The following is a 248,847-nucleotide window of genomic DNA, read 5'->3' on the forward strand; positions in this document are numbered from 1 at the left end:
CAGCTCCCACATAAACTCCACTCCATCACTTGCATCCAAACTGCACTCAAAGGCAGTATGGCTGCTACTCGTAAGTGGCAATGCCAAACAGCTTCACGTCAAAGATTGAATGACATCATGGGTGTACACAGGAGGTAGCCAAATCAAGGAGAGAAGAGAATAAGCCATGGTATCAAAGACACAGAGGGGTGGAGATGGAGGAGTTAAAGATGAAAAATGAAAGACAGCCCATATGCTGAGGAGGCCATCACACATGTGCCAGTTACGTTCAGTATGACCATTATTTGGTGAAGTGATCCATTGCAGGAAAGGATTTAATCTTTAACAGATGTTCAATATTGTACAATGTTGTATTTACATTTGTGATTTGTCTGCAATATCAGTACAACATGTCATCAACAGTTATCATTTAAAGTATTTTTACATGTCGTACGGATTCTCCTTCATTGCTTTACTTAAAGATAGTGTGATGATTATGAAATGTTAAAAACACTGGAATAGCACAAGGCTTTAGTCAGAAGCACAGAATTATAAATGCTGACATTCCTGTGTGGTTTAACACCTGAAGAAGGTGAATCCAAAAACCTTTTTTACTGTATCACTTACCATAGTCTAACACAAAAGCACCTACAACACCAAGACCAACTGATATGCTATAAGGTTTATTGAAAACGTGTCAGTTTTTGAATTCCTGCTGCCCCTCTAGTGGCCAAAAAGGCTCCAGCTAAAATGTTCAAGTTTGAGTAAAGTGGACATTTTATCAGGCCAGCAGAAACTGGCATGTAAAACTCATGACTTTGTTAATATTCTATGTTGCTACAAAAAGTCAATACAGGTGATCTGAAACCCGTGAATTGTCATTTAGATTATGAAGGTACACACACCCAGGATTCTCTATGATTTATATAAATGTCATATTGTGAATAGGTTTAAAATCAGACTTAGACTCAAAACCTTAATGTACTTGTGAACAAACCCAATATAACATGCACTTTACAGACTTCTGTTGATAATCTTGATTGCTGCATGGTGTTAAAACAGAGACTCAATGGTGGCTCTTTCTCTCTGCCTTTCACTGTTACACTGCTGTCACTTTAGCTCCCAACCTACACTTCACTAAGTAGGGGCCAGTGCACGAACATAAATTCTATCCCACTACCTAAAGAATTAGCATCAAATAAAAGTGTAGGCTTGTACCAAGGCGGCGATGTGACATCTGGCAGTGCCATTAAACTGCATCTGTTACAGTGCTGGTCCATTTTGACACACTGGAAAATAGCTCTCGACTCTTTGCGCGTCCTTGAACAATTTTAGTTTAAAAGTTATAGACTGGTTATGCAAATTGGCTGTAAGAAAGCATTTTATTTGCTCTTGAATTACCACTGATAGTGGGTACTTTCTCCTGCTCTGGCAAAGTGCAAATGCACTGTGGAGACATATCTGGCAACGTGAGACCAGTGTGGGTCTGGCTTTAGGGTGCAGCCACCACAGAAAATTCCCATTCCTAATTCTTCACAAACTCCACATTAAACTGCTTGAGCGCCTGCTTTTTTTCTTCCACAGCCTAAACAAGGGAGGTGACTTGTGTGGAAAGGGAATGAGATCAGACTTTCCTTTTGTCATCCCTTGGGTGTCACATCATCACATGATCTTGGTTATGGGGCTCAAAATGCTCATGGATCCCGTTATATTCATCTGCTGCTTATGGAGGCCGTGGGGAGACATCTGAAAGACAGCCACACGACCCAACACGCAGACCAGACCACAGAAGAACAAGGGTGCAGGAGCTGGTAGATTTGGAAGAGGATAAAACGTGAATAGAGAGGAAGGCAGTAAATTGAAAAAAAAAGGAAGACAGGGGTCACATATGCTTGTGGAAAGGGAAGAATGCTGCCCTGAAGATCACAAGCAGAGAAATAATTTATCATCGCTGCCTCTATCATTTCTTCTGGCAGGGACGGATGGCCTGGAGTCATATTGACTTTCTTTGGGATTTTTGCCTGCTGTGTGTTTTGAATATATTCACACACATATACACAATCGTTTACTGTCTCTCAAACACAAACATCGACAGGAGGAGAGTGGTAATTAGCAGTGTCAGCTAAATGAACATCTGCCTTCCATAATGAGCTGGCTTTATTTGAACACATGATAATTGTAGAGACAGAGCTCAACAGCATGAACTCATACAAGGTAGTTAATCTTTCATCAAATTGATTAAAGGGTATATTTAGAACAGTTTTCATAGTATAAAGAATTTACAGACTCTTTGTTTGAGATAAATTGTAATCCATCATCCTTAATGCCGGAAAAATATTATTTTTTTTGCCTGTTTTCAATTTCCTGCCAGTGCTAGAGAGGCAACATGTTAAACCAGCTTGCAGCTCTGTTTGAAATGATGTGGTCCGGTAATGATGAGATGTAACTGAGAAACATTTTGCACATGGCCCACCTACCTGCTTCATGCAGGTTTCAGATTTTCAGATTCTTTTAATCATTAGCATGATGTTGGCTGTCCAGGCTGTTGTTTTTTTTTCCACATTGAAGATAGAAATGGGGTTTGCCAATGAGAAATGTCTCAGGCCAAACCAGTCAAAAAAAACAAACAAAAAAAACAAGTAATAAACAGTATTTTCCAGAAACAATTCCTCGTAATTTCATACAAACAAGTTGGTATTTAGTAACTTCCAGGAAAACGGAACCATAAAATGCACACATGACAGGGAACATAGGAAAAGGGTAAAATGCTACAGTTATTAGTTTTTAAATAACAATCTGGTGAATTAAGCTGTAGGCAAATAAAATAGTTCCTAAACAGACATCAGTATCCATCAGAGATTCAAGAATTTTTTTCTTCACAGAACTGGTTTGTTGCAAAAAAAGGTTTCCTTAATATGAGGTGTGTGTTCATTTTTACTGGGCCTTACAAATAGCCAAACTATACTGCAAAGATATGCTGTTGTGATCCCACGATGGTGGAACGAGCCAGCAAACTCCGCACACTCAGCAAACTCCCTCCCTATATTCCAAAAACTGCTAAAATCCGAACTTTTCTGCATCTTCCTATGCACTTAAAATCTATTTTAAAAGATTTAAGTGTCCTTTATGTTCTTACTTGCACTTGCATCTCATGAAACGTTTCTGATAGAACTTTGCTTTGAAGTTTTTCTCCTTGACTTAGAACCTTAGAAAAAGCATAAATTTGATTCAATCTTAATAAAATCAATAAACATAATTGGTAATTGTTTTGTACAGCACATTCATTTTCGAATTAAATATTATGCATCTTTTGAGACTTCAGACGCTGAAACAACCAATATGACACCTACTTCACTTTGACAGTACCCATTTGAAATAAGCTGAGGCTTCAAAACTACAATTAATTTTTATACTTAATCGCATATCTTCCAAATTGCAACTGACTATTAGCAATAATTAACTCAAAGTAAGAAAGCGACGCAAGTCAAGCACCAATTTATCCCAAATGTTAGCTCAACATACCTACCTGTCCAACGCGTACAATGCTGTAAATGTGTGTCTTGCAGTGAACGCAGGTGTAAATAATCACAGCAATTCTGACTGCATTCCATTCAGGTATTCTAGTGCCAGGGCCCTGATACTGTGCATGCCGTCTCCCTGGCATGGCTTTCTGGCACACCTAAATGGAATGCAGCCATGATTATTTTTCTTATTTTGTTAGCCTTACACCTGTGCCTCTCCAGCAATGAGAAGTCAAATGTTTGCCATGAGGAAGATGTATGATTATTAGCACCAAAACTTTCCCTCGGTCTTTAAAACTTACTCAAGTGTTTGTTTAGCTGTGAATAAAAGTTCAAGAGGCTCACATCCGCAACACTTACAGACCCCTGCTGATGTATTTCTGCTTATAAAATGTCAACCAGTTAAATATTAATTTGGTATACCTCTAAATGCTGAACTGTAGATTTAGTTAGATATGAATTATGTTTTTCAATGTGTTACCACCTTTAAGAAAGTGAAATAAAAAAACAAACTAAAAAAAAAACACTGGGCGTTCAGTATTGTTAATGCAGCAAGTGATCTCAGCCACTATCTTGTAAACACACACTCGTAAACATATAAACACTACAGGGTATAAACATTCACAAGGCCAATTTCACCAACACAATCACTGCTAAAGCATTCAAACAAAGCAAGCACGCTGCAGCGAAGGGACACTGTTACGTAAGTTAAATTAAACCAGAAAGGAGGATAATGATGCCAAAGCATAAGAATGAGCTAATTGCTGATTTGTTGTGCAACAAGTTGAAGCTGCAGTACACCTGATTTGCTTCTTTGATGTTAATGAAATACTGCTGGCCAAACGGCCTGTGCGAGGACACAGCAACCCTATAATGAAATGGAAACAGTAATATTTTGTCAGGATGAAAGTGAGCACTTTTTCTCTCTCTCCATTTATGTAACTCATCTCCACACACACAAACGCACACAGTAGTGAGTCGTGATAACCAGCTTCCTGTGAAGACAGTCATGCCGTGAATCTTCACAGCTCCTCCTCCTCACAGGTGTCTTCATCTCCCTCGCTCATTTTGTCTGTCAACATGCAGATGAATCACCAATTGGAGGAGTGAGCCAGAAGTCTACTGGACTTGAGCAGGATGTTTGGGAATGCTGGAAGGCCTTGTTTTCATCCCATTTCCACTGAGGTATCTAGGCTTAGCGTGCTGTCTGGTGATGGATATACCTACAACGGATGCCAACAGCAACTGAAGCATCACGAGTACATATGAATGGGAATGATAGAGACGGGAGGAACAGCAAGTGCAATAACAAACCAAAAAAATCAGTGATGTTTGATGTTGAATCTGTGGGGTGCAGATATGAGATATTTTGAGAGTGGATTGGGAGATGACTCACTTGAGGACCTCAAACACCTGCGTGTTCCAGTGCTCCTCACGTGTGAGCACAAATTTAAAAAAAAAATAAAAAGCAAAAGGTGGTGTTTAACTCACACTTGTGATTCACAGCTTAGCTGCTTTAAAAATTTGAAAGTGGTTGGATGCTTAATTCACACACACACACACACACACACACACACACACACACACACACACACACACACACACACACACAAAGAGAGGAACAGTAGTAAAGCTACTATCTTGGCCAGTTCTCTGTTGATAATTAAATTTGAAATCTCAATAGGATTAATTAACAAAAAGTAAGTAAACTTAATGTTAACTTAAAGATTAGTGAAAACCTTAAACATAAGTTTAAAAAAAAGTTGGACCTCAGCCCCAAAGCCCCTGACACACACAATCATCCACTGACTCACTTAGTGTGTGAAAGATATGAGCCACCACCAAGTGATAAGGAACAGAGTGCCAGCTACCCTGAATTTTATAATTACAATAATCACACACAGCTATAATTCTCACTTGACACACTTAACACTTCAGCTTGGTCTTGCTCGGCTGGCACAGACATGCTGCACCAATAAATACGCATTCCTTCTCTCCTCTCTGCAAAGATTAAGGGTAGTACGCTGCTCTGAAAATGACGTGCCAGTGTCTGTTTTTTTCAGTGTACCCTATGTGTGCACAGTGGTATAAAGTTGGCCTAAAAAAATACAAAAGTTATGATTTTATAAAAGCAGTGATTCCAACTCTTGGGGGGAACTTCTGCAGTTGCCAGAGGGCAGGATTGGAAGGATTGAATTTCGTTTCAATTCAATTTTATTTATAAAGCACCAATTCACAACACAATCTTCTCAAGGCACTTTACATAATAAAATCAAGACTATTCAGATTTATAAAGAAAACCCAACAAATCCCCCTTGAGCAAGCACTAAGGCGATAGGACCTACTAACTAAACTCTTTTTAACAGAGGAAACCTCCAGACAGAACCAGACTCAAGGTGGGCGGCTGTCTGCCTTGACCGCTTGGAGTGAGTAGAGAGAGAAAAGAAAAGAGGAGTAACAAGAAGCAAAATACCACTGAGCAGGTTGGCCGGCCCAGTTACTGCACATCGGAAACACAGAGCCCCGGAGCCGGGGAAACCTGCACAAAGGTATGGAGAGCCCCCGTGCAATGCTGACATCTTACAGCATGGGGAGTAAAAGAGAGGAAGGGGGGGGTCCCAAGAAGTCTAAGTCTATAGGGACATAACTAAGAGCTGGTTCTGAGACACCTGAGCCAGTTTTAAGTACGAGCTTTATCAAAAAGGAAAACGTTAAACTTTGTCTTGAAAGTAAACAGGGTGTGTGCCTCCCAAATCTGCACTAGGAGTTGGTTCCACAGGAGAGAAAGATTGATAGCTAAAGCCTCTGCCTCCCATTTTATTTCCGCAAAGTCTAGCGACCACATGTAGACCGGCACTCTGAAGTCACCCACTATAATGACTTTATCTGTACTAAGATACTAATATAAAAAGTGTGAAAATTCAGTTAAAGACTGAATAAGGGACAAGAGAATGGTATAGAACAATAAACAGAACTGCTATTTGAGTTTTCTAGTATGGCTGTTAGAGGCTATGAGAGAGTCTGTAATGCGTTCTGACTATATTTAGATCTAGGATTGGTCAATAAGCTTGAGTGGAACATGCTGCTACTCCTCCACCTCGGCCTCTGCTTATAGGAACCTGAATCTGAGTAATCTGACTTGAAGGGTTTGACTCATTTAGACAAAAACAACTTAAATTAATTAATAGTCATTTACTAAGTGAGATTTTGAGAGAAATCAGATGTTTATTTGTCCACATTTGATTGTCCTGGGTTTTTTTTCTTTAAACCAGGCTACGATAATAAAATCCTTTTTATAGTAATTCTTGAATTATATAATTTTGGTGGTCGGAAAGCAGAAACCATCTCTACCTCTAATGCAATTGCTACTCCATTGCTACGTAAAAGTAAAAAAACATTCAAATATTTATATATTTAACAATATAATAAGTAAAGATTTGAATTACCTAAAAGCAGTGACCAAATAGATGAAATTGTTAGCTATGAGATTGAATAGTGCAAATATTTTTCCAAGTAGCTAACTGGAGGGTGGAGGGTACGTCAAACCCACGGAATACTTGATTTTAAGCAGTCTTTTACTGTTTTGAAACACCCCACTACCAAATTGTGTTCTTATCATAGACATCCCAGAAGCTTCCCGAAAATAAACCAACATGCCAGCACGCCTCGCTCCCTTCATTACCCATAGTCCTTATCTGCAAAGTAAATAAGGGCTCCCATCCTGTCTGGAGGGTTTTGTGTCTCTTTGTACACTAAGCTCTGTCTGCCAACCATCCTTAAAACGTGGTCAGAGGGAATGGAGAAGGAGGTTAAGAAGGGAAATGAGGCAAAATGTCAACGTATATTCAGTAAGGCAAATAGAAAGTTGCTATCAATGTTTGGGATCAGTGGAGTTACTCCAGGATTTTTGGAATTTTTCAAGAAAGGTGGAGTCAGGTTGTAGCTTTGAAAAAATAAATCACAACAATAGTTAACTCTGTGGCTTAAATGCGGCACTTAATTGGGAAACATTATTGTTGTAGGCACAGAAATCCATTTTTGCTTGCTTTGCAAATGGCAGTAGTACAAACTCAACACTTATGTAAAAGTACGAGTACTTACCCATAACCAAGCTCAAGCTGAAATACAACGTACATGTACAAGCTCTAATGTGTTATTCACAAACAAATCATTGCACTTGAAATAACATTGAATTTTACTGATAACAAATTTGCGAATCTAGTTCAGATATGTTCAACAAAAATATGGAAAAGACATTTTTAAAGTAATTAACAGAAAGATCATGGTTACTGAGGAGATGTAGCATGAAAGGCTATGAAAGATGAGTAAATGGTCTGCACTCACAATCACACACCGATGGGGGAGCCGCTTATGCAGCTGGCCAACACTCGCCGGGAGAAACTAAGTTGGGGTTCAGTGTCTTGCTCAAAGACAGTTCGACATGTTACCACAGGAGCTACGGATCGAACAAACAACTGCAAGATTGGTGGACGACCACTCTACCTCCTGCACCACAGTCACCCCAGATAATTTTACTCACTATAGATACTGACAGGTGTTTAATCCATGATAAGAAATCATTGTTTATTACTTGATCATAGTTTTTATTCAGTTTTTATCAGCATTTTCAAAGTAACAATTAACCTAAACTGTCTAATAAGTGTAGTGTAGTATTTTCCAATGAACTGTAGTAGAGTAAAAGTAAACACAACATCACAAAGCTGCTAGTACCTCAAAATCTCCTACTAAAGGAGAATGAACCGTCCTATTAAGATGCCTATTTGAATAACATTCATTCCTGCTCCTTTATTTTCTTTCTAGGGACTGCAGCGGTGAAGCAAAACATGAAGTCTCTTTGAGATGTCAACTGGAGGAATGAACTGTAAACACTTGCATGCCTTTCATTGCACATTGTGAGAGGAGATGCCAGAAAACAATTCAATTAATCTTTGGCAGAGGCAAGGAGGACTGTGTAGAGGACAGGATAAACACACAGAGAAAAAGAGAGAGAGGGAGGGAGAGAGATTCAAAGAACTGTGATCACAAAGTAAAATGTGCCACCGCGACACAACAAGGACCACATAAACACACCCACTGCTGAAATGTTAGCAGGGACAACAACAGCCATTAAACGTGAGAATCCAGTGGTACAAAGTTGTATGATGAATGTTTCTTTTCACACTTCACAATAGTCAGTATGAGAGTAAATAGCTGTGCAGAAGCTTGCTTTACACAACCCCAGAACCCACAGCTAAAAAGTTGTGTGAACCCCGTTAAATAAACTTTGGTTAGTTTAATTAACTAACGCTATCTATCTATATGACCTATAATGTTTCATTTACTCTGTGTTTACAATGCCATGCCTGTATGTTATGTCACCACATCTTAGTAAGCTGGGACCATAAACCAAACAGGCGCTAGTACTGCAAAATGCAGTCTCCACCATATAAGTGGTCTTTGTATGCATGCAAAGTGCAATAACAAGTTCAAGCCTTTCCCTCAAGAATCTTTTCTGGTTGCACTTTTATGTGTTCAAACAAAATCCTATTACTTGGCGCCATGGAAATAAGTAGTGATAAAAATAGTCACGGTAAAAATAACACATTCCTACTAAGTGACAGATCGACATTTTGCCCATTCAGTGCATATGTTGCTGTATTCCTGCGGCTGCAAGGAGAAATGTTGGTGGGAGGTAAGTTCCCAGAAAAAGGGCTCTTTTTGGTCTCTTTGAGCAAAAGGATAATTGCTCATCTGAGCTCACACAAGATGCCTCTTTCCTCTTCCAACGGCAACATAAACTTCTTCTGCATTCTTAACTTAAGAGTTATGTTGACCTTCTCTCCTTCTCCTGGGACATTTGTGTGTTTGACAGAGGGTGTAGGTCCATGCGTGTGTCTGAGCTCATACATACACTGAGCTGTGTGTACAGTACAGTTCAGTCCGTGTGGTGTTAACAGGTTGTGCGGTAGGTGCTAATTTTCTTTCAGCAGGATACAAACTTTTCCGGACTGGCAGAATTGTGTGGGAGAAGCAGAAGAGGTTCGAGGTGCAGATAGGGCTAGGAGGGAAGATGAGGTGGAGAGAGGGCACTTTGGTGCTGTCTGAACGTTTGTGAGTCAGGCTTTGGCAATGAGGGAGTAACAGAGGCCATGAATGAGAGGGTTTGTTTATGTGGGTCAGTGGGCTCCCTTTTAAACCGTGCAGCCTTTTTGCCTTTGCACAGGACATACCTGCTTTACTCATGGTCGTGCCTGACTGAAAGGCAAATCATGTGTGCGCAAAAGGAAGTCAAGCACAGCACCAGTGAGACAAAACCCCTTGTAGCCTGTCATTGCTGAAGGCTCTATGCAGAAATCCCACCAGTAACTGCTGCGTTTACACTGGCTATATGAGGCTTTCATTTCATCACACGTGCTGCACAAAGCTCCTGTCTCCATCCAGAAGGCAGAGGTTAATTGGAGTCAGATCATCTTTCTATAGCGCGCCTCATAATGAAACTCTTCTCTCTGCTGGAGGGGAAACTGGATCAGGAACGGAACTTTAACATGCCGCTGACATTTCGCTGAGAGCCAAATGTGTCGGAGGAAGCCTTGGCGCTTTGCATCGCATGCACACAAATTGCTTTTCCTGTTTATGCAGCTGCTTTATTCAGAGAAAATTCCAGATAAAACAGCTATTGCAGGATGTGAACTAGATGAAGGAAAATACCATGTCTAAATACTGTACGTGCACCTGGTGGAACTCAATCAAAGCGTTTTGAATGCTCACCCTTTGGGATTTATTAAGGGCTGAACACTGGGGAAAGTAATTGACTTAGCATATTTGCAATAGTGCAAAGGTGAGATTTTTTACAACCTCACTGCTGCCGCTATATGGAAGCGCTAAAGCTTTTTTTTGTTGTTGTGTTTTGGCGAGATTTGCGATATAGCGATATGTCACTGAGCTTAACTCACTTAAACAGGTATAGATCACAGATTTACACACATTCACTCCGGGTGCTGATGCGGGAGTCAATGTTTTTCTCACATGTCTGGGGGATGAACGGGCAACCTTCAGGTTGTAAGACTGCTTTTAGCTCCCTGGTTTTAAGCCATGACTGCTGCCAAAAAGATTTACTTTCTTGAAATCACACAAATAAATAAGTAATCCTTCTTTTTTCCTCCACGAGGACTATGTCTCGCAGTTTTCTTCTATGCCAATACACTCGGGGATCATTGAATACCAGGCAAAGGTTGCAAGAGCAACTGGAAGCTACTGAAAAAAAAAAGCTACTATAAAATGCTATACTGGACACATCTGCCCAAGGTGTACCCTGCCTCCCCCAGTGTCACATGGAAGATGTGCCAGCATCCCCGCAAGCCTCTAAAGAATAAGCGGCATACTTCAGTAGAAATTTATGACTGAAGTTGTTCGGCCTGCACTGGGGCAGCAGACAAGCTGTAAACACAACGCTGGCACATTCTTACCTCATAGTGCTGCCTATAACATTGGCATTAATTTGACATTCAATATCATTTTTCCTTTTAGCTCTATTTTAGTGACAACTTGTTACACTGTATTCACCAGTTTGTCGTTTATTTTGCTTGTCGTACACTTTTGTACTGTGTAGGAATCAAACAGATGGTTTGCTGAAAACAGCTGCTTTCTGTATACGGAGCTGAGGTTGACGAGAATGGTAAGACTGAACCGTATTTTGGGTAGGTACTGAGCAGAAAATTCAAAACAACCAGCCCGAAAGATCCTGGGAAAAGCTCCACAGAGCTGCAGGGAACTGCAAGAGTTAGATGATAATTTGCTGTGGGTTGGAGTGAAAGTCATGTAATAACTTGATGATTTAAGTTCATATAAAAGTTCATATGAAACATAGTTTGTGCAACGTTCGAAATTCCAACATTTTTCCCAGATGCAATCGTTTGAGTGGTCTGAATAATCTACAGTTCAGTGGGGATAATTTCTCAGTATAAAGTAGGGCCAGTGGAAAACTATGGACTATGAGGTTTGTGGATCATCCAGAATAACTAGGACATTTTTTCTGGAAAGACGGAAGACCTTGTGGTGTTGCTGCTGAAACCATCACAACTGAATTTCCATTCTTTTACATTGTTTTGGGCGGAGGCAGAAATCTTAGAGAATTTCATTTCTAAACTAGGGCAAACAAAACCAAACTGCATGGCTACAAACCAGACATATCTGGAGGTCCTGGGAAAATATAGATAAAATGTAACTTTGCTAGGAGAAACCTTTTCTGACTGTAGTTGTTCGAGGGTACTTCAGCTGGGTGAGGGGTTGAGCTCTGTCTCATAGTTCAGATGACCTGACCTTGAAACTACACACTTCAAGGCCCTGCAGGACCTAAAGTTATTTTTTCCTGGTCAAACCACAGAGACTGAATAAACTTTTGGAGGCTTTTAGATGGATGAGCTTCACAGGAACTCATACAGAGTGATTCACCAGAGTTGAAACCACAGCAAGTCTGAAAGTGGGAAAAGAATAATATCAAACGATTCTCTGTTAAATCTCTGACACCCCCCTTCTACCACACAGGTTGTGGAGAGGACATCTGTCCTCAGTAAACCCACCAGTACATTGCTGTTTGAGGGTAGAATGTCTGGCATGTGCCCTTGTGGTCAGTGGGCCTGTGAATCAGTCATTTACCTAGTGTGCTCTCAGATGCAGCAAAGACATCTGGGTACATCCCTCACATTTGTGGGCTTCTCCCTGGACCAGGCCTGAGGAATTTCTATGTAAGGAGCCCTGATTTGACCTCTGGGTCAACCAGTTGGGGGACCACCCTCATCCAAACATATCAGCTCTCACATTGTCTGGAGGGGGGGGGCTTCATATTTTGCTTTGTAACTTCATATTGAGCACATTTTGCCATAGCGTGTTGACATCAGCTGTTAGGAATGTCTGTCAGTTCGCTAATCTTTCCCACCCTGTTCAGTGCATAGCTCACCTCTACAGCATGTAATTAGCGTATGAAAGATTTGTGTTTTGAGAAGCAAATGTGTGGGAAGGGTGTGTGTGTGTGTGAGTTGGTGTCTTTGAAGTTGTCAGGTAGTGAATGTCTGGGTGTAAATGGTTTCAGTGGTCAGAGGAGCAAATTATGGCAGCTTTCTCCTAATCACAGAATTACTGTTCAAAGTGATATTGAAAAAATATGTGTGAAAACAATTTTTGCACGTTTGATGGCATTGTTTTCTTCGTTAAAGAATGCAAATCATTCCTTCTAAGACACAACAGCTCAAAGATTTACCTTCACACTTTCATTTGTGAAAGCTTCTCTAGCCAATATGTGTACATTCATATGTAATGAACAGATAAGGAGAAAATGTAAAATGTACTGACTGCAGTGCAGAATGCACAACTATGCGGTTACCTGCAACTCCATTTAGCCTCTTTTAGCTCATTGTTTTGGTTTTATGGCCTGAAACACCCCTTAGCAACAAGCAGCTGTTTTCAGGAAAGTCTTTTGGAAAACCCACAGTGCTCTACACCTGCCCAGCCCCAAATTAAGGCAGATAAAGGTAAAGGTTGGAGGGGAGGGTCAAAAGTCCACTATCCCAAAGAACAACTTTTTTTCCGTGGGCTGATCTAACAAGACACGGAACTTTTTGGACCGAAATTAAGTAAATATGCCTGTTTATGCTTTTGCATATAGTGAGATGAGGAGCTTTTTATGTCTGGTGAAAATGAAGCGGCTCCCAGTAGCTGGTTTGGCTTAAATGGGAAACAAGCAGGAACGGACTAGTCTGGTTCTGTCCAAAGGTAACAAAACTTGCCTACCAGCACTTGCCATTTATTTACTTATATCCCTTTGTTTATGTCGTTAAATAAACTTTGTAAAAACCAAGAGCAAAGACGGCAGACAAAAAATTATTATGGATTAAGGATTTTTTTGTGTAATATGTGCGACTGTGTGTTCGGGTCTCGTTAATATTCCACAAGTACTACAAGGGAATGCAGTCCAAATGAATCTTGAAGTTTGAGATGGCTAATTTTAAAAGTATCAGTCTTTCCATTTTGTAATCTTTTCATTAAAGCAGCTTAAACATGTGCAAATGTATAATTTCAATGTATTATCTTTTTTGTATTTTCTTAAGGTTTTTTTTTCTCTTTTTGTCCACCTCTAATGTCTAGCAACGCTCCTCCATCCATTGCCCCATGTCCAACCCTATGAAACCCCCTTTATAACCCTCCTTTTTCTTTCCTACATACAGTTTTCCCTCCATTTATTCTCTGTCAGTTCATTATCTTCTCTCAACATTTTCAATTATTTGCCTCTTCAAATGCATCTTCTTCTAACATCACTTTCTCCTCCTCTCATCTCCATCATTCCTTTCTCCTCCCCCGCAATTTCTTCGTTTACCCCCGACCCCCCCCCCCCCGCTTCTCATTGCGTGCGATGAAGAGAGGTATACTCTTTCTTCAAGCCTGCACAAGTGGAGGGAGGAGGGGGTCAGAATTGAAGGGGAAGTTGCGGTGGTGGTGGCGGCGGCGGGCTGCTGAGACAGATCCATTTTCAAAGCACTATCTTTTCATTTGTTTTCCTTCAACGTTTCACTGCTATTTAGGATGAAGAAAAAGGGAGGAGAGAAGGAAAAAAAGGAAAACGACGCACGCACACACACATACACACACACACACAGACATGGCCCAGATGGCCATCACTCATAAAGGGAATCTTTCAGGAACGACTCACCAGCCCATCAGCCATGTTAAGACAAGACACCCCAACAGCCAACCCCCACCCCAACAAACCGCAAATGCCAAAGAGAGATTTGTATCTTTGCCTGGGAGAGTAAGCACAGTACTCCCATCTAAATGTCATCCTAAGTAAGCATCAAATGGGACTCACCTGTAGTCACAGCGCGGTTGCTTTTATTCGAAACTCAACTGCCTCACAAACTTACTTCTTTACCCCTCATCTTGGCAGGCGATGCAGACTTATCTGTCTAGGATGTTCCTCTTTTCTTAAATCAATCCAAGAAGCATGTATTCATCCCCCTGAAGCTGCTTTTAATCCCCTCATCATGAGAAGAACCGCAAAACCTCCTCATAGTTGTCTCCGTTCCCACAAGCATGCTTGGGACAAAAACCCATTTTCATTCAGCTTGAGGAATCTCTTGTCAGTGACACTCTATTGTAAAAGCACATGAGGAGGGAGGGATGAAGGACCAAGGGTGGAAGGATGAGAAAGGAAGGGGAAAGGGTCACTGCTCCTAGAGCGATTACCTCAGTGGTTAACACTTCATTACCTTGTGTCTCACATTGTTTTATGTGTGCAGCTGTGTCGTAGGTGGGCTGTAATGGGATAGCAAACGTCAGGCCCCACATACTCCTGGGAAGTTTTTATTTTTTACCTTTTCTTTAAAAAGAGACAAGAGTAAAAGGACCACCCTGACAGAGATTAATGTGAAACTGAGGGTCACTGGGGTTTTACTACCAAGTTATCTGAATGTGGTGAAGTTTCAAAGGTGTTAGATAAGAAAACCATTCCTGGTGATATATGGTCATTTGTACAGTAGTTGCACTGAGCTTAATCATAATGGACTGAACCTTTCCAGACAAGGTGGCGAAACCCGAGACTTTGATTACTCTCAAACAGAGTGCTGATGAACTGAAAATTCACTTCAGGTTTGAATGAAGAGGCAACTGTGAATCAGCCGGTTAAGCAGTCGTCCGTGGGACACGGGGTTCATGGTTCAACTCTTGGCCACATGACAAAAGCCTATTTCAAATATGAACTCTGAACAATTTCAGAAATAAATCGGCCTCCAACATTGTCCAGAGTTGTGTTCTTCCGTCCTCACTGGAGAAACTCAGCTCGATTTCAGTGTGTGATCAGTGTGCACAGAAAGGCACCACATAATAGAAACCTTAGGATGTGATGAGTGATAGAAACACTGTCAACACGCCCATTTGCTTGCTTGAAATCCTCCCGACAATTCCGGGCAGAGCAGCGTTCTGCCCCCATGAGTTCATGCACATAATATGGACATTGTAATAGGGAACTCGAAGGATGAAGTCCTGATAATGTCGAGAGCGTCTCATTTGGACATTTATGTTCTCACATACAGGATTCCAGTGCATGTGTGAAAGGGGCTAAAATACAACATCAAATCAATATTAAAAAAAAACAAAAACAAAGAAACCTAATCCTAAACTAAACTTTTCTGAGTATAAATGTGTATTTGGTTCTTTTGCTCAGGCAAAGCTCACAGGATGTTCACAAGTTCATAGGATGAACCGTAGAGTTTTTTTGGTGGTGGTAAAATAACTACAGGACAAAATTGAACGGGAGTTTCCTTGGTCAATTTTTGGGGACTATTTAAATTCATATAAAAATGGGCATGCAAAAAAGGAAGAGAGGAAAATAGCAATGAATGGAAAGAGAGAGGAAAAGCAGAGGGAGGGGGAGAAGGAAAGAAACTTTAATCACAGAAACACTGACCCATAAAAAAGGAGAAGCAGACACAAGTGGAAACCAGAGGAATGCAAGCCAGCTGGGGAAACATCCATCCATCCAGCTCTTTCTGCTGTATTTCTACTTAAAGCTAAGAGTGAATTTGGGGGTTGGTAAAAGCAAAAGACTCTGAAAGAGAAACCAAATTGAAGGATGAGCTAAAACCAGCAGTGCTAAAATCCTGTGGCCTAGAGATCTGATCCTGGAGCAGCCAGGCCGCACATCTCTGAGCTTTAGCCAAGAGCGACTTTGCTTCCCAGCTCCTGCCTCAGCCTTTCACACTCTGGAGAGAGCTCCTATACACAGCCCCGAAGGCTGTTTAATTACCTGACTGGTCAGTTAGCTGGATGGTTTGGCCACGGCACTTGATGGGCTTCCTCCCAGTCTCCATTCTTCCCTCTTCTCGGCCCAGACTCAGCTTCACCATACTGGCGCTAAACCCACATCCCTTATTGGGAGCCAAGGACAATTAGCTGCATCCATGCTCACAATGCTGAGTGTTCACTTTTCATAGTTGCTTGTGTACATCGCAACGCTAACAAGAACAAGATGTTTCATGGTGGGAACTTTTATCAGTAGCTGGTGGATCAACAGGATGGAGAGTTCACTGATTTGCAATGAAAAGGTTACATGCTATACAAGCTTTTCCTCCTCTCGGCTTCCGAGAAGGAAAAAGGTGCATTCAGTGAACAAGTTTCGAAGAACTTGGCTTTGTCCCATTGAGGCACAGGATTATTTTTACGCCCTCCTGTTCAAGCCTTCATCATTTGGCCTGCAGGAAACCACTCCTCACCAGATGAGTTTCCTTAGCCATTTGGAACTTCACAGTTGATCTCAGTAAATATGGATATGTATGTAAAATCCATCTACAACACAACAAATCAACCGGAATGGCAAGCAGCCATGTTTTCCTAAGTAGTGCTGCCATTTCTGAATGTTTGCATGATAGATAAAGAAATGTAAGAAGCCCTGCCAGCTCACGCAGCGGTCCAGGCATTTCTATAATGTACTTATTGCATTGTAGTGAATCATCTCCGCCTGGTTAATTTAGTGGAATGAATGGGCCTGCCTGGCCCATTGATGTCAGTGAGTGGCATTCTGCAGTATGTCTCTCGACAAGGCCCAGTTCAAGCAGATCTCTGCAATCATGAGCAACAGGTGGGCTTGGATGGAGTTCCCTTCGCTGCAAACAATTTTGCTTTGAAACCCCTAAAGCCTGATCCAAGGCAGGAAAAACTTCCCATTAGTGCTGCTTATTTTCTTTTCATGGACCACACACACAAGCGCACACACACACAAAAATGCATGAAAACATCTAAGCAAGGTGGTATTGCTTTGACTTACATTCATTTCCTGGAGTCTTAACCCAAACTTTTAACCATAACCATGACATGCATAACCCCAACCCCTCACCTGTATCTTTTTAAGATTGGGGAAACACACTTATTTGCTTTCTGTCTGCAAGTTCTACAAGAAATGTCGGAGTAACTTCTTGACTTGACATCCTGGAGTAACCGCTGATTGCACGGCCAATGGTCAAAGCCAAGAAAAAGTCTTTGTAACTCCCTAATAAAACAGCATTTGACATTTTTACGCATGATATTTGGGGATTAGAAAGACATATAACCTGCTAATTAGAAATATTTTGAGGTGTCAGTGAGTGGATTTTGTCCGCCAGGCTGTGTCTGCTACTTTCAGTTTTCATACTGAACTAAATTAAGTGGCTTCTGGCAATAACCTTGTATTTATCGAAAATATTGAACTGGTACTGAGCCGCTCAAATAAGTGTTTGTGTGAAAAAATGTTTAATCAAAGTCCAACCAAATGAAACTCAAAATTTCACACCATGCCCCGATAAAGTAATTGTGGAAACACTTTAATGTCTCGACTGCATAATTACACACATAGATGCACAGATATATCCATACAAAGGTCAATAATACATAAAAGTATCTTAGTGGTGTAAGAAAGAGAAACATTCTCTTCCCTTGCTCCAGCTTTGTGTTTCTGTTGGAGGAAGAGTGAGATACAGCTACAGCTTAAAGTTGTAATCAGAGCCCTGAGCCGTCCGCCCTGCACTGGGACTCTGGAGTGGTTTGAGAGAGGGCCAGACATTCCAGAAGAGATCGCCGCCCAGACACCCAGCAGCAGCCAGTCAGCAACAAATTCCAGAATAGCAGTGCTGCCGCTAAAAATAGTCATCTGGACAGGAGAGGGATGGAGAGCTGGGTGTGTGGAGGGGGCCGCTGGATGGAAGATGAATGATAGAGGAGTGGAAGCTGAGCAGGAAAGGAGTGTGGTTTATTCCATTCCATATCCAGTCACAATGTTATCACAGCAGCGCAGAGGAAAAGAAGTCCTGCTGGGATGTGAGTTTGGGAACCTGTGTGAGTGCTTGCCGAGAGAGTTGGAAAGAATAAAAGAGAACCTATAAAAATGTGCACCTGTGAACATGCTCATGCCTTTGTGTGGCTGTGAATAGAAAGTGGCCTCATTCATACTGCTGTTTCTAAAGCAATGTGTCAGCTAACAGGGAACACACGCTCCACTGTACTCAGGACTTTCTTCAGACCCGGCCCTCTGTTTATTTTTCCTGCAGTGAACGGGCAGCTCCGTTTACAACAGCCACCCTAAACCTTCAGTGTGGAACATCCTGCCTGCAACAGCAGCCAGACACGCCAAGGCGGCACTGACCTCGCCAAATTCTCTCCTGCTTTTTGCTCAATTTGCACAACATCCCCCTACTTTCATCATACAAAGCCGTTTCTTCTAGAGAAAATAAAAAGTTATGGTCTGATTTGACACGCATGCAAATTCTTCAGCTGTGGTGTCCCATATCCCTCTGTGTATGACAGCTCTTATCTGATTCGGCTTGTGGAGGCTGCAAAGGGTGAGCCCTCATATCTGAGCTGCAAGGTAAAAGCTGAGAACAGTTTATGCAAACTTCCAGATCCGCAAGACAGAGAGTCAGGGTCGTGCTAATAGATTAAGTGCAGTATTTGAGGGGAGGGGTCTAGGGTTTTGGTTTTGAATTTGTGGTTGGCTATGCCTTCTCCACCAATAAACCCCCGTCCTCCAGCTCCAGGGGCAAACAGGCTCACCTTGTTCAGATGGAGGGAACAGGATAACGGAGGGAGTAGTTCAGAGGGTCTAGCAGCTGGACTTTATTTAAGGGTCAAAAAGTGAACCAGAAATTGTTCTGAAGACATTAAAAAAAAAAATCCCTTTGAAACTCAGATCCTATCTGTGTCACGAGTACAGCGATTGCAATTGCAAAAGATCTTTTTCTTCATAGCACCATCTGTATTGACTTTTGCAGATGACTGACAATTCATTTCCATAAGCATTTGAAGTGTTGCAGGGTTGTTCTTTTGTTGTTTGGCTTGTAGTATTACATCGCCTTTGACTTAGACAACTGGAATTTGCATTAAGAAAAAAAGAGTCCTGTAGTTTTTCCAAAGATAACAATCTTGCTCTTTTTTTGGGAAACTTCCCAAGAGAAACAATGGCTTTAGACGATGATTGATGTAATTTTCTGTAGTTCACTGTCAGTGTGATAAAAAAAGAACATTGATGCAGGAGGGATTTATAAATAGAAGGCAGAAATGCTGCTTTTATAGCTCAGACTAGCTTACAAAGACCAATCTTGAAGTTGGGATAAAGGTTTCAATGTGTGATTGAGGAAACCCAAGTCCTGCTCTGCACCGTGCTGTAGAAGTATTTGATGTTCTCGTCTTCCAAGGCCTGCAGCTTGTGTCTGGCCAGCACGAGCTGGCGGTGCTGTCCTACTCATCAGTACCAAGGCCCCCTAAGACTGCAGAGCTTCCAGCCGCCCACCCACTCCCCCCTCACAAAAATGTGGATCAAATTAACCCAGCAGCAGCAATGTTCTCCCTCGACAATCAATTGACTCGCCAACTCCTAAAAACAGACTCTCCTGTTTCTTCCCCGAGCCAGACATGAACTGTGTTGTCCGCTCCATGTTGTCTGCTGCTGTTTGTTTGACTCTGTCAGTTTTCTAATGATACAAAAATTGCATTTGTCCAGAAAACAGAGCAGACTGTTATGGTCTACTTAATTACCAGCAGGTGTGCTGGTTCCAACAGAACATTGCTATGCACTGAAGATTCAATATCAACACTTTTATCACATAACTGCGCAGACAATTGTTTTATATTTGCTCTTTCTTCAGATTTAGTCTTATGAGACACAACCTACCTGTTGGTTTTGGCACGTGTCACCTCATTAGGGTGCAAAGTTGTCCATCACATAATTGGCAGCCCCGTCTTAGTAGGGATTGGCCAGTGCTGCAATTTCCTTGATTGCAACTAGCTGTCAATCACACACAATCAAGAGTTTATTCCCAGAGTCTTACTACACTGCGCGACTGTGGCGCAGGAAGATAAAGTGGTTGTCCACCAATCTCACAGTTGTTGGTTCAATCCCTGGCTCCTCCGGTCACATGTCGAAGTGTCCTTGAGCAAGACACTGAACCCCAACTTAGTTGATCCCGGTGAGTGTTGGCCAGCTGCATAGCAGCTCCCCCATCGGTGTATGAATGTGTGTGTGATTGCGAGTGTGAATGGGTGAATAAGAAGCAGTGTAAAGCGCTTTGAGTGCCAATAGGTAGAAAAGCGCTATATAAGTGCAGACCATTTACCATTTACATTCAAGTGGATCCCAGCGAATATTTTTTGAGCATAAAAACACACTTTTTTGACTTAAAAGTTGGCACTGCACAGTTCCTAGTATTTTGCTTTCAGGGAGTGACTGTGGTCAGTTCAATATCTTCCAATAGTGAGCAGTTTGCATGATGTAAAAAGTATTAAGGTGTCCCGGACACAAAGTTGATGTTTGACCTATTTGAAAACAAGCACTAAAAATGCAGGTTTTATATGGGTTTGTAGAGAAAAATGAGGTAGTGCAAGTAATTTGTCATGCTACAGTTAAAGTTAGGTCGGACCATGATGGATAATGAATAATAACCCTCGTCCCTGATGCATGCTGGTTTAGTTTCTGTCACTGTAAATGTGTTAATCTGAATCAACTCAAAGTCCTGCTGTGCTGGTTCAAAAGGATAAAAGATTTACTCTGTTCTGGCTCGTAAATCATTTTATTTGTGCCAAAGTTTGCCCAAATGCACGTGCCCCATCTCATTCCAATATCTGTCCACAAACATTTGGCTGTCTCAGACCCCTAATTAGGATTGTGCATTAGTTTTCACACATTGTAGCACCTGCGATTGATTTCTTGAATCTAGCTCAGTAGTTTGTGTAATTTCTATATTCTCATTCAAAAAACAACATATTTGATTTAATAAAAAAAACCTTAATGAGCTTGACAGACTTTTAGGTTTTTATAAGGAACAAAATTAAAGAGGGAAATTTGACCACGTTTCAGAAAAAAACAAATGACATGTTTGGATCATAACGAGCAACTGGCAAAGATTTTTTGATTCTTCTTTCCTCTGTAAAAACTATTAGAATGCATTGGAAATTACATGAATTGAAGTGGACCAGAACCACTGTGCTTTTGGAGGGACAATACTAGGTTTACAGTCACCTTTCAAGTCCACTGGGAATAACATTTATTGCTTATAAAATAGATGTTGGGTGTCGCTTTAACATTCACAAAGTTAACTTTACAGCAGCCAGTGCTGAGAGGAAACTTCGCCCTATTCTCAAAGTACATTACAGATAAGGAGGAAAACGGGACATCTTTGCAATCTGGATCACCACAGTTGACCTCCTTTATGAATGTATGCATGTAGGTTTTTGGGTCGCACAGGAAAGAAATTAGGACATCTAATAAAAGTGTTTCTTTTTTTTTTTTACCAGAGTCCCTACTGTACAAGTAGAGCCTATTACTGGTTCTGTCAGTTTGTCAAATTTCACCACTGGATCAGCTTCATAACATAGGCACCTTCCTACTCTAAAACAACCTTTGGGTGTCAGGCTTGAACTGGAAAGTATTAAGTAACCTGTCTGTGAGAGACTGCGATCTTGGTACATTGTCATAGATGATTGTTTCCAACAAGAATAATACTCCCTAAAGACTCTATTTAATTATGAATATCCTAATTACAGTTTCTCATCATCTCACTGTTTTACTTAGCAAAATATAAATGAAAATAAAAACACAAAAAATAATAACAATGTGTAACTTTCAAGATCCATTTATTTGAGTTGATACAGTACAACAGAGGCATTGTGTTGAGAAGAAATACACCTGAATGGATGAATTAAGACATTTTACAGAATCAGAGGAACTTATATTGATTTTGTTATTCTTAACAACAAACCCTTGACTACTGCCTTCGCAATGAGATGATCCCACTCTATCTCAAATGAATGTGCATGATATTTTTGTGTGTGCAGTGCATCCCATACACAACACACAGTCCAAAGCAGGCCAAAACATGAACATGGAGTACTTTCACAACAAATCAAATGGCTTGATCACCAATAAATACAAGTATAAAAACACATTGATAATAATTGTCATTATCAAAACGAAACAAACAAACAAACAAACAAGTTCAGAAAAGATACCAAAGGCACTCAACTTAATCCACCTTGGCAGTCCAGGATCACCAACAGGCCCAAAACAAAACAAAATAAACAAACAAACAAATAACAAAAAAACAAAACCAAAACAAAACTGTGGCAATAACCAACCATAGTAATGAGCCATAACAAAAATAATACTTAAATAACATAATAATACTAAGTTCTTGTCATAACAATATCCAGTCAAGTTTTCCTATGATTAGATTTTCTTCTAACTTAAAGCCCCTTTCAGACATGCAGTGGAATTCTGACTTTATCCCGACTTTTTTAGGGAGTGGGCGTATGTAACGAAGATTTCGACATTATCCGGATTATTTGCGGCGAGCGCTCTAATGCAATGTCCGTATTATGCGCGAGAGCTGCCGAATCATTTGGAAGATTAATAGCGTGTTAATGATGTTTGTATTACTCAACTGCTGTTGTAGTCGCGTGATTGAGCCTTTTTATTTTTAAATAATTGCAGGGCTCCGATGTGCTGTAAACAAAACACTGTGTCCTAAATTTAAACATTTTAAATCACTCTGTGACTCCTGTGCGCGCTGATCGCGCACGGAAATCGAGCGGAATTTTCACACCTGCGAACGCGTCTCACTCGGGCGATGTCCCGCTGTGAGTTACAGGGCTAAAAGGTCCGCTGCTGAATTCTTCTAACAATGTCCGGAGTTCATGTCTGAAACAGGCTTAACAGATATGCACCAGTTATTTCCAGTTTGGCAAAGTTAAAAGTTTCATCATCAGATTCTTTCCATTGCTTTATTTCTATTTTCTCCTGGTTCTCCAGCGTTTGGAACAGTCGGAATCTCCCTTGCTTTGATAGTGGTGAAGATACCATGTTTACAAGGTCAGATTCTCTGACCCCCCACAGGAGTAACAAACTAGGAGAAAAATGAGATTACACCAATTTCAGATCAGATAAGTCTGTTTTTGGAGATAACTTCGAGGAAGGAAGTATTTTTCTGCCATAACATAAAGCAATATAAAGTTTCTTATATTTTGGAAAATCAAAAACAGAAGCATAACAAAACAAAATACTAACATAGTATAATTTTTTCACTGTAAATCCAGTTGACAATTAAATGCAATACAAAAGGCAAAAAAAATGCAATATAATACGCAATGGGTCTCTCACTTGATTTGATACCCAGGACCTTTCCTTCACACAAGCAGACCACTGAAAACATTCAACATGGGATCTCTTTTGTCTCATTTCCATCCACATCATTTAATATTTAGAACGATGTCAGTCGCCTCTCACCTATTCTGTGCTGCTGTTGAACAGTGTAACACCCTTTCTAAGGCCACAACGAACCAGCTGTACACGACAGCCTTCAGCATCCCATATAAAAAAAACCTCAAAAAAAAAAAAAATATATAAATGAGGTAAAGCCAAGCTGGGGATGATTTCATTGATCGACGGGGGGGGTTTCCAAAGTCTAAGAAAAATCTTAGGGGTTTATTTAATGAATAAATCAAAGCTTCGCAACATCTTGGTATGAAACAAAAACTTTCCATCCACTCTTCCTACTCACTTTCTTCACTTTTACTAGTCTACATCACAAATCCCTCAGAAAAAAATTATTCAAACTGCGTGACCTTTCCTGTGTATTACAGGAAAGTCCTCTCTAATCTTAGCGCCGTTCCCATGCGTCATTCTTTCACGCTCTTTTCTTCTCCCTCTAGCTATAAATCTCTACACGCTGCCTCTCTCAAACTCACAAATGAAAACAATAGCTGGCTAATTGTGCTTGGTTGACATATTGAACTATTATACACAGCTGGAAGGCTGAGCACAGGCCGTAGATCCCACCTGTTCTGAGTCGGGCTGGGGCTGATAGAGATCTCTAGCACCAACACGTCTCCAGGCATTGTCGGAGGAATTTGCTGTGTCATCAGCAGACTAAAACAAACCACCTTACTTAGCTCTTTCGCAGAGCGCTGGGTAAAATATTAACTAGCCCACCAATGTAAAATCACCTGACATGTCTTTGGTTTAAACAATAAAAAACACAATCTCTCACTATAACTGCCTCTATTATCAGGTAGCCTAAAAAAATGTGAAACAATCAAGGTTAAGAGGGCCAGGCACATTCCAGGATCGTGAGATGGCGTCTGCACCATCTCCTTTTACACAGTGTCCCGCGAGGTGAGTCCCTCCAGACCTTTAGTGCTGCCAGCAAATCTGTGTTCAACCAAGCCACCTAAACTGCTGACTATCCAAACGATGGGCTTAAAGACTGACAAAGAACACAGAGGAGGTTTTTTTTCTAGGCTTCCTGTGGATGCAGGCATATCTGTGTGAGATCCTACTTCTGGAAAGTCTGGGGGAGGAGACAAGACCGTTTGATCTCAACTCTCTCAGATTGGCCTTTGAACTCTGAACAAGTAGAGCTAGTCAGCTGTGAACTGAAGGCCCTGGGTCTCTCCACATTCACAACATCATCAAATAAAAAGCACAACTGGTGACAGGATGGCCTGGCTTTTCCCTCCACTTTAAGGAAATGACATACATAATTTTTATTAGGAATCAAAAAAGGCACTTCCTACATATTCCCTAGTATCATACACATATATAGGACATACGCTTTTATGAAGGTATAATTGCCTGCATGTTTTACATGTGCAGACATAGTTATATATGCTGAGTATATATACGTTTCTCATTGCTGAGTAATGTAATTATATATGTCAGTTCCACACAAAGAGTTGGTGACAAGGAGCTTTGGACTCTTCCAGTAATAGCCAGTGCCCACCAGTTTTGCACTTTAATCTAAAAGCAACAAAAATATTAATAAATAATCAGCAATGTTAATTATTTTTTTGGAACAAGACCCTGGTTTGTTTCTATTTTTTAAAGGAAGCAAAGATCACAAAAGCATGTGCTCTGTGTGAGTTTTAAGGTGCTTTTGTAAACTCAGACGCAAAATGGGTGGTGTACGAGGAGAACCAACCAGATTATGGTCAGTGCGTTTGTGATTCTAACTTGCCTTCTTGCTGAATATGTAAACACGTTGAACACAGCAAAGTCTATGGGCAGGCCAGGAAAACAGACTGGGTGGGATTCTCTCATGCCAGCTCTTTCTCTCTTCCATTCACAAAATGTTAACTTATTTTACTCTGGCCAGAGAAGTCCACCTAAATGTGTACATCTGTGTGTGTGTGTGTTTGTGTGTATGTGCGCGCGCATTCAGACATATAATTTCCATCATGATTTCAGCCCCTTTTGAAAGCCCTAGCTTTCCTAAAGGTGTATCCCAGTAACACACTGGTCGTTAATGCCACCCAAATATATCTGTGCACACACACACACAGACACACACCTACACACACAAACACACTCACACAGTAATGTTTGAACGCCCTCTACTTCTTCTCTCTGACACCCATCTGTTAGGTGAGGTTACTGCTGATGTCCAGGGCTTGCTGGTACACCTGAGTCATGTCCTCCAGATCCCCCAGCAAGGAGAAGCTGCCATTGTCACCTGGGGAGCCTTTTGTTTTGGGGCCACGGCTGAACTTGGGCCCTTGGAGTGGTGGGGCTGCTTGGAAGCCCTTGAAGTTGGCGAGCTGCAGCAGGTTTTCAGCTGAGACACAGGCCCTGATATTTGGATGGAGGTGAGGGGTGGAAGGATGCCACTCAGCCCTGCTGAGGGAGTTGGGCGACAGAGACAGAACAGAGCTGTCCTCCCCAACTATGCTGGAGGGCCGACTCTGACTGCGAGACAGACCAGAATCAGTTGAGGGAGGAGGCTCGCCAAGAGCTCCAGCTGCTGCTGATGGAGGCCCACTGTAGGTGGAGTACTTGCCATTTCGCTTCAAGATTCCCTTCCTTCCCATTACTCTCTTGGGTGGGGAGGTGGCTAGCAGAGACATGCTGGCACCCCCTAAAAGCTCGGAGGACTCACTGCGCTCTGGGGAGGAGTAGTACCCTGATTCCCGCTGCTGGTTGTTCTTCAAGATGCCTTTCTTAGGGAGTGAGGGCACCATCTTAGCTGGTGAGCCTCCTCCCAGAGTTGGCTCCTCTTCCTCACGATCTGGACTTGATGCCTCCTCTCCACCTTCAGCTTGTTGAGGCAGTGCAACCTGGCCCAACTCCACTTCATCCAGACTAGCAGAATGCTGCTCCCCAGTGACCCTGGTCTTCAGGATACCCTTGGGTCTCTTCAGACCTGGCTTATCCTCTGCTGAGCAGTGGGGCTGTCCAGCCTCTACATTTTCCTTCTTGGACTTTTTGGGCCTCTGGCGCAGCATCTGCGGCATGGTGGCACTTTTGGCTCCAGAACCACGTGGCTCAGTGCGATTCTGCCAGTCGATGAAGCGAGCCAGCATGGGTGAGCCGCCGTGGTCGTGTTGGGCCTCGCAGTCACAGACACTATTCTTGCACCCCCAGTTTACCCACCAGTGATTGGCTATGTCCTCCACTGTGGCCCTACGCTCAGGGTTCACCATCAGCATCCAGCGAATCAGTCCACGAGCATCTAGAAGAAACAGAACAACAATCTTATAACCACCTAATGCTACACCACTGGAGACAGAAATGCTACAGAATTTACAGGTAAATATTATAGAGCAATTAGTGGAGAAGTGAAGTGACACTCAAGCACAGAGCAAGAATCTGTAAATTCAAACATGCTTGAATTGGCCCTGGTTGATGTTAATTTCATGCAATAATTTTCCCATTGTTCAGTGCAAACCACATTAATGCATCTTCAGTAAAATAACACAGTGCTTAAAAGTGTCTAAATTCACCCCCTCTGGGTGACTCTGGAAGTTGGAAAACAAAATATTTTGCAATTGTTCTGTTCTTAATAGAACTTTTCATTATGTCATTCTTACATTAAAGTTTCTACAATACAGTCTACTTCATACTGTCTGGAAAAAAGGGCATTAAGTATCATGAGTAATAGATTCTGTAGTTCCTATTATTTGTGTCACATTTGTTTCACAAGGTAATGATTTAACATTTTAAATACTTCTATGTTTTCTATTAAATTTACATAAAAGGAGTTGTGTACAATTTATAGACAGAATGTCAATAGCTAGTGGTTTAAGTTTCTGACAAAAGTTATTCCTCACCCACACTATCTGCAATCCAGCTTAAGTACATTTAAAATGTATAATGTATTATATTGGTTTATAAAGGGCACTGAAATTTAGTGTGATTTTCTAGAATGACAAATTTTGGAACAATCACAAACCAAGAAAAAGGTTCCTGCTGTACCTGAGGACTGAGTGGGCTCTTTGTACTCGCCATTGCTTATCTGGCGAATGAGGTTCTTGTGGTCTCCCCCATCAAATGGCATGGTCCCGTAGACCAGAGTATACAGCAGCACCCCAAGAGCCCAGCTGTCCACCTGATAAAAACAAAAATCTTGTTGTAAAATAGCTCTTGGAGTCATACAAAGAACACATCACATACTGTACACAGCTAGAAAAAAAATGTTGAGGTGTGTTAGATCTGTTATTATGCAATGGAAATTCAATCTTTTCAGTCCTGTTTTGATTAGTGATTCATGGCATTAAAATGAATGTTGTGAAATGAGCAATGCTCTGTTCAACATCAGCAAAACTGAGTTATGTTCTTGAGTTTACTTTGGCATTAATACGTACCCTAATCACTTTTTCAAAATAACATCAAACAAATACATCTCTGTTAAAAAGCTTTGACACTACAGTACTTCTCTAGCACATCCATCCCAGAAATGCAGACAAACGTCACTGTACTTTGGTGGAAAATGCCTTATTTCCACAGAGATAACTCTGTTATAGATAACCCCCCCCACACACACACACACACACACACACACACACACATCATACTGTCCTGCTCTGTCAAGCAGAAGCAAGCACTTTCTGACCACCAACTTAATGCAATGTGGCTTTCTAAGCAAGCAGTTACATAAGACTTTGTGTATGAGGCATGGGGAGGTGCAGAGCCACGAGGGAAGTGGTGGGAGTAGAAAGAAGTAATGAGTCCACCAGAGATGACAGAGTCGTGATATCCTGGCTCCTGAAGACTCCGCGGAGACGTGCTGCCATTCAGTGATGAGCAGATGACCTGTCTCAATGTGTGTGTATGTGTGAATCTGCTCAATGAGACGTCCTAAGGAATGTGCTTCAGATGGACTTAGCTGAAGCTTTCAGACATAATTTAGGAAGAGGAAATCAGATAAGACCACTGAAGAAGTTGGTGTACTTCCTGTATGGCTCTGGACTCACATAAAGAATGTATCACTCTCCTGTTGCCACTGGTCCATTCCCGATTACGAGACAGGGCACGCACTATTGTTGTGTTCTATTTTAGGTGCCTGTGTTTGCTGTAATTTGTGGCCTCACCCCAACCGGGCTTCTATAATTTCAAATGCAATCAGACTGCTGTAGTTTTTAGCACTCTCGAGAAAATTATAGTGAATTACGCTAAATTGAACGGTTGGACTTGAAAAGCTAAAAATGCAGCTTTTTTCCCCTGCTGTTGCTTTGTTTTACGGAACTGATGCCATTTTAGAGACAACGCCTTTCAGAATTACTTTGGAATTGCCAGATAAGTGGGTTTGGGAAGCCATTTTCACTCTCGTTCACCAAAACTATTTGACTTTGACCGTGACCGCACTTTCTGAGGCTGTGGAGTGCATTCTGATCCCATTACGCTGTAGAGAAAGTGAGCGAAAACTATCCTTCAGTTTCTCACTTCAAAGGACCCAGACACTGTAAGAAGGGGAGGACAGGGGAGAGATGCAGACAGTATCTGGGCAGACCCACTGTGAAGTTGCAAAGGAGACTCCCCTTTGACTGGAGGCTAACAGTAATCCCATCAAAGAACCAGAAAATAAAGCAAAAAAGAAAACAACCCTTTTGTGTATGGCCTATGTAATTGTGATGATCACTAATAAAGATAAAAAGGTATATAATCAAATTTAACAATTAAGGAACACAATGCTGAGGATGATGATAGATGTATTAGAGAAGCCATGTCCTAAAACGTAGGTTCACACACAAGGGCATCTGGGATTTAATTACTGTCGGTGTTTTGTTCGTTGTGCCTCACCTCTGGGCCACGGTACGGTCTCCCATTAACAATCTCTGGTGAAGCGTAGAGCGGGCTGCCACAGAAAGTTTGCAGCAGCTTGTCCTTATGGAAGAGGTTGGACAGTCCGAAGTCAGCAATCTGCGGAAACAGTGATATGTGTGAGTTTTACGCAAACCGTGTGGTTGTTAATCACGAATCAATTGGCAAACTTACCTTAATATTACAGTTTTCATCCAGTAGCACATTTTCCAGTTTCAGATCCCGGTGCACCACACCATTCTGAGAGACAATGAGAAAAAACAAAAATAATAATTGATGCATTATTTATGTGAGCTGAATCTGAGTAATAAACAGTCTATTGTACTGAGTGATGATTTACTCTGACAAAGCTAGCTTGTGGCTCTCGAGGGAAATCAAGGCAGCCTGTTGGTCTAGTACTCTTTAATTGGTCCGGTCCCTTCTGGGGTATTTATGCTGACATCTGCTGTGATTTTCTCTTCTCAATCAACTCACATGTGTCACATAAACATGAGCCTGTAATTACCACCCTGTATGAATGATGTTCTCACAACATCTATGGATTAAAAAACAAATGTGCCTTTAATGCTTGGGTTTAAAAAAAAAAACAACTTAGGAAATACCACGGGTAAGGCAGACAGCCAAACTCCAAATAAGATGTGAAGGAGTGACTTCACCTGACACTTTTTCAGAAGTTTCAATCTGCACGGCATCTCCCATTGGCTATTGCTAGGAGGGGAGCTCATGTTCACACGAATCCTGATTGTACAAGCGGTTGCTTGATTGTTGTGTCAGTGACTCACACTACCCCACCCGGTGGGAGGTGGTGCATGGTAGTGATGATTCATCATTCGTGGCTTTTTGGGACTCTCCTATCTGAGGACTATGACATCATCTCTATCTCCGTTTGACAAGAGCAGAGCCCATCCAAACAAACCCCTGGACCTTGGGTGTTTGATAGGAGTTAGTGAGGGGTACAACAGAGGTTGACATAGGCATGACTGGAGCTAAATTGTTGGTGTAAAAGCATTGTGAGTATTGGCCAGAATTAATGTAAAGTCTGTTCGATGCACCGTAGTTGTGGTGTAAGTCTGAATTAAACTGGCCTGTGTTCTGTCACTGGATTGCCAAGAAAAGCATTGTGTGTAGGGCCTGCGGCTTAACTGTCTATAAGGTAGACTGAGGAGGTGCATGGTTAATGTCAAAATAAGCCTGGAAGACAAACTCTGGATGTGTGTGAGAGAGGCAGAGAGTTGTTAGACAGCCAAAAAGTTAATATGCGTGCTTTGCTCTATGTATAATACAGAATGGGTTTTCTCACCTTGTGGCAGTGGTGCACGGCAGAGACTATTTGTCTGAAGAAGTGTCGAGTCTCTCGCTCACTAAGGCGTCGGCGCTCACTGATGTAGTCATACAGCTCACCCTTGCTGGCGTACTCCATCACAATCACGATCTTGTCTTTGTTCTCAAACACTAAGAAATAATAAGAAAACAAGAGTCCATTAATATCTACAAAGACAATTTTATGTAGAGTAAACAAGTCCATCTCTTTAAATGCTGATGCAGGAATCCAAAATCTAAGCAAACATGTTAGATCTATACACTTGTCCGAGAGTTACATCAACCAAACCCCACCTCACGTATCTGGCTCCTTCACAACATTGCAGGGAGTTGCTGTTAACTCAATCAAGCCCACTCCTCAGAGACCAGAGTGAGCAGAGGACAGTCAAAAGAGAAAGAAAGCAGTAAGCAGGGAGAAACAAATTTAGCTTTTGGAGACAGCATGTCCACTATAATGTTAACAGATGCCCGTAACCTGTAACACTTCAACGTTGTATTGTCCCACCATTTCCCAACACACATCAATATCCCTATATGGGAAAGTTTATTGTGTCAGCTTGTTGGAAGCTCCCGGAATTGGGCTCATTATTACTTGGAAAATGTAAGATGTTACTCATTTAGTAATTAGTAATGACTCACCATGGATAAGCGCATCTATTAATTTTAGGATTATCACTTAAACTCAGCTGTCTAATGCTTCCGTGTGACAGCTATAATACTACACATGTAATTTCCATATCCTTTGTTAGTCCATCCTGTTTGTGCTTGTTCACTATAGCTAAAAGTTGTCACTATACAATAAATAACTTTCATGTAATCATTTTTTACATACTACACGTTACATTTGTATGACCAAATCAAATTAAAAATAAGAAGAGGGAACAGTCCCGAATATCACTTTAATTAAAATGGTGACTTGTTACACATCTGGTGAACGGAGAAAGCAACATTATTACCGTTATTCCAGTTGTAAGACATTACTACCCAACTGCAGCTCATCAAACATATCATTCTGTGTCAGTATTTAGCCTTCTAGTGTATAATTTCAACTTGGCAACACCGCTCTCCTTGTGCTTTGGCATGCAGGGAATGAAAATGCTTAGGGAAGAGGAAAAGCAGAGAGAAAGGCTAAGGGAATACTGGGAAGATGACGACAACACAGTCAGCCATGTTGTCCTTTATTGTGAGGGTTGATTTTCCCACACAGCAGGGTCGCCAGGGGTGAGGGCATTTGCTTTCTGCACCCTTGATGGAGCAACTTTATTGTTTGTCACATTACTTTCCTCACAAGTACCCCACTCGTCAAGGGTTCCTTTAAAGACATAATCCTCTGCGAAAACACACAGTTGCTGAGTGATGTTAATGCTCCCTGATTGTGACTGTCTGGCTGTTTTGGAAGTAACAGACGGGATGTAAGCCAAGCGCCCAGGGGGGCATAGTCGATCCAGCCTTCTGATTGGACGACAGAATGGTGACCTGGGGTGGCATTTGCAGTGATCCATGGTGGGGTTATGCTGGGAGAGCCAATTCTCAGCTTGCACTTCTATTTACCTTTGACTCCTGGTGTTAAAGTAATTACCTGGCTTACATAACTTGGGTTTGTTCTAGCCTGTTGGGTATTCCGGTCACCACTATAGCCTTGCTGTCACGTACTGGACATTGTTCACAAGTCAAAGCCACACGTTTGACTAATTAGCACCTATTGTCCTATTGCCTGCACTGATGATGGACTGTTGTTGCAAGAGGACAAAAACAGAGTCTTATTATAAAGTGTAATAAAGAAAGAGGAGATAGAATACTACTACAAACAATAAACAAAATGTTTAAAACAGTAAAGTTTGGGGGTTTAAATGTTTTAATGCTGAGGTAATAGTTTTTCTCTCCTGAATTGTTCTTATTTCCAACTACAATTACAAAAAAATGACAAATTACTATCTACGCATAGTCACTCTTAGAGAATGCACCATAATGAACACAACAGCAATTGTGGCTGTTGGTTCACAGCGGGGTTTTATGTCTTTCCTGACTTTATGTGTCTTTCCCGTTTCGCTCTTAGTTTGACAATCTGGGAAATACATTTCTTTTATAACGCCAAGAGCTGGATGAAGAGACTGAAACCACTCACAAATTTGTTTGGTAAATATGTACAACCAGCAGCCAGTTAGCTTAGCATAAAGGAAACCAGGAAATCAGATATGTGGGCTTAGTTCTTGTAAAGCATCTGTCTCTTCATACAAGTTACAGTTTATTTGCATGTATCAATTAGTGCATTTACAGCATTCTTCAGGGTTGACTATTTGTTTTAAATAAAGGCTCTTGAGCAAAATCTGCTTTTAAATGCGCTGCACAGCATGCTGATGGATGCAGAATGTGAGGGAGTGGTCAAAATCAATCGTCACACACACATCTGGTTCAGCTTTGCTTCACACAAGGCAGTTAGCAGGGGCTGTTGAAGAGGGTGTTGCCGGATACACAAATCAGGGGGCCTCCTATATGTCTCCAAAGTAAGACTGGGTGGAGGCCAGGCCACAGCAGTAAACGCTGGTTTTGAGGAGAAACACCAAAGAGTGAGAGCAATGAGTCTGGTTGAGTTTGTTGGTGGAGTACGCTGCTTATAAAGGAAGGCAGTACACATAGGAACACTAGACAGGCTTCTCAAGAGTTTATAAAACTGAGTTAACTTTTTTAATCATTCTCCAACACAACACATTAACCCGGCTGCACTTAAGCCCTCCGTCTGACTACTGGCACGTTCCCATGGCAAACAACAAATGTTTGTCACATACACACATTTCTGATAACAACCAAGGGATTTTGCAACTGAACAAAGGGCAGTGGGTGAGCCAGTTTTGCCAGTGGCACATAACCGGTTGCCATTGTGCCACGGCAGCTATCCTGAAAAGGTCACTGACGTCGTTTTTTGATTAACATATGCACAAACAGTCGCGAGTCAAATCAAAACACCTCAAACTGCAGTGCGTGACTTGGAGTGCATGGACATAGGCCCAGAGTTCATTAGAGGAGAAGATTAATTGCAAGGCTTACCTTAAAAGAATTCAATGGGAATTGTTTAATCTTTACACTCACCATTCATTTTAATGTGCTTTCTTCCACTTAGGTTAAGGTCATTCAAAAGGGCTCATATCAAAAAACGAGGAAGTAAATATGTGTGTATAAGCCCAGCTGGAAGGCTTTGATATTTGGAGAGTTGCTTCCTGGAGTAGATATATTTTGAAATTGCTCTAGGGAAAGCTTAAGGCCTTTCCTCCCTCTGCATAGCACTGGAATGGAGTCAGATGGGGTACAGGCCTAGGTGAGGTCAATCCAGTATCTCTCTAGCTATACACGCACATGCACACAGGCTAATGCGAGAATAGAGAAATAAACCTATGCAGACACACATGTGCCTAAACACATACACATTCAGACAGTCTGTTTCCCAGCTGCAGTTTTCTCTAAGTATCAGCAGATGTCTGGCCCTGAGATCAAGACCAGAGAAGACAAGGGATGAGACCTCTTAGATGTGGGACAGGCAATCCCTTAGAGTAACACCGTCTCAAATGCACCCAAAATTTCAACACACACACACAAACGCACACAGACACACACACACACACACATACACACATACACACACATACACACACACACACACACAGAAATCCAGACTTTTACTGGCCCAGGCAGCCAGACAGACCAGAGAAGATGAATAACATCCCACAGTTTCACTCCAGGTCTTATTATGACATCTGCACGTCATAACATGACAATCCTGCAGCTTGGCTGCTGAAGTACTGAATAAGATGAGGGAGGGATGAATGTTGGACATGTGTACTTTTGTTTATGATGATGTGCATGCATGAACTGACAGACATGCGCCAGACTCTCACCTTCGTATATAGAGATGATGTGTGGGTGGCGGAGGGATGACATGATCTCAATCTCTCGACGGATGTGAACCATGTCCTGCTCGTCCTTGATTTTTTCCTTCCGAATAGACTTGATGGCTACCTGGAAACAAAAGAAAACACTTTTTTCAAAAGGTCAGCTTAACATGGGTGCATTACTTGTTTATTTTCACTTTAACTGATTACAATCAATATGTTAATTTAATATTGAATGAGAGAAGACCATAGAAAACTGTTGTGTAATAATATGATTAGGTCTCAATCATTACATTGTCTGTATGTCTGTCTGTCTTTCTCAGTTAAACAGGTGAACTAACTTATGTCGGAGAGATAAAGCAGTTTGTAGCCTGCCTTATCTCACTCTAATAAACCCTGTGTTTACTTGCCCTCTCAGGTGTCCTATACATTCTGTACATTGACCTTTGACTTTTTCACAAGCCTTGCAGACATGACAGGCATATAATGCAATAAAGTACAGGTGACAACTCTGTAATTTACCCAGCCTCCTTTCCGTGCGAAGCAAAATGAAGGTACCGTCTCTGAGAAAAACAATCTGACACGTGGTGCCATAATGGGGGCTTGTTTGCAACCATTTAGAGCATAGGCCTGGATTTAACCAGGTATTAGTCAGTGTTTGGGCTAAGCCCCCAACGCTTCCCTAACTGAGAGATCAGAAAGCAGACTCACATGGTTAAACATGGGGGTTTCCATGGCAACTGTCTACCTGGGGGTGCAGCTGCTGTTGGAAAACCAGATGGTTTCTGCCGCCACACTAGTACACAGCAGTGCTTTGTGTTCAGTGTTAATGTCAGCCTGCAAACGCACTGATAATAACAATTCTAATGTTAGGCAGGAATAATGTTTACCATACTCACTATCTTACTTTATTGAGATGCCATTCAAGCATTGGCCAATAAACACAAAACAGAAAGTACTGTGGCTTGTGTTTTTAGTCATAAAACTGTTGGACAGTGAAGTCAATAAGAACAATTCCCTGGACAGCATGGATCTTTGTAAAGGATTTCACCAGAATCTATATATCATTTTGTACTAAAGTGGTGGACCAACTAAATAACCAACCAACAACGCCATCCACTGAGGATGAGTATCATGAAAAAGAAGTGAGCATGTTGGTCATGATTCTGGAGGAAGGCAGCGAGGCCTAGAGGTCAGAACGCTCCCCCATAATTTATTAATAATAAACCTCCACAGCCATGTTTCCTCCGGTGGGAAAAAGTCCTTGAGAGGAAACTAAATCACTACCTGCTCTTTTATTTTTAGTATTTATGATTATGAATGGCCTACTTTTAAAATAGGCTAAAAGTCTGTCCTGCTGGGAGTTTCATGGTGGAATCACGAGAATGAGTACAGTTTGAGGAAGTTAAGGAATAAGTCTATTTTCCTTGCCATTGGGTCTGTTAGGGGAGACTCAAGAACTACACTTGATTTGACCATTTTTAACTGTCATGGCATTGCCACCTGGGTTAAACGTCAACCGCAATGGGATGCACTGAAACCTCTAGCCTATGCACTCCTTAAATGAGAGGTTAGTGGCCATCTCCAAATAAACCAATAGAGAATACACAGTCTAACACATGTCACTATAATTGCAGCCTAAACATTCTGGATTGAATCCTGGGTTTGCTTTGATCAGGCCTGTATAGAGTCTCTTCGCTGTGGATTCTGTTAGTTTAAACTTTTGTCCTCTCCAACTAAGCAGTCGTATTCGCAGGAACCCAGCTTTATTCCATGCAGCAGAAACCACAAGCAGTAGCGAGTGCCAAGCTAATTACCGTGTACATCAATAAAAATAACCCCAAACCGGAACAGTTCTCTTCCAGAGCATGCCTTGATTGCACAGAATTTAAAGAAATGATACCATAAAAACAAGCCAGGGTCCTGGGGGTCCGCATGCTGTGTTGATAATCGGTAAAGGTTGTTTAACAGTGGTGTTTTCCTTTACCTCATCAGAATCACATTTTATAACTCATCCCCAATATGTGGATATCATTTCGACTTCAGTGTTTAATAGCGTGGCAGAATATCAGTCATTGTGCATTTAACATGTGTAACATAATTTCAGGAATTTATTAATTTGGGCAACAGTTGAGAAATGACATACATGTACACAGAGGCAAGTAAAATGTAAAAACCAAATTGTCTTTTCTCCTAAAAAGGCAGCAGTCAATCTTTTACATCAGCCTTAATACCACATTGTATGCTAACTCATTGACTGAGCCAGATCTTCCACACTGGGCTTGAGACATAGCCAGGTATCTCTTGTGTATGTTCCCCTGCCCTGACCCCGATGTGGATCATTAAACAGGACCGCAGATCAGCCACTTGCCAGCTGGCCAGGCTGGCTCACACGGCTACGCTTGTCCTTAAGTGGATCTCTATTACTGTCACTCATAGTAAACAGGCACTGCACTGCTGCCCACGCTGGCCCCCACCAGGTATGAGTCCAACCTTATCTGGGCCTCCCCCTAGTTTGCATCAGGGCTTGTTTGAAGTGAAAGCCCATGTTTTGCTTCACTGGAGCCTGACATCTTCCTGCGCTTTCTCAGGGCAATAAAATTAATTAAGTATTCATCACAAGCTCACCCAACCCTGTGTTTTCTAAAGATCATGATCATCTGTTGTGTTGACTATGTGTCTGACTCAGAGTTAGGGGGGGAAAGAGCAAGAGAGAAAGTGTGTGCTAGGGAGGAAGAAGCCTGTCAGTTTTCCAGAGAACTATATTTTCCAACACAGCCAGGAATCATAATACTTCATCAAAATCACCACATATAGCTTAGGAATGTGAGTGTTTTCCCCTCTTGTGTACCTCCCCCAGTGAATCCATTGTTGGGGAATGATGTAATCTGGTGCTTCAAGCTCATATCAATATAACTCTGTAACTCCTTTAACTGAAGTTGTCCCTCTCTTGTTATTAAGGTGGGCTTCCCTATATCTCTGAACTAAACGCCCTCCCCTCCTGTCTGTGCATATCCCCCATACAGGATATTAACCTACCCCTCAATCTCATATCCTGCTATGGATGGTCTTTTATCTGTCACTGCCCATTTGGACCTGGCTGTCACCACAACATTTTCAGTACAGCCATCTAGATGGCATATGATACATGAAGGCACACACACAATCTAGTCTAGCTCTTTTCTACAGAACCATACAAATATATGAGCTTCTGCATATGTCACATAAACATATAATGTTGGGTTTCCACTGAGTCACCACATGGAACATTTGTCTTTACAGATTAAAGCAAACAGTCACTTAGTTCCACTTGTGCTGACACACTGACTGTGCCCACATCTAAATCAATCCTACTCTAGTACCTGAGGTTCATTCCACACGTGTATACAAAGAGTCACACACAGAACATCCTCAGTGTACGTCTGCAAGAGCCATCTCTCGCCTCAACTTGTGTGATGGATTGGAAAAATGCACAGAGGGTCAGGATGATTGAATCACAGGCTCATCACATTGCTGTATCTCCGTTTGTGTCAGAGGTCAAGTAAACTCAACACAGCAACGTAGCGTCAGACACACGTGGCTTGTGAGGTGGCCGGCAATCGTGTTCTGCTGGCATCCCACGTGTAGACGTGTTCCTTCTCTAAGGAGTTCCCTAAGATATACAAACTCCCACATGAAACACAGTGATGCAAGGAAGTCCTGTACTTTACTGACCTGCTATTTGAGGCCTAAATGCTATGCTGCGGACATACTGAGTGCTGACCTACAAAGTACTATATGAGGTATTCAGCTACGAGACTTAAAGAAAGATACGCTTTACTGCATGGTTTAAAAACATTAAAAATGCACAACTTGGGTCAAAGAAGCATTATCTAGAGCCAACAAATTGAGCCGACTACAGTCATCCTAGGCAAACAGTATGTTCATCTCACTCTTGTCAAAATAAGACACTTTGACCCTTGCCACATGTGTAAATTGTGCAATTTTTGAGCACAAGTGAAAATAAAGCACTTTGCATTAAAGTTGCTGTCATGGCAATGACGAATAGAAAAACAAACTGAAGAAAGGACAACGTGCCAAGTGGGACAGACCAAGAGAGAGTATGACTTAATAGAGGGTTTACAACTACCCTATAACTGGAGGACATTGTTGACCTATACTAAGTTCCCCCCTGCCATTCTCAGCACATGGAAAGTTCCTTAGGTCCTGCCAGACTGGGCAGAGTTTCGCAGGTCTGCAAGAATACAATACCAGATAGTGAGTTTACTGTGGCAAAGTCAACAGCAACTTGTTTTTATCATAAAGAAACTGAAAGTGGTGGACTGACCCATGCACTCACACCCACACAGTGAACATTACAAACAAAACAAAGAAAAAATACTTTATGTCACGAATACTAAACCAAAGAAATGTGGGCCTTGTTAGTATCTGGGGGTGGGTAGCTGTTTTTCATGATGATCACTGGGGTCACTAAAGTCCCATCAGTCAGTCAGTAGCCGGATTTGCACTCTAGCATCCGGTCGTGAGGCCCTGCACAGGACAAGGCGTGTGCAGCCACAGCCCCCGTGGCCTCATGGGCCTTTTTGAGTACTGGGGGAATTCCCAGTTGGGGGGTGGACAAGCACGCGCCCTTTGAGCGCAACAAAGCGCTTATTTTTGGACTGCTGTTGTTTGCAGCGGCCACTGTAGATTCTGACTAACGCATGGCCGTGAACGCACCGTGACAGACGCGTCGCTGCGTCTCATGAGTGGCTCACCTCTCTGCCGGAGTGCCGCTCGATGGCCTTCTTCACTTTGCCGTACGTGCCTCTTCCCAGCGTCTCCAGCAGCTCGTAGCGGTGTTTCAAGTTATGCTTGTGGTGGTGTTTCTTCACGCCCGAGTTTCTCCGTCCATCACTGCTTGCCGGGGCCTCTTCGGGTGAGTTGCCGGCAGGTAGGGGTGGAGCTGGAGCTGGAGGGGAGAGGTCACCCCCCGCCGGTTTGCCCGCAGAGGTCTGACCAGTGCGGGGCTCGGGACGGGTTGGCCCCCGGTGGGGCGATAAATAAGCAGTTTCCATCCCCCTGTTAACTCTCTAAAACTACGTATTTAAAATAAGCTAATATGCTAATATAATACTTATAGGCCTAATAATAGTAATAATAAATAAATAAATTACAAGGAATAACGGGCAGCCTAATTGTCATATTATAACATGGAAACTAACATTTCCAGATTGTCTGGGTTGATCAACTGACTGATCAAGGTGAACAGAGTTGCCTCCTCCTACCTGTTCATGTTATTATCGCTATATAATCAATCTACTAACGGATTAATCACAAAAACTCTAAAAGGACATTATCGATCTATAATAATCTGATAGTCCTATATAAACGGATACACATTTCTAGTGCCAATATTGTTATAAACACGCATTCAGATTCGACAGCAGGCTACATGCCTAAAGCTGATGATATACTGGCTATAATGTACGTGCAAAATCTATCCCAATAAAAAGAGAAGGAAAAAAAAAAAGGCTAGATAACTGGTGTGGTCTCCTCACTCCTCAGATGACTGGCATGATCTGGCTGTGGTTAATTCTGCTGCCTCGTTCACATTATCTGTCGTCCTAAACGCTGCTAACATCACCGACTCACATCTACGAGGCGAGAAAGCTGCGACGAAACCGGCGTTTTGGATGAAGATGACCCTCATTTTGTCCACGGCCCAGGTGCAGCTCCTCATTCATCGGAACCCTGTCTGTTGTGCGACTGCGTGCTCCGTGTTGTGGTCGACCGCTGTAGAGGTGCGCTGTGATCAGACACTATCTCAGGCTGAGACGTTTTGGGTATTGCCATGGTCGTTTTGCTGCTCCTCTTCTTCTTCTTCTTCTCCTTCTTCCTCGTGTGCCCTCCTGCTTGTTTCTCTCCTTTCTCTCTCTAAAACCTCACCGTGAGGGGCTGTGAATAAGGAATGCGAGTGGATCCGAGAGCGGAGGCGGGGTTTACGTAGACCTCCTCCTTCCCCCGTCTTTTCTCTTCCCTTTCTCTCTTTGTGCTGTTTTCGTCTCTCACATGCTCCATGCGACTGCCGCCGATCAGGGGCGTAGCCGGGAATCGTGCACAGGAGGTGAACCCCCCCCCAACACACACACACACACTTTCCCTCCACTTCTTATGTCCATTGTTATCAATCTCCCTCAAAGATATTACCAATCATACCTCTAGCACATATTTATTGATTGATCACAGTAAAACGCGCGGCCCTAACTGTGTTTCCTTGAAAACTCCAAGAGGGGCATGTACACGTCTGAAGGAATAGTTTGGCAGTCCAGATAGTAAACCTTCTTGCCTTCTTGTCGAGATGAGATGAATGATATCAATCCAGTTACTGTTCAGCTTTGTTTAGCAGAACAAAGGCAGAAAACAGGGAACCATCTGTCATTTGCCCGGGCCAGAAAGTGTTACAACTGTTGTGGTTTTTATGGGGGTATGAGTTGGATTATTCCTTGGCATAGAGTTATGAGGTGGCCGGCTAACCGGGGTCCTAACCAAGGACAGTATTGAATCAGTGAGCTGCAATGGACAACCTCTTTACCACCCGAGCCACAGCTTCAGCCAACTTACTGACGCAAATAATAAGGTGAGGAGTTCAACAAAAAGGACATAATGCCAAGAAGAACACAACGTTTCAAGTGGCAGCTACTTTGGATTTCAAAACAACACAAATCACAAAGTAGTGAGGCACTGAATACTCCTGATCTGTCTCTTTATTTGGATATGCAAAAAGAGAAATTATAGGGAAGTAAGTAATCAGGTCCAATTGTTTATTTGTCACTTCTCAGTAACTTTGCACTTCTTTATTGTTCTCTTATAAACGGTTTAAACAATTTACCTATATAATAAGTATTGTCTTTAGTGACTTGTCATTCATTAATGTTTTTAGTTTGTCTTTAAATTTGTAATATATTTTGCAAAGTGGTTCCAAAAACTTGAAATAAAAAAATTCTGTTAAAATTGTACACAAAACACAGCAGATTGTATTTTGGTGCAGACCAGCATGATCTGGTTTCTCTTTCTTTCTTTCTTTTTTTAAAAAGTTATTTTAAAACAGTAAGATATGGTATTTGAAGTATTTTGAATTATATTTTTATGAAAAATAATTATATAAATAAATTCCACTGTTGTCTTTTTCTTTCAGCTCAGGTCTGGATTTAGACCAAAGTCAGACAGTAAATAAAAAAACTGCTTCCTGTCTCTAACAACAGCTGCTTTATTCTAGTTAGTATTGTTTCCAAGGAAAATATCAAAACTGTGAACCAGAAAATACATAAAATGTCAAAATATACACTCAAATGTATACACATGACAAACGACATGGAAAGCATTTTAGTGATGTCTCACAGTACAATGTTGCACATTCATCCTAAAATGATTAATAACAGACCTGGAAATATTATTGGCTCTGTTTGCAGTTGCAATGTTCCTACACTTCCCATGTGTTTTATATACATTCATCTTGCCAAAAGAATTCTTATTTGCATCTGGTTTCCACATTGAAAGAGAATGGAGACAAATCTCAGAAGGGATTATCTAATTAATTCCATTTTTTCCATGTGGGCTGCACTATTAACCACAGACTACTGTAAACAAAATGTATTTGACGAATCATTAAAATGAATCAGTTTCTGCATGTTATATTTCTGTTCTCAATATACATTTATTGTGTGGTCCTTAATATTGGGCTTACACTGACCTGTCTATTCTTTACATTTTTTAGTTTACAGTATACTAAAAATATATACTAGAATATACTGACATTTTGGTTTAAACAATGCATTTAAACCACAAAGAATAGTACTTTTTAAATGACAAGGATGGTTTTAACATGTTTAGGCAAAACAATTTTATACAGGCATCAAGGTATGTAAATGTAAGTTTCTTTCATTAGTTTTAAATAGATTATATTTTAAAATGCATGTTGTTTGGACAGCAACATGGACAGAGTGATCTCCTCTCTTTCTAAATCTAAAAGCACCTGTTGGAGAGAACTAACCTGTGGTGGCCCAACAACCATCAGACTTTGTGTACTAGTACTTGTGTAATGCTAAAGGGGGGGAATTTAGGCCTATATCATCAGGCTTACAAGTTTTGGCCAGTAAATTTCCATGAGGGCAGCACAGTGGTGGAAAGGTTAGTGCTGCCACCTTAAAGCTAGAAGGTCCCTGGATTGAATCTACCTTAGTGTTTGGAGTGTTCATGTTCTCCCTGTGGCTGCGTGGGTTTCCAGCAGGTACCTTGGTTTTACTACCGGAGTACAAATACATGCATTTTAGGTGAATGGGTGACTGTAAATTGCCTGTAGGTGTGAATGGTTGTCTGTCTGTGTATGTCTCTCTGTGTTGGCCCTGAGATGGACCGGCGACCTGTTCAGGGTGTCTCTCATCTAATGACAGCTGGGATAGGCTCCAGCCCCCTTGACCCTAAACAGGATAAGCGGTCACAGATAATGGATGGACGGATGGAATTTCCATGACTTTTCCAGAACTTCAAACCATTTTCCATTACTGCAAACACATCGTTTTGATCTGCAATTTTTGAGTGCTCATGAAACATAAATTAAACACAGTTGTCCATAAATACGTTTTCATACAGTGGAAACTTGTGGAAAGTAATTTTTTGTTGTAAGTGAAAGTATATCCTCACTATATAATTGTTATTAATGAAAAATATCAACTCATCTACAACATATACTGAGGTCCAAAGGATTGAGACCAAATCTAAAATATGTGAATTTCAGTCATCAGGGGCTTATTTAAGTAAATCAAGCTGTGACCATTGATCACCTTTTATAAATATGGCTGTGCCTCAAGTTTCCAGCATACTAAATACTAAAAACATACAGAATACTAGCTAATACTTACAATAGAAATGTTACAGTTATCATTGCAACATGGCATCAGAACTAAGTAAAAGTGTCAGAGCTAAGATTATTATTGTACCTCAGTACATAAAGCAGTCATTCACAAACCACAGGGTAAGTGGGTTGACTCCTGGCTATGTGTTGAAGTGTCCTTGGGCTTTGGCTCCCAGCGACTTGGTATTCAGTTCAGTTCAGTTCATTACAATGGAGCAAAATATAGCACTAGTTTCACAATTGATTTTTGCTTGAAACACTCAAATATGTGAGATTTCAAAATGTGAAAAGAGCGATTTGTCACAAAATGTGACATTAAGAAAATACCATCCACCATCCTAACCTGCTTCCTTACAAAGATTAAATGCTCTAAATACATAATATGTAATAGTGGCACGTAGACTACTGCTGCCAAGTCGTATGTCTTCAGTTTTTTGCATTTGGAACAAATGGCGTACTCTCGTATTTCACAGGACGGTCTCGAAGTATTACTTTGGACTGTGGGAGGAAATCCACAGAAGCACATTTACATTAAAATTTGACTGATTTTTGATGTGGTCTCAGGCTGTGCAACATTTAATTTACCTTGTTGTTTTGATGTTGTAGTGGCCAAAGTTCAGCATGACCCCAGATACCTGTGGATCATGGCTAGCATTAATTTTTTTTCAGTAATGACAATTAGGTTTTTAAGCCAGTTCTATAATATTATATAATTATATATTTTGATACTGAAGCAATGTTATGAAATGATGGAGAAAAACAAAGCCTGCCATCTGATTGTTAAAGAACAACTGAACCAAAAACACAGCTGAAAACCCAGCACAGTCTGATCTGCTGTCAGCAATATACTATGCATAAAGTCTTATGGTTTGTTTGGTGACAAACTGTTCCACTGGGACGTCTTTTAAACATTTAAAGTTTCCAGATGATAAAAGGAAAAAAGAACATGCAGTAAAATAAAGCAATCATTAGCTGAATATTGTGTGCTGAAACAGTTAGTTGAACACTTTTTTTCTAAAACATATTTGAAAAATTATAATCACCCACAGCGCTGACTCTCAACATTGTTTCTACACAATCCACATTTTGTTTGCTGACTATGGCAGACGCTATGCTATGTGGCCTTTGACCTCTTAGATATCACTCCAGGCAAGAATATATAGTGGCCGGGCAGAACCTGTGGATTCTGCTAGATTTTAGTTCTGATCCAGTCGTGCCTGACCAGTGGTTCTTTTGAAGGTTTTCTAATTTTCCAAAACTTTTCTAGGCCTAAAATGTTTCAAATTACATGACTTTTTTAGGTTTTACATGACTGTACAAATGCTGGATTAAGCAGATAACTTGTTTTTTCCTACTGCCTCCACAGTAGCTGGCAAACTTTTTGAGCATTCTTGGCATTTGTTGTCATTAAACAGGCTAAGTAGGGCGTCCAGTTATAGCAACACAGACTCTGAGTATCTGATCTGATTCTTCTTTTGGCCTCATTTGCACTCTGCAGTCAAGACTAGAAGTTGTCTTGTGTATGAAAAAGGCCACCAGTGCCCTCTTGTGGTCAAAGGGCGATCATTTCAGCACCACCTGTAGCAAATTGTTGCAGTCATGGCAGAGACAAGAAACACGAAAACATTCTCAACTGAACCAACTTCTCTCATCTAAACACGGAGATGAAATTACAACTGCCACACATGCTCATAAAACCTTTCTCCACAGCACTGCTGAAACTGTGTAACCAGTTTATATATACATCTCTGATGTTAATGTCCTTTCTCCTGAAGGAATGTTATTTTAAACCACCTAAAAAAAAAAATGCTTTTTGAGAACAGCTGTATATCACTATAATGGTTCTGCCATATAGAACTGTTTTACTATGTTGGCAAATCCATTACAAGTCATACATACCTCAGTTTCCAAAGCAACATTTCTACATAAAGAGTTTTTCTCCCACCACCCCCAAAGCAGTGAAATGCCAGTTAGGGATAGGTCAATATTATAAAAGAGAATTATAGGAAAAGACAGTATGATGGTTAATAAGTAATATAACAAAATCAGTGCTAAAGTCAAGAAACCAGTGTAAGTATGGGGAGAACATTCCATACAGAAAGGCTGCAGCTGGCTTGTGGATTCAAACTGGGGACCTTCTAGCTGTGAGACGGCAGCTCTAACCCCTCCACCACCATGCTAACCTGAATTGACTTTTTACATTTTACATTACTGAGCTGTCAAGCTGTTCAAGAAAATCTAGAAAATTTAGATATTTCTTGCATTGATTGATTGATTTCCACCAACCACTTGATGACAAGTGCGGAACAATGCTCTTTGCTGATTTTAAGCTGTAGCTGTAGCTGTAGCTGTAAACGGGAGACAGTGTGGTGCTAGTGGGATTTTCAACATGTACTTATTATAAGACACAATAAATTCCATTACCTTTATTAACAAATCCCTGCATGTCTTTTTGTTTGTCCTGTGGGTTTTGTTTCTGACAGATTGGCTTCTGACTTAAATGCTGTTTAGCAGGTGACTCAATTCTAAAGTCACAGAATGAGAACAACTTTTGTTTGCATTGCAATGCAATGAAGTCACGTAGGAAACAATATTCAGCTTGATGAATTACTCATTTCAAGCCACCAGAGCCTTCTGCAAAGTGTATCTCACTTTGTTATTTAGTGTTCACCAGGATTATGCATGCCACAACATATAGATAACTATGTTAATTAAATGAAAAATAAATGAAAATAAATTGTAAAATTTCTGATTTTCTGTTGCTGGAGCCTTTTTTTGAGGTTGTGTTAAGCCAAACAACTCATAACATCAGCATTTCTTAAATCCTGACTAATGCCTTGCCAAAATTAATGTCTTAAAAAAAAAATGTTGGTAGTATCTTTAATGTGAACACATACTTCTTTTCCTTTCGGCTGTTCCCTTTCAGGGGTCGCCACAGTGAATCATGTGCCTCCATCTAACTCTATCCTTTGCATCCTCTTCACTCACACCAACTAACTTTATATATATATACATACATACATATATACATACACACATACACATATACATACATATATATATACACACACACACATATGTATACACATATATGTATATGTGTATACACATATATGTGTGTGTATATACATATATGTGTGTGTATATATATATGTGTGTGTGTATACATATATGTGTGTGTATATATATATGTGTGTGTGTATATATATATGTGTGTGTGTATATATATATGTGTGTGTGTATATATATATGTGTGTATATATATATATGTGTGTGTATATATATATATATATATATATATATATATATATATATACACACACACACACACACACACACACACGTATATCTACATATATATACATACATACATCTATATCTATATATATAGATATATCTATCATCAACGATCATTTAAAGTAGCCTCCATGTCAGAACTGTCTTATGTCTGGTTATCAACATTCTTTCATTTTAAAAAATGGCGTTCGCGACATTTATCACCGTGTTTACAACAACGACACAATAGATCATTTGATCAATCCAGCCAGTTAAAGCAGACAATTCCGCTTTACGCTTCACATTTGACTATTTTAAAAGCAACTCCTCACTCCTCGTGGCAACAACCTTCCGACGTGGATGATTTGGCAGTGAATTATGGGATCACGCCGTACGCGATTTTTGGTTGGTTTACCAAATAATCCGTAACAACGCCCCCTCGTTACACTCGTGACCCCGGCGCTGCCGCACACGTGACGTTACGCGCGTGTGAGGCGCTCCCTCCGTCTTCAGGCTGACAGGTGTCGCTTGCCACAATCGCTCCCGGATTGTAGTTCATTATTTTGAGTTCTGAACGGTAATTGAAAGAGAACCCTTTCCCTTTTGCTTTAAATAATATTTTATATTACTTTCACCTACACAGGGCCTTAGCAGTACAGCTAAAGCAAGTGTTAGCTAACAGTACCTTTAAATAACGTTGCTTCGAGGTAGCATTTTTTTGTAGCTTATGAGAATTTTTTTGTAGCTTATGGCTGTTTAACTGCTTATCAGCAGTTAAACAGCCTTTGCTAACGTACTTAAGCTAACGTTGACTCTTTATGTTTTTTAATTAGCTAGCCGTGTTAGCCAGCGGTTTAAACCAACATGCAGTCAAAAAACAGAAAAAAACTTTAGGCAAGTGGTTGCGATGTTTTACCTCTGCTCCATCCTATTTCCTAGCCACTACAGCTAGCGTTAGCATTTCGCAGAAATGCTTACTGCTGTGCGGTGTATGCTGTCGAAGCTGGTTTCTCCGTTGTGGAGGAGCGTAGAGGCAGATGGAGAAGACATTTTCTCCGGCACGTCAGGTAAATGAAACACTCCAGCAAAATAAAGCCAGATAAAATTCTTTGGTTAACATTGGGTATTGTCAGGTATCTGAAAAGCTACAACACAAACGCACTCATATCGTTTTTGGTCTGTATGTATTTTGCCGGTCAGCCACGGAGGACATTCGCCACCTGCGGGGTAGTGTGGTGACCCAGCTGTGCCTTGATTACGGCATGATAGACGATGCGGTGTACTTCACTAATGGAGAGGTGCTGGGCGGGGTGCCGCTCAAAGAAGGCGACCTCGTGAACTGCATAGCAGTGAGAGATGGTGCTCAAAGAGGGTGGAGAGCGCTAAGGGTGAGGACCCAGTTCTGTGCTGTAGCTTGAAATCGCAAACTACAGTTATGTTTACCTTGGTCAGTGTGAGGCAAATAATTAATACAGGCTTAACAAATGCCACAGTCAAAATGTTGGTGTACCACTTTGCTGTCTTGTGATTGTTTGTTTCCTCCACATGCATTGTTTCAGTTAATATTATTATGGTGACCTTTGCCAGACACTTTAATTCTGTTGTTTAGGTGGAGAAGAGTTCCGATGCTTGGGAAGATGGGGGGAGAAATTCAATTGAAGCTGACAATATGCAGCTGCGGCCTCTCACTGGCACAGTTACATCATTCGATGGAGATGGTGGCTACATAAACCAAACCACGTACTTCCCACGCTGTAGTCTTTCAGAAGGTACCACTATTCATTGTACTTTACACTCTGAAATTGTGGTGCTCTTGACCCCCAGCAGTCTTTGCTTAAACTGTCCCAGACAGCAGATTTGACAGATTTAACATTCATCCATGCTTTTACAGTTGTTTGCTCAGCTCTCATACTGACAGTAACTTCAGCAACTCATAGTCACACCAAACTTACTACCAGTTGGAAAAAGGCCAAAGATAGCTTCTCTCTCTGTTGGCACGCTCTGTGTATTTTTTTTTCTATTTTCTTTTAGGTTATGAACCAATGAAAGGAGACTGGGTCCAAGCAAAATATTTTATAAATCCCTCCCAGTGGACCACCCAGGCACATTCTGTGTCCCCTTTGCGCTATTGCCGCCTTGACCAGGTAACTGGATCATTGTAGGTCTTATGCTATCAATTTTGATAAAGGTTTAATGCTGATACATAGGTGTGTTAAGAAGTGAGCCAGCTCATGATTCGGTTTGATAAACAACACAGGACTCACCGTTTGATATAAGCAGTGTTTTCCGCTCCTTATAGGGGAAGTGGTACAACTTCCAATTCCTTCTGCCCACATGTTGAAGTGTCCTTGAGCAAAAAAATCAAATTGAGGTTGCCATTTATGTGTGCTCCTTAATTGTAAATTTTTGGATAAAAGTATGTGCCAAATGGTACTTGAACTATATTTGTTGGTCTAAGAATCAAAGGAAATTCATTCTTTTTAGGTATGTAAATTAACAAAATATTTTGTAAACATTGGTTTCTTGGTTTTTCCCTTTTTTATGCAGATTCCAGATCTCTTACAATTGTATAATTTAAATTCATCTCTATTAAACCAGCAGATCTGTGCCTCATCTGCATCACAGTGTTGCTGAACAATGCCCTCATTAAGATGAGGCTTAAATGTATGAACTCTAGCTGAAAGAGTTTTACAAAACTACAACTACCCTGCAAAACTGTGTGAATGTTTTCACAGAAATGTATTTGTTTTATTAGGAAAATCAGCATATCGACATTTTCAGGCAGCAGTTGGGACATTTGAAAGTTCTCAATGTGTGATTAAAACATTGCAGCATTTGAAGAACAAAACTTGCTATGTACCACTGGCAGGTGATAATGTGGCCTGTAACAGCAATGTAGCAGTGATGGTAACTATTGTTAGTTGGTATGCTTGTGGTGTTAGGCATCATGTAAACCATAGTGCATCAACAGAGCTTCCCAGTAGCCTTTGTTCGGTCTACAGCTTTTTTGTCCTCATGCTTAAATCCAAAATTCAAACATTAGATTTATAGACTGACAGAGCTTTCAACTCCAAGTAAAGATCAGTCAACAGTCGGGTTAGTCTAGAAAACGGATTCAACCCATGAAGCCCTCTAGTGTTAAAATATATTACAAATACAAGTTCTAGGAGTTGCAGTTTAATTGACTTTGAATAATTTTCTAAATTTACAATGCATATCGTCACATTCTTGGATTGCGTTACATCGTGTTACAGTGCATTATAACACCTCTACTGAACACATAATTCATGTGTCTTTATTCCATTTGTACGTCACTGAAACTTTTAGTTCTACATCTAATGATTGACTTCATTCCTTACTCCTTTGTATAATCTCCCTTTTCTAGGTGTGTGTGACCAGTGTTTATGGTAACAATGGAGTGGTGGCAGACAGTGTGTTCTTTAGCTTGGACTCTCTGCTGCTGCCTGCAAACTACCAACCTATGCCAGGGCACCTGGTCAACCTAGTAATGGTGGAAAGCAATCAGTCCTTTTACTGTTGGAGGGCCCTGTGCATGGCACCCTGTCTTAAGAGGTATATCTTGATCTATCTGCCCTTTTTTTTCCCAAAACATGGTGTATAAATCACATTCACATCTCCAAATGTACTATCAAATGTTACATTTCCAAAATGTGGTGTGGTGTGTGCCAAAGCACATGGGATGCTAGCTTGGCCACTTTGTAATTTGTATTTATTTCCCCAAGTCAGAAGAACGATTTACTTTTATCAGCTTATATATCATTTACATTTTCAAAAGTGCTTGAAAATCCAATCAGTAGTTAGTATAACATGCAATAGAAGCAATCAAAACCTGTAAAGGTCGAAGTTGTATTAAAATTCAAAGTGAGCTAACTGATTCAAACATTACCTAGAACTGAATATTGCATAAGGGAACATTCCTTGTTAAAGGTTACTTGTAGCCTCCCATCAGCTGTAGCTAATGTTGACTAAGACCGAAAGAAATGAAAGGTTGAACTACATTTTCCATTCTGTAACTAACAGAATGGATGCTTTTGATTTTCGTTTGTTGCAAGTAGATAAATGTCTTGTGTGGCTTTCTGTGGTGTACACTTCCTTCTATTCTGAATTATTCTGTCACCTTCACTTTCCTCATTATGCTTGTCTTGCTACACTCTGTATCTGCACTATGGAAGAAAGTGATCTGCGATGTTACGATATGAACGGGAGATCATAGTATGAAAAAGTAGAAAAACGTCTATAGTCACAACCCTAATTTCAGTTCTGATCAGCTGAGAAAAACTATTTTAAATTAAACACTTATTGTGAAGGTATTTGTAGTTATTGGTTAAGTGAATTATTTGGTGTTGGCTGCAGAAGAAGCGGAGAAGAGCTGCAAGAGAGGATTTTGTTCCACAAAGCAGCAGAGGCCAGGTTATTCAAATTGGTGTATTGACAATACATCATAGCAAGCAAATGTATGTGGCATCATTGGCCAACTGTTGTAGATCTTATATTTAAGTGTTATGAAAAACGTGGACTGCACTGTCTAAATTATAAATATTTTTTATTCCTCAAAATAAAATGCTTATGATCACGTACAATAACACAGGTTGCTTTTATTTTTAATTGATACCAATTAGTTTAAAAATATTTTCATTTTTGATGTTTATAGTTTATATTTCAGTAGGGTATTAAAAAGCCTCAACATTTAACTTGTTCCTACATACAGATTTTTGTTGTTGTTTATTTTGTTGCAGTGTGAAGTTTTCTGCTACAGTTCTTCCAGAGGCTGAACTTAAGAGCATATTGGAAAACAAAGGAGGGCTGGAAGTAACAAACTTTGGCCAATTTGGGGATCTTATGATGGGGGAGAGACAGGAGCTGGTGCTCTGGATACAGTGAGTGGCCAGATAAAGAATGAAAAAATTACATTCTCATTGAAAAAATAAACAAAAGCTCTCGTCACAAACCTCTATAAATTAAAATGTATTTCTCATTAGTAACACTGTATTTTGTCCAAGTAAATTCTTGTAAGTTCTTTGTCCAAGTTTTTTGCAACAATCATTTAATGATAATCTTTTGATACAAATCATTCAGATCTGAGAGAAAGTAGAACTTATGTAACATACTGCATTATCTTTTTTCTCTGATGACAGAAATAAAGGTTCAGAGATTCACAGGTTAAAATGCTGTGACTTTGCTGGCTGGGATTCAGTGGAACAGTTCACCCTAGTTGCTGTCAAAGGGTCTGGACCACTCAGACAGAAACAGCATCCACCACAAGGAAAGTGCTCAGACTCTTTGGGAAATCAAATCAGTGTAACAAAAGAGGGACCGAAACAAATGGATGAGGTCTTGCAGGATAAAATAAATATCCCTCCTGTAAGGAAGGAAGAGAGGGAACTGAATATTCTACCAGGAGAGAGGCTCTCTGTTGTAGTAGCCTGCCATGCAAAGTAAGTTGCTCTTTTTTCTTTTTCTTTTATATATAGTGGAAGGTGTAGGGGCGGTTACTGGAGTAATGGATAAAAAAAGTTAATGTTAAATTGAGATTTGTGTTTCATCCCTGTTGGGGCCTTGTTGTATAAAAGGAATGCTACTTATTCAACAGTACAGTGTCTCAGTAAGGCTCTTTTAGTATGTTGTTGAATTCTATGTGGGGGATGTTGCACAGGAGCCTGGGAAGCTGTGCAGAGCTTCTCTTGCTACACTTCTCTTCTTTCACCATTGGGAGGCGCCTGGAGGTCACAGTGAAAAGTGAAGAGGGCAACATGCTGCAGCCCTGTGTTCCCTACACCCCTATTGACGCTTGTCCAGTCTCAGCAATACCTACTCACGTAATCACTGTCACTGCTCCAAAACACTACCCTAGGTATGAAAAAGACTGATTACCCTGATGCCATGAAATTCCTTGCTTACTTTTTTGTATTTTAGAAGAGATGCTAATGTCTACTGTTAAGCAGTATATAGAAAGTAAAAAGTAATTTTATAATGACGACATGGTCTGGTCAATTTAATACATTAACATAAAGGGATATTCGTAACTGTTAGTTACGGTTCCTGTTGTTGTACCTAGTTTATAAAGTCATAGCTTCATTGATATCTGTGTGGAGTCTGTAAAACAAAGGTTGTTATTTATACAATGTAAATTGTTTATGTTCTCTCTTCTCTGATGATGTCTTGTCTACATTTAGGCTCACTAAGCGTCAGCTGCCAAACTTCATACATAACCATCCTGTCCCCAAGGCTCTACGGGACTGTGTGGAGGCACAGAGTGATGTGCTGGTGGTTGAGCCCTGCCTTGGAGAGGTTAGCAAGCCAATGTTGAAATTTAGATCATGTAGAAAAGGTTGAATATAGTAAGAGCTCAATTATTAAACAATAATTATAATAATTGTATAATAATTGCTTATGTCCTATCAAATAAGTTAACTTCTAGGTCTTCTAGGTGTTGGCAATGATGTTAATATTATTAGGACAATACTAATGCTGCCCTGAATTTATCCTAGTAACTTAAATTTTTTGCGCTTTCAAAAAGTGAGCAATACAGTTGTTTCCTTAAGGTCTGGGTTAGTGAAATTGACTAAATTGATAGCGTTTTCCAGGTCTAAAACTGTGGACAAAATATTTTTCTCTAGCAAATGTAAAACTATAACATAAAATATCTAGACTTTTTTGTTTTTTTAGATTGACTTCAAACTGAGCATCAATAACAATGAAATTGCACAACCTAATGTGTCGACATTATGCACCTTTGAAAAGGGAACAAAATGAATCCACAAACTTTCCATTCAGCATAGTCATAGCATAGTGTGATGTAAACTGAGATTTGCAGCCTAATGAAGCAACCAGTGTGGATATGTCTGTGTATTATTAGGTATCAGTAATTGCTACAGTAAAGAAGTAGTCAGTACTAGGTTTGTCAGCATAGCCAAATGTTTGAACATCAATTGTTGTCTTTTTTATTAATGGAGCAGTTGATGTACACAGATTTTAAAGATTTGTACAGTGAAGAACTTGTTAGTTTAGGGGGTGGTTCCCATGTGACATACCAAGTTTGTTACTGAACAATGATTTTTGATATTAATATACAACAGTTATTTAAAAGGTACAGATTGTCACTAAACTGGCGCAAGGTGCTGCCGCTCTGTGTTATCCTGCGGGGGTTAACTGAAACTTAACATTTTCCTTAAACTGCTTTTTGGTCAGGTTTTATCACCGTCCAACATGCATGCAAGGTTCTCAGCGCTTCTCTGGCTAGAAGAGCTACATGCAGAGAGGGAACTGAAAGAATTCACAATCTTTGGAGCCCTTCTCAGGAAAGGAGCAGTTTACCTCCACCTAGAGGTCCTAGGGTTGGCTGAAGGCAGACCCAGTCTTACTATAGGTGAGGTGGCCTTACTAGTTTTAACTTATAATTGCTGACTTATTAATATTATAAAGTGTTCACACGGAGAGATTTCTATTTTCAGAAGTTATAAATAGCCTTCTCCACAGGTGACAGAATAGTGTTGAAGAAACCCCAGTGTGATGGTGTGGTAATGGAGTATGTTAGTTATGTCACAGAGGTACAAAGCATTTAATTACACTCAAGCATCTTTTATATTTTGCATAATAAAACAGAAATGCTTTCTAAATCTAACACTCTGCTTGGACACAGATCAATGATGAGACTGTCAGTTTGAGAGTGAACTCAGAATTTCAGAACAGCTACCTTGGAGAGCCACTTAATGTTGAGTTCTCTTACAACAGGTTAGGAAAATTACCTGAATAACCTGAATATTACCATTTTAATGCATTTATGTTTCAACCACACAAATGTCTCACAGTTGCTCTATTTGTTCTGCTGGTGTAATGGGTATTTTGATTATTGGATTTTTAGATTGACAATGAGGCGATGTCACAGCGCACTTGAACAGGTGGCAATCTTTGGGGAGAGTAAGTTGGGGCTTTATTCAAATTACTTAAGATCTTTAGAGCATGTATAAGTTTTCTTGAATTGTAGGATGATAACTTCCATTATTTAATAATAAGCCAAAATAATAAGCATTTAGAGTTCACCTTTTAGTGGCAGATTGTGTTTACAATGACACAAAATGGTCTCTAGGGGGTGCTCTTTATCTTCGCTCGTCCCTCTTGCATGCCATAGTGAGCAAAAGAACAAATGCCGCCTGGTGTGAATTAAGTATCACTTTTTACATCTCCAGCATCATTGCTTTGAAAACCTAACATTTTTCTCCTTTTTTAATGGCTTCTTTTTTTTTTTTTTTATTAGATGCAATTTCTAAGTAAATATTCAGATGCTGATCAGTTTACTCTACTCCTGAGATTTGATGTACAGGAATGATTCATACAGAGTTTTTTTATATTGGTTACTTTTCAAAAAAGTCTAAAGAGAATTTTTTTTATTTTTTTACATTGTTGTGCAGTTCTCTTCCCCTCTAGAGTGACTCTTCAGACTCCTCAGTGGACAGGGGGCTGGATAGATGAGCCAGACCAAAACAAAACAGTAGAAGGAAATGAGGTGAAAGGAATTAAAATAAAATGCATTCATATCATTCAAGTCTACTTTTTGATTTAAAGTAACTGTATCTTATAAGCAGGCTCAACTTTTGCAAAATGGGGGTTTGTCAAGCATCTCGATGGATATGAAGTCCAAGGCCACACAGACTAAAAATACAGGTATTTTGTTTTTATGGCAGCTCTGCCTTTATATATCCCATAACATTTAGAGCACAAATATCAAATACAAAATTGCTTCTAGATGGTGGACTGCCATCCAAACCTATTCCCAGCAAAGGGCACTTCTTTAACCCTGACCTGAACCCCCCTCAAAGAGAGGCAGTAAAGAGGATCCTAGCTGGGGAGTGTCGGCCCCTTCCCTATGTGTTATTTGGGCCTCCAGGCACTGGGAAGACAGTAACCCTCATAGAAGCCATACTACAGGTGCATACACACCAGCACTCTAAAATATGCACTAGTCCTAATAAGTACTTGTTTTACAATATAGGAAACTTGTAACTGCTAAATTTAGATGGAATACTTACAATACAAGCACCTTAAAATGAATTTTATCAGCTGGAATTCTCCTTTTTGTTTTGGACAAACTTCATGAATTTGTATTTTTTTATATTTTAGGCCTCTCAAAATAGTTTTTCCCAAAACTGAGTTGATGGGTCTTATAAACTTAACATTTTTCAGAAGTGTAATATGTCATTATGCTTTGTTTGTCAAGCTTACTTCCATTCTGGTCCTTTTTGAGGTACTTCACAAAATTTCTCTACCTCCAGGTTTATCACTTTCTTCCTAGTAGTCGGGTACTGGTATGCACTCCTTCAAACAGTGCTGCTGACCTCATCTGCATCCGTCTACATAACAGTGGCTTCCTCCATGCTGCAAGTTTGGCCCGAATCAATGCTTCCTCCAGGCAAGATGAGGTACTGAACAGCATTAGGTTCACTTTGCAGTTGTTTGGCTACTGACCTCTACTTTACAATATGCATGTTTGTATAAGGAAAAATAAAAGTAAAATATTTTCTTTTGTGTGCACTAAATGGGAATCATACTTTTTGTGTACCAATGTCCAGACAAGGGACATGCGTACACTATTAATACTTCGTTTGGAGGTATAGACTTAGACAAGTCACGCATAGGCTGATTGCAAAACGTGATGGCAACTCTTAACAGTAGCAACAGTGAGGAAAAAATCTTAATCTGTATATTTCATTTGACTGAACAACATTAAAAAGTGGAAAGAAATAATACGGTGTGTAAGTATTTCATATTAACAGTGTGAAGGATGTTGAAATAAATGTTACATTCCTTTTGATATATGAAATTCGTGGCTGGTTTACTTTTCTGGCACAAGCGCAGTTGATGTATTAGGGCTACAGACAGTCCATGGGAATGCAGATTTTTTGGCCTGCGTGCGGCAGTCTATAGAATTCCTCTATGGATCCATGATGAACTTTGTGAAGGAAATGGAAAATATTATTGGGCCTTAAGATCTGAACAGATGCCATCCCCACCACTTTAGGTACAGTGGTCGGTAATGCTTTCAAATAACAGTTGTGGTTGTGATGACATGCTCAGTGTGCATCTGCACTAATTTATCATCTGGAAGTCATGTTGATGTGACTTTTGACATTTTTATTTTATATCTTTTTCTAGGCCATTCCAGACATGCTGAGGGTGTACTCAAGGGCAGGAGAGGACATTCGTCATGCCTCTTTTCACAGGATCGTCGTCACCACCTGCTCCAGTGCTGGAATGCTTTATAATATAGGACTACAGTAAGGCCTGGGCTGTAATAGATGGCTCCAGTTAACACTTTCTATCCCATTTACGCCCAGTTGACTGTCTATTTGTTTTTCCTCAGAGTGGGACATTTTACCCATGTATTCCTGGATGAAGCTGGCCAGGCCACAGAACCAGAGTCCTTAATCCCCATTAGCTGTGCATCAGCAAAAGATGGACAGGTCTTCACCACACACAGACAGACTGCACGTAGACCTTAGTGACCATTTCTTCATGCAATTTGTGTTTTCTTGATTCCTGTGTCGCATCTTTACTGATTATTCAAATTTTATTTCAAATTTCTTCTTTCTATTTCTTTTTCTTATCTTTTGAAGTAATTTGACTTTTCTAAACATTTTATAGTATTATATTATTTTGTGGGGGAAAGCACAATATTACAATATAATATCATTCATAGCCATATGGCTATGAATGATATTATATTGTAATATATTTATAAATATAAATTATTTATTTATGTATTTATTTATTTATTTAAATCCTCGCCTGCTTAGATAGTGTTGGCTGGTGACCCTTGCCAGTTGGGTCCAATAGTGAAGTCTAAGCTGGCCACTGCCTTTGGCCTTGGAGTGTCTTTGTTGGAGAGACTAATGGCCAATCCACTGTACTCCAGACAAGAGTGGGGGTACAATCCTAAACTGGTTGGTACACTGCATACAAATGTTTCTGTTTTTTTACTACTTTTACATACAACTTAGAAGCAAGTATAACACTGATTTTTCCATGAAGATAATCAAAATGACACTTTGCCTGATCAAGCAGACTGGATGTAGCATCATAACTTCAGATGCAATTAATTGAAAATATAATAATGATAATAAATTGGTATGCTTTTTGTCATGCTGTTAATGCTCTCCTTATAAATGCCTACCGGGCAATTGTTTGTGCTGTATGTCTATTGAACTGCTATTTTATTATTTACTACAGGTGACTAAGTTGATCTACAACTATCGTTCCCACGAGGCCTTGCTCACGCTGCCCTCCAAGCTCTTCTACAAGGGGGAACTGTGCTTTCAGGCCCCCAGGGCTATAGTGGACTCCCTGTGCCAATGGAAAACCCTGCCCAAAAAAGGATTTCCCCTTCTCTTTCATGGTGTCAGGGTACTAAAAAGTTTCTTTAGTAATATACCTGCACTCTTGCAAGTCTCAAACTGTTGAATGTCTATTCTGTCTATTCTGTGTCTTAGATTTAGTTATACCTCTACAGCCTAATCACAATTTATATTAAAATTAAAGCAATGAAATTACTGTGATATTTTTCCCTTATTGAATCTGGTGAACTTCCTCTACTTTAGGGCACAGAAATGAGAGAAGGTAACAACCCTTCATGGTTCAACCCAATGGAGGCTGTGCAAGTCATGCTGTACTGTTGCCAGCTGGCCAAGAAGCTTTACAACCCTGTGGATTCCTCTGACATAGGCATCATTGCCCCCTACAAGAAACAAGTAAGAGAAAATAAATAAATAAAATAAAAAATAAATTATTTATATATAATTTTTTTTTTTTTTTTTTTTTAAATAATCATGTAGGTTGTCACCTTAAAATGCTATAGACCCAAAAGTGGCCTTGTTTATGTTACATTTCAGTGTGAGAAGATTCGAGTGTTGCTTGGTAAAGTTGGTTTGTCTGACATCAAAGTGGGCTCGGTAGAAGAATTTCAAGGACAAGAGTTTCTGGTGATCATCATGTCTACGGTAGGTTAAAGAGGATAAAAACATTAATATTTTCAGAACTGGCCAGCAGTTTTAATCTGTTCTTCATAGCAAATAAATTCTAGGAAAACAGTTGTAGATAGAAATGAGTTGGTTGAGCATACTTTGCACTACACTTTTTTATTTATTTATTTTTGTCCGCATGTTGATTTGGCACAGTTTTACACAGTATGCCCTTCCTGACGCAACCCTCCCCAATTTCTAACGGGCTTGGACCGGCACTACACTGCTAGGGAGGGGAATGGGCTGTTAGGGGTTCAGTGTCTTACTTTGCACTACACTAAAAATAGGAAATAAAATGTCTACCATTTGCTACTGGGTGTAGAAAAAAATGCTACAAAAATCGTTTTGCACTTAAACTTTCCCAGAGCTTACATCTATAAACTTGTACATCAGCCTATATGTAGTCTGATGTATACAAATTTTAGCACCTTGATATCATGGTTGTTAGAGATTAGTTCGTAGTTCCTTTTTTCTTTTACAATGTGTACATCAATTAGCATGGGAGATCCACTATGATGTGAAGTTTACTGATAATTCTATTACATTTCTAAAATGTAGTCAATGCTCTAAATCTATTTTATTTTATCATCCTTTAATTGTAAAATTCAAACATTAAGACTGTTATAAGGAAATCAAAACCCCCTTATAGCACTTTTACTACTATTAGTACATGAGAATATACAGCATCAGTCTGTGGACCACTGACATCAGGCAAATCCTTCTATTATTGTCCATTTCTGTTATGGCAATTAATTTCATTCTCTAATAATGTAGGTGCGCTCTAATGAATCGGTACAGAGTGACGATTTGCAGAGTACACTTGGTTTTGTGTCGAACCCCAAACGCTTCAATGTGGCGGTCACTCGCCCCAAAGCCCTGCTTATAATTGTTGGGAACCCCCACCTTCTCATTAGGGTAAGTGGCAGAACACTGTTTAATCTTAGGCATAATAAATTATCTTTGTAGTGTGCAATGCAGCCTGAATATTAATTACTTTAAATGTCTTTCCAGGATCCATGTTTTAGGGCTTTACTGCAGTACTCATTCATCAACAGTGCTTATCTGGGTTGTGATCCTCCTCTCTCCCTACAAGACTCTCAGATGTGTGTAAATTGATCATAAACTTATCATACAGTCTTTTTTTTATTGTTTTGTTGTTTCTTCTAATTCAAATCCAAAAAGTTTTTTTTGAACTGCAACACTGTATGGAAGGAATTAAACATTACCAGTTACAATCCCTTTAAGTCAATAAAACCCTATGTTTGCAGAGTTGCAGAGGAGCCAAGAAGTGAATAAGGGCACAGTGGACGTGAATGGCATACCTCAGCTTCGTCGGGCGTGTTGTAATTTTGTTCTTACTCCTTAACATTTCTTTGGCCTGTCTTTCTGTTGACTGTAAATCGAGCAGTAGCTTTGTTAATCACTGTTACTAATTTGGTTTAAGAAGAGAAATGTGTTATTTCTGTGAAAGTCAAATGCAGTTCCACTTTAGGAAGAAATAAAAATTGCTACTTGTATACACTGCACTTTTTTTTCTCTCCTATGAATATTGAGCTGATAAGCTTGGTGGTGTTTAAGAAGTTAAGATATCACAGATTTTGAGGAAGTTGCTAGGAATTGTGTCTTAGCAGTTCCATGTGCTAGAAAATACACAGAAGAGGTATAACATTTTGACCCCCTGTGCAATTTAATACAATCCATAACAGTGGCTTTGCCATAAATTCTACTCTCTAAATTCTCTTAACAACTTGTAATTTCTGGTCTATAAATAGAGCTGGACATTAAAAGAAGAGGTGATTCTAATTTCTTGGCCACCGAATTCATTTCAAATAGGGTGACCAGAACATTAGACCAACCTACTCTTACAATGCACTATAGTATAACTCCACTTCCCACTTTGACCTCAATAATAAATGCATAGTAGAATTATCCACTTTCTGACAGTTTCAACCTAAAAACTGAGAAACTATACCTTGTTAATGTAGAATTTATGGCACAGCCGCTGTATTGGATTGTATTACATTGAACAGGGTTTGATAATGTTATGCTTGATTGTTTATGTCCAAATGACAATTTGATGTAAGCACTTTGCTGAGAAAAAGAAAATTAGATTAGAGCACTCTTTTAGTAGATTGTGTGCATTACCTGGTTTGGTGTACTGAATTTATCCACAGATGTCTGCAGTTTTCGGGGGCAAGTTGTCTGCACACCTTGGTGTTACAGCGTCTGCCCGTGAGGCCCCGAGACTGGATGTGACAATTGAGTGCTACTGACAGTCTGCATGGAGAGTGTCAGTCCTACTGGAGCCCAGCAGGATGCAGAGGAGGGGTAGGGAAGAATGGGGGAAAGAATAGAGTCAACTGGGGGTTTAGTCTCCAAAGTTAATGAGTCTCTTATGTGCATGTAGGAGACAGCTTTTATCTGAATTCACTGTACTACAATGGAACCCGGCTCAGACACCTTTCTCTCCCCCCCTTTTCATTACTAAACACACCTTTGTCTTTCATCAGTGTCTCAGGTGTTTGTCCCACTCTGCCAGTAAAGACTGTAACATAGATGAGAAAAATCTACACCTAGAACTTATCATTATGCTCGTCCACTGATTTTGGGCAATTTTTAGAAGAGAGGGTTGAGTTCAGGTGATAACTTTTGGAGTTAGCACTATTGCTGTGCTTGGCTCTTGGCTCACAGAATATGTATGACATTGCTTTCATTTTATCACAAAATTCGAACCTCTTTCCCTGCAAACATACCTTTTTGTGTGCTGCCACAGCGATAAAATGGCGAGTATTGAAACAACTTATGGAGCAAAGCCGTTCGTTAATAATGTACCAATATAATCTTGCCTCTCTGCTGTTCAGTTTAAAGTGGACGCATTTTCAACTTAGACCTGAGATCAGTAATACTGTAGAAGTAACGGAAATGTGACTTTCCCTAAAAGAAAAAAATTTTTGTAAATATTAGTAGATTACATAATATAAAAAGACTGGTCCTTTTCACCTATAGTTGCATTAAAATCTGCCTCACTTTAACAACGTGAATGAAATGTGTAGAAGGGTCTCTTTCTGGGACATGTTTACAAAGGGCAGTACTAAGACAAGAATATAGGATATAAGCCAAGTGGGAAAGTAGACAGAATGTATAACAGGATCGGGCAGAATAATTTCGACCTGTACGTAGAGCACAATCTTTTTTTTTTTTTTTGTAAAGAAAAGTGTAGTCCAGTTAACTTTTGCTATAGCAAGATAGTTGTCTTGTAAATAATAAATGGGGTAGGCTTTATAGTTTTCGATTTTTGTGTACATATTTTAAACAATGGATACTATTGTTTAACTGGTGATAACCTAAAAGTATGCATGCTATCACAGAAGAAACCCTTAAATTCACAAAACCATTTAAGTTACACGATAGGAACCACATTGTTTTGTGTGTTTTCTCATGTCACTTGTGCTGAAACAGCGCTGCAAAAAACTGATGTGCGCTTGCAGGAAGGCAAATGCTTGAACCTTGTGACTGAAATAACGATTTAGTATTTTGCATGATAGAGTAATTGTTACCTTGCTAAGTAAATTGTAGAATTTCAATGCTGCCTTTATTAGTTCTACGATTTTTTTTAAAGGCTACAGAACGTATGCTTGATAGACAGGTGTCCCACCATTCAGTTTATACTCTGCATCACCTTTTTTATTAACTCAGACAGGACAGACACCATGTCTACAGGGCAGCCATTAGGCCTAACAACAGACCCCTACTGGGCTCCTGGCAGTTGGAGCTTTTTAACTGTGTGAACCTATTGTTCTCATAAATTGGTCATTGACTCTAACTGCCCAATTAGCCCCCCCCCCCCACTTACAGGCTGCACTCGTCTACCCAAGCTGGAACCAGGCTCCAGTCATCAGATTAGGCTGTAAAAGTTGGCTAAACTGGGGCCATTGGACAGATCTGAATCCAGAATGACCGTGACAGGCTGAGTGGGATAGAGACCTCCGAGTAATGAGGGAAGTTGCCAAAATGTCTAGAGGCATCTGTCCAGATCCACAACTAAATATGGACACAGACAGCGTCCAAGCAACAAAGATGATGCTGTAATATACACTTGGGTGCAAGGAGTGTATTAAAAAGTTATTGCGAAATAATAAAAATTGTATTAGTTCAAATGTTTGCAGCCCCTTTTGATAAGTTAAATAATAACTTTAATTTATGAGGAAGGAACTTTTGTCCTAGCTGAATGTTGGGTAAAATTTGTGTTTTAATGTTTTACTTCCTTTTTTTGGGGGCATTTTCAAGAGTATACAATCCTTTGGACCCAACTATTGCTCCGTTGTATTTCATTCTCTTAATCCAATATGAGACAAATTAGCACTTCCTTCTTTGCCCCTGGTCGCTTTCTGGAGCACTATCTCTGGTCTCTTGACTGGGAAGTTGACATGTTATGACTGAGTGACTGTGTCCCTGACAGCAGATTTTTGCAAATATTTTGCATGTGCACCCAAGTTTGGGTTATTGGCAGATCAAAGTCAGGTGAGCTTGAAGAGATACCCCTTTGCTAATGAGAAGTGGAGCCTTGTTGCCAATGAAACCTTCCAATTAGGAGGCAAGAATACATGAAAGAGTCTAGCAAAATGAAGGAGGCTGCCTGTCTGTCTACAGAAACCTCCTATTACTGCCTAAAGGAACCTGGACTTTGGGACTAAATGAAGCAGATTCAACCTTCTGTGAGTGGGCTTTATACAGTGAAAACTGAGCTGTGATTTCCCTCTCAACACCCCCCTTAGACACACCTATATCTTTTTACAGCGCCCCCCCCCTCCACTCTGTCTGCAGCGATCACAAAACAAGCTGTTGTCTCCAAGCACATTGTCTGAGCCTCTTTGATTGGTAGATGATAACAGAGTTGCAGACTGGGCTGACCCACCTTGCTGTATTTAAAGCAAGCAGCAGCAGCAGCAGCAGTAGTTACAAAGCCTTTCAAGGATTGCTTTCTTTTGGACTTTCTGGATTCTGCTGACACTTCGATATGGCAACTTTTTTCACCATGGCTCTCCTGGCTATGGCATACCCTCTAAAGTCATTTGACATAGGCCAGTCTACTCGTTGCGTTGCAATCCCAAACCAGATGAAGGTCTGCAAAGATGTTGGCTACTCGGAAATGCGACTGCCCAACTTCTTAGGCCACAGTAACTTGGAAGGCGAGGTGGTGCCACGTTCAGAGGCCTGGAGGCCCCTGTTACAGACAGGCTGCCACCCTCAAGCTCAGGCCTTCTTCTGCTCCCTCATTGCTCCTGTCTGTCTTGACACGTAAGGAGATTTACATTTCTTCTATAGCTATTTTTTTACTGTCTTGTCAATACTTGCCACACATTTGGATGACATTCACTTTGTTTTAAACTTGTGTTTGCATCATATTGCAATAAATGTGTATTCGTTATTTAACATCATATCTCTTTCTCTCAGTTTTATTCAGCCGTGCCGTAGTCTATGTGTGGCAGTGAGGGACAGCTGTGCCCCTGTACTCGCCTGCCAGGGTTACCCTTGGCCTGAGGCTCTAGACTGTGACCGCTTCCCTGCTGAGGATGACCAATGCATTTCTTCCCATATAAAGTTTAGCCTGTTTGCTAAAGGTAAGGCACCAATTCTTGACTCTTGTCATCCCATTGCTAGCAATGGCCTGCAAATTGTATGCTCTTTTATATTGCATATAAATACTGCACATGGTCCACATTACAAAATTATGTTTACTTTTAATCACAGATTTACCTAAACCCGCCTGCCAGAATTGTCCTTCGGTGGAAGATGGCCCTGCATTAAAAACTGTTGTGGATGCTTTTTGCCACCATGACTTTGGTAAGCAATAGAATTATTTCAGAAAGTTATGACTCAGTGTTGTTATAATCAGTACTTTTGGGTGTTTTTTTTATTTTTTATTTTCCAAACCAGGTTATTTATCTTTTCTTAACTTCACTCCACAGCTGTGACTGCTAAAATTCACCACCGCCGTCTACCCATGGGAGAGCCAGAATTTGAGGTGGAGGGCCGGGTTGAGTTTATTCGCCAAGGACCTCTGCTGCCCTATGACACCCAACACCTACTGCAGCAGTGGCTCCTCATCAACCTTCAATGTGCCAATATCCTAGTGCGTCCTGGACGGTCTCAGCTTTTTGTGCTTACTGGTTTTGTTCAGCGTGATGGCATCCTTGCACTAACTCACGTCTTCCCTTGGCATAAAAAAGATGTTAACATTGCAGTGGCCATTCGCAAGTGGAAGCACCACAGATGTTAAATGGACTGATACTTTGTTCAATAACTGGAGTTTTAAACCTTTGTTGGAAGTGTGGAATTACATATGAGCAAACTGTATGATTGCACACTTACAACACACATTAAGACATCGGTGCAGAATTTTGAGATGAGTTTCTTGGCATGAGCGAACTCTCATCTCTGCTGTCACAGCCCACTGTAATAGAATGCACTCAAACCTGTACATTTTTGATGTATGCAAATTGGTTGTAAATTGTGTTTTGTATAAGCATTTTTGTGTATTTATGGTATCTTATATTTGTATGGTATGTTTAAAAAGATAGAAAATAAATCTTTTTCTCTTTGAAACTTTACTTGCTGGGTATTTCTGGTTAACACTTGTGATGGCCATACTGCCTGCCTAAACTTGGTTCTTTTACTCTTCACTACAAGGTAGCACACTCAAAACTGCAGCATTGGTTTGATATTGTGGTACCATGCTATTTTCATTTCAATTCTGAAGAGTTCAGAGATGAGGTGTAAAAATTTGTTTTATTTCAAGTAGGTTTTTAAACAATTGTTTTCCCGACTTTGTGCTTTTTTACATGTATGAACTGATCATCCTACAAAGTATACGGTGGCTCTGCATAAGATTTCAAACTCTTTAGAATGAGTCATGACCGTATTCATAGTACACCGCCCGTCATAAGGACCATACAATGTAGAAGTAATGACAAGATAAATCGCCTACTTTACATGTGAATAACCTTGTTTTCACAACCAAACAAACCAGCCCTAATTATAATTGTTGAACCATGTGATTCTTTTTTGTGATACTATTCATTTTATGGTGTACTCCTTGTTGATCTGTCTTCTAGGTAGAATAGAGAATATTCATGTGTTTTTTTTCCCCTTCAAAATTATCTCCTGCCTGCATTTGTTTATAGTACATCTCTTCCAACCGCGGACAGTTGTGTGGCGATGTGTATTATTTTAAATTATACTGGGACTTGTTTAAGGATAAAGTAGGTCAGCCTAAGATGGATGCCAATATTATTACATTTCTTAAAACTGACAAATTGTCTAAGCCAATTTATAGTTATTAATCACTTTTTCGTCAACCTTTTTATTTTATCTTTGTTGTATTAGAGTTACTCTTGAGGAAGCTGTCAAAGCAAGAGCTCTCCTTGTCATCGTGTGCTGTGCCACAAGAAAAGAAGCTCTAAAAAGGTAACGTGGCAAGATAATAAAAAAAAAGTTCTTTTTTGAAGCAATAGCAAGTTTTTTGGCTTTAAATTGTCAATTTTTGCCCAGTTTGCCGTCCGTTTACTAGTGAACATGAAGCTGTCCATGAGGGTTCCCACTGGCGTGTGATGTGGCGTGTTCCTTCCCCAACAACTTTGAATCTGGACTATGACTTTTAGTGAGTGTTTTATTTCTTTCGGGTTTCGATTGATTCATTGTTAGTAATATGAGTTAGCTTATTTCAAGCTCTATCGCTGTGTCATGTGTTTGTCTACTCGGGTTTAATATTTCTTTTCCTGCAAGAACATAATGGAAGTGCCATACAACATACTAACATGAGACAAACCAGAGGACACTTAAAGACCAGCTAGAAGTGTTACTGTTGTTAATATACTACTTTGACTATGCATTCACATAAATGACCTCACTGCATCTTGTCAAAGATAATCTTAAAACTATTTCTGCATAATCCCTGAAATCAGGTTTTACTTTGTCACCAATTTTATTTTTCTTTCTGTTTTTAAACAATTTATACTCTCTTAGCACAGTATCTTAAAACAGAGTTGCTTCAGAAGTGCTGGAGCTTATCTCAGAAGCAGGGTAAAGATTTCAACCACTGTGGCCCAATCCACTAAGGCCAACATCAGTGATACAGTGCAGGAGCTAAGGAAAAAGTGACAAAAACAGCTTAGAAGGTGGGAATGAATGTACGGCTGCTGACCTTGCAGATAACATGGTCATGTCAAATGCTATTGCAGTTTATCTGTTTACAGTTAGTGCAAAATCTAATGTATGTTTGCTGAGAAGAAGTGTAAAATAGTAATAAAGTAAAACTGTTTAGTTCTCACTTACTTTCTAAGTAGGTAACTCCTAATTTTTATTTTTGGTCATCTTATTAATGCTGACTGCAAGGCAACAAAGTCTATAATAGAGTACTCTTTTACATGTTATGAGTATATTAGGGGTTTTGCTCCAGATAGCCAAAAAAAAGAAAAAGAAAAAAACAGAATTCAGTTTAGCTCTTTATTTACAACTGATCTATAGATTCAATATCACAAAAAATATACAAAAATACTATATGCCAGGTGAAATTTCATATCAACAAGGTTTCGAATTATGGACAAAATATTAGCTAAAAGGTTACCAAAACATTAAAAAAAAGGAAAATGGGCAGTAAACGACATGACGAACTTGTGCCTTTACCTGATTGCATTACAGTCAAAGAGCATGAGTCTTTCCTGGAAAGACGTGACATTGCTTACTGCAGCCAGTGAAATGCAGTAAGATGGATATCCAAGCAGTGTAGGCTAATTACATTTGCAATGCAACAAACACTGCATGCGCTGAAAGCAGAGTTAATATTACCTGTGTTAGTTTTGACAGACAGCATATTTCATCCACATATTAACAAAACTCCCAGTAGTGTAGCCTTTGATGAAGTGGGAAAGTCCTCTGTTTACTTTCCGAAGCCCCTCATGTGTTCCTGACACTCCTCTGTGGTGATGAACTCTCTGTTTTTGCATTATTGTTATTCTGCGATGGCTCTTCTTCTCGAGCAAGACCTCGGGCCATGAGCTCATTCATTGGGGAGCGAGTGCTGTGAACCTCCTTCTCCTTGCAGTTTCTCCATTTCATTCGACGGTTCTGAAACCAGATTTTCACCTAAAACAGCGGGAGAGTAGAAGCTTTTTACTTCAGTTTGTGAAGCCATGTCAGCTTATCACTTTGATCTGCTTTGAAATGTCTGAACTGTTAAATTGTGTTCAGGCGCCCAGTGTTTTTGTTTTCACCTAACTTTTCTTCTAGTGCCATAATGTGGTTCACACATGTGGTTTTAAGTGGAACATTTTACAGTGAGTAAACATTATTTCCACTCAATGTATCAGCAGTTAGCTGATGTTAGAATTCAGCTAAAGGCATGTGTGTGCTTAAGTACAGCCATGACTCTTTGTAGTTGTGTTAAAGCCTATATTCATATGGGTTTGCCGGCTTTTGTAATGTTCCTGCTCTTCAAATTCATATTTAGCCCTAGGAGCAACACATTATAAATACAAAGGGTTTAGGTGATCCATGTTTGATTACCTGTGACTCCTTTAGACTAAGATCAGCTGCCAATTTATTCCGGTCTGTCTTGCTAATGTACTTCTGTCTCCGAAAAGTTCTCTCCAGCTCCTTCCGTTGTTCTTCAGAAAACACAGCCCTCCTGAGGATCCCTCTGCGTGATTTAGGACTTATATCTGCAGACCACATTCGAATATTTGCACCCTCTGAAAGATACATGGGAAAGTATATTATTTGTGAACGTATTGACTATCCCAACAATTTGTCTGTTGCATAGCTACTTATTCTTTAGTTGTCACTGATTAATTATTTCTATGTTCACGAATTCTAGCTTCAGTTCTAGCTTCAAATAGGAAACATGGGGAATTTATAATTGAAATAAGACCACACAACTAAAATATTGGTCACAAAGCCGGAAGGCACCCAGACATTCTTATTAAATGCCTGAACCAATTTATAAATACATATAAATACAGTTTTAAATGTGAATAAACTCCATTCAATATGGACATTTCCTCCACCATCACCACTTTTCAAACCCCGATATGCTCTTATCACACGCACTTTATTATTCACTTTCAGTTTCTCTCTTCCTATTTGTCTGATTTAACCAAGTGGGGTTGACTAAGGAGAACAGAAAGCCATTTCAATGGTGAAAAAAAGGATTTAGTGGCTTGTGAGGAGCAATCCCATGCTGCTTTACTCACAGGTGCACGCACTGCAAAAGTCAAGTGGAACAATTTATCCGATCCATTTAATCTGTACGACAAATCTGCACATAGACCACCTCTAGGGAGCACATAACCGGTTTGGACATGCTTCTCACTTCTCTATTCGGACTCAGTGGCCTTCATTTGAATAGCTGATTACTAGGTCATTCCTGTGCAACGTGTGTGTCTACCCTAGTGGGCCAACTATAGAGCCCTGTAGGACACCAACAATAGGCTCAACACTAAATCTTTTCACTTGCAGGTATGAAGGCAGTTTGTATGTGAAGATGAGCTCGAATAAGTCTATAAAAGTCACTTTCATTGAATGCTTTATGTCCTAGTCAAGAGGTCTCCAATGGGCAGGAATGAGAGTTTAACGGCAGAAGAAAAGAGGGGGGTCAGTGAACCAAGCTCTTTAGCCATACAATGGCTGGGGGGATGTTCCTGGTGCAGCCCACTTCTGCCGAGAAATAGGCATTTTTTTTGTGCTTAGCGGAGTTCATCTTTGCAGTGAAAAATTGCAGCGAGGTCGCGTGTGGATGGTGGAGTGAATGCGCCAATTGGTCACAGCCAGACATAGCATTGTTGTGTTGCTGGGCACTGTGGGAAAGTGTCAACCTACTAAGGGGACTCTAGGGACCCGTGGGATGAGGGCTTTCTGATTTATTTTATTTTCCACATTTCTTGACAGATGTCATAGAGAGCAGCAACTAATTACTTCCAGTTTCTTTGGAACAATAGCAAAATAAGACTATTTCTAATCTTAATTGATACTATAATACTAGAGTGCAAGTCAGTGCTTGATCGCTATAGCTATGTGACCTATAACTTTTCAAGCAGAAGTAGGAAATTTATTGGAAAACATTTCAAATGTAATGAATTAATAGTTTTTAAATACCCTACTTGAAAAGCATGGACGTTTAATTTCAAACTGTTGGAATTCACAACCCAACTTATTAATGTGCTGAGGAAGTACTAAGTTTAAAACCGTCTGCCTTGGTAATAATAACCCAAACCTGGTAATTATAATCTTAATATGACAGAAGACAAGATGTTTATTAGCTCTGCATATTTGTGCTAGTAAAGTCTGTATTTGCAAGTACAAAATAGGGGGCCCCAGGGACTATTAAAAGCCTTGCAGCCCACCCCTCTTCCCCATCCTAAACAGCCGTGAATGGTTATGAATAGAGCTGCGCAGAGTTGAGCGGAGAATTAGCTCTTTGGCATTGCATCAGTAATTAGCTGTGGAACACTTGGGAGACCCTGCTGCTAATGCTTAGAGAGTAGCTGAAGCATTGCTGATGAGGCATAAAACACTCACTGGAGAAGACAGGAGGGGGGCTGGACCCACCACAGCATGTTAGTAGATACTGTGGGCTTTGCAGGAAAACATTGTTCAGCACACCTGAAAAGATAGATAGGGACAGTCAGACATTTTTCGAGTGATAACGTGTGATGACTTTACCTGGATCACCATGAATTTCTCAGGGCATCTTAAATCCTGCCCTGTATTACAGTTGTTTTCTTTTGAGCTACTTAGCATACAGTGCAAGGTTTTAGGAGAAACAGACAATGATGAACTTTTTATTTATTTTATTTTATAATTAGGGTTTTATCTGATAATGTCTATTTGAAGAATACCCAGAAAACCCACAAAATGTATGCATTCTGTTTAGAAAGTCATTGCTTAGATAAAAAGGTAGGGGTTGAAAGTGTCACGTGTTTCTAAATTTGGCATGTTTATCAGAATTTGTATCTAAATTTATGTATGCAGTCATTTTTATTTTTTGGCCAAGCTTGAGATTTTGTATTGTTGTGTAAATGAAAATGTTATTTCAGTGGTTTGAAATTAAGTTTTGTGCTTTAAACACCTTACCCAATAGTTTTATGGAAATTACATTTCACATAATCTTCACTTCAAAATAAAATATGGATACTTCTTTGTCCAGCAAACAGTTGAGTTCTATTAAATTTCATAGAAATTAGTCATTTTGCAGACACTTTTATTCCAAGTGACTTAAGTAGCCGACAGTATAGGAGCAAATTTGTGGTTGCAGGAGGAACAAGGATTCCAACCACTGACCCAGTAGTTCGTGGATGACTGCTCTGCCAACTGAGCTACAGCTGCCCTCATTAATATTAGAAAACATATTGCGTAAGTTAAAAAAGAGACCTTGAAGTTTTTCCTTGCAATAAGAATAAAAAAAACCCAAAAAAGCAAAGCTAGGATTTTACAATGTTTTAAAGTAATTTTTGATCAAATTCTTTCATGATTGTAAACAAACTTGTTAATTACCGGCAGTGTGTCAGTAATACTTATAAACTGACATCTCTTTAGAGATGTTGATGCTAAACTTTTAAGCAATAAATAATTTACAAGGCGAGTAAAACACTAAAAAAGCGAATTTCCGTCTGTGTTCAAGGCGATTCAAGCCTTCAAAGCCCCTGACATATTCGAGCTACATACGATTTTGTTTAGAAATTCTACTTGGATCCAAAAATCACCTTACCTGAGTGTGGTAAAAGTGGTCCCCCTGAATCTTTCACCAGCTGAGGACTCTGTGCCTGGCCTTGGTAGGCTCCATGCTCAAGGCCCCAGATTCTCCTCGGACGTTCACATGTTGCACGTCTCAGGTATCCACCTGCTATCCCCTCTGAACGGGCTGAGTGTGTCTGTGACTGCAACAGATTGTCAATAAGAAAACTCTTTCCCGAACTCCCGAAGCCCGGTAACGCAGGAGGAGAGCCAGCCATATTCCTCCTACTGCAGCTCTGAACTGAGACCATCCTGTTCACACAGTGACCTGAACACTTGAGTTCCCTCTTCAACAGTCACAGCTCAGTGACACTAAATTCTCCTTTAATTCCTTCTTGAGTGACCAGGCCAACTTCATTAAACTTCGAAGAAAACAAAAATTCTCTAATCTTCCTCTTTTGGGCCTGCACTTTGCGACAGGGTTGTGCCGTGATTGGCTGAGAGGCTCTAATGTGCTTCTCAATTCAGATAAGGCTGGGGTCCTTTCTGGAGTGGCAGAAGGTGGGTCTGGCTCATTCATTATGTCAACTAGGCTATTAAATGATAGACACCAGAGACAATGAAGTGCTGGCCAAAGTTTAACATGCACCAAACAGTCCTCTCCAGTAGTAAATAGTTTTCCCTTTTCTCCATCCTCCCTCAGAGCTTCATTGTGCCTTATACAAACGACTGAGCGGTTGATTTGCAATGTGCTGTTTTGTGTATTTCACAAACATTACTCCGTAAAGTTTTTCTTAATAACAAAATGATTCAAACTAAAATATTGGTGTGGAAAAAATATGTTTTGAGTAATGGAATCAAAATATAAGATGTCATTTTCTATGTGGAGGCAATAAAAAGAAAATGTCTGTATTTTCAAAAAAAAAACAAAAACCAACTAATGTCATCTTAAATAATGTCCCAAGATGACCTGAGTTATCTGTATAATTAGGAGTATGTTTTTTTTATGCAATTACACAGTAAGACTAATATTAATAGTTCCACATAACTTTCTTTGTTTTCAGTTTGTTTTGAAAATCTTAAAAGAACTTTTTCAATTGAAGATGTTATTGAATGAAATGCCACCCCTTACTTTGATACACTTTGAATATGTTTTTTTTTATTTGTTGGTTTAAACTTTTATTTAACTTTTAAAGAGGAGATAAGTTCTAGTAGAATTCATTTTTGGATCATTATCGAGAGATACATGTAACCGTGTGGGCAGTGAAGTGAGCCACTCTACTTTTTAGGAGACAGCTTTAAGGGCAAAGGGGTCATATGCTGCATATTTAAGGGTTGCAACTGTAAATTGGACGGTCACACAAACACACACGCATGTAGTGATGTTTTGATACAAACACATTCAATAAGAGGCTTGTGTAACCTTTCACACTGCAACTAATGATCCTCAACATCATAATAGAAGGCTCAACAAGAGGGGCGACAGACCCAAAGTTTAGGCACAGTAAACAGGCATATCCACACTGGTCGGGGGGTGTGGGGTGAGGGTGGCAGGGAGCTGCAGTCTGCGCGTGTAGATACCTCATGCTGAGCATGGAAATTGGCCCAGACAGCTCGGCCTATTGTGTGATGGCCAGGGAGCCAAAGGTTGCTTGTAATCAAATTTGAGGTTTTATTCCTCAGACTGGTGGAGAAGGCATAGCGCTCTGTCACATGATGAGTGTTTGCAAGTCTGTGTGCACTATCTACTTTTGTATAGTGAGTGTGTGTTAACATGCTCTACATAGACCAGGGCTTCGATTGGCCCCTACGGCTTTTTGTGTCGTGGAGTCATTTTAGAGAGAAAGCAGGAGGGAATCCCAGAGTGCTTCTATTAACTGTATTTGTTTATGTGTGATTGCACTCCAGGTGTGGTTTATGTGATAACATTGAAAAAAAATCTCTTTATTTATATGGACATGTATATGGACTTTCTCTCTCCTTAAATTACTCTTTGAGTAACAAACGAGACTCCATGATATGTTTGAAAGTTGTTAAAATGACCCTTGACCCTCCTTAGAACATTGTGCATCCCCGTTCGTGTTTTAAATTTCTCTGTGTTCATTGACATTTCAGATGGAACCAATCTCACACAATTTTAAAAGCCATTTCTAAGAGCGTATCATCATTAAGATTCACCACTTCGTAATTAGTCAGATTCCAATAGAGCTCTCCAGGAGAGCGAGGTATAATTAGGCTATTCTTAAACAGTGGGTCTTGGAAACACCCCGAAGCAAGTTCATGTGAATTTATTTGATGTCCCTCTCTTTTAAAAAATGGAGGGAAAGAACAGGGGTCCCTTCATTCAGAATCCTCACAATAGGCCTGCTGAAAGCTAGTACTCCGCAGACTGGCCCGAGATCCCTTTTCTCTCTTTTTAACCTCACTAAAGCTCTTAAAAAGATACCGGCCCATTGCACACGCAATTGATATTCCACCACTCGAACTTAATATCGTGAATGGTGGGCCAGGCTCTATGAATCAGGAAGACAATGCGCTTAGCTTAGCAGCAAACTGGCACTTTGTGTGTGGTGTCTGTGCCCCAGAGGAGGAAGTTTCTAATGTGAGCCCCACAATTGTGTGTCTATAGAGTTCTAATGAGCTTCTGTATGCTGAGTGAATAACTGCGGGCCATTCACTGTGAGGGCCCAATGAGCCAGCTCACTGCACACATTCACGATAGGAACCAGGGGAATGGGAGTGGCTGTGTGGAGCCACCGCACTGCATGGACAGTCTATAAAAGATCAGCATATGTAAAACTGTGTTCCAGTGTTTTTGCCCATATTAAGGTTGATGCATTTGAACATATTATATTTTAGTTTTAAACTTGCGCTGGCATTTTTTTCTCACCCGGCAATGACTGTTCAAAGGTTTCAAGAGTGGATAAATGTTGAAATCCCAGCTTGTTCTTTAGGAACATGGAGCTGAACTGTGACGTAAGCCCCTCAAGTCCTAGTTGGGGGTTGTGCGGTTAAAGAAAAAGAGTCGACATTAAAATCAAACTTGTCAGATTTACACAGAAATCTAAAATAAAGATTCACTTAAATGACTAAAGATGCTAAACCATGATAAACTCTTCATTGTGGTCTAATCTCTTAAAAAAACATCAACATAAAATTAAATAAAACAATCAGTTTGTAAACTTTAGCAAAGCTGCTAATTATTGCTTCCCAGCCATTTAGTAACTGTTTGGCATCAAAGCTAACAGACAAAAACAAAACCTAGCAATAATTTGCTGTTAATGTTGTTGTTGTTGTTGGATTATTAATATTCTTAATGTGTCTGAGCTCTGAGAATGATCTATCACAAAGGTTTTTAATATTCAAAGATGTTTTCAGAAGCTGCTACACTCTATTACATGTACAGGTTTCATTATAGTCTCCCTCCATCCCAAGTATGGTAGAGATCCAAACCAGCTGTCATTACTATCAGGATGCAAACAAAAAAGTTTCTTGGCCCTTTTTATCATGCCCTTCTTGCTTAATGGTATTGGTCAAATCTCAGATCATCAAGCATTTAGCGCTGGCACGGTACAAGGGTGACACTGTCTGGCTGAACATCAGTACTGCCACTCTAAAACTTTGACTGCAGTTCATGACCATGACCAGTAGAAGGCACTAATAGAATGAGAACTACAATAATGGGTCATTCAAGTGGGAAAAAAGTCTGTTTCGATCCAACTGTATTTAATTTATTATAAACGTGCCTATATTTGAATCTTTTTCTATTCATTGTTAATTTATCTGATTAATTTAAGCTTCTCGTGCTGTTTGTCTCCAGCTTTTTGAGTCCCTGTAATAGCAGAATTAATCATCTGAAGGAGGAAAGTAAGTAATTAAGTACAGCTAGTTGCTTCGCATTAATTTCATGTAGGTTTGTGTGCTTGTAAGACACCTTAATGTAAATGTAAATGTCTTAGCATCCCATAATACATATATCTATATGTTTGAAAATGACTTAAAATGTCACAGTAATGTCAATCACTTAAGCAGACAGGTGTAATAAATCTTTAGCTAGCATTTGTTAATACAGCTCGAGAACATGCCATTTGAAAGACAGGCAGGGTCACTATAACATGGAATTATGCTCCAATAAATTCCCTGGGGAACCCTGTGGAAACAGTAAACCTTTATTTCCTGCAGTTCATTCTCATCCTGGCACAGCAACTACAAGTAATTCCATTTTGTCATTGGCATTAGTGTGTCTATATGGTGCAGTTACGGCCAAAACGAATAAGCACGTGGGAGCTTTGTAAAGCATCACCCATCTGGACCATTTCAAGATAAATGAAAGGACTTTCACCGTTCCTCTGTCCTCGCCCTGAGAGATTAAGTGTGTGTGCATGCACTACAGGAGAGGTGTGTGTTGGCACTGTATGCATTTATTAACTTCATTCTTGGCTAGGCACATGCTTTAATGACTCTTATTTTCCTGATGGCACTTTATGAAATGACAACTTGTGGGCAATACAAAGTAATTACATTTCCTGTGTTTGGACCCAGAAGAAATCTGGTATTATTAATAATGAATAGAGGGTTAGAGGCCCTCTAACACAGCAGTTTTGACACTCTGCCACTGCTGTAAGAGCCACTGCCTGCCTTTGTTTTGCTGATAATAGCTACCCATTAGCCACACTCCATGGACCTATGAACACGCTATCTGAATTTAAGAAAACTGAGGGCCTGTTTGTCCAAATACATCTGTTTTGTTGAAATCATAATTAAAACAAAACATGTGTTGGGCCTGTTAGTAGTGAAAGCTGTTCGGAATCAGAAATAATGTGACCCATAGTTTTTAGAAAAGACCTGAGCACCACACAGGATCTACAATAGTCCACATCTATGTCTGCTGGCCTCATTTGCCAACCTACTTCAGCAGATCAGCAAAGCCAACAAAAGACTTTCACTGCAATTCAGGGATTGGCTGGAGTTTGTTGCGGACTTGGGATTGGCTCTGAAGAAGCCTCTACCCAAAGGCTTCAATTCATGTCCATCTGGCATGAAGTTTAGGATTCAGGGAAAATGCAACTATTAATCTTCCTTAAAAAAAATCCCCACTATGGCTGCTGATAAATCCATTATGTTTCAAAATAGTAATTGGTCCCACGGATCAAGAAGATGATTGTGGAATAAACAAATATTAAAAGCACAGAGCATCTGTGTTCAATAAAAAAGGCATGAACAAGGCAGTGGAGTCTCACACACAGCCCAGCACGTTTCAATTCATCTTCATACAACCTGCCGAAAAGGCAAACTTGCACTTAACTTAATTTTTGAAGGAACCACACTAAGAGAGGAGGAAAGTGGCCATTTTTGTGTCAAACTGGAACCATCCTTTATGTGCAGCAGCAAAAAGAAAAAAAAAAAAGCCATCCCGACAGTTTCACACTAATTTACACTTTGATCCACGACACCCTAGTTTCCCATGAGAACAGTATGACCGAGACAATTTCTGGGACTTTATGTGACATAAGTGTAAACCGACCAAAGACGTTTAAATTTTGGGGCACAAACTTAAAACGACTTAAAGTCATGAGATGCAACTTAACCTCCAACTAAGACACGTAGAGACATGTTTTTCAGAACTATTAACTTATATGTTTTGTAAGTGAGAAACAAACCTCCTACTTAATTGTACTTATGTTCAACTTAATTTTCTTAACAAATTTGGTTATATTATTAGCAATATTAGTATAGTAATTTTTGTAATATTGAATTTAGAGTTTATTTTTAGATTTGATCTTTTGCCCATTAACTGCTTCTATTCTTTAGTATTTACTATTTACTAACAAATAACGTTAGCTTTGTCAATTTGTTCAGTTCACCATGCAACAATACTTGCTGCCATTTAATTGTAGTAGTGTAACAGTGGCATATCTCGTTTCTAATGGGCTAATCAGTATTAAACTCAGGTCAAATTGTCCACGAAAACCGTTGTTGATTAAACTCCCCCCCACCATAAATGTAATTTAATCCCACGTCAAACACAGCTGTAACTACTTACCAACAATGGCGTTAAACTTGCGTTTATCATACTGTGACGTCATAATATGTCGACTTCGAAATGTAACTGTTAACATCTAATGTCATTATTATGTTAAACCTACTACTTAAGGCACCAAATGTATATATTTGCTTTTTTGTGTGTTGCTTTACAGAACAGTACAGTGACGTTGAAGAGAATATACGTAATTAAAATAACCCCCATAGTAAGTTTAGTCCAGATGCCGTGTAATTGAAAAATACAAATTTTTAAAATAAAGAATAATCCATTTATTATCATTAAAATATGCTTAATTATACGCTTTAGACAAATTGCATAGTAACCTGCACTCCATTTTACGCATACGTTTGCCAACGTAATTAATTGAGGCCGAATTTCGGAAGAGTTTTCCACAGTTGTAACTGTCCCCATCAGGGGTTAAGCTGCCCTCCACACATCGTCTAGTCTTGGCACTAGGCGTGGTTGCAATCTATACAAATACCCTGGATTCCTCAAGAGTTGTCTGTTCTCAGGCCACAAGAGGGCTTCATTGTTTCGTTTCATTTTTCCGTTTCCCTTCTCACTCCTAGACATTTTTTTCTGTCACATCTCTCATTCACACTGCCGTGGGAGCGTCTGTGGAGCTGGTGAGGAAGCGGCACTTCGCTTTGTGCATCCTCTGTCGCCCACCTGTGCCGGAGGGTGCTGATGGAGCAGCCCTCGCGTTGCGTGGAATAATTTGGACATTGTTGCTTTTCTTTCTTCTATTCGGATTTGCTTTTTTTTTTTTTTTTTGCATCACTGGGCATCTGAAGTTGTGATGATGCCTCCGCGCAACATTTGGGATTGGTAATAGCCTTCTGCGCGAGGGTGATACATCATTCGCATGTGATTGAACAATACTGTCTCTCGGAAGTGGACAAAACATGGACTAATTTCTTAATGCAATCACCATGGGATTATTACAGCTATTTCTGGTTGTCGGTATATTTTATGCCTCCTCAGGTAGGACACTGGACTGTCACTGATTGTACAGTAACCTTCTTTTGCAACATGTAGCCTATAGGAGGATAAATATAATTAAATGAGGTGTTTTGGATAATTTGACATTCATGCATTTCTAAAGCATCAGACCTACTAGATTAACCAGCTTGTAGCTCCACAGTACCATAACCTCATTTTTCTCTAAAACAGGAATTGTTTACTGCATGGCAGGTGTCCTTACCTACAAATAATAAAGACATTAATGTTTTTGTGTTTGCTAATTAGTTGTAGGTTTTGGGGTTGACCCTGCCCTGCGCATCAGTGTGTTTGATGAACTAACCCTCGGAGAAAGCTTTGATGGAGTTACTCAGGTCCAGGGCTTCCACAGCGAGTCTAGAGCTTTCCACTTTCAAGGTACAGTAACACATATTTTGTCTTTAGAAAGAAGATAAAATGTGAGCAGATGAAGTGGTCTGCATGTGAATCACTGCTGACCAAATCTGCTTTTAAGGGGAAAAGCGATTGTCAGAAATGTTACTGTCCTTCAATGTTTGTTATGGACTGAAACATGAAGCATTGTAATCCATGGATCAGCCCCTCTCCTGAGATGCCTGATGTAGAGCTTCTTTTCTGAAAATGTTAGATCCTCTGATAATACTGTAGAATGTATGTTTGTTTATGACTGTCCATAGCACAACTAAGTATAAGGGCTATCACGGGCTCATATGCTGGGTTGTCAGTTTTTCTCTATAATGGAGCTAAGTTTGGGGGCCCACAGACTGCCACCAGCCTGAACAATAGGCAAGGCTAGTTCTTCATGAAAAAGTGGGGTGAGTAGGGCAAGCAGAGGGGGGTAGATGGGTCGGTTGCATTACGAGTCATAGAAAGACTGAGCATAATCAGATTAGGCAAGAAATCCACATTCACAGAGATGTACGATGTGAGTCTGGATGTGAATGGGTCCCACTGCCAAATTTACTCACTGGTCACCTTCTGGGTTGTGAAGCGAGTTTAGACAGTTTCCATACCTGAAATGTGAATGGGTTGAAGAGTGACTCAGATGTCCATGTTTTCAGTTCTAAGGCAGTGTGTAGGCTAAACATTTTATCTGTGGCATTTAGCAAATGGCACTGTGCAAATGGAGTTGTCAAAGCCGTGGTCATGATTGACTTTAATATACACTGTTTTGCCTTTGTTACATCATTGTCATTTGATGCGAGACATGTCATTACTATTCAAATGAGACTGTGAACATCCTCATCACAGGGATGAAGATGTCTATCATAACCCAGTCAAAAGTAGCAACAGAGGAAATTGCTTTTTGGTTCCCAGATCAGTGTCAAAACCCAAGATTGGGGTAGCATTCAAATCTTCACAAGGAGGATCTCAACTCGGATCACATAATGTACAAAAGTGACAGCGTTGTTTTGGGACAGAGAAACGCCACAGTCATTTGTTGTGCATATTTCTTCTTCCCTCCTCCATGCTGATATCGTCTAATCTCCCTGCACAGCCACTGAGACAGCAGCACTTCTGCATGGAGCAGCAACTCCAGCATCTTTGTGAAGGCAGGCCATTTGATGTCCTCTGTGTAGACAAAACTCAAGAATGCTTTATCCAGGCAGGTTGCGAGAGGGATAGAGAGACTGCAAGGAGGAGTTAGAAAGAGAGAGCGAGTATGATAGAAACAAAGACACTTATAGAAAGAAGCTCCCCTAGCTTTTGTCACAAAATGAAAAACATGACTGTTCTGCAACTGGCACCCCTCTGTCATTATGCTCTCTTATTTCTTTGCATTACCTTTGCTAAGTACCTTCCGCTACCCATGCGGAGCAGGCGGCATGTTATTTATGGCAGAGCTTGCCTCCATCCTTCATTTGGGATGTCTACATTAAGTCAATGATGTTGGGTGAGGGGGAGGCAGGGAGACGCATACCGGCAGAGCAGACCTGGGTCTCTGCTTGTTTGTGATCAGAAATAGACAGGCAAAGGCACACACAGTACTGTAGAGATACAGAGAAGGTGAGGGAGGTAAAGAGAAAGAGACGCTGAGATAGAAAGAGAGAGAAATAGGAAGCAGAGCTGTCTGCCAGCCGTTTGATAGACTGAGCTGATTCCACATGTATGGATGCTTGGCTGACTGGGACCAGCAGACAGGCCCACGGTGAAATTCCGACACTCATTAGATAGCAGGCAGAACATATCCGTGGCTGTCCCTTCTACTGCCTGCCTGCCCGCCCGAAGGGAAGGCTGTTATCTCTGGATACTGGATGGAGGCATGAGGAGGGGTAGCTGCTGAACGAAAAGGGGAAGAGTGTAATGCAAAGTATAGAAATGTGTATATCTTGCATGTGTATGAATTAGCAATTGTAGTGTGGACATAGCTGTTTGCTATATCTTTGTATTTGTACCAAAGCATGTTTTTTTTTGTTTCTGAGAAAGGAGGAGGTGAGGTAGGGGTGTGTGTGTGTGTGTGTGTGTGTGTGTGTGTGCGTGTGCGTGTGCGTGCGCTGTTTAGTGCACCCCTGCTGATGCTTTTGAAGGTAGCTGCCAGTGCTACATTGCATGCCATTAGGTGAGGTGGACCTCAGGGACAGGCTTAAGACAGACGGAGCAAAATCTCTAGGCTACACTCCTCCCATCCTGATGCCAGGTGATCCTCAGCTACGCGGCACAATTATCACATTATTCACATCTAGATATCTAAACAAGCGCAGGGGCCACACCCAGAGGCATTCCCCTCCCCCAACACACGTAAACCCACACACTCTCCATCTATGGCTACAACCATACCAACCAAACTCATTCAAAGTGTAAACAGCACAATTGCTAGAAGCATCTTTTCAGCTGCAGTGCAGGACTCCCCTTTAATTGTATCTGTGTGTGTGTGTGTGTGTGTGTGAGAGAGAGAGAGAGAATCCTGCTGTCTCAGAAGCATGTTCTTCCACAGACTGTTTGAATACTGAAAGTGAGGTGTTTCTGTGTATGTTCTGGTGATTACGTCCCTGACTTCAGAGACACTGAAGTGTAACAGGATGGAGGAGACTCATCTATAATGCAGGAACTTTGTGTGTTTTCTTTTGCTTGTGCAAAGGCGGACAAAGGGAGATTGCATGAATGAGAGTTTTTTCGCATTTATGTGTGTGTAGATATAAGCATCTAATGCAGTGTACTGCTTTGTCTTTCAGCTGTAAAGCCCAGATTGAAGCTGCTGAGCAGCCGAGCAGCTTCTGTAGTCTGCAAAATTGTATTGAGTAGGTTGAAGGGGCAATTCTTTAGCAAACCAAACACTTTAAAGGAAGGAAAGACAGATAGGATTTTACCTACAGCAATCAATAATGTAATTAACACTGACAAAATAGGTTAGTGTAACAATCATTCAACTTATCTATGGTCCTTTTTTTCACCAGCACCTTACAGCTGTTTCAATGAAGGTCTTGACGTATGATATAAAAAACTCTTCTTGGAAAAAAAAATCAATTAAGTGAAATCAACAGAAAACACTTGATAACTTTTAAAACTAGCACAAAACTTTATCCTTTAACATGGTTAAAGGATGTTAAACTTAATAATTTGGTATTGCACCTCCATAAATTGAATGATTTCCTGTGGGCGAAAAAAAACTGCATTCAGGATCAGAGCAACGGAGCCTGAGACATTCTGAGTTTTTATTCTTAATAATGGTCAAAATCCAGAAATACTTCCCATAATTCTACTCGTTAATGTCTGTAAGACCCCAACTGCCTGCAGATGCCCACGGCTTTCATTTTCCAAGCCGCCAGGTTGTAAAAAAAAGGTTTTCAGTAACATTTGCATTTTCCTAACCCCAGCTAAGATAAAGCTATTGACATCACTGTGGTTTTCACTTAGACTGCTTCCTCCAAAACAAGCTGTGTCAGCCATAACAACTTAGCAGTAACAGTCTAAAAATTCAAGTTAAGTTGCTCAAAAAAGAAAGTACTTAAAAACCTTGAAATAGGATATGGAGGTTTTTCATGGAGGCACATTTTGCAGTATGAAAACAACCCTGTCATGCCCGTATGTGCAATAAAAGGATTATTCGTGGCTCTTTTTGTTTCTCCCGTCCATACTGACTTCAAAGAGATCACTTCTTAAGGTGATTTAAATTTAATGGACGTAGAACAAAATCCGCAATCTGTAATATGTAAAAATGCAGTCTAAAGTTTAGCTGAAGCTAATATGAGGCTTTTTCAGTAGCAAACCTCAAGAGATCAGTTGCATTTTCTTCCCAAGTTACTCTTTTTTTGTTTTTTTAAGTAAATTCCCTCTTTCTACCTCTGCAGTCTTTCCTTGCTCGGTCACAGCAGAGGGACAATACCATGAAGTGGGTATACTGTACTAAAGTCTGGAAAATACTCAATACAATAAAGATTTGTATAACACAGACTGCTAAAGCCTTACATTATTATACAGTGTACTGAACCCAAATATGTTCACATGTAATGAAGGCTGCAGATTTTGGACTGCTGAATAGATATTTGCAGCCAGCAAGGACAAGAGAAATGATAAGTGTCAATAATTGATTCAATATGCATACAGGTACTGTATGTACAATAAGTACTTTACTGGGATAAAGATAGACATAAAGCTGTAATGAGTGTGGAGGCTTATTGCTCTCTAACTCTGAAAGGTTTGACCTTACTTTGTAAAGTGCCTTGATGACTTATGTTGTGATTTGCCACTACATAAATATAACTGATTTGCCTTAACGATTTTCTAAAATGAAATATTTTTTCTTGGCATTATAGTGTGGCACTCAAGCTTATTCTGCTTTGTTTCAAGAAGTAAACATTTGACGTATTAAAATAGATGTAAAGCACGACAGATTGTTTTTACCTTTTGTAGAAGAGGTTATAGCAGTCAGTGACAAAATAATCTGGATCCTGAAGTTGCAAAATGTTTTAGTATGTATTTAAAAATAACCCAAACAAAGTCAAAATGTCAAAATCAGGACAGGGCAGGGGACATTTACTTGAATTATGTCAGATAGTTTTGCTTTGTCAGCACTTCATATCCTTGTCCGCCTGGATCTTATTATTATTCTACTCGATATACGCTGTCGTTTTTTTGCTGGGTTCATCATCCAGAAACGTATTCAACCTTTCCAAACTGTTGACTGATATTATCTCCCTGTGGTCAAAGTCTGTTTTACTTGCTGACTTCTGAGGTGAACCTGATCGCAAGTTTCATTCAAGAGCACCAGTGACCATAGAGAGAAAGAGAATTTTCTATCCCCCCGTAGGGCCGTTATACAGTTGGGTGGCTGGAAGGCTGTCATTAGCTCTGTGTATGTGTCAATGTCAGACAGGCCGAGCTGACGAGACGATCTGAGAATTGGGCTGAAATTGCTGGCCAAAGCAGCCCTGGAGGTGCCCTTGGCTCGGTTTAGTATTTGTTCCAGGAGAGTGGAGGCACAGTGGGGGGAGATGGGGAAGTGAATGCAGATTGACTGAGCGCGGTGGAATATTCAGGAGCTGTAACAACCAGCTTTGTGTGGTCTGTGTGTGCCTTTGTGTATGTATGCATTCGTCTTTGTGGTGGACCACATGTCTGCAGCCATCTCTCTTTGTACTGAATGTTTGTGTGGAGCGGTAGGCTAGCCAAAGTGTCTGTGTTATTTTGTTTCTGTTACTCTGTATGTGTTGCCTTCCACACCTGTTTGCGTATGCGCATGTGCTCACAAAAGCATATGCATGGGCGCTGACAGTAATGAAGGGTTTGGAGTTTGCTGCCGGTAGAGATTTTATCATTACTCTAATCCCTCCGGAGAGATATTTTGCTTGCCTAACCCTCCCACACGTATCCCTCTCTGCTCAGGCCGGCAGATAAAATGTGTTGTTTGAAATATGTTCTGTCATTTTTTTTTCAAATAGAAAACATTATGCAATACAAAAATAGTACATTTTACTCGCTTTATCCTGGTATTGTGTTCTTCCTGTGCTGATTGGATCACAGTGTTTATTCTGACCCCTCATGGCTTTATGTGTTTATCACATCTCACGGCTTGCTCACTCTTAAATGGTGGAGAGATGGCTTATTTGCAAAATGTTGTTGAAGAGTTGTTGCAAAGATGTAGGAGGTGTTATTTTGTTCTAGCAATCCACCGGAGACTACCGAATGAAAGTCCTCATTATTCACACACACACACACACACACACACACACACACACACACACACACACACACACACACACACACACACACACACACACACATGTGGCTATGATCTTCTTATCTAGTATCAGTAATACTGTTTTTAGTCACAATTTCCTCAGGGAATTAATTAAATTAGAAGCCAAAAATGTAATGAACATAACAATATACTTCAGAGTGTGTCCTTTTAACTGGAAATTACACCAGTTTCCAGTACAAAAGCAGCTATTTTGTAAATACTGGTAGAATTGATAGAAGTGTGTGAGAAAAGGATTGTGGCAAAGCTGTGTATATCTGGACTCTCATGCTGTGCTGTGGGGCACCTGTTCTAAATGCTAAATGTGTGAGAAAGTGATTGATGCAGCACTGCCAATATACTTCCATGAGAATGCAGGGATGGAAGTATGGGGGAGATTTCAGCTGTGTTGATGCTATGGGTCAGCCAAAATAAGACCACATTAGACAATGTAAGATTAGAAGTGAAGCTGAGGGATGGAAATCATGGCCTGAGTGTAACCACTAAAGCACAATGTACCCAGGAGATAAGATTAGACTGTAGCCCAAAGCTGCACTTCCAACGGATGCTATTGAGCCGGAGGCTTTTGGAGATCGCTAGTCAGCTGACAAACACCGTATGTCTCGATAACAGTTTTCTCACAATCAGGTGGACCTCATAGCCTGTCAGCAAATAGGTTAGATGACATGAGCTGTGTTATTGGGCTGAAAATGTGCTGATTGGAATTTTATGCACTAGATCATCATTTTCAAGCTATTTTGTGTCAGTACCTTACATCAGAGTGGTCGTTAGGAGCAGGTGCTGCCCTATCCAGGCGCCTGCCAATAGATAATCGACCAAAAGCTCCCATCGGCAGGGCCACATGGATTTGGCAGAAAGAAAAGCTTCTCTTCTCAGCACAAATTCATCTGCATGTTTTTCATAAACGCTTTTAGGAATGCAGAGATGCTATGTATAGTTGCTTTAATCTCTGTTTTAGTACCTGCTAAAAGTGTTCAGCTTCATCACTCTATCCAAATAAGATGAAGCCTCCTGCCCTCCAATCCCCCACAGTCCACTTTAAAACAGCCTCTTTCACTCAAACTATAGAGAGGTCATGGCAGCCAAGCTGTGGAGCTGCCCAGTAGAAGAGGTTCCTCAATCCTCACCATCCCCCCTGCCTCATGAACCTTCTCTCAGTGTAGACCCCGCCCCTGACACCTGCTCCCACTGCGCTCATTTTGCCCGTGATTAAAATGTCATTGTACTCACCGTTCAAAACATGCCATGGCAACAGCCTGACCAGTGCATTTTGTCATAGTATTGCAAATCCAGTTTAGCTTGACCTGATGATCAATAAACTACATAGAGCATTTTTCTCAGATAAATCATAACCAGTAGCTTTTTCTTATAGCTAAATAATTTGGATCAAAACAAAAATTATTCCTGAGATTATTGTCAACAGTGGTCATTTGGATTTGGCTATTATCTTTTGATGGCAGCCGATTACTGCTAGGCAGAACTGTTACAGTCATTGGGCCATCTGTCCCACCTCAGCCAATGACACTGGAATGATACTCTACAGGCAATGTGAAATGCATGAGGCTGTGTCCTGTGCATCTCTTCGGCCGAGGGACAAATATAGTGAGCATTTTTGTTAGTCACAAATGGCTCAAAATATGTCCCTAAAGGGCTTTAAAAGTCTATATAAGAAAAGGGTCATGTTAGCCCATTAAGTGCACACTGAAAGCATAAGAAGAGAAGTATGACTACAGGCTCATCCTGTGAGCATGTTGTCATTGTTTCCTTTATAAGCAATGAGTATGCCAGTCTCCATCGTGGTGTTACTTGCTGTTTGACCTTGCGTTGTGTTAATTGGCTAATCCCACCAGCTGGAAGTAATGTTAATACACTTAGGAAAAGCTGCCATGCAAGCTTCCTGGAGCGCTTAAGTGTGCCAGGACATCTTGCATGCATCCCGTAGCTGGAAGTGAACTCTTTGATGTGATTGCTTCTGAGAAACGTCATCATTTATTGATGCCTCCATTAAAGTGGCATAGTCGTCTGTGTAGGGTTGGAGAGGAGGTAGGGGGCACATTGGTGGGAAGTGGAGCTCATGAGGTAACTACAGAGAAAATACCCTGCTATCCTCCCATCCAAGCCAAGGACTGTTTGTTTAATAGATCAGATTTGAAGATCCTCATACAAGCTCACATATTCTGTGGCATTAGGTTGTTATCTGATGATGTTAGTATGTGGATGACTTTAGGTTTTGTTGCACGGTTAATGACCAGATCTCATCTTGAAAGCACTTAAGCTTCAAAATGGCTGCTGGCCAGGTTCCCAGTGTCTTAACTTGAGAAACATCCTCATCATTGTTTTAAGATGTTTCAAGGTAATACAAGCCTAATCTAAATATCAAAACAGGTTTGAGGTCAAAAGGATAAGGACATTTGAAAAACAGAATAAAATAAATCCAACAGCTTTAATGAACAACGCACGTAGTCGTATCTCTGTGGAATATGTCATCCTATCAAATATTCACTATAAAATATAAGGAAATGTGGAACATTTCCAATAAATGTTTTATGCCAGCAAGTGGGTTCAGTGTTGATTTTTCATTTATGAATTCAAATTTGTCCACAGATTGTGTGAATACATCAAATATTTAAAGCCTGTGAAATCCCAACTGAATGTTCTCTAGTTTTTTACAGGAAATCTTCTTCTAATAACTTGGTTAATAAATATGATAAAATAACTGTTTAAGTATGGCCTTCACATGTAGCCTCATACAACCACAACTTCAGCTTTTCAGCAACATTATCCTGACTCCACAATATTTAGCAAAAAGTTGCTTTTAATGGTATAATTAATTTTTTTATATTTCTGTCTTCATTCAGGTTCTTCCAGGGAAGTGAAGGCTCCTGTTGAGGTCTCAGAGCAAATGGTGCAGAAGCTGAGAGGCAAGAATGAGTTTACTGTCCTGGTGACCCTAAAACAGGATCACCTCAACTCTGGGGTCATCCTCTCCATCCACCATTCTGAGCATAGGTACGATCAGTTCACACTTAATATTATAATATGTTTAGAATATGTTTTATAATAGGCAGAAAGTCTCATGTCATACATTTAAAATATAACCGTATTTTCATTGTGATTGACATGAATTTGCAGTAAAACCAATCAACTGGTGAAAATTACAAGACAAATGATTTAAACTGTGATGCATATTTTAGCTGTGGGAGATGAAAAGCTCAACATGTCACATGGAGGGAAGTAAAGCTGTTTTTAAAGACCCTTCATAATTGAAGTTTTCTAAATTTAGTATCGGTTTTCCCACATCAGCAGTTTGTAACACGTCAATTGAAACCTGAATATTTTCTTTTGACGAGCATTTCGATGTTTTACACGACAGTCGACAGTCGAAAGCAAATCACCCTCTATGCCAACATATTATTCACAGTCCATCAACGATCCAAACATTGAGTCTGTAATCGTGAATTGAAAACTGATGAGACACTATCTGCAGTTAGCATGCTAATGTTTTCCATTAGTTTGTGGTAGCTGAGCCATCTTAACAACAATCTGAATTGCTCATAATGTGTTGATTGAACAGTTTGTACAATAAAGTCAGTCCTGAGAAGAGAGCTCACAGAGATGTTAATGACTTTCTCTGCTGATGATTAGCTTTCCCAGTCATTCATATGCAACAAAGCCGTGCTGCATGGTTTCATTTGGAAATGTGGCAAGGACTAATTCAGCTTCAGATTAGTTTGCTAGAACATTTATGGAGCCAGGATAAATGGGCATGCATGGTCAGGGGGGAGTAAATCTATTAGATGTGCTTGCAGATAAATCAATTTCATTGCTACACTTGCGTGCATGTCTATTTTTCTTTTGAATAATGTTTCCAGCAAATGACTGTAGTTGAAATAAGTCTGTCTTTAAAGGCAGAGGTGATGAGTATGTATCGGTTGTAGCGCTTTCCCTTAATGTCACTAACCCTGGTGAATCTCAGCGGTGTGGAGAAGTGGATTCTGCTAGAATACTAATATTCCAATGTAAATAGTTGAACCTCTACATGTGGCCCATTGTTATGTGTTGCTGATGTTGCACTTAATAGCCATATAGAACCATTATGCCTGACTACTGATGTGATTAAATTCTAAATGCTGCTGCAAATCTGTGGAGATGTGAGTGCACTGCTTGGAATTGAGTGACATGTTTATTTCTCAGCACTGTGCTGAGAGGAGCCCCGGGTTTAGGCACTTTGGTGATGCTTACACGCTTTTGTGTGAACAGAAATTAAGATTTGCTTCCAGTCATGGGGCTTTAATGCGCCCAGACATACTGTACAAATTTCCAGTGACATTGTCATTGTCTGGTTGTTATTACAAGCAGGTTCTTGGTTGTTTTGTTCTGCAGGTTCCTGGAGTTGGAGAGCAGCGGCCAGCGCAGCGAGGTGCGTCTTCACTATCGTACAAAAGGCCAACAGGCACACACTGAGGTGTTCCCTTACAGCCTGGCCGATGACCAGTGGCACAAGGTCTCTGTGGCCATCAGTGCATCTCATGTTATACTTCACGTCGACTGCAACAGGTGAGATGTTGGGAATTAATCTGTACTTTGCAGGTTTGACGGATCAAAGTCAGCTTTTATTTTAAAAGAATGACAAGTGGAAATTATCTTGGCAAAATAGATTTTATAAATATATATATAGAGATAGATAGATAGATAGATATAGTCAGTGAGAAGCTACTTAGGAATTACAGCCTGGTATTTTATACTCGACTAAGATCAGTATGGGTCAACACACATAAGCAAACCTTCCTTCACTTCTCTGTCAGAGTTTAAGGAGGGATGGAGGCAGCCCGTCTTTGGTGACTGGGCCCCTCTTTCAAGGATATAAAAATAATTGTGGGTGAGAGCATTTGTAAACACTGTAAAGTCAATGGTGAAACTGAAACTTAGCAATTATTTGGTTATTATTGAGTAAACTGAAGTTGGGTTTATTAGTTGAATGGAACCACACCACAGACTGCAGTCTTTGCTGATGCTTCTATCTAGAGATTAACCTCCATCAGCTCAATCCCATGAAAGGGTCGTACGTTGGGCCACAACAGATTCAGAGCAGACTTGCAATACACATGCAACTAATGTATGAAACGGGTGTTACAGTTTTGTGAGGATTCTCCTTGGCACAATAAAAGAAGCAGACGGTGACACCATGTGTGGAGCACAAATCATGTGGCTACCTATACCCTCCTCTGGAGAAGAGTTAGGAGGATTTAAAAGGGCATGGTCTGCATTTTGGCTTTGTGTGGGTGAGGGGTGGGGGGTATTCTGAATTAGTTAATAACCGTGTAAATAAAATTTTATGTGAACCTAACTGACAACTTGCAGGGATTATTAAAACTACTATGTATGTGTTTTACAGAATCTATGAGCGGGTGGTGGAAGCCCCATACATGGACATACCTGAGGATGCTTCTTTCTGGCTGGGACAGAGAAATGCTGCTCATGGCTTCTTCAAGGTTAGCGCAGCTGCTATCTTTTCTTTTCAGAATATGAATGTTTATGCCTGTTCCAAGCTGTGACATTAGTGAGACACAAATTATTCAGAACCCTCAGCAGAATAAGCAGCGACAAAAATCGGAGGATGGATTGACAAATGATTCAGAATGGCAAGAATAAGTAATTCATCTCAGCTGCTTCACCAGCTTTTCTCTTCTTAATCAATCTTGCTTTATATTGTATCTTCTTCTTCTTTGTTTAGCTTGTTTGGTTTTATTTATTATACTTGTTGGATTTAATTGTGTGCATTTCTCATGGCTTACCGTTTTAATTTGAGGATTGCTCTGCCTACCCTAGGACTTTTTCTGTCATTGTTTGTTCCCTCTCCCTTAGCTAAGCCCAGTGCAATTATCTCAGCAACCCCCGCAACGCTGATTTGGAAGAAATCATTAAATAGCCTCTGGACTATGCTCATTAAGCTCAGTCTGTAGTAATGTTTATCAGACAGGGAGACATATATTGCCTTTCCCAGACTGGACTGCGCTCCAAAATTTCCCACCTGGGAAGACATGTTGGGGCAAAATGTCTTAGCTTACCAGCTACTGTAACTATTTTAATCAGTCTGCCAGTGACTGGCTCATTGTAAGGTGGTAGTGGTGTGCATGTGTGTGCGTGTGTGTGTGCTGTGTGTTTGAGTGTATTTTAATGCTTTACACATTGTGCCCTGGCTGTTGAATTTCCTTTTTGTTAATTGGTAGATGAAAGAAGCCATGGAGGTCACCCACTAATCTTGTCAAGTAGCAGCATCTCTTCTCACCACTCACTGAAGATTTGATTGGTTGCTAGGAAATGAGGTGTACTTTTAAAATACACTGGTTCATTAGTACACGCGTAGACACACACAGGCGCACGCACACACACAGTCAATATCGGTATGTGGGTGTCGGCTGAAGATGAGAAAATTACAGCCTTAGCATTAATTGTAACGATTTTAATCACTATGCTTCACAACACTGCACACATTGTTTCCGACTTATTTAGTGAAGCAATTTCTAAATTTTATCATTGATATGTTGTTTGTAGTTGATTTGTATACTAATGCAGCAAGTTGTTGTGCATCCTAATTTAAATAGGCTGAAAACAATTAGCTTTTAATGTAGGCAACTCTAAGTGTAGCAAGACACGGCACCTGTTGAAACATGAAAAACAAGTTGTATTTTAGTAACAAATAATACACATGCTTTTTTCTTAGTAGGGTATATCTTCTTATGATTTTTTTAATTTTTTATAAAAATCAATAGTTGGCCCCAGCCCCAGCCCCAGCCCCCAGCCCCAGCCCCCAGCTCTGGTACTTGCTATTTGTCACTGATTTCTTGAGCAAATGGGGCAACCATCAACATCCCACGTGTTTACTGCATGCGTGCTGCAGTGAAGCAATAACAGGGTCTCCTTTTTTACATGCTAGTGCAAAGTAAATTCAACTTTTTTCTTTCAATTTTAGTCGTAACATAACTGTTGTGATAACTACTCCATAGTTCTTAGACCTATGAAGAAGAAATCACACAAAACGTTTTGTCTCTGTTGACTCTGTTGTGAGGCCTTTCCGCGGTCTTCCAGTGTCTTTCTCTGGACCCTCTCAAAACGTTGCTGACAATTCTATGTGCAAACATTGTCAGTGCATAAACGGACCTCTGTGTTGGATCCACACGCTCACAAGAACATGGCGTGCCCACATGCTATTATATTGCATCAACTGCTTTTCTCGGCCGATTGGCAGGCATTTACAAGCTTGCCAGTAGGAACAGAGTGGACAGACGGGACATACAGGAGGAAGAACAAACTGTTTCATGCAGAACTGAACAAGAGGTACTGCATAGGCCCATTCTAAATTACAAATATTCAAATAAAAATAAGGAGCTGTTGGAATTATAAATCATCCAGGAGCAGGACCATAACCGCAGAAAGGATAGAGGCAGTTGGGGGTACTGGGGGGGGGGGGGGGGGGGGGGGGGTGGCAGCCCACTCCCACTTTTCACAAAAGCCCCAAGATTACGACAGTATTTTAAAATGTATATTTTTATTTTAACGTTAATGTCTTGAAAATGATTTTAAAAGCCATGTGCATTCTGACCTTTCTCAGAAAGTTATGTACTTTATACTGGTTGTTAAAGCCTATTTTGGAATGAAGCAAAACGCATAGGATTGTTTTACAAAATGCCTGTTAGGAGTTGTTCAGTCACTGATTGTCAACCTGTGGCTGCATTGCATGAAGTAGTCTTAGCTTCTAAATTGAACTGGTGAAAAAGTTTAATTTAAAAATAAAAGTGAGAGGTGTCTGTGTTGATGCTGTGCAGCTTAGCACCACGGGTAGCATTTTCTGCACTTCCTGTAGAGGCACGATGGGAAACGTGTATGATGCCGCCAGATAAATGTATAACTTTATGGTTTCATTAAAGCTTTGAGAGGCACAACTCTTATCTACCTCCATTTCAGCACATTGCTGCATAAAATCAGCAATAATTTCTGCAGAATTTAAAATTTATGGCCAGTAAATTGAAGTGGCATGGCAATTTAAAAAACAATTTCTCTTAAGTTCTACTGCTTCACTTCCGTAAGGGATATAAATGCACTCGAGAAATGAAATGAACCGGGTTACCATGGCGACAGAACATCTCTGTTTATATCTGTGTGTATGTATGTGTTTGGGGTTTGGACACAGGACGAAGAGGTTGGTTGGGACTTATGAATCAAATTGAATCTGTATCTGCTATTTATGCCTATCATCGAAGATTGGAGGAGAAAATAAAAATTCCATCTACCTACTAAAACTCCCACATCATTGGGTCACTTAACTTCCTGTTGCTGTCCGGTTATGAGATGATTCATCCAAACAACAACCTAGGAGACATAAGCTCACAACTAAATACTCTGTTTCTCACTCTACAGATTGGAGATTAAATTTGCACCGGCCTCTCAGATTTACTGCTGTTTTACTGTGTTTGTAACAAGGCTTTCATAAACAAGGCTATGAGCTTTGTGTGTGCATTTCCTGCATGTTTGGGGGGAGTGGAGGGAGAGTGGTCTATGTTATCTCATGTGTGAAATGCACTATGAGCAAGCTTAGACCTCTGGGTCTTTATCCACTTAATATATATTAACATGCTTCATTGCCTGTCTGCTTTCTGTAAGTTGTTATTCTCCTCAATCAAAACACCTTTTGTGTGTCTGTGCATGCAGGGAGTGATGCAAGATGTGGAGATCCTGGTGATGCCACAGGGTTACATCTCACAGTGTCCAGATCTGAACAGAAGTGAGTGCAGTCGCTTGATTAACACTTTTTTAAGTGTAATGAAGCATTTCTCTCAGTGTTTAATTCAATTTAAATCACCTCTGGTGCTTATTTTGCTAGACACTTGACTGCACTTTTTTCCCCCCCCTTTTTTTTAATATTCTCTATACTCACTGGATTAAACAGCTTAGCAACTGAGAAACAATTTTCTTTCACTTAAACTTCGGTTAATGTTTTGCAAAAAGTCAGTCAGAAAAAGAGGAAATTCCCATAGTCCTTCCTGTGTAAGGATATATTTTTGCTGTGTCGGACAGAATGATCTTCGTAAAAATTTATTTGGATTCACATCAACTGTTTGGTGGCAAAGCAGTAATCATGATTTCATTATAAGTTTATGTGAGTGACACTCTTCTATATTCCATTTCCATAAGGGTAGCTGTGCAGTTTGTTGCAGGCTCACTGCTTCTCCTGCTAACAGGAAAAAACACAAAAACATCTCACGCTTCAATATGAATTTCACACAGATCGAATGTCCCAAAGCATCTAGAAGTTGCCATTAGACACTACTTGCTGTGGTTTACAGTAAATGTCCTCCCAGTAAAAATCCTCCAGCAGTAAGGACACCTATGAATACATTTTTAATTTTCCATAAAACATACTGTTTATGCTATAGACAGTAATTTTAAAAAGTGAGGTTAAATGGGCTTTTTTTTGTTTTATTGAGGTATATTTTTGTCCAAAATACTGTTAAAATGTATCTTTTATTGGTCACTGGAACTGTAACTGGAACACTCCTAATTTGCAATAATTGATTATGGTAGAAAACAATACCTTCATGTACTAAATTACATTTTACCTCTCTTATTTCTCAGCATGCCCAACCTGCAACGATTTCCATGGGCTTGTGCAGAAAATCATGGAACTACAGGACATCCTTGCTAAAACATCCAGCAAGGTAATGTCACAGAATGTGTGTCTCAATTAAAGGTTTAGTCCACAATTGGAGAATAATTGTTTTTTTTTTTTTAATTACAAATGTCATTACAGTTTTGAATTGAATATTGTACTGTAGAATAAAATGCCCAAGTGTGCTTTAGTCATGAACATTCATTGCAACAGGCGATCAGGGGCATATTAACATCAGACGTTTGCTATTGTTGAAGGCTCTTCTGTTCTGATGCACAGACTGTGCGTCTAAAAGATGTTAATGATGTCTAATGGCTTACCTTTGTGATGCCACTGGTTTGCTTTAGAAACTCTGCTGTCTACATTTGAATATAGACACTCACCGAGTCTAACTCTCTTCTGCTCTCTTTCTTGCCTTTTGTTCTTTGGGGGCTGGCGTGAGCAGCTGTCCAGGGCGGAGGAGAAGATGAATGGGCTGGATGGCTGCTATTGTGAGAGAACCTGCAGCGTCAAGGGGGTCGTCTACAGGGAGGACGAGGGCTGGACAGATGGCTGCAGGAACTGCACGTGCATGGTGGGGCTTCACACAAGCATGCTGAACTTTGTGCGTGTCATTGGTTGTTTGTGCACTCCAGGGTGTGCAAATGGGTGTGTATGTTAGCGTAATAAAGTGAATGGGGGGCATTCAATTTTAATTGTGTGTATGTGTGTGTGTGTGTGTGTGTGTGTGGACGTGCATGTGTGTGTGTGAGAGAGAGAGAGAGAAAAAAACTCATTTAGAACTCTGTGTTTGTGTAGTTGTATGTCTACAGGCACTTGAGTCAAACATAAAACAAATAGGTGTGTTAATGTGTAGGTAAATATGAGTTTGTGTGCTTGTGTATGCATGCCTGTGGGTCCGTGTGTGTGTGTGTAGATGTGACTCTTTGGACGTGTGTGTGGATGCGTGTGTGTTAGAAAGAGGGAGGACAGGAGATGCATTTTTCATGATGTCCATATCTCTCTGTGTTATTTGTTTTCATGTATTAGAGTGCATGTGCGTTTGTCTCCATGTACACGCATATTCTTTGATCTCATTGTAAGTAATGGCTTTTGTGTTGCTCTTCTGTTCATCAGGTGTGTGTTTGGGTGGGGTTAAGGTACAGAGTGCAGTGGCCCCATTGTTGGCAGCACGTATTCCCATTATTTCCTTGTATTTAGAGGAGGGTTGCCCCAGTTACCCGAGAAAAGATACTGTAATGAAAACCTCCACAGTACTCAGGATTAGACATACTGTATCAACAACAGTGCTTAGTAATGCTTGATTTTCTCAAGGGTCTACTTTGTGCTGCATAAAGTGTGAATAATTTCCAGAAAGAGAATTAGAAGCGATTGGAGATCTGGGGCTTGTACCACATCAGCAAAGAGATTTCACCCCATGTCAGTCTGCCCAGCTTTGGAACAACCAGCCAATCAGATGTCTTCGTGCACCAATACCCAACATGCAAAAAATAGGAAATCACATATCTCTCAGTGCACTGCACCTAATTGCTCCTGACAGATGATAATTATCATCAGGGATTTGTTCGGCCCACTCATCCAATGAAATCGCTTCATTCACCAGGAACCCTGCGCTGCTGCTCCTATGCTGCAATTAAGGAATTAGATGGGATATGTTTCTTACCTTATGTGTGGCAATTAGCTGTGACCTTTAAAATTCAAAGGTCATGCATTAAGATGTTATCAATTATGTGGATCAGGTTCATAGATGTTGCTGTGACAGAGTTTTTATCTGCGGCAGCAATGCTAATTACAGCCTCTGCTGAAGAAATAGCAATACGATGGAAATGGATAGTTTTTTTTTTTATTGTTGCAAAAATAATTAATTTTAACGTGTAAATATTGTCAGTTTGGTTTTTATTCTTGCTGTTGATGTAATGGCAGCAGGAGAATTACCTGTATCCTTTGACCTACAGCAGTCTGTCAGTCAGCAGTCAACATTGTGTTGTGTTTCTCTCTCCCCACCAGAATGGCACCGTGCAATGTGAGGCCATCTCCTGCCCTCCCCCTCAGTGCCCAACGGGCACAGCACCTGCCTACGTAAAGGGTGCCTGCTGCAAGGAGTGCCAGCGTGAGTGGAGTACCCTTAACCTCGTCACCCTCCTACACTTCTAACATCATGGATACAATTGCTCACAAACACACAACAGCAAAACAACCTCCAACCATCACTAGATTTAAGAGTACACAGCATTCCTCCACAAGGGCTGCCTGAAAATTGACCGAGGCTCTGCTGTGTTGCTAAGCTACCTCCTAACATGCCTCTTGAGAAGGGTCCATCTTTTTGCATATACATGGACCAATCAGCTATTCACTAGCTGGCTTGGAAACAGATCTCTGGCAGATGGCCACAGATATTAGCCAGTAAATCTGCGATCACGGCATGTGAACTAAAGTATTTATGACATGTTGGGGCTGCGAGAAAAGTTGAAGTAAATTTTTAAACTGTTAGGCACTAGTATAGTCTTGCTAAATAAATATTTTATTTTATTTTATTTCTTTTGCATTTTAACAAGACTTTGAGTTGAACTCTTATTAGCATTCTCATCACAGCTCTCGGTGTCACATATTCTCTCAATTCCCCTCTCCATTGAAAACAGAAAAGAACATTTCAGAAGCTTCTCTCACCCAAGCATTTTTTTTTGTTGCTATTAACACAAATGATACTTAAAGAGTTGTGATGTATTTGCTTTTAAAAAATCACTAACACCTGTCTGTCAATGTTTAGAACAAAATCTAGAACGTATTCAGTACAGGATCTGGAAGTTGATTTACGAAAACTAGACTTCTTTCTTCTTAGTTACCAACTAAAAAGAAAAATTTGCATTTGACATGATTCAACTTCTAGATAACCCCTGGATGACTGAGAACCTTCACTAACATTGTGTAGAATAGTTTTTTTTTTTAGCTTAGTTTGTTATTAAATATGTACAAGAGCCTTTTTAATAACTGATGTTCTTCACTTTTAGAGGTTACACACTATATGAATGATAAAAAAAATTGGCAAACTTTGCATTTGTATAGTACAGATTTCTTTGCAGCTGTCACTCCACATCTTGTGCAAGTTGACTTCATTTGAAAACTTTCTCACCACACACTCCCACACACTGCTGCCATTTCTCCTGCTTCGCTTGCAAGGCAAATAACAGACAAGTCATACCTCTTTATCAGCAAGAAACCATTAGTCTAGGATTTGAATCTGTCTGCGTCGGCATCCTTTCCACTGACCCAAGGGTCATGGATGCAACACATGGGTTTAAAGTATGACTTAAAAATATAAACATGTAGCGTGTAATCTCTTTAAACTTAAACACCCCCGTGCTCACTTATCTCAACAAGGTAGACTAACACAGCTAATTACGCATGCTCCGGCTTTGGAGAGGAGAGTGCTGCAAGGTTCCCCACTACAAAGACATGATTCTCTCTCTAAATTAAAGCCTTATCTCGCAGCACAGGGCCTTGCAGGGAGGAGTTTTCAGTTTTTTTTTCTTTTTTTTTTGATGGTCTGTGAAGTAGAACGTCAAATGACTGTTTCAGAAGTCCTTCGCTTTCATGATACACTACTTTGTGAAAGGGCCTGACCTGAGGTGTCAATCACTTCTTTTCCTCATATCAGTCTAAATCTGTCTGACCCCAACTGCTTATCAAACATTTACTTTCTGCCCATGTGATTATTTTTGCAACCTCCTTCCGCCGCCCTCACAATTATATGTAATGTGTTTTCCTAAGTGCTGCAGTGAGGAGCACTTGCTGTCTGGGCATATTAATTATTTCATCGTTTCCTCACTAACATTGCCTAATTGTGTTTGATATGCTTGATTTGGTTTTGACTCAATTTACCTGAGAACTTTAAAAAAGCCTTACAAGCATTGTAAATAACAGATGGACTAATTGTATCACATAAGTAAAACAGCACTGTTATGTAACAACCATGGAGTTTTGCCAGTGGTTTTTTCCATAACTGATTCCTAATATCAGATTCCTAATAATGTTTTTATGTATACTATCAGCTGTCTGCCCTTTTGGTGGAAGAGAGCTGGTGGAGGGGGATGAGAAGGCTGTGCGCGACTCCTCTGGCAGGTGTCTGCTATTTGAATGCAGAGTAAGTAATATCAACATGCGTACACACATAGAGAGTGAAAAAAACAAGTGTATATGTATTTATTCAAACATTTTTATCAAACACAACTGCAGAAAATGACACCACAGTAACTTGATTTTCCTGTTGCAGTGCATGGCACTGCACTGCCTCCTTGTTCCACAGCTACCTTGGCCCACCCTGTGACGATAAATCAAACCTCAATGAGCCAGCATGCAAAACTGTCCAATTTGTATCCAACTAATTGATTTTACTTGTGGAGGCCAAAGCAGTGCATCTGTCAATCATAGAATGCCACAGCCATTCTTCAGTACCAATCATCAGATACCACAGTGGTCCCAAATCATATTAATTTCCCAATTATTCAGAGTGTTTGCTTTTGTCTGCCTTGTGCACCAGATGGGTGGGTCGCTCACTTTTGGGAGCAATTTACTTGATAACATTATGCCAGGCATTCCCAATCAATCACAGAAAAGTGATTTGAAGTTTTTAATCACCCGGCTCTATCATATCACCAAGCTCCTCCATGAATTCTGCAAAGCTCCATTAGTATCTGCAGTTTCAGACAGCTGTCTGGCTTGCTTGCCCACACCTGGCCCATCTGTAGTCCCCGCTAACTGACTGGCAGTCCCAGGCAGATCAAAGAAATGGGGACGGGGAGTGCTGTCAGTCAGCCCACTGCTGCAGACTCCTGCAGGCTTCCCTTGACAGCTGCTTGTCATGCCTCTGATCTTCTGTCTGCCTGCTGGCTGCAGGGACAGTGAAAGTTTGGGTGGCAGGTGGCAAGAAGTAGATGGTGAGGCTGGTTTGGAAATTTGGTTGAAGACTTTAAGGGAAAGGCTTGCTCCAGGATTTTATGGCAAGACCGTTCTGTGTATGAGAGGGCAGGACACCACATAGAAATTACATCTAAGTAAACATAAGTGTGCATTAAAATAAAATGAGAACCTAAAACTGTCTGGTGTTAATGACTCTAAATTGGTATCAGTCATGGATGAGATCATTAGAGAAACCTGCCAAAGGCACGCTGGGAAAGGAACCCCCTAATCAGGTTTTACATTCTGACTAAACACACATGCAGGGATAATCCAGAAGATTGATTCACAGTTTGTATCATAAAGATGCATCATGAATCACGATGGAAATCAACGAGAATAACACGAGGAGAGAAGAAAAAAACATTTTTTGCCCCTTCAGAAGTACAGAAGTCAAAGTAATCTGCTACCGACCAATGAAAAACTGGTTTCTAACGAACACATAGAGAGGGGAGAGAGTCAGAGAGGGGAAACACAATAAATGAATAATTGCCTAGATAATTACGCCCAAGCCCTTGGCAAATGAATGGGGCAAAGTGGACATAGAAAGTAGCTTATGAGGATTTTCTCTCTACCCACCACAGGACCGGACCATGCATCGAGTGGTCCCAAGTGAACCTTGTCCTGAACTCAACTGTCCAGAGTCGGAGCAAATCACCTTGAGTGACAGATGTTGTAAAGTCTGCAGAGGTACGGTGGAAACATCACATATACTACAGTAATAATAATTATTATCTTTCAAGTAATTGTTCCAGATTTGTGCATAAAGATGAGTAATGGTTGCAAGACAAAACCCTGACAACACTCTTCAGAAATGGTAATTATTGGTAAGTTTTTCAAAATACAGGAAGTTTGATTGACTTTTTACCTTTTTGGCATCTATGATAAAAAAAACAACTTGTTGTGGTGTAGCATTGGTTTTTCAACATTGTTATTTACTAGAGGGCTCAAGAAAATACACCTTAGATTTCAGAAATGGCACCTAATGACCTTTTCAGTGCGATCCCTTTCATAGTGTCTTTATCTGCTTATTGTTAGCCTTTTACATTTGAGTTCCCGTCAGCACAAATCCCTGATCACAATAACCAGGTGGACCAGTCAGATCAGCTCTTGTTTAAAGCAGCATTGTTTTCACATTGATGGATTAACTTTCCCCCCAAAAGGGGCAAATAAAATAAAGTGTGTAAGTTGATTTTGCACGTTTTTGATACTGTGCTGGCTATAATCAAAATCAATGACTGCCTGTAAAATAGAATATCAACAGGTATACAGCGTTTATGTGATTTGTAAGAAATTGACTTTTTGGATGATTATGAAGTCAAATGTGACTTCATAAAATTATGGAAATTATAGCTCCTAGTTAGTTGCCCTGGTATGCTTGCAAATGCCAAAGAGAGGATAGTCAGAGACAAGGTTGTGGTACTATGGCATAGCCTTTCTACTGTCCCTGTATGTCGCCATCACTCCTTCCCTCTTCTCTCCTCAGGATCTCAACCTTTTCCTCTCCATATGTCCCACAGGTCATGACTTCTGTTCAGAGGGCCACAGCTGCTTGGAGCACTCTGACTGTGTGAATCTGGAGGCAGGAGACTGCTGTGTTTGTAAGGATGGCTTCCGCCCACTGCGAGATGATAATGCCTACTGTGAAGGTAAGGCATGGCTCCGAATAACAATCCCCGACTTCTAGCCCAAGTTTATTTGCCCTCCAAGAGTGAATATGTGGTTGGTTTATATGAATGTGCATCAAAGAGTTAATGAGAGGGACCTTTTCTTAGCTTTTTTGAGGACTGTTTTGGTTTCACACCAGTGTTATGTTTTGAAGAATTTACAGTTGTCATGGAGCTCTGATTGTTTGTTCACTGCCTAATGTGATTCAGCCTTGTGAAATAAGAACACAGACATCATTTCAGCAACCACAAAAGAATTGTGGACAACTAGAAAAACACGCTTGATGTTGATGTAACATGGTGGGAAGGGGTCGGGGAAATGAACAAGTGTATACGTACATCAATCTTGAACTCATGACTACTGCACCAACTTGCACCAACCTAAAAAAAAAAGATAATTTAGATATTTTTTTCAATTATGCCAGTTGTTTCTGCTATTCCTGCTGGGGTCAGTTCACAGTCAACATAGCTGGAGAGGTTATAGCTTATTTTCCACCGTTCAAAAAGAAAGTGTTTGCTGCTTTTTGTTCTGGAACAATATAAATGCAGCTTTCACAGACTCGCCTCAGGGGTAGATAATCCAGCACAATAAACGCAAGACATTAGATCAGTGTTCTGTTTCTTTGTTCCTGTGTTGTTATTTTAATGAGTGCGTCACATTACTCTCTGCTGACTTGACACTTCAAAGAATTCCCTCGTGTTGGCTTACAAAACCTTAATGCCGCGCTTTTATATCTGGGCTGTTATTGGTACTTTGATTAATTTTTAAACAAAAGAATTTTATTGTTTAAAATGAGAAATGCATACAGCATATATTGTAAAATAATGCAGACATTTGCTAAACAGCCATTAAAAAGCCTTTGTTGAATTTATGCTTTTTTTGCATAATCCTTTTGTGATTGAAGAGTGTAATCCCATCATTAATTCGGTCCACGACACACAAGCATTTTTAGGGACTAATGTTTGTAATCTCAGTTGATTGATTTGTGATATAAAAGCATGCTGAGGGTCTTAATGCATGTATGAATTCAGTGTCATTCTGCTGTGGCAGCAATTAAAGTTACGCCATCTATCATCAGCAAGGTCATTCATTACTGAGTGCACACTAAGCCTCAGATCTCTCCAACCATGTTGCACTTTAGGTGAACTTGATTAATTGTATCAGCACTGCTCTCTTATAACGGCAGACACTGTTTTACTTGACTGCCTTTTGACTGTTCCACATTCCATGATTGAAAAACACGCTCTACACCCCATCGCACAGGTCATTCCATGTCGGTGGTGAATCAGGGTTCAAACGTTCACTTTCTAAATAGATGGTGCTTCAGCTGAATTCCCGATCCTACTTCTTACCTGAATTTGACCAGATGCATGATTAAATAATCATAACTTTATCATGTCCAGTGCTATCGTGCACTAAAATGTGGAGTAAACATCATGTCGTAACCACCACCCCTGTGCACCACTGGTACTAATTAGCAATTCTAGCATCAAAGATATTTATATTCCTCATACCATCTTGACAGCTGCTATGTCAATATACACCCGCCTTGATCTTCATTTTTCATTGTGTGTGCGCAGTTTCTGTTTGTGAGTACGTGCAATGGCCTATTTTTTATGTGGAGTCCCTGTGATATATTTTTTGTCGCCTTCAACAAGATGAGGCTAAAGTGTCATCCGAGACACAGAGCTTTTACTTATTGTAACCACGAATCTGAATGAAAGACTAGTAGTTCACAGCTTCTGCAGAACTCACATTAATTTGCAGGTGTGAGCAGTTGTCCAGGTAATTAAACAGTCCATAATTAAAGATGCTATCAGCCTTAAATTAATGTGAAGTGATGCTGTGGTTTGTAGGTTGTGGTCAAAGGGACAAATAATAGTGGGCTACAATGTTGTATTAATGAAAACATATTTTATCAGTGGTGGAAAGTCAGTAGGCTTTACTCAAGCGTGATGCTAAACTACAATTTAGACACAGCATTTCTAATTAAAGCTCAACTATGTAAGTTTTTCAAATATCTTTTACTAAAAATATGCACAAACCAAATTTGAATGCAGAGAGGTGCTGCTTAAGCCTCTTGAGATCTAGACTCACAGAACAAAGAGAACACAGAGAATGTCAGTGATTTCTGCCTGATTTATAAATTGTGCAGCTTCTTATTTATTGTAATTTCATAAGGACTAACACCTGAAGGGCCGTGCAGAGCGTGATGAAGCAAAGCAAACAGTAAAAGAGCATAGCGGAGCAGGGAGAGGAAGGGCTGGGCAGAGCAGAGTGGATTGATTTTCACTATCATGGTAGCACCAGTTCAAACTGGATTCTTTAAATATTTCAGTTTGATGCTGCTTTCTGTTCAAATCAAAACAAATCACAAATCAAAAGTTCTTTCTTAGAGCATTACAGTACATTTAACTAGCAGATGTGCTGATTACTTTGCACTTTAAAAGTGAGTGCAACCAGTAACAATAATCAAATGAATATGCAGAATTCTTATGCTTTTTATAATGCAATAATCATTATTTTTATCTTAACTTTTAGAACTGAAAAACAATTGGCAGGTGACCCAAACCTGATAGTAAGTGGATTAATTGTGTCATTTCTGAGCATACAAAAAGCACAGTTTTTTTTAGCTTTTTGGATTAAATATTTGCAAGTTTTCTTGTTTTGAGTCAATAATCTGGACAAAAAATATCAATACAAAAAGATAATTGAGAAATCATTTGATAATAAAATAGTTTGTTAAGGGCTTATTAACCAGATTGCAGAGAATTATATCCTGAAGCATCTGTCAGATCATTTATTTGGTTTTCTGCCTTTGCTTTTTTGGGTTCAGGCATCCTGTTCTCATCAACTAATTGTTGTATGTAGTAGGTAGCTTTTCTGGAGGGAAAACCCACTGATAAACATCTGCATTTAAAATCTATTTGAATTCTTCTGTCAGGTTAAAAAAAAATACCAAACGAGTAATAGTTTTAAATGGTTCAGTGCCAAACAGGAAGATAAAACATGCTGTGAAATATTTCACTCGTGACTGGAGTCTATGCTCAATTTTGTTTTCTTACTTAGACAATAAAATGTATTTATCCTCTTTTAAAGTTTTGTTCCTTTTTGTTTCGTCATTATCATATGGGCAACATTCAACACCCTCAACCATTTTCGTCAGTTCATTGTTGTAGAAATAAGAATACGGCAGCCGTTCCCATTAGCAGTGAGAAAGTAAGTACAAACAGACAGACCTGTGCCTCCAACATCAACACTTCAGACCCACACTATTCATCTCAAGTGCAGCCTGACTCTTGCTATGAAATTGGGTGGCAGTGTTTGTGAGTGTTTGCATCAGAGACTACACAGAGAAACCTGAAATTGACTCAATTTGCTGATGGAGTTCTCTCAAAAGCAATTGATTTTTGTGTGCCTCTGTAACTCACTTACTATATATGATTGTGTGTGTTTGTGTGGAAAATAAAAGAACCATTTTGCCAAAACATTGAGGATCCTGCAAATAGATGAGAGAATGTTGGTGTTCATATAATAGGAACATAATTTTGTGGTTTTGAGGAGATATACGGAAGCATGGGTGAAATCGTCCGCTTTCAATTCTGGAAGAGTCAATACATGGGTGGCTGCAAGATGGGATGAGCAGTCCAACTTAGAGGCAATTTTATGTATTGAACACAGCGGGAAGAGTATACAACAGAAAGGAAAAACACTCAAACATACAGCTTTTGTACACACACACACGCACACACTACACTTCTTAGGTCTTTATAAACATACAGACAAGCGTCACAAAATGCAGCGATAGATACTAGCTCTTTAAAACACTCCTAGGTCAGATGGGCTCAAAATAGCCGATGAGATCACTTCTGTCTAAATTTTTCATCGAAGCAGCAGTAGGGAAAACCCAGGGGGATACAAGCCCTGCCTTTGTGTAAGTGTGTGCGCGTGTGTTGCGTGCAGGTGGATGTGTGTGTGTTTGTGTGTGTGTGTGTGTGTGTGTGCGTGCTTGCGTGTGTCTTGTGTGCAGGTGGATGTCTTTCTGTGTATGTGTGTGTTTGAGCACTGAGTTCTTCAACAGAAAACAAGCCCAGTTTTTTTTCTCCGTCCTATTCTCACAGCACAGTCAGGATGAAGGCCTGTTTGGCTACATGCATGCGTGTGTTTAGGACAGAATTAGACAGAGGGGCGAGTAGTGGAGAAGTGACAGACTGTGTGATTGTCTCTAAATTGAACAATCAGTATAGCTCAATGTGTTGAGATAATACCATTATTCATTTCTGCTTTGTAGGGGACTGCAGGCAGAGAGACATCTCCCATTGTTGTCTGGTTTTGAAATGCCCTACTTTAGAAATTCTCCGTCAGGATTGCTCCAAAAGGAGGACTGTTTGGGTGCTTTTTGTGGCATCCATATGGGAAATGTGAAATACAAAATGATACTCTGTTTACTGAAGGAAATAGAAAGCGACAAGGTATGCAACAGGATTTCATTTTCCTAGACTGACTCACTTTGTCAAGGACATTTCACATTATTGAATTGATTATAGTTTATATTTTATTTACCGCATTAGGGCAAATGCATAGGGGGCATCAGTCAGTCCTATGGGTAGTTGCATAAAACAAAGAATGGGTGGGCTTATCTAAATCCTCACTTATCTTCTGCAGATAGTTTTGATTTAGCTCAGTCCAGATTTTGAGTCACTTGTCCACATATAGACGATTTTTGCAATGTACATGAACAGAATTTCATTTGTGGTGCTCACAGCACTGAAAACTAAACATCGACAATGACGATGCTCATTTTCAACAAATCCCATGAGGAGGGACCAAAACTGGAAATGTGTGATTATATCACAGGGATTTTTAGAGTTTGTGGTCTGTCATTGGCACTGAGCGTCACCCTGAATTTGTCCCCACTGATTAGACCAGTCTTGAATAAATAGGTTACAAATATATACTTCTCCATTTTAGAAAAAGTTGAGTAATCTCACAAAGCACCTAGGGTGCTGAAGATTTAATCACAGGTTACTTACTGGAATAAATTGTGCACTTACTGGGGACTATTTTCAGCTGCAGATTATTACATATTTGGTTCACTAATGGTTGTTTACAAAGACAGTTGAGATTCATTAAAAAAAAGTTCAGGAGAGACTGTGTGGACTGGAGAAATTAGCAACACAGACAGAGAAATGTAAACAAAGCAATAAATACTCCAATACAGGCCATTCCAGCATCCAGGCCAGCTGTGGTAAATCATGTTTTTCCTTGTAAGATACTAAATATTCCACATGCAAACAGGTCAACTCAAACCCTAATGATTTACATCTGTGATTCGTACACCCGTTATTAAACACTCGAGGGTCTGACACTGGCTCATTACCACATCCCCAGGCCCTCTGAGCTCAGAGGGGAGGGTGGTATGATGCTCAATCTCCAGTCCTGGTTGGAGCGCACCACAGTGTGGCTGAAATGCCAAGGATGACAACACCATGTGTCATGTGACAAAGTCTAATAGTCTGGCTCACCTTTTTTAATATTGACTGAACGTGCTGATTTCTGTCTGAACAGACTCTGTACTGCAATTTTAATTTATTTTCATGTACTCTTTTTAGTAAACAGCACCAGATAAAACAGTCCACTGAAGATGCTGCAGGGCTGCCCTGCAAACACGCTGCCTTCTCTGTCGCCCGCCTGACAACCCTTCCTCCACCTGTACTAATCATTAACTCTGAAAATGAGTACATTTCGGAGTTACACTCCAGCAAATTGTTTATGCCGTCCACCCGCGCATCAGACCACTTTGTTTAATTTGGGGATTGTTCTGTTTGTTGCATTACCAGTTGCCACAGCTATCAGCTTTAGTTTTCCAGTCCTGATTAGGTAACATAAGTGTATACTCCTGTGTGTGAACTATATCTGTGTTTAAGCTTTAAATGTCATGATGTATCAAGGGTTTAATTTAATAGTATTGGGAAGTCAGGGCTGCACACAGAATGGGGTTTTATCACCTGTAAGCCATGGCTGCTTGTGTTTGTGTACAAACACACTGTATGTAAACACAGACTTATTCCATCGCTGTCGCTGTGTTTTCATTGTCACATTTTTGCTGCAGGCTAATTGGCATTGACTGAGGAGCACGGCCTGCACCGAAACCCAATCACTACTGGGAAGAGGCCTCGAGCTTCCAGGGCCTCCCCAACTGCTACCATCACTAACATACACACATACACACACACGGGCGAACATATACACACGCTGACTTTCACACACCTCACCTCCGTGACACCGCTGAAATGTCACCCAAACCAGACAGATCTACCATCATTCAGACAGTCACGTCCAGTGTAAAAAAAAAAAAACTATATCTAGGCAGTGCTCAGTCAGTATCCTTCAAATGCCACATGGGACAAGTCTCTTTTCTGCTAGTTTTTCCACATGGGAACACAATGAAGTCATTCACTGCTTTTTACTTGGAGTATTTCCATTCATGGTACTGATGCTGAACGACTTACACTCACTAAAGAGAGACAGAAGTGTTATATCTTTTGTTAATCTGCATTATTGTATAGTGCATCATTCTAGATTCAGGATACAAAACATTGGATAATTTTATGAAATATTGTGCATCATTATTGATTCATCCACCAATCCATAGTATTGTAAAGTATTTAAAAGAAGCTCTATGTCAACCAGCTGTAATATTACTGTGATATTTATAGGTTATCTATCAGTGATACTAATACAAAGATAATATCTATAGGTATTTTCTTATATGAATATAAACCTTTAAAGGTTCCATTCACACTGTCAATAATTGTATCAACTTTACATCTTAACAATATGCTCATTACCTTTAAATTGAACTTTTAAAGCTGGTTAACATGCTACCAAATTTACATAACAGTACACTTAAATTGTATTATTGGAAACTTTCTTGCATCCCATCCAGCAATAACAATCTAAAGGAAATGCATGCATTAATAAGTAAATTGATTAGTGACCACATATGAATTTTTATGCATGTTCTTTCCTAAATATATTTGCTAATGGTTATTAAAGATTATTATGTACAATAGATGCATAAACAGTGCAAACAGGTAGTTGCCGCAAATAAAAAAATAAATGGAGGAGCATTTGATCACTAATTAAGTTAATTGGCAACAGGTTGGTTCACAGAGGTTCACCAATCTGCAACAAACTGCGTCTACAAATTATGGAACATATTCCTCACCATAGAATTTTGAAGACTTTGAAGATACCACCATCTACAATATAAAATATCAATGAAAGATACAGAGAATCAGGAGGAATCTCTGTGTGCATGGGAGAAGGCCGAAGGTCAAAACAATATGCTTGTCCTGTTCGGGCCTTCGGGCGGCACTGCATTAAAGACAGACCCGATTCTCTACTGGACATCCCTGCAGGGCCTCATGAAAACCTCCCCAGATTAACTGTGTATGAACACAGTTTGCTGTGCAATACACAAATGTTTGTTAAAGTTGTATCATGAAAAGAAGAAGCCATATGTGAACAGGATCCAGAAAAACTGTCATGTTCTTAGAGCGGTTATCCACCGATCTCACAGTTAAATGGTAAATAGCCACTTTTAGCACTTTTATCCAAAGAGCTTTACAATGCTGATTCCCATTAACCCATTCACACACACACCGAGTGCCATGTGGTGGGTGCCATGCAAAGTGCTTACCTGACCCACCGGGAGCAACTTGGGGTTCAGTGTCTTGCCCAAGGACACTTCAACATGTAGCCAGGAGCGGGGATCGAACAGTGTGTGAGTGTGTGGGTGATTGTGAATGCGAATGGGTGAATAAGAAGCAGTGTAAAGCGATTTGAGTGCCAATAGGTAGAAAAGCCATGGATGCTGTGTCTTCCGGGCTAAAGACCATCCGCACAACGTCTCTCAGGGAAGGCCTTGTATATTTCAGACAATGCTTAACCACATACTGCATCCATCACAACAGCATGACTTCAAGAGTCTGGGTGCTGAACTGCCCTGCCTGCAGTCAAGACCTTTCACCAATAGAAGACATTTTGCACATCATAAAATGAAAAATCTGTCCCTAGGACAGACATTTAAAGACGGTTGTTAAAAGAATAGGGGATGCTACATCAAATTCAAAACAAGCTAATATTTTCCATGAAACGTCTCAGTGTCAACATCTAATGTGTTGTTTATGTTCTTTTGTGAATAAAATATGGGTTGATGAGATTTGAAGATTATTGCATTCTAACAGTCCTTTTACACGTCGTCCCAACTCTTTTTGGATTGGGGTTGTATATTAAAATGCATCCAGCAACAAGTACATTAACATATAGTCTACAGAGAAATATTTCAAATAAAAATTACTGGAAATTAAAAAAAAAAAAAAGCAAAACAAAAGAAGATTCAAAAGTATTTCACAACTTGATGTCTGCCATTTATAGAGCTCTGATTGGTGTTTCTGCCCCATGTAACCAAATGTTTAGACCTTTGGCCTGCAGTGTGCACTGTGCCACAGAGCAAAGAGAGATGGATGATGATGTTTCATCGATTCATGCATGGAGGAAAATCCTCCGCAGACTAATGAGAGCTCTGACAGAGTGCAAAACCCCACTCACACTCACTGCACATAAACAAGGCCATTCCGGAGATGCACTGGGCTTTATTTAAGTCATGCCAAACCAAAGCATTTTAAGTGCGTCTTTTTTGTGACATATAGATGCACAACCCACACATGCCTGATGCAGTAATCCAAAGGGCTGGTACATGTTTGCATAGAGGGATTCATGGGTGTTGTTAAACTGGATGCTACTAAATCCACATGCGGGAATTGTCAGGTTGTCGTGTGTGTGGATTTTGCAGCAATTGTATGCACGCATTGACAGGAGAAATCTATAACACACATTCTTGCAATTACGCCCTCAAACTCACATACACAGCTCCACTCCTTTCTTATTTGATGTTTATTGTTCTAAGTCAGGTAGCAGGCTTCTAAATGTTTACAGTGATTGATCACTGTGAGTGTGTGTGTGTGTGTGTGTGTGTGTGTGTTATTAGACAATGAATGTGCTCTCAGAATGCAGATTTCCACTTTTGTTTCTTCCTAGTGGGATTCTTCCCACTCAGTCATCTTAATTGGCTCCTGCTCCTGCCCAAATTGGCAGTGACATTTTGCATATTTTCATTTGGGTCTTTCTGAGCCTGTTTATTTGGGAATAATTGTCCAATTTGGTAAGTTTTAAAGATACTGAGAAGTTTTCTCTTAGGAAAGTATAGTTTATATTTAGATAAGGGCTCTGAAAGCAAACTATTAGCTGCTCTGTTTAATTTCATAGAAATTAAAGAAGAATTTAAAATAATTATTGCCCAAAAATGCAAAAAATAAGGAGGCAAAGTAAATAAAAGACATTCCATTCTTTTGTCCCTATTTTTTTTTGAATGACATAAAGTGGAGAGTGCATTGAGAAATGGAGCTTCTAAACTGTTTCCCTGTGCAATACAATTTGCTGCATCACAATGTGCTAACAGATAAATGTAAACCAAATACAATAGTCTCTACCTGTTTAACTCATTCATACACTAATTAGTGGATTGAATGACTTATTGCAAACCTCATTTATGGCATTTTTAAATGATCTGTAAGAGATAAGTACTATTATGTGCAGTGCCACTGTTTTAGTAAATGAGTGTGAATATTAAAGGTAACACTGGGTAAAGGAGAATACGTGGTTTAAGAAGTGAATTAATGCAGCAAATCAGTGTCCACAGTAAAGAAATTTGAATAGTGCAAAAAGCAGTGCTGAAGAAACTAGAGAAGCCACCAAGATTACTTACTTTATTAAATCTTTAAAATAAATCTATTTAAAAGGAATATTGAAAAACATTTTTCCACACAACCCAAACACCAGCTATACCTTATATTTGATCTAATGACACCTTTCTCCACCCACTGGGACACTGTGCGACCAGCAGGGACAGCTCTCTTTCTCTCTGCTCTTTCCTCTTACTGCCATATCTGGCCATGAGGGAAATGGCTACTGAGGAATATCAGACAATGTTTGGGCATTGCTGGTCCCTTTGCCATTTATTGAAAACCATCTGCTTGAGTGAGTGAGCTGGTTGGGAAAAGCGATAGATGGGAAAAAAGAAAGACAGAAAAAGATAAAGGGAGGAAATAGAGGCTGCTGGTGCAATGGCAGAGATTTGGGTGTCTTTGTGGGACATCCAAAGGCAATGGCAGTGTTATCTCCCTACTCCCAGACCTTGGTGTAGTGCTGTATGAAACTCAGATAGTGAGGATGCTCACTAGTAAAAACCACATGCTAAGCAAGCAGAGAGGGATAAGCTGCCATTCCCTATTTACATGGCTGTGACTTGGATTAACAATAATGGCAGAATAAAAAATGTTAGTTATGACATTTATGACCTTCAATGATATAACAACACTGTGGGACAGTGAGGACAATCACTGTGCAATTGAATACATATATAAAATACATCAGAGTAAACCACAGTCTATACATAACCAGAGTCCCGGTGCCACTTCTGAGCTCGCCTCCAGCCCTTTGTAACCCAGTGCTATCTGTCAATCTGGGAGGGTTTCTTTCATAAGCCGTTCTGATAGGGTGAAATGTGTTCCTGGGATTTGCCATCCATTTTTTAAGATAAAGTTGAATTTGAAACCTGCATGACTTTAAGAAACGATGATGCCCCTTTGTTTGCCGCTTTGAACTAAATAGTTTCAATAATAATTAAAAAAAACAAAACACTAAATGTACTAGAATAAAATTTTGTATAGATATTTATTGATCCCACTATAATAAAACCACTGATATCTTGGTATGTTGTTGGTATGTGCTTTTTTTTTTAAATGCAGTGTTTCATAGTAAAATATTTGATATGAAATTTTTATTGATTATGGGGATTCTTTCAATTTTCAGTTCAACTGCTGCAATGATGTTAAGTTTTGATTTTCACTGGCAAATGACTGAATTGAGCACCAATATCAGGTGAGATTTCAGCTGAAAAATCTGCAAAACGAATGTAATTCTCTTCATTCTTTATTCTTCTTGAAATAGTCAACATGGTTAGTTTTATATCTGCATAGCATTGTCAGTTGTGAGCTGATTAGTATGTTGGTATTACGTCAGATTGAATTAACCATATATAATATATACCATACATAACATACCACACATGTTGTATGTTATATGGTAGTGCTGAAACTGTTCAGTGTGAGTTCTTCATACTTTGAAACTTTTAATTTGTGATTCATATGGTGATACAGAAGTCTCTCTAGCTTGCTTTGACAGTTGTCTGAAAACAGGAACTAAGGGGACGTCCCTTTTTTTTTCTGGCCAAGTAACGCAAAGCCATCCACCCTCCTGACGTACCAATGTGATTGATTCAGCAGTTATGCAGGAAGGCACAAAGGTGGGGAAAAATGGTTTTCTGGCCGTCCATCGTGGTGTGGCAAGAGACTGACCTCCAGCACTCTATTCAGCGATAAAAGACACTGCTGACTCGTGGCCAGCCTTCTTTGCTTGGTGCATCACGTGTGTCCATGTGACAGGCCAATCAAGAAAATTGAGTGCGTTAATGGAGATGGAGATGGTCTCTCTCCCCCTCACGTTTGTGCAGCGCCCCTCATCATCTCACCTCCTAACATATTGTTTTAGCAAACGTAAGTGCTGTCACTGAGGGCAGGATGAATGGTGTCTTACAGTTAATAGGCTCTAAATCAAAGCTGCTGCCACGGACGGCCAATCAGCAAGCAGGAAAGCTATCACGCAGGACCCCAGCTCAAGGTTAGCCTAGCGATTGTGGACAGTCTGAAATTGTTCTCCGACTTTCTGGCTCTTCAGTGACATTTAATACCTTTTGCTGCTTTCTCTCCACTTCTGCTCCACTATGAGCTCAATCTTCTTCTCCTGGTATCTCAATTGTTCTCACTTTTACACAGACGCCACACTTCATCACTTTTACTCTCTCTCTCATTCCGCTCTTTGTATGTTTTATCCACCACTTTGCCCATCTCCACCTCTACCTCTCTCACTTCACTATCTCAGTCATATGTCCTCTCCCTGTCTGTCTCATTTTCCCCTTGCTTGTTGTGACTCTGTCTTTGTCTCTAATCCATTTCTTCTCCCTACCTGCGCTGCTGTGACTGCCCATACTTCCCATTTCTTCACACCCTCTCTACATCTTTATTTCTCTTTCTCTCGAAGCCAACGATAGGGTTTAATTAACCTCCATTCATTTAGTGAAGGACATGTGTACTTTCATACAGTTAGGTGGTTGGTGATTGTCTGCCTGCTTCATTTATCTGTGCAGCGTTCGAATAGCTGGGGGCAGCGAGTATTGATGAAACTGTGAAAGGAAGACCAAGTAAATGTGAATGCACAGTTGTAAGCAGGTGCTGAGCTCTTAGTTCATAGGGTGGTGGGCGATGCTCTATACCCAAGGACAACCAAGTGAATTCCAATGCAAATCTATTGAAATTCAATTTCAAGTGCTCTTTGCGAAAGCATCTGGCACAGAACATATTCAGGGGTGAATGTCCTCTTGTGCTTTTACAGACACTGAATACAGTGAATGAATAATAAATTGCTATAATGTCAAGGACTACAGAGCTTGTCTCTCAAAAAGTGCCTACATTTGACCTGCACTCTTAACAGGAACTAGACCCTGGAGCATATTACACGAACGGGTTTGTTCGGTTCGACTTCTATTTGCATCGAATTGCATTTGGTTGCATCACATTATCAAGATTATTTTGTTTTCCGTGGCAGAGTTGTGCATCTTCTGTCTGATGGTTTGGCATGTAGTTAGAACCCAGGAATAGCTGTTGCTAAGGCAACAGTTAATATGGATCCAAATATGGAATCAAGAGAGTGAGTAAAAACAAAGCAGTATCTAATCTAATAAGTAATATTCTTAAATCTGCACTAACCAAGTTGTAATTAATAGGGTTCAAAGTGAAAATGTATTGTGACACCAGCCACCATTTAAGAGCTTTGCTTCAAGAGGGGGTGCTTTTTCAACAGATGCCTGACTTCCCATGTGCAGGCACTTTTTCAATAACAGTCCGGTTGATCTCAAAAGAAAGTAGACACAAATGACCTAGGTATTAAGGGTGGAAGACTTGTTTGTTGTTGTTTCTTGATTTATTCAAAATTAGTCTGGCGTTGTGCCCAGTGATGGTTAACAAAATGTCACGACATCAGCTTTTTCAATACCCACCTAGCTACAGTAAGGTAAATAAGAGAACAACAATTAAACCAGATGTCATAATTCAACATTCATTATTGATCAGTGTAAATGCAGCTATTACTGCAGATTCTGTGCAGTGGCAGAACAGATATGACATTCAGAGCAAAACAAATGTGAAACAAAACAGTAGTTCAGTCCTATTACTTTTTCTGGGTGCTAGAGTTACATTTCATGGCCAACTGATGAATATTCACTTGTGTCTGACTATGTTCACAACTTTTTTTTTTCCAGCATTCACTCAATTGCCTTTTGCTTGTTAGGGTACACACTGCTTTTTTTCTGGAAATGGCCGTCAAGGTGAGTGACAAGACCCAATTTACAGTTTGGACTGGCAAAAAAAAAAAAAGTAAGCAGTAACCTAAAAAGGGTTAAAGCTCAAGACCTGGTTGTTAATTCTTAGTGAGCCTGGCACAAAACTTCCATATTAAACAGCCAGTGTACAGTGGGACTTTGCAGACTCCCAAAAAGATGGTTTCCAATGTTCAGGTAATAAAACCCCTGCTCAGGTTGAAGTTGAGTGGAGCTACGGTTGGGAATTACGTCAAGTTACTAAATTCAATGTACCAATTGGAACGATCACTAATTAGAAGATGTACCCGAATGAGTTCTGGATCTGCTCTGCTGAGCAGTGGTTTTAAATTTGAGGAGAGAAGGTAAACACTGAGGCAGCTTTTTCCAGCAAGCAATAAAAATGATTGTAAGGACAACATTTATCTCCTGCGATGAAGGGCAAAGCACAGTGATATGGTGCCTTAAATGGTTTTAAGGTAAAGCAAGCAGCATTGGAAGAAAGATATTTCCATAGTTCAGGGCATACATGGTAATTACTGTATAATCATTTTCAGATCTTATGACAAAAAATTGCTTTACTGTATTATTTTTACCACCAGTCATAGACATAAATCCACAAGGGTGTTTTACTTATTCTGCCTGATTAGAACTTTTTCTTGAGAGTGTTTTTATATACTCATCTTTATCTCTCATAAATTCAAGGACCTCATAAACACCCATGTGCTTGTTAGGGGCCTTTTCAATTAAATGTTCTAGCAGAGTAATTGTCACCTTTCAGTATCCATTCACAGCATATCAATTTTAAAGTATGCTCAAAGCATCACGATGAGCTGAATGGTCAGAAGTAGTTTAATACGCAACTATGGTGCTGTGTGTAGTGCTTCACTTTTAGCAGCTTGGAAATCGAGTGGTGCAACCTTAAGTGCTTCAGCACCCACCTCTCTTGGACCCTCTGCATTTCGACCTCTGTCTTCCGCTGATGAAGATAAATTGTCCTTTGCCACTGGCTGCTCTGGAGCTTTTAGGAATCTTCTGTAGCAAGATCCAACTAGGACAAACTGTAAAAGGTAGTTCACAGGGTGGAGGTGACACCCAAAGTAGGCCAGAGTATAATACTGGTACTGTAAAGGTACGTTGTCTCTACTGAAAACCGAGACTGTCCACCCAAGAAGAGCAAAATAAAGTGTGTTTATGTTCAGGTGACAAAGATTTCATGATGGGAGCAAAGAAGGAAGTAAAGAGAGGATGGATGGAGGAATTAACAGAACATCAGATATTACTACATGAAAAACACTTACGGGGCTCTTCCTTATAGGTAGACCTGTACAATCTAATATCAGTCATTTATGCTCTTACTGAGTTATCATTTTCAGCTTTTACTGTGTTTATTACTGATGACATAGCGTGTGGTGGAGTAGTACATTATATTAGAGGTGGTTATTATTAGTAGTAGTAATTATTATTACTACCTTATTTAAAATAGATGAGGGGACTTAAACATAGAACCACCTTTAAATATAATACATTCCAAGATGAATTCACCTTTAACTATGAGCTCAATAATAAATAGATAGTAGAACTATGACCTTTCTGACAGTTTCAGTGAACAAGGTGAGAAATTATAACATTGCAAAAGTAGAATCCATGGCAGAACTGCTGTATTGGTTGCATTTGAATACCATGTGTGAAACGAAAATAAAGAGTCTTAAATCTTGAATCAGATTGTATCTAATGAAGTGGCACAGTACAGTCAACCCTAACTGTGTACAGCTCCCTTTTCTAAACCAACAGTTTTTTTTAAAGAGTGGCAAAATTCTTACACAACTATATTTATCATTGTCATCATAACAATAAAAAACATTCGCTTCCTAACAGATTTATTTTAGTAACTGTGATTTTTAGTAGTTTGGGGGTATAGACAAATGATGTAAACCTGCCATTGGTGGCACTGGATCAGAAAAAGCTACACATGTATTTTTTTTTGCAGACATAGACAAACCAAAGCAAACCAGCATAGAAATCAGTTTAGATAATCAACAGTGACTACATGTTTATGTTATTTCATGAATAATTAGAACCTAATGAAAGCCAAAATCAACTATGGTCTTCTCCAACATCTTTGATAAATTCAGGAAGCTCATAAACATCAGCACCAACTGTATTAAACAAGAGCAGCAAGCTTGGTCAGCTAATTTATTTGTACGATAAGAAGGCGAGCTGATGCAACACTGGTGCATCAATAAATATGCTTAAATGTGTGTGTAATGTAAACAAATTACAGTATAGCTCTGTAGACACACTGCTGTCCGTTCTTTGTTTGCCTGTCACAGCCTTTCAGCTATTTCTCTACTGTTTGATGAAGCGAAATTGAGTGAACACAAAGTTGGGTGGGTTCCTCCCTAATTTATTCCCACCCCCATCGCTCTACAGATCAGGGAAGATTTGCGCAACATATCATGGGATGTACTTCTTTACACATTTTACTAGTTTCAAAACCCTGCTTCTACCAAAGATGCTTTAAAATGATAAAACCACAAACACCGCAAAGCCTTAGAAACAACAAAACCTCAGGCTTTGAACAATGTCTTGAGGCCGTTTCTAACTTGTTTCAAGAGTTAAAACTGATGAAGCTGCTAAAACCGAAACTAAAGGGGTTAGAAAAATAGAGGTAAATCAAGATTGATCATGAGGCTTGAACTTTAGTTAGGAGGCTTCAAATATCCATACAGAATATTGATTGGAAAAAAGGTTTGATCTGCACCACAAGAGGGTGTCGATACTGTATATTCTATGTGATGCTCTATTAATACCTGGGACATAATTCAATTATTGACCTCACATTTTTGAGGATTTTAAAAGCTGATTATAAGAATTTGCATTTAGCTGGTTATTTTTTTCCCATTATTTTGTGACAGCAATCAACATCTAACCCACCTTTCTCTCCCTCTCTTCTTTGCTCCCCTTTTTATTTAGATATTGATGAGTGCGCTGAAGGGAAGCACTACTGCAGGGAGAACACCATGTGTGTTAACACCCCTGGCTCCTTCATGTGCATCTGCCATACGGGCTACATCAGGATCGATGACTATTCCTGCACAGGTGAGCTCCTCTGTTGGCTTTTTGACAGGCTGGAATTAAGTAAGGAAGACTAAGTTTTATCCTCACTGTCGACTTCAGCTTTTAGAGCAGCTATTTTTTGTAGAGGTTGGTAGCAGATTTGAAGCAGCTTAAATAAGGTTGGTATTTTATTGCTGTGTAGATTTAAAGTTGGGATCTAAGAGAAAGTTACATATTTTGAAGAGGAGCATTTTGTAATCTACGGTGAGTTATTCCCAGTTAGACATGATTTGATTTAGTCATCCACTGGGAAATGATATTTGATTTTATGATGATAAATTCTGCAGCCAAGAGAAACACCAGACTTCCAGAGACTCAAAGAGGAAGAGGCAGACCTTTAGGTATAAACACTGTGATTATTGCAGTGTCAGACAGAATAGGAAAACTGTGTAATAGATATTCATTTCATGAGTGAGAGAAGAGGATGCAGAGGACAGGGTTAGATGGAGGCACATGATTCGCTGTGGCGACCCCTGAAAGGGAACAGCCGAAACGAAAAGAAGGAGACTGAGAGAGAGAACTATCATCCAACACTTGTAAAACACACTGTAAAGCTTAAACATGTGCTACACCACCTCTACATTTTCTTTTTTTGTTCGTAATATTCCAGACGGTGGCTGGTTAGACACATTCGTCTGTGAATCTGTCGCCCTATAATTATGTGCAGTCTGTTCATTTAATATGCATAGGGATGAATGTCAGAGTTTGATTTGCTCCTGTTGGTTTTGGTCGGATTGCTAGCACCATTTAAAAATAAAGCACACAGACATAAATCGATAGCAGCTTTACTACTTTATGATTCAGCACAAACTGCCAGTGCAGTAAAGACTGAACATCGAGAGAAAGTGTCAGATCAATTTTAGATAGAGCTTGCTTTGTGTAGATGACAAAGCATATCTATCTCCCTGTTTTGTTAAAACCAGATGTAATTGCAGACCGTTTTTCTGTCAGAAAATGTTAATATCTCTCAACACTATTATTTTTTGAGGCCAAGTTGTTTTGTTTTTTTGACATATTTGCAACTCTAAGCTTTTTAAAAGTGATTCCCAATGTTGGTGTGAAGAATTGTATCCTCTGAAAACTTCAATAACAACAACAAAAATAGATTAACTTCAGGCCTTTTTGGAAGTGTGTGAGTGCATTTGTGTATGTGCCGTGTATGTGTGTGTGTGGACAGTCTGGTGTGTGTGTGTGTGTGTGTATGTGTGTGTGCGCGTGCGCATGATAAGGAGAAAGGAAGGCACTGAGAACCTGAGAAACAGAGAGACTGTGAGACGAGGCGGCAGACCCATTTGTTCCTGATCAAAGTTAAAACCAAAGTCAATTTCAAAAGTGAACCAAATCGATGTAAAAAGATTGTGCTGCTGATTCCCAGTCTTTGTTCTCTGTCTGTGTTTAGGTGACTATGGTACAGTAGAAGCAGTAGTAGCCCTGCTTGTTCATAAGTGCTTTTTTCACTGTAGTTTGTCTTCAGGTTAGTGTAGATTTCACAAATAGTTTCATAAACAAAAGAGAAATAAACCAAATTAAAAAAACCAGCCAACCAGCATTTATCTTTTGTAGATCTGTGGGATGGAAACACTAGGGATGTTTTAAAATAAGGTGAAAATAACTTCATTTGAAATGAGAAGCAAAGTTATTTTTAACTAATTATATATAAGCCGAAGTGAGTATGAAGCACTGACCAGAAAGTCTGTCTGTCAGGGGCCTGGTAACAAAAGCTGGCTGTGAAAGAACCACCATCACCTTGTGCTCACTTTATTTACTCTTCAGTACTTACAGTAGACAGCTTAGGAGAATCTTAAAGCTAATCAGCAATATTGATTGTATTTATGTTATTTTATTTATGCATATATATTAATATAAATGATGTATGAAGTTGTGTTTTTGTGTATTTTAACAAACACTGGCCGCAATCTTGAGATAAATACCAAATAGAAAAACACTAGATAAAGAAGTTTGCAAAGGAATTTAAGGAGAACACAAAAAAAAGAAGGTGGTGTATCAGCACATGTAGAAAAAAAAATCAAATGTCAGAATTACCGAGACAAAAGGGCTGATGAAAATCTGCACTGAAGATTTAATTATAATAATAATGTCAGATGTAAAGGATGCTGCGCTGCACAGAACTACTTCATAAGGACTCCTGTAAGGTCACCTCTAAAGTTATTTAAAGTTATGGCTTTGATGTAACGCCAAATACAGGACCACATGCAGAGTAAAACACATCTGTCTCTGTCCTTCTATAATGTCCCGCCTCTGTCCTTTGTCTGTAGTAATACACAGTAATTCCACAGCGATCGGCGGCAGATCCGCCTCATTCCTCAGCAGTTGTTTGCAGCTTGTGAAACACGATGCACGAGTCTCTCCTTGTGTGCATCATCTCCGAATAGGAGGCAACATACTGCATTTCCTCCTCGTCTGTAATTAAAACAGCAATTTGCACCAATGCAACTCAGCAGAGTGAAGGGGCCGGCTGCCGCCTGCGCTGTGCGCCGGAGGGTTTAGGCCCACAGCCTTCCTGCCGTGCCATTGGAGTTTGAATTGAAGCCGTAAGATTCAGCAACACAACAAACACCCGGTGAAAACTCCCATTTCCTGCTCCATCTGGGCTCCCTGTGGAGCTTCTCTCTTCCCCTATCACTGGAAAGCAGGAAATAATAGGGCACGGTGACTTTTTGTGAACAGCACTCTGATAGACGTAAATGAGTTAGAAATGAGACTGAAGAATTGTTTTTTTTTTAAGGGAGTCACAAATGCGCATTCATCTCTTTTCTTGTGCTCTTGTGATTCATTTCGAGAATGAAATAAATCTGCTTGCTCAGTCCTTTTCCATATTATCTGCAGACAGTCACTGTACCTTATGTGATGTCATTCATTGTTTTTTCTCTAATCTTCTGAGCTCCAGGGCAAGTTTTATTTTGTGCTCATTTGTCTTACTTTCGCTGTGTGCTCATTGCACAGATTCACAATGAAGATTAATTCCCCCAAACCCACTGGATTAAACTGTGTCACTATATTTTATGTAGTTTCCTATTAAAATGCCTTCAAGTCACTATAGTAGAATGTGTCTCCTTATAAAAGTCAATTTGTGTGATTAAGCCAAGGCTTATGCAGAGGCTTGATGTAATGACTTTTTCCCAGCTTCAATCAAATTACCGCCGTAATCTCCCCACTGATTTATTGGACTATCAGCTCCCACACGTCCCCCATCAGTGCTTGATACTGAACACTGTCACCTATATAGGCACATTCCACCTTTTAGGTTTTGGTCAGTACAGGTGTCTACAGCAACATTCAGGGCCCTTAAATAAAGAAAATAATAAATATATCATGGAGGGCACAATAGGCTGTATCTGTATTGATAAGCTGAGTTTACTGTAATGTTACCTCTGTAATCCTGGTGGCACTAATTGACAATAAAAGCAGGAAGACGTTAAGTTAACAGCTGCTGAAATCTGCTATTTATTAATAGCAATTGAACATCTGCTTGTGTTTGAAAAGAGTCCGAAGGGAGTGCTGATTCCACTATGTTGCCCACAAGAAATATTGCAGCTGTGGAAGGAAACATTAAACCAACCCCTTCAGTACCTATTGACATTGTACATTTGCATGATATATGAGGGTCTTTATCATCCTCGATAGCTTTCATCAATTAACGTATTGCAAACTCAGCACAATGTCTCCGTATTGATAGCAGTATTTCCCCATGCATTAGCATGTCATATGTGAATCAGTCTGCCTGGTAAAGAGGATTAAGTTGACTGTAGTTCATTTCATGGCTCAGTGTTTATGTGCAGAATAGTGGATTACTGTAAAGGACTAATCCACAGATTTAGGCCTGGACGACACAGCACAGAGCCCTGGTTATAGTCCTCCTCAGCCTGTCGGGGGTCAGCAAGCTCGGACAGAAATCTGTATTTTACATCATGACCACCTGCAGTGGGGGAGGTCAGGGGTTTAGATCACAGCTGGTGGCAGACTAGAACATATTTGTGGACTTCATGTACAAATATGTACAACCAAATTTCGTGACGCAGCCCAGTGGAGCCGTTAGTAAAAGAAACATCCCCGACTTTATTCTGCCCTTTTCTTTGACTTGCACTTCATCCTTGATCTTGAAGGTCAAGAATCCTCCTCTTTCTTCCCCTCTACTCTCCGTCTTTCCCCCAAAGTGCCCGAGGTGCTCCTCGCTCCGTGAGATTAGCAGCTAATCCCTGAAAGGTAGCGGATTTGATATGCTCTCCCTTTGAATGTTATTAAAGACTGCTGTCCTGAGGTGTGAGGTAGGTGTACATGTGCATGCATGCGCTTGTGCCCAGAGTGTGTATCCAGGGTGTGTGTCCTTGTTATAATCCTGTGATAACCCGACCCGAACCCCTGTGGCAGATGAATGGTAGAAAAGCTGGAAGGAAGAAACTGACAGGAGCCAGAGGTGGAGCGGGGGGTCATTCACAGCAGAGATCAGAAAATTTGACTTTCAGTCTCACGACTTAAAGGGCCTGAGAGCTCAGGGGAGTTTTTGCCTCTTTTATCCATATAAATTCTCAGTGAATAAAAGGATAGCGTAGATACTTTGAGTAAATATTTTATTTGCCTCTGATACAGAGGATAATGATGAACACATTCTGTGTAGTTTTCTTCTACAAATTGACATTGACTATTTTTCATTAGTTCTTCGCAGAACATCTGCAAAGCCAACATTTTAAAAGTATAATAATAAATCCTACATTTATTCTTTCTAGCTTGTAGTGGTCACCGTCATTGCCTTGTGGACACACTGGGTAATTTTAGGCATTGAGCATTCAAAGGAAATGGAGACTGACACAGAACAACAATGCCCAAATTCACAGCAGTCACAAAGACAAAGTTTCCTTTGCTCTGATGAAACTTTTAAATACGTTGAAAGATTTTATTCTGTGACCGTTTCTTCGTCTACTCTTGCCTGTGTGTTTCTTCTGCAAAGACTTTACTCCTCCTGAAAATTTCCCTTTGAAATCCAACTTTTGGCCAACAAAGTAAACCTCGGAGCACATGCTTTGGCTGCCACACCACTCGGACATTTAACAATGATTTCCTAATAAGTCAGTGCATTATAAAGCAGATAAGTTCATAGTAATGAAACTACCATGACCTTAGCAAAAAAGAAGAAAACATTTACAATGGTAGCATTAAAATGTGCTACGCCTCTTTGGTGGTTCATTTCTTTCTACCATTTTTTGTCTGCCTAGCAATCTAGAGTAACTGTGGATGCAAAAAAAATAAAAAGTTTTTTTTTTCTTTTTTCCTGACCTGTGTATAATAATATCATCATCCTCTCAAAGGCCTGAAACTGGAAAGTTAAAGTTGTGGCTACAATATTTAGTGGAAAGCAGCCTGAGGTCAGACCTCACTGAGCCTGTGTTGTTTTGGCAGAAGGGAGGGAGTCAAGCAGGAGGAGAAACGGCTAGAGAAAGATCCCTGGTGACAGGCTGTACATAATTGATTGTTTATCTGTCTGCAGCCTGAGCAGCGGCAGTCAGCGAGGAAATACCTCTCTCACGCTTGCACCCAAAGGTTTGGTGATAAGTTGGTGATAAATTTTAGAGGTGCAGGAGTGTATTCAGCCTAAATTTCCTGATAACCAATATTATAAGTTACCAATACTTAACTTAAGGGTCATGGTTATAATCTACACACTCACAAACACGCAGAGTAGCTCTGCTGCCATGTCTATACCGACTGATGGCTGATTGTTTTCTGCTCTGGCAGATGTGACCTTGGGAAAATAAAAAAAAAAAACGCTTTAAAGTCCTTCCTCTATCTCGTGCTCCTCTTACTGTTTTTGCGCCTATGAGCAGACTTTAATTGTACTCAACAGCAGGTGTGTGTGAGATACATGTGATGCAGCAACCAGAGCGGAGCAGCGGGCCCTCCTAAGTGCCCTTCAATCCATCACACACACAAACACACACGCATCAGACCCTCGATGGAAGAGCTCATCACAATGTCACTTTCAATTTGGATGAGCTCATTGTCTGTTCGGGAGATATAATGGATTGGATGAAGGGAGGGAAATGGACGATGTGGCTCAAGTCTCCTGCAACAAGCATTCAGATTTCTGATCCTCTCACTCCTCCCATGTCATCTTTCAGTCCTCAGATCTCGCCATCTTTTACAATTGTATGCATTTAAAGAGCTCCAAGTTGTGCACTGCACACAAAAATGTATCTCTGTTGGTGAGCAAAGCTCCAGAGATCTGCCCGGTGTTGGTGAACAAAATGTGCGAAAGGAAACAGCTGAGGGAAAAAAAAAGAAGAAGAAGCAGTCCAAAATGTTGCCCCCAGATTAGCACTGAAGTCTGTTTGTGTTTTCGTAACTATTTTGAAAGTGATTCATTCACCCTCTTCTCTCTGCACTATAAACAGGGTATAAAACGAAAGGAACATGTTTTTGGCAAAATTACTAGATATTTTTAAAAGACTTTAGTTAGACCAAAAGCTTTCTTGCCAAAAGATGGAACATTTCATGACCATTACCCTTTCATTCTGTGTTGCATCTTTGTGAGGCATTACTGTGTTGAACTGTGAAATAAGTAGAAAAAGAAGGTTAAAACAAGTGCAGGAAAGTTGTCTACGCTGCAGCAGATGTATTGTTCGATAAGCAAGAATTTATCAGAAAGCAATATTTATGTGAATCTCCAAAACACAATAGACCAGTATTCTTTTGTTTGTCTTAGAGAGATAAAGATTTACCTTTGTTTTCAGGGGTAGATAAAGGCTGAGCTTTAAAGTGCCTGTTCGTATGGAGACACGACTTACATGCTATATAGCTCTATAACTGTAGAGTTTATGTCTTGAGTCAGTATCAAATGAGATTTTCAGTTGCCTTTGTAGTTAGAGTAGTGGGCTGCAGCAGGGATTTCAAATAAAAACATCTCAGCATGCAAACAAACATGGAAGCCCTCGAGGATAAGACCAGAGGCGTTTCATAAGTCAGCATAGTAAGATGGTGTCCAACAGTAATCAGCAGTGCAAAATGTTGATGATACTCAGCACTGGAATTAGTCCAGGTGCTGCTAACAGACTAAGAGTGGGCGGATGTTATAATATCTGACATAATGCAGGCTATAACCTTCTGATGTAACGCACCTTAATGACACCGGAAAGATAATAATACTTCGAATCTGTGGTGACCAAGTGGTGAAGTTCACTATTCTCAGAAAGCAGTCAAACCACATTTATCTCAGTTCAAAGTCTCCTTGCAATTAAATATGAAATCCAAACACTGGGTGGGATATCAACATAAAAATAAAAAAGCTTCTCCCCTGCAGCTTCAAATTAGCTCATTTACAACATTTACTCTAAAGAGGCCTATTTATGAACTGTATGAAATGATTCCTTATTAGTTTAAATAGTTCTGTGTTATTTTTGTAACACCAAGTGTAGGCTATAATGGAACACGGCTGCACTAATAAATTCTGGTTTTACTCATCATTAAGGACCTGTACCCACACTGGTCTACTTTTCATAATTTGGGTGACATTATCCACCCAGCATGATGATTTTTTACTATCACAATCAAGGCACTAAACAATTTTAACAATTTGTACGGTTGATGAAACAGCACTGCTTTATTAGTTTATAATCTCACTCTGTACTCTCCGTATTATAATCCTATATTGATTAGATTCCTATAGGATCCTATACATATTGTACAGTGGATAGTATCTGGTGTACTGACTTTTAATTAACTTCTTTTAAATCACTGATCTTACTGCATCAGTGAAAATGTTATCAAAGTTGTGATCTATTATCTTATTCAGCAGCTCATTCATGTTTTTTGAGTGTTATCGTTACAATAGTTGTGCTTGGATTTGTTCAGTAGCTTTTACTTCTGGCTTTGATCGCTTTGCATTTGGCCACTTCGACTGTGTCCTTTTCAGGTTTTTTTCACTTAAAGGAAAGAGATTTGTCTCCTGGTTGGATACAGCACAATGGCATGGGCTCTAGCCATTTTTTGGGCTTGTCAGCGATTCATAACACATCATATCACTAACACGACAGCAGCGGCAATGAGAGCTTGGGAGTCCTGGTTCAAAGGGGACGTTTCGTTAATGCTTGTATGAAACGTATTGAAAATATTTCTCTTAGTACTCACCCGCCATTTGAACCAATCTACAGCACTTGGGGGCTCATGAATGCAAAATGCAACACGTTTATCAGTCGCCTCATTAATGTGAAGTAAACAGTATGTGCAAATTATGGAGTTTCTTTTTATCTGTTATAAAGCTCAGATTCATCTTTGAGAGAGTTCATTTTCAATATTATTGCCAAACAAAGCCAACAAATTACAGCAAAACATCTGAAACAATTTTTTATGGCTGATCATGATGAGAGATAGAGATATGTCTCGTTCTTCAGTCAGCTGTTTGTCACAGATTCTTTTATTATTAAACTCACTTATCTACTTTCAAGTCATTTAATCCAGTTGGGTGTGTTTCTAATGGAAAGTAAAACAAAATACCAGGTGCCAGCGATCATTGCTTATATTTACATGCCGTCAAACATTCCGTTTTCTTTAATCAAGCATTCCTCATTCTTTATAGTTTAATTTAATATCAAAACATGACAAAAGAATCGTTGTATGTTTTCAGAGCATGACGAGTGCCTCAGCGGACTCCAAAACTGTGACGAGAACGCGTTGTGCTTCAACATGGTCGGAGGCCACAGCTGCTCCTGTAAGCCTGGCTACACTGGAAATGGGACAGTCTGCAAAGGTGAGCAGCACAATGCTAGTTACAATATTTACTGTCTAAGAGATGAACAGAAAAAATACAGTCTTGACAGACATGAACTCCTTTTGCAGACAGACGAACCCTTAAATAATCATATATCACAACAATAACATATGAAATCCACTTAATCTGCGATCTCTTCTAAAATACACAACAAATGTTTTTTTTCTCTTCAGGGAGACGATTGATCAATGAATTGTGTGCACAGATATTTTATATATAGTTTTAGTTACATTTTTGTGAAACATACGGAACGTGTTTCAAATTTCTGTTTGGTACCAGAAATCAGCACAGCACCTTCATTGTCGACAGGAATGATTTGCACTGAGCAACATGAATTAGTAATATGTCTCAATAAAAAATAAGACGAATCTATTACACAAAATCAAGACTTCTCCTCATGAGTTCAGGAATGTCCATGCAAAAAAGTCCCAGTTAAAGACCTTTATTATTTAAAAGTTTCTCATATTTGTGTCTGACATTTAGAGGTTACTGTGCTCTTATCACCACCATGTAAACTGCATTGTACTGGTTGTATTCTCACCGGCACCTACTGAAAAGGCTGCTGTGACCCAGGGTTAATGAGTGATTCTCTGTGTTTGCTGTTTTATTTGTAATCTCTGCTCTTACTAGAAAACCTGACCTGACCTCAGCTAGGTAATCAATCCTTTGATTAGAAATCTATTTAAAGTGGAACTGCCCTGATTTTCAACACGAATACCAGTCTGTTCAGAAAACGAAGCACTACACATCATGTGAAAGCTGATTTATTTTCGTTGGCTCCAGTTCAACTTTAATAAATTAATGAGCCATTTTGTTTCATCCAGAAATAATCCTGATGGAGTCATTGTAATGTTGTCGGGGTTAACATGACGGCAGAGAGAGAATAAGATGAAAATATGCCCTCCATTGCATTATAAGAACTTAATCCAGACTTGTTAGTTTTGACCATCACTTAATTAAAATCTGTCTGCTGTGATTTTCCCAACTTAATGGAAGTGCAGTATAAATTGGAAGCACTGTGTGGGGCTCCTTTTAGGGCCTGTTTTGTTTCCAGTACTACCCATTCTTTATTCTCGGAAAGCATGGTGCCAATTGTGTATTTTGCTGACGCACACTGAGTACAATCGTGATCATTATAACAAAAGTCAGTCCGAGATTGCTGCAACAAAAGTGATTGTGACTGTATGGTGTTCAAAGCAGGACTCTACATGATGAGATATTTTATGAAATACTAAGAAACACCATTTTGAAAGTAAAGAGATGCTACCAATAAAGCAGTTGTTGTCCTTGAAAAATGACACCACACACAATTCACTACCTACGCGACCACACAAAAATCCAATAAGAGCTTCTGAGTTGCAGAAAGAAAATACATGTATGGTATTTATAATGTAGATTTACTATGAATGCAAGTTCCTAAACCCAAATGCTCTACAAGTAAAAAACAGATGACTCCAAGCTTTTAGAAGTTTTAAGCAACTTCCCAACATGATCCCAAACACAAGGCAATAACATCCACACGAGTTTATAAAGAAAAAAAGTGAACGCTGACTTGCCGTGTACATTGACTAAATCCTATGGAACACCTCTGGAGAATTAATAAAAATACACCAGCAAAGAGCAGCTGGAAAGAATCAATGGCAAAACATATCTCCACAGATTTGTGCAAGTCTGTATCACAGTAAAGGAGGACAAATTATCATCATTATCATTATAGTTTAATTAGTAAGACATATCTGTTTTTTTAAATGAAGTGACTTTGTTCTTCTTAGGCTTTAGCTAAAAACAGTAAATTGTATTAAATTGAGGATTTGGGGATGTTGACCAGTATACAATATATTGCATTTCAATTACTCTTATTACAGTCTGTCAACGTCAGTGGCTTGTCTGTGTTTTAGGGATACATTAGCCAACACTATGAGAAAAAAATGACCATTTTTGAATTAACCTTCATAAGATGCATTAATCATGTGGAATAATATTGCACGAGCCTGTAATGAATCACATCACCAAATTAGCTCATATTCAGTATGCAAATACATATGCTGCTGCTGGTCTAATTACATAGTTAATGCTCATTTGTCTCAGTAAGTAATGGCTCTTTTCTGGTTTACCTCTAGCTATGTGTGAGGGATTGTGCCAGAATGGTGGGACCTGCATCTCACCTAACAACTGTGTTTGCCAGCAAGGATTTACTGGGAAGAGATGCGAGACAGGTAAGAGTTACTTTTAGGTCCACTCCTACGTTCCTTTCTTCGAAAATAGCTCAAGGAAGACTGAATGTGGCTGAATGTTTAAGAAGGGACGGGATGCAGGGAGAGGAGAAGAGAGGTGACGTAAAATGAGGAGGCGTTTAACGTCCTCCCGGGCCAACAGGAAATGGACAAAAAAAGAAAGAGGAGGAAGGATTACTGTAGAAATTTAGGATCAAAGTTGTTGCTTTAGTTTTCTTGGCATATTTGGGCTCTTGTTTAAAAAGCTAGTGATTATTCTTTCTTAGTGGGGCGGGCTTTGCTCTGACCCTTACACACAGCTGGTGTGGAAATGCTCACGTTTTCATTGGTGACACTCGTGGCTGCATTCCCTGTTTTTGTGTTTTTGAACGTGCTTGTGGCTCACTGTGTGTCTGTGCATGCGTCAGACTGTGTGGGTCTGCACTCTGCGGTGAATAATGAGCTTGTACCTCTTCCAGTAGCCCTATGGAGGATTTGAACTGCAATTGCAGCAGTATGGGAATTACCTCATATCACAGCCTATACTGTATTAATCAGCGTGGCATTCCTCCTCCTAGGCTCCAAATTACAACTGCACCAACTCCTTATACACAATATCCGATAAGGCATGATAGCTTTACCGAGCATTAAATCAGCTTGTGTTTATTGCAGAGACCATATCACTGCTTGCTCTCATGCATGGAAACACACACACACACAGGATCGTGATATGACTTGGGGTTTTGAATCCTGTATACTGTGCTGGTGATTTAAGGGAAACGAGAGAGACCATAATCCTTGTGGTTGTGCGCGATGCGCCGTATGTCTAATCTACAGCAGCACCATCCTTCTCTCATGCCCAGTTTCAACCTTTTGTGGGGTGTCCTTCAAGAGACAAGCTGCCAAACTGCTAGAAAGTCAAGTCATGACAGTTCTCTCAGTGTGTGCGTTCGTGTTTGAGTGAAGCAAACTCATTGGTTCAGGTATTGATTGCTCATAAAGGACCTTTTTTTTTACGAGGCGTCCTTTTTACTGCCCGTCTTAAAGTAAATGAATTTCCTCATGGTGCTGCTCTGAGATGCCGAGGAAAGAAAGAGAGTATGTGTGTGTATGTGTGTGGGGGGAGCTACAGAGAATGTGTTAACAGACCTCAACTATAATGACTTATCCTCCTCTTCATTTTGCAGCAGAGAAGGTTCTGAGGACCTCGTCCCTTAGTAATAGCACAGTCCAGGCAATCACACATTTCATTACCTTCTACAGTATAGTGTTTTAGATCCTGGACTTTCTCTCTTTGTCTGCCTTTCTTGCTTTACTCGCTGTTGTGATTGTTCTGTGTCTCAAAAACAGCTGCAGAATAGTCTGTCAAAGGAAAGTTCTTACAGCTACAATCGTTTTGTCCAAGGTGATCCTTTTCATTGCTAGATATCTCAAAACAGAAGTCTAGAAATAAATCAGTTTTGGAAGAAACATTTCTGTTTGTCTTTAAGGAATGGACATCTCACCAAAAATGGCATGCATTTCTTAAAAAGACAAAGCAAAGAACAAAGGATTTAAAAGCCTGTATTATATTGGCTGCATGATTAAAAGCCAAACCGCGTATTGACCACACGGGGTCATTCACGGGGTCAAACAATTGCACAAGTGAATTAAGTACAAGCTTCAATCACTCACATGAGAATTTTGACAACCACATTTTGGCTCTTTCATTACACCTTGTACTCAATACACCATGAATGAATAAGTCACAGTTAAACTGAATGAAAATGTATATTGATTTTCTCAAAAACTCAAATAACCAAGTCCCCAAAATGTTTTAAGGTCCATATTGCTTTCTTATAACAAATTTCAGTACATTTTGTGTCTAAACTGACTCTCCATCAAATACACAGGCAAAAAATAAAAAAAAAGCAAATCCTTGAAAACTCTATGCACATTAATTACAAGGCTATAATAATCAGGATTCATCAAATAGCTTTGATATAAGAAGAAAAATGAGGACTGATTGTTAAAGCGGGGTAAATTGGACTTTTTGTACTTGTACCAAACCGTGCTAGATATTTCTTTCTCTGGTAACCCAGGCCTAAGCTGGCTAAATGTTCACAGGACAGACAAAACAGAGCTGTAATTCTTCAATGCTATGAGCATCTTGAGCAAAAAACTATCTACCTCCAAAGTACGGAGGTGGACACAGATATCCCAAACTAACTGTATGGATTAGTTAGAAAATATGTTTTATGTACTTTGGGTAAACCAACCTTTAGATATTTTCTCCATTAAATGTTTGCTTGCAATTTTCTCCATAAATACATTTGTCTGTTTCTCTAATCACTCCACGAGAGAGAATCAGCCAAGTATGATGGCTCAGCGAGCAGTTTTTTAGGCTCCTCTCTACTCATCATCATTGAAGCTTATTAGAATTCAGGGTTCATGGACGCAAACACAAACAAGCGCTCACATGCACGCCAAAGAACCCGCACGCTCCTCGTGCCTCAGGCGACAAGATGTTTGTCACCACAGCTGCTGCTGCTGCTGTGTGTGTGTCTCTCTCTCTTTCTCTCTCACTCTCTCCTCCCCAAATTTGACTGCCTCCCGATCTAGTCCAAGTCAGCTCTGTGATAGCTACCATCCTCATGTGTCTATTTATTTTTTCTTTTTTTCTTGTGATTTTATAGTCCAGGTTGTTCATCTGGGCCCCTTTCTATGGGGTTAAAACCTCTGGCACTGTTTAGAGACTTCACCAGTCATGCAGTGTGAAAGGGGGTTGTTGTCTCCTTAGAGTGACAGGAACTCCCAGTAAAGGATGTGTCTACTGGAGAAGGTTAATGTACTGTTGGATATGCTGCTCTACTGTTAGGGAAGGACAGGAAGGAGGAGGGGGGACTGAGAACCATAGTTTGGGGAGAAGAGATGGAGATGTTCGGTGAGAGTGACAGATGCAAAATTCGAGGAGAGAGAGAAAAGAGAGGTAACGACTAGGAGGGAGGTGAGAGGAGGTGAAGTAGAACGGAAGATACAGAGATGTTGGGAAAAACTGACAGATGGGGAGATGGAATGGGAAATGCAAGGAGAAGGTTGGGTGGTTAGAGGGTAGGGGTTAGGGAGTTTTCTCTGCATTTGGATGCAGAATGAGGCTGGTGGAGTTGGCTTCTGTACAAGGAAGAGAAGCAGAGTTGGGTGGATGAACATAGAAAAGCTTTCACTAAGTCTGGGCTCCCCACCCCCCAGAACCCTGTGAGCTTTTAGAGGCCTCCCCAGGGACCCCACCACTTCTGCTGCTGCAGCAGACTGACGGGCTGTCATAAGACACCGAACAGGGGCTCTTCAAGGCAGTGTGCGTCCACACACGCACACCCATGAGCATGCACGCACACACACAGTTTGTGGCTTTTCAACCTGCTGTCCTGTTGCAGGATGTTGTTTTCCACTGCGTTGAGGTGGCCATATATGCAATGTTTTGTGTACTTTGTGTCTGTAATTGTATGAGTATGTGTCTTCGTTTCTGTGAGCAGTATGAACTTCTGGTGGCTGTGTGTGTATGTGCTTGGTGGTTTGTCATTACCATTCATGGGGAATGGATGGGAAGGGACAGGGGACACGCAGTGCTGACAGACAGACACCCGCTAGTGGAGAACTCTGACACATCATGAATTATGCAGGATACAGCTGCGGCAGGGCACATACACTTCAGTCACGGATATAAATGTACGCAGGGCCAGCCATGTAATATGTGCCCCGAACATGCTGCATAGTGAATACGGTAGCCCCAGGCTAGCATTACTCCTTTCATGGGTAGAGTGAAGGAATAGCAAATGTGGAAATATTATGTTTATTTTTCTGTAAAATTTGTGTCCAATTTCATCTTTGGCTTAGGGAAATAAAAAATGTGATACAGTAGGTTTCAGGATTTGTCATAGTTAAAGCTGAATGGATGATGAAGTCTGGTGTTTTTAATCTAAACCACTTGAATAACAGAAGATGTTTCCCACAAAACCCAAACTGACCCGAAAGACTGGTCGTCCTTTTGTGTGACTGATGATTTCCCTGTTACCCGCTAAGTGAAAAGATCGACGGCTTTCAGCCGCATCCCCTCAGGGGTCGCCACAGTGAAATGTGTTCCACACGTTGATTTGGCATGAGTTTTTACACTAGATGCCCTTCCTGCTGCAAAACCCTCCCATTTTATCCAGGCTCGGGTCCGGCACTAAGGTGGCCCTTGGTGGCTGGGTGGGGCCACACCGGGTGGGGTGGGATTCGAACCCATGACCTTCTGCATCCCAAACCAATGCCCTACCACTGATCCATATCCTATCCAAAACAGGATAGGATACATAGATCTTAAAATAATATAAACATTGCTGCCCTCGTTACCAAGTACATTTGTTTGTAGTAATTAAAATGTTCAAATGAAGCCACAGACAATTGTGAATAACTGATGCATATGACAATGGCAATGGAATTAAAACTGACAAACATAATTATGCATGTTTTGATTTTATAATTATTTCCTTTTTTAAAAAAAAAGGTTAAGGAAAGTCTTTTTATCTTAAGATGTTTCCTCATCTTAGCCCAAAGGGATATTTATTATTTAAAGATTGCATTTAAAGATACTTCCTTGCGTTGTATAAAACACTTTATCACGTGCTTATGATAAAACTGTATATTAAATAATGAAACATAAAATCTGAACCATCAACTAAAAATACTTTTGCACTTCCATCTGCCAGTGTTAAGTCTTCTTAAGACAAGTATGCAGGGGAAACTTCTAATACTAATAATGCTTTTAGTAAAAACCCTGTAAATATTCGAAGATTCATAACTGAGGCTTTATAATCATCTTAGCTCTTAAGAAGCTTTTAGGTTCAAGGGCCTGATACTGTAAAGATTTCTTTTACCAGCTGATATTACCAGCCCATAAAATAATTGGACATAACATCTGTGAATATCCTCTACCCTCTTTAAGGTCTCAGACACATCTTTATTGACTGAATTGCTGAACGGTTCCTATGAGATGAATGGGGAGGTAGCCTTTGTATTTTCTTTATTTTCAGCTCATTATGTTCTTCTTTCAAGCCTCTCCAAGCTTATTAGGACGTTTGGCCACCAGTAAAAAAATTCTGTCACTATGCTGTCAGTTCTGTAACTAATGGCCATCTCTGCTGTCCTTGGCTGGCCTCTTGCTAGTTTCTCAAAGGACACTTTGGGCTGCTGAAAGGAGAAGAGCATTTGATCAGATGCTTTGGACGGACAACTCTTCCTTTCATCTTTCAATTCATCTGCAGTCCCAAGTCCTCATGAGCACTTTTAATCAGCGATGCTGGATCATATAGAGGCTAGTTTTGCATCAACAATGTTCTTAAAGGGCAAAGAGAAAGAGATAAAAGATATTTATATTTGGTGTTAATGATGCAATTTAGATTTGTGACTCCCACACTCTCCTGGAGGCTTCATGTTCAAGAGCACCATCAGGGAGCCCTGGTGCATTACACCTACACTGTAAATTGATGTTTTTTTGTAGGCAAAACTCTCATTTTCTCAAGTCATGATCATTTACCCACACGTTTCTTCTTCTGAACTGATACTCTCGTACAGAGATGTGATGTAAAGTAGGGAATGTTCTGTTTATGTGAGTGAAACGGTGCCCTTTTCATCAGAGCTGTGATATCCTTTGTTGTGCCAATGAAATATTCAGCTTTTATGTCCTTTTCTCTAACTTAACCTTTCTTTTAGTTTAAAAGAAAAGAAGAAGGAAGTGAATTGTAGGAAACCAGTGAATAGTGGAATATGAGGACAATGACAGTTGGGAAGTGAAGAAAAGATGAGATTTTAATGATTGGGTGTCAGATGAGATAGAAGATAGAAAAAGAGGAAACAGGGGATTAGGAAAAGAAGGTTTAAAAGACACGATTTATGAAGAGAAGTAAAAATGGAAGAGAAAAAATAGCAATGGTAAAGCAGAGGAAGATGGAAGGAGACGAGTGGATTGCCAGTGAGTTTATGAGAACACTTTGCAGGCAATGCGAGGAAGAGTGTGAACCCTTGAGGTCACACTGGCTTATTGACTAGGACAGAGAGAGGAGCAGGGCTAGACAAACAATTTGTTCCCTCAGACCTCATTTACATTGATGCAGAGCTCCAGGAAGCTTGTCAGAGATTTCGAAAGAAAGACAGGGAAAAACTTAGCGGACCGAACAACGGCCAGAACAACAAATACACAGATAAACAGCCAAAGTCACACAAGCAGAAAATGGATGGGAAATAAAAGAAAAATGCAGTCAATCAGGCAAAAATCATAAGGTAAACTCCACAGATACACATCTGATGTGAGACGTTTTTATTACTAGCCGTTAAATAGTGCAGGACAGAAGAGTTTCCATCAGTTGTTGTTGTTTTGCCGTTGTATCATTTTACATACTAAGGGCTACAGTGTGCGTTGTTCAAGAGTATGCAAGAGCAAAACATCATATCTTCATCATAGTCAAAATCTCCCCTGGGCTCCACCCACCCAACACACAGGCACAGGTAGTGAATATTTAAAACCCATATTAATTTTTTCACTCCTTGACAGCTCCCATGATGCATCGCTGCAGCTCTCCCTCTCTCCCACTTTTGCTCCATGATTTACCCACAAGGCCCGGGGGCCTGTGACTGTTTAAGCTCAAGCGGCTTGTTTAAGCACAATGATTATGTATTCATTATTTATTTAGAGACGGCCTTACAAAGCACTCACTCCATCACCCGTAATTAGTGTGTCTTAATTAGGCCCTGCTAATGGCCGGCGCTGTCATTTAGCCGAGCGCAACCTGCTGCTTCAACCTAAATGACACATCTCCCAGGGATCGCTTGCTGCTGCAGTGCAGCGAGCTGCTCTGGGTGCTGGACAGCTACATTGCTTTAAATGCTTAAGGAAGTCATTTTTCTGCAGCAGCATACAGATCGTAGAAATTTTTAAAAGTTGAAAAAAGTTGGCATTATTAATAAAAGTGAAATGGAAACACGTTTAGTCATTAATCCTGGCACACGTCAAACATGTGATGAAGCAAGCGATTTGAGCATTTATTGTAGAAAAAATAGCATCAGACCGAAACAGAGCTCTGTGTAGTGATAAGGTTGTAGATATTGTTTAAATTAATATCAGACAACCAGAAATATCTTATCGTCATGTTTGATGTTTTTTTGTTTTTTTTAACCATTTATAGCTTGACATGCACTTTTTTCATTATTTTATCTCGATATGCCCTCATCTTCTGCAATGGTTTAGTGGCACCTGAGTGGCACCACCAGCTGTTCTCTCTGCATCTTATTCAACAAACTTCTACTGTTCACATAATTAGTTCACATAGTTCATTCTTTCTCTCATATTAAAATATGCACTAAAACACACACAAGTAAATTCAGTTTGCTCAGATTAGACAGCTTAAAAGCCGTTCAGTTGTTACGTTTTGAACAATCTAAGTCTGTTGATTGTGTCGACCAAAAGGTTTTAGCATGAATGTACTATGAGAAGTGAAGACCAGATCAAAACCTGACACCCAAATCAGTCCAAACAAATGTTGCATGTGTGTCTGGATTTTAGATACAAAACCTCACACTTAGACTTTTCAGTCCCCTTAGGGCATGAACACCAATCAGCAGAGTCTTCTGTTTTTTTGTGTTTGTGTGTCTCAGATCTCTGGTTGACTAGGCTGTCAATCAAACGTATGCACCCGTCCTCCTCTCAGAGTTTAGCAGACTAAAGAAGCATTTCTGAAACATCTCCTAAAACCCCCTTTTCTCACACTCATTCTGAAAGGCACATCTACATGTTTTGTTTACATCAAACAGCAGCTGACAGATTTAGATTTTATGGAAGATTTTGTGGAATACTTTTATAGCTATTTTATAGGTATGTAAGTGATACAGAGTGATTGCATTCTGTATTTGCTTGCAGCTACCAATTGTTCACAAGGCTGGTTTCCAATTTACAGTGATTACTCATCCACTCTCCCACTCAAGTGCTATATGGATTTGTGTTTCAGTGTCTGTTTCATCTTTGGGAACCCAGAGTGTAACTCAATTTTCCCGGGGTTTCATGATGACTGATTGATTATTTGACTTCACTCCTTCTCCTAATGAAGACTGAGGACCAGTGACAATCACTCAATTACAATGACTGTACATAAAAGAGCAGGGATTCACAATCCATTTCCTACCTCATCACTGTGTCATGTACCTGCCAATAAACGCTTTGTACACATTATTATCGACTCAAAGGTTCTGCAGCCGTTTCTCAGCCATCACTGTAAATGTGATATGACATGACAAATTCGGCTCGTTTTAAAATCCACTTATTGTCAAATTGCATCTGACTTAGGAGCAGAAGGAAAAGGTTGAGCGGAGATCCAGAGATGTTTTTTGAATAATTCCTCCTGGAGCCTATCAGGATTATCAGGTCTATGGAAATGGAAATCAGTTTAAATTAGGTTACTGTACTGGAGATGATGCATGTGGCAGCAGTAGCTGGTTCTGCACTGAGTGATGCAACGCAGCAGAACTGCATCCAAAACCCCCGTGGCTATCTGTCAGTCAAAGAAAGGAAAAGACATGGGAAGGCAAGAGGTGGAAGGAAAGAACGCAGAAAGAGGTCAAAGCAAAGAACGGTGCCTGTTCAGTATCAGAATCGGCACCAAGGACAAAGTAAAGATGTTGGAGCGAGCAGGAACAAAGAAAGGGAGGAATGAAGTGAAGGCAGGCAGGACTAAACTCTAAACTCTGCCTTTTTCTGCTCAAAGAGAGAGCAAACTGCAGGGGTGAGGAAAGGTGATGATGAGGGCACATCTGTCTCCGCCTTAGCTTTGAGACACACATAGACAGGTGATGTGAAAAGGCAACACATGGAAAGGTGAAGGAAGAAAAGAGGGGGTGTTCAGGGAAGACTGGCATAACAAGCCCAGGAGGGTGTAGAGGGAAGACCGTCCCCTTGTTCTTTACTTTGTCCTCCGAGAGCTGCCTTAATAGAGCCCTTGTTTCCAGGCTGCCACTCAGGATAACGAGCAGGAGAACTGCATTCTGTCTCAACTCTCTTTCTCCTCCTTCGCTACTTCTCCCATCTACTCGTCTTTGTCTCGTCCACCACCTCCTTCAGCGTCTTTTTATCCCCTCTTCCCTCCTCACCTCATCTCTACCCTCCTTTCTTTGTGTAGGCATTCCTCTTGTCAGCTTTTACGCCTTTAAGTCAGCAAGGTAATGCCATTATAAATCTTCTTCTGTGCCTTGACCTCTCCAGAAAGCCAGTTTCATTTTATTTGGTTTGTGTAGTATTCTTCTTATCTTTTTTTTTTTTTTTTTTAAGAATGGATCGAGGAAAAAGATTTAACAAGTGAAAACACTGCACCATCCACATCTATGACTCAACAAAAGGAAAAGCTTCACGATTCAGCAGAGACAGAGCTTCCAGGCAGCAGCCTTGTCTGATTGTCATAGTGGATGATTTAATTACAGTGATCTTCCATTATCATTTATGCAACATGATAAAAGAGAAGGCGAGACTTTTGCAAGCATATTGTTGTCACTGCTGTACCTCACACATTCACTCCTGTCTATTTCAAGGTGCGACAACAATAAGTTTCACTGTCCTAAAACAGTGCCATTTTAAAAGTTTGACATTTGACAGCAGGCTGAGAAGCGTCGAACCGTAATTGTGTCTGACTGGTTCGCCTCCGATAAAGGAGACAACGACAAATCTTTTGTTGAGGGTGTAACCCTCTGTAGTTACAGCCAGACAGAGGAGCTTTTAAAATGCCTGAATGAAACTGGCTGAAAATAACCCATTTGCATATTTTTAGACTTACATCACCATCAGTGTCTGTTATAAATAGTATCTGTCTGCTCACTTGTACTTTGAACAATTTAATGCAGCCATATTTGGGAGAAGAGGATGATTCAAACAAATTCATCTGGAATTTTTTATGCACTAGCAGGGCACCTCATGCAGCTTTTCCTTTTAAAAGCTTCTTGTGCTTTTATCACACTGTAATTCGCTGGCAACAAAGAGCATTGGATATTTCTCTTCAGGAGTGGAGAGAATTTGTATTAATTTTCAAAGATAGGGCTACTTATGCTATTTGCTGTACAGTACAGTCATGATTTTTAAGCAGTGTCCTTTTAACCCAGTGCTGCTGTCCTAAGGGGAGAGAATGTGGGGGGCTCTGCTCTCACCAAACTGACGTAATTAGCGAAATGTGAGCTTTCGCTTTAAAGTCTGCTACGCCGAAAGAGAGAGCTTTTTGAACCCGACCGGCATGGAAAACAGAAAAAGAAATAAGCTGTAGGATTTTTTTTTCTTTCTCATTTTTAGCAAACCTGCAGCTGACTCAGACAAATGGGTAATTTTTAAATAGATAAGGCCCTAATCTGTGGGACATTTGATCAACGGGTAATCTGCTGCAGAAATTCTATTAAAAGGCTGAGGACTCATTAGCCAATAGATCTTAATCCCATTACTTCCTGGGTGGTGGGGGCCCATGAGTCCGTCTGCCTGTCACTCTATGGGGGATACTGTTGCAGGCAGTTGTGGAGAAGGTCAGACACGGCACACTGCCATTTTCATAATGAGAGTAGGGCATCATGCACAATCATAAAAAAGCCATCACTGCCTATGCAGACACATTTAATCACAGTGCAGGCCTGGGCCTAACATATTTAGCACTACCGTGTAATAACAGGCTTTATTTCCTCTCTCGTGTGAGCCCAGCCCTCAGTTTAATTAAATGTTAGTTGAAATATCAGAGTGATGTGTTTCTTAGTGTGTTGTATGCACACTGTTGAAAATTAAAATGCTTTTTTTTTTTCTTGGTTGATGAACGTTGCAAGGTTTCTTGTTGAAATACACAAGTTGGCTTTTTGCGAACAGAGAGAGAGAGAGAGAGAGAGAGAGGAAGACGAAAATAAAAGATAATGACAGGGACAAACAGCAAAAAAAACCACAGATGATAAAGTCAGATCATGTTATTTAATTCTTGTATTAAAGACAGGAGATGAAGGAGGAAGCAGAGTCAAGGATATTTCCAAGCCGAGCTCGGAGAATACAAACATCAGCTCCATCTATTGTCAACCACCCACATGCTGCGCTGGGTGTGTCGAAGCCGTTTGCTGAGGTTCTTGGCTCTTATAGAAACTCTTTATGTCCGGGCGAAGCTGATAAAAATGTGCACACACCTTAAAATACATTTGTTTGCCTACATGTGTAGGTGGATTGCATTGTTTATGATTTTTTAATTTAGTTTTTCTGGAATTTCCAACTACTAGTTAATGGCTGGCTTCTAAGAATAGGCATTCAATCACTGCTCTCTCTTGTTGATACAGATGTCCTTCCCAGGCTGTGCAGCTATGCTTGATCAATAACGCCTATGGATTAGATTCACTCAAATGCTAGACATGTTGTTTTATCAATTATGATTCTGTCAGTGTTCAATATGCCTACAAGGCAGGAATGGAGCTCAGTAGCCCATTCACTGTAAAGAGCAGATTTTGAAACCAACATATTACTGATTGCATATGGACTCCTCTGTCCTCTCTCCTCTGTCCTCTCTCCTCTCTCCTCTCCTCTTTCTTCTCTTCAGATATTGATGAGTGTGTGGACGGCTTTGTCGAGTGTGATAGTAAATCCACTTGTGTCAACTTGCCCGGCTGGTACCACTGTGAGTGCCGTGATGGCTACCATGACAACGGCTTGTTTTCCGCCAATGGGGAATCATGTGTCGGTGAGTGGCCCACTCTCACTTTTCTTTTACAAATATAATAGCTATGGTGAAGAAAAGTTTGAATTTCCCTCAGATTTTACGTCAGGGGGACCAGATTTTCATCCATCTGACCTTTTGTCCACTAAAAAGCAATGTGAATTTAAGACATAGTGAATGGGAAAACATCAGTTATAGGTTTTCTTTTCCTTATTGGAGCAAATTGAATTTGTCGCACGTGAATACATTTCACATGTCCAAAATTCCTTCTTGTCTGTAGTTGTGTGGGTTTTGCATTATATCATGTATTAAAAAAACAATAGACAAATCTGTTTTATAGGATATGAAATGTACTTAGTTGTTATGCATTTTTTCCTTAAGACTTTATAGTTCTTGTACTTATAAGGCATCAGTTATGCTACCGACCCTTTGGTCTTGCAAGTCAGAATTGCATCTTGTAGCTCCACATTATTAGAAACACTGCAGTTATGTACCATTGTATGGTCCCTCATTTGACATTTTAGTCCAACTCGCAGCTTTAAGAGATAAAGCAAGTGATTTTCTATATTGATGCTGTTGTCAGGAAATCCCATTAGGAGACCAAAACCAACACTTAATTATGTGAACTCCGCTGGGGTGGCTGTGGTTTTAGGAGATAGAGTTGGTTGTTTGGGGTCAGCAGTTTAATCCTCATCTCCTCCAGTTCACCTGTCGTGGTTTTTTCGAGCGTCACGCACTTGTCACTAAGATAACTGACTAAATGTTAAGTAAATGCTACTTCAAGGCTACTCTCTTTGACTATTCGTTCTTCAGCAAAATAGTCTTTGTCTTCTTTCAGAAATCTTAACACAGACAGTGTAAAAAGTGACGGTTGTTCAAAGTCTGTGGAGCTCGTTTTAGACAAAATTTCTTTTACTCACATTTCTTGTGGGGGAGAAACGTGTCACCCAGTGCAGCAGTGTAGCTTTCTGACAAGTGTCCTCATAATTTTTGACCAACAATGGCAAGGACCAATAAAAGGTTTTAGATTTGTAGATGTCACTCTTTGGTTTTTCCGTTTTGTAACAGATTTATTGACAATAACAAAGTTATGAAAATTACCAGTCTTTTCCTTTAAGGGTCTTCTCCTTGCCTTCTGGCTTCGGGTTTGAAAAGGTTACATTAGCAGAAACTAAAAATAACATTTTTTATGTAAGTAGAACTTTATCATTGATTGATTAAACGTGTGAGTCATCAGAGTTTTTGTTTTTGCCAGTGTATGTAATGGTAAGTTCCCATAGGTTGGTCATTATCATAGTGTTTTTTTCCCCAAAACTTTAGTTTGCTTATTTTTTTTGCAGCCTGTTCATTTTCTGGAACATTCTCTCTGATACAGCCTGCCAGGAGACGTGTCGGCTGTCAAAATGGAAGCCCTCCATCTACAGTAACATCGAAGCATTGCCTGTAACAATAGTGCTGGTGCTGCTCCACTTGTTGACCCCATCCTGGCTGTCAGTTTCAGTTGGCAGAAGCAGGAAAAAAAAACGCACAATAAAGGCACTCTGGGAAATACAAAACACTGTCTGTATATATATCACAAAGCAAAGTAATAATTTGACCAAAACTGGGTTTCTGGGTTACATTACTATTGGATGCTGTATGTTTACCCCAAGATCCTCCCCTGACAAGTCTGTGTAGAGCAGCTTGTGGGTGCACGTTGGTGTTTTGCTCAATAAAAAAAACAAAAAACAGCTCAGTGATACCTTCAGTAGACAGGGCACGCTTCTTTACCTTGTCTACATATACAACAAAAACAAAAACAAAAAAACATTTATCCAGGTCTTGCATAAACTATGTTACCTGCATGGAGCATATGTATGATGTCCTTTTTTATGCTCTCTGCAGATATTAATGAATGCAAGACCGGGAGGAACACCTGTGCCAACGACACAGTGTGCTTCAACCTGGAGGGAGGCTACGACTGTCGGTGCCCCCACGGGCACAACTGCACCGGCGACTGTATCCATGACAACAAGGTCAAGCACAGTGGGCAGATCTGGGTGCTGGACAGCGATAGGTGCTCTGTGTGCTCCTGCCAGGTGAGAAACACGGGCAGATGGACAAAAAAATAAATAAGAAAGCTGAAGGAGAAGTACAAAGAGACACGGGAAATAACAAAGGTGAATTGGCCAAAATAGAGACAAGTTGAAAAGATGAGTGTGATACACAAAAAGGTAGAGCGGTAGATAAAATAGTAATGAGTACGTGTGCTCAGTGCTATAGATAGTTTAGCAATGGTGGTGCCTTTCTCTGTAGCTGCACAGAGAGATAAAATTGGTAAAAATGCAAAGAAGTGGATTGAAGGAATGATGACATGTTACGTTCAAGTGAGCAGTGTTAGGGTCCAGATTTATGTCAGCTAAATTTGACATAAAAGTCGACCAAATTTTAGTTTGTAGTTTTTAGCTTTATTTGAGAAACAATCACTGGGTTCACTATTTGCAGTTGTTGAGGAACATGCTTGAGTTCACATTCGGTCACTTCGAGGTGCAAATTGTATGATAGCTCTTTCAGGGCTATTAACAACGTGGAGCCCAACATGAAGAATTATTAAGAAAAGCTGATTCCTTCACTACATTTCTATCTAAATAGCTGTGTACACTGAATCATGGTACACTATTAATAGTGTAGCTAAGTGTCTGTAAACATCCAATAGCTGCAGTTGTCAAAAATCAGCTCAAGACCCATCTGTTCAGACTTGCCTTGCTTTTATGTGTATTTTATGTTTATTCCTTTTTTAATTGAGGTGCTATATAAGGTGCTATATATACTTTTTCTACTAAAAACTAATTGATATTTTGTACACTGGGAGTGTGTAATTTAAAAGGGGATACTTGTAGAGACAAACCCAGAAAACAAGAAACTTTGCTAGAGCCATTGAAGAGCATGGTAATGTTAGTACAGGTAGTTGCCTGGATGTCTCAATAGACGCTGAGTCACATGTGACAATGCTGCTGTAGTAATAACGATTTTAATTATGGTACATGATCAATTCGAAGTCAAGGTTTTCCAGAATTATTCAAGGTTTTGATGTAGTTGATTTGATTGATTTCTGACACCAATGGAAGGCATATGGAAACAGGTGGTCCAGAAAACTCATTCCACCATCACAAACACATTTTTCCTGCATGATTATCAGGTCACGGACCAGCCATACTTTGCATTTCAGCATTTCACTCAACCTAATGCCAAGTGTCTGGCAGTAGTGAAAGGCGATTATAGTGGATTAGTGTCAGTAGTGAATGATTGGGCGGCAAATCATTCATTTGATTACAAAGGACCAGGGCAGAAATGGCTCTCTAATTAAATGAGTCACATTAATTGATTTGAGAAATTGAAGAGCTGCCTGTCAAAATTAGTTGCATTGAGCGGTTGTGGAAGCAGAAGAGTAAACATGTTATTGTTTTGGAGATGGGTGGACACATCTGGACATCACTGATAGCGGAGACCAAGGTCGAACATCAAGGAAAGACAAAGACTGGTGTCCAGACTGAAGTCATGCAATATGCAAATAGTTTGTGGTTTCCAGGTTACACGGGTGGGGGTCTATCGCATCGGTGCATCTGTCAGCAGGGTCGATAGTTTGTAAGACACTTAATTTTGGTGGCTAAAAAGACAATAAGCGGCTGCAGTTATTGAACATTGTAGTCCACAATTAAACCTTTTCTCAAAAACACAGAATTTTATATATTATAATTGTAGGTTGTTATTTATAGTTACTTGAGATTATGTTATTGAATAATGTTTTTTTATTATTCAAATGAACTCCTATTTAATCAAGAAATCGGTGTTTAAACATGTTTAAACATGTCAATAGTGGCATCACATAGATGGGCAGATAAATAAAGCATTAACATTCTGAACGACTTAAGGTGGCAACTATAGTTGATCTTTAACTTAAGATGCATCTTAAAAGTTAAAGAGTTTTTAAACTTTCCAGCGATGAACCATAGGTATATATGTATATTTACTTATTTTCATAGTATTTTTTTAGAATTACGATCATTAATTTTAAATGGTTTTGCCAGTTTGGAAAGACTAATTTCAAAAAACGTTCTCCAAAAAAAAATCCATTTAAATGTATTTCTTCATCTTGTCTCCGTTTGCTATGCATTGCCAACATTACATGCTGAGACTGAAAATACAGCTTCAAAACATTTGCTGGTGATGGGGCACGCAGCCTTTATTACAATATTCGTTATCATACACATACATGTTTGACGATCCCATTGAACAAATGGCGTTGCCTATCCATGCAGGTATACAGTATGCTCATGCATGAGTGCAGCCCTTTTAACTTTTAATTGTGCTCCATGCTCAGGCCGGCCAAGTCATGTGTCGCAGGATGGTTTGCGACTGCGACAACCCCAACGCCGACCTGTTCTGCTGCCCCGAATGTGACCCTAGACTTAGCAGCCAGTGTCTGCACCAGAACGGCCTGCTCACCTACGGCAGCGGCGACACATGGGTGGAGAACTGCCAGCAGTGCCAGTGCCTGGTGAGTGGCAACACAAACATTCACCCCCGCATCCCACCCCCCCATGTTAATGAAATTAGCATTGGATGAATTCGGTCATTGCTTTAATCTGCAGTAATTTACGATGATAGTGAAAACAACACAAGCATTCGTTCCTGTGCCACAGTCCCCACACATGAAATGTAACAAATACTCCAGTCTCCATGGAAATGCTCATGAATGAGAGATGTGCTCTGCAAAGAAAGTCAAGGAGAGAAGTTTTGTGGCAGGAGAGAGGGAGTGATTAAGAGGTGAATAGAAGGGTTACAAAGAGAAAATAAAAATGAAGACGGGTTTTCATCTCGTTGCAAAAGAAAGGGAGTGAGTGATTAGTGAGATTTTAAAGTGATGGAATTATACTTTATATTGAAGAATACTTCCAAGGTTAGAAGAGCAGAAGGAAATGTGCACGTCTCGATAGCGTGTTCTCTACATGCGTTCCCATTTCTTACACTAAACAAAATCGCACACGAGCCTTTCACAGCAGGACAAAGGCACCGTTCTCATTTCAATCACATCCTCTGCCACAGTGCCCTTTTTCAAGGTTTACACTGTGCCACTGTTGACACCGCAGTGAAAAATTCCTTACGTGTTTCAAAATAAACCTGACAAAAAACAATAAATCTTCTACCATATGCATATTAAATGCAAATGGCATGGTTTACATTCTGCCCTGCTGTCTTGTCTCACTCACATTCACACACACCCACACCAATGTGACTCCTTCTGTTCAGTGACTCACAAATCATCTTTACTGTGGATCTCAGATGAGCACTTTACAACTCTTTCTTTCTTCTTTTTCCCTCGTCTTTGTTGCTTTTAAGGATCAGTCATACTTGTAGCTAATATAGGTTGGCTCCAGTCTGACAGATTTATGGTCAGAGTAGCAACAGCAGTGCCATTTCCTCCCTCCCCTCTCGTCATTGTAATGCTGTCCTGCTGCCTGGACCTGAGGGCTGCTTTTTGGATTTCTTACAGTGCACCATTATAGAAGAGCTTGACAATCACTGCTCAGCTGAGAGGCAGCGGGGAAGCACAGCCGGCTGAAAATTGGTTCGCTTGGCTTCACTCTCGCTGAGGCTGTGCACACTGTTGGCACTTATATATATGTTGACACAAGCAGACACAAACAAATTTGAGAATGCAGGTACGCCTGTCACAGCAGCAGAGCACACACATACACATAAACAGTATGCAAACATGATACTGTACATAGTATACACATGTACTCATGTTTGAGATTGGAGGGACAGCAACATATGCCCCTACTGTATATCCACACGTGCACACAGACAGACAAACGCATTAAATTAAGGATGGACGGAGACATACAAAGCAAAGTAAAGAAGCACTAACCACACAGTATAAAGAGCAGCACTTGAAAGGTTGAGGGAAAAGGTTGCTGTGCGATACTGTACAGGGGCTCCAGTAGCGTGACAGGAACGTGAAATGAACCTTGAATGCTGCTACACTTAGCACAACCACGGCTGTTCAGGCTCAGCAGGTGCCTTAAAATACACAGTGACAGCAGGCAGATGGGCAAAACATTCTCCCTACACCAAGATGTGACTCGTTCTCTCTGTGCAATCATTCGAAATCAAGAATGTGGCCTTTTTCAGACTGTGCACACACACGTGCCACTTGTGATTTGTTATCTTGTTAATTAAATCGTCAGAAGTTCAAAGAAGCATTCATTTCATTAGCCAAAGGTTGTACTTTAAGTCGGGCCACATAAAAGAAGGAGCGTGATTGTTCCCAGGCTTTTCCAGCGCAAAGATAAATGTCACTAATTTTAATCTCCTGGAGACTTTTTTTAAAATTCAGTTTCATACGCAGTTAATCCTCACATCTGACTTTACTATAAAGACAAAGTGATTAAACCGCAGGAAGATAGCATGAACACTACAGCAAATGCAAATCCAGATTAAAACGAAAACCTTCTGAAATATTACAAAGAATGAACTGCTTCAGTTTTACAGTAGGTTGATCAAGTTTCCAAATCACACTGGTGATTTGAAAAGGCAAATAAATCTCTTCCTGCTTTGTGATGATAGGCCACATCTGCATAAACAGACAAAGACGACAGTGTCCCTTATCGCAGTGCGGGACAGGTACCCGAGGCTACATTCAATCCCTCCCTCTGGCTACCGGCGAATATTTGCCACTCAGGGGGATTTCCCAGTTCAAATGTTTACACGCTACGTAGAGGCAGGTAGCGAGCATTAGCACCGTGTGAGCCTGTGCTTTATAGCCAGCCTAATTTACCACCGCTTTTCAGAAATGCTGAGCCAGACAATTTTTAGTAGTATTAAATATTCCCGGAGGGACACTTGCGTCAGGCCTCTTGTAACTTTATGTGAGTGTACGCCTTTTGTATCTGCCAGTGTGTTTAAACACATACAGCCTGAGCTCATATTTCATTTTTCAATAAGGTGTGAAGCAGAAATGCTCGTGAATGACGGCGTACACAGAAGTGGGTCAGACTAGAATAACACAGCATACAGTACATTCAGGCTGCATGTGTGAACTCGGCTGAAATATATACGATCTGTTTTCTTGGGCCAATAAAAAATGTCCTCAGAAGAAATCCAATAAGGCTTCCTGCACTGAAAGTGTGAGATTAAAATGGGAACAACAATAAAAAGGGGGGGGGGGGCTAGAACAAGTCAATTAAGAAGCTCAAGAATTTACCTCTACAGTCTAAAATAAATGCTGACTGTGTTGGAAGATTGCTCTGCTCATCTCTATTTTCTAGTTACCTTAACAACTTTAAATTTTTATTTTTTTTTTAAGTGGAGGAGGTCCCACAAGCACACAAATGCACAGCGTCAGGAGAAATATGTATATTTGCATAAATAACTTGTTTGGGTATGGAAAATGCAATAGTGAATTTACACAGATTTCCTTTTCTCTCTCTCTCTCTCTGTTTACTTATTTAAAATGTTGTCTCTCCGCCTTTACAGCAGGGGCAGGTGGACTGCTGGCCTCTGCCGTGCCCGCCCGTGGACTGCGAGTTCACGGTGGTGCCCGAGGGCGAGTGCTGTCCCCGCTGCGTCACCGACCCCTGCCAGGCCGATACCATCCGCAACGACATCACCAAGACGTGCACGGACGAGCACAACATCTCACGCTTCAGCGGCTCCTCCTGGATTAAACATGGCACCGAGTGCACCCTGTGCCAGTGCAAGGTAAGGCAGCGAATACAGTTTGCATACATCAGTGGCAGAGAAAGCACAACACATTGCTTTGGAGAATGAGAACTCTTAATGCTTTTTTCAGGAGCAGAGAGAGAAAACAGTACAGTGCGGTCCACTTTTTGGTGGTAATTTGAGCATCTTTAACACCTCATAGTCGTATTTATTACACGTTGTGGTGTTTATGTCTTGAGGCGTTAATGCAGCTGTTTGTGTGCTGATTGCGATGTGCCAACGTGCACGCAAACCTTAATGAAATGACTCCTAATGCATTTAGTAAAATATGAAGATCCACATGATAGTGATTGCTTTAGAGACCATTACATTTATAAGAACCAATTAAAGTGAGTAATAGTTGACCGTGTTTTATTTGAGAAATCGTTGCTTTCATGTGTCCAAGTTACTACCGTAGATATTTAATATGCAATGCTAAAGTACTCTTTTAAATACAGCTTAAACAAAGGATCAAGAGAAACCTCTGCCAACCCATTATCCCCTCTCCTCTGGCTCAGCTTTAGCAGTCTGCTCTCTCCTCTGCACTGTGTTAAACAAACAGTACTTACAATGTATAGAGCTTCAGATACACACACCTATTTAAAAAACTGAGACAAACTGCCATAATTGGGTCTAGTAAATCAGGTGGACGCAGCTGCTTTCCACAAGTTTTTTTTTCTGCCTTTTTTTTCCTCTTCGAGTTGCAGCACAAAACATGAGTGAGAGCGTAAACCACGCAGGCAAATATCCTCTTCATTACTAATAGTGAGCATAAATTGTTTGCCTCAGCTTTAAGACTAATCCACCAAGGCTGACTCCACTGCCTGAGTTCCTAGGATAAATTATTCTCTCCCTGTTTGCCTGGAAGGGATGTTTACATCTAAGACAAAAGATGGAAAGCGTTCTCAATAGACACTAATAAATATTCAAAGTCTTTATTCCGTCTTCAGCAAAATGTCAAAGAGTTACATCAAATTCAAATGCATAAACATGTTTTTATTACATTTGGCCAATTTGGTAATATAGCTCGTACATTGCTGATGCTGCAAACCTTCACTGATCCAAGCAGTTTATCAGTTCCTTAAGTTTAAAGTGAAATGACTGTCACATTTGCGGCCTCAGTAGAATCTCGGCGTCTTGGATCATTTGGTGTGGAAATGACACAGAGGATTTCTAAATGCCAAACTTAGTCTGAATGCTGCAGCACCACTGCCACATGAAATTATTATCTGCTGAGCTTCAAGGGGAAAAAAAAAAAAAAAGAAGTTTCCTACAGGTTAAAGCGTGGTGCTAATCCACTCATGTGCTTCTTTGCCTTCTCCTTCTAGAATGGACACATCTGTTGCTCAGTGGACCCCATGTGCCTTTAGTCCTGGCAGATCTGAAGGCACCTGTACGGTGTTCGCCATGTAAAAAAAAAAAAAAAAATTAAAATAAAAGTAACAACGCCCATATGTCGCTTCACTGTCCTCCACACAGGCGCAGGTCAAATAGTGTTTGCATCATCAGGACTTCTTTTAGCCAGCTGAAACTAGATGGATGAGGTTTACAAATCAGGATAATCCATATAATGTCACTTTGTCAAATACAGACAATTGTACAAAATTAACCTTCAGGTACTTTCTGCTGATTTCTAGCTCTTAATCTCTGTTCTGTTTGGTAAACCCCATTCAACTGGCACCTCATGCACGATAATATTAACAGTTTTTTGCAAATACTCCGTGACCCGCGTCTGCCTCTTCAACTCCTCTTTATACCAAATGCAAACCTATATCATACCAAACGGATGATGGACTACAGTTTCCTCAGTCCCACTCTCTGTGTTGTGTCTCATCACTTAGAGTGAACCTTTAAGGGTCACTGCTTCCCCACTCTGAATCATCTCTTCATGAAACTGTAAGATATTACTATTACTGGCATGACTGTGCTTGATGTCCCAGAATTTTTGCTGATTTCTAAATTCTCAATGATTATGATGATACGTTAGATAGAGTAAAGGCAGTTAGCATAAGGTTCTGTTGCCACATTTGAGTCGTCTATATTATGTGGTGCTGTGTAGCATTTTGTTCCATTTCTCTTTTTTGTAATTTTACTTTCAAAGCTTGTTATTGTGTAATAGTGAAATAAAGTATTTCCATTTACATTTAATGATTGCGTTTGATTCCTATCTGAGTGGAGTGTGATTTATCTACTGTTTATTCATCGTGTATTAAAACTACAGACTGCAGTTTCCAGTTCCAGGCAGTAGTTCGTGGTGCTATTGAATTATGTCGTGTTACACTGAAAGCTGATGTTCCTATCTGTGCAGTAACATTCAGCATCAATATAAACTATATTTTCAAAAACCCAGCTCTGAAAAGTTCCCTTCATTAAAGTATAGCTTCTATCAGCATTAAAGTATAGCTTTAATGAAGGCAAGGTTTACTGCAGTACTACTCCTGTTTTGTAAGTACACATTTAACAGAAGCTTATTTAACTACTTGCATTACAAGTAGTTAAATAAAGAAGCTTATGAGCTAAATAAGCTTACTCATGCATAGCACTCTTCACTACAGTTTATATGGAAATGCTGTACTTTTTCCAGCTCGAAGTACAGTTAGTACTGTAAGAAATATTCAAGCATATTAAACATGATGCATTGTTTTTTTAAAAAACCATTGAGCACTACACAGTGTATGTGTATGATTATATATCACACACACAACTTACCTCCACTTCAACAGTAAAATTAATATAATATTCTCTATTATTAATTTAACATTCTCTATAATAATCTAATTCCGCATGATAATACACTACAAGTGTGTGTAATTTTACATCCCCTTATTTTGAAATAGTATATTTGAAAGTGTTTTTTTTTACATCGGCATAACATTTAATACACATTGATGTAGTACCAAGAAATTCGTTATAAAGGGGGAAGCAAACTTTTGCAGTTTAATTATTTGACAATAACTTCTTAAAAAACACTGAATGTGCATTATTATTATTATTATTATTTATTATTATGTGAGGTCACCGCAAGTTTCCATCCCTTACACTGAAACTTAACCGTGTTAGTTGAAAAAACATGGCTTAATTAATGGGTTGACTATCGTACATGTTAACAGGTTACTGTGTATTTAATAGTTGTGTAAAAATTGCATTTTTTAAAAAAACATTATCCGTATTGTTTAGCTAGTCTTGAGATTAGAAATAGTTTCTTCCACTAAAAGAATTTCTGGGGGTAATGGTTAAATACTGTCAATTAAATAAATAATATCAAATTTATGGTTTCCAATTATCTAAGACTAACAACGTTGTACAGTATAATGAATTGGATTTTTAACCGAGGCCCCTTATGCTGAATTCATTCCGACATCCACAAATTTGGATGCAGAGCAATGACTAACTATCCCTGTTGTAGCACACAGATTCCTCTCCTCCCTATTTTGTCCTGTGCCTCTGGAGATGGTAGTAATACTTGTATCGCAGAAGAGCACTTAAAGCTCCTAATATAATTATCTATCAGTTCACAGCCACAGACAAATGAGTTCATCCAGGAGATGGCTTTATTTCCCTGGGGAGCAGTCTCTCCTCCACCAACTGCTTCTCCGACTCTACAACCTCACAGCTGTTCACATTAACAAACACGCAACGTAATAGGCCCAATTTATATTCCAACAAGTCTCCGTTCACTTGAGCTTTTTCTGCACCTCTTTCCTTGCAAAAAAAAAAAAAAACTCCGGTTATCATGACTCCAAACTCATCCCAGAGTTGAATGATAGGGCAGGGGACATGGACAGTGGGCAGTTCGCAGCAAAGCTCGTAGGTTGGCAAGGGCACCATCTGGCCAGCTTTGGTCCAGTGGCTTCTAGGTGGTGGTGGCATGAAGCCAGTGGGCATCTGAGTAGTGGTGGCACAGCAGGGCAGACTGGTCTTCCAGCTGGCTCCTAAATGTCCAATTTTCCTTGGCAGGGCTGAACCCTCTGCAACAGATGCCTTGACCCACAGGGAGTCCACTTCACTGCCTGTCCTATATTCACCATTAATGACCACACATATCACTGTGATTGTGGCAGGTGAAGCAAGGCGACAGACAAAAGTCGCTCTTAAGTAGAAAGCTTAAATTGATCAAAATGCATTAGCGAGCCATATATTGAGCAGTATGAATGTTTTTACATTGCATTTGCAGTGATCCTCCATCCCTCAAATGGTTTGCAAAATTTACTCTGCTTTAATAGGATCTCTGTGGAGAGAGTTTGTTTTTTTTTTTTTGCTCAGAGAGAACAGAAGCATGCAAGTACTAAAACATATTCATATGTCTGGACTTGGCAATTACCATTAGTGCGGTAAGTGGAGGAATACTAACTTCTTTTTTTTTTTTGCAGCATTGTAAACTCACCATTTCTTTGTATTTTTTAGTTTTCAGCATGTGCAGAATCAACTGAATCAACTGAAAAACAGACATATAGAGTCTCAGCCAGAAAAAGACATTCCATGCAATGCTCTAAAGATCCAGGTATATATACACCTTTGTTTTTCAGTTTTAGCCAATACCCACCATTCATTAGGAAATGATTCACTCTGTTACACCTGTATACTGCAGTAATTTGACATAAAACATTTTCTGTTATTTCTCTCCAGATCTAATAAATTCAAATATAAACAACCATTAGCTGTGTCATGACTTTATTATAGCCCCTAGATAGTAAAAGAACTAAACTGGAAGAAGATTATAAAAATACTGTGCGTTGCTAGTTGTGCACATTAACGAAAAGTAAAACATACCATGACTTGAGAAAGCTGCGACTTAGTATAATTAAAAGACTTTGCAGCTATAAACCACCACTTGTTAGCACACATTAGTCACAGATTACGACACTGTAGAAAATGCACCAAGAAGAAGAAATGTTTTGTGGAGCTTCCAGCTTCATCACGCACTCACCCACAACAGGCTGGAGCTTGCTCAGTTGTCATCTGCAGACAGAGACTTGAAGAAGCAGCCAAAAGCTGTGGACTAAGCCTGAAGTAGACCTTGAGTTATGAACAATCCTAAAACTATTTTAATATTTCACCTCAACTTTTTTGTCCTTCGTTTCCATTAACTGTAACAATAGTTTGGTATAAATTTTGTCAGCCCACACCAAACTTTCCAAGGTCAAGAACAAATGTTCACGCTTGAGCAAAAATTGGTTTAAATAATTGTTTTAATATTCACGCTCTCTTTGGTGCGATTGTACCTTCCCATGTGGGATGGGTCATTTGACGGACATCACTTAATTCAAATTAAGTTACAATCTTTTTTTTAAACTGCAATGTTTAAATACAAAAACAAATGGGGTTCGTCTATTATAGCGGCACCTCAATCATTCAATTATTCACTGGATTTAAGACTTGAAATAACAACAGACTCCCTTTCTCCTACAGAGGAATATTAAGGCAGACATCATTATCACAAACCTGTCTTGGGACTTAGTCCTTCAAGTGAGTTGTTGGATGTGCTGAGAGACGTATACGAGCCACACGGTGCCCTGAAAGTATCAGAAACCTGCAGGAGAAATTAGTGATGGATTCTGTTTCCCTTGTGGCCACTGGGGACAGAAACAATCTCGGGCCTGGTGAAAGGACTGAGGGGGAAACCTACGAGCTGGCTGGGACTGACTGCACTGATAAATTTCACAGGGTCCATCACAGTCGCACAGCTGTCAGCACATAGTGATGGACTAGGCCAGGACATGATAGACTGATCTAATTGGAGGATAGCTGAAAGACAGTACGAGCTTCCAGTGAATCAGGAGCTACGGTTAGCATACGCAGGGGGAATTTTTCGGGTTCATTTAGAGCTGCAGGTAGCAGAAGTCATTCTTTTATTTACTGATTTGGTGGTAAAAGATATGTGCATAGAGTAACTGGTGAATGATACAGAATATTTAATGAATGCCTCCAGAAAGTAAAAAAAGAAAGAATAAGAATCCTTTAAAGTTGACTAAAGGCAGAATGCCATCGATCATGAATGTGACCAACACAGATGCATCCACTGCATTCAGGAAGTAGTCAATACACCAGTAACTCAACATGGGCATCAGGGCTCCAACAACCCACAAACATTTTTAAAACCCTGGTTTTGATGTGTCTTCTCAATTACTGCATGGTCCTCCAAAAATCAATATCTCATTTCTCAGCCTAAAGTCAGACTTGGAGGGGAGGACTCAGTCAAACAGCTAATACACTCCGGCAAAGAGGTTTATTTTCCCAGACAAACAACAAGCAACAGTAAGAGCAGGTGTTCATACAGCAGCTTGGATTTCACGCAGTAGGATTTCTTTTTTTCATACTTACCATTAAAAACATAGAGCTGATCCTCTTATTAGAGAAATCTTAGCAAATTGTGACTGTGTTTTGAAGGCAGTTACACCACATAGGGTCCATGGCCACTGGGGATGCACTGCTGCTGAGATTAAACTGGAGGTGTCACGATCACAGGTCTGTCTCTTTGTCATAAGGGGCCTATCAGGTGTAAAGAGCTGAAAGATTTATACTTCTTCTAAGATTATTTGGTTTAAATTGTTCATGGCCAAAAATAGTTGTTATGTTAACACCCGCATGTTACGTCCCTGTTAATAACTTCCCAACTCATCAGATTCATGTTTTGACCCATTGGGGGGGATAAACCCAGACCCCAGGGACTCACTTCTGTCTTATCAGCCATCAGTTTTTCTTCCTCAGACCTTTTCGATCCAATCTATAACTCATTTACATGGATACAAGTTCTGTAAACAAATCCTGCTGGGGAACAAAACACAAATTCAAATTGTTTCCTACCAGCATAAATCAAATAGCAGACAGCCCCCCTCCCTCCCCCCCCGAGCAGGACACATACTAATCTGAGACGGGTGTCATGTGTATGCAGGCTACAGTTTCAAGTGTCCTTGTGAAGATGGTATCATTATTTCTCACATCGCCCATATTAATTGGGTCAGCAGCTGCAAGAAGCTTGACCTGTGCTGTTGCCTAGCAACCATTTCCCAAGCATATAGAAAAAAAAATGTAAACTAGAACTTTTCTCACTGGGAGTTACATAACGACAGCAGCCACCTTGTTCGAATATATTCTGATATTAAATCTCACAGTGGTCAGAACAAAATCGAAATGCATTTCATTTATTAGTAAGCCAAGGTTGAACAGAAAAAAAGCACACAGAACCGAAAGTAGTGTCTGATGTCCAGCACAACACAACGAAAATACTCTGAACAACAAAGAGGAAAGCCTCACTTTTAACCTAAACACATTACAAACATATTAGACCCCCTTCAAGAGGTTCTGGCCTTTGGTGAAACAAGAATATCTAATGGCTTCGTAGCGCTGTAATGTATTAAGGGGTAATTAGAGAACCAAGAGCTGCTAAGCAATAATGGTAAATAAATTGACCCCTTCATCGAATGGCCTTGGTCAGAAACAAGTCTAGTTGCAAACACCTACGCCTCCAGTGCACGCAGACAACGTGCACTATCACCTACAAAAACACCCTTTACAGACACAAATGAGCAACTCCGCCTCCTCAGTGTGCGCACATACACATGCAATTTCTGTATGGAGTCTGTGGTGTGACACCGGAATAATAATAGATTTAATGTTTACATTATTTATGTTGATTATAGTTACACTATTATAAAATCATTAATTAAAGGCGACATGAACTGTACATTAATACACCAATTTCCTTCCTATATAAAATTCACAGTTTTCATTTTGTGTTTGCTTGAATGTAAAAACACCACCCACTCAACAGCAGCAGCAGCAGCAGGAGTTCTGACTGCATTGATTCCCTTCAATAAAAAGCATCCGGCGAATCAGAGATCTATCTGCTGCCTCTTTGGATCAGTGTGTTTCCGCTCACACCTATAAATGTATAAAGTTCCCTTTAAATTCAAGTGATCAGTAAATTAAATTTGTGTAAAGCACTAAAGACAGACCCACACATACCATGTTTGATTTGATTTTGCAATTTTGCTTAAAAATTCTACAATTGATTTATCATTTAATGACACATCAATGATACATACTCATTAATTGCCAAATTGACTTTATATATTATCAGTATATATAAAGTAGTCTGAAATGGCTTGCAACAATTTATCAATCACCTGATTATTATTACAATGGTCTGTGGGGGCTATTCTGGTGACACACCCCAGCCTCCATATTCCTGTCAGGAGATGAAAGATGCATCTTTTTTTGGTAAACACAAGCAACAAAGCAGGTTACTTTGAAAGCAAATAAAGGTGAACCAGATTTTGTTGGGAGTGGGATGTTAGGAAGATAAAGGTTAGGTTATGTTTGGTGGTCCTCTCTTTTTAAGAAAATACATTTCCAGGACAGTATAATGTATTACAGTGTGAGTGCAGAGGACATAATATCATTTCATTCTGACTAAAGATTAGTACTGTATATTACGCAGCAATATTTGTTTAAAATACTGTAGCCTGTCTGGCGTCTTTGGTCACAAGTCTAAACTTGCATGAAAAACTATAATTATTAATAAGATGGAAACTAGGTTCATATTGCCAAAAAAAAAACAAAACAAAACTGGACACTTTGTTGGAACAAAACAAGACAGTAAATACTTTCAAAGCCCATGTTAAGATAAATGCTGCAGGATTCAGTTGCATTTTTTTTTTAACCGAATAATAAGAATAAATAAATATTTTCATGTATTTGCCATGACTGCAAAACTGCTTCTAGAGACGTTTAAGGTTTATCTACACATAAAGAAGCCCTGAGCTTTGGAGCAGAAGCCTCCCCTGCACTTCAATGACATGTTTATGCCAAGGGCAAAACCACCTTTCTGACTCTGTTGGTATTCAGCCCAGGTGCAGCAGCCACATAAGCAATCATGAGGTGGCTTGTTGGTTTGCCATTTCATCTCTACTGATTACATTTATTATCTCCGCAACTAATATCAAGAGAGGAGATATGAATAGGTCATCAAAGTACATAGATTTTCATAATCATGTCATTTCAGCAAGAACGATACATTTAAAATCAAGTGAGAGAGACATCACACCAGAATAAATTAAAATGATAGTCTGACGATTAAATGAGGTAACTGTATGTTATAAAAGCATATATTATATATTAATAGAGCAGACCATATCCAGGACAACTTCCATTCTGTTGCCCATAGTGGTAAAGACTGTCTGTATCTTAACATATGAAATATCAAGGCACTACTGTAGCTGTGACACTGGTGACGCGCAATAAAATCTGCCTGACTGCAGTGTCACGACTTTACAAATACTCCTCTTATTTAGGCACCAAAATAGTTTCCGTGACAAAATGGAATTACGAAAATGCTAATTCTTAGTAAGCACCGTGTCAATTAAAGTTTGAAATTATGTTTGTTATAAGAACTGGTGCCGTCTTAGAGGCTTTTAAAAACATTAGTTTAGAAAAATATATTCGAATACAACTGCAAATTCCTTCGCGTTAGCTGCGGGAATAGCGCTTTGTCCCCTTGAATCCCTCGAACAGCTGTTTTGAACATGCTCCTGTTGCAAGCTCACCAGGGTTCTGCTCTCATGCAAGTCAAAGTCTCATCGGTTTGTAAGGTCACGGAGAAAGTTTGTGAACATCAAAAGAGACTGCTGGCTCCTCCTGCTCTGCACTGTCGATCACAATGCTCGGATGAGTCTCTTGGGTGTCCATGGAGATAGTAGAGTTTGTGGAGGGCGTTTGTCCAAAGTGTGGCCCATCCACTGAGAGAAGCATGCGTGTTCCTGAGCGTTTCAGACTCTCACTCATGCCCGCGTGCACCTCCTCCGGCGTCACCCCCATCTCCTTGCTGTACTCGGACGGCGACTTCCTCTTTATCCTCTCGTACGTCTTGACTTGACTTTCCGTGAACGTCTCGCTGTCCTGAAATCGCCCGAACAACCAAATGAAGAAGCCAAAGAGCACAAATGCCGCCAAGCTTGGGACGAAGGCCAGACATTTAATGTCCAGGCTGGCTCCAATGTAGCGGCTGTGGAGAAACATGTCGTGCTCCACGTAGCTCAGGTTGGTTCTGGGATTGATGTTGGTGCAGCGCCACACGTAGGTTAGTGTGCTGTGATTGAAGTCCTTGAGTGTTTCTGGCTCCTCCACAGTGTAGATCTTCTCACCAGGCCCCACATACTGACCATACTCATAGGGCTTGTAGAAGATCTGGTTCTTCCACATGTTAAGATCCAAAATCAGCACAAGGAAGATGATACCATAGTTAAACCACTTACCTGTAACAAGACACGGGACTTCTGTTAGATTACACACCATCCATCTATGACAGAACAGCAAGCAATAAACACACATGCAATGTCCAGATAATTTAACACCGAGGCAGATTGATGTACAACGCGAGTCTCCTCAGACAGACATACTGTCACTTTCATTTCTCAGGAGTCGCTCTCTCTTTGCATATAGCTCATGCATTGAGACAAATCGATCCATTTGCAGGTGCTACCTCCTCTACAGTATCGTCTAACGAGATCACTACATTATGATGAGACAGCCATCTCCGCAGGTTGACTGATAGCCGGCAGATGTCTCCCCTGGTATACGTGACATAGCTCCCTTCCTCTCCCCCAGATATGCTGTTAATAAGCTTTTAGTTAAACCAATCACGTCGAGCCAAAGCCATTTCCATAATGCTTAATGGATATGCAATGCATTAGGGTTAACAACCTTTCCCGAATCACTGAGCGTTTGAACAGCTTAACATTTAGCACGGGAACATTGGTTTTGCCTTCTTTTGATGGTTCTGAGTCACCGTGTGCACGTTGTGGAACAAAACGGAGAAACTGGGAGGACTGTAAAAATGGGAAAAACACTCACACTCGGTGAGGACATTAAGACATGGAGATGTGAAGGATGATGACACACGCATCTCACACGACAGGAAGGAACATGAGGAACAGGGATTTAAAAAACAAAAAACAAAAAACATTGCAGCGGTAGAGCCACCTGTGTGCCAATTCAGCTATGCATGTATTATAAATGCTGCGGTTTCACCATCAAACTATTTCCCCACAGAAGAAACTAGGAAACTAGAGCACACAGCATACTTACTATTCACAATTCAACACAGAAATAGGCCAAAGTTATGTCCCCCCTAGTGGACTTCCCTTTGCTATCAGTTTATGAATAGAGCTGTTTAGGAAAAACAGACATGCCCCTCTTGAACCAATGAAATGACCTTGTTCTTCATATGCAGCAGCAATGGCCGTGTCTGCTTGTACCTGTGATATGAATGTGGTACTCCTCTTTAAAGATACGCTTGCAGACAGGAAGCTTGACCTTCACGTGCGTCGTTGACATTCCTGGTAGATTCATATCCAGGTCGCCCATGAATTGAGGGAACTCCCAGTCCTGTAAGACACACACAATGCAGCACATGTGGGGGAAAAAATAAACTTTCACTTCAGCTTCAGATGAAGAACACGGAACACGTGTGAAAAAAAGAGGCACTGACATGACAAATGTCAGCCATGGATCGTGCTTTATTAGATGTTGAACACTACATTGCATTTTCTCAGCTGATATTAAGTCTCTGTGGAGTCTCTCTTCATACACCGACGGGAGGTCAAACACGGTGCCAGCTGCTGTAGACACACAGTGGACTACTACACTGTGTGTTTACAGGTCTGTCAAGTGTACTATTGTGCACTGGGATTTCAACACATCAAAACAGATTTAAAAAGAAACCCCAAACTGACATTCAGTGGCTGCCTGTGCCCTGTGGCAACACGGCTCTTTTTGCTAGTATGTGGATATAATCGGTGGCGAGTGGCTTCCAGTGAAAAGTCACAACCCCCCCCAATGCGATGCCCATGCAAAAAACATGGATTTCAAAAAACATCAACTTTTGATAGTCTAAGAATTTTCGTTTTTTTTATTTATTTATTTCTACAAATATAGCTTTTAAAAGTGTTTATTAAGCTCAAGAGGTGAGATTTCCTCATCAGCTTCAGGTTGTGTGAACAACTTCCAGTAACATAATTATTGTATTGCCTTAAATTGTTTTCTGCCTGAACTGCCTTCAGGTTTTAACTATGAAATCTGTGGAGCTGGAGACATCTGCTTAAAAACACTCCATGTTCACTATTGGGCATTAATGGCAGTGTTGAATGTTATAGAAAATCATTTATAAAAACTACGCAAGTTAATATACTTTTTTACTTAAGTAACTGTCAGTTGCTTCACATTAAAAACTGCAAATAAAACATTTAAATAAAGCTCTAAACGAAGATCAAGTGAATGAAAATAATTGAGATTGATGGAGTGAGAACAATTTTTATGTTTTAAAATTGTTTTTTTCCCCTACTGAGTTGACTAAATCATCTAGCAAATTAGCTTCTATCATCTCTATTATGGGGTTAAAAAAAAAAAAGACAAAGACAAAAATGCTACAATCATACTCAGTTCCCTGAGTGTCTCTCTGCATGAAACTACCACATAACATGCCTGCAGTCAGGATATCGTGGCCCATTAATGAAGTCCTTTACTCCTCTTTCTTATCTGCAGTATCTGTTGCTATAGCACTAACAGCCCTGGCATTTAGCCATGCACCTCCCTCCCATAAATAATGAGGAAGCAGGCAGTGTATCCACACATCATTCCCATACTGTATGTGTGTACACACACACGTATATGTGCACACATAGGATACAGAAATCTCGCATACACCTGGAAAATTGTAAGAAACAGTAGACACACAAAACACTATCTAAAAAAGTAAAACTGAGCTTGGAGGAAAATCCAGACAGACATTAATTGGGGCATTAATTAGTTTGAGAACACCACCTCCTATCTTTTCTCATAGAGGTGAGAGATTAACTATGGCACCCTTTGTTAAAAGATGGAGATGGGGAGCTTTGGCTCTTGTACTGAGTGGTGAAATGTAGTGATGGCTGCCAGTGCACGTAACATCGCAAACTAAATAAAAATCATACAAAAGTGTAGTTTGCAGAAAAGGAGAAGGGCCTGCCGTGAGCGAATCCACGTGGGTCTGGAATAGGGTACCACCTAGTCAAAGGAAGAAAAAATAATCGTTGTGCACTTCATGTGACATCAGTTCTGTGGCTGGAAACGGGAGGTGATACAGTCAGGAAGTGGAAAAAGCTGGCCTCAGCAAGACACCAACATCTCTGCGAGGAAATCCTGGCATACTGTAGGCTGCGCAGTTTCTATATATCTGCATAATCACAATAATTGGGTAAATGAATGAGAAAAACACCACGGTTGAAGTAATTACTGCGGCCAGAGCAGCCAGAAGCGCTCCTTAAAATAATGAATTGTTTCAATAAATAAGTCTAGAAGTCACTTTTAGTGGCACAGTTGTTCTCATACATATTACCATGGCAATTATAATGGTGTCCTTGCCAGGTTTCAGTGGAGAGCTGCATTTGTCACAGTAGAAGATGCCCTCCCATGGAACTGCATGGGAGAGCATTAGTAATTAGCATAATCAACAAAGTAGAAACATATATTTAGGGGGTTCCAAATATTAGTCTTGCAGTGTGCCCTCTAAAACCCACCAACATGGCCTGGTGAAATATGTTCATTAAGCTTTTGGAGGAGCCATGTTGAATTAGGCTCATAGTCAAACCACATACATGTTTGGCCTGCTGTTCTGGCTCCTGGCTGGTGGTGTGAAAAAGAAGAAAAACACCTTTTCTCTCTCTCCTTTTATTCTCAACACACAGTTATGAGTCCTTTTATTTTTATTTTTTTGGCCCAGACAAATACATCTGAATATTCATGAGCCACTGACACAGGCTTTATTGATGTACATTTTCCTGTGGGAGGGAGGACACTTGGTGGGAAAAAAAAAAGATGGGGAGAAAGATAAAGTGAGAAAAACTCCAATCTTGTGAGTCATCATTAAAGAAAATAAACCAGCCCCACAGGGGAGTAGAGAAGGAAAGGGTGAGTTCATGTTTGAGGTCTGGGAAAGAAGGATGGAGGGACGGAAAGAGAGGAGTAAACAACAGTTTGCATATCTCTATGTGTGTTAGTATGTGTGTGCGTGCGCTTGTGTCCATGCCAACTGAGAGTGATCAAACACCCCTCTCGCTGCTCTGTGCCGCAGTGCCCCCTTGATGAATGGGGAGGGAGGGGGGAGGAAGGGGAACTGGCAAGATGGGGAGTGAAGTAAGCCAAGAAACCTCCCAGCTCTCCGAACCTTATTTATTATTTTTTAATTGGCCACTGGGGAACAGTCTACCTGCATGACAATGAGAAGGTCGAAGACCAGGATGAAGGAGGCTAGAAAGGCCCTGGAGACCTCATCGCTGGGCAGGAATCCTCGGTTCAGGTTGTCCCAGCTGATCCAGTCAGTACTGATGACCAGAACCACCACCGAAGTGAGAGAGATGAGCACTGTCCTATAAGGAGGGGGGGGGTAAATGGTGTCAGAATGAAGAAGAAGAGAGAGGAAGGAAAGGGGGAAAAACAGGGTATGAGAGGATGGAAGGGAGGAATGATGTAAAAAGGACAGGAGAGGAAAAGATAGAGAGAAAAGTGGAGAAAAGGAAATGATGGAGGCAAAAAGGGAGGTGAGAACAGAAAGAATGACTCACATTAAAAAGTACAAGACCTTGGAAAATTTCTAATCATATTTACATGTTTTTTTTTTCCATCTCTAGGAGGTGCACAGTTAATATTGTATATCCTGGAAGACTAAGAGCTCACCCACATCAAATACAAGGAACATAAATCAAAAAGTATTCAGTTTGTCTTTTTATGGGCTCAATAATGTTTGGAAAAACAACTTTACCTGGATTTGAAAAATGGCAGCAGATAAAAACTTCCAGGAAGATGAAATCGGTGTCTGCTTGTCAATTCAGAAACTGTGCAATTCAAAACTGCTACCGCGTACATATTACCATATGCTTACATATTGAACATGAGCCAGTGTATTTAATTTACCTTCGTGCAGCCCGTTCTGTGTTTTTCTGCGCTCTTTCACACAGAATTGTGTTTATTGTACGTTGCTGTAATTCTGGATTCAGTGTTTACTGAAAGAAATCTCCGCCATTTGAAAAGAGGCACAATGACAAAGGCTAGTATTATTCTCCAATGTGTATTTTGTCTCAATGTCACCCAGTGATTACTGTGCCATCGTGTGCATTCCCGTACCGCACATTGGCTGGCAGCATTGCAGATAGTGAGTGCCAGCTCTTATCCCATTTCAGTTAGGGAGATACATTTTGAGGGTTTTTCATTATTCCACAGTGGGATTCTTTTCCTCAGCGTAGCCCAAATTTTCGGCACTGTGACTTGCAATGAGCCTTCAGCACATATTGACGAAATATATTCAGCAGCACATTTGTCAATCGGATTTCAAGATCAGAATATCAAACGATAGCTCGTCAAATCCGGTATTGATTGTGACAGCGCGACTTGGACCGTCCATCGATAAAGCGAAGCCCTGCAGAAGGAGTCACAGACCAATTCATCCGTATGCATTCTAATGGCAGGTGAATCAATTCGACCAAAAAATGTTAAACACTGTGGCCTAATAGTCTTTGAAGCTTGAGATGCCTCAGCTCTCTCTGTACATATCAAACAGATGTCAAACTGTTTTAACCACATTCTCTTCTTCAGGTCATTTGCTTCTTCCCATGACCCTAAAAGGAAGACTGGAGAAGGTATTTGCATGTCAGATTTGACTGACAGCACTGAGCCGCTTTGGTGAATGAACACCGCTGGGACCGCGGGCTGGTGGCGCTCTACAACTAAACAGGGAACACTTCTACTTGGCTTTCTAGTAATGGGCATATCAGACATGGTGTGCAGCATTTGTTTAGCAGTTATTTAAGGGTCACAGCTTGTGGTACGAGAAGTAAAAGGCAGGGCTATGGTTTGGCTCGCGACCTTGCTGTGTCCATTGATTTTCACCCTGTTCTTCTAATTAAAGGTGCTGACACTGAGTGAGGGAGGATTAACACGGCTATTGACTGCGTGCAACCCTGCAACAGGCTGCTGAGCCATATAAAACACATGCATGCATGCACAACGACATGCATCTCCTAACACGAAGAAGCAGATATTTTATTCAATAGGAGCTGGAGAAAATTGCTGGAAAATCTTATGTATATACCAGCAAAGATTCACGTGATCTCATAGACAGTTTATGTCAGTGTAAGACGACAACATACCAGAAGAGAACAATCCTGTTGTTTCCTTGTTTCCAGAAACTGCGTGCGGCTTTCCCCCAATCTGGGTAATGTTGATCCTGGAGCATCATGTCTGTGACCTGTGGAAAGTAAGGTGCATAAACTAATTGAATGGATTGTGAAGATTGGATACATAGGTGGAAAAAAGCTGCTAAATGTTTAGATAAAAAGTGGAAAAAGGGGGAATTATTATCTCAAAAGGTTCAAAAGGTAACAATCTGCCTACCAGTACCTGTAGAGCTAACTAACATGTTATGTCTCGTTTGTTTAACCAATGCAATATCAATACGAAAAGGTCCATTGCAGTTTTATGGGGTTTTAATTTCTTGTACATTTGTATGAATTTCTCCAACCAAACACAGCATGTCAAGCTTCAGAGCTGCTGGACGAGATCTGTCCATCTTTAGACAAAGAGAGGCTGCTTTTCCTTCAACAATTCTCTGCAACTAACTAACAACCCTCTAGAATAACAGTTGTTTCATATTAAACTGATGAACGTGGTGTCCGAGTGTCCGTCGGTGACTTTGCAGACATATTGACATATTGACTCAGCATCGGCCGTTCGGTGAAAAAGACCACTCTAATTGGCTGTTCAACTTAACAAATCAGTGCAGGAGAACAGACCACAGTACTGTATTATCAAGGCCAGTACAATTTGTAGCTTTTTATCAGAAATATCCTCAGTTAGAAGTAGCACTAAATCATCTTTGGTGAGTGAGAGTGGTATGAAAATGCTGGTTACAGTTTGTATTTCGAAGATCTCTTCCCTTCTTATATAAGCCCTTATATGCATACTACACACTTATCAGGACTTATCGTCTTTGGGGGTGTGTTCAAGTGCCACTTCTTGGTCGAGACAAAGTCGAAACAAGCTCAAACAGCAGTTAGTCTTAGGGGCTGTGACATACCAAGCCGACATTTAAAAACTAGCGCTGATGAAGACCTTCGGCTCACATCGGCTTCATATGGGCCGACAACTGCCGCTAAACACATCACAAAGACCTGACTAATGGAGGGTGCAGAATACACTGCAAAGACAAGGCCAACAGATGACCCCCGATGGCCCAATGCCGGCCGAGGGTCGGCTTCGTGTGTCAGGCCCTTAGTTGCCACTGGTTCCTTGATGTCGGCCGAGTGCGTCACGGCCTTAAAATCAGTTGAATGAGACAGAATTACTGCATCCAGGTTCTAAAACTCATGCAGTAATTAGCAGATTAAACCATAAGGTTTTGAAAAAACGTGTTAAACAGTCACGTGAGAGTTTAATTTCGAAAGTCTCCAACAAAGAAACATCAAGCAGATTTTAGATACTGTGTGAAGTTGAAAGTCGTCAGTAACTTGAATTCATTCATCTGCATTCTGCTCCACCAATATGTTCAATATCCAGTTACATGCATTTTTAATCATGCTATCTATTGCTGAATAGAACATGCTCAGAGTTTTAAACATGCTCAGGAGATGTGACTACGACTATTTAAATTTTATTTAAATACTCAATCACTGACTGAATATCTGTGAAAATGAATTTGTTATTAACATTATGAAATACTGGCTAGTTTCATTATTGATGTTGTGGTTTGCACTGCTATCAGCCAGGGTTCGTGTTTCCACACATTCAAACTTAATGTCATTAAAAATAATCATCATACGTAGATGCAGTGTGGTATCAGAGAAACAGACAAAGACACAGAAGTACAAACACTCCAACTATATTCTTTTAGTGTTGGCCCTGCAGAGCCAAGGTCAATTCGACAATAAAACACCTCACTGCAGACACTGTAGCTGGTGTTGGGGAAAAAGGATTTGAATCAGACAATTTATGAGACATTTCTGCCGCTGCAGCATTGCAAATACAAACAATTCCCGTCCGCTCGTCTAGAGAAGACACAATGTAAATCGGCTATGCAGAGGAGACACAGAGGTCATCTGTTTAAAGTGTCTTGTTGAATTAATCGAATGTAAAAACCTTGTGAGTAATTTCTTGAATCAGCACTTTGCCTTGGCCTAACTTTCTCTGACAAACACACACCTCAGTCTCCCCGATTCACCTTTCCACTCGCTGCCTCCCCCCAGACTTCTACAGTTCCCCTTCACCTCTGTTTCTTACTCCTCACCTCCCTCCCCCTCCTCTCTCCTGTCTCTCTGTCCACCATCTCTCTTTCTCTGCAGTATGTACTGTAGAATACTAATGTGACCGGTGAGGGAGCTTGTCAAGTTGTCTCCGCTATGTGCAATGTCGGAGCCCCACTCCTCCCACCACAGGTAGTCCATCCTGCTGGAACTCTGCTGCTTTCTTTATGTTGACAAATGAACAGAGCTAGGCTTCTCCTCCAATATACTCTATCCCTCCCAGCGCATCCATTGTTTCCTCTGACCCTCCTTAGATAACAGCCGCATGTTCCTCTAAGGATTTGGTAGCAGACTGCACTGCATCCTTAACGGTTGAGAGAATACACCTGACCTAGAAATTAAATGAGCGTGTGAAGAATGGCTGCGTTGTTTATCTTTATTTTAAATGGTGAAAAATGATAAATTTAAATGAGTTATCTGAAAATATGTCCTAAATGATTCTTACACACAATAACAAGAAATGCTATTCTAGTAAGATTTTCCAAAAGAAGTTTTGACTGAGGAGATGATGCCAGAGGAATGCTACTGTTGCGGATCATGAAAAAACGGTAAGTTACCAAACAATGCTGCTCAAAGGGTTAGAAATATAATTCTGAGTAAGTGTGGCCCTTAAAAATTTAGGATCAAATGTCGGACTTCACCGAGTGAAATTAAATATTTCTGTCATGAATACAAACTTCTCTGATGCTGAGGATACATAAGAGTAAAAGTCTCACCATCCAAGCTGTGACAAAGTCTCCCATCCATGTCCCCACTGCAGCAATCTTCATAAAACTCTCATTCCTGATGCCCATGTACTCTGTCACCATGTGAGGCCTGCAAGGAACGAAGACCAAGAGTGAAAAGAACATAAAAAATGTATTATATGTTATGAGGGTAGAACAGGCTGGCAGGAAAGGAGGGAGGCAAGAGGACTGACAAAAAGAGCCAACACAGTGAGAGTCAGTGGAGGGCGAGAGAGAAAACGGTCACTGTCGCTAAGTATCATGATGCTAGCTGTCAGAGTCAATCAATATCAATCTAATCCTGTGAAAACAATGAGCGATGGCTCTACCTTCCATAAAGCCCAGAGGATTGTAAACAGTTTACACCGGCGCAATGGAATTCATGCACTTCCATTTGGCCCTGCACCCTTTGGCAAATTACCCATTTGTTGGCAAATTTGTTTCATGTCTAGTTGATTTCAAATCAACACCGCCCATCCAATAAGGTCTCTCCCGTTAATGCACCGGATCTGTGTGAGCTGAGTTAAAATCAACTGCAGCAGCACAGGAGCAAAACATAAAACTATGCCAAGACAAGCCATTAGAGAGACAATCTCACATGCAGTAGTATCTGATAAGAAATGACATGCTTTCTGTGGAGTTCTAGTTACGCCTTGATCTCTGTACAGTAAGGGAAGATGAGAAGCTTTTGTTCAACCCTGCAAACCCACCCATCCAACACACACACACACACACACGCACGCACCACAACACTCAATTTTCTCCAGGTAATAGCACAGGGAGGGAGGGAAAGTGGGTCAGTCGCCTCCTATATGGGACTTGTGTCGGGGAGAGAAGCGGAGAACAGAGGGGAGTGTGGAGGCCTGTTTGATCTCCTGGCAGCCAGTGTCTGAGAGGCTGAGTGGAGCAGGTGGGCGCCCATCACCTTCCCTCCAACCTCCTCTCAACACCCCCCACAGGTCATACTCATGAATATAATAGATGGCGATGGATAGGGTGCTGGATGTGCTTTCAAAAGGGTCGCATTTGAAGTCAATGGGTCCATTCGTCTTTGTTTTCTCCGGTCATTTTCTAGCCGCCAGCAAGCACCAATAAAAATGTTTTCTATTGCACAGAGGGCTCTGGAATATCTCTCCTACAACTTTGCTGGTGTAGTTTGTTTCCTGTATATGCGTTTCCCCCTCAGGATTTATTTTCATTTCATCTTTTAACTGATTTAATTAAGAGTTCCATTTGGCATGTTGTCCACTTTGTAAATGAGACATTGTCACACAAGTCTAAAAAAATAAATAAATAAAAATTCATTTGAAAAGCAGCAGAGAGTGACGCTTTCAAGCTATTAGCTAATGCAGCAGCTTTTAAAGGTGTTTATTTTTAATTAATGCTAATTCGTGCCTTCTCACATTACAGCCCAGATCTGAAAAGGACGATAAATGCTCACAGGCAATAACAGAACAATAATGATTAATTGTGGCAAGTCGGTGACCCAAAATTTTCCACTACCTGTTTACTGCATCTGTACAAGAAATACCCTTCCCTGGAAGGAAACATTGTAAATCATATGTCATTGATGCAGTGTGAGCTTCACAGATGTGACAGGATTTTATTGACGTGAACGTGGAGTACCGCAGGTGACGTATTGCCCAGCTCGCACCCGCAAATAAAACGCCCTTGATTGGAATGGCGATTTATTTCTGCATTAAGTGTTTGAGACATTCGGTGGCTTGGCATCGCTCCACTCACCTGGGACATCCCACTGGGAGTCATTTACCCACAGCAAAATTCTAATCGATACTTCGGGAAATGCACATCACATGCAAGGCTTTAAATCTTAAAAGAAAAAAAAAAACTACCCTGCTGCCAACCCTTACCCTTCTCACATATTTAATTGAGCAAATGTTACCCCTGTGCAGAAAGAGGGAGTTTTTTTCTTTTTTCTTTTGGAGAGCACCTATGATGAGTTTAGGGACTCTTCGCACTACATGATCAGAGGCAGAACTCTCTGACTTATTCATGCTGACTTATTCAAATTTAATGGCCTTTAGAGCCGGATGACCTAATGAGAGAATTCAGCCTAGTGGAACATCGGTACAGTAGCACCATGAATAATCAGCTCCAAAATGGCTCCCGTGGCTTAATCGCAGAGCCAGTGGCAGTGCGGCTGCCAGCGCGGTCAGCTCAGCCAGCTTTGACCCTCTGTGGAATGTTATCAGGTTTCCCACACTTGTTCAGACATAATATTCAAGGACATTTCAATGCCTTTCAAAGTCTTGTTCCATCACATGTAAGAAATTACAATTTTGCGCTACAGAGGGTACAGAGTTATGGAGTTCCCCCCTTGTCTGACATTAACTAGTGAAAGAGGCCTTTTTAAGTGTAGCATTAAAGTTCCTCTCTGAAAAGTCATTTGATCTTTGGTGCAAAGAAGTCATTGTGAATATTTTTGTATTAAATATGTTCTCTGTGTATTTTATTTTCTCCTCTTTCCCTTGACTTTTTCATTATTACCGTTCAAGTTCCCAATATAATTCTTCCATCTATATTCACTCCTGCCACATCGATGCTGTTGCATTTTTCTTAGCTTATAATGGATCAGTTATCATTCACCACCGTTTTGTTACAATTATGTTTAGATGGAAAATGATTTGAAGAAGAAGTTGTGTTTTTAGACACAGAGCTGGGCATTGATTAAATATTTATGACTTCCAGTGGAAATTGTTCTGGTGATAGAAAGGGCTGCAAAACCTGGAGTGCTGAGGTCTGGAGCACAGGGTTACAGTGAGAACTTTTTAATAAGGTGCATTAATGTGGGACCGCTAATGATTAAGTAGTAGAAAATGCCAATTATAAATTCCCAAGGCTGAAGGGTATCTGTCTTAAAATAGCTTTAGCTAACATTTCAAAACCTAAAGATATTCTGTACAGGGATGAAAATAACAATTAATTGTCATTAGCAATTTATCAGCAGTTTATTTTATTAAGCCATCTATGAATTCCACCTACCTGGAAAAAAGAAAATAAAGTACTTATTTGTATTATTACTTATTAAGCCTGAAGCTAAAGAGCCTAGTGAACTTTCTAGTTTGTCTGATTAAAAGTCCATAAAACAAACAAACACACACACACACACACACACACTAATATTCAGTTATGTACCATATCATATAGAAATCCTCACATTTAGGAAGCTAGAACAAATTAATGTGGGGCACTTTTTGTTAAAGTGTGACCAAAATGTAAGAGAAAAAAAAAGGCCAATTAATGGACAACAGATTGCCAATTAAATGATTAATCAACCTATTTTTCCAGCTCTAATTCAATGACATACATGTTTACATTATAGGGCACTACAGCCATTGATTTAAGTTATAGCATAAAAATTACAAATGCATTTCCCCCCCCCCCCCCCCCCCCCCCCCCCCCAAACTTATAGCACAGGTTAGAGAAAGTAATAGAAACACCTCAGTATAATGCAGCACAGTTCAACAACTACACACACACACGCACACACCTGTGAAATACCTCGGCCACAGTTTGAACAATAATTGAACTTCATCACCTTCATCAAGGGAGGATTTATCACAGGACTGTTTGATTAGGCTGCATTAGTTTTAAATAGGGTTTTTTTTTTTAGGTTCACCAAAACTACTATGGTTCCAGGAAAAGTGTGCAGGTTCACAAAGAAAGTGAACTTTTAGTAATGGAGTGACCCCTTTAAGCTCTTTAATTATATAAACCTATAAAGTCTTCCCCCTTAGGTTGGAATTTTTCACACTTCAACAATCCCCAATGCAGCACACTTCACATTCCCTGTCCATGTTGAATTTTAAGGAAAAAAAGTTAGGTTTTAAAGTTTAAGTTAATTATTTAATAATAATTACGAAAGTTCCAAATCAAGATAAATAAGGCTAAAAACGAGCATGCTGAAGGCTCTTCCACATCCGAATCTTCAAATACCACTTATTTCTGCTAAATCTTTAACCATCCATTCGAACATAAATTTCTTCATACTGGTTTTTATAAACTTGTTTTCTCTGTCAGACAGGCTTTGATTTAGTGGCCGTGGCAACGGCTGACCTCTTGTGCCCCGTAAAGACTGGATTCATTCAGAACATTAAATTGTAACCCTGGCTGGCTCCACATTGAAATACATTTTCGGCCTCCTCCCTGTGCACTACAGTGCCCAACACCGTACTCACAGTACAGTGTACAACACTGAGCAGTGGTAGTTAGCAAGGAGTATAAAGCTGTCGATACAAACACTTCACTATCACTGTACTATCTCCCAAGGCAATGCAAAACCTCAAATCATTACTCAGCACAGAATTAGCCCAAGTATTGCATTAAACTTGCATGCGATTGAGTCCTGTAGTCCTTATCGTTCCTCTGGCTCACAAGTTGGAGTGAACCCTGTAAGGCAATATCCCAGAAAGGACTATATCAGGCCATCCATTCCCTCCATCAGCTTTCCTCTTAAGCCTGAAGGTCCAAAACCCAGTCTCCCTGAACCTTACTGAGCAAGTTGACATGCAAACTTATATCCCCAAACAAATCCTCTGAAATGGAAAACAAAATTAACAGCCTTTTCTAACAACATCTGGCATTTTCTGGGAGAATGGGAGAATTTGTCAGTGCCTTCCTCAATGTCTCCAAATCATTGGTGTTACAAAGCCAAAGTTAAGGGTTTGGTAGGTTTAAGCATAAAAATAACTGGTTTAGAAAAACACTAACTACTATTAGTGGTATACTTCATCACCTTCATGGTTACAATAACCAGTGGTTAATATTAGGGACAAATCAGGATATTTATTAAAAGTAGCCAACAAGGACTATGGTGCAAATCCACCCATGTTTAACTGCCAGTGATCCATCCCAACCTCCTCTTTTATCACTTTATACCTAGGTAAACGATTTTTTGCCACAGAAACCCTTGTTAGTCAGCAAAGAAAAACTATATTATATTATTATAATGAAATATAATGATAATAACTGTACACATGCTCAAATTAATGCTTCACTTATCATCCAGATTAGAAGATTAGAAGGAGATGCTAGTCCAGCAAAGCAGTAAATAAAGGTGGTTAGGAACTGAAGTGGGAAGAAGTCAGAGGATGCTCCTGCACTAACACAGATGATCTGAACCTTTCATTATACAGTTGCAGGTAAAAGTAACTGATCGCAATTTCCAGGTTTTCTGCATTTTGCTCATAAAACGTGACCTGATCTTCAACTAACACAATATTTCTAAGCTGCTAAAACACAGACAGTCTTGCTGTTTCATGGCTTTATTGAACACACCCATCAAACATGCAAAGTGATGATGAAGCTGGGTGTTGCAGCAGGACATTAACCCTAAATATCGAAGTAAATCTACTGTAGAATGGCTTCAAAGACACAGTATCTGCCTTTTGGGTTGTCCCAATCAGAGCCTAGACCTCCACCTAACAGAGATGCTTTGGAATGAACTCAAGAGAGCTTTTACAAAAGACATACAAAGAATATGGCTGCGTTGGATGGTCCAAAATTCCTTCTGAACATTGTGCAGGTCTAATCCGCAGCTTCAGGATGGGCTGCCAAAGGTTGTTCAACCAGTTATTGAAATGCTCTGGCCGTTGCTTTTTCCACCATCTCAATGTATGTTATTGGGTGTGTTCAGTAAAGACAAGAAAGATCATGACTTGATCTATCACTTAGAAAATGTATGCAGAAAACCAGGAAATTGTTTTTTCTCGTAGCTGAAAAAAGAATATCGTAAAAAGATGTGAACAAACCAGCTTCTGTAAGTATTTATAGCATTTCAAATAAGATTATGAAACCAACTTGTATTCAGTATCAAGACAATTAATTTAGTTCACTGACAACATTATACACAAAAACACTTACACACATTAAAAAACATCCTTTTAAATGACTGAGAACAGCAATTGCTGAAGAGGTGTTTAACAGAAAGTTTGTTTGTTGTTTTCCTTAAAAGAAAAAACTCTCTCTCTCTGTGTCACACACACAAACACACACACAGAGGGCCCTGTTGTTCATACGTGGACAAACAGCTTAGCCAGATTAATATTGACGATTTCACATGATCCTGGATGTATTGGTTATTCAAAGGTCATGTGTACATGTCATTTCAATGGAAGGGGACGCAAACATAACCCCAAATCTAAAAAACAATAATGCATCATCCGAAGTGACAAACTTTTTCACCCAACTTTATTTTATATATTCATAAGTCTTTTGAGTCTTTATAATTAAAAAAAGTATTTATTATACTCATTAGTGAATCTGCATATTAGCAGACCTAACACATATGCACCACATTTTTGTAACTTACTTAACTTTCGACAGTTGCGTCTCTGAATACTTGCTTCCCTGAAAACATACACAGGATTATATGACATTAACTCTGTGTGTTTTCTCCAGTAGTTGTCTTTCTCCTTCTCTGTCCCCGTCTCTCTGTCCCTTTCTGCAGGTGTCCCCGGGCTTTGAAGCTGTGTGTTTTACAGTGTGCAGCTACTGGTCTTACCAACCTGCCCGATGTTTTGTTGCTCTTTTTCTTTTCTCTCTTCACTTTCCACTCACCCCAACCGGTCAAGGCAGATGGCTGCCCACCCTGAGCCTGGTTCTGTTTCTGTTCCTTCTGTTAAAGGGAGTTGTTCTTCTCCACTGTTGCCTAGGGCTTGCTCAAGGGGGAATTGTTGGGTTCTCTTTATACATCTTTATAGTCTTGACTTTATTCTGTAAGGTGCCTTGAGATGACTGTGTTGTGACTTGGCGCTATATAAATAAAGTTGAATTGAATTATACAAATGATGCACTGTTAAATCAGTGGACATGCTGTAATGCCAGTAAGGATTTACACTTGATTTGTCAAATATTTTCACTCCGTTTTTTGCTGCATCTAAAATTCTTCCTAGCTATTCTCTCTGGGTGAAAAAACATACTCTGTTCCACTCCCTGTGTCTTTCTTCAGTAGAACACAGCCGATCAGAACCCAGCTGACCATGGCCTCAAGGGTCTACTGTATATGACTTTGTCAACAGTCACAAGAGCGTGCACTTATCTCCAAGCATTAAATCCAGGTTTTCTAATCTGCTTCAAGTGGGTCTGAAGAATCGACTTAACCAGATAACCTTATCCACCATTAGAACATCCAGCGTTACCCATCTGATCTTGGATCTGCAAAGCCAAGTAGGAAGAAAGGGGCCCTGTTCTACATTGTACAGTGTATGGTATTTAGAAATGTCAGGGCATGCTTTGTGATTTGTTTATTTAGAAATTGGCCACAGAAAAGCCGTAAATTAACACAACTAGGGAGGATGATATGTAAATGGTGTGCTTTCAAAATGTGCAACTGAAATATTATGAGGGGTATTAACTGATAAGGTGAAACATAAGTGAGAGATGCCAAGATGGAATGTAGTTATGTGGCACTACACACAAAACACACACGGACAGGCAATCCACTCCATAATATGATACACATATTAGTCCCTGGGGACACACACTGCTGTCAAGGTAACAGTATTTATTATTTACAAGTGCGGCCATTTCTCTTTATGTGACAGTGATGTATGTTGTGGGCCACAGCTACCTCGGACGCTCCTCCCCTCTGTCCCAGAAAACAGCAGGGTAATATAGTCAGAGCGGAGCTGACCGACCTCACTGCCTCTTATAGCACCCAGTCTGTTTCAGGGAAACTCTGAAGGAAGAGAAAATGGCTTAGGAGGGAAACCAAACACTCTTTAATACAAAATGAGTCATTTTTGAGATATCAACGTAACGTGCATGTGTAGGAGTGTGAAGACGGGAAAAGATATGCTTAGAAAGTAGTTGTGGGTGTGTGTAAATATGAGAAAGGCAGAGTGAGAAAAGTAAAGATAGATCGAGTTATCTAAACTGCTAAACATTCAGAGCAACAGGTTTCTAATTCATGATTTAATATTGGAAACAGCAAAGGGATTGTGGGGTTATCCCAAATATCCTAATGTGACAAAACTAGGAACGAATACATGAATAACTGCAAATGATGGTTGACTTCCTTCATAATTGTTTTCTCAATAATTTAATTAAACACTTTTCTATTCCATAAGGCAAATAAAATCTCACAGTTGAGAATCTAAATCCAGAGAAAATGTACACACTTAACAGCTGTAAATTAATTTTCTGTGAAGGACACATGATGTTAGCGCTATTATTATTATTGTGACACATCTTTCTTGCTTTGTTTTGTAGAACACACCCACAGAAGTGGACGAAAGTAATAACAGGAAAAGTGTTAATAAAAGAAATAATAAATCAGACCTTGGCTTAGATTTTTAAATCAATAGGATGTTTCATTTACTGTAATACAAAGGCTAAACCGAACAACTTGTTGATCACTTTTCTCTAAGACTGATTGCAAGATAAAGGCATCAAACATGTGTCTTTAATTACAGTTAAAACTGTTACTTTCAACTATCCAATTATGTAGGATCTTTTCTAACAAATCTGTCAGAGTCATTTTCATTTTTCGTATCATTGAAAACGTTGAACGTGTTTGAATCAAAAATCGAATGACAGAATTATTATGTTTTATTCTTATCTATTTTAAATGAGTTTCTTCTTTCATTTGAGGAAATATTAGATGAATTTCGTCCACATCTATAAAAGCACATTTACCATGTTCTACTCTAATGCTGATAAAAGTTGATGGGTTTGTCTGATCACACCTGTCCTGGTTGAGAGAAATAAAACTGGAACACATTTAGTTAGAAATCTGTAATATGGCACCTACCATTTCCTATCAAGTGTATATAAAAGGGCCTAATGGGCTACTGTTGTTCGAAGTAGGAGAAGAGTAAGGCGTGTTCGTAGCCAGAGAAAGAAGAGGAAAGCTAAGAGTGTAGGACTGACAGTAGGGACTTTGAATGTTGTAACTATGACAGGGCAGGTTAGAGAGTTGATTGACATGATGCAGACAAGGAAGGTGGATATACTGTGTCCAGGAGACCAGGTGTAAAGGTAGCAAGGCTAGAAGCTTGGGAGCAGGGTTCAAGTTTTTTTACCAAGGGTCAGATAGGAAGAGAAATGGAGCAGGAGTTATCCTGAAAGAGGAGTTTGTGAGGAATGTTCTAGAGGTGAAAAGAGTATCAGACAGGTTGATGAGTCTGAAGCTGGAAATTCAAGGCGTGATGTTCAATGTTGTTAGTGGTTATGCCCCACAGGTAGAATGTGAGTTAGAAAAGAAGGAGGAAGATGATTCGCTGTGGCGACATCTGAAAGGGAACAGCCGAAAGGCTAAGAAGACTTGTCTTATGCTGCACATTGTGGAGTCAGTTGTGTTATGATATTGCAACCAACATTGTAAAACATTGTTATGAAAATGTGAAATTATAATGTTATAGAAGGTTCATAAACAACCTTCCATAAGAATTCCCCTGTCTTGGACTGAGATTTAGTAAACTATACAGTTGATGTCATTATTAAAAAGCTCAGAAACGTAAGTGTATATGACAATAAACTGAACTAAATGTGTTAACCTTTCTCTTTTATTGGCCGGTTTACATCCATTCGTCAAAAGTCTTACTTCAGCTCTTAAATTACAAAAAGAAAAAACCAACAACACAGATCTCTTAATACCAAAATTTTTGAAAATTTGGCTATGATCATAAATGATTCTTTTAAATCTTGATAAATGCATACTATGCAGGATAAACATAATATGCCTTGTGGTGTTGGAAGCTGCCAATAACACAGGATCGTGACCAGTGTCACCATAGCAGGGAAAGCTTTCTACTTTCACTTACTGAATTTCAGCACTAATGAAAAACCAAATCATAGAACCCGTTGTTAGAAAATTCTGTAGACTGCGACGAGTCCCACGTGTGATTGCATGCAACAGGAGGCATCTACGTACCACAACATGCTGTTTATTCAGCCTTTTAAATCCACTTGTCCATGGTATTACCCCAGCTTAGTGCCAGACACGCAAACAGAAAGAGGAGGGGGACTAGCATGAATTCAACACAAAGGATCATGGTAAACAAAGACAAATACCCTTACACGATGGGGTCTAATCCCACTGAGGGTATCTGGCTGTAGTCAAATGCCACATCCATCCCTCCCTTATCCTCCTCAGAGATACTCACCAGCTGAAACCCCCTATCCCCAAAATCACCCTCTGCTCCAAGCTCTTGTCGCTCAGTTGTTTCTGGTTTTATCCTCATTCTGACATCTCTCCATTTGTTCCCCTACTGAGTAATAAACTGTATAGTACAACATATACTACAGTTCCTTATTAGTCTTCTCACATACTCCCCATGTCCCTTCATCCCTCCCCCTTTGGATACTTTACCACCCCCTTCCCCTAAATTAGTCATGATTAATGTGTATGCCACGCATTGGGCCGCCTTAATTAAATAACACCATCTAATTAGGGGCCCGGTTCAGATTGTAATGGTGCCATAAGATGGCGGAATGGGATTGTGCGGCGTGACAGGACATTCATGAAGCCCGTCATACCCACTGGGCGGTCACACTCCCCTGGTTTCACACAAACAGGCCCCTCTTAATCTGGCAGTTACATTAAAATGCAAATAGCCCAGATGTGAGGGTTTGGTAACAAGTGTGGATTACAGCTCCCAAGGATCCATGATGGACAGGCTGTTCTACCCCCCCATGTGACACAAGCCAGGTAACAGGTTGATAGCTGTTGACCTAGTAGTGGCTGTTTAAATATTGGCTAATGAACTGTTGGACTCGCATAAGATTACACAGCGTGGAAATCTGTCTGAGCTGCGAGATAATGGCTCTGATGAATCCATTGCACATGACTAATCATGAATAAATACTTTGAAAATGACATAAAATCTCCTATCAGTGACTGTTTACTGTCCTCACGGTGCAGTTGATCTTTCTTACTTGCGGGTGTGTCGCAGGTTTTAATTAAATCAAGCTGGAGACTGAGTAAAAGGTCAGAGCAGATTAAAGCATATTAATGAGCAAAGGGCATGGGCAGCATACAGTATCAGAAGAGGAAGACAGGCACCAAACCCCTTCCCCCAACTCACCAAATCTCTCTCGCGCAACCACAACATACGTTGACAGGCAAGTTGGGCGAGGTGCGAGACGTGAACACTATGTGTTTGCTCTGTGAGTGTGAGTGTGAGTGACATCCTGTCTTGCCACCAGAAGAGCATCTCCTGCAGTGCACCATCAAGGCAAGATGTCAAAGCCTGCGAACCCATGCCAAAATACCTACCCTTTAAAAACCCTTGGCAGTAATAATACCTCACAGCAGCTTGTTCTTTCTCAACAAATGAAAAGGAAAAGCACCATTCATTCCCACAGAGGGGCAGCTGCAGCCACAAAGGGATATTGTACTTTTCCTTTGTGCTGTGGCAAAAAAGAAAACTACAACAGCCTCACTGTGGGACGAGGGAATGCTTAGAAGAGGAGTAGAGTGAGGGGGGGGGTTGCGGGGCAATGCAAATAAGGTTTGGACATAGATCAAAAGACTTAAGTTTCACTGCATCATCAGGGCCGGAGCGCTTCGCACTCGTCCCTCCACAGCCTCCATCACCTCCACTCTCCTGCATTCATGCCATCATATCCTGGAGCCCGTCTTCTGAGGGTCATCTTGGCAGAGTGTGAACATTGCTCTTACATGTCAGCCTTGAACAGAGATGTGAACGCTAATGGTTTTGGCAGAGCCCAGGTCCTTGGTGGACATACTGCTGGAGCAGAAGGAAAACAAGCAGGAAAGAGGGATGGAGAGGGAGGGAGGCAGGGGCGAGGGGGGGGTGAGACAAGTGCAAAAACCGACCAGGTGTCTGGGCAGCGCCGGATTCACCCGCTTTACAACAGCACCATCTGTCTTTTCGAGGAGCGCTTTACACTGAATAACTAATGTCAGTGCACAACACACATCCAAAGCAAGTAATTATGGCTGGGTTTTAGTGTTGTGTCAGCCAGTGTAATTGCTTAATAGGTTGTTATGGTTGCTACTTTTCATATCTGAACAATTGATGCAGCTAATATGAAAGGCGATTGTGTGACTTGCAAGTCATTTTTCTCCGAGTGTTATCTGGATGTCATCTGGTGAAACACGCTTGACAGTTAAAATAAAAAGCCCTGACAGATTAAAAAGCCACCCTTTTCACCGCATATCAAGCCTGAAATAAGAGGTGGTAAGAAGGAATCCTCGTTGTGACAGATGTAGTCTGAGCAAGCGCAAATGTAACTTTTCCCTGAGCAAGCAACATTCATCGTCTCAGCAGGCCTGCCCCTCGGCTCAGCCTTTTGCCTTCCTTTTCTCGGCCAGCCGGAGAGAACGGACAAGATGGATGCCAGTGTCACTGTGCTAGCTGAAGTGACAGATGGGCTGATTATACAGATTCACCCCTCTGGCCATAGAACAGCACAACACCTCGCCTGCTAGCTAATAGCCTTCATCTGCCTGCACCTTATGGATAGTTGATGCTTGCTGTTCATGCAGCATAGATCCCATTCCAGCCCTTACCTTCCTTCCTGACAGCTTGTACCTAAATAGACACCTGTCACACAGTTGGTTTTTTTGCGTTTGTTTTTTTTAAACAGTCCAGACAAAGACAATAGTAAATCACCTTGCAGCGACCTCGTATGTGGCTGGCTGGCTTCAAGGGCATGTTTTCCTTCCTCTAGACGGACACGTTGCAAATGCATAAACGGATTCCTGTCACCGGCGTGATGTGTGGGTGTCAAACTCTGCTGTGCGCAGTGGTTTCTCAGCAGGTAGGCCACAGCAACAGGAGCAAAAACTGAGGCACATAAAGAGGGATGTGGCAAAAACATCCTGGTTTTTTGCCAGAGGGGTGTCAGAAAATTTGTCAAGAGCACGGGAAAATAAGTGTAGGTGCCGAAAGTGATCTTTCAAAATTAACCACCCTCCCCCCGCTTGCCTACCCCTGCCTGTGATGTAAGGTCTGGGCTGATTAATCAGAGTGGTATTGAGTCTCTGTACAGGAAAGACGTTTAGATCAATCACACCAGCCAAAGGCAAGCATACAGTGGCTGTAACAAATGGGAAGCAGAGAATGAGGGAAAGGGGGGCAGAGATAGAGAATGGCTTACTCCATACTCCCAGCCATCAGCAGGAAGAGGTTGTAGATGTGCGAGAAGATGAAGAGGAAGAGGATGGTGCTGAAGAACATGGTCATCCAGGAGCCATGATCCTCGCGGAACATTTTCAGGCGCAGGTATCGACCTAGAGGGAGCATGACAAGGACAGTGCTGTCAGTGAGGGTTCAAACAGGATTTTAAAAAAAATACCTGCTAACATGCGTGGCCATAAGAATGGAGATGAAAAGTAAATAAATTAGTTACATAGATCAATACCGTCTTATTCTGTCAGGCAGATGCCCTTTGGGCAATGAAATCACTTTGAGGTGTCACTTCCGTAATACTGAAGTCTTTCCTTGACCAAATTCTACAGTCGCCATTTCATCATCATTCACAACAAATGAAATTAAATGACTTGTATATAGAACAGAAGTGCTTACATACATGTCATTTCATACATCTGTTTGTCTTGCTGTCACCGGACTCATACTGACTTTGTTTTATGATGCGAGTGCTGCATGATTAGAGAAACTGTTCAAACATTTGTGGCCTGTGGTGTTTTTTTTTTTTAATACAGTCCTTGCTTGGAATCAAATTATGGCGAAATATCTCTCTGGCAGAGCATGAGATTGATTCGGATACGCAGCTTTCTGCACTGAATACATAATCGCGTGAGCTTGTCCTTCGGTGGCAGGGCTCAGCAGAACTCATGAAGACAGCAAGGTTTATTATACCGCTGTTAGCTTGTTGTTGTACTATTAAAATTTATACCTTTAAGCCACTTTTTTTTTTTCCTCGTCAGAGTGGAGTGAAAAAGCATTGCATAAGCGCAGCATAAATGACGAGAGACCTGAAAAATAGCATATGATGTAATTAGGTATGCATAATGTAATTGTACAACAGCTGTCAGGGTCCTTAATCTACCTCCCACAATGCTTGTGTAACAGGAGCAATCTACTTTGTACATTTTAGGTGGCTGTTACTACCATGTAGAGGTGGGTCAACGGGAATTGAAAAAAAGAAATGTAATAAATTAAAATGGAGTAATGTGGAGATTTAGCATTGCACTTTTATAAATTCAGATGTTTAAAAATCAAACCAAAAAAATAAATCAAGAAATGAATAAATAAATAAATAAAAGCAATGTTCCAAAATTTTTACCAATCAAACCTGATTTTTAGTTTAACTTGTACTTTGTACTGTACAAGAAGGGAAACTGTAGCTGTACTGTGAAATAACATATACATTTACACAGCCTGAATTCGGATACTCAGTAGACAATGTAAAGTTATGTCACACTATGTTACAGTTGAGGGTTGGAGCACCATCTTGTGAGGTTTACACCCGCTACAGTGGTTACAATTGGTTATGTTCTGCACTTATATAGCGCTTTTTTACCTATTGGCACTCAAAGAGCTTTACACTGCTTCTTATTCACCCATTCACACTCACAATCACACACACTCATACACCGATGGGGGAGCTGCTGGCCAACGCTTACCGGGAGCAACTGAGTTGGGGTTCAGTGTCTTGCTCAAGGACACTTCGACATGTGACCGGAGGAGCTAGGGATTGAACCAACAACTGTGAGATTGAACTTTGTTACCTCTCCATCAAATTTGGAATAATTCAAACAACATTTTAGCCAGGCAACAATAAAATTAGGGTGGAACTCCTCTGTACTGTACTACTCTGGTGATGCTTTCCAGAATCCAGCTCACCAACAGAAAGACAGGGGGGAATCCTCACAACATGCATGACGTCAACTTCACATTCTCTATAAAATGGCACACAGGAAATGTAGTGCACTATACATTATAAAAAGGTTCATCTAGATCAACACAAGTCTTTACAGAGTCCTCACAGATTAAATTCCAACCATCCACTGCCTCAAGGTCACTCAACTGACTGTAAATTAACCCTGCCAACCACCACTTTACATATTGCTCACACACACACACACACACACACACACACACACACACACACACACACACACACACACACACACACACACACACACACACACACACACACACACACACACACACACACACACACACACACACACACACACACACACACACACACACACACACACACACACGCTCACACTCTGGGATTACTTTGTCTCCGTGAGCTTTAGCTGTGTGCCAGAAGCGTCCATCTTCTCAGGAACAACTCTTTTTGTTTTTCTCGCCATCCAGCTCAGTCAGCGTCCATTTGAGTTACAGCTCCTCTGAGAACTCAACACAAACACACACACACACATACACAGCAAGGCAGAATGCTCCATTTATTTTTCCATTAAAGCCTGGCTGGTTTACTCTCCAATAGGTTTACATGCTGTTGAAGCACAGCTTCCTCACATATTTTTATTTTTTTTTTACGTTGGGCACAGAAAAACAAGGATGCTGAGATTCTTATGGAGATGTAGATCTTTGAGTTAAAGAGCAGGCATAATGCACGAATCTCTGTTGCGGGTTCAAATGTCTTTACCTGCCATGATACATGTTGGTTATTTGCTTCATGTGAGCTATATGGAAGAGAAAAACACTTGAATAATATCTTGTTAACAATATTCTGTCTCAAAATTTTGCGTGAAGTTAAAACCAAGTTGCCAACTGTGAGGCCACACCATACGTCTTGGTCTGTGGCATTTCAGGGCTCATCACAGATGCATAATTGAATTGACTTGCATGGGTGAACTTAATTGCCTCTAGTGCCAATGAGCCCTGGCTTAGATGTAGCTGCACAGTGTGTTTCGGCAGATCTGACTTATAAGGCAACACGCTGCGCCAGCGAGCACGGCCGCCCTCTCTCAGCCTATACGGGTTCGATTTAACTAGGGGGTGATTCAAAACTACTCAGCCAAGCTGTTTGAGTTATTGCACCTCCCGACAGTTGAGGACCCCGATAAGGAGTGATTCATGAGCACTGTCTCCTGCCAGGTTCAGCCCAGTAGGGAACAACACCACCAACACACATGGAAAAGGTGAAAAGGCACAGATGGAGGACAGGGAGACACTATATACCCTTTCTCACATTTGCTCGCACACACTGCAAACACTCCCACTCACACAGACAAAGCCGGTATGTTATTCAAAACAGTGCAACTACATTTTGAATACACATTTATAATATCTGCAGTGATGTACACTAGCGTCTCTCAACACGTTTTTATAAGTCTGTTTAGGATGACATATCCACTCCTCTCTACTCAAATAACAGGTAGAATTGCAACTGTGTCTCCATCTAGTGGTCACAAATGGACATTGCCAAATTACAATAAGAAAACATGCAGATAATGAGAGATACACATCACTTACAGCTTACAGTAAATCCTGGTACACACGCACACACACGTTGGAGTAAATTCAAACTAGCATGTGTGTTTGAAGGTAGTGGACATTGTATTGCTTATTTTCATCTGTTAAATTCTGTTTTAGGAATCCCAAGGCACTGGATTTCTGTGGACTACATTATACTCGAAGGTGGTTGTAATATTTTGGCCAACCTCATTCGTTTTTAATAAGTTTTAACTTACAAAATTGAGAAAATATGACCTTGTAAAAGTAGAATTCATGGCGGAGCTGATGTATTGGATTGCATTAGATTGCACAGGTGTACCTAATAAAGTGTCTCATTCCAACCATGCAAACTGACATAACCAATAAAACGATAATTTGTCAATTCAGACAGTTCACAACACAAAACAGACTAAAAATTATGTGGCTTTTAAAAGTTCAAACTCACAGTTTTTGTCCTGAAGGAAAACAGATTAATTCTCTGTAGAGACTGTAGCAGGCAAACAAAAGATTCAATAGTCTTTTTCTATACGACAATAATTTCCAGATTATAAACTCTATAATAATAGACATTTTGTTTAAACTTAATTACACACCACCAGGTTTGTATTTGTAGTTTTTAGAACTCTCATTGATATAATTTATTCCCCCAGCCTCTAACACTAACCATTAACTAAATGTTTAACCCTAATCCTTACCCTAAAAGTTTACCTTCACCTCCTTACCCAACGTTTTAATGCTAATACAGGCCTTTGAACTTGTTAGGACCAGCAAAATGTCCCAACTTCGCCCAAAGGTCCTAAGTAGGTCGCAAATACAAACGCACACATGCACTCGCGCACACACCCACACGCACACAAACACAGTAATCTCAGTGGTATGAGGCAGTGCACCAGGAGCTCCTGACAGATGAGAAGCACGCAGCTGGTGGAGGAGGAGTGAAGGCGACCTGAGATGTGATCGTCGTCTCCATTCATCATGATACTGCGACTGCAAAGCAACAGCTCTGACATCGGTGAAGATGGTAAGTGCAATCTGAACATAAACTACTGGGAACCAGTGGTTACAATATTCTGCCTAACATTCTAAAACCTTTAAATAATTACCTATGTCAATAAGCATTCATTTGATTCCAATTTGCTGACTCCAGGTCATTACTGTCATCATTACTGTGGTATTGCTATTCGAGTTGTTGCTGTATGATTAAAATTCCTATCCTGTTTAATTCTTTAATCACAGATTTTATATGCTTAGTTTGGTAAAGTTTAAAGTTCATTACATAGTAGGACATTTTATGATTTTTATGCTGCCATTGTATGATTTCTGTGTTTTTATCCTAAAATCACTTCTCTGCCCTGTTCGGTGGATACTGCCAAGCAAAATGAATTAGCTTCCATTGTGCTTCAAGTAAATTATTATAATCCACTCACCTGAACAAAATGAATATATTATCTCTGATTAAGTGTAAACAAGGGCCAACACTGTGGAGGCAATAGATCAACAAACCCTCATTGTTCACAGCAGACAGTCGTCGTGCGCGCACTTCCTGGACACAGCAGTGATGCTCAGAGGCTATGGAGACAGCTAAATACAGAGGGCCCTGGGAGAGAGTGGGGGAACCTGTCGTATTCAAAGTATTCTCCGAGAGCGGGGCTTACTGGAAGAGTCAATACGACAGACTACAACCAACAGTATCCTGGTAGTTAGAGCATTCTGGAAAAATATACCCTGAAACCTGTGCCAAGGACACCACATGAACAATATCCATACAGAGCTTAAATGCCAGAAATTAAATGGTATAAAAGCAACTTAGCATCTCCATTATAGTAATTAAAAGTTAGATGGAGTTTTTTTAGCTTACCTGGCAGATATTAAAATGTTTTACACTTCATGCTATTCGATTCGACACCTCGGGTAAAACAAACCCATCACAGGAGCATTTTGCAGACCACTTCCCCATTTGTATAATGATTTTTGCTACATCAAAGAATATGATGACTGATTGTCACTGAAGGTCGTATTCCACATAGTCAGAGAAACTGACCTTAGTCGTCAGTCAGGGTGCAAGTAATAGGAAATCTACTCTCCTTTTGGCTTATCCCGTGAGTTCAGGGTCGCCACAGCGGATCATTGTCCACATGTTGATTAGGCACGGTTTTTACGCCGGATGCCCTTCCTGACGGATGCAGATCCTGACGGATGCCCTTCCTGACGCAACCCTCCCCAATTTCTACCGGGCTAGGACCAGCACTGCACAGCTGGGGAGGGGAATGGGCTGTTAGGGGTTCAGTGTCTTGCCCAGGGACACTTCGACATATAGCCAGGGCCGGGGATCGAACCACTCACCCTGTGGTCCGTAAGCAACTGCCTTTACCAACTGAGCTATAGCCGCCCCTGCAAGTAATAGGAAATAGTCCTGATTTTTCTCAGATTTCCACTTTGTGCCACATGTTAATGCTTTTTAAATTCTTATTTACTGCAACAGATGCACATGGGAAATATAAGACTAGGTAAAAGACTGTGATTATAGAAAAATAATCTGCACTTAAGACTTGGCCATAATTAAAACAATTATTCAAGTTAAGCCCGCATAAAAGTTAAATATGCAACACAGCCATCCAGCACCCTGACCTTTACACTGGCAGCTTTCTCTACATATTGGGCGCCGCATCTCTGACGTGGGTATGAAACAGTGGCACCGCATGCAAATCCTGAGGTACAGATTCAAATATGGAAATGATTCCTGAACATAGTGTCCCAAGACCAGAGAACAATGATTCTTATTTCTCCAAACAATTTAGTCTCGTTTATCTTTCTTAAAATACGGTTTTCTATCCTCAAACTGCAGAGGTGCTTCTGGAGTTCCTGAACCAGTCAACAGCGTTCTGCAGCAAGTTCGAGAGAGGCCAGTGGTACTGCTATATTCTGCTGGTTCTCTTCACTTGTGCCCTTCCTGTTGGCATCCTGGGAAACATAGCGGCTCTAACCAGCTACACCTGCTTCAGGAAGACTTCAAGCACCAGCAAAGTTTTCCTGTTGAACCTGGCTCTGTGCGACTCCGCCTGGATCCTCACCCTCCCTGTCACCCTCTACTTCACCTTCCAGAAGCCACACCTCAATGACGTGCAGATCTTCTGCCAGTTTAAGAAGATCTCCTTCAACATCAACATATATGGCAGCATCCTCTTTCTCACACTGACCAGTTTTGATCGCTACGTTGGGACTGTTCACCCCATCAGCTCTCTCCGATGGTGGGACGTGAGTAAAGCCAAGTTGTGCTCAGTCTGCACATGGGCTGTGATCATCCTGAGCTCCATTCCTGAAGTATTTGTAACCTTTGCTCTTCAGCGGCCAGAAAATGTCAGTGTGTGTCTGGACCACATCCAGGGTCCTTTTATCTACATAAAGACAATCACAATTATCAGAACAATTGTAGGATTCCTGCTACCATTTTGTGTCATGCTGTTTTTCTACATCATGACAGTTCGTGTTTTGAGGCACCTCCCGAGGGGCAGAAGGCACAAAGGAGCCCAACGAGCAGGAGGGAAGCCTTTATGGCTCATCACTGCTGCCATACTCGTCTTTGTGGTATCCTTTGTGCCCTACCATGTGATGATCGTCACCCTGTTGTTTATGAGGATCTATAACCAGGTCACACCATCTAACACTCATGTCCTCTATGCCTCCTTTGAGTTCTTTGAGGCCATGTGCAGTGTCAGCAGTTGCCTGGACCCGGTGCTGTATATCATGGCTAGTGAGCAGTTCCAGAGGAGGCTGCTGGCCTTGAAAAAAGACCAATACAAGAGATTGTGCTGCAGGGCAAACAGGAAGGTTGGGGTAATTGAGTGAATGAATGACTTCTTTGGCAAACTCTTTCGAATTGATGACCCATGTTTACCATTGTGCCAACATCAGATGCTAACAGCACAATTATCTTGGCCTAAAGTTTGCATATGTCATACAATTATGGAACTGTAAGGAAAACAAAACTACTAGGGCAGATAAAACTACAATATATGTACAGTATATACGTCAATGCTTGAGCCACATCAGGCTTTTTTTATGAGTCAGAGAAATATAAAAATTTTAAATGTTAATTTTCTGCAGAGGCCTGTATTCGAGAACAGTTAAACTTTGATTGTCAAAAACCATGTTCTGACAGCTAAATATAATTATTTTTATTGGTAAGAATTTAACTAATTACTTTTGTCAGTAATTTTTTTTTCAGGAAAAATATCTATTAGAAGCTCTCTTAGCCCAAGCGGAAATATTTTTAATTACTAATTTTATCTGGCCAAAAGTCCAAATATAAATGTAGTTTACAAAAAACATTTACCACTGACATCTTTTAATATTTCTTATTTTGGCTTTATGAATGACTATAAAGAATAATATAAAACCAAAATATGTTCACATTGATTTTTTATTGATTAAGTCACTGGTCAATTGCATATAGTCAGGTGACAAATCAAAGAACAAAGTGAAATAAATGAACGCTGATGCTTGCCTACAGGGCACAAGGGGTCACTGAATCCCACTCCATCAACACCAGTGTTGTTTTTTTTTTTTAATCTGTCAATTATTTGCATACATTAAGCTCAGTTGAAGCCTGACTTTAGATTACCTCTGCACCCGTCACATGAAAGAAAAGCACAGGTGAATGAAAAAACCTTACCGTTAATAATTTGCCATAGCGATGGGATTAACGCCCATAACATTCTTATAAATACCAACCAACAAAAACATGAAAAGCACCTTCTGTTCAAATATTCTGACTGAATCAACTGGACACCACACACGGAAAATGTGATTAAACTTAACAATGACAGATGTAAAACACAGGGTTTTAAAAAAACAAAACATGCCATGTTTATGTCTGGAAAGTAATTATATCAGAAAGCGATGGCATCGTATTCATATTGATTCCAGTCTCTGTGATCAAGTCATCCATTCACACACTAACTGTAATGGGAGCTCCACTCTTCATGAGCGTGATGTCAGCTATTTTTTTTCCTGTTTAAATTTCGAGCATCACAACAACTACCCTTCCCTCCTTCGAGATCCTAATGAACATTCTCCATTAAAAACAAACCCAGGTTGCAAAAAGTTTGAGCTACAGTACTGGCCGGATCTTAGTATGCACACACTGACATCGGCATTCATCACAAACGTGATGGGCCGCAACATCACCGAGGAGCTTTGGGTATAACCGTGACTACGACGACTAGCATCCCCAGGGTTAAACTCCTCTGTAACCAAGTGTCTAGATAATAAATCAGACGTGGGAAATGACAACAGAACTCCCTCATAGGGAGACTACAGCAAGTACAGTCAAGGCACAGAAAGCTGTTTGCTGGGTACAACTCCCAGTTCCAGTAAGCCACATGTTAGATCATTTCATTTTGTAATTCATGGCTTGGCTGGAAACCAAAGGAGTCCTACATTTCAGATAAATAAGCAATTTCCCTTTGGCTGCTTTCCTTTGTTAGCTAGCTGTCGTTATTATAACTCTGTGTCTTTGTCTTCCTGTCTGCTGTGCACACACACCTTTGTGTTTTATCCTTCACTGCAAACACATGGACATGAAATTCACTCAGCAAACAAAGTACATTAATAATGTCTATGTGACTGTGAAAAATGATCTGTTGGTTTATAACATGATGCAATATAGTTCGGTGTTATTTATTTGGTACTTTTCTGTTGAAATGGAAAAAAACAAAAAGATAAGAACCAATCTGAACCTCGACCTGCATTCATTGCCATTTTGGCCCCTAGGGGTCAGAAAAGGCACCTGTAAACACAACACTTACATCACTTTATATAAAGATTTTATGGTGAACACGCTACCAAGCATTTGCCTGCTTATTCATCTAGCACACACAAGGTATATTGTCTTCATACTACCCATCTTGTGTTTGCAATATTACCTTTCCTTGAGTTGTGGACAGCAAATCCAGTATGTGCACAAGTGAGATGTTTGTGTCGGGTGTGCAGTAAGTTTACCAGAGTCCTTCCAATGAGAAACAGTGGTCCAATTTCTGAGGAAAACAAGGCTGAAGAATTTAGACTGAACCAAAAAGAACTAAAGTTGTGGACCATAAAACCAAAACAATGAGCTGAAGGACCTTGCAGAGCTGGGGGTAACTGCAGATGACAATGCTACATGTAACAATATCTAGTTCTTTTTTCAGTTTTTAATAGAAGCATATAGATTGGAGAAGCTTTAACTGGTTTTCATTTTCACAATTTTTAAGACTTTTTTTTTTAAAGAGATTTTTTTGATGTTTTAGCAAATGATTCAACAAATGCTATTAGATGCCAGGATTGTAAACTACTGTATGCTGCTGATTCCCATACAGTAACACAGCCACATATAAAACGTACACTATATTAAACTGCATTAAAGACATCAACATCTAAATGATGGGAGCTTCAAACTGAAAGACAGCCCTATAAGTTCAGACTGCAGGGGCAGAGCAGTGCACTGGCACTAGAAAGATTATGCATTATTTACACATGAAGGGGGCAGCTTCTGAGGCCAACTAATGAAGGCAGGCCTGAACTGAAAGATAATGTGTAACATACAGCTCTACCGGTAAAAGGTTGGCCAGGACTGAATAATTATGCAGATAAGTGCAGTTCAGCCATATCGATCAGGCGAGTGACGTTGCCATTTGTAGATTCCTCGACACCACACTTTTCAGATGCCAGAGCAGAGTCTGGTATAGATAAAATAGTTAAAAATACAGCTTAAATTAATAACACTTGGAAGTCCAGTTGACATGATTTAACCTTCACATAACCAAACTTTGAACCTCAGTCAGTTGATCAATTACTCAACAGTAAATTATTTGAAACTCTTGTTAGTTGTAGAAAGAGACTCAGAGAGACTCAACTCCAGATATGGTTAGTTCAGTATTTCTATAATGTGGCTACTACTGGATACTAATGTGGACTTTTATGTTCTCCCCGTGGTTGCGTGAGTTTCCTCCGGGTGCTCCGGTTTGCTCCCACAGTCCAAAAACATGCATGTTAGGTTAATTAATGAATCTAAATTTGCCCCTATGTGTGAATGTGTGTGTGTCTGTGTAGGTCTCCCTGTGAAAGAAAGGGGAAACACCCTGGAAAGGGTTGTACCCCACGTGCCTCTTGCACGATGACAGCTGGGATAGGCTCCAGTCCCCCCATACCCACATAGGATAAGCGGTGACACATAATGGACGGATGGAAGGATACTGATGGTAGTTTTTGATTTTTTTTTAATGCTTGAACATTTCTAAGGTGGCAGTTTCTTTTGCCTCCTTTTGAAAGTCCTATTCACACAAAACTCACACATACTACATTTAATCAGAAATATATATGGTTGCAGACTATCAATCAAACTAAACCAAGCACTTTTCCTTTTTTACTCAAAAAAACAATAATAATCATTTAATAATTTCCTAAAAACAAAAGACTAAACATTAGGGCACCATTTTTGACATTCACTCTTAATGGCAACACATCTTTCAGAGAGACATACACACAGCAGTGCACAGAGCCACGGCACACACACTGTGGTGCATTAAGCAGCCTCTCAGCCTTTGTGTGGCACAGTAACAACATATGACAGAACCCAGATGGGATCCTGCAGGCTGCAATCATCAAGACCAGCGGAAGGGGATGAGGGGCCGTCCAACCAGTGACATGTCTCAAACTCTCTCTCACACACAGTTTTTAATATCATATAGCTCAGTAAAACTGGCATCAACATCGCCGTCACAATGTCTTGTGCTGTTAACTATATTCTTAACCCTCAATTGGAGATGAGCGATCAGTCTGACTGAATTCAGAGTCGGTACTAGCCTGCTAAGCAGGGTCTAATCCAGTTAGTACAGTCATTTGCATGACTAAAATTTACCCTTCAACATACCTTTTGAAATCTGAAAAGCGAATATACGGCATTACGCTAATGTCACGACTGAGACAGCATGAAAGAGAAAGCAGAAGCAGCTTTACTTTTCCCATAATGGAGATGGGCAGTGAGAAAATCTTTTAGTGTGGAAGGAGGAGAAGGAGGCCCATTATATACAGCTTACGTTCTGTGCTGCTGCATTTCACCTCAAAGAATGAAACTAATTATGTATTATAATTGTGTTTTGTTTTTACAATCTACCAAAACAGAAAGTACATTTCACTGTTGGTTTTACATGGAATAAAAAGAAAATACAACCTGCCTGGAAACAGCAAAACCATTTCCCCAGATATGACAGTAGTATTGATATCATTAAACTCTCAGCATGACAGTGTCTATTTTTGAAAACATCAAAGGATATCACATGATCAACATGACTTGACCTGTACGTGCTCTAATGGATGCTGTTTCAGGAGGATGTTTAGGCATCAGCTGTCATTTCCTATAGACTTTAGAATAGTTGTCACAAAACCCATGGTTTTTTTGTTTTCACTAGTAAAATATTGACTTGTCTTACAGTCTCACTTTCAGACAAATTAAGCCTATTGACCAATTCTAACACTTATTCTGGTAGAAGCCTAAAGGCCTTTTACATCTGCATGACGTCTGAGAAAACACCGAAGGAATCGCTGTTAACATTTATAAAGTTGACTTATTCGAATCCATCGCCTAACGAAAACAAAGCAAACTCAAAACTGAAATAGGCATCTCAAAAATGCTTTGTGACCTAGAATTTAATACAAATACATAATGACAGCCAGTCTCCTTGTGAATGACCCGAAGTCACTGGCTACCGCCCACTCGATTAGAGAGCACACATAGCCTTGAGTGGCTGAATGGAACGACACAGGTTGTTCCTTGAACCTTCGAATGTAGACTGAAAAATCACATAAACTGTCACAGGCTATTTATCATCTGGGGTTTATTTTGCTCCAAGATGGACAAACAGAGCAACACAATGTACCTCTGAATACCCTAACATGCAATAACATGGACTGAAATAATTAGTTTTTGAGGGGATAAATCACTATTCAGGTTTTCTGGGCCATGAAAAATGATTAATGATGCAAATTGATGTTTGAAAAAATTTGTTTCTCGAGATTTATGAAAATGTATATGAAGTTCAGCTCAACTACAAACAGCATACACTTTGACATGATCCAATGTACAGTATTACATTGTTAAACAGTGTCAGACAACTCCTGAAAGTAGGATTGCGTTTTAAAAGCCACAAGTTGTACTGCCAAAGTGGTTGTTAAGGTACTCAGACCTTTGCCTATTCAGAAGTGTTCCCACTGCCTGCATTTCAGAAAGCAGAGAAGGATCTGCAGGGCTTTAGTAGAGACATCACGATGTGCAGTAGGTGGCCTGTGGGACAGATCTACAACAGATGATAGCTTTTACAGCAGGCCTGGTACTATAGTACAGCTCTTATGCAGTACCTGGGCTGTGATTACATAACTGCTTCACTAAAGAAAAAAAAAAGTTAAATAGGACACATTCAGATCTCCAAATTCCAACATCACTTTTCCCCTCTCTACCACATATTCACTTCATCTATCCTTTCTAACAGGCTCATCTCTCAAACTGCAAACACACATGCTGAGGTGTTGTCTAACAGGTACACAACCACATATGCACACACAAAACATCACTCCCTCACTTACAAACTCGCACACCCACACATCACAACACAAACCATCTGCTCAGAGGCTTTTTGAAGTGCATTAGTGGTATCTGGCTGCAGGAGGAGCTGCGCTCTGTCTGTCCTCTAGCCAATGTCTAAGTGTGCAGACACAGATAAATCACATCACTGACAGATGACTAATCGACATATGGTGAAGCCTTATGCCATGGAGGTTCTTCAGGTTGACTAAAAAGAGGTGGTGCTCACAAATACAAATATATAAAAGGGTCAGTTTAACTAAAGTAAAAAAATACATTTTGTCACTCAGCTCCACTTGGAGTGTCATATCAGTGCCCTAAGATTCTGAATAATTTAGTCCAATCCACACACATCAATAGGAAAGGTATTTAGGAAGCACTCTGACAAAATAAATATTAATACCATGTTCCACAGATTCTTCAGAATAATGTCAACTCAATCAATGGCTTTCGGCTTGTCCCTTCAGGGGTCGCCACAGGAAAACGTGTTTCGCACATTGATTTGGCATGAGTTTTTATGCCGGATACCCTTCCTGCTGCAACCCCACCATTTTGTCTGGGTTCGGGACCGGCAACAGGGTTTCCCTTGGCAGCTGGGCGGGGCCACACCTGGTGGGGTGGGATTCAATCCCACGGCCTTCTGTATCCCGACCCGATGCTCTACCTGGCCCGCTGGATTACAGACATTTTATAAATCTACATACTCGCAACATCATTAAGAATCAGATCCATTTCACATTTATGCTTTTAAAACAAATATTAACCTAGAACCAGCAGCAAATGATTTCTCTAAGCATAAAGACAGCTTTTCTTATCCGTTTCCTCGGGTGTCACCATGGCCTTTTCACGGAAGCATGTGGACATCTGCGAAGTTACTGTGCCTGACCAATAAACCGTTACAGCATCCAAAACATCAACACTTAGTGTTTCCGTGTTTGTGCAGATTGAACAAACAAGATACAACATGCAATTGGAAAATTGAGAAATGCCGTCCTATGGAAGGCGGTAATCAGGCTTGCATTTCTCCCCCTGCTTTCACTCTAACTGAGCCAGAGTTAAAAAGGTAGAAAGTGTCAAATCAAACAAAGGACATTTGCATGAATGGGTAATTCTAAAAGTTAACAATTTTGGAAGTTGGCTAAAACAACAATTTATTGGTATATTAATTGACATTATGGTGACACCATTTCCATCTAGTTGAATCCCCAACTTTTAAGCACGTCCACAATTCAGGGTTATCCAGGTCAGACTAGAACAAGACTTTATTTACTATTATATTTTCAAGAAAATACATATTGTGAGTATAAACAAAATACACACTATATTTCAAATGAATCTGTATAAAGCATCAGATTTTAAGATACTTCTTTGACATTTGTTGGATATAAACTGAAGTGGAGAGGAGACAAGAAACATGGGACAAGAGAGATGGGGTTTGACATACAGTAGAGGAACTAGTCAGACTCAAACCTGGGACACTATGGTTATGTGCTGTAACCACTCAACTACCAGGCCACTCTTTATTAAAAGCTTAATAAATTAACGTCCTTATCTCAGTCACAATTCTATTTGTATATAGCACCAAGTAACTTCGTTTGGGCTGCTGACCCAGAGGAACAGACCCTGAGTAAGGAAACAATTAAACGATTGCAACTTGAGAAGATAAAACAGTTGGTATCATCAGATCCACTCACTGTGTACTGTGAACAGGAAAACCACAGTCCTCACAGCCATTTTCTATTTCCCCTCTCACTGAGGATTTTGTATTTGCAGAAAGCAATGTGTCATCATGCACCCTTGGCTTTCTATTTATGTTCAGAGAAGAAGATACCAAGAGTTCACTTCTTCCTCTCCCTCTCTTTTGCTCCCACTCTTTGCTCTCCAATTATAGTCATTAATGGTTCATCTCAAGAAGATGAGCCAGGGCGAACAATAATATCCGGGTCTAAATGCGTTGTGAATTGAGTAGGAAATTGTTATGTGTGAGTTGCATAGAAAGCACTGCAAAATGCTGCACAGTTTAAACAAATGTGCCACTGATGAGAATGGAGTCACAGCTTAATGAGGGGAGAGTCAAATGGAGGGAGATGATCTGAACAGCAAGGGAAGAAGAAGACTGAGGTTGTCAAAAGAGGTGAGACAGATGGCAAGTGGGTGAAAAAGTTGAGGAAATGCACTGAGGAGGTGTGAGAGGTGAAGTAAGTGAGCAATACGAGTGCTGACAAAAATATGGAGCACAGAGGAGTGCTGCGAGGTGCTCTGTTACGTCAAGCCTTAGCAAAGGAAAGAGGGTAACTAACAGCATTCATTGCATTCTAATTGTGTTTAACGGGGTCTGGTTGTTGCATAAAGTTCAGCGGCATGGCCGATTTGGACAATCAAAAGATACGATGTAGTACTTTCACAAGTGCTTTTCTTGTCATGTGTACTCCTAACAGGCCCCGTACGCAGCAGAAACTTTGACTTTTCACACCAAAACAAAAGCCCAGGTGGAGTTAATATGGTTAATAATGGTGCTGTTCCAATTAGGTGTCCCTGTAAGCCAGGCCATTAGCAAAGCATACACAATACCTCGACCTTAAATTACACCTAAATGGGATGTAGCAATTTTTAAAGGGGAACTCTGTCAATTTTACATTCAATTCTGTTTACACCAGGGGAACCCCATACGTCGATCGCAAAGGTATAGTGGGTAGATCGCATGGTATTAACGAAGTAGACGTCAGCCGATCATCCGTCCTCACTATGTAATTTGTCACTTGATTGATGTACAGGGCAGCCAATCTGACATCTGATTTTCTTTTCTGTGCTGCAAAGTGCTGCAAAACTCTAGCAACCTAGTGAGATAACCGCTGGGCTATGCATCCCTGGGTGAGTCTATTCAGTGCAAGTCCTCAGAGTAAGGTAATGATAATAAATGTAAAGAGTTGTGTTGTGCAATATGGGTTGATGTAGTTATGCAAGCTACACCAACATATATTGTGCACATAAACAATTCTCAATATATTAATAAATAAATACATGTTTTGTATTTTTATAGTAGGTAGATCATTTTGACTCGGTCATTTTTTAAGTAGCTCACAAGCCAAAAAAGTGTGGGCACCCCTGGTTTACAGGAATTGGGGAGCAATGGTGAATTTGTGTGCATTTGCATAAATCCTAAATCTCATCCTGTGGTCATGTTGCATTATGGGTAACGTGGGTGCAAGCATTTGAGGGTGCAACAGAAAAGATAAAACTACTTCCTCTACTGCACTGATTTCTATTCTTTTTGAGAGTCTCCATCACAGGCTTGACAATGTGAAGAAAGTACAACGCTAAGACAGACAAGAGTAGTCTTGGTGTGGCTGTGATTGACAATAACACAGTGGTCTGCTGCCCCCCCTTACATGAAGCCGAAAAAGCGTTTGACCCTGATCTGACTATAAGTAAGAATGACAGCAAAGAGTTAAATAAATTAAAGTGCAACAGCATAGATATAAAAATGGGAGCTGATAGTGGAGATACTGCATATGTCTTAAATTGAATTACTATTTACAAAAAGTGGAGGGTGTATGAGCCAGCCAGGGTTTCCTCTATTTTTAGTTCATGCTGTGTATTATAAGGTTAGTTAGATTAAGAAGTGTATGTACAAGTTTACTAATGATGTCATCAATGACATCACATAGCTATAGTCTCTGAGTTTGCCTAACTAGGTGTTAAGGAAACGATGTTCTATTGGCAGATTGGGGCTTCAACTATTGAAGCTACTGGCTACAGCTATTGGTACCACAAGGTAGCAGTGGAAAGTTGAGCGTGTAGCTGTGGAGGTACATGGTTTACAGGGAATTATTTTGAGAAATTTGATCAGTAGAATTGCTTTGTGAAACTTGTTCTGTGAAATTATATCAGAAGCGTTTTTTGTGAAATTTAATTTACTATTTACTCAACTGGAATGCGGGATTCAAATGTTCAGTGTTTATCATACAACGATCTCTGGAGAGGGTAATTTTGGGAGTAAGCCTGTATCTACAGGGTAAAAAAATTCTTTTGACCGATTGACAGAAAACAAAGCAACAGCTCTGCACATTCCACTACATTATTGTGTGCATGACTTACCAAAGAGCTGGCGGTGGAATATAAACTTCCCAGCAAACAGGCCAGTGATAATAGCCAGTATCCAGCATATTACTTTCAGGATGTTCCATCTGAGACCCGGATACTTGTTGAACAGGAAGGAGAAGCAGTTACCCACCACAATCATATGTGCCTCCGTCTGGCTGTGAGAGACGGGGTCCTCTGCGAAGATTAAGAAGTTAAAGAAGGTGACGAGGTAGGCCACGATGAGACGTGACCATGGATGCTGGAAATAGTAGCGAAAACAAGTATCCATCCTGCTGAGCCCCCAGCCACACTACACCTGGGGAGGGGGGGAGGGTCAGAGAAAGAAAGAGAGCTTTTTTCAATATGATTAGATTACACTGAAATGAGCAGGGCAGATTAGAGCAAAAACAACTATCTGACTCTGTTTACTGGGAGGAATATCCAGGAAGTCTTGTACAGACCAGGATTATGCTAAATCCGATAGTTCAGAAACATTTTTTCACACAAACATGACACAGGTCCTGATCTGGCTGGTTAGTGATGACGAAACAAACTGGTTCAAATAGTGGAACATTGCTTATTGAGTTATAGCCAATCAAAATTAAAAAGCTTCTTAAAAAGACAGAAGCTTTAAATTCCTCATCACTGAGTAAAAAAGTGGAATACCTGTAAAAGGTAGAATCCTAGTGGGTGTAAAGCTGAGCTCGGCTCAGCTTGTCTGCTCTCCTCAAAAAACCCTGGCACAAATATGCTGACGCTCTGCTCGGAAACAAGCGTCAAGCAGCGCTTCAGTAACCCACCGACAGTCCTGTTTTCGCCACGCTGTATATTTAAGCACCACTATTATTATTCACCCATGAACTCCAATCTGTGACTGGTCTGACTTTTAAGGACAGAACTTCCCAAACCAGACCCCTGCTTTGACACACTTTCCCAAAATAACCTACAGTGGGAATCGGAAATGATATAGTGGCTTCAGAAATAGAGCTGCCACAGTGGGACACCCATGTGGCTATTAGATTTCACTGGTATAGTGTTTGTCTTGTCACGTCCCACCTTGGGCGATGCTAAGCTAGCGGTTCTGCTAGACAGAATTAGACGGCCTAATTATTCTCCAGACAAATGCAAAACATTCTTCTTCTATGTATTAAGACCAGTAGACAGCTTTGTATTTCTGACCTCCCAATTCGATGCTTGTGCCTTATGGCAGGAGAGTCCATAATATCAGCATGGAGTGGGAATCAGTCAGTGCACCCAAAGGACACAATGAGAAACATGCAGAAACTTCACTGACAGGTCTGATTCTCCTGGCATGTACAGAATGGTATCTAGTTTAGTAATTGGAAATAACTTGCACTATATTTGCAGTATATGTGCAGTATATGTCATATCTTTACCCTGGTACCCCTGGTACTTAACTTTGTGGTTTACCCCTAAACCATTTGGACTGACCAATGCAAACAGTCTCCAAGTCCTACAGGAAATGCACTGATATCCCACTATTCGTGCCAGTTCTGGCAATTTCTGAGACCACGTCTCTCACATGACGCCAAATATCACATATTACACCACACGGATCGTGGATCTAACAGATGAGTGGAATTATCTGATTACACAACTTTGCACCCAGTAAGATCAGGCACGGAAATTCATGCAAGACCTACCTGCCTGCACCCCTAACATCTGTGTGCATGTGCGGTAAACCGCCAACATTAACGCACCTGCCCCACGCCGTTTTCCTCTCAGACGACAGTCTGGACGAGAAGCCGCCCTCCCGCACGGATCTCCTGCTACATTAACCCGACAGCGGCGCTCTAATCACCGCAAACACAATATGATACGGGAGGGTTGTAGAGGGATTATCCATGCGACCTGTTGGTATAAGACAGGGGGACCCCCAACCCCAAATCCTCTGCCATTGTGATGCACCGTGCAAAAGCCGGGCGGTGCTTTGTTAGCAAGTTCCCTCCGGGCGGTGGGGTTATTTGGGCTGTTGGGACCGGCTGTTGCTGCTGATGTGGATGGAGATATGTGAGTCCACACAGCACGGATAGCATCAATGCAACGCAGTGTACCAAACACGTTGACTCATCAGCGTAAATCAACGCTAGTAGGAAGATACAACTTCCATCCATGTATTTCAAAGTAAAACGTGATGAAAAAAAAAATGGGTCTGTAAATGTAAAATAATTAAGACTACTAAAAATCAAATTTTTTTATTTAAAATTAGCGATTGGTATAATTTGACATTGTTTAACTTTTTTAATTTAAATGATACATTGATACATAGATGTTTTTTTTATATTGCTAAAGGTACAATGCCTATTTGTTACTGGTGTTATAATGTCTTTCTTTGAGTGATGGTCCACGTTCCTTTAACGACATGACCAATAATCGTATAAAAATCACTTTTTTTATTAACTAAAGTTGACAAATGATAATGGTCTATTGAAAATTTTTTGTATAATTAATTAACATTTCACAGTGAAATTAAACCATGTCAGCATTTTTCTATTATAACCATTGTTATTTTGAAATACTGGAATAAGATAAGATAAGATCAAACTTTATTGATCCCACAGCTGTAAAATTCCCTTGTTCAGTAGCTCACAGTGCAAAAAGCATTTTTTTAAGTATTTACAAAAGTTAAAAATATAGAATATACAATTTACAATAATATATTTATTTTGGTTTAATGATGTTTTGCTAAAAGGAAGTAACTGAAACTAATAACAAAATACGTACCCTTATTGTGAAAACAGGTTCGTAACGCTTCCGGTACGACTGTCCCTGCGTTAGTTGACGCGAAGCTGAATACCCTTCTGGTGACAGAGTGATTTTGGTGTCAAAAACATTTTCTATTCGTGTGTTTGTTTATTTATTAATTTATGTAAAGAGGGGTGTGTGTGTGTGTGTGTGTATGTGTGTGTGTGATGGGGGGGCGGGGGGGGTAGACAGTAAGCCCAGTGATTTCCAGCAGCCTGATTTTTCGCCAAATAGGATCTGCACCCATAAAAGGCGAAAATCTCCCCCATGCTTCAAATCAGATCAAACCAGATCAAGATAAAAATAAAATAATAACTGATTAATGGACTTTAATCCTGGCCCAACACTACTGTACATTTTTTAAGAGTCTATTTAATGTGTTTTTCATAATAAAGTAAATGAACATAATTAATTACAGTCAAAATCCAGTAATTTGGGCTTTATTTGACTAGCAGCTGTTATACAGCTGTTTTGAACTAAACTTTGTGGACCATTTAATAGTTATTGAATATTTTTATACTGTGGCGTTAGTGCCTTTATTAAAAAAAAGAAAAAACACTTCCCCTCGTAGTGGTATTGTTGTTTTTATTATTATTATTACAAGGGACTACAGTCACTTTTACTTTAATGAAAATGTACTAATCAAGAAAGATTGTGTCATGTGACTTCGTTGTAGATGACGACAGACTAGGGGCGGTTCTTGTCGATGTAGTCCACTTCCTGCTTCTCTGCCCCGATTTCGCCTGATCAGCTTGCAGCAGCCCTTTATCCGACAAAAGACGCGATGTCACATCAAACGGGCATTCTAGGTAGATATTTCTCCCTGTTTTTGACCTTTCTGCCTTTTGTGTAGTTTGCTGTTTAAGTGTGGGATTCCGGGCGGAGCTTTAAAAACCAGCAGCAATTCATTGCAACGAGAAGCTAGCGTCAAGTTAGTTAGCCACTGCGAGCTAGCTGTGAGCTACCGTGATGTGTGTGTGACCAGCGGTGTCCTGTTTGTTTGGGCACTTTTTGGACCATGACACATAATCTCCGAGGCTTTAGCCAGTTTCCGGTCAGCTAAATCATGAGTGTTTTTTTCCACAGCGCTAGTAAAGCCTTTTAGTTCTTAGATTTATTACGTGGAGCTTATATCCTGTATCGCTTAGTTTAGCTTTCTAAATGGATGGGCGACGCCTTCCACCAAACAAACTGCTGCCCTGGTAGAGCGGCCGGTATTCGCATAAATGTAAGGGAGTAGCTTTGGCATTGCCTGCAATTTTTTTTTATCATAACAGGGGACTTCAGTTGGGCGCGACGCCCTGCTATATATGGCATCAGCAGCGTATACTTGTCTACACTCTGAAACCACAATTTTATTTAACCTGATTTTAAAATTATGTGCCATTTATGTAAGCAAGTAAGTAATCTAAAAAAAGATAGTAAATGCTTGTACTAAATGATGCCACCTTTTAACCTCTGTCTGTAAAGATAGAAGTTTATATTTTCATTAAATATATATATATAGAGAGAGAGAGAGCGAGAGAGAGAATAAAACTAGACCATCAAGTTTATAGTTAGAGTTTAGTGGTCAAAACTGCAGGACACACTTTGACACATTGTGTGTCAAAGTGTGTCCTGCAGTTTTAATGCACAGAAGATTTGCAAAAATGCAACACTGTATCACCACATTATTCATACTGTAAGAGTATTAATTGTAGTTGTTGTATTTTGTTACCATTCAGTTTGATTTATATAAATCTAATGCAATCTGTTAGTTGTACTTTTTTCACAACTTAGCATTTCCAAGAAGCATTATTAAACAACCAAGTACAGTTGTAAGAATATTAGATTGTGCATTGGTTTAGGGTCGAAGGTAGTCAGCCTTCAGTAACGCGTCTCCTTTTGACCCAAACAAACAAACTGCAGTCTAGGACTTGGTTATCAGAACAAATCAGGAATTAAATATAGTGTTTTTAAAACTAAGAGTTACCCCTTCTGTCTTTTCTCAGCGGGGAATGATGTGAAGGATATCTTTGCCAGTGCCAAGAGTGGAGACCAATATCGGGTCTTAAAGATTGTCATTAAGGATGGTAAGCTGTGTTTGTTTACAATGTCCAATGTATAGTGAAGTCATAACATGTTCTTTTTGACATGGCTAACAAATCCATGCACTGCTGACATTTTTGTTGCACACATCTGTTTTCCAGAGCAACTGACACTCGGTGCCAGCAGGAAAGCATCAAAAAAGTGGGACCAGGAGTACGATTCGTTAGTGCTGCCGCTCCTCGAGGATGATGTGCCCTGCTATATTCTGTATCGCTTAGACTCCTCTAACAACCAGGGCCACGAGTGGATCTTTCTAGCCTGGTCACCAGACCACTCTGCTGTAAGAACACTGGCTTTAATGAATAGCTTTCCATTCTTTCGTGGCATTTTTCCTCCTCTGCTTTAGGTATCACATGGGTGGGGTTTACCACATCAAGGCAGAAACTCTTTGAGTGTTTGTTGAAAAACTGGATAAATGTGGAGACTGACAAAGATGGTTTCTTACTAATGTAGAGGCAGGCTTACTTGTGTCTGGTGGTCCAAAAATTAACCACTCTAGAGATCCTTGTATGACAAACACTGAACATTTATTGGATGTAAATGCACTGACTAAACTCAGTTGGCTCAATTTCTTGGATAGTGTCATTGTGATTCAAAACACATGCAAATGGGAAGAGGAATTTTACAAGAAGAACCAGATAAAGATATTTGTAGCCCCTCACTGCACTCTACACTAACTGCATGGTGGAAGTGAGGTCAAATTCACATTCTGAAACACATAGCTCAACATTCTTTCCTTGTAGCTTAAAGCACAGTGCTTCAGGTTGAGACTTGTCTGAACGTTGCTAAATAATTTCTCACCCGGTGCATGCTGCTACATTAATTTGACCTACTGTGTTCTCATTTTGCTTTTGTGAGATATTTGGGTTTTTTGACATGTGAAGTCAGCTTTAGTTACAGCCTACAATCACACGTTAGTTTCAGACGGTATTTAAAGGTACTTGGTGGCATCTTTTACCCCTAGCATTTCTGTAAAGTGGTTCACAGGCCAGAAGCTGTTTGAATCAGCACCATATTAACAATTTACTGCAAAACACACTGATGAAAGTACCGACACCATATACAATTTGTTTTAAGACTTCTAAATATGATAAAGGTTCTTCAACTTTTCATTGTCAGGTGCGACATAAAATGTTATATGCTGCTACCAGAGCCACATTGAAGAAAGAGTTCGGAGGTGGACACATCAAGGATGAGATTTTTGCTACCACAAAGGTTGGTCATAAAAAAGGGGCACCTGAAATGATGTGAATAACTCATTTATGTGTCCAATATCAGTCAAAAGCTTCAGAATCCTTACTTATGCATTTTCAGCAACTGATTCTTTATTGCCGTATGATGTTTGCTATTGTTTGTCCCCCCCCCAGGAGGATTTGAATCTTAGTGGATATAAAAAGTATCTGACATCGCAGGCTGCTCCCTTGCCCCTCACGGCTGCAGAGGAGGAACTGAGACAGATTAAACTAAAAGAGGTAAATGCACGCACACAAACACAGAATATTTTGTCACTTGAGATCTGTTTCCATTTGAAATCACCCATGAGAAACTAATGCAGTTCTGTGCACTGTCTGTAAAAGTGGAAATGTTCGGAAATGGATGTGGATTATACTTGTCGTGTTTCACTTCTGAAAAGGGTTAACATTACGTCACCCTGGACATGGAGGGTGTAGTGAGTTAAAAGAAAACACTTCCTTCAGCTAACAGTAGTTCTCTTTATCACATCTCCTGTGTGTGAGATGTCAATCCCACTGAAAACACTGTGGGGTATCAGTGTAGGCCAGCGATGCATCCTTCCAAACAGCACAAGGTCCGCAGCAGCGCAAGTGTTCGTATGCTTGTCTGGCAGTATCAACACGGTGCAAAGATGCTGATGCATTGAAGCGTCGGTGTGCTGGCAGAATTTAATCTATTTAGCTTGTACAGCTAACACCCATTGCCTTATCAAAGTGTTGTTCAGAGTAGTAAATAGCATACAGCCTGTGAGCTACAGAATCTCTGTGAATGCTGAGAGTTACATGCAAATGAGAATGTTCCCTAGCTTTGAGTAGCTGTGATTCTGAATGGCGCACAGGTGAGCTATAGTGTGTGTGTGTGTGTGTGTGTGTGTGTGTGTGTGTGTGTGTGTGTCATTGTGCTTTGCCTTTGTTGGTTTTAGTGATAAGAAAAAGAACTACTGTAAGGTAATATCGGTTGCATGCTGTGAATGATGCAAGCAGTGTTTAAACGGCTGATGTAAGGGGCTGTTCCATATGCACAAAGTAAAAATAGAAAAGCATTTGAAGGTGAACTTTGGGGATCTTGAGTTTGCTTTCCTATAAATTATTATCAAATAAAACCACCTTTTCTTTTAATAAACTAATAAATAATCTACGGCTGCTCATCCAGTCTGCCACAAAAACAAGAACCATCTTTTTTACCATATATGGAAGTTCTCTGGGTAGTGCAGTCCCTCTTTGTAGTATGGTCAATTAGAAGCAGCAGTGCAAATGGGAAGTGAGGTTTGTGCTTGTCCCACTTGACCAGCTGTTGAAGAAGGATAATATCCTATTAATCTGCACTGCCTAGATGAAAAAAGAGGCTTTGAAATATTTATCATTGCTGTGCCTTGGAGACAGTCTGCCTCTTACTAAGCAGATGGATAAAAGACCCGCAATCCTTTTAGCATGCGAGGTAGCTACATCAGAGGCTCAATCATGTTTGCACGGCATTTCATTTTGTGGGAACAGCGCTCTAAAAATAGATGCAATCCATCAGTGTAATCCCCCAAAGCTTTTCTAGTTTTCTGTGTTGATTTCATACAGCCGCCTTGTCACTTCCGATGCAAGCACCTCATCTATAATCATCACGCTCTAGCATTCAAGCTGCCTGTTGCACTGATGACTACAATGAAGAATTTTTATTGTAGTTCACCCACTGACAAGTCATTAGGAGACCAAACCATCAGTAGTAACCTGTTGTTGCTTTAAAGGAACGTTGATTTGTTCCCTAATGGGATTGAAGTTTATAGACCAGAGTTGATTTTAAGGATAAAATTTGACTGAAAACCTTCATTTAGTGTGGTCATATTAGCACAAAAAAGCAGATTAAATAGTTACTGAAGAATGCACCGGTCAGCTTAAATAATGTAACATGATAACCTTGGGAGGACAATAGAAGACTCAAGTCTTATGCATTTTGGTGCATTCAGGTGCAAACGGACATCAGTGTGGACACCAAGCAGCAGACTCTGCAGGGAGTGGCCTTTCCAGTTCACAAAGATGCAGTTGCAGCACTTGAACTTTTCAGAGACAAGAAAGTCAACTATGTACAACTGGTGAGTTGTTTTTACTTCTTTTTACAGCAATTATTATTAAAAGAGTTGCTAGGTCAGTAATTTTAATGGGCAATGCAATTCTGTCTTTTATACTATATTGTTTGAAGAAAGATGTGTTTTTGGTCAGGAGGAGTTGGTTACAGACTGACACAATGAGTCACTCATTTGCCCAAAAAGCCTTTGTTTCATTTCTTCTCATTGAAATTCAAAAGGTCCATGTCACAAGATCGGATCCCCACCAAGCACAAAGGAGTAATTGTGGCGATGTTTTAGCCCTGTGTCATTATCCTTTTGTGTTTTCTAGCCCAAAACCTCTGTAAGAAAGCAGATTGTTATATTTATCAATGCAAGTATTTACTGCTCACTGCTGAGCAGCTTACTAGCAACCTCTGTGTGAAGGTTTTACTCAGACACACCTGGGATAGAGGGAAATGGTTTGATATTCACTGTCCACACCCAGATTTCCCTAATTGCTATGGAATTCAAAGTAGTCACTGGCCTGAGCTCCTGGTCTACCTGTAGATTAATTCCACATTCCCTTGTCAACAGAAAGTAGAAGCCGACGAGGAGCTGATTCGATTGTGCAACACCGAGCCAACGACGATAGAAGAACTTCCAAAGAGAATCCCTAAAGACTCTCCACGCTACCACTTCTTCCTCTACAAACACTCTCATGAAGGCGACTACTTAGAGTCTACAAGTGAATAGATACTCACAAGTTGTTATGAACAACTGACACACCCTCTATTATTTCTTCACATTTTATTATACTGCTCTGAATAGCGATGTTCATTGTTTGTTTGTTTTTTTTGCTTTTTGCTTTGCTTTTGCAGTCTTCATTTATTCTATGCCCGGGTATAAGTGCAGCATTCGAGAGAGGATGCTCTATTCCAGCTGCAAAAATCCCTTGGTTGACATGGTGGAAAACAAGCTCCAGATTGAGATTGAGAAAAAGGTAAGAAAGACACAATTTTATTTTTCTCCAAATTAAAAAATTGTAGTGACTTGTAGTGGGAAAACATTTTAGTTTTTTTTTTTTTTTTTTTTTTTTTTTTTAACTTAAAGTTTCAATTTTTTAAACTCCCCTAAAGCTCCAACAATTTATTGTTAGACAGAAAAGGAATCGATAATTGCTCCTGGTTGAAGCTTCAATGTTAGGTTGTGTTGTTCGCCTCTGTCATAGAGTACAGTAAACCACAAATATTTGCATTTTGAATTATTACATTTTCAGACAGTCTATAGATAAAAATATTTAATAACTCCAGAATTCTAATCCACAGATTAATTGTTATTGCATAATAATTGTTAGTTACTTCTCTAATTTGAACCAATTTGATTGACTGGGAAATGTGACTCATACATTTTAAACATTTGTATGTACAAAAGCATGTGATTCAACACATTAGACCTGCCCAGCTCGAACCAGCGAGAAAAGAACAGACAACTTTAATGTGAATATTCCAGCTTTCTCAAGTGGAGTGATAAAGTAGATAGTAAAGGCTATTAAAGTATGTATTTCTAAATTCATAAGATAGTATGGGTCATACACACTGTAAATGGATTCTTTGAAGTGCTGGGGGAGACTCTCAGTCATCCAGGTCCTGGATATTCCCAGGACTGGGAACTTCAAGCAAGTCCAGTTTTCACTAAATACAATCTTTGTGATATTCTTAAGCAGAGATCAGTTTTGCAACTCTGTTTCTTTATTTTATTTTTTTTACTTCTTCCCCAGATGGAGATTGAGAATGGGGATGAGCTGAACAGTGACTTCCTGTATGAGGAGGTGCATCCCAAGCAGCATGCCCACAAGCAGGCCTTCGCCAAGCCCAAAGGCCCTGCAGGGAAGAGGGGTGGTCGTCGTATCACCCGACCTCCTGCAGAGGAAGAGGAGGAAGATTAAACAGACCTCAGAACAAGACCGCCACCTCCACTCCAAGCACGTTCTAAAGTGGAACATTCCTGTGATGGAGGAAAATCATATTTGACATGCTTGTTTAAAATAATAGGACAAAAACCTCAAATCCCCACATAGTTCACCCAGAGACCCAGCTATGCACGCCAAGGACAACTGAGCAATGACAAACAAGAATTTCCATTTGTAGCTTGCCAAATGGAAGCACATTTATGTATGTTAGGACATTCACAAAAATAATTTAAGGTGATTCAAAGGCCAAACATGACCAACTTGAGGTTTTGCTGTTGTTGCCAGATGCTGAGACTTATAAACATTGCTAATGTGACTAATGTGAATTTGCGCCAATATGGTGACATTCCCCAATTTTGAGTTCACATGCTTGAATTCTTTACTTGCATTCCTTAAGCCTGTGTCAATAATATTTCTTTGTCTAATTTTGTTTCCACAATGAGGTGCTCTAAAGCAGAAAAGATACAACTACCCCACTTGTGTCTATTGATTCATTTAACAGTGCATTTTATATTGGAAAATTGACTTCTTTTTTGATATAACTGTGGTTTACATGAAAAGAAAATCATCTGCTGAGAAACTTATTTTTCTATGCAAGTGCTGTAAATGTACATATTGTAGCTGTGTGATGCTCTATGATTAAGAAACAGTCTTGTCTGTTCCGGTGATTGTTGTGTCAGTGAGGATCACGGTGAAAAGAACAGGGGCTTCCAGAAATATTACATCAATACATCTCAGATTTCTCAGAGGAAGCTGCTCAAACTTTGCTGGTTCCCATACAACACAGACGACCTAGAAACCGGATAGGAAAGGGAATTCTAGACGTACCTTGACGAAAATGTTGCCATGTTGCCACACACACTGGTCTACTGATTAATGTTAGACAAACTACTAAACTCACCTCATGTTTGACGGGAAAATCCCTTGATGTTCATACAGTTTCATTATAATAGAGAAATCATGTTTGGTCTTAATTGTTTTCTTACAAATCTTTCTTTTAAAGAGGAAAAATAAATATTTAAATCACACATTTTTTTTGTTGCAGTCCTTTTATTCCATTTGTGTGATTACAATAAATACACGAGAGACACGCTGTAGACAGAACAATTGATTAGTCTTTTCAAGTTAAAAAGTTATCAAGCCTCCTGAAAAAACAAAAGCTTATAAAATGCTGTTCCACAAATATAAAACTTTATCAAAAGCTTTATCAAAAATATACAACAATAAGGGAAAGTGATTTGCTATTAATGCTAGAAATACTACATATTTCATATCTGAGAACAAGCATTTTTTTAAATTACGTTATTTCTTCTCTATTATGCCTCTAAATCCAGAGATATGGTTTTGACAACTCCTTTAAGCTCAGACAGAACCTGTCAAGACAGAAAGACAGACATTGATATAAATAACAAATATACAGTCTGAAAATAAAGATACACTAATCTTTATATTGTTGTAACACTGATAATTCTTTCACATCCTCCTGTGTTTGAACCACATCTCTTTCTTTCCCTACACTAGCAGAATGACTTATGTATCTCAACTAAAAAAAAAAAAACTGTAAAATTCTGTAAAGAAACATCATTGCAAGCAACTTTTTTGTCCTTTCAGCTTATCCTGTGAGTTCTTTACCAGCTTGAGCTACAGCCGTAGCCGTATAGCATCAAAAAGCTGCCACCCTGGCTGTTGACTCTTTGTTTCCGGAAGAATGGACAGAGACCTTTGCCACAAACAGTTCAGCTTTGTTAAAACTGAACTTGCATTACATATGGATAATATGCAGTGAACTTACAGGTCTTTGCTGTTTTTCTCTATAGGAATTAAGTCACTGTTTAGGTCAGACTACTTCAACTTCACATTAGCATCATCTTATTTGCACAGAACAAGTTTTATTGAGATTCTTTAACGGTATCTTGCTCAAGATGACCTACACTAAGAGTTGCAGCTGTTAGAACAGTAGCTTAAATACGCTCCTTAGTATCTGCCAAATTTCTCACTGCACCTGTTTGATGACTGGCCGCCGGTTTTTCCTGTCGTGGAGACAATTACAGGCCAAAGAGTATACGCTCTCAATCTGGCTCATCTCCCAGTCTGTCATCTTTTTGTCCACGAACTCCTCAAGGGTCAGCTCCTCATCCTCATCATCTATATCATACCTAAACTCCATCTGAGTGAGCGAGGGAGACAAAGTGAAACCACAGGGACCTAAGGCTGTTGATATATTTTGAAAGCAACGATTCTGCTTAGTTTTCAGGTTATGACGGTTGCTTTTTACGGGTTTGAGCTTCCTAATTTGCAGTATCTATTTCCACTTGACATATACTTTAAAAGTTGATTTGTGTATTAAAACCACAATTTCAGAAAATTTGGATATTGTGCACAGTGTAACAAAGAGAGAGTTACAAGTATTTGCAAAACCTTTGCAACCTAACTTTGATTAAACATAGTACAAAGACAACAGATCAGATGTTGAAACTAGGAATGTTGATTGTTTTTTGAATAATACATCGATCAGCCAATGAGGAGGTTCTATTATAAAAGTATTATTTTCATTTAAAAATTTAAACCAATAAATGTCAATGTCAACCTTTATGGATTGGCCACCTGTCAGCAAATAAAGTGGTTAAAATCAGTTCCACCTTAACCATCAGTGATCTTTGATCTTTGAATTTGATACCAGCAACATGTCACAAGAGTTGGGACGGGGCAATAAAAGAGTACAAAAGTTAAGTGCTTAAAATTACACCTAGTGGAACATCTGTTCCAATTTTAGTGGAAATTGCATTTGCACATACGAACAACAGTTAAAGTTGCTCAGCAAGGAGGAAAACTTGCAATTGAAAATCCAAAGGCTTTTCAACTAATCTTTGATGACCACTAACTGGTAACATCCCCTAAACCAATTAAATGCCAGGTCTTTAATAAGATGTAATTGCAATTGTGGCTTGACAGACATAGAGAAAAAGCCTCTTTTGTGCTGCTTACCAAGAACTGTGGCTCACGGTTTTCATCAGCTGGCGGGAGCCCAGACAAGATTTCTAGCAACACCTGAAGATGGCAGAGAGATCAGGGTTAATCACAGGGCTCTAGATGACAGACAACTTTTATTACCCCATCATGTGTCTCATAGCTTCACAGACACTGCAGTGTTTCCACAGCTGTCTTCATACGACATATATAATGTATATACAGTACTGTATTATACAGAAGGTCAGACTGTTTTATATGGGGCTGATCCCATAAACCATTCAACCCCTGTCATACAATGGACAATATGTTTTATGCTTATAGCTACTAAGGCAGCACAGCTGTCCCCCAAACTGATTTCGAATTTTTTGTACGAAATAATTAAAGATGTTGCAAAAAAATAGTTTCATTTCTATAAATAGCATGAAATATATGAAAAACAATTCTGCTCCGTTGTATTCTGTATTTTACATTTCCTTTCCTTACACGTGTGCATGTCTGCAGAAAACCTACCACCCCAAAGCTGAAGACATCCGATTTTGGCGTGATCTCTCCTCTTAGCGCCTCAGGTGCCATGTAGGCGCGGGTACCCACAATCCTCTCCGTCATCATGGTTGTGGACGTGTGCTTGGCTGATGCTCTTGTCAACCCGAAGTCTGAGATCTTTGCCACAAATGTTTCATCTAACAAGATGTTTGCGCTAACGGGAAAGAAAATGATGAACACGGCGAGCAATGATACAATGCCCATGTCTGATTCCTATGCATATTACATCATTTAAGAAACAGCAACACATGACAGATTCCGATTAAATGGACCAGGAACTACGCATCTACTGTAACTTGTCACTGCAAAATAAATATCATCTGAAATGCTGAACAATTCCTTTAAGAAATTATTATTTAAAGTGCAAATAAGAGCTGACTTTAGGTACCTTTTTACATCTCTGTGGATATGATGGTAGCAGTGTAGATACTCCAAACCTCTTGCTGACCCTTCGGCTATCAAGCATCTCTGCCGCCAGCACAGTGGAATAGTATCTTCCTGAAAGGATAAAGAGCTCACATCTTAATTATCTGTGTAAAAGCACAAATAATAAAGAGCAGACTCCATGTGGATGGTGCTTACCATGCACGCTAGTCGATCGAGCAAAGAGCCATTGGTCATAAGGGCATACACCAAACATGGGTGCTGTCCGTCACAGGAAAATCCAATCATGTCTACCAAGTTCTCGTGTTTCAACCTGTGGAAAAGTCTCATCAAACCAGTTCTGCACTTACAAATAGAGAAGTCATTATACTAACCTTTGGTATAGCTTCTTGACCTGTGGGCTTAAAAGAAAAAACTGAGAAGTATGATGGTTGCCTTTCTGGTTTAGAGGTAGATGTCTGTTTACATGGTCACAAAAAGCCAAGGTTTCTACTTGCACGACTACATGCCTGACAGTATGGCACACGGCCATCAGGGAATTCCCTTTGAGGTTCTAATGCCCGCTGACTACACCAACAGGAAGACTGCCACAAACTGGCCACTAAGAACAGACTGGATTCAGGGCACCTTAAAGACAGGGGAGATTAAATAAACCCATTTTCCTTACTTGAACAGATGAGCTGCTGCATAATTAACCAATATAAGATCATTAAGCACCTTTTGAATTGAAAAATCTTATTCCAGTAGAGCCTCTGAAAAATCAGACGTAGTCTTTTTGTTTTGTTTTGGGTTTTTTTTGTCCTTTTGCCTTATTCCGTGAGTTCAGGATCACCACAGTGGATCATTTGTCCATATGTTGATTTGGCACATTTTTTTTTTTAACACCAGATGCCCTTCCTGATGCAACCTTCACCAATTTCTACCGGGCTTGGACTGGCACTGTACATCTGGGGATGGGTAAATGGTAAATGGCCACTTATATAGCACTTTTATCCAAAGCGCTTTACAATGTTGATTCCCATTCACCTATTCACACACACACACACACACACACACACACACACACTCACACTCCGATGGCGGTGGCTGCCATGCAAGGTGCTCACCCGATGGCTGGCTACTTGGGGTTCAGAGTCTTGCTCAAGGACAATTCGACACGTATCCAGGACCGGGGATGACTGCCTTACCAACTTGAGCTACAGCCGCCCCAGATGGATTGGCTGTTGGGAGTTCAGTGTCTTGCCCAGGTACACTTGGTGGTCGGGAAGAGGAGGGCACAACCTCTTACCTTATGGTTAGTAGGCAGCCACTTTACCAAATGAGCAACTGCCACCTCGTCTACTCTGGGCATAATATGAGCTCTACAACGGCCAAATGGCCACAAGTGACAATGCTGAATACTACAATCCATTAGTAAGAGACGAACAAGTATTAGAGTGTCACAGTCAGTGAACTGACTTTAGTACAATTAGTTAAACAGCAATATACTAAGGGGCAGCTGAAGCTCAGTTGGTAAGGCAGTAGTCCACAGACCACAGGGCCAGTGGTTCGGCTATATGTCAAAGTGTCTCTGGGCAAGACACTGAACCCCTAACAGCCCATTCCCCTCCCCAGCTGTGCAGTGCTGGTCCAAGCCAGGTAGAAATTGGGGAGGGTTGTGTCAGGAAGGGCTCACGGGATAAGGAAGGACAAAAAAAACAGCAATATTCTGCAAGCTACATCTGTTAGCCACCATACGCTATTGTTCAAAACCAAGTAAAGCTGTAACAGTAAAACTCTTACTATACTTAATTGTGATTTTTTTTATTGATAATGGTTTTAATTCTTTATGTGTAAGTGGAAGAATGTTTTACTTTTTCCAAATACTGCACACACCTGCATTAAAGGAAAAAGTAGGCACATTTCCCAAAATCCTACCGCTATTGTCATTAGAACAAAATCCCAGCTACTGCACACACATTTATCTAAGATTGGTATCAAACAAATCCATTCACTTTACAATTAACTGCAGCCATTAGAATAATTGGGTGTAAGTATCCATGATATTTCTAATAGGTGTTTTTTCATGCCTGACTCACTAAAGGCTGTGTTTCCAAAAGATTCTTAATGGGTTCTGTGTCTAAAGTCCTGCTCCTCTGAATAAGATGCCCAGTGCTGACTCAGCTGGCCTGCTCCAGCTAATAAAATTAAGAGTGTTGTTTACAGGGTGTCTCATTAACAAGGACAGAGACAGAAGAAGAAGACTTACACTTTCAAGGTTTGAATCTCCTGATTAAACTGAATTCGCAGCTCGTCCAATGAGATATCGTCCATCTAAATGAGATTATATTTTCTGTTATGATTTACAAGATCTACAATAGTATGAGCTTGAAAATATTTTCACTTACTGTGCCGAGCTTTTTTACTGCAACTGGCCTGTCATTCAGGAGGCCTCTGTATACTGTGCCAAAGCCTCCCTCTCCAAGTCTGCTGCCGCCGTCCGACATGGGACGGTCATCAAAGTTCAGCGTTATCTTCCTCATCTCTGAGTACAAAAAGTTCGAGAAACCTAAAGATGGGCACATGCAAAAAAATGTTATGTTAACATTTGTAACTTACGGTATTGCAACTTTGTCTTATGAAAAGATATGAGTACTTCTTCAACCACTGTTTATTTGGAGCTAGTTCAGCAAATATACAATCGGCCTAAAAGCTGCAATGCAATAAAAAGGACATTAATTTCCAATTAAAGTCAAAACAGGCAAATCGGGTTATCAAAACCGAAATTCTGAATTTCAACTGATGTCGATCATCTTAAAATGCTGATCAACTCTGATTTCAAAGTGCAACCACCTGTGTGTTCTGGTTCTTTGTCTTCCAGAAGAATCTGGGGCCGCAGAGCAGAGCGGACAGGCGTCTCTCTGTCCACCTCCCTGTCTTCCAGTAGCTTGGTTGAAAGGGTGCTGTATGTTTTTTCTGCCACAGCCACCAGCTGTGTCTCTGCTGTGTCTCTGGCCTCCTTTACTCTGTCTGAAATAAAAAAATAAAAAATAAACACATAATACAATTTTATATGAGCAAACAATCATGCTCTTTACATAGACACGATCTACATCAAGTCATGAGTGAAAATTATTTTTATATTGTGATTTACTTTCTAACTTGATGGAGAGATTGTTGTTGTACTTTAAAACTACTGTGATTAATGTTAGTGTCAGACAAATATTATTTGAACACTAATATCAAATGCTGAAAGTATTTGTATGTGGTATTATTCTGCTGTATGTCATGTAAACCCAGGCAGAAGACATCCTTGCTGACATAAGGCTAATGGAATTAAAAACATTTTCTCAGTTGTTTTGGTACATTTCTCATATCAGAAATTAAATTCTCAAAACTACATGTTGAATGTCCACATCATCCAGTCACTTGTTGACATCATATATACAATTTCTCATGCACAGTCCTACAAATGATTATGTACAATTGTCTGTTGTTCCCTACATTTCCAGTTGATTATGTCACGTTCATCAAAAGGTATTATACTGGTTCCCTGTAAAATAGTCTCACCTGAATTGCTCTCAGGTTAACCTTGACTATCACTAATAAAAGGGAATGTGTGATGAGTTTGATCCACAGATGAGCAACCATTTCTCTAAAACAGTTATGAGGTGCAAGACATGAACCTTGAGTAACCTTTCGAGTACTATATTACTGTATACTGACATCATGACTAAGCATTTTTACCATCTCATATGTAAACAATGACAAACAAACTTCCTGTCCTTCCTTCTGATAGCACTGACGTGTTCATTCATAAACATATTAAATTTTGAGAGATAAATTAAGGATTTTGATCATGTCACAGGATTTTGCAGTTAACCTATAAAGTTGTGCCATTTGTACAAATTGTTTTGAGAGATGCACTTACTGAGAAATGTATGAAAGCAAGCGAGTGATTAACTTTTCATGCCTTAATTCCTGGGGTTCACTCGACTTTGAAGGCAGCATTGCCCATATAATGACATGCCAGTAATTTCTTATCTACCTGCAGAGTGACTGGAGATGGTTAAATCTTTTATGAGGTCATAGTTTGTTTGATTTCATTATGTACATGTAGGAAAACAAACACTAATGAATGAGGAATTCTAAATGTACTCATTGTCAGATGTATCTAACCTGACAACAACTAATATCTGCATGTAACTGTCTGATTGTAGATGTTGATGGTGACTTTTTGGTTGACATAGCCTTCATTAAAGACTATATCATTACATACCAGGGAGCAGAACACTAGCAGCAGCCAATAAGCTGTGACTCTGTAAAATGTCCACAAGTTCACCCACTGTACTGTTGGTGGTCCCCCAGTCGTTCAGCAGCTCCAGTGTGGGGCTTCTCCCCTGTGCAACAAGGCCTTCAAACCTCCTGCAAGACATGGACAGATGGATGGATGGATGGATGCTCTGTAATAATAGAAGTGAAAAGATGACACACAGGTGGCACATCATCTGCTCTTACCTCACATGAAGCTGGCTGTACCTCAGTTCCCCATTCTGCCTGCGTATCGACACAATAACATCTTTCCATTTGTCTTGAGGGTCCAAAAAATCCGACAACTCGCGACGTAGACTATAACTGAGGTTGCGAATGTAAGTAGCGGAAGTAACTGAATTGGTCATTGTACGAGCCAATTTTGACACAACCTCAACTTGTGTTTTATCCGATTGTCATTCTGACATGATATGCAACTTACAGATTCGCTGGGCACCAATATTTGGCTCTTAGTTGACTAATTTGTGTCTTTTCGATATTGAGCAACTTCCCCAAACGTAACATAGGAGGTGTGTCCCACCAGCAGGCTCCACCCACAAACCGGAAATAAACAGCAACGGTGGCGTGAGAGCTTCTGTCCCTGCAGCGTTGTCTTTAGAGGGTTTAAGAGCACACTTTGTCCACCGTGTCCCGGTTCTCAGGGGTCTCGACAGACACTGGGGAGCGGGACGGCCAACAGAACAAGTGAGGGCCGGTTTGTAGGTTTTCAGCCTTATGATGCCCTCCGGTGGCCAACAAAGAGACTTGCACGAGAATGTGATCTCTACAGTCCACAGGTAAATTAATTAAATAAAAAATTTCTAAATGTAGATACATATTATGACCTATCACAACGATTTAGGCGTAGGTGCAACATATTTAACTAAAAAATATATTTTGAAAAATATTTTATACATTTATTTTCCCAGATTGTTGTGATAAAAATAACAAACATATAACTAAATGAGCCACAAGGCGTGGCTGTGGCTCAGCTGGTGGAGCAGTTGTCTATGAATCCCACAGTAGTGCTATCATCCAAGTGCAGCTGTCCAATAACAGTTTCCTCTTCGGGATCAATATTAGGTATTAATTATTGTTATTTTGCGCCTGCATCCAGTGGCGGATCTAGAAAAGTTTTGTTGTGGTGGCCATACCACACACAATAGGATTGTACATTTGGAAAATAATTGAAAAGATTTTAAACTCAAATTTGAAAACTTTTCTAATAATAATAATAATATTAATAGGCTGATAGTGTGTCCAAAAGTGATATCCGTAACTTATCTATACCACCATAACCCAACTCCAAATAGTCATAAACTAATAATTCTAAACAGTTGCAGGTAAAAAACAATCCTTTGGAGGATAGTGTTCCTGGTTGCATTGCTAGTAAATTTTAATGTGACAAAACATATGAAAGCATCTTAAATGTACGTAATAATAAAATGTTATATGTTTATAAAGATGCATTATTTCCGCCTCAGATTGGTTCTGTTTTATTTATGCTACAGCATGTACCTGTCACTTTATCACTCAGGCCGGGGGGTGGAAACTGGGTTGGTTAATATAAGTTTGAAAGAGGCCACTGCCACCCCAGGCCTCTGTCCCTGCGTCTTGCCTCTGACCCTTTAACATTATAGTTATTCACTATTCAGGCTATTTAGGTTAAATAATGAACTAGATAATAGAGTAAATTTTTTTTTCCAGGTGTATTAGTTGTGGTTATTTTTATTTTATTTTACAAAATGTTTGTTTATTGTGACACATACAGTAGATAGAAAAATAGATACATATATAAATAGATTAATACATAGGTAGAAAAAATATATAAATATCCACCTTGTTTTCCTTTTGAAATCTTAAAGTTGCATATAATAATAAACAGCCCCATCAAACCCAACCCGTGTCAAACAAAATTGGCAAACAGGGAACAAATGGAGGCTTCTGCTCCAACAAGCTACACTTTTTTTCTGCGTATACTTGTAATACTTGATCTGTTTACGGTGTGGTTGTTGAACGCTGATCAGTTCCATGTGGACTGGCAGGCCTGGCTGTCTCGTTGCATGGGTGGGGTGGTGAGTTCTGAGGTGTGTGAATAATAATACGCTTCAAAACTAAGCCCATTTTATTCAAGTGAAATCACAATTTAAATTAAATATTCAAATATATTTAAACAATTTAAATTAAATATTTGAATTGTATATATATAAACCAAACAATAGACCTCCAAAGTTATCACTTAACTGTATATGTATGAGTTACAATAGTTTATGGCATCTAGATCTTGTTCCTATGCAGGTTGAACTGTATCCTAGGTGACTAGGACATAGTGCCAAAAGATTGTAATATAACATAAAACTGACATGTTCAGATAAGCAGTCAGCTAAAACTATCCAAACTCATCTGGAAATGATTTGATTGCGGTTGTTTTACAGCTGGAAGTCTGCGGAAACACAAACTAATGCCACAACAGGCATCATCCACAGCACATGTGCAAAAGCACAAAGCTTTTGATTTTGATGAGTCCTGATAATGATACGCAACTTTTATATCATTTTCATAGATAAGCGACATTTAACTTTATACTTATGCAAATTCTAATGATCTAAGCTGGGAGAGCCCACTGTCACCCACAGGCTTTTGTATTGCTGTATGTGTTGATGACTACAAGCAGATATATTGAAAGCTTGTTTGTAATGCAATAGCCAGTCACAAACCGAGAGAGACTGAGTTTTTTTTCTTTAAAAGACGTTTTATATCTGCTGACAATCTGTGCACATGATCTAAATTACATGAAAAGGAGTCATTCACCACATGTGTAAACAAACTGCAATTAAGTTATTTTGTATGAAACAGCATAATAAGAGCCATTACTGCGGTTGTGGTGGCCAAGAGCTTGGATTCTGTTTTTTACTGATGTTTGATACCACCTTTAAAATGCACATAATTATGAATTTGTGAGTGTAATGTGTGCTCATCAGCAGGTATTTATCTGTATTTATGATGAAATGTGATATGTGTGTGTATGTGTGTGTGTGGGTGCATCTGAGTATGTGGGTAATTGTGCGTGGGAGTCACTGGGTGTATGATTTCATGAGAATAATTTTGGTGAGTGTATCTATAACTGTGTTCTTCTGTGTGAGTGCCGTATAGGGATGTCAACGCATTTAGGTGTGAAGTGTGGTGCTTGAGGGACCTTCAAAGGAGCTCCATGTTTGATCCACATGCAACCACAAGCTGCTGCGCTCTCTGGTAATGTGGTGTGTGTGGATCAGCTGGTGTGAGATAGCCCTCACACCTGTGCACAACAGATTCTTTGAAGTGGCTAATCATCTCCTGCATGCCTCTTCTAACCTTAATGGCAGGATCCCTAAACTGCACACACAGTTCACACGCACACACAGGGAGCATGGCCAAACTCTGGGCTCTTGAGCAGGGAGATGTAGTGAGCTGATGTGGAGGACAAGAGCAGGAGAAAAGAAGGGGCAGGGAGAGGGATGGGTGGAGAGGAGAATGTGACACTAAACAAAAAAAAAATGGAGCAAAACCGGGAAAAAAGGGAACACAACAGAAGAGAGGGCACAAATAAGAATGAGAGAGGAAGAAAGAAGGAGGTTGAGGGGACTGGGGAGTAAGGTCCCCTGCCGTTTGGGAACAAGGGCTGAGGCAGGAGAAGTGCCAGAGTGGCTTAAATCACTGGGTAGAAACTCTGCAGGTGGAGGAAGTGATCAGAGGAAGTCATATGATGTCCAGACGAAAACAAGGACAGAGAGATGAGAGCTGGTACTGAACAGAGTAGGTGAGCAAAGGGAAGTTGTTATTTTCATCACAGAGCTAAGTCTGTTTTTCTAGCAACGTTTAAAAAAAATGCTGGGTCATTTATAACACATAAAACACATAATAAAAGTATTATAATAAAGAAAAACATATCTCATGCCTTGATACTGGAATTAACTCCTTTTGCCATCCCCAGCTGTGCAGTGCCGGTCCAAGCCCGGTAGAAATTGGGGAGGGTTGTGTCAGGAAGGGCATCCGGTGTAACAACTGTGCCAAATCAACATGCGGATAATGATCCGCTGTGGCGACCCTGAACTCACGGGATAAAGCCAAAGGGACAAATAAATAAATAAATAAATAAAAATAAAAAAAATAAAAAAAATCTACTCATAAACTGCATAAAATTGATTTGAATTATTGTTTCTTTTTTCTGCATGCCAGTTTTCAGGCTGAGAATTCCTAATCGGATCTAACTCACAGCAAGATGGCAAAGCAAAATATCATCTGATACCTCATCTTCTGTCCTTGCGTCAGACAGGTACATGCAACTCACAAGGTAAAAACTGTGAAGAGTGCTATAGGTTTACGAGTCATCACCCTGGAGGCAATGTGTACAGCTGCTGTGGTTAATTAGCAGTCTTGGCGTGTAGTGTAACAGTTCACCCGGCTCATCAGAGGTCTCCCATGTTTGAATTCAAATGAGCCAAATGAATGCGAGCGCCCAATTAGAGAGACAGAGGGGAGCAACAGGGGGTATGGGCACAGCATTGGCGTCGAATAGAGAAGCTTCAGTGTATCTGCATGGCCACTGCTTGTCCATGAGAACACTTTTAGCAGGGATGGACAGGGATGGACCCTCCTCTCAAACTGGAACACTGTTAATCTGTGTTATAAAAGAAACCAGCAGGGATCAAAAATGTTTCTTAAAATGTTTTTTATTGCTATGATGAACCTTTACGGTTGCATTTAAGAACCCTAAGATGCTGCAACATGGTTTGGTAAACCTGATTTTGCTGAACACATTAGGACGCTGTAGCTACCTGTGTAACACATACTGTAGAGGGCAGTAATGGTCTGCAGCTACTCTTAATTGAGCAATGTGGTCAACATTTAGAGTGTTGAAACATGCAGAAAAGTGGTTAGGGATAAGAGTTGAAAGTGCAAACAGTATAAACGAAACAGTGACACTCATTGAAAACTAACAGAGCTCACAAATTTCAGGGCGGTGAGGCAGCACGACTCAGTCAGACACAAACTGAAGTCATTTCTGTGTTACTAATACACAAACAGTGGTTTCTAATTTCTCATTTCTCTTCTGTGTGTCGTAGCACATCCAGGAAAACATCTGTAGCAGCTGTTTGCTTTTGTTATTTGTCTCTGGGACTTTGAAACACAACTCAGACACACCTACAAACACACACACACACACACACACACACAAATGCAGCCTTTAGCAATCTACTTCTAAATCACGGATCTTGCAGCATCTTGAGTGGCAGCTCTCTCTTGAGTTGCACTCGAGTGGACGTCGACACTGCCTGATTGCAGGCAGGAGGTTTCCCTTCCCACCACGTCTCACATTCCCTCGAAAATCTCTGGCCACAATCCCAAATTACCCGTCCAGCTGAGCACACCATACCTGAGAACACCCTTCCCTATATCTCCAATGCTTGAAGGCTACTTGTTAGCAGGGTGTATTCTGGGGTGTCTGGGAAAATGCTATGAGTGATACAATGAAGAGCTGTGCATGCAAGCACCTGAATTTAACATGGCAAGAAACACGGACACTAACTTTTATGTTCATTCATTAAATTCTTTGGACCTGAGCCCATGTTTTTTAGTTTGAGTTTATTTAATCTCTTCCAATGACAGCGTGGACATCCTGTCTCAAAGTCCAAGATTTGCAGTATTTCCATGGTGGTCTATGATATCATGGCACATTCAGTGGACAGTTGTTCTCTAATTTTGGAAACCAAACTTTAACCAACCATTGTTTTTGTGCTTTCCATCCTTTAAAAATGTGACTCTTTCTGCTATAAACTTGTTTGTGGTTGCTAATAATGTTCCATATGTTGATGGGGGGGGGGTGGTCTCCTTTTGAGCGTGCCCACCAAAATGTCACTGGAGCATAATACTTGGGATTATGCATAATACTAAGCATAATACTTAGTAATACTTGGGAGTGGGAGAGCTACTGCAGGTCAACAGTGACCCTCAATCCTGAAAGGGCCTTCTGGTTGTCTTGAAGCAAATCATTGATGGTACCCTGCCACTGATACTTTGCTCCACCAAGGGGTGAGGTGAAAGGAGCCAGTGTGGCCCTTTGACACCCCAGCGGGGACCCTGTAATCCAACGTTCGTCAGTGCTAATCCATAGCCTCACAGCAACAAAGAGACCAGAAACACATGAGCTGCAGTTGCTAACATTAACATTCCCCTGTCATTAAGCAGCAAGTGGGAACCTCATTACACGGATGAGTGGAAGGAAAATAAAAACACACTTGTTAGTTAATTTCTCTTTTCTTTCCGAGAGGAAAATTGATGGGTTTTCTCTTTTACAATGGCTCTGATTGACTGCTAGTGAGAAGTCAAGGGTCAGCTCACTGACATCAGAGTTGGTCTTTGTTCTTTCCTGCTTGTGCCTTGCAAGTTTCCATGAAGATTCCCAAAACACTTGAGAGGAACTTTGCTTTCAGATGTTTAAAAAGGTGAAGAGCATTTCAACCGCAGGTGGGCTGGGACACTAATCTGCTGAGGTCTATTCGCACAAAAGCTAAATTTTTAATGGTTTACAAATACCTAATTTGTTTAGGGTTTTCTGATCTCTCTGGTTTCCTTTGTATTGTCATCCTGTAATAGTCTTGATAATACCAGTCTTTAGTTGGATAAATAACCCAGGGCTGATTGGAGTGCAGTGGGTGTCTCACAATGAGCCCCAGAAACTTCAAAGCAGGTCTAGGCCTCAGCTTTGAGGCCTTGACAGTATGCTCAGCTCACAGATGACAAAAGACCACCACAGGTGGTTAATTCTTGAAACTAAAAAACAATGCTCCATCATATTTGTTCCTCACTTTTTCTTAAAACACATGACGACATGTTGATGGATGAGGTTGAGGCTACACAAAGGGAATGATAGTGATGAGAAGTAAAGCGGTTGATACACTGACATACACTGACTCTTTTGTATGGTTTGCCTGTTTGCTTTGTGCAGTTTATGCGCAAAAAAGAAGCGCTTTGAGTGCCGGTAGGTAGACAAGCGCTATATAAACGCAGACCATTTACCATTTAAATCACATGGAACTATGCACAAATCCAGTTTAATGTATTGCTCCGTTGGAATATAAAACAAAGAAAAGCTTAATGCAGAAAACAAAACTCACTCGATTGTTAAATCGTTTAGTGGACATCACTCTTTCTGCTCCTTTTTAGTGGTCAAAAAGGGTTTAAACCATTAGAATAAATCTATCTGAGGATTGTGTTTTGTTTGTGGTCAAGTCATAAATCTCATAATCAGCCCTCAGAAGCTCAATTAATGACCCTCTGCTCATTAGAGCAACGATTATGCCTCCAAAATTGAAGCCTTTTTGTTTTGTGCAGTGATTAATGCCCAAACCACTGCTAAAAAGCCCACCTAAAATGCTGAGCCGTCCTAACCTCATTAAATTTATAATGTAGCCATAGTGAAAACTGTTGGTGGCAATGTTTAGTGGACTATAAATAAGAAAAGCTTAGAATAATGGTGGCTGTGGATGATATGGAGGATTGAACACATCCACCATAGGCTTTTATTTTGTCGGATTAAACATAACAATGGTGAACAGGATGGTTTTGTGTGTGTGTGTGTGTGTGTGTGTGTGTGAGGTATGCAAATAAACCTCACACACAATGTTTAGTTGATACTGCCCCCCTACTCCCTCTATTCTGACATTTTTATAGAAAGAGCAGAAGTAGAATAGGTCAAAGCTGTAATAACAATTTCAAGTTTTAAGAGCTTTTAATTGTAACTAATAAACACAAGTCACTTAATCACAGATGGTTGGATAAAGAGGACCAAGAGTTTTACTGAGAACAAGATTGATCTTTCAGACTCGCTCTTTAAAACATGTATGTATTCTTCCAGTTAAAGTACTATAAAAATGTCAGTGAAGACATTTAATTGAGGTGAATGCATCTAAACTGTCTGTTATACATTACAAAACCAAAAGGCACAGCCATGTTAATTATGGTATGACAAAGGTGAATAAGAAAGTCCCACAAGAGTTTTGATGTATTTTTCAATTACTGGCTTCAAATGATTTCAATTTGAATCAGGATGCAGAATACAACAAGCACCTGAAAGTCATTCACATCATTTTCTTTAATGGAATAGTTTGAGACTTGTAGAATGAACAAATTGCAAAATTAGAAATATGGGAACCATTGATGGGATCACACATTTCATAATCTTTATGCAGTACCTATGAGGTGCTAATCCTACCATGTATTAGTGACTCTGTACAGTATGTTGAACCCCCTCAGGATATAGAGTTTTTTAGTAGACTTGTAGTCATTCATGTGTCACTTTTTTTACCCTTGGAAAACCTGACACATAAAGGAAAGCTTTTGGATGTTTGTGGAGCAGGGGCCTCATTTCCGAGTTCTTAGCTGTCATGTAAATCTGAGGGTGTCATCACAACTCAAAACACACAACACGTTGTAGCTCTGCCTGTTACAGTGGGTTTTCCAGTGCAGCCACTACTTTAGGGCATGGAAACTAACCAGGAAAATACATATCTACAATTAGAGATTAAAAGATTTTAAAAAAAAAATCTAAGTTGTAAACTCCCTGAAAGCTCAGCTTTCTGAAATGTGGCTGCACAGCATAGTGTGTTTGTAAATTATCAGTGTGAATCCTTTTAACTTTAGTCACCATCTCTGGGATGCGGAGATGATTGCTACATGCTGTAATTGAAGAGTAGATCAAAGGCAGAGGCAGAAGTGCTCGCTGAAGACTAGTGTCAAGGTGAGTCCATGGAGAGAGCTGCAAGTACAGACTGTGGCACCGTTGGGAAATAAACAGGTTACAGAGTTACAGAGATTATCAGTACTACAGTCGCTGGATGAGAAACAAATCCTTCCAAAAGTCAACTGATCTGCAAAACTCATACTTTGAGTTTTCAAGCTTCGATTTGTGGAGCAATTACTTTTAACCCACATCATATAAGAGTTAATAAATATCAAATCATAATGTAAGTGCAAAATTGCTCCAACGTGTATGCACATTTGTTTTATATGTGTAAAGCTGTACACCTAAAGTAACTTTCGATAACACATTTAAATTTGTGTACAATGTACACTAAGTACATTAAGGGTTAAACTGTGTCCTAAAATGCTTGCAACTTTTCCAAGCAGTGTTGTAGTGTGGGGTTAAAGGTAAGTACTGCCAGGTTGAGAGACGGTCCATAAAACTGTTGGCTTACTTTTGTGTTGCACTGGTCACCAACTTTTTTTCTGCATCATTTACCGCCACGAGAAAAACAAGACAGGGAGAGAAAGCCAGATCAGAGGCTAAAGCTCTAAACTAGACTTCCGGAACCACTGGGGCAACCGACCACCAAGCCCAAACCTCCTTAGCTGCTGTCACTGTCAGGTTTTCCAATGCAGCACCTCATCATTGTCATTAAAAGTGATAACAGTGGCAGATTTATCACTGTTATCGCTGTTCTTTTTCAAGTGATAAAAATTGTTAAAGCAAGAGGCCTCTGGTTTGACATGGAGGCGAACAATTTTAACAGGGTCATTAGAACTGATGGTCACATGGGGTGACCCAGGTTTAGCACAATGGAACCTGGGAATGCTTACTGGCAGTTGTAAAGCTATAGTCTCTCCATAAACACATTACCAAAGGTCCTCGGGGATAAGGACGACAAGGTGAGGTGTTTGAGACCGAGGCTAAAGTCAACTGATGGAGAGAAAGATATTGAGCCTTTTATAGGCCGTAGAGTTTAAGTGTTGATGAAATAAGGGGGTTAGCGCACTTGTTTACAGCATGTTTCAGTAGGTGGACTAGGGGTCGTGGGTTTGACTCAGGATGAGTCCGCTTCAAACAAAAGGAATAATGGCTGTCTGTAATGAAGCAGTGATTTCTCGTCATGTTTAAAGAGGTTTGAGTATCTCTAATGTCCTTTTCAACCAAGGTCAAAGGTCAGCGAGTGCATTTTTTCTCCCCCTCTGCTAGACTGGAGATAAATGCGGAGATATTGCTAAAAGACACGTAAGATAGATTACTGATTGGGAAAAGACAGGAACGGTTTGGAGGGTGGTAACAGAAAAGGACCAAAAATAATGTTATAATGTTAGTCAACCAGAGAAAAGAAAGGAGCTGGGCTTGTACCCTCGGGAGTTGGTGGAGACTGAAACAAAGCTTAAAGCAGAGTGAAATTTAGACTTATTCTTCATGTGAGTGGAAACAAGTCTAAATGAATGTTAAGGTTGCTCTGTGTCTGTCATACTGCAGCAGGATGCCACTCATTCAACATGCTTGGACTTTGGTAAACTCAGAAAGTGTGTAAAAGTGAACGGGTCTTTGTTTTTCCTACTTCTATTGTATTGTATAGAAATCCTGAGCTGCAGGATAAGTAATTCCTAAGGAAGGCTAGTCACAGGGCAGCACTCCACTGTTGGAAACTGCTCACTGTCAAACAAAGAACAGTCTTGTATCGACAGCTGACAGAGTGATATACAACATTTCCAAAATTTTGCTATAGAATGTGCACTTGTTTCCACCTGCATCTGGAAAAAGAAAAAGAAAAAGACGAGTGCCACCCAGGCTACAATTACATGCTACATTTCTAATAAAAGAAAAAAACAGATGTGGATGTGGAAAAAGTTGAGTCACACTGGGTTTGTTGTCAGAAACAAAGCATTTACTGTATTTCATTAACTCACAATAAATAAGTTTACTTTAAAAAAAAAAAAAAAACAACAACTTGCGACTGAAATGTTTTAATTACAAATGGGCAAACTTAAGAATTATACTTATCTTATGTGCAATAAAAAAAAATCATTTTGCCCTGGTACTGACCTTGCAGGGAGGCTACGCAGGACTGTACCAACATGAATTTTTCCATTGTTCCATATGATCACATACATGATGTAATGTGAGTGTGCTGCACCCACCCTCAGGCTACAGTGGAACTTCTACTGGTGGTAGAATAATTTGCAATCTCCTGTTTTGTTTGTTTTGCCTCGCATCACATGGAATTCCCCTCTTATCTAAATCCAATAATTACTTAAACCTGGATGTCAAAACACTTTCCGTTATTATCAGAGCTCCCCTCGCTTCATTTCCCTTTGATGCCAGTTGGGTCTTTTTTTAGCTTGAGACTTTTAGACTCGTGGGGATCCATAACCACAAGAGTAAAGTCTGTCCCCAGGTACAGAACGACTGTGAGTGTGATCTCAGGATGTACTGCCATTTGTCAGGATAAAGCAACAAAATGCTGCATCTACCTTTCATGATAATATAAGAGCTCTGTATTGTATGAGTAGTCTTAAATTGTGGGGCCTGTTTACAGAAAACCGATCAGATTTAATTCCAAGAAGTTACTCAGAAAATGAAAACAAGATCCTCATTAGGTTTTTTCAAAAGTACGAGTAACTAAAAAGTTGCATCATATAGCAAAAAAAACCAAAAAACTATTAGCCGCAGCATTTGTTTTTGCTTAAATAAAATAGTTTGAAGCGTTGAACATTTTCTCTGTAAAACATTATTTGTGGGGGTATATTAAAAAATGGCGCTGGCAAAAAGTCACTGGCTTTGCACATACTTGAATGTGATCTCTGATGAACAGTGTTGACGGCTGTAATGTCATTTACAAATGGGACATTGATTAAAAGGAAAAGAAGGGACACTTAATCCAAAAGGAAGACTACAGTGACTTCCCTTGCCGATGGATTTCTTCTCAATTTGATTCCCCCTTTACCAAACTGACCATAATCCTTCTTTCCTTATCACCAGTGCAAAAGTGTTTTGTTGAAGCCTTAGAGGCTGTATGGTTGGTTTGACCTCTTCCGCTGAAAAGATTATGGTCATACTGCTAAGTTACTTCACCTACGTCTCCTCTGTGCCTGCACATGGTTCCCCCCCCCAGCAACCTTGTTCAAAGAGACAGGGGAGATGGGTGTTTGCCATAATTACAAGTGGGTTTAGGTGTAGCTCCAAGACAAAGACTCAAAGCACAGGGGTAAAGTGCATCACTGGCTTTTCTACGGATGAGACCCTTTCTTTGGGTGCAGAAGCTTGATTTGTAGAGAGGTGGGTAACAGAGATTTTGAAGTTTGGGTTTCCACCATCTGATTTTCAAATCAAGCATACGTGCCTTCATGTAACCATGTTTGAGCTGATATTTCTGTCTTAGATGACTGATTCTACTTTACTCAGAGTAGTAGTTACCTCTCCCGCAATGGATGTTCACATTAAACATTTTGGAGTAATAATATTTAGGTTTTTGAAATGATAGTATTTCCTTTATAATATATATTCTTTTCACAGCTCAACATGTGGCAGTATGCTGAGAAAAGGCGGGAGAGGAAGGAAAGTAGCATATCTTAGCCGTTCAGTCATGCATTATCTCCTTTAGGGCTTACCCTGCATGTCTCCAGATTTTTGTGCTGTTAATAGCCTCTCTAAAGTCATTACTTTCTTAATTGGACCAGTTCAACATGTTTTCCCAAAGTCTTAAGTAGTTTATAACAAAAACACTAAGTACTGTCGTTTCCCCCTGGCCCCAGGGAGACAGATCTGTCTGCCATGTGAGGAAGCAGGAAGACACCTGAACCACATTTCCCATGATCTGTGTATACAGCAGACAGCAGAGTGCCTGCTCTGATGACTGAATTGTGATCCTCTTATTGTGTCTTCTTTGAGATCCAGCCTCTGACGAAAGCATAATGGACAACCATGTCCTTTTCCGAGCTCTCTAAGACACCATGGGGTTAAGTGTGGAGATGGGAAAGATAATTAGAAAGCACACCAGTAGGACACCATGTTCACTCACAAACACCTAAAAGAGAGTTTATTTCTCCTCGCTGAATTCTATAGCACTCATGTGTTTAGAAATTGCATGTGAATGAGCAAGCTGGGCTGTAAACAGCTGGAGGTATCTATACTTCAATGGCCTCTGCATGACGTTTGCTGTACATTGTAATGCAATGTTTTGGACAAGTTGAAAGGAGTTAGAGGCAATCTCGAAAGAGTGAATAGAAACAGAGGGCCCGTCTGGGGATCCATTCTTTTGATTCACTGGGACAAGAAAATCCATGTTGGTTGAATAAAAAGCTTTCACTCATATAAATGCAATTCAATCCCCTCACTTGTCTTGACAAAGATGAATTGTTGGCTATAGCAGACTCTTAATCAGGGCTTAGGAATACAGAATGTAACACAGCATGTGCCAGCAGACCACTTTTGAGTGTCAACATGTGGTTTGGATCTTTTAAGTGAACTAGCAATGATTCAGCTCTGATTTAATTCTATTATCATGGCAAAAACAATCACAAACATCCCAGTCACATCTACCCAGTCCAGATAGACACCATACTTGAGGACCTCACGAGGAGTCATCTGGCAGCCTGGCTTTGTCACCTGCACGAGGAGAAGGAGGAGGCAGGAATGTGTAGAAAGTGTGAATATGTGATGTATTGATGGCAGTGGCTCTCTCCTTTTCTTTGGCAGGACCAGGAGCCCCTTGCACGGGGGCCAACCCCTCTGACATCAGCGGGGCCCTGCAGCCCTGGGAAGTTGAGCATGTGAGCTTCCCCAGGTCATTAGGGAGAGGCTTGAAAAGACTGTCACCAGGAAGGAGATAAGCCACGAGGGGCGCAGTAATAAGGCCTTGAATAATAGCCCCTCTGTAGAGAGCCACTGAGGACACAGACCCAGGGATTAAAGGGAGACTGAAAAGGAGAAAGTCAATGGACCTCCACAAAAATATGAACCAGAGTGCTGGTGAATGGAGCCCCCCCCCTCCATTATAAGTTATCAGCATTCTGGGGGCTCCTTCTCTGGGGCCCATCAAGCTCAAGGAGACGGGAGGTGATCTGTTTTGGGAGTCTCTTCTTGGATGAGACTAGCTGTTTTTCTGCTGTGTTGGCACATAGCATTAAAGACACCACACATAACCTAATTTCACACGCACTTGCTGACCTTGCGACTCAGTGAACTCATGCTAAAGTCTCTGACTCCCCATGCAGCATTTCGTTCTCCTGTTACTTCAGAGTAAGATGTGTATTTGTGCAGATCCTCTAAACGGTAAGTAACTATGAGGTATTGTAAGTCATTATGTCCATATCCTGAAAAAGGGGAACAAAATTACAGCCCGTGCTCATGTGTTTTAAACCTGTACTGTTTGCTTTCAAGACTTTCTGTGACAGAACCATTGTTGCTGCAGGTGGAAATCTGTATAATCCATACATTACGAATGCATGTTGTTTGAGGATTAGAATTGCTTTGTAACCTTAGGGACTGGCTCTTAGTCCCAGAGTGAGTTTAGACTGACATGAAATTTCAGCCCACTGCATTGTCAGCTGCATGCTCTGGAACCCAAACCTGCAGGGTCATTCTGCCTAATGCTACTTATTGATGGGAGGGAAGCTTCACAATGCGCTCTAATCTGACACAGGAAATTCAATTTTTAAACAAGTCCCGGTGAAACGTACGAAAACAGCTGGGGGTATATTTGTGTTTCGCTCTCTGGGATGTTGTTGCAATTGATGAATTGCCAAGTAATTAGGTCACTCCCTTTAATACATACTATCAGAATCAATTTCCAATCTCACTGCAGTGCTGTTCGGCTTCCCATAATGAAAGCCACGTTGTCAGATGCTGGGAACGGTAATACGAAGCAGGCACATGAGGCAAAATTCAGGTGGGCTCAATCCCATTTGCTGGAGGCAAGAGAACTCTCTTTAAGCCCCCCCCCCCCCCCCCCCCCTTTAAAAGCTACACCACTTATAAAAAATGCTAATGACAAAGTCAGAAATAAACTTTGTCTTGTAACAACTAATGTACAAACTGTGAAAATCAAAGTGTGTGACAGACACACACACAGTGATTGTTTCCTTATCTGGAAGCCTTAAAGCAATAGTTCAGCATTTTGTTTGTTAAATAAGAAACTCCAACCACTAGCTAATTATCTTATAGCATAAATATAAGGAAAAAAACGGAGACTCTGCAACAAAATCGTTCTACCACCACCTTTAAAAGCAAAGTACCTCATAAAACATTTGTTATTTTAATTTGTCAAGCATTAATCTGGCAGCATTTAGAGCAGCTTTTTTGTTATTTTCTTCCTTCTCTTATTTTTGTTGTGTGGCCCATACAAACAAACACACACACACACACACACACACAAAACCGCAGTATGGTTAATGTCTGCTTGAGCTGACGCTGTCAGTTCTTGACAAAGACCTGGTTCTCCCAGAATGAAAGACAGCAGCTCTCAGGGAACATCCAGCCACAGATAACCTGGCCTCAGAGATACTAGGACATCTAAAATTAGTGTTGTCAGAATGGTTACGGATAAGAAAGCTTGAGATTTCACACCGCACACTGGTAGTCGCTTTGTTCCAGTCTCACTGCTGCACCACTCACTACTGCGTGTGTGAGTGAGTGAGAGAGAAACAGAAAACACTATGGTTTTCTCTGGCACTCATCAGTGTGCTGTGTGCTGCTAAAGTCTGCTGTAACTCAGATACACAAGTGTAACCATGCACAAAATTGCACAATCACAAAATAACATTCAACTCAAGACTTGCAGATACTCTCCTTTATTCATCACCTTTATTCTAAAACACATAAAGCAAAACTTTGAGGAGATGGACACTTTGTGGGGTGAACGTTGGTGTAAGTTTCTGCTGTTGATCGCACAAAAGCTGCCTTGACATTTCTAACCTTTAGTTGTGACCCTTCACTTTTGTTAAAGCTGCTCATTAAAAAAGTTGTTGTACAAAAGAGAAGTGAGAATGTAATGGTACATATACGTGTTTTAAATCAACGCATTTAATGTTTCATTACCTAAATTAGCACGTTTGCTGAGTGACCATAGAATTCTCGTAAGCTCTAAGAACCTGATTTTCGTTTAATACCAAAGCAAACAACATTAATGCACTTGAATGTGCCCTTGCAGTAAAGCAAATGTGACAAAGTGCCCTCCACAGTGCCCCCAAATAAGCAAATGAAGACATATATAATATGCTCTTTAGAATGCATCCAGTGCTATTGATCTTTTTTCACCTATGCCCTAGAAGCACATTTACATTCCTTAACTGACTTTTGTAGATTTCGCTGCTTTGCTGTCTGGTGTTACTAAAATGACAAGATTAGTGAATTTATGAAGTGGCACCACCTGGGCCATGTACTGTAGCACCTGGTAATCTGACTGTCCACTCTTACTTTATCTTGAGACATCCTGTTTGCAGACAACCAGTCTGCTCAGCCTATTTATTGACGTTATCTGTATGTATGTTTGTCTGTGTATGCACATGTGCATGTGTGCGTGCTGTTAAGTACAGGTGTGTGAGATTTATGTTTGGTGCAACAAAGTCAAATCTGACGTCACATCATTGTTTGAGGCCACTATCTTGTACACAACTTCAAAAGATCCTGTATTCGCAAATCTAATCTTGATTAAATACGAACAAGGAAGACCTCAATTCTCCATGCATTCATTTGGAATTACTAATGTATCAAGCAGTCCTGTGATTTGATAACAGATATGATATGGCAAAAAACAAACAGATATGAGCTAATGCAAATGTGCTAGAGAAAGTAGATGCAAGCTCTGGTAATGTGACCCGTTTGTCCCATTTATTGAACAAACTTTCCAGATTAGAAATAGCTAATCCAAAACAGGTTCTTGGGATTAAAACTTTAAAAATCAAAACATTTTATGATGATAAATCCATCAGTCAGCGATATAGCCTAATCGTAACAAATCTGCACTGTCTGGCAGTGTGCATAAGCATTGACCTTTGACAGGTTTATGACATCAGAGACACATAACACATAAGACACATAAAAGTAAGTTCAGTGCTTCCTACTTCCACACCGCAGTCATCTCTTCTCCAAACAAAAGGATAAACAAACTCGTGGGCCTGTTTCAAATCCAAAAGTGTGTAAATCCTGTGGCATGAATTCATGAAGCAATCCTGGGCATGAGGATAGTGCTTGGAGGATTAGGCCCAGTCCAGGTGGTCTTCATTTACCCCCATACCCCCATCAAGAGGCTCTGAGCTGCTGTAAAAGCTCAGCACGTGGTCACCACTTTATTTCTGATCTCTCATCCATATACTTTGGCACCGCTTTTTCATATGTAATTCAGTGCTGGTGCTGGAAAAACACTGTGTATCTCCCATGATGTTGCCTCTGTTGTACAGCTGTGATTTCAGATTATTACTGCAAAACGAGAATGACTGGTGTAGAAAATCAAAGCAGAGATAGATATTTAGCACAGTTGCAGTCATGTCAGTTTTAAACTGACATGATTTTATCTTTTGTGGCCTGAAGCAATGAAATCTACAAACAAGTTCCAGGATGTAGACATAAAGAATAGGTCCAAAATACACTGTTAAAGTAATAAAAAAAGAAGAGGATGACAGCAAAGATAATAATAAACTCAAAACAAAACTCATGTCAGACTTATCTAAACACAGTATGCATTCAACTATACATCTCCCTCAGCTCCTTGAATGGGTGTTTCAGATATTGTTCCTGTGCTGGTTTGAAGTTGTGTACACAGGCCTAAATGGCAGGGAAGCCACTAGACATCTGAGAGAAACTCTGATCAAAGGCACCTTTACATGCAGCCAGTGTCAGTGCTGTGCATTTGTGTGTGTACTGTATGTGTGTCCCATGGTGAGATGACAGACATAGATGTGTCTGGTGTGGTTCCTTCAGAGAGGCCCTGTTGGATTTTGACAGCCTCTGTTTGCACAACACAAGCCATGGAAAGCATGATCACCTGCACCCAGCCTCCCACAATGCCTCTTTCTTGCTGGACTTGAGGCCATCATACGTACTTAAAAAAGTCAATCCAAGTGTGACATTTTAAAGAAACAGTGGGAACAAATTGCTTCTAACTGGACAAGTGGCATGTGAGTGATGGACAAATTCTCAGGTAAAGGCTTTGTGAGTTGAAGACACGTTAATCCTCGACACCTCTTGGGCAAACAAAGAAAGGGAGAGAAAAGAAAGAGGTAGAGCGAGAGAGAAAAAAGCTGAGGGGGGCTGAGTTCAAGACAGCTTTCCTGCTCAGCAAGAGCTGCCTTTGAAAATCCCTTTGACAAAAAGAGACAGGGCAAAGTAAATGTCTTTCCAGGAAGTCTAAACTTTGGAGCGTTTTTGCAGATTATTGTTTGAGGTGACATTGCATGAGAGCTCTTTTGGCTGGCCTGCTTCCATGCAGTTCAGTCCTGAGGTAAAGGGACCACCCATTAGCCTTGTCTGAAGAAATGCCCATTCAGTCTCTTTGCCTATTCACAGACCTGCCTGTCTCCCTGGTTCTGCTCTTGGCCAGGGTTTGTGGCTGGATAGCAGGAGGAGTGGCAGGGTTCCTAAAATCGGAGATATTGAGAATGAAGGCCGGTTGCTGTGGGCTGCCAAACAGCCTAGAGCAAGCCAGAGTTGAGGGGTTCTCTTGCTGCGGGAGAAGAGGGCTTTGATTTGCCACTCAGCTCCACAGCCGTGTCCCAGAAGAACCAACACCTAAAACCCAAGGGGCCAGGCTCCAAGGGAAGCAAGGTTAGCAAGGTTAGCCGCAGGGTGGGCGCATGTTGTGCACAGTGATGACAGTGACATTGACAATGATGGGGGCACAATGTGGCAGCAAGCAGCTGTGTGGAAGGTGACGGGGAGGTGAGGAGAGAGGTCGGGTATTGAGGGGGACTAACAGACATCTTGGACTGGACTTTTAGAGTGAAAGGGGCTGGCTTCTTTGTCGGGCTTGCTTCATTTGGGCATTTAAGAACTTGATGACCGCAGAAAATGTGTGTGTGTGTGTGTGTGTGTGTGCAACACCTTTCTGCAAGACCCTAATCCTATTGGGAGGGAATGAAATGAGGTGAAAAGCAAGGGGATTCTTTGACACTGTAGACTAGCAGTGAGCTCAGTGGGTGTGTAAAAGGATGAGCCCTGCTTTAGACAGACTGACACTGTTAAATCTTACAGCTCATCTGCTATTGCTCACATACAATGGGTGGCCTCCATTACTCCTGATCGGTAAAAAGCTTTGTATCATTTCTACAAAACACGATGGAAACAATATAAACATGTAAGAAATAAAATAATAAAAGTTTTTAAATGAACAATAAATAACACTTTTTGAAAAATTTGTCATTGACTGTGGTTGAGCATCCCCAGCACGAGGTGATCCCCATAACAATGTCAAACATTTGCAGATGATATTCACACCTTATAAATTTCTTAGCACTGTATCTCAAAGTTAAATGTTAATCCTGCCCTGATGACATTACTGCACAGTGTCTGTTCAATGTCACAGGAATGCACACGCATACATAACACACATAGCAGTTATCATCAACACTGTAAAAAATAAAGATGGAAAAACTAAACAATAATCAGTTGTTTCATCTTGGACTTTTACACATTACAACTTACTCCAAGTTAAAGCAACATCCTAATTTAAATTGTTACAGCTTAGATTTTTCTGTTAACTTCTTCATTTTCACTCATGATACCTGTATATCTACATAAAAATCTTAGTTCAAAAATATTGAAACAGTTTAGTGTCAGGTTCTAACAGATTTTTCCTTTTTCCATTTCCATTTTAGTGTCTTACACAATAAATCTGCCTTGCAAATCATCTTTTTCATGTCTGAATTTGCTACTGTATGTGTGATGTAAAATGTATCAACTGCAAACTTTCATGAGGGTCTGACCACACTCATATGCTTTTATATAACCCAAGCATTTATGTCAATATGGACTATCTGCACTGCAAGTACATCAAAGGTGTATACCAGACAAGTACATACAACATGTTTTGCAAGGTATGTTGTTCATTTCAGCAGCCTTGACACTATTTTTGTTAAGTGGATGCAGATACTGCTCTATTTCTTCTTACTTATGTTTTGTACATACGTGGAAACTATTTGCATCCAAATAGCTTAATGTAATATGAATATGCCAATTTTCAGAGGGTAAGTCCTTCATGGTTAGCAGCAGATCTGATTGCTCTGAGGATATTTAAAATCAAAAAAGTTTTACAGAGAAGACGAGTCAGACAATAAAGTGTATTTCGGCTGTATGTACATTCGAATTGAGCAAAATTGAAACAATAACAAACTTAACATCAATGGACATGACTTGAATCCAACCAACCTACGGAACTACATTAGTTTGGATCATTATTCAACCAGCAGAACCTGCTTAAACAAACAAACAAAAAAGAATTTGCAGATTAGTCGATGAGTTTGTGCAAGACACTGAGCAGATATTACAGACTCACAACTCCTCTCTGTGCAGGTTTGAAGAGGCATTTCAACTTCAGCCTGACCCAGTTCATAGGTGCTAGTGCATTTGACAGTGGTGTTGTGGTAGTCAGCAGCACGCATGGTAATGGTGCTGTGCACTGTTTGGGTGTTGCTATAGCTGCTGACTGAGAAGTCTGTAAGGGGGGCCAAAGGCCAGGTGATTGGTGACAGAGGATTCCCCTCGACTGATGAACACACAGCAGCAGTGTTCCTTCAATCCCAAATCAATACATTTAATAATAACAACTATAACAGCACATTGTTTTGTAACGGTACTTTTTTGTGTGTCCATTTTAGCATTAGAGTGTACATTTCATGAACGTACCCCCCCGACTGTTACCGCTGCTGTTTGTTTCCCGTTTGGTCAGTTTCCTCTATTAGATCTGTTACAGTTTTTGACGATTTGTTTCGTTTTCAGCAGCCTGAACTCAATTTCACAAATATACAAAATACCAAAAACAATGGAGGTTTTTGCAGCCCGGTGCAGTTCAAAAGCTAATCCTCCTACTTAAAATGGCGTAATAGGAAGAGGTTACTCTCAGGAAACAATTGCTTCATTTTATCATCAGAAGCTTTGGTGAAAAAAAGTAACTTACACATAAACTCCTGTTTGGCCAATAATAGTTTAAAAAAAGAATGTTATTTTTATAATGTTATGTTATAATACTTTTATTTTATTTCAAAAATTAAATTTGGTTTATTTTTTGTTTCTGTTTCCGTCTTGCATATGGATATGCATATTCAATGTACACTATTTGCTTCCTGTGTCCTTGCTTGCTCATGTCTTAGATACAGGATGGTGTAATGGGGCTGATGTTTAATGTAAGTTCCTACCCGGAGTGAACAGACTCTGAAAAAAGAATGACCATTTGACTAACCTACATGGTTTACACTGCATGTTCCCTGATGTTCTATGTGTAGGAAATGAGCAGTAGATTTTGCCCAGGATGAGTCTCTGGAATTTCTCCAGTGAAGCTGATCTTATGTGCATCTATGATGGAAGCAGGGTTATCTATTACACTCTCTGAGGCCTATTTTGGTTGCTGGCCACAAATAGTGCAGCACTTGTTCTGCCTGTGGCCTTTGGGGATTTATTTATTTATCCTTAACTTTTATAGCTTTTTTTTGAAAATGTGGTAAAATCACTGTTCAATAAATAATGTATATGACATGTGTGGACACACATGGACACATGTAAAACCAAACATATTGTATATGTACATCCAATCTTAATTTAAAGTTGAAATACTAGTGTGAAAACTGACCCTTACCATAGTTGATGCCAAAACTCACTACGGTGCTAATAGGAGAGGGGAACAGGAAATTTAAGGATGTGTAAATGTGTGCGTATGTGTGTTTTGTGAACAGGTGTCATCCTGTGGCATGAAGCCTTTAAATAAGAAGCAAATGGAACAAAGTAATTTCCCCCTGAGATGTTCAAACATCACCTGTTAACCCTGGTCTATGAAACAAATTATTGAGGGTGAGAAAAGGAACTTGTTTCTCACAAGACAAAAAAAATTAAAAGAACAAAATGAGAAGGACCTACAATTTGATAAGCAAACAGCTGTATTTGCTGCCTTTCCCAAAATTCGATGAGCAGATCAATGATTCCCACCTGCATATAGAAATGTCACCTACCAGCTCGCCATAACTAAGGTTGGTTTAATTTGTTGAACCTATGCAGACAGTAACGTACAATCATCTTTTTGTGGGTTTAGGCAGACAGTTTGGATGCTGTCTTAGACACATACATTTTCTGTTACTCCTTCCAAATCTATTTTACATGTGTTTTTAGGAGAACAAACAAACCAGTTGGAACATGTTAATGAGCCTTTGAGCAGAAGCAGAAGTTCTAGTTTTCAGTCTTTAAGCCAAACTGAGCAAACTGCCTTCTGGTTCCAGCTTACTGCCACTATGTATTTCCAAAAAAGCTCTTTTAAATCTGTAACTGTGTACATGTGAAATGGGAGTGAACATTTTAGATATAACAATGAGGATGGGGTGTTATTAACGTGATAATTTCGTTTTCTGCATCAAAATCTTGAGTTTCTCCTCTTTATCAGTGTCCAACCTCCCAAGACAAGGCCACAAGCATGAAAGTGGACAAAACCCCATATTTAACTCATTTGCACAAGACCTGGGACACAACATTAACCATTTATGGAACTTGTGGTTACAAAAATGTAACCCCCAAAGTACTTGAATGTTACTGGATGTGGGAAAACTACTCATTACTGAAATCAAAGTAATCACATGTAACATTTTTTTACCTAGTAATTGATGTGTTAATGCCTCACAGTGGTCAGAAATAACACTTAAGAGAAAATATAAATAAGTGCTTAAGCCAGCGGCGACTTTACCCATGATCTCACGCGCATGGCTTGAATGTTGGATGTTGTGTTTATACTATAAGTGGAACAGAAGAAAGATCCAAGGACCCCCTACTGGACTGTCATCAAATCTCATGACTCACTGCCTGTCTAAAGTTCACAGCTGTTCATATCCTAAATACTATGCAGCTGTCTCTGGCACGGTCTGCGCCACTTATCACCACCAAATTAATCCGCTGTGTAACACGAGAAAATGCAAAGCCCTGCAAAGAGGGATGGTCCATCTTTTTGCTTTCTGGTGAGTAAAACATCCTAAGCGCTCGTGAGTTTAGTGGCTTTTACGCCATTTGGATTGAGTGATGTAAAATATTTCCAAGCATACTGAAAAGTTTATTTCTGAATATGCCTTCGTCCCCTGTTTTGAACTGAGGATTAACTGAGCATTTCCATATTTAAAAAAAACTTTTTTACCTACAGCAGGGGAAGAAAAGTATCAGAAGAAATTAGCACCCACCGTTTTGACAATGCACGATTGTCTGCAGACAACTGGAGGAAGTTGATACACTGATAGAAACCAAATCACTGAGATAGTCACATGACGTGTGTGGCAAGCATCACATTGTGGATTTACACTGGGTAGGTCGTGGGCGTAAAAAGCATCTGTTTAAATCACCGTCCACTGCGTAGCATTTATGAGTGTGATGTCTTATTACACTCTTCTACCCTCCTCTGGATTTCTTTTTTTTTAAAGTCAATTTCAGCATTTAACATTATCTCACTTTGCTGGACTGTATGATTCATCTCCAATTTTAGAGTAAATGACACAATCATGTGGGGCATTAAATTTGGTCTTTATGAAACCAGATCTCTTGACACCATGTCCCTTTCCCCAAAACACACAGGCATGCAAAGCCTCACTTTTCCCCTCATCTCTGTATCCCTACAGTCCCTATAAGCTGAATAATAATAATAATTATTATATATATACATATATATATATATATGTATATATATACACACACACACACGTTGCAGAGCCAAGTAAGTAAGTAACCAAGTAACCCTTATTGGGATCGGCTGATAAGTCGAAAATAATAAATGATGGACATTGTAATTTAACATATTTAGAATGTGGCACTTTGTTCCCAGGTTAAACCTTTTTAGTGGGTTATATAATTCACATATGGAATAAAGATGGACTAGGGAAAAAAGCATCTTCAGAGATACTGTTTATTAATGGTAGAAAGCTGACACGAAGAAAGAGATGATAGCAAGTAGGTAAGTCATTACCTACAGAAACTGATAATTGTTTAATCATTAGTTCTTGAATAAAAGAGTCTGGGACTAGATACAAATAAGTAGTATGAGGACAGATCTCAAGATTGTAAGTTACTAAAACAGTACCCGATTTGTTAGGTTCCTGACTATATCGAGCTCTCCTTAAATTAGTCATTCTTAATTTACTTGGAAACAGCTGCTGAGCGGCTTACTACTGTAAGTTAGTACACTGTAAGGTAATAACCTGCTGTTTTTACAGAAAGAAACTGGCAGCTGTGGTTGCCAGATTAATTCTGTAAAAACTGTACCACTGTTAACACCACATAGTGTAAAACTGTTGAAATTCTGCAGAAAATTTACATTTTAAAGCTGTAAACCCAACAGCCCTTATCTGCTGTATTAGTCATATTGCTGCAGTTCGCCAACCACTCCCCTGCCATGCTGCCCTTAACACTCAAATGTTTCAAAATGTATTAGTTACAATTATGTATGAGTTCTGTTTTTAGGAAGTATAATGTCTTTCAAAGACTATGTAATGTAACATATTTAGATACTTCAACTGTAATTTGTCATATTCTTATCTGAAAAGTATAGCATATGATTTAAATGATGTAAAAAGTTTCCATCTGTAAAAAAAAAAAATAGAACAAAAATCCTTATATTAAAACCATCTTGTTAGAATTTTAACTGTAATACATTGGTTTTTATAGTACAGTCTTGATGTGTTTAAGGTACAGTATTCTGTCAAATATGGAATAAAATATGACTATTTTAACATATATTTACTTTAAAATTATCAGCTGTCTGTGGTTCACTACTTTACTACTACTTTACTGTAAATTAAACATTGCATTAGTGTTTTTCTATTTAATTTTTTTGATGTCATGATTTTACAGCAATTTACTGTCAATTTCACACTATGTGTCTTCTTAGCCTTTCGGCTGTTCCCTTTCAGGTGTCACCACAGCGAATCATATGCCTCCATCTAACCCTGTCCTCTGCATCCTCTTCTCTCACACCAACTAGCTTCATGTCCTCTAGAACTCCTGCCTGGCAGCTTCAACCTCTGCATGCTTCTACCGATATATTCAGAGTTTCTCCTCTGAACATGTCCAAACCACCTCAGTCTGGCCTCTGTTACTTTATCTCTGAAACATCTAACATGAGCTGTCCCTCTGATGTTCTCATTCCTGATCCTGTCCATCCTCGTCACTCCCAAAGAGAACCTCAACATCTTAAGTTCTGCTACCTCCAGCTCTGCTTCCTGTCTTTTCTTTAGTGTCACTGTCTTTAAGCCGAACAACATCTTTGGTCTCACCACCGTCTTAAACACCTTTCCTTTCATTCTCGCTGATACTCTTTTATCAGACAACACACCTGACACTTTTCTCCACTTTCAAACCTGCTTGCACTCGCCTCTTCACCTCTTTTCCACACTCTCCGTTGCTCTGAACCGTTGACCCCAAGTACTTAAAGTCCTGCACCTTCTTCGCCTCTGCTCCCTGTAACCTCACCGTTCCACCTGGGTCCCTCTTATTCACACACATGTATTCTGTCTTACTGCGGCTGAGCTTCATTCCTTTGTTGTCCAGAGTCGACCTCCATCTCTCTAGATTTTCCTCTTATACATCTCCTGCACCAACATACTTTTCTGCCACTCCAGACTTTATTGTACAATACCACAGCTCCTCTCTCTGCACCCTGTCATACGCTTTCTCTAAATCTACGAAGACACAATGCAACTCCCAATGACCTTCTCTGTACTTCTCCATCAGCATCCTCAAAGCAAATACTGCATCTGTTGGACTCTTTCTAAGCATGAAACAATATTGCTGCTCACAAATGCTCACATCTGCCCTTAGCCTAGCTTCCACTACTCTTTCGCACAACTTCACTGTGTGGCTCATCAGCTTTATTCCTCTGTAGTTGCCACAGCTCTGGGGATGCTCTGCATCACTTCATCTAACTCACTCCAGAATTTCTCCTTCTCTTCTAACTCTCATTCTACCTGTGGGGCATAACCACTAACAACATTGAACATCACACCTTCAATTTCCAGTTTCAGACTCATCAACCTGTCTGATACTCTTTTCACCTCTAGAACATTCCTCACAAACTCCTCTTTCAGGATGACTCTTACTCTATTTCTCTTCCTATCTGACTTATGGTAGAACAACTTGAACCCTGCTCCTAAGCTTCTAGCCTTACTACCTTTCCACCTGGTCTCCTGGACACACAGTATATCCACCTTTCTTCTGTGCATCATGTCAACCAACTCTCTAGCCTTCCCTGTCATAGTCCCAACATTCAAAGTCCCTACTGTCAGTCCTACATTCTTAGCTTTCCTCTTCTCTCTCTGCCTACGAACACACCTCCTTCCTCTCCTTCTTCAACCAACAGTAGTCCAATTTCCACTGTTACCCTGTAGGTCAACAGCACCGGTGGCAGTCATTGTTAACCCAGGCCCCGACCGATCCGGTGTAGGAGTCATTTTCGGTGTGAAAGTCATGATTCGCATTTTTAATTTGGCATGTGTTTTCCATCAGATGCCCTTCCTGACACAACCCTCTGCATTTATCCAGATTTGGGACTGGCACAAGAAGACACTGGCTTGTGTCCCCTTGCGCTTGCATTACATTTCACACCACATGTGTAATGTAAAAAAGGGTTGTGATTTAATGGTGAAACAACAAAGATGTATGGGATGACTGAGTTTCCCTCGGCTATACGGTCCTAATAAGTAGTACTGCTTTAAAAATAAACCGGTAACAGAATAATTTAAACGTACCTAACTTCACAATTTTAACTTCATTACTTTGTGGCCCTCAGTACCTGATTTAGAATCAGGAAGAACTGAGTGCAAATGTGCATTCACTGATATCTTAAATCTCACAATTACATACAGTTTCATCAGCTTAATATAATCTGCCAACATTTTACAGATATATGTATCTTCTTATGCCTTAAGGACTCTAACTCCTGTGATCTACATCAAAAAAGACAACAGCTTTTTTCTTGTACACCCCTTTCTTGCTGTAGCTTGTGATGTAATATCCTCCGCAGTATGATAACAAACACAGACCCATGACAAAAGATGTCAAAATACAGGCCAGATCTGCATTTATAAAAACAGGAAGACCTCATCAGCTATTTACAACTGTCTTTACTACTGTCATCACAGTGTATAATTAAAAAGTTAATTTCTTTTAGCAAACAAGATCTTTTTTTGTTTTCTCTCAGCCTTTTTGTTATTTTACTATATTATGATATAAGATTTATCAATGAGATTGTACTCACAAGGGTGGTGAGAGAGTGGAACTTTAACATTTTTTACAGCTGTCTGCAAGGCTAAGACAGACAATGCCTCAATCAATGGGAGCAGGAAAGAAGTTGACAGATCACTGTGTTTAAAGGACACTTGGAATTCAGCGGCTTATGAAGCTTCGTTGCGGCAATGGGGGGGGGGGCTATTTCAGGGGTGCCTTAATCTGCAGTGCAAGCCAACACAAGTCTCAGGTTGCCAAGCTCCTTGATCACTGCACCATGAGAACCACCTGAACGGTCAGAGATGGGGGAGGGTGGGAAAAGAGTTAGGACAGAAAGGGGAGGTGTGGCCAGTATGTTATGGTAACTCCTTTGGTGACACAGTAACCTGCTATCTACACACCACTGACTTTTTCATTTATTCTGGTGACCTACAGTCACTGCACCATGCAGATTACAATGCAGTGAAAAAGAAGACTTCAGTATTAAATGCTATAGACTACTTTGCTTAGGTCTGCAAAATTTTAAGATTAACTTCTTGTATATATGCTGTGATGTATTGCAGTTTTTGGTTTGTCTCTGGTGAGGATGAATTCTTTTGGGGCCATTTTACAATTTGTGCGCAGGAGACCTTTACATGTGCAGATATTTGTCAAAGTAAGCAGAGGTTGCAACACTGCAAGGAGTGGCTGGTAAAGGCAGAGCCCTGATGTATTTCAGGAGGTATAGATCACTATTATGACTGGGGAGTTCCAAACAATTGAACCATGAGAAGAAGAGTGGCTCTGTTTGAGCTCTCAAGCTTGAGATTTCCTAAGGTTTGGGGTAAAGCAGAAGGAGGGGGGAGTTGAACCCTGGATGATAAATCACCTGACACGTCAGTGTAAGAGCTTCCACAAGAGCTGTGTTTAGTTATAGTCTACAGTAGGAATAACTGAGTGGCACATTGCTCAGCGCAGTGAAACATATCTGGAAGGCATCTCTGATATATATTTGCTATAATATTTACTGTGGTATAACATGTTAATATAATAACATTGCAATTTTGTATCAGTTGTAGATACTTTTAAGGGAAAGTGTGGTGACAGCACTGTATTGCTGTCACTGCACATGTCAAAGCAAAACACAGAGTAAACAATTGATTCACCAAGTAAGCCAAGATCAAACAAGGAAACCTAGAAAGAAACAGACTACAACAAAAATACAGAAAACTGCCAAAGAAATTAAAAACAAAAGGCTATGTGATATATAAACACAAATACTAATAATTCAGAACCCTTCGTCAAAAACATAAAATCACATTTACCATACTTGATGCATGATTTCTGTGCAAGCTCCCATGAGGGGACAAACAACATAGCTGGAAACTTTCCTTTATCAGACCATATTTGTGTGTTGGAGAAATGAACATGCAAAAGATGTTAAAGATCCAGGTCCTGAGTCATTAGCTTGTATTTTTCCAAATCACAACGTCCTCTTTCCCTTGACCCCACAGTGTCAGCTGGAGCTAAGACCAAGCAAGGAAGAGGGACATTTCTTGAAAATATAATCACTTGTTTCAGACAATGAGCCGGATATGAAAACCCACACAACACCTGACCAGTACTTTGTTAAAAAGATATTGTCATTTGATATGTAAAACAATGACCTCAATATGTGCACAAATAGGGAATACTAAAAACATAACTCCCTGCTGTATTTTGTTTCAGACATATAAGAAATGTAAGTGTCACGGGTCTAATTGCGACTGCTGAATACAGTATACAGTATGTGCTCTTTACAGCCATTAATCCATATGATCATGATTGATTGGGCTTACTGCAATGGGAGTACAGTGCAAATTCATGACTTCCACAATGTGTAGAAGCCTAAGGCAGAAACTGACTCATCAGAGACCTGACGGAGTCCATCTGGCGCAATTGGAGATGTTTCATCCATTAACTCTGGCATATGTAAACAGTAATGAGTATGTGAGTAGCTACTCTTGCCCTAAATAAGCTTTCCAGTGCACTCGTATTGCTAACTTTAAAATGTAACATAGGTGATAAAAGTTTGTGGTTGGCTTGCTAAATTGAAGTTAAAGTGATAGCTTGAGGCCTTGGCACCTGTGTGCTATACTCCATTAGGAAACTTCCACACACTGGTTGTTACATTCTGAGAAAGCGCTATATATATATACATATATATATATATATAAGTTAAGCCATTTCTACAAGCTACTGCTGGATACTGTTTCTGTCAAATTCATGAAAAAACAATGACAGTGGTCTAGTGGCATGAATAGCCTCACAGGAGGCTTGAAGGACGAATGAATAACACATCAGGGAAGCAGCAGAGAAGTAACTGTGAAGAGATTTTACACAAAATAACAATAACTTCATCTTGGACGCTCTGAAATTCAGATGCAGCTTAAAAACCCTGACTTGAACCCAAGCGTACATATGCATTCCAGTCTTTGTAAATGCTGTGAAGTATAAGAAGTGTGTAGAGCTTTGTTGTTTTATTATTACTTTTTTTAAAACAGATGTGCAGCAGCAGGTGTTTACACATTTTGATAGAAAACACTTAGTTGGAGGTGAATAGACATCTTTACATAAAGATTAATATGATCAAATGGTGCATCAATTGTTAAATAAAGGTACATACATGGTTTGGCAGCATATTTGCAATGATTACAACTCCATGTCTGATATTTAGCAAAAAGAAAAATAAGGTGGAAAACCAGGGTCTGGTGTACCACTGACCACACTGTGATTTCAGCATGAATGTGTCCATAAAACCACTGGGTTTACAGAGGCAAAGTCAGAGAGAAACGAAGACGAGTGAGAGAGGGACCCTAAAAGTTATAGCCATTACTTGGAGACTAGATGTTTTGTTATGAAGAAAGAGCTTCCAGGATCAAAAAGTGTTTCCGGTGAGCCCACCGAGTCTAATTACTCACAATGCTGTGACATTGGTCTTCAAAGGACATGAAAAACAAGACTCCTTTCACATGTCCATCAACTCTGTGTAAGACTTTATATGCCCTAAGTGATTAATGAGACACTGACCACATCAAGGCCAAAGAAGTTTACATTCTGAAATAGATGAGAGTGATGAATGCCTAATAATGTGCACTGTTCTAACGATTTTGTGCTTTGATTGTCTAATATTTTCCCACGAGTTATAGTATGGAAAATACTCAATGGCTAAATATAGGACCAAAGTTTAGGACCCAGATAATTCTATAAGGGTTAAAGTAGCCCTGTTAAATATTATTCAATTCAATTTAGTCTGCAATCACAGACTTATAATTCTTATCTGTGGAGCCAATACTGAGATACCAATTCAATTAAAATGAGACTATACAGTTGGCTCCCTGTTTAATTTATTTCAATTCAATTTTATTTCTATAGTGTTCATTCACAACAAAGTAATCTCAAAGCACTTGACATAATAAAGTCAAGACTACACAAGACGAGGAAAGCCAACAAATCCCCCTTGAGCAGCCATAGGCAACAGTGGAGAGGAAAAAAATTCCCTATAAAGGAAGAAAAACCTCCCACGGAACCAGGCTCAAGGTGGGCAAGTTGAAATTTTAAATGAAAGGATTCTTTCCTACTTAGATCGTCAACTATAATACAAACTGTGTGCCACTAAACCTACATTTCAAGTAATGTGAAGGCTCTTGTTTAGATTACCAATACTGATACAGTACTGATGCAAGAATTTTTATTTATTCTATTTTTTGCAGAGAAAAACTGCATGTTTAGCACATTCGAGACTATAATATTTTTATTTTTGTAAAATTACAGGTCATTTTGATAGTTTTAGGAGATGTTGTGCAAAACTCAAACCTTGTAGCACACATCAAATCTCAATGATCAGTGCTGCTCTCCTTTCAGCTTATCCCGTGAGTTCGGGGTTGCCACAGTTTGATGACGGTTGATTTGGCACAGGTTTTACACCGGATGCCCTTCCTGACGCAACCCCCCCCAATTTCTACCAGGCTTGGACCGGCACTGCATCGCTGGGGAGGGGGAATGGGCTGTTAGGGGTTCAGGGTCTTGCCCAGGGACACTTCGACATATAGCCAGGGCCGGGGATCGAACCACTCACCCTGTGGTCCATAAGCAACTGCCTTTACCAACTGAGCTATAGCCGCCCCTAGCTATAGCCGCCCCTTCAAATCTCAATGATCGGTAATTTCTGTAATTTTAAGTGTGAAACAAATGAAGCGTAAGGCAACTGACAGTAAGGAAGATTATTTCAACTGAAGTGTCATATTTGAGAAAAGCGTTCATTTCATTGATAAGAGCATATATTTTTGAATAACAGTTAATGTTAGCTTAATTTTAGCTCAGTCAAGTCCCAATGTCAAAGTGAAGCAGCAAGCTAATGTTTGATAAAACTTGCTAATTACTTAATTCATTCATGAATTAAAAGTGTGAGTTAACACAATAATTTGCAATACAAATATTTAAAAAAAAAATACAAATATACAGAACAAAAGACATTTCAGGACTCACCAGTACTTGCATTTATTTTGTTTTTTGATGCTAATCGAATTGCACCTGCTTCAAAAGTTTTCACGTGATGTCAGTCATATGACACCTGACACATGACACCTGTAGTCCGCCATATTGGATGCGTCACATTTATGTTCATTCGGCTTAATTTTGCAGATCATACTGACTTTAAGAAGACATTCTCCCGAGCTAAAAAGACACTGATGTATTCGACCAACATGTGAATATGGAAATCTATCTAAAAAGGTAATTAAATGTCAAAGCTATTATTCATTAATGCCAAATGTCTTGAGTGGATCTGCTGATGTTAGCTAACTAAATACAGAGACTTTTCTTCAGTGTGTCAGCGCTTCAGTTGTAAGTAGCTAAACCAACATCTTTTTTTTATGTCATGCCAAAGAGCTAGTTGGAGTTTATAGAAGATTATAGTTAGCTAGAGCTTAAACTTGGACTGTTACACAACACGAACAACCCTAAGCTTAGCTAGCCATATTTGTCAGAAAAGCAGCCATGACAGGCCCGATCAACATTCTACAATTACCACAACATTTAAATTCCACAGCGAGGAAAAATACATTTAATAACGTTAACCACCTGTCAGGTAACACAGCAGAAAGCATCACAGTACTCCATTCAGCAACAATTCCAATATGGAGGCAAAAGCAACGTTTCTGTGACTTGCTGAGGTCTGTAAATCAATCTCAATACATTAGGCTGTCAGCTGAACCCAGACAACCAGACAGACATCAGGTCTCCACCAAATGCCAGGGAAACAAATTAAGCAACCTCAAAACGGAGTATTAGTTGGATAAGGAATTGAAATTAATTTCTAAATTTCATCAGTAAAACCTTACACTACTTGTTTCTGATAGTTACGTAAGCCAATGTACTGAATATGTTGTAAAAGTCCAAATTTACATTTCTCTAACAGCATATGTAACGTATGTTACCACGAAACAAAAAACAATGTATTGGAAAAGAAGTTTCTACCATTGTTGTGTCTGCTGGTGCCAAATACCTCAGAAGACAACAATTCATTAACAGCACAGGCTGTGTACCTGCTCAACATGTCTGGACTGCTGACCTTGTCAGAAAGTGGTCCATAATAACTGAAGGTTGTTAACTTTATAGGTTATATGGATCACAAAAGGACTACGAAACTAATTTCCACTTATTCTACATGTTCCATCTTACCCCTCATAGTAAAATGTCATATCATAACTGCTAATTTTTGTGTTCCTGATTCACTCAGTAACACACGTAAAAAGCTGGTAGAAGATATCCCTTTGCTGCAGCTCAGTGGAATAAAAATTGTGTTCAAATTCTGTTCAATTCTTTTAAATTAGATTTACATTAGTAGACTTCCACACGATG

At 40.1% G+C, this 248,847-nt stretch overlaps 9 protein-coding genes across 16 annotated transcripts; 5 read left to right on the plus strand and 4 right to left on the minus strand.

The window, feature by feature from the left end:
• Window positions 1-22,125: 22,125 nt before the first annotated feature.
• On the minus strand, window positions 22,126-40,836 carry nuak1b (NUAK family, SNF1-like kinase, 1b). Of its 2 annotated transcripts, none has more exons than XM_067501371.1 (7): window positions 40,437-40,836; window positions 34,809-34,929; window positions 30,899-31,050; window positions 29,773-29,838; window positions 29,578-29,697; window positions 27,754-27,886; window positions 22,126-27,010 (listed from the first exon to the last, which is right to left on the minus strand). In XM_067501371.1, exons 2-7 carry the CDS (start codon window positions 34,879-34,881, stop codon window positions 25,923-25,925), a joined length of 1,632 nt encoding a protein of 543 aa, XP_067357472.1. In that variant the 5' UTR covers window positions 34,882-34,929; window positions 40,437-40,836; the 3' UTR covers window positions 22,126-25,922. The 2 variants fall into 2 exon arrangements, with proteins under 2 accessions (XP_067357472.1, XP_067357470.1); XM_067501369.1 differs by having other exon boundaries at window positions 39,560-40,834.
• A 6,576-nt stretch (window positions 40,837-47,412) lies between these two features.
• mov10l1 (Mov10 like RNA helicase 1) lies at window positions 47,413-60,520 on the plus strand. The gene is made up of 27 exons (XM_067502871.1): window positions 47,413-47,548; window positions 47,911-48,038; window positions 48,172-48,359; window positions 48,581-48,740; window positions 49,003-49,115; window positions 50,357-50,544; window positions 51,729-51,869; window positions 52,128-52,427; window positions 52,646-52,843; window positions 53,166-53,280; window positions 54,181-54,358; window positions 54,469-54,539; window positions 54,632-54,723; window positions 54,854-54,909; window positions 55,401-55,495; window positions 55,575-55,653; window positions 55,736-55,917; window positions 56,262-56,408; window positions 57,142-57,263; window positions 57,350-57,449; window positions 57,783-57,929; window positions 58,216-58,389; window positions 58,584-58,733; window positions 58,875-58,982; window positions 59,778-59,918; window positions 60,015-60,106; window positions 60,272-60,520. Exons 2-27 carry the CDS (start codon window positions 47,942-47,944, stop codon window positions 60,297-60,299), a joined length of 3,462 nt encoding a protein of 1,153 aa, XP_067358972.1. The 5' UTR covers window positions 47,413-47,548; window positions 47,911-47,941; the 3' UTR covers window positions 60,300-60,520.
• Window positions 60,521-60,646: 126 nt separating this feature from the next.
• szl (sizzled) lies at window positions 60,647-65,521 on the plus strand. Its single transcript, XM_067502872.1, has 4 exons — window positions 60,647-64,301; window positions 64,458-64,624; window positions 64,755-64,847; window positions 64,973-65,521. Exons 1-4 carry the CDS (start codon window positions 64,021-64,023, stop codon window positions 65,281-65,283), a joined length of 852 nt encoding a protein of 283 aa, XP_067358973.1. The 5' UTR covers window positions 60,647-64,020; the 3' UTR covers window positions 65,284-65,521.
• A 1,990-nt stretch (window positions 65,522-67,511) lies between these two features.
• dbx2 (developing brain homeobox 2) lies at window positions 67,512-74,931 on the minus strand. The gene is made up of 4 exons (XM_067499849.1): window positions 71,767-74,931; window positions 70,578-70,661; window positions 68,568-68,752; window positions 67,512-68,147 (listed from the first exon to the last, which is right to left on the minus strand). The coding sequence occupies exons 1-4, from the start codon at window positions 72,041-72,043 to the stop codon at window positions 67,959-67,961; spliced, it is 735 nt and encodes a 244-aa protein (XP_067355950.1). The 5' UTR covers window positions 72,044-74,931; the 3' UTR covers window positions 67,512-67,958.
• Window positions 74,932-78,345: 3,414 nt separating this feature from the next.
• Window positions 78,346-150,515, plus strand: nell2a (neural EGFL like 2a). Its single transcript, XM_067501745.1, has 20 exons — window positions 78,346-78,759; window positions 79,024-79,152; window positions 87,808-87,958; window positions 89,333-89,506; window positions 90,345-90,441; window positions 93,659-93,731; window positions 94,583-94,665; window positions 95,062-95,190; window positions 96,624-96,726; window positions 98,666-98,757; window positions 100,154-100,259; window positions 101,090-101,218; window positions 117,772-117,897; window positions 126,551-126,673; window positions 128,815-128,910; window positions 140,508-140,648; window positions 142,509-142,702; window positions 144,985-145,161; window positions 148,143-148,367; window positions 149,696-150,515. The coding sequence occupies exons 1-20, from the start codon at window positions 78,708-78,710 to the stop codon at window positions 149,735-149,737; spliced, it is 2,442 nt and encodes an 813-aa protein (XP_067357846.1). The 5' UTR covers window positions 78,346-78,707; the 3' UTR covers window positions 149,738-150,515.
• Window positions 98,886-199,595, minus strand: tmem117 (transmembrane protein 117). Of its 6 annotated transcripts, none has more exons than XM_067501752.1 (8): window positions 199,227-199,595; window positions 197,521-197,821; window positions 180,508-180,640; window positions 167,410-167,509; window positions 164,546-164,643; window positions 162,610-162,769; window positions 159,623-159,752; window positions 98,886-99,624 (listed from the first exon to the last, which is right to left on the minus strand). In XM_067501752.1, exons 2-8 carry the CDS (start codon window positions 197,792-197,794, stop codon window positions 99,473-99,475), a joined length of 1,047 nt encoding a protein of 348 aa, XP_067357853.1. In that variant the 5' UTR covers window positions 197,795-197,821; window positions 199,227-199,595; the 3' UTR covers window positions 98,886-99,472. The 6 variants fall into 6 exon arrangements, with proteins under 6 accessions (XP_067357853.1, XP_067357851.1, XP_067357852.1 ...); XM_067501746.1 differs by lacking the exon at window positions 98,886-99,624 and adding an exon at window positions 155,220-158,620; XM_067501747.1 differs by lacking the exon at window positions 98,886-99,624 and adding an exon at window positions 155,220-158,620 and having other exon boundaries at window positions 199,170-199,595.
• LOC137125118 (P2Y purinoceptor 1-like) lies at window positions 186,630-190,575 on the plus strand (the record flags this gene model as incomplete). The annotated part of the gene is made up of 1 exon (XM_067500104.1): window positions 186,630-190,575. A coding segment is annotated over one exon (1,023 nt), but the record flags the coding sequence as incomplete, so codon positions are not given.
• Window positions 199,596-200,957: 1,362 nt separating the features above from the next.
• Window positions 200,958-208,624, plus strand: twf1a (twinfilin actin-binding protein 1a). The gene is made up of 9 exons (XM_067501390.1): window positions 200,958-201,080; window positions 202,263-202,343; window positions 202,461-202,639; window positions 203,479-203,574; window positions 203,727-203,831; window positions 205,547-205,672; window positions 206,222-206,372; window positions 206,506-206,627; window positions 207,405-208,624. Exons 1-9 carry the CDS (start codon window positions 201,056-201,058, stop codon window positions 207,570-207,572), a joined length of 1,053 nt encoding a protein of 350 aa, XP_067357491.1. The 5' UTR covers window positions 200,958-201,055; the 3' UTR covers window positions 207,573-208,624.
• A 2-nt stretch (window positions 208,625-208,626) lies between these two features.
• On the minus strand, window positions 208,627-216,336 carry irak4 (interleukin-1 receptor-associated kinase 4). 2 transcript variants are annotated; one of them, XM_067501388.1, is made up of 11 exons: window positions 215,991-216,331; window positions 215,752-215,897; window positions 214,326-214,502; window positions 213,881-214,041; window positions 213,742-213,806; window positions 211,692-211,806; window positions 211,498-211,607; window positions 211,077-211,263; window positions 210,582-210,644; window positions 209,599-209,763; window positions 208,627-208,969 (listed from the first exon to the last, which is right to left on the minus strand). In XM_067501388.1, exons 1-11 carry the CDS (start codon window positions 216,149-216,151, stop codon window positions 208,913-208,915), a joined length of 1,407 nt encoding a protein of 468 aa, XP_067357489.1. In that variant the 5' UTR covers window positions 216,152-216,331; the 3' UTR covers window positions 208,627-208,912. The 2 variants fall into 2 exon arrangements, with proteins under 2 accessions (XP_067357489.1, XP_067357490.1); XM_067501389.1 differs by lacking the exon at window positions 208,627-208,969 and having other exon boundaries at window positions 209,590-209,763; window positions 215,991-216,336.
• Window positions 216,337-248,847: the final 32,511 nt, after the last annotated feature.

This window comes from Channa argus, chromosome 4, assembly GCF_033026475.1.
Source record: "Channa argus isolate prfri chromosome 4, Channa argus male v1.0, whole genome shotgun sequence".
Lineage (NCBI taxonomy): Eukaryota > Metazoa > Chordata > Actinopteri > Anabantiformes > Channidae > Channa > Channa argus.

Coding starts and splice junctions, on each gene's coding strand:
- nuak1b (XM_067501369.1), bottom strand. CDS start 39,859: ATGGAAACTGCTTATTTATCGCCCCACCGGGGGCCAACCCGTCCCGAG. Junction 34,930..39,559: donor AGCGGCACTCCGGCAGAGAG/GTGAGCCACTCA, acceptor TTTTGTTTCCAG/GTAGCCATCAAGTCTATTCG. Junction 27,887..29,577: donor GACCGTACCGTGGCCCAGAG/GTGAGGCACAAC, acceptor TGTTTTTATCAG/GTGGACAGCTGGGCTCTTGG.
- mov10l1 (XM_067502871.1), top strand. CDS start 47,942: ATGCTTACTGCTGTGCGGTGTATGCTGTCGAAGCTGGTTTCTCCGTTG. Junction 50,545..51,728: donor ATGGCACCCTGTCTTAAGAG/GTATATCTTGAT, acceptor ATTTTGTTGCAG/TGTGAAGTTTTCTGCTACAG. Junction 51,870..52,127: donor GAGCTGGTGCTCTGGATACA/GTGAGTGGCCAG, acceptor CTCTGATGACAG/AAATAAAGGTTCAGAGATTC.
- szl (XM_067502872.1), top strand. CDS start 64,021: ATGGCAACTTTTTTCACCATGGCTCTCCTGGCTATGGCATACCCTCTA. Junction 64,625..64,754: donor GTTTAGCCTGTTTGCTAAAG/GTAAGGCACCAA, acceptor TTTTAATCACAG/ATTTACCTAAACCCGCCTGC. Junction 64,848..64,972: donor TTTTTGCCACCATGACTTTG/GTAAGCAATAGA, acceptor TTCACTCCACAG/CTGTGACTGCTAAAATTCAC.
- dbx2 (XM_067499849.1), bottom strand. CDS start 72,043: ATGGTCTCAGTTCAGAGCTGCAGTAGGAGGAATATGGCTGGCTCTCCT. Junction 68,753..70,577: donor CCCCCCTCCTGTCTTCTCCA/GTGAGTGTTTTA, acceptor TGTATCTTTCAG/AGGGTGCAAATATTCGAATG. Junction 68,148..68,567: donor TTAGTCTAAAGGAGTCACAG/GTAATCAAACAT, acceptor CCGCTGTTTTAG/GTGAAAATCTGGTTTCAGAA.
- nell2a (XM_067501745.1), top strand. CDS start 78,708: ATGGGATTATTACAGCTATTTCTGGTTGTCGGTATATTTTATGCCTCC. Junction 87,959..89,332: donor ATCCACCATTCTGAGCATAG/GTACGATCAGTT, acceptor TTTGTTCTGCAG/GTTCCTGGAGTTGGAGAGCA. Junction 96,727..98,665: donor CTGCTGCAAGGAGTGCCAGC/GTGAGTGGAGTA, acceptor GTATACTATCAG/CTGTCTGCCCTTTTGGTGGA.
- tmem117 (XM_067501746.1), bottom strand. CDS start 197,794: ATGGATACTTGTTTTCGCTACTATTTCCAGCATCCATGGTCACGTCTC. Junction 180,641..197,520: donor ATTCCACCGCCAGCTCTTTG/GTAAGTCATGCA, acceptor TGCTCCCTCTAG/GTCGATACCTGCGCCTGAAA. Junction 162,770..164,545: donor AACAGGATTGTTCTCTTCTG/GTATGTTGTCGT, acceptor CCCTCCTTATAG/GACAGTGCTCATCTCTCTCA.
- twf1a (XM_067501390.1), top strand. CDS start 201,056: ATGTCACATCAAACGGGCATTCTAG. Junction 203,575..203,726: donor AGATTTTTGCTACCACAAAG/GTTGGTCATAAA, acceptor TCCCCCCCCCAG/GAGGATTTGAATCTTAGTGG. Junction 203,832..205,546: donor GACAGATTAAACTAAAAGAG/GTAAATGCACGC, acceptor TGGTGCATTCAG/GTGCAAACGGACATCAGTGT.
- irak4 (XM_067501388.1), bottom strand. CDS start 216,151: ATGACCAATTCAGTTACTTCCGCTACTTACATTCGCAACCTCAGTTAT. Junction 213,807..213,880: donor CAGTAAAAAAGCTCGGCACA/GTAAGTGAAAAT, acceptor AATCTCATTTAG/ATGGACGATATCTCATTGGA. Junction 211,608..211,691: donor TCGATCGACTAGCGTGCATG/GTAAGCACCATC, acceptor TTATCCTTTCAG/GAAGATACTATTCCACTGTG.